This window comes from Sus scrofa, chromosome 2 (assembly GCF_054392235.1).
Source record: "Sus scrofa isolate SSC_HxYL_T2T_F1_AM1 chromosome 2, Sscrofa_HxYL_maternal_Yorkshire_Landrace_v2.0, whole genome shotgun sequence".
NCBI lineage: Eukaryota > Metazoa > Chordata > Mammalia > Artiodactyla > Suidae > Sus > Sus scrofa.
In genome coordinates, this window is record NC_139384.1 from 105,695,851 (window position 1) to 105,984,208 (window position 288,358).

The window sequence follows — 288,358 nt, forward strand, 5'->3', positions numbered from 1 at the left end:
ATCAACCATTTATATAACTAGTATGAAGGTTAAAAGCCAAAAGTAGTAAAATCATCTATATCTAAAAAGTTATACACAAAATAAAAAGATGCAAAGTATGATATAAAAAACATAAAACATGTGCAAGGGGTAGTAAAAATGTAGTGCTTTTAAAATTCATTCAAACTTGGGCCACCATTAGCTTAATATAGACTGGTATATGAATTGTTATATATACACCTCATGATAATCTTAAGTCAAAAATCTAATAGATATACACACGAAAGAGAAAAGAATCCAAATATAACACTGAAGAGAATCATCAAATCACAAGGGAGGTAAACAAGAGAAAAAGAAAAGACTAAAAAAAAAGAACTACAGGGAGTTCCCGTCATGACTCAGTGGTTAATGAATCTGACCAGGAACCATGAAGTTGCGGGTTCAATCCCGGGCCTTGCTCAGTGGGTTAAGGATCTGGTGTTGCCAAGAGCTGTGGTGTAGCTCACAGAAGTATCTTGGATCCCACATTGCTGTGGGTGTGGTATAGGCTGGCAGCTACAGCTCCAATTGGACCCCTAGCCTGGGAACCTCCATATGTGGTGGGTACAGCCCTTAAAAGACAAAAAAACCAAAAAAATGGCAATAAATATGTATGTATCAATTACTTTAAATGTATAATACTCTTTTTTTTGGCCATGCCCATGGCATGTGGAAATTCCTTGGCCAAGAATCAAACCTGCACCACAGCAGCGACCTGAGCCAAAGAAGGAGCAACACTGGATCCTAATTCACTGTGCCACAGGGGATCTCCAATTATTTAAATGTAAATAGGCAACTGTCTCAATCAAAAGACATAGGGTGGTTGAATGGATATATATATATTTTGCCTACAAGGGATTAACTTTACATTATTATTTTTTTGGCCATGCTGCACACATAGCATGTGGAAGTTCCTGGGCCAGGGACTAAACCCATGATATAGCAGTGACCTAAGCCACTGTAGTGACAAAGCTGAATCCTTAACCCACTATGCCATAAGAGAACTCCTGAGATTAACTTTAGATCTAAATACAAACATAGGTTGAAAGTAAAAAGACAGAAAAATATACTCCAAGTAAATGAGAACAAAAAGAAAGCTGAGGTAGCAATACTTATCAGACAAAACAGACTTCAGAGATAAAGGAGACATTACATAAGGATAAAGGAATCAATTTAAAAAAGACATGCATCCAACATAGTAGCATCTAAACACATAAAACAAATATTAACAAATAGAAAGAGAGAAACTGATAGTAATTCAATAATAGTAGAGGACTGTAATGTCCCACTTATATTAATGAATAGAATAGATTATAGTCAGAAAATCAATAAGAAAACATTGGCCTGGAATGACACATTAGATCAGATATCAGTGTATCTATTAGATATTAAATTTACACACACACACACACACACACACATACACACACACACACTCTCTACTCCAAAACTGCTGAATAAAAATTTTCAAGTGTACACGGAACATTCTCAAGAATAGATCAAATATTAGGCCACAAAACATGTCTTAATAAATTCAAGAAATTTGAAATCATATCAAGCATTTATTTGACTACAGTGGTATGAAATAAAAAATTATTTATAATAAGAATGGAGAAAAACACACACATGTGAAGGCTAAACAACATGTTACTAAACAACAAATTGATTGATGAAAAAACTCAAAGAGGAAATAAAAAATACCTTGAGACAAATGAAAATGCAAACACAAAGTTCCAAAATATATGAGACACCTCTAAAACAGTTTTAAGAGGAAATTTGATAGTAGTAAATACAGGTCTACTTCAGTAAATGAAAATAAATTTATAAGAAAAATTTCAAATAAACAATTTAAACTTACACTTAAAGGAACAAACAAAGCTCACAGAGAAGGAAGTAAATATAAACACATAGCAGAAATAAAACAGCAACTAAAAAATAAATAAATAAAACTAAGAGCGATTTCTTTGAAGAGATAAACAAAGTTGATAAACCTTTAGTCAGACTCATTAAGAAAAGATAGCCCCAAAAATTAAGCCATAGCAAATTAAAGAAAACTGAAATCATATCAAGCATTTTTTTCTGACCACAATGCTATTGGACTAGAAATCAACCACAAAAAAAAACCTGCAAAAAAAAAAAAAAAACCCAGAAACACATAGAGGCTAAACAATGTTCTACTAAACAACCAATGGATCACTGAAGAAGTCAAGGAGAAAATTAAAAAATACCTAGAGGAAAATGACAATGCAAACATAACAATCCAAAACCTATGTTTTGTGCAGCAAAAGCAGTTCAGACAGGTAATTTTATAGCAATACAATTTCACCTCAGGAAACAAGAAAATATCCAAATTAATAACCAAACCTTATACCTAAAGTTACTAGAGAAAGAACAAACAGAACCCAAATTTAGAAGCAAAGAAATCAAAAAGATCAAAGCAGAGATAAATGAGATAGACTTAAAGAAATGATAGAAAATATCCACAAAACTATAAGCTGATTCTTTGTAAAGATAAAATAAATAAATCTTTAGCCATACTCATCAAGGAAAAAAAAAAGGGAGAAGGATCAAATCAATACAATTTGAAACGAAAACGGAGAAATTACAACTGACGAAATAGAAATACAGAGGATCATAGGAGACTACTACAAGCAACTCTATGCCAATAAAATGGATAACTTAGAAGAAATGAGAAAATTTTTAGAAAGGTACAATCTCCCAAGACTGAACTAGGAAGAAATGGAAAATATGAACAGACCAATCACAAGTGCTGAAATTGAGACTGTGATTTTTAAAATTTCCAAAAAAAAAAAAAACCCCAAAAAAAACAAAAAAACTCCCCCAAAACAAGTCCAGGACCAGATGGCTTCACAGGAAATTCTATCAAGCATTTAGAAAAGAGTTAAAACTGATCCTTCTGAAACTCTTCCAAAAATTTCAGAGGAAGGAAAACCTCAAGCTCATTCTATGAAGCCACCATTATAGTGATAAGAAAACCAGACAAGACAACATAAAAAAGAAAATTACAGACCAATATTATAGGTGAATATAGATGCAAAAATCTTAAACAAAATATTAACAAACCAAATCCAAAATAGATTAAAATGATCATATGGCATGATTCAGTGCGATTTATCCTAGGGTTGCAAAGATTCTTCGATACCTGCAAATGAATCAATGTAACACAACACATTAATAGAATGAAGAATAAAAATCATATGATCATCTCAGTGGATGCAGAAAAAGCTTTTGACAAAATTCAATAGCCATTTTTGATAACAACTCTCCAGAAAGTGGGCATAGAGGGACCTACCTCAACATAATTAAGGCCATATATGAAAAACTCACAGCTAACATCGTTCTCAACAGTGAATTGCTCAAAATTTTCCCACTAAGATCAGGAACAAGACAATGATGTCCACTTTTATTCAGCATAGTTTTGGAAGTCCTAGCCATGAAAATCAGAGAAAAAAAGAAATAAAAGGAATCCAAATTGGAAAAGAAGAAGTAAAACTTTTTACTCTTTATAGACAAGAGGATACTATACATAGAAAATCCTAAAGATACTACCAGAAAATGACCAGAGCTCAACAATGAATTTCATAAAGTTGCAGGATAAAAACTAAGACACAGTTATCTCCTGCATTCCTGTACACCAACAATGAAAGATCAGAAAGAGAAATTAAGGGGAAAAAAATCCCATTTATCACTGCAACAAAGAGAATAAAATACCTACGAATAAACTTCCTTAGAGGCAAAAGATCTGTATTCTGAAAAACATGACAATGGATAATGGAAATTGAAGATGTGACACAGATGGAAACATAAACCATGTTCTTAGAATGGAAGAATCAACATTGTCTAAATGACTATGCTACCCAAGGCAATTTACAGGTTCAACATATTCCCTCTCAAGTTACCAATAGCATTTTTCACAGAACTGGAACAAAATATTTTAAAATTTATATGGAAACACAAAGATTTCAAATAGCCAAAGCAATCTTGAGAAGTAAAAACAGAGCTGGGGGAATCAGGCTCTTCAACTTCAGACTTTACTACAAAGCTACAGTCATCAAAACAGTATGATACTGCACTAAAATAGAAATTTAGACCAGTGGAACAGCATAGAAAGCCCACAAATAAACACATACCCTTATGGTAAATTAATCTACAACAAAGGAGGAAAGAACATACAATGGAGAAAAGAAAGTCTCTTCAATAATGATGCTGGGAAGCCTGTGCATCTACCTGAAAAAGAATGAAATTAGAACACTCTCTACACTATACAACAAAAATAAACTCAAAATGGATTAAAAACCTAAACATACGGCTGGATATTATAAAACTCTTGGAGGAAAACATATGCACAACACTCTCTGAAAGAAATCGAAGCAGTATCTTTTTTTTTTTACCCACTTTCTATGAAAATAAAAACAAAAATTTTTAAAAATGGGACCTAATTAAATTTAAGAGTTTTGCACAGCAAAGGAAACCATAAACAAAATGAATAGACAACCCAGAGAATAGGAGGAAAATCTTTGCAATCAAAACAACTGACAAGGGATAAATTTCCAAAATATACAAACATCTCATACAGCTTTATACAAGAAAAAAATCCCAACTAGAAAATAATCAAATTTAAACAGGCATTTTTCCAAAGAAGACAGAAAGATGGCCAAAGAGTACATGGAAAGATTCTCAGCATTGCTAATTATTTGAGAAATGCTAATCAGAACTACAATGAGGTATCACATCACACTAGTTAGAATGGCCATCCTCAAAAAGTCTACAAACAATAAATGCTAGACAGAGCATGGAGAAAAGGGAACCCTCCTACATTGTTGGTGGGAATGTAAGCTGGTACAACTGCTATGGAGAATAGTTAGGATGCTCCTTAAAAAATTAAATATAGAACTACCATATGATCCAGCAATCCCACTCCTGTTTATCTATCTGGAGAAAACCATAATTCAAAAAAATACATGCACCCCATTGTTCATAGCAGCACTACTTAAAAGAGCCAAGACATGGAAACAGCCTACATGTTCATCAGCAGAGGATTGGACAAAGAAGATGTGGAACATATATACAATATTACTCAGTCATAAAAAAAGAATGAATTAATGCCTTTTGCAGCAACATGGACAAACATAAAAATTATATTAAATAAAGTAAGTCAGATGGAGAAAGACATATCGTATGGGATCACTAATATGTGGAATCTAATAAAAATGACAGACAAGAACTTACAAATCAGAAACACATTCAAAGAATTTAAAACCAAATCTTTGATACCAAAGAATCTGATACCAAAGGGGAGCTGAGGGGTAAGAAATTAGGGGGTTGGGATTGACATATACACACTACTATATATAAAACATATAGGTAACAAGGATCTTCTTATAGCATAGGGTATTATACTCAATACTGTGTAATAACCTATATAGGAAAAGAATCTGAAAAGGAATGGATGTATGTATATCTGTAACTAGATTTATTTTGAGGTACACCTGAAACTAACACAATTTTCTTTGTCAACCATACTGAAATAAAACTTATTTTAAAAAAAGAGGGTTGAAATAAAATCAGAAATGAAAGAAATTTCAGCTGATACCACGGAAATACAAGGAATTCTAAGAGATAACCATGAACAATTATATGCCAGGACACTGGACAAACTAAAAGAAATGAATAAATTCCTAGAAACATACAATATTCCCAGATGGAATCAGGAAGAAATAGAAAAGCTGAACAGAGTGGTCACTAGTAATGAAAATGAATTAACAGTTAAAAAAAAAACTCCCAATAAACAAAAATCCAGGACCACATGGCTTTGAAAACCTACAAATAGGGAGGGCCAACTCTACTCTGAAAACTGAAAGACATTAATGAAATAAATTGAAGACAACACAAATAAATGTAAAGATATACTGTGTTCATTGTGTTAGGTGAATTAATGCTATTAAAATATCCATACTACCCAAAGCAACCTAGAGATTCAATGCAATCCCTATCAAAGTACCAATGCCACTTGTCACAGAACTGGAACAAATAATCCCCAAATTTGTATGGAATCAAATAAGACTCCAAATAGCCAAAGAAATCATAAGAAAGAATAACAGGGTTGGAGGCATCACACTCCCTGATTACAAAGATACAGTAATCATAACTATGGTACTGGCATAAAAACAGTTATATAGTTCAGAAATAAACCCACACTTATATGGTTAATTAAATTATGACAAAGAAACAAAGACTAAAAGTGGGGAAAACATAGCCTCTTCCAGAAATGATGTGTGGAAAACTGGACAGCCAAATGCAAAAGAAGCAAACTGGGCCACTTCCTTACACATATAAAAGTAAACTCAAAATGGACTAAAGACTTAAATTCAAGACCTGAAACTCATAGGAGAAAACACAGGTAGTATGCTCTTTGACATTGGTCTAGACAAATTTTTTTTGCATCCATCTTCTCAGGCAGTGGCAACAAAAGCAAAAATAAACAAATTAGTACATCAAACTAAAAGATTCTGCACAGCAAAGGAAACCACAAAAAAAATGAAAAAGCAGCTACTGAATGGGGAAAGGTATCTGCAAATGATATTTCCAGTAAAGGATTAATATCCAAAACATATAAGGAACTCATACAGATTAACATAAAAAAACACACAAGATCTAATTTTAAAATGGGCAGAGGATCTAAATAGACATTTTCTTCAGGAAGATGTACACATGGCCAACAGACCCATGAAAAGATGCCCATCACTAATTATCAAGGAAATGCAACCCTGAACCATAAGAACATATTCGCTCATACCTGTTACAATGGCTATTATCAAAAAACCAATAATAAGTGTTGGGGAATATGTCAAGACAAAGATGCCCTCAAGCACTATTGACAGGAATGTATACTGGTAAAGTCACTATAAAAAACAGTATGAAGTTTCCCAAAAAATTAAAAATGGAACTACCATATGATCCTGCAATTCCACTTTGTGATATTCTCTGAAGAAAATGAAAACACTAGTTTGAAAAAGATATAAGCACCCTTATGTTCATTGCAACATTATTTACAATGGCCGAGATGTGTAAGAAACCTTAATGTCTATTAATAGGAGTATTACTTAGCCCTAAAAAAGGAAATATTGTCATTTGGGAAAACATGGATAGATCTAGAGGGTGCTATGCTAAGCAAAATAAGTTGGAGGAAGACAAATACTGTATGCTTTCACTCATATGTGTAATCTAAAATATAAAACAATCCAACAAACATAACAAAGCAGCAACAAGACTCACAGATACAGAGGACAAACTGGTGGTCACCAGAGGGAGGAGATTGGGGGTTGGGCAAAATAAAGGGATTAAGAGGTAAAAATTTTCAATTATAAAACAAACAAGTCACAGGGATATAATGTATAGCATAGGGAATAGTGTCAGCAGTAATGCAATAATTTTGTATGGTTTCAGAAGGTTACTAGACTTTTCATGGTGATCAACTCAATGTATATAAGTATCAAATAACTATATCATACACATGAAACCAATAGAATATGCCAACTATACATCAATAAATAAAACATATGTGGGAATCATAAATGCCAGGAATATCAGAGATAATCTGAAGGAAAAAATGATTTGATGATTTACTCTGCAACTACAAAAACTTATTATAAGGTTGCAGTAATTAATACAGTGTGTTACTTGCTCAAGGATATACAAATAATCCAAATGAAAAAAATCGAGAGTTAAGAAACATTCATAATATTCTATGACATGTTTTTTTTGAGAAGGTGGCTCTGCAAACAGTAGCTAAAAGAGTGGATTTTTTGACAAACAATACTGTAACTAATTGGAAATCCATATGGGGAAAAATGAAACTTGACCTCACTTGATCCTATAGACACAATTTAATTTCAGGCTGATTATATATCTAAATATGAAAAACAACATCATAAAGTTTCTAGATGAAACCATTGAAGCATATGACATTGGAATAAGTATTTCATTCTAAATGAGATATGAAAAATGCTAACCGTAAAGTAAAATGTCTGGTAGTTTTCGCTGTATTAAAATTAAGAATATCTGTTAATCAAAACATTTTTAAGAAAATGAAAATGTAGTCCCTGAAGTGGGAGAATACATTCACTACATGTAACAGTCAATGCAGGAGTAGAGGATATAACTGAACATGTAATAGTCAAACGCTTGTGTCTTGCAAATGCAAAAATTTTTCCAAAAATATAAATATATGAAAAAATAATGTGGTTAATCAGAAAAATTCAAGCTAAAATTATAGTTTTACACTTTCCATATATACCAAAGTGACTAGGCTTAAAGGAAAAAGTCTCATGTCACTAAATACTGGTGAGTTACTAATAAAGCAATAGGAACTCTCACTCTCCGTTGGTGGAATGCAAATTGCTTTTAATACATTAGACAATCCTTTAGAATTATCTTCTCAAGTTGAAACTACTTTGTGATTTAGCAATTTCATTCTTAGGTAAATAAAAGTGTATGGACATATACTCCAAAAGAGGTGTATATCAAGGCTCATGGAAATATTATTCATAATACTCAAGAACTAGAAACAACCCAAATGCCCAGCACCAGGATACTGGATAAATCAATTGTGTGCATTTGTTCAATGGACTACAATAAAGCAACAAAATTGAAGGAATTACATCTACACTCACACATGAAAAAACTCACAAATGTAATTTGGGGCAAAAGAAAAAGTGAAACAATATACAGTCTAATATTTTATCTTGTAAAAAGTTCAATAAACATGCAATACTAAAAAACAGTGTTTAGAGACACACTTAAGATAGGAGGTTAGAAGAGGCAACGGGATATTTCTGGGTTGCTGGCAATGCTCTGTTTTTTGATCTGTTTGGCTGTATCACTGAATATTTGTTTTCTGTTAATTTGTTGAGATGTGCATTTTTGTTTTCTATATGTTGTGTATGTGTTATATATTACTAAAGAATACATTTTCAAAGTAGAGGTTATGTTTTTTTTGAAATTAGGAAATTTCGGTTGTTTCTGACACTAAAAATAATCTTTGCGATTTTTTGTGTTCCAGTCAGAATGATACACTAGACAAGCTGCTGGTCGACTTTGGCAATGAATGTTTCTTAGAAGGAGCAACACATTTTCTCCCTTAGTCTAACTTTTGCTGAGTACAGTAGAGAGTTTTCAGCCTTACCCTTTTCCTCATAAAAACAGGCTATAATGTTGAGACATGCAATATATTTCGAATCTATGCAAAATCTTCCTTCCTGCTGTGCTTAATTTCTGAATCCAATGTTGTCACAAAAACAGATGCAATGTGATGCCCAGTGGAAAGAGCATGTACTGATTTTCATCAGCACTACATGATCCCTACTGTAAATTGGTCTTGCATATACCACTCAGGCAGATAAACCACAATTTTTGAAAGATTTTAAGATGGAGTAATAGAAAAAAAGTTACTCTTTAAGTTAAAAGTGGTTTTTTTCTTTCACATGAGACTGAAGTGAAATACGTTTTTTAATTTTTATTATTTAATTCTATTTTACGATAGAAAAATTATTTATTGAAATTATTGAAAACAATAATATTTATTAACTGGGTCATGCTAAAAGTTCTTATGTCTATTATCCATTTTGAATCTGATTTCCAACTAGACAATTGGATCCAAAATTTAATGGAAAATCCAAAATCTTAAAAATTTTGAATAATTATAAATGAGTAAAAATGAGGGCTCCCCATAGGCCCAAAGTGCTAATTTGTTTAAGTGACAAGATAAATATGTTTTCTCCTTTCATTGATTATGGAATCATCTCAACTGTGAATCCAGACCCATCTCTACAACAAGTAAGCAGCTGGTAGATGGAATAATTAAGTAGAAAGATTTAACCGAGGAGTCATTTTTTAACATGGAAATTGGTTCTGCCTTACAAAACCTGCCGTTAAAGTATTGGGTAACTTGTTTAGGTGGTGGAAGGCGTTACCAGACAAAAGTTTCGTATTCTTGTCTATAGATATGTTTTTAGCCTACTTCATATTTGATGTTTCTGAAGGAGAAAGAATTGTTTTCATTTATTTTGTGACTTGAATATACTTGTGCTATATATAAATAAGCCTTCTCTACTTCACTAGTTCTAGGGAGAGAAAAAAAATCATACCTGTGGATTATTCAAATGAAATATTTCAAAGTCTATTTTCTAAGCTTATCTTTCTTTACTGTCATAGTTCCCTCACTCAGCCTCCTTTTTGATTAATTCCCAAAGCTCAAAAACTAACATCATCCCAGTCTCATTCCTGTTAAAATGACTTTACAAAAAGAAAACTGGGAACTCAGATTTCTTCACTAGCAACTGCTGATCCCTGGAAAATGTTGACTCTTCTCATGAACAGTTAGTGTTAGAACACTGTAGGTCTCTTTGCTTTACAGCAAAAATTAACATTGTAAATCAATTATACTTCAATTTAAAAACTAAAACAGTATGATTCTGCCAATTCATGCCTACTGTGTGATTCACAGGGAGTAAGGAAGCAAGAGGCCGGAGGAGAGTCCCACTCTTCCAGTACCATTCTCTTCAATTCTTACTAAGAAGTCCCAAGTCACTTTGTATTTACCTAGCAACAAACCCTAAAGGGGTTTTTCAGTTCAGGCATACATTCTTTGAAACATGTCCCTTCTTCCGCCCATCCTCTATACTTTTGTTTCCTTGGAGTACTACCACCCTTTTTGCTTCCTTTCTAAAATCCTACCTTAATTTTCAGTTTCCAGGATAGGTAAAACTCTCTGGGGAAAATCTACTTTTTCACATATAAAGCCAAGATCTCATTTTGCAAAACTTTGATATCCTGACTATTACTGAAGTACTAGAAAACTTGAAGAAATAAGTATAATACAAGTTACTTTTTGGCCCTAATGGTGGCTTTCATTTCATTTTTTGCTTCTTTCTCTCAATTACTTTCATCAAGTTACACTGATTTTACTTTTTTTTTCCTATTCACATTTATTACCTTATTAGACCTCCATCAGCCATTCAAAAGTCCCCTTCTTCCTGAAATTTATCCCTTCTAATCCCTCCTCCATGTAGAGTGATCTCTTGATTCCATCCCTTTTAAAACCCCTCATTAATATTAGCATACATTCAAATTACCCAGCATGGCTTGCAGTCCCTGAATGATCAAAGATAGATTCTGTTTAAGTTTCCAGCCTCACTTTTTGCTTGTTTTTTTCTCAAAATCTATAACCAGCCATAATTAACTTTAACCAAAATACTATGGCCAAGGCCTTCTGATGAGCCACTTCCTAAATAGAACTCTATTTCCCTTCTTAAATCTTCCTTGCTAGGCTAACTCATACTCAAATTTCAAATTTAACTAAACCTATCACACCCTCTGTGAAGACATGACATCTTTCTCCTTGAAGAGATAATAGCTGAAAACTTCCCTAAATTGAGAAAGGAAAGAGTCACCCAAGACCAGGATAGACAGAATCCCATAGAGGATTAACACAAAGAGGAACACAAGACACTATAATCAAGATGACATAAATTAAAAAGGAAATTTTAAAAGCAGCAAGGGAAAAGCAACAAATAACATATAAGGGAACTCCCATAAGGTTATCAGTCAATTTTTTAGCAGAAATTCTGCAGGCCAGAAGGGAGTGATACAATAGATTTAAAAAGATAAAATGTAAAAATATACAACCAAAAATACTCTACCCAATAAGGCTGTCATTCAGGTTTCATGGAGAAATAAAAAGCTTTACAGACAAGCAAAATGTAGAAGAATTCAGCACCACAAACCAGCTTTAAAAAATTACTGAAGGAACTTCTTTAGGTGGAAAAGAAAAGGGCACATCTAGAAACAAGACAATTATGAAATGGAAAATCTCACCAGTAAATGCAAACATACAGTAAAGGTAGGATATCATCCACACAAAAATTAGTATGGAATTAATAGACACAAGTAAAAAAAATAGAAAAAAACAAACAAAACCCCTGTATCTATAATTAACAATTAAGAGATACAAAATGCAATTAGATATAAAATATGATATTGAAACCAGAAATCCTGAGGAGGGGAGAGTACAAATGCACATTATTTAAAATGTATTTGAAATTAATAGATGGGCAGTTAAAATAATCAGATAGATAGACAGAGAGAGAGACAAACTGCTATACCAAAACCTCATGGTAATCATCAAATCAAAAATTTTTAGTAGAGATATACACACAAAAAGGGCAATCCAAACAACACTAGAGATATTACTCAAATCACAAGAGAACAAAAGAGGAAAGGGGAAAAAAAGAGCTACAAAAACATATCCAAAACAATTAAAAAATTGGCAATAAGAACATACATATTGATATTTACCTTAAATTCAAATGGATTAAATGCTTCAACCAAAAGAAATGAATGGCTGAATGGATACACAAATAAAACCCATATACATGCTGTCTATAAGAGACCTACTTTAGGTAGTTCCCATTATGGCTCAGTGGTAACAAACCAAGCTAGTATCCATGAGGATGTGGCTTTGATCCCTGGCCTTGCTCAGTGGATTAAGGATGTGGAATTGCCATGAGCTGTGGTGTAGGTCACAAATGCAGCTCAGATCCTGTGTTCCTGTGTCTGTAGTATAAGCTGGCAGCTACAGCTCAGATTCAACCCCTAGCCTGAGAATTGCCATCTAACCATGGGTGTGACCCTAAAAAGGCAAAAAGGGAGAGAGAGAGTGAGACCTATTTTATATCTAGCAACATACACAGACTGAAAGGGAGGGGTGGAGAAAACTATTCCATGCAACTGGAATTCAAAAGAAAGCTCAAGTAGCAATACTCACATCAGATAAAATAGACTTTCAAATAAAGACTATTACAAGAGACAAAGAGGGACACTACATAATGACCAATACAAAAAGATATAACAATTATAAATATATATGCACCCAAAAAAGGAATGCCACAATATATAAGGAAAATATTAACATACATAAAAGGAGAAGTTGACAGTAACACAATAATAGCTGTATATTTTAACACACTTATATCAATGGACAGATAATCAAGACAGAAAATCAATAACAAACACAGACTTTAAATGACATGTTAGACCAGGTCAACCTAATTGATTTTTTTTTATAGCCACACCTGAAGTTCCCAGGCTAGAGATTGAATTGGAGCTGCAGCTGCAGGCCTATGCCACAGCCACATTAACACTAGAACTGAGCTGCATCTGCAGTCTATGCTGCAGCTTGTAGTAATGCTGGATCCTCAACTCACTGAGCAAGGCAAGAAATTGAATCCACATCCTCATGGACACTATGTGTGTTCTTAACCTGATGAGCCATAGTGGGAACTCTGGACTTAATTGATAATAATAGAGTGTTCAATCCAAAAGCTGCAGAATGACAATTCTTTTCAAGTGTACATGGAACTTTCTTTAGGATAGATCACATGCTGGGCCACAAAGCAAGCCTCAGTAAATATAAGAAGACTGAAATCATATCAAGCATTTTTTCCAACAACAATCCTATGAGATTAAAATTCAATTTTAAGAAAACTGCAAAAAATCAAATACATGTAGAGACAAAACAATATGATTCAAAACAGCCAAAGGATCACTGAAGAAATAAAAGGGGAAATAAAACAATAGTAAGAGACAAATGAAAACAAAAGCATGATGATGGAAAACCTACAGGATGCAGCAAAAGCCACTGAGATGGAGTTTTATAGTGATATAAGCTTACCTCAGGAAACAAACAAAAACTCAAATAAATGATCTAACTTTATACCTAAAGCAACTAGAGGAAGAACAACAAACAAAACTCAACATTAGTTGCAATAAAGAAATCATAAAGATCAGAAGCAAAAAAAAAATGAAATAGACTAGAAAAACAATAGAGAATATCAGTGAAATTAAAAGTTAGTTTTATAAACTAAATTGAAACATTAAACAAAATTGATAAACCCGAAGAAAAAAGAAAGAGGGCTCAAATCAATTAAATAAAACATGAAAATGTGGATGTTACAACACACACCACAGAAATACAAGGGGTCATAAGACAATATGATGCACAACTCTATGCCAAAAAGACAACCCAGAAGAAATAGACAAATTCTTAGAAAGACACAATCTCCCAAGACTGAACCAGAAAGAAATAGAAAATATGAACAGACCAGTTACCAATACTGAAACTGAATCAATAATTTAAAAATTCCTATAAATAAAAGTTCAGGACCAGATGATTAGGTGAAATCTACCAAATATTTAGAGAAGAGTTAAAACCTGTATTTCTTAAACCATTCCAAAAAACTGCAGAGAAAGTAACACTTCCAAACTCATTCAATGAGGCCAGCTTCATTTTGATACCAAAACCAGACAAAAATATCACAAATAAAAATACTACAGGCCAATAGCACTGATGAACATAGATGCAAAATCCTTAACAAAATACTAGCAAACTGATTCCAACAGTACGTTAAAAGGATTGTGCACCATGATCAACTGGGATTTATCCAGGGATGCAAGGATTCTTCAATATCCACAAACCAATGTCATACAACATATTAACAAACTGAAGAATAAAAATCATATGATCATCTCAATAGATGAAGAAAGCTTTTGACAAAAATTCAACATCCATTTATGATAAAAACCCTCCAGAAAGTGAACATGGAGGGAACCTTCCTCAACATAAATGTCAAACCCAGAGCTAACATCATACTCAATAGTGAAAAGTTGATACAATTTTCTCTAAGATCAGGAAAAAGACAAGAATACCCACTATCACCACTTCCATAGTTTTGGAAGTCCACCCACAATAATCAGAGAAGAAAAAGAAATAAGAGGAATCCAAATTGGAAAAGTAGTAAAGCTCTCACTGTTTGCAAATGACATGATACTATACACAGAAAATCTTAAAGACACCACCAGAAAATGATGTAACCTTATCAATGAAGTGAAGTTGTAGCATACAAAATTAATATACAGGAGTTCCTGTCATGGCGCAGTGGTTAATGAATCCGACTAAGAACCGTGAGGTTGTGGGTTCGATCCCTGGCCTTGCTCAGTGGGTGAAGGATCCGGCGTTGCCATGAGCTGTGGTGTAGGTCACAGACCCAGTTCAGATCTGGCATTTCTGTGGCTGTGGTGTAGGCTCGCAGCTACAGCTCCGATTGGACCCTTAGCCTGGGAATCTCCATATGCCACGGGAATGGCCCTAGAAAAGGCAAAAAGATAAAAAAAAATTAATATACAAAAATCTGTTGCATTTCTATACACTAACAACAAAATAGAAGAAAGAGAAATTAAAGAAAAAACCCCATTTACTATGGCATCAAAAATAAAATACCTGAAAATAAACCTACCCAAGAAGGCAAAAGACCTGTACTCCAAAAATTGTAAGATGCTGATAAAAGAAAACAACATGAACATGGAAAGATATTCCATGTTCTTGGATGGGAAGAATCTATATTGTTAAAATGACCAAGGCAACCTACAGATTCAATGCAATCCCTATCAAATTACTGATGGTATTTTTCATAGAACTAGGACAAAAAATTTTGGAACTTGTTGATAAACACAAAAGGTCTCCAATAGCTAAAGCAATCTTGAGAAAGATGAATGGAGCTGGAAGAATCAGGCTGCCTGTCTTCAGACTATACTACAAAGTTACAGTCATCAAACCAGTATGTTACCAGCACTAAACAGTCATATAGATGAACAGAACAGGATAGAAAGCCCAGAAGTAAAACCATGTATCTATGGTGAACTAACCTACAACGAAGGAGGAAAAACTATACAATGGGGTAAAGATAGCCTATTCAATAAGTGGTGCTGGGAAAACTGGACAGCTAAATATAAAAGAATGATATTAAAGCATTCTCTAACACTGTATACAAAAACAAATTCAAAATGGATTCAAGATCTAAATGTAAGACAGGATAATAATAAAACTCCCAGAGGAAAACACAGGCAGGGTATCTTGATGTATATAGCAGTAGTATCTTTTTGGATAGGTCTCCTAGAGTAATATAAATAAAAACAAAAATAAACACACAGGACCTAATTGAACTTAAAAGTTTTGAACAGCAAAGGAAACCATCAACAAAATGAAAATACAACCTGTAGGAGTTCCCACTGTGGCTCACTGGCAATGAACCAGACAGGATCCATAAGGATGTGGGTTTGACCCCTGACCTTGCTCAGTGAGTCAAGGATCTAGCATTGCCATGAGCTGTGGTGTAGATCACAAATGTGGCTCGGATCCTGTGTTGCTATGGCTGTGGCATAGGCTGGCAGCTGTGGCTCTGATTCAACCCCTGGCCTGAGAACTTCCATATGCTTTGGGCTAGGCCCTAAAAAGAAAAGAAAAGAAGAGAAGAGAAAAGAAATAAAATACAACCTGTAGAATGAGAAAATACTTGCAAAGGAAAGGATACAATTGAAAAGGGAATAATTTTCAAAACATACAAACAGATCAATGTAAAACCAAAACAAACCAATCAGAAAATGGTCAGAAAATTTAAAGAGACATTTTTCAAAGTAGACATACAGATGGCCAAAATACATGTGAAAAAATGCTCAACATCACTAATTACTAGAGAAATGCAAACCAAAACTACAATGATGTATGACCTCACTTGGGTGAAAAAAGGCCATCATCAAAAACTTTACAAACAACAAATGCTAGAGAGGGTGTGGAGAAGTGTCCTACACTGTTGGTGGGAATGTAAACCTATGCAGCCACTATGGAGATTCCTTAAAAAACTGAATGTAGAGTTACCATATGATTCAATGATCCTACTCTGGGCATATAGCTGGAGAAAACTCTGATTCAAGAAGATGCATACACCCCAATATTCATTTTAGCATTATTTACAATAGTATTTACAATAGTCATGACATGCAAGCCAACTATGTATTCATTGACAGATGAATGGGTAAAGAAGCAGCAGTATATATACTGATTATTGTATATAATGGAATATTACTCAGACATAAAAAAGAAAAAATGTCATTTGCAGCATGTGGATTATCATACTAAGTGAAGTAAGACAGATAAATACAAATACTTTATGTTAGCACTTACATGTGGAATATTAAAAAATGATAGAAATGAATTTATTTGCAAAACAGAAATAGGCTTACAGACACAGAAAACAAACTTAGGGTTACCAAAGTGGAAAGGTCAATAGAGGAATTAAAGTAGGAGTCTGGGATTAAAATATATACATTCCTATATATAAAATAGATAACTAGGCCCATTATATAGAACATGAACTATACTCAATATCCTGTAATAACCTAAAATGAAAAATAATCTGAAATACATAATCAGTTATACATAAGTGAATTGATTTGCCATAACCTGAAACTAACGCGTTATAATTCAACTATATTTCAATAAAAAACTGGAAAGAAAATCCTATAGAGAATGTTGGGTTTTGATTATTTGTTTGCTTTATCAGGCAACTGATCTAGTTAGGTACAGTCTACAAGCTCCTTCCCACTTTTATACTGTGGCTTCAATATCAGTTTAGTTTTCAAAGCCTTTGCAGTACCATTCCTGTAGTGGCTAATCTAGAAGCTGGGCCACGTCAAAACTGCAGTTCAGTTTTCAAAGCTTTTACTATGTTATTAAGGGTAATATCCATGTATTTGCAGCTTAGGAGTGAGCCCAGGAGTTCACACACAACATTATGGTTATTTCATTGTGCTTCCTCCTTTCCACAATGTCTCCAACACTCAGCAGTTCACAGAAGCTTTTCTTCCTGGCCTTCTAGCTAAAAACCCACGGTTTTGATTCTCTGGTGCCACAGTGCATTTCCCATTACTTTGTATGCCTCCAGGGTAATGGGGTAAAAAGCATAGAAGAAAAAAAGCAATGGGGATTCTCCTTATGCTCTTGCAACCCCTGGACCTCTAATCTTAGATGTTTTCCCTCCCTGGAAGTTTTAGGCATTTGCCCAGCTGCCACTGCTGTTTCCACTTCTGCCATTGTGGGATTGCCTGGAGGCTAGACCAGGAGAGAACAGAAAAAAATAAGCATAGAAATAAATTCACATGGAATTTTCCTCGTTTTCTTTGACACATCAGGGTCCACCTTCCAGTCCTCATAACAGAAAAAGAGAGTTCCTCTTGGACCTAATATTTGGGTTTATTATTGGACCTAATAATTGGGTTTCAGGCTGCATTTATATTCAGGCCAGGAGTTACAAAAGGAAAACAAAATCTTATCACTGAACTAGCAGTGAGTTACACTTTTAATGGTTCCATCATTTATTTTTCAGTCCTTAGCCACCTAATGAATTCTGTCTAGGGATTTTAGTTGCATTCATTTGGAGAGAAGGGTAGAGCATGCATAGTCTATCTAAATGAGAACAGAACTTCCGTTTAAAAAAATAATAAAAATTCTTCAGTAGTGTTAAGTATTTTCACATCTTTGTACTATAGATCTCTGGAACAATTTTTTCTTGCAAAATTACTTTAAGTCTATACCCACTGAATAACAATTCCCCATTTTCCCTTTCCTCTGGTTCCTAGAAATCACTATTCTATATTGTATTTCTATGTTCGACTACTTTATAAACCTCATGTAAGTGGAATCATCCAGTATTTGTTTTTTGTGACTTGTTTATTTCATTTGACATACTGTCTTCAAAGTTCATCCATGTTATAGCATATGACAGGCTTTTCCTATTTTCAGGGCTAAATAATATTCCACTGTACATAGATACACATTTTCTTTATACATTCATCTACTGATAGAAAATGTATTGTTTTCTTCTGTTGGCTTTTGTGACTAATGCTGTTAGGAACATGGGTGTACAAATAACTTTTTGAGACTGCTTTCAGTTGTTTTGGATAGATATACTTACAGGTGGGATTATTGGATCATATGCTAATTCTATTTTTAACTTTTTGAGGAACTTCAATACTGTTATTCCTAGCAGCTCTACCATTTTAAATTTCTACTAACAGTGCATTAGAGTTTCAATTTTTCTACATCATCACCAACACCTACTAATTTCTGTGTGTTTTTTAACAGTGACTATCTTAATGCCTATATAGTAGTAGCTCATTGTGGCTTTGACTTGGATTTCTCTAATGATTTGTGAGAGAGAGAAAATTTTCATATGCTTGTTGGCCATTTGTTTATCATCTTTGGAAAAATGTTGATTTAAGTCCTTTTAGTTACTCTTTGTTGTTGTTGAGTTGTAGAAGTTCTTTATATGTTCTGGATACTAAGTCCGTATCAGATACATGATTTATAACTATTTTCTTCCATTCTGTGGACAGAACTTTCATTTCATTTTAGCCTCCAGTGTTACTATTGAGAGGTCTACCTTCCTGATCCTTTGTATGACATTTTCCCAAATTTTTTGGGACAAATTTTTTTATTTTCTCTTTTCCCCATAATGGCCCCAAATTTCATAACAATACTCTTTAGTATTTGTGTATTTTAATCCATTTTTTGTACCTTTTTCATTTGGAAACTTCCTTTATTCAATTCTGGGAAATGACTTGGTTCTATTATGATTTCTTCGTTTCCATTTTTGGTCTCCATATCTTCTTTTATTCTAATATTTTTTCGATTTTTTTTGAGAATCTGTCTATTAAGTTTACATTTATTGTGCTTAAAATTATTTGAATTTATTTCCTTGATATTATTTTGTTTTGCATTTACTATGTTGTATTACTGCATTTGCTTCTTTTTCTCTGCTCTTAATAGACTACTATTGGGTTCTTAGAATTTTATTTTCTTTTATCCTTTTTATTGGTCTAAAATTTGCACATATTCTTTACCTTCCATAGTGATTTGGTCATAAGGCCCTATCTACTCTGTCCCTGTGGTTGTTAGAATCCCAGGCCTATTACCTTTAACTTATATTTCATATCCAACACTCTGTGGCCTGCCTAATGCTTGCTGTTATTCCTTGATTTGAGTTAATTTATGTCAAAAGAAGATTTGTATTGGGTTTCTGTGTTTGCAACAGGAAGGGTTACATTGCATGGTTCAGTGTCTCATATTGCTTTAGAGTAGTCTACCCTTAACAACTGTTATCAATTATAAATATTTTTATATATATATGTACATATATATGCATGTGAATGTAACAATTGAGCAATGAAGTAAAACGACTACATGATTTCCTATATTTCACCCAATATAGCTTTTGTCAGCATTAGCTTGATAAAGAGAGCTATATTATTTTGAAAGAACAAAAAAAATCCTTTATTTATTTTTTGCTTTTTAGGACCACACCTGTGGCACATGGAGGTTCCCAGGCTAGGGGTCGAATAAGAGGTGTAGCTGCCAGCCTAAGCCACAACCACAGCCACAGCCACGTGGGATCCAAGCCGTGTCTGCAATGTATACCACAGCTGGATTCCTAATTCACTGAGTGAGGCCAGGGATTGAACCCATAACCTCATGGTTCCTAGTCAGATTTGTTTCTACTGCGCCAAAATGGGAACTCCCCAAAACAATCCTTTATAACTGATAACTTTCAAAGCCTCTGTAGTTTTAGAAAGGATGCCCTATAACTATCTCAGCTGAGTTTGAAAGATAATGAATACTGCAAACAGCAGTGTACTATAATCCCCTGAACCAAAAACTTGCACTTGTTTCAGGGAATGAAATTTGGAAGTACTTAGCAGACCTTCTGAACTTTGAACAAAGTTAAAAGCCTGGCAGCACTTTTTTTCCTCTAAACAGTGTGCTGGTTGACTCAGAAAACAACTTCTCTATTTGAACCATGGCTTGTATTCCTCTATGTTAGCCGTAGCAAATGTTCATCATTATTTTAAAAGCTAGAGAGTAGGAGGGAGAGTAAAGTATCTGCCTCAAGCATTTTTTCTCCAAAAATAAAAATAGAGAAGGGGAGGGAAGACCCATAAAACAATATTATGCTGCATTCCCCACTTTGTCGTTCAATGCCATACAATTGCCTAATTGTTCATCAGCTTTGCAAAAGAAATGCCTTTTATTTTCTCCAGGCACTTAGAGATGACTAAGTGTCACTTAGTCAATTGGCAGAACAAAGAAGTCAATTATGGATCACATTTTCTCTGTTTCGTTATTCTTGAAAATAATTCACTTTATTGGTGTAGTGTTCTGGAAAGGTGAGGGATTGACAAGCTTGGAGTACAGAAATATCAACCCTTAGATTCGGGCTGCACACAAGCATTTCTGATTAAAGCTAGAGGTGAAAAGGTAATAGTTTCTCAGACTCCTCATGTTGAAACTCTTCTAAAAATTAAATACTAAGAACTCCTGACTTTCTTCAAGTATATTTCACCTTAATTAAAGTCGCATGCCTGAATTTTCTTTCCACACCAATCTTATTGATTAACTAAGCAAGTCCTCAATCATCTCTTTTAATATATGGATAAAGTAGTAGTTTATTAGTACAACATAAAATGCTTAAAGTCTAATTTTTCTAGTTTTCCCCTAGCTAAAAATTAATATTACTATTGTGGAGATTTGAAAAACATGCATGTGTAAAGAAGAAAGTAAAAATTACCAATAATTTCAGAACACTGAAAACCACTATTAACATTTTTGTTGATCTTGCCAAAATTTTCTGTATTTATATAATAAATTATAATTATGTTACTTTATAACTTCATATTTATATTGTGGGCATTTATAACAGATGATATAGTCCCCTAAAATGATCTTTAATTGCTAAATTATTATCTATATATAGACATAACCTAATTTAATAAAGCATTCCCTTATTAGACAGTCAAATTATTTAGCACTATGTGCTTTTATAAATAACACTGAAATGAATACCATCAAATGCGTGTCTTTGTCTAAGTATATGATTCTTTTTTTTTTTTTTTCTTCTTCTTACTTTTTAGGGCCTCACTCGTGGCATATGAAAGTTCCCAGGCTAGGGGTTGAATCAGAGCTACAGCCGGCGGCCTATGCCATAGCCACAGCAATGCCAGATCCAAGCCGCATCTGTGACCTATACTACAGCTCACGGCAACACCGGATCCTTAACCTACTGAGTGAGGCCAGGGATCAAACCTTTGCCCTTATGGTTACTAGTCAGATTCGTTTCCACTGTGCCACAATGGGAATTCCTGATTATTTTCTTAGAATAACTTACTTATCACCATAAAAGATACTGACATTAAAGCTTACACAGTATGTGGCCAAATCCCCTTCCCTGGATTTACCAATTTGCTGTCCTAAATATAGAGTCATTTTTTCTTTATATTCATAATAGTATTTGAATAATGAAAATAACATAATCAATTGACCATGGATGGCCTTAAGTCTTAGAGTCAAATGATTGGATTTTTCCATTAGTTTGCATAGAAAATTAAATTTACCATTGAAGAATGTATATTTTTATTATTATATTTTTACTTTTTCAGTTTCATGTTAGAAAAAAATTAATATTATACTTTTAACCATCCTTTAATCTTGTATACTAGTAAGTCTCTGAAATAACTCATTGTTATTCTGATCATTTTAATGTAAATTTGTTACTCAGAAGTATAAGAATTTCACCTAGCAGCATGTTTTCTTATCTTAAAAAAGCTATCTCATTATAGCATATCTCATTATGTTTTTTTAAACTGACATGCACTTTTCCTTTTTAAATTCAACTGAAAACTTTTGAAAGCCTGGTAAAAGTTGGAGAAAAAACTGGAGGAAGTATGCGCAGATGTTTGCTATTTCCTTTAAGTCACTTTTTTCCCCAGAAACTCTTCTTTTTACCAGAATTCACTAAATGTGGGAATAAAACTGCTGCAGAGTACAATCTATATCCACAAATGGAATTATCGAGTTATATTCAATCTATTCTGTATTTTTTAACAGCAAGTGCATTTTCTATACTCAGAACGAGCACTGAAGTGCACCACAGCCACAAATTGCAATTAGAAAAGCTGCTTGTTTAGCAGTTTCAAAGAGAACCAACATGACAATCAAACATGGAAAGAGCAGATGGAAATTTTATTTTAGGACAAGCAACAATAATAGAGAAATTAGGGAGCAATTAAAACATGAAAAAAAAAATCAGCTTAGCTGAGAAAGTGAATCCAAAGTTAGTTCAGTTCAATTCCCAACTATCCTTAAAAAAAAAAAACAACAAGGTTCAAATTAGGAAGAATGAAATCTGAATGTTCTTTTAACAAATAAAGTACAACTTAGAGTGCCTGGTGATGACTATTTAAATCAGTCTTAAAATCAGAGCAATTACTCAATATTATAATTTATTTTTAGACGGTAAATTCTTGGTACCTATATTTGATTGTTGGCAATACCATAAACGTATTTAGCCTTGTACTTTTTAAAATTAACTACTTTTAAAAATTACAATCCCTGTTTTAAGTTGGTTGCATGACAGTAAAGACCACACGTATGAGTTTCTCAGACATCTTGCATCTAATACACCAGGAGAACTTAATGCGACCTTTGAAAATAAAGCTTTCTTTAAATTGCTGCTACTGGATTTAGATGGAAAACGCCAACGCACAAGAACACCTTAAATGGGAATATTTGCTCTAAATGTAAACGAATTGTAATATTGGGTAGAGGTAATTCCACACACTTACCAGAAATCTTGTACTGCGAAGTCTGGAGCTTATGCAGAAAGCAGCAGCTATGCCTTGATAAGGGATGGGCGGAAGTGCACGGCTTTGCCCGCGCTCATAAAACCTTGCTGTAGGTGGGATTCCCCAGAAGCAGATCCTAATCCAAGGATTCACGTGCTTGAGTTAATAAGCAAGTGCTCCTAGGTGAAACCAATAAAGGAGTGGTGCAAGCAAGACAGGAAAGAGGTTGAAGCTAACCAGGTGCTATTTTAGGCAAAGGCCCTTGGAGGGTGGCATCTGCCTTGTGCAGAGGGAATTTTGACATGTCATTAGGGCTTAGTTTACCCAACGCATAAATCCACCTCCAGGGAAGACAAGGCTTGATGAAATTAAGTTGTCCCCAAATGGCTATTGGTCTCATCAAGGGCTGAAAACACATGGAACTATTAGTATCAGGTTCCATACCTGACAAGTCAGACATTAGGCCTCAGTGAGAAGCCCATACTATTGGCTCATGCATGGTCTCTAATCTAACACCTGGGCTACTCAATTTATCTGGACACTTCTCAGGCTGTAGAATTGAGGATCACACAGAAGATGCTTTGTGTGGTGGTGGTGGTGGAGGGTGTGGTAATGAAATACAACTGGAGGATGCTAAATAGTGGGCCATAAGAATATAATCATCAGAACATAAAATGATTGGGGAGAACTGGTATATTCTTGAAAATTTTTCATGTTGTGTTCTTTTTTTAATTGAAATATGGTTGATATACAATATTATGTTAGTTTCAGATATACTACATAGTAACTTGACACTGGGATATTTTACAAAGTGATCACTACAATAAGTCTAGTACCCATCTTTTCCCATACAAGATTATTATATCATTGATCCTATTTTATCATACATTATATACACATGGCTTATTTACTTTATAACCAGAGGTTTGTGCCTCTTTAATCCACTTCATCTATTTTTCCCATCACCTCCCCTCCTCTCAGGCACTCACCATTTGTTCTCCACATCCTTGAGTCTATTTTATTTTATTTGTTTTCTATTTTATTTTATTTTATTTTTTGTCTTTTGTCCTTTTAGGGCTACACTTGTGGCACATGGAGGTTCCCAGGCTAGGGGTCTAATTGGAGCTGTAGCCACCAGCCTATGCCAGAGCCACAGCAATCCTAGATCGGAGCCACGTCTGCGACCTATACCACAGCTCATAGCAACGCCAGATTCTGAACCTACCAAGAGAGACCAGAGATCAAACCTCAACCTCGGTTCCTAGTCGGATTTGTTTCCACTGTGCCATGACGGGAGCTCCTGTTTTGTATTTTAGATTCGACATGGAAGTGACATCATATGGTATTTGTTTCTCTGACATTTCAGTTAGCATAAAACTATGTTGCTGCAAATGGCAAGATTTCTCTTTTTAATGGCCGTGTAATACTCCATTGTACATATACACCACTTCTTCATTCATCTATTGATACTTAGGTTGCTTCCATATCTTGTCTATTGCAAATAATGCTGAAATGAATATTGTGGTGCATATCTTTTGAACTAGTGTTTTTTTTCTTCAGTTATATACTGAGGAGTGAAATTGCCAGTGCATTGCTGTTTTCAGTTAAGAATATGATATGCACACATTTTCAAATTAATGTATTTAAAATGTATCATAATCTTTTAAATTCTTATAACCATTTTATATGACACATCATAATTTACTTGGCAATTCAGTTTTATGGATGTTACATTATTTTTAGGTTTTTGGTTCAGAAATAATACTGAAATAAATATTTTCTATTGCTATTATACCATTGCTTTTGTGGGCTGGATTCCCAGAAAAAGAATTTCTGTGTCATGGTGCACACATCTTTTTATTTATTATATTTCACCTTTAGAGCTGTTTTTAAAAGTAATGAAAATCTCCAAAACACATTTTTAAAAAACAATTATACTATAACAGATATGTAACATTGATATGGAATGTTATATATTGTAGAAAGCAATCTATAGCAATATATCTTACAGATGAATGAGATCTTTGGATTGTTTCAGTGATTTTTTTTTTCACAAAATCCTCAAGTTATACATTTATATAATATGCAAAAGTCATGACATGACATGCATGACCTAGTCTTAGATAAAAGAATTCCATAACCAAAAAGAAAATTGAAAATAATCTATTTGTTCTATCTTTATACACCATTAAGGGATACATATCCCTCAGTGGCACTAATTTAAATTCTTTCTTTCCTTTTCCTACACGTCCAAGATGCTTCTACTTTCAGCTTTAATAGCTATCAAAAATTCCTACCCTAGTCCTAGTTTATATGTCTTCTGTCTCTCTTTTCCTTTGCTTCTTGAGTTTTCATTTCAAACATGACACACATGGTCAGAATTTTTCACAAGTAATACAAAAAACAACAAAAATTAGAAAGTAAAAAAAAATTATATCACTTAGAATAAATATTTGGCAAATATCATTAGAGAAACCTCTCTAGTCACATCTGTAGATAGAAGGGTAGAGGAACACAGAGATACATAGAAATAAGTTTCCATGAATGTTATTTTCAAGTAACATTTTAAATTAGTTTTATTTGAATTCAAAAAGAGAAAAAGAAAAGGAAGTAAACTGAATAATTGCTAACTTAGCATAAATATTTCTTCACCACAAAAGATGATTGTTCCTAAAATATGCTATAATGTTGAGGATGAGAAAGACTATAAATTCATTAGTAATTAAAATATTAACTACATTAAACCATTCTAGATGTCAATTAACTCCCTAATATTAAATACAAATAAATTAATACCTTGCCCCTTGTTTTCACCAGAAATTTGAAAATATGTCCAGAAATTCTGTGATATTCTTTCAGATAAGAGGTGGAGTTAAAGCACCCTGTTCTCCCTTTGAGAGTGAAAGAAGTAACATCTAAGATTAGAACGTGAAAGACATTGTGGCTTCTGTCTTTCTCTGTCTCTTTTGGACCACTCATTCTGGGAGAAGCCAGATGCTACGATGCTACATCATGAGGATACTCAGGCAGCCCCAGGGAGACAATGAGGCACTGGGGCCCCCTGGGGATAGTAACAAGGAACTGAGTCTTATCAACGGCCTGTGAGTAATTCTCTATCAGACCCTCCAGTACCTGTCAAGTGCTGGCCAACCTCTTGACTCATAAGAAATGCTGACTCAGAATCACCCAGCTAAGCAACCCCCAAATTCCTGGCCCCCCCAAAACTGTGACATAATAAATGTTTGATCTTCTAATCTGCAAGGTTAGAGTGATTTTTTATACAGCGCTAGATAGTTAATCCAGTCTCTTTTTCCTCTGAATTATAAAATTTTGATTCATGTTTTAATGCTGGACTTTGATCATTTTTCTTTTCCAAAGAATTAAGTGTTTGTCTCTGCCTGTAAATTGGATGATAATTTAGTTCAATGAAAAGCCCTTGGATAAGACTTCATTTTTTTTTTTATAAATTTGTAGAGGCTGATGTTTTCTAGCACTGAATAAACACACTAGTTCCATTACCACAGTTTTTCCATTTATGCAGTGACTGTTAATTTGGTTGTAGGATTTTTTTTTTTTTTTAACAGCCCCACCTGCGGCATTTGGAAGATCCCGGGCTGCGGATTGAATCCTCAGCTCTGCAGTAAACTGAGTCGCTGCTGTCAGATTCTTAACCTACCATGCTACAGCGGGAATTCCCTGGTTGTAGAATTTGTAAATATAAAATTATCTTAAAAACTTTTTAGATTTCCAGAAAAATTGTGAAGTTCTACAGAGACTTCCCATACACCATGCACTCTTTCCTCTGTAATTAAAATCTCACATTAATATTGAGTTGGAGGACTTGCATATTTTCAAAGTGAGAAGAGCAATTCTGACTAGAAGCTAAATGTGGTATTATTGTATATAGGTAGTTTTTGAAGCTCTCATCATAGAAGGGATTACCTAGGAAGTGAAGTGTACAGAGAAAGAGTCTAGGGCAAAACATTGAGAAAACCCAATACTTAATGGTTAGATAGAAAGGAATGAGACTACAAAGTAATTATAGAGAAAATTATGGTAAGAAATATAGAGGAAAACCAGGGAAGTGCAGTGTTACAGAAGCTAATGGATGAGTATTCCCTGAAAGGAGTAATCAAGGTTATCAAATTCTATAGAAAAATCAAGAAAAAATGAGTGTTCCTTAGATATATATCACGGAAGTCCCTCTTTAAATAGGAAAACAGAAAACTCACCAACAATGAACATTTTAATATTTCAAAAGAAGGGTAATATTCTGGGGTACTTGATAAAGTTAAATATTTTTCAAATGTCTAATTATAATACACAATGAAATCGAAGGCAAAATTGCATTCATGAAAAGGAGTCTATTCTTAGAACACCAACTTCAGGTTCTGCACTTGCAATTACGACATACATGCCCTAACATATGTGTTTTGGGGACATTACAAAAATGCAGAATTCTCTTAGTCATAGTTGATTAGACCAAAGGTGGATCTTTGAATATTACATGGCTCAGAGTCCTTTCCCAAACCTAAATTAGGATGGGGAGTGAAAAAGTGAGAGTCTACAACATGAGACTGTAGTAATAACAAATGGACTTGAAGACGTCTTTGCCCCTAATGAAGTTTGTATCTGGCAGAGCCCATCTGCACAGAAAAGAGTGGCTTATTCTGATCTCTCTCTCATTTCAAAGAGAGATCCCTGTGTAAGTATTATTTTTCAATGTACTATGCATAGAGTTCTTATTTTTCTGTGTGCCCTTTAGTCCTAGAATTTCCAGGGTCTTTTTTAATAGGCTATATAACTATTCATAGTTTCCAGTTCTTTGATGACGTTTGGAGATTATGCTTTTAATTTCCAGAGTATAATTATCACAGTTATTTTACAATCTGCTTCTGGTAATTTCATTGACTAATGTGCCTGTGGATCTATTTCACTGTCTATAGTGTTAACAGTTGTGTATGTTGTCTTTTTCCCTCATCTTGCATTGTGTGCTAGATGTTCTATTTGAAAAATAATTTGCAGAAATAATTTGAAGCCTAAAATGAAGTCGCTTCCTTGAGGGAGAATTTCCTTTTGCTTTGGTCAGATATTTGAGGGCATAAGCAAAACAAATGACCTTCAGTTAGTTTCAGTTTCAAAGTCTGAGTTTTTCTGTGCAACCCAGATGACCAAGGCTCACTGAACTGCTTGCAAAGATTGTAGTCCTTCCCATTTGACCATGCTCTTGAGGTATGGCCCTAGGGGTTTTTCACCAGAGCCACCAGCCATGCTAAGCCTTGGACTTAGTTTTTTGTTGCTCCAGATCAAAGAAGCTGTCAAAGGTAGTGCTTAGCTTCTCAACATTCTTTCTAGATCCATAAATATCTCTTGCACAAAAGGAGCTCAATAGACCCAGTGCTCGTATATTTCTATATTCTCCTGGACATTGGTATGGTTAATCCTCACTATCATTTTGAATTTGAATATTTTTTTGTGGTTGGCTGTCCTGGTTTGTGGAATCTGAACATATACAAATTGTAAGTCCCTTGGTTTTTTTCTATCTTTTTTTTTAGGGCTGCACCCATGGCATATAGAAGTTCAGGCTAGGGATAGAATCAGAGCTGCTGCAGTCAGCCTATGCCACAGCCACAGCAATGCCAGATCCAAGCTATTTTTGTGACCTACATTGCAGCTCACAGCAAAGCCAGGTCATTAACCCACTGAGTGAGGCCAGGTATCAAACCTGCACTCTCATGGATACTAATTGGAGTCTTAACTTGCTGAACACAATGGGAAGTCCCATGAGTCCCTCTTTAAGAAAAAGGATAAAAATTATATGAAGGTCCTTGAGAGAAAGCGTCACCTAAACTCCATTAGCTTCATGATAAATCCTCCTCCAGTGGCTTCACTTGGTAGTGACTTGATCCAAATGACCCCTTCTGTCATTACCAAAAGCAAAAGGCACATTAATGTATCTTTAAAGATACATCCTCTATTCAATCTGGTATTAATAGGAACATCGTGAAGAGAGGCAGAGTTAACACAGCAGAACGTCTCTCCCTTTTCACATGCATCTGCTCTTTGAGTAGAATGGCAGGCAGAATCAACCATATTATTTATACGGTTATTTATATCTCATTCTCACTCTTCTTCTCTCTTGTAAGTAGGCATATCTGAATCTGCAGAAGTTAAATCTGCATGTGATGCAACTCCATTATTATCTGTAATTTTTCTTGAAGGCTTCTATAACACAAGAGTTACTTCAGAGTGCATATTCTCATTCTGGATAAGTATAAATTTTCAGATACTTTTTACTGTTAATTACAAACTTGATTACATTGTTGCCAGTATCATAATCTCTATGGTTTATAGTTTTTGGAATTGTTGAGATTGTGTTGAAGCCAAACAGTTAATGTTTTAATGTTTTGTGTATGTATTAAAAGAATGCATACTTTTCCATTGTTAGTAGGAAGTTCTCTATAAATCAATTAGAATAAAAGTATTAACTATGTTTTTAATTTTTTAAGTTTTATTGAAGTATAGTGTATTTGCAATGTTGTAATAATTTCTGCTATACCACAAAGAGATGCAATTATACATATACACATATCCATTCTTTTTCAGATTCTTTTCCCATATAGGCTACCACAGACTACTGAGTTGAGTTCCCTGTGCTACAGAGCAGATCCTCATTGACCATCCATTCCATATACAATAGTGTGTATATACAAATCCCAAACACCCAATGTGTTTTTAAAATTCTCTATAGCCTTACCTATTTTTGGGTCTATTTTATTTGTGGATATCTGAAAAAAATGCCTAATGGATATGTACTCATCAGTGCTCAGTGTGGTTGTGCTTTGTCAATTCTATTAGCACGCAAAAAAATGGAATCTGGTGGATCAGAAAATGTGAGTAATTTTTTTAAAAAGAAGGAGAATATGCTCTAAGTAGAAAATTTTTAAAGTCTAAGACACAGACAGAGATGTACACTTCTCACCATGATGGAGCAATGGAGATTAGATTTATATCTCTACCGAAAACAATTATAAAGCCAGATTAAATGTCTAAAAGAACTGTTTAAGACATTGGAAAAGAGGCAGTTAAGAATCATTAAAGAAAATATAGGGCTCAACTTTATAATTGCTTGGCTTTCTGCAGGGAGGCACATTCCATTCCGTGAAACATGGAGGGCAGAATGGTGCTTTTGCTGAAATTACAACACAGGTTGAAGTTCAGAAAGACTGAGGCACCTGAGAGTTACAAGCCAGAGTATGGAGAAGAGGAGATATGCTGAAAAAGAGCTTCAAGATTCTGCATAGGCGTTCTCTTGAGTCTTTGCTGAAAACTATAATCAGCATGTATTGGGCAAAAGGGACCAGAGTTTTAAGCTGAGCACTTTCCAGAGTTCACTAAGAGGAGAGTTTTATATATTCACTCAGGAAATTCAACAGAAAATCCAGAAGAACCATGTAGAATTAAACTACCTCTAGAGCCAAGGCTACTCTAAGGCCACCCAAACAAATGCTGAAAATGATAAGGAAGCCATAAATAAAATCTAAAGCATAGCAAGGTAGCAGAATATAAGGTCAATGTACAAAAAGCATTTTTATTTACATACAGTAGCAAACAGCTATATAAATAAAAAATTAAAATTCATTTAAACCAGCATTAAAAGCATGAGTTATTTAGAGATAAATTTAACATAATGTATACAGGTACCAGACCTGCCTACAGGAAACTACAAAGATTGTTATGAGAAATTAAAAAAGATTTAAATAAATGGAAAAATACAGCATTCTTCATTCAAAATAATACTCAATATTAAGTTGTCAATTTTTCCTAAATTCATCATAGAGTGTGTAACCCTAATCAAAATCCAAGGGGGGGCTTTTGATAGAAATTGATAATATTTTCCTAAATTGTATTAGAATGGTTAAAATAGACAAGACTAACAATATCAAATCAAGGATGCAGAGCCACTGGAAGGCATATTACTGATGGGAATACAATGTAACATAGCTACTCTACTAGTCTTCTATTGCTGTGTAACAAATTACTACATTAAACTGTGTCGCTTAAAACAACACACAGTTATTACCTCTGTAGGATATAAATCGGGAACTGTTTAGGGAGGGGAATCTTCCTGAGGTCTCACAAGACTATCCTCAAGCTGTGTCCAGGGCTAGGTTCTCATTTGAGCCTTGTAGTCCTTTTCCAACTCCTTCAGATTTTCGGCAAAATTAATTTGTGGCTATAGAATTCATGGCAGCTTGCTTCATCAAATACAGGAGGGAGAGAGAATGCAGAGTGAGTCTACTTGCAGCACAGTCTGATATAAGGGAATGTATTGACTGGAACAACATTCCCTCCCATTTACTATATTTCTATTGGTCGGAAGCAACTCATAGGTCTGGCCTACACTTGAGGGGTAGGAGTTGCAAAGGCCACGGACACCAGGAGGCAGGAATCATGAGAGCCACCTTAGAATCTGTCTTCTGCAGTTATGTGAAAACAGGTAGTTTCTTTAAAAGTTAAATCCACATCACTCTCTACTTCAAATCCTAAGTATTTTCATGAAAAAAATTAATGCATATGTCCACACCAAGACTTGTCTGCAAATGTTCATAGATAACTTATTTAGAATAGCCTCAAATTGGAAATAATCCAAATGCCTAGTTACTGGTGAATGGATAAACAAATTTTGATATACACAATGAATGTTATTCCGCACTAGACTGTAATAAACCACTAATATGTCTAACTAAGAATAAATCTCACAAATTTGTACTACATAGATGAATCCAGACACAAAAGACTGAATTCCATTTACATGAAATTGTATAGCATTCATGTATAAAAGAAAAATATAGTATTTCACAGTAATAGAAAGAAGATTAGTAGTTACCCGGTGCCACACATGGTGAGGGGTGGTGGAAATTGACCAGAAAGGAACACAAAGGAACATTCTGAGGGTAATGGTGATATCCTATATCTTTATTGAAGTGATAGATTTATGCATATACATAATGTCAGGTTATGACTGGTAATTGGCATATCCTTTTCAATAACATATCCATTCCTCCTGGGGGAAAGGTAGAATGTATGAAGAAAGATATCTGAGGTGTGCTTTGTCTCATTGCTGAAGGTGATAATATGAATTCATACTGCACTCAAAAAAAGATACCTCAAAGTTCATATGCATGACTATATGGGAATGGGAGTAAAGAAAATAAATGTGGAGTTTATTCCTAGATAGTAAAGTTCTTGAGGCAGATAGTAGAGGGGATTTGAACCCGTTTACTGTGGCTAATCATTCAATTCAGATTGGTACTGAGAAAATAAAAACAGACATATACTAGATGCAATGCAAATGAAAAGAATTTTAGATGGAATGGAGGAAACAGGAGGTACACAAGAAAGAAAGGTACAGAAATATTCCAGGTGATTCCAAGTTTCAATGTTTGTAGAAATGGAATTGAGATATTTAAAGTAAGGATGTTGAATTTAGAAATTTGGAAGATACATGAAGTTGAAGATACCAAAACTGATTATAAAAGACATATTGGGGAGTTCCCATCATGGCTCAGTGGTTAACGAACCCGACTATCAACTATGAGGATGAGGGTTCGATCCCTGGCCTTGCTAAGTGGGTTAAGGATCCAGTGTTGCCATGAGCTGTGGTATAGGTTGCAGACACAGCTCGGATCCTATGAAGCTATGGCTGTGGTACAGGCTAGCAGCTTTAGCTCTGATTAGACCCCTAGCCTGGGAACCTCCATATGCCACAGGGTGCAGCCCTAAAAAGACAAAAAGACAACAACAAAAAAAGACATATTGGAAATGAAACTTTTAAATCAAATAATTAAATATTTGACAATGGTTTAAGAATAGATGCAAAGCCTGTAAGTTATGGCAATGAATTACGGCAATGAAGATGGGGATATCACAATGCAAATGGATATAGTGGACTGCAACAGATATGTTTTAGCAGTAAATGGGGACAATAACCTCAAGATAGTAGCTGTTTGATAGTCTTCAAATATTCTTATCAAAACAGTAGTCAGTGCTCTGAAACGTGTAAGTTCAGAAGTTGCCTTAGTAATTGAGACTTTGGGCTGCAACAATAGTACATGAACCATAGGTTAATCAAATCATCGATGAGAGAGATTCCCCATTCCCTCACTAAAATGAGATCTGTACCATGTTTGTAAATGATTTGTCTAATGAATTTAATATTACCTTACTGCGTTGTTTTAAAGTTTAAATTACGTGCCACTAGAACCGATATTGTTTTGGCAGATACTTGATTCTATAGAGTGACCTGAAAGATTCATTTGAACCAAATTGTCTTTGTCACTGGCCTTTTTATTATGTATTAAACTGACTCAAATGAATTTATCAAGTTAATTTCAATGAACCAGACATCAGTCAGAGACCTTAAAAAGAAGCAGTAAAAAGAATTTAGAGATATACAAAATAAAACAAAATCAAGAGGAAGGAATATTGCCTAGGACAGCTGAATGTAAGGAGGTTGTCTGTAATTCTGATGCAGGGTCCATGCAACCCAAGCAGAGGGCACCAGAAGAGAGAGAAAGAAATATTTGCCTACTTTTCAGTTTGGGGTAGAAAGGACCTAGCTCTCTTTACACAAGCTTCCTAAATTTACGTGTAACAAAACCATAATACTCCATAAGCAGTGGACTTGATTTAAAATATTTTTTCCTTGTGGGAATAGAGCATTTTTTAGCAAAAAAAAAAAAAAAAAAAAGGCAATCTATGAAATGGTCTTATTAAAGAATGGTATGTATCTAACTATAGGTGTAATTGCTTAAGCTTGAAGCAGTGCTTGCTAAGAACTATGTAAACTGCAACCAGAACTTAAAGGTTGTTGATTATTGTCAGTGAAATTTTAGAGAGGATAGGTTGTTTCTCCATTACAGACAGAAAGAAAAAACACTGTCTTATGATTGGACTAGTACCTCACAACTTTTCTTGCCAAAGGGTTCATATAGACCCATGTAATCATAATCTTGGTTTTGTGCTGGGACCCTGGAGAAGAAAATGAAGGCGTTTTCCAGAATGTCTGAGAACTTTGTGTTTTCGTTTTCTTCCATCAAATTAGAGATACAGAGTATCAAGTACAAACTATGAAATCATAGGTTCTAGAAAACTGAAGTATTTGAAAATTGAAGCAAGGAGAAAAAGAACCCAGGGATTCTGTCTTTGAAGTTATTACTAAAAAAGAACATAGTTAACAGTTAGTAATGTACTTACTACAGGTGTGTGTATGTGTTTAAGTTTGTTATAGGAAAATTATCTGTAAAATATTAGTATTAATGTTTATTTCATGTACCCATTCAAGATGTTTTTATAGACGTTATTAAAAAAAAAAAAAGACCTGTGTGATAATATCTGACAGAAGCAGAAGTGTCAAAATGTACCTACGGAAACAGCCTGACTACCTAGTGGCAACTACCTTTTGTGCATGCAGATTACTTTTTATTCTTCTTGAAGAACTACTTCTTGAACAATAGATTTATAAGCACCACCCTATAAAATAAAAATATAAAAATCAGATAGTACAGTAGATTGAAAACACTCTCAAAATTCAACGCTACCCCAGATTTCACAACTCCAGCCTCAAGTCACAAATTCAGATGGTTCTAGGGAGACCATAAAAGAGCAAGCATCCCGCTGAGAACTGAGGACAGATGGAGAACTCGAGACTTGCTTGAAGCGGGCAGGACTACCTGGCTCCATGTGGTTGTTGTTTTGTGGGAATGACAGTCCAGAGTAAAGCTCCTTCTGATTTCTCAAGAAAACCGTAAATTCTATTTTTTTTAAGTCAAATCGTGTACTTTTAAATCTTAGAAAGTAATTTTAATTTAAAAATATTTACTGACCAAAAAGTTTTAAATATTTATTTTGGGGGGATGAGGGAAGGCCAGCCTATGGCCAATTTTATATCTGAGCCAGTGGACTATCATTTGATTAATTGGCTGAGTTTTAGTAGCTTCTGTATATTCATTCACGTTCTTTGGATTGATTACGTAAAGTCCAATGAGCTGACTTCTAAAGAGAGATTTGGCTTCTAATGTAAACTGGAAATGAGCTGGACTTTTTCTTATGAAACCTTTATAAGAATTTATAAATAGTCCTTTAGGATTTCATTGTGATCACAGAGGAAACAACTGAAAGAATTATGAACCTGGAAATTATGAATCCATCATTTAAGTCTGTTAACTCAGTCTCGAAACCATTGGGTTATTTCATATGGAATAGACTATTTTGGTTTTCTACAGAACCTAGTTCACTGAATAAGCTACTCCTGCCCTGCATAGATACAGGATAAGAGGTCTGAGGTGACTATGGCCTAGGGCAGTTTGGATTTGGTTTATAAATTTTTTATAGTTGTCAGAAATGCCCTAGAGTTGTACAAGAGCCAGAGATCAAGAGATTCAATCCAAGAAAAGCAAAGAAAAATCCCACTAATGATACGAGGAGTCAGACAAAGGACGACATTAAGGATATCCACTTACATTTTGCCCTGGCAGTTCATTTGTGTGTGTGTGTGTGTGTCCATGTAATGTGTTTGTTCTGAAAATAGAAATATCTTTCTGAAGGAAGCCTTAACTTTCTTGTAACCAAAGCATCACCAGTGCAGCTTAAAGAAGCAATATCTGGTCATAGTAAAAATCTGTTTGAAATTTAAAGTTGAAAAGTTGTCATGTTTAAAAAGATCTGAATTTACTAACATGAAAATGCATTGTTATTTGGTTGACTGATTTTGTAATTCTAGCATTTCTTCCAGGGATTTCCATGAGGGTACTTATATTGAAAATAAAATCAGACAATAATAATAACTACTATTATTATCATTGTTATTATTAGCTATTGGGGTGTATATGATCAGAAAAAAAATATTTCCACTGGTAATTAAGACACATGAAGAAATGTTCTTTAGAAAAATAGTAGGGGGCCAGATCATTGACTACACCCACTGATTTTTTTCAAAAAAGTAATTTTTATGGAGAAAGAGAAGCTTCAAAAAAGGCAACTGTTGCTGATTAACCTTAATATTATTTCTTAGAAGTTTTTAATTTAAGATTCTTTAATTAGAAACTTCAAGAAATTACTAATCCACCTTCTAAATAATATGTTCTTAAAGTCAATAGAAGAGAAATAATTGCATAATTAATAGGCAGGTGGATTACTAGTTATCCATTAATTTTTATTCTGTATTTTGGAACAGATATGTATGAATATGATAATAAATCAAATGAAAGAATTAACAATAAACAATAATGGAAATTTACAGCTTCTAAAATTTTTCCAGCTTTAAATATATGTCAATTACATTGTGTCTTTCAAGGCAAATATGAAACATAAGTAAAGGGAATTTTAAGGAGACATTAATTAGAATCAAAACATACATGTCATTTCAGTTATAGAAAATATATGTGGATTTATAAGTGTACATTTATGAGGGTTACTCATATGGAAATCCAACGAGTAACTTTCAAAGAAAGAAAATTATTTGAAACCATGAAAGCTATAATTAGGCAACCATAGGTACCACAAAGAAACTTCTTTCTTTCTAAATGCATTCCAGGATAAAAGTGTCCAGGTATGAGGTCTGATCTCTCCCCATGCACCCAGGGTTTCTTGAGGTCTAATTAGTATACAAAAAAAAACTGCTTATATTTAATGTATACAGTTTGATGAGTTCAGATCTATGCATACAGCTATGATCAATGTAATAAACATTGGATCTAGTTGTTACAGCATTTACAGTAAGTGTAGCCATCTTTGTATAGATGCATACGTTGCTTTAAATATTTTTATTTTTAAAAAGTACTTGAAAAGCCATTATGTTATATGGTGGAGACCAGAGTGATTATAGACTGAGGATATGGGAATTTCTAGGAAAATATTGGAAATGGTACCCTTCGGTCAGTGCTAACTGCCTTGAAAAACACTGCTCTCTCAGCTTTGAAGTTTGGAAAGTATGACCCAGAAAACAAAAAGAGAAACCAAAGCAAACAAAAAAGCCTATCAGATGCATTCCAGCATTCTTAACCATCTCCACTTCCTCCTTATTAAAAAAGTAAAAAATGGAAAGTATCTTAGCAATATAAACATTTTATGCCAAACATGTACTGTATCACTTAAATTTTAAGAATACTGTCAATACCTGTAATTGGGAAGATTTACATTTTTTCATGATTAGGATCCACCATATTAGCATGCATTTCAGAGAACCTTATTGCATTTGGGTTCCAAAAGCAAAAATCCTTGGAATTTAAAACTGCATGTGCCAGAATCTTCTTGGCCAAAATATTCACAGTATCTATTCTAGTATAAAATAATCTCCATTTCAAATAAAGCAGATATATATCATTATTAAGAAAGCAGAGCTCAACCTAAGGCTAGAGGTCTTCCATTGATACTTCACTCCCTCAAGAGATTTTTCTACGAAAGGATCACTACATGAAAGACTTAATAAAGGGCCACACATGGCCCTGAGTTTAGTTATTAGTGTAGCGAGTTATATTTTTATTATAATCATTTCTTTTTACTCTTCTATACTTAAGGGATCTGCTCTTATAAATGATTGCAGGATAAATAAAGCTGACAAACACAAGTGACAGTATCTTTTGGCATTAAGATAATTATAGATCATTACATGGTACGAATAGTCAATAGTCCTAAAGTAATATGATTAAATAAAGCACTTTAAAACTGTAATTCACCTAGGCTTTTTAATATTTTACTCTTTATCCTTTGTTGCTCCTAAGCTATGAATTTCAAGATTTATTTGTCACTACTCTCTATATTTTGTGCTGTACACAGTATTTGTGGGCTATGGCAACCAATCCCCTTGGGCTTTCTTTTGCTTTAATTTGCATAAACACAGGCATCATATGAATATTCAGTGAGTGGCTTTGCATTAAGTAAGTGCCCTTAATCAGCTTTTCAGTTCAGTTTTATTGGTTGCACGCACAGTCAGTTATTTCATCCAGAAAATCTGAAGGCCCTACAAACTAACCAGGTAAGGTTGTAATTCCTTGATGCATTTAATGAAAGAATATTATCATTTGATTACATAGGTTCTGGAGAATGCTAAAAGCATGGTGGGTTTTTTTCCCTGTGTTTTTTTCCTCCCGTGGTGGTCAGGTGGGTGCATGATTCTCTAATTTGCATAAACATCAGCTCTATGAATAATTCATCAGGGTTATTTTAAACACTAGGCTTCTACTTTGGATGGCACTAGGGTACTGCCATTTGATTGGCCGAATGCTGTTTTCATCACCAGCAGAATTCCTATAACATGAAAGCACCTAAAGGAGCTGAATTGAAATATTCAGTATTTGTTTTTTGAAAAATGTCTGTTATCTTTTCAAAGCAAAATGTGCTGCTTTTCCCCCTCCCTAACATTAGGGCTTTTAGCTTTTCATGATAAATACATTACAAGCTCAAATGTAGCTACCGTTTGTAGACTTGACCGGTGTCTGTGATTTCTGGAGAATGGGGTAGCAGCTGTATTCTTCTGAACATGCATAAACATGAGCAACATGTAAATAAGAAACTGTCACATGCATATGGAGCCCTGGACAGCTCCATTGCTAGGATCCACCTATTTTTCTTTAACAGTATCCTCTTTTTTAGATAACTTTGAGACTGTTTCATCTATCTTAAAATGCCATGGACAATTATGGTACTATATATGGATATAATAAGCATATATGATCTGACAAATTATTTCTTGTTGAATACCTAATTTATAGTTCCTCTCAGCCCACCTACAGATTTTTAAATTTGGTAGTTCTTTACAATACAATAGTGACAAGAGAAGTGTTAATCAAGAATGACCAGGTAATTCATTTAGGTATTAGGGTGTAATTCACTACCATAATTTACTAAAAATAAATTGTCCCTTTCTTTATGCTTGTGAGTATGAGGCATATGGAGGTTCACACTACCCTTTGTTAGTCACTTGAACATTAACCATTTGCATTTCTGATCTGTGTCCTCACTGACAAGATTCTCCTTGTAAACATTTGTGATCCTGAAACATTGCAGACATACAGGACTGGAGAATGGTATAAATTTAATTTAGTCTTTGGCACATTCCATTTTTATTTTCCTCTTCCACAGAGGAATGTATCACAAATAAGATGCTGAACAGTTACTCTTATGAAAGGTATATTGAATGATATGTGTAATCAGTTAGTCTGTGTAATCAGCTATAAAATATTCTCATTCACTGTATTTCCTATACATTGTATGGGTGAAAAATAACAAAGGCATCTTTAATAATGAATAAAAGAGGCTGAAAAATTCTCAGTATTTAATAGGTTTTCCATAGAAATTTTTTAAAGTTCATCTAAATCATTATACCATGATGTTATTCACTGACTATGAATATATTGAGTATGTGTAGTTTATACTCAAATATAAGTTTCATACAATACTGAAACTGAAAAAAAAAATTCTTTTCATTTTCCTTTCTAGCTATCTACACATCTAATGATAGTGTTGGGTTAGTTCTCATTTTTTCTTTTTTTCTTTATTTGTACTTAGGTGAGGGGCTATTTCTATTTCCTTTTCTTTCTTTTTCTTTTCTTTTTATTTTTTGCTATATCTTTGGAATCAATATAATAAAGAAATATTTCTGAGGCAATATTCCTTCACTCAGAACCAACTCTCATAAGCACATTTGACATACTTATTTTATCTTTTGAAAAAAAAAATACTTCATAATAAAAAATAGAATAAGGAATTTAAAACAAAAACTGTTTAAAATGAGATGAAATTGCAAATTTCTACTGGAATTCCAGGTACTCATATTAGCTAGTGTGTTTTACATGTAATTATCAATGGTGATTTAAATCTCACATCTGCAGTGTGCTATGTTTAATTAAATCTTGCAGGATTCAGGACGGATGCTGTTTATTTAATTATCAGCCATTAAATGTTTACAGCTGTAATAAACGTCAAGCATTCCTTACCATACTATATAGATTCTATAGATGTGGAACTGTTTAACCAAAGATTCTCATTCAAGTGAATCTCAATCCATTAAATACTTTTTATATGAAATCAGCTAAACTTAAATTTCTTCAATATTTATTCATTTGATTTGTTTCAAAATAATCTCAATTATTTTCCAAATAAGAATGGTTATAATTTCAGAAGAGATTCCTATGCTTCTTTAGATTCATGGCAGAATGTTTATAATTCTATTTTAGATGTGTATAATTTTGAAAATGAAAAAATCTCCTCTAACTCTTTTTAATAGAGATATTGTGATATGTCAAATTTTCTGTGATAAGCTGAGTTCCTTATGCTTTTGCCTGTGTATTATTTGTGGCCATCACTGAAGCTCTTTTAAAGAAAATGTATTTTCAATGAATTGAAAACAGCAAACCTAGTGAATGACCACAGAATTTAACTTCCATTTCAGTGAGAGATTCTTCCTAGAAGGGTAGGAGTCATCTTGTATAAATGTTGTTCAAGAAAACAAAGCATTTGTTTAAATTTTAGAAAAAAATCATCACATAAGTAGAATTAAAATTATAATGCATCATATTCCTAAGGAGGAAAAATAATTTGTATCTTGCAAGTATAGTCTTATTTCATGTAGTGCTTTTATATGTTTAGACATTTAAAAAGAAAAGAATGAGGCATAATATATGTTTATACTGTCATTTAAAAGATATTTTTCTTCAACATGTGATCACCCTGTATTTGGTGGATAAAAAATAGATATGCAGATACCATTATCCGTAATATTTGCATTCTCATTTTAATCTGATTACATCATCAAAAAAATTGTTGGTGAGGAATTTAAGCAATTAAAATATGTATATATCCTTACTAAATCCACTGGTAGTTAAGGAAAATTGTTACCAACAAATGCTTTGGTCTATGTAGAAAAAAAAAAAACAATTTATCTATAAAAATTCAGGCCTTATACTTGAGGAACATTTGTCTGTAAAAAAGTTTTGAAACTAAATATCACCTTAAGGCAAGAAATATCAATTACCCCATATGGATTCCCCTAGCAAATTCATGCATCTTTATAAAAGATTGAATCTTCTCAATGAAGCTAGGACATCATTTAAGAATTCTTAATCTAATTGATGGTGTAAGTGTATGACATGATTACCCATATATAAATCCCTCCATCCAGTGTCACTCATTTTCCAGGAACCCAATCATTCAAATTTGCAAATATACCTTAAACTTTCTTTGCATTTTCCTGAATGGATACAGTTTAAATCTAGACAGGAAGATTAAGTCTTGCTTTAATAACACTGTGTGTGAGTGAGCCATAAATTTCTTAGTATAGAGGAGTATGAAGAGAAGAAGGAGAGGTGGCAGAGTGGCTAACTTTCGAGCTCTCTTGTTCTGATTGGAGTTCCTCTCTGCTACTCTGACTGCTCAACTCCATTAGTTAAACATGTACATGCAACATTTTAAGGTTTTATGATGTTATTGGATAACTTGAATTTGTTAGTCATTCTTAATATATGATTCTTATCATATTCGGGTTGCCAGCCAATATCAGTAAAGATGCTATAGGCTTAGGTAGTATATTTTATATTAATTTTTTCATTCAGACCTTGTTTAAAATTTCCCAAGTACCATAAACCCAGCAGCATCCTGAACTAAGTGATGACTAGAGCAAAAGAATATTTGTAATTAAAACTTAATTTTAAAGGTTAATTATTTTGGAGGAAAATAAAACATTTTTTGTCTTCTATTATGTTCTTTATGGAAGAGATATATGATATATTAAGAATCTACCTGGGATAAGTATTTAAAATGGAAATATCCTTTAGGAGAAATTTTTAATATAGGAGGCTTTTTTAGAATTACCATATGATTTTTATGTATTTGTTAGCATTGTGCCTTAAATGTATAGACTTTTTAATGGTGAACCTTGAATAAATTACTTGAGATTCAAAGACGTAATGTAACTATTATACAATGGTATATAATGTTTTCACATTTATAATTATAAATGAACCTGGTTAAGGGTTGAACATTATATTTTTTTGTCAAGATTTGGTATTAAAATTATATTAGTCATAAAATGTATTGGCCAGCCTTCTTGATTTTTTTCTCTGCCACAGGTTGTATATCTCTTTGAATTTTATATAAATTGCCTGTAAATCTATCTGGGCTAGGCATCTTTCGGAAGGAAATGTTTTTTCTTCATGATTACATTTCTTAAGTGGTGGTTGATCAATTGGGTTATTTTTTACTGCATGCATTTTGATCATTTATATTTTTCCAAGAAATTGTTCTTTTCATACGTTTTCCACTTGACTGACATAAATTTATTCAGTATATTTTCTTATGATTTATAAAATATCTACTCTACGTGTAATATGTCACCCTTTTCATTTTGTATTTTACTTGTTTGTGATTTTCTATTTTTCCTTTTGTCATTCTTGGAAGAGTTTTGTATATTATCAATATTTTCAAATAATTTCAGTTTGGGGTTTTTCATGTTATCTACATTATTTCTTTGTTCATTGCTTTACTAATTTCTATTCTTTAAAGTTTTAGGACCTTGAGTTCCTTAGAGATTATCTCTAAACTTTGTTCTAGTTCCACAATTCTATGGTTCTATAAAAAGTTATTCTATGTTTAGAAACCAGTGGAACTCTTATATAAGCATAAAATGAAATGGAATGTTATCTATTATTTTGTAAACTTACTTTTTAATGCAGAAATCCTTTGTCATGAGTAATCATAACTGGACCATTTTACAGGGCTATAAGCAGACTTTAGCCTTTGAGAAAATCTTCTTGGAAAGAATCTTAGCTTGCAGCTCCTGATAATCATGTGTTTTTTTTTTTTTTTTAGTGATTTTTAAAGGAAGTCTATCACTTAATTTAAACAGAGAGGACTCAATCTGCAGAGTAGTATCTGAACTATGTTGTGCTTAGAATTAAATATGATTGCATTAATTGCATAGAAAATGTGAAAAGTTCACAGTACAACACGTGATCATTTTAGACTCATACAGAAAGTCACTAAATCTAGTTGGGAATTTTTACATGCTTCATTTTGTGGGCTGACTATTCATAAAAAAATTATCTCAAAACCAGGCAGAGCTAGTCAAAAAGTGTATCAATATTCTAGTCTGCTTGCTTTGAAAGTATTTTCTTAGTAAAATCAAATTTGTACCTTTAGAATTTTAACATTAAATCAAGTAAAACTCTCAGTTAATAAATAGACACACAGAAAATCACAGAATGAACTCTTGTTTTCTTGCCTGATTGTTTAGTCCCCTGACTGTACATTGTCCTAGGATAAACTGTTAATACATGTCAGCATATGTTCTTCTTCTCTTAGCCTGATAACATGAGAAATCATATGAACTATATAAATGTTGCAATCAAAACTATATATTGGAAATGTTTAAGGTTTTGTACAAAGACACAAATAAAATCCATAGAGAAAATAAGAACTTTTTGAAGAAAATATTTTACCAAAATGTCAGGTGTAGAATACAGTAACTTTGACAGATAGCTATAACATTAGAATTTTGTCATCAATTATTAGCCTCCTTATGGTTTTTTTTGATTCAGAGAATACTGATTTGACCTACTTTAGTTAATAAAGGCTCTGGTTCATTTATCTGCTTAAAAAGATAATATAAATTTGAGAAGAAAATAACTCTTTAAATGTTAGTACTATACATAAGTGATCCAAGAGGTAGAAAATAATTTTTTTCTTGCAAAATACTCTTTCTTTAAATTGAAGTATAGTTGATTTACAAAAGTACATTAATTTCAGGTGTACAACATAGTAATTCATTATTTTTATAGATTATACTCCATTTAAAGTTATTAGGCATGCTATATAGCACGGGGAACTCAACCCAATATTTTGTGATAATCTATGTGGAAAAAGAATCTGAAGGAGAATTGATATGGGTATGTGTATACCTGAATCACTTTGTTGTAAAGCAGAAATTTTCCCAGCCTTGTAAATCAACTATACTTCAATAAAACTTAAAAAAGTTTTGTTTTAAATAAAAATCTTACATTACTGAATTACATTTTAGTCATGATTATTTTTACTCTAATGGGATCAGTTTTACATTTACTTTTTAACATGACTTCAAGAATAATTTTCTACTTATTTCAAGGTCTGTAAATTGTTTAGTTCAATATCTAGTTCCCAGATACTTGTGTCAAAATATGTCTGAGCTTGCACCTATATTTTCACATGAAATTAGACCTAACTTCAAATACACAGCTTAGTGATTCTTTTTGAGAATACCCAAATTCCTTTGCCACCAATTTTAAAGTCTTCTGGTCACAGTGAGAAGAATTTTTCCTACTAACAGACTATCCTAATAAGTCATATAAAATACCCTGGAGAGAATTTAATTTCACATAGAATAGAGAATAAAGTGTCAATAGTGGTGGTTTCTTGATATGTTTGAAAGAATAAAGGGTACTTTAAAAGTAGCAATATTGAGATTTTGAGGGATTTTACTTCTAATTAACTTACAGTACTTTTGTGCAACCATATAGGATTTTTACCTGATGGCAGATTTGTATGATATAATGGAACAAACTGGGAATAGAATCAAATCTTATAACAAATCTTGCAATTATATAAAGACTCACCTGAAAATATTATTTTTCTACATGTACAATTCAATATTATATTATATATATATATAAAACAAGTATTTATATTTTATAAATCAAACATTGAATGTCTTCTACCCTCCTATTCTTTCTGTGAGAAATAAATGACAACTTTCTCTATGTACTGAGGTTCACATGTGTCAATCTGTTAAGGGGCAGCATCAATAAAAAATATATATATGTATTGCTTGGAAATACTTCCCTTTTATGTCAAAATTTGTAGCTTTTTTCTCTTTATATTATCAGAAAAGGAGAAGAATCTTGTCTCAAGCATTCATCTATTTCTATTAATTTTCCACCTGATATGCTAATCTTTGATTGTATCATGATAATTTTCATTGAGGCTTATTGTAGTATTCCAAACAATAGATGCAAGCATGAAAAGGAAAATATGGAGCAACAGCAAGTGATGATTTTTTTAAAAATCAAAAATTGATTTTCATGTAAATGCCTCTGGGAGGGTATGTGTGGGAGGAAAAAAGTGGGTGGGGAGAGAGAATGAGAAAAAAACATTGCAATACCCACATGCAAAAGAATAAAGTGGGCCCTTATAAAAATTAACTAAAAAAGTATTAAAAACCCAAATGTAAAAACTCAAATGTAAGACCCAAAACTATGAAATTCCTAGGAGAAAATATGGAGGAAAAATTTATGACATTCAAAGTGGGAATAACTTCTTCCCTAATGCACCAAAAGCAAAGGCAACAGAGCAAAAATAGACAAATAGCACTACATCAAAATGTAAAACTTCAACATATCAAAGGACACAATACATATTCAAAAAGCAACCTATGGAATGGGAGAAAAGATTTGTGAATCATATATCTGATATGAAGTTAATGTGCAGAATATAGAAAAGTCCTACAACTAACAATAAAAAATAACTTGATTAAAATTGGAATAGACATTCCAATAGACATTGATTAAAATTTGAATAGACATTCCTCTAAAGATAATATATACAAGTGACCAATAAACATATGAAGATATTCTTAACACCACCTAAACATTGAAGAAATGCAAATCAAAACCACAATGAGATACCACCTTACACCTACTAGGATGCCTAATGTCAAAAAAAAACAGAAAATAACGACCGTGGGTGAGGATGTGGCGAAATTGGAACACATTTTTTGTTGGTGAATTGTAAAATGGTTCAACCACTGTGGAAAACAGTATGATGGTTCCTCAAGAATTTAAAATTAGAAGTATCACATGATACAGCAACCCTTATAAATCTAAAAGAACTGAAAGAAGGGTCTTGAAGAATGATTTGGACATCTATATTTACAACAGCATTATTCATAGTTACAAAGAGGTGGAAGCAATTCAAATATCCATCAACGGATTAATATAAACACACACAATGGAATGTATCCATTAAAAAGGAAGGATATCCTATCACATGTAGCAACATGGATGAACATTGAAGACATTATACTAAGTGAAATAAGTTGGTCATATAAAAGGCAAGTACTGTGTTATTCCAATTACATAGGGCAACAACCAATGTAGTTAAAGTCATAAAAACAGAGAGTTAAATGGTGGTTATCAGTGGCTGATGGAGGGAGAAACGTGAGTTTTTGTTCAAGAGGGAAATAATTTCAGTTTCAAAATGATACAGCTCTAGAGGTCTGTTGTACAAAAATATGAATATACTTTATTGAAATATACACTGATAATGGTTAGGATGGCCAATGCTATGTGATTTTTAACCACAATTTATATTATGTGGTTTTTTTCATATTGTGTGTTTTTTAAAATCACAAATAGATATTTAAAAAATAATTAACATGCATTATACAATGTAGAAGGCTTTATCAAACTTTTCACTATTTAAAAAGAACTGATTTGAAAGGAGTTAAAACTTGAAACTAGAATAATAAAATTTCAAAGTATTTTTATATAGAAGTCAGAAACATATACAAAGAATTTGAAAAATCTGGGTAATTATTTTATTCTGAACAAATAGGCAATTGGGCAAACCAGAAAATGTAACTTTATTCTAAGTTGTTATCTACTTATATTTGACTCTGAGAGATTCAGAGCATATTAATCTTTTTTTATAGCCTGATTAGAATTTTTATCATTTTTTGCTTTTGATATTCTAAATTATCTAGCTGTCTGTCTTTATCCATTCATTCACCCATCAATTCACCTCTCCATGCATTCATCTACACATCCATAATTTTCCTCCTTTTTTCCTTTAACTCTGCAATACCTGTAGGTGCTTATCATGACCATATGTTCCCAAATATTTTAATTCTCTAAGAATACAATGAATGTTGAGAGGAGATTTATCGAGATTTTGTAGGAATTACCATAATTCTCAGTGAGACTGTGGGCATTTTTATGCTTTTTTACCTAGCTATAAAATCCCCCAAAATTATAAGCAACAGCAAATGTGATTCTTATCTTTTCCTAGTCTAAATGACAAAAGGTAACTGCATTGTGATTCACAATAGATGAACTTCTTCCTTACTAATAATGACTATTGCATTTGCTGTTCTTCACACAAGTTGCTGTGTCAGGACAACTACATATTTTGCACAGCGCTCTCTAGCAAATGTTTTGAAATTTACCCTCCGGAGACCATCTGCTATAAATGGGCTTCAGTGAAGTTAATGAATATTTTATTACCTTTTTTTTTTTTTTTTTGGTCTAGAATGAAAAACATGGGTTAAGTGTGAAGTGTCAAATTAACAGAAATGTTTTCTTGAACCATTCATTCTGTGAAACATTTTTGTTAAATATATGTGTGTATTTCATTTAATCAAATTACTAATGCAAATATATACCAGGGAAAATATGAGTGACTCAATATGAAATGTTTAATATTTTCTAAGCATAATTTCTGGCACTATAAACACATCACTTTTGATTGACTTGAAATAAGACAGTCATTGACTGGTTGAGTGAATCTGATAGGTCATATATTCCATAGAAAGTCAAATGCCTTGAGAAAATTTTCTGCAGTGAAATTATTCACCACATACCATTTCTCTGTTGTCACTATTTGATAATCTTTTGCCTTGTGGCCACATAAAATAGTACTTAATTCCTCAGATGGTTCATTATTTGCCTATCAGAGAACTTCTCTTTGGTATAGGTCAAATTTGGAGCTTCAGTCTTCCAAATTCCTCCTTTTTGGAATAACTCAGAAAAGGACTCTGTTACTGCTAGTTAAACAATGTTATGTAACATAACATCTTTGCATTCCAGGAGATGCATGTTTATTTCCTATGCCTTTAAAAATAGATGAGCCAAAATATCATGTGAGATTTGATAAGTTCATATTGCTCTGGCAACAGGGTATCAGTAAAAAATTCAGTGAAGACCTACTATGCTTTCGTCACAGTGTTAAATATTTCAACATGTTATCTCATTTTATCCTCACTGTCACACTGTAATATAAGAGCTAATGTCATCTATGTTTTATAGTTGAGGAAGTTTGGGTTCAGAAAGGTAAAGCAACTTATCCTAGGCCACCCTACTTTTAAGCTGAGGTTTGAGTTAGTTTCCTGAAAAGCCTGTATGTTTTCTGTATTATCATGTAGATCCTGGTTGATATTGATAGCCCTTCATAATATGAATGCAATAATTTTTTAAATACACTTTTTAAAAATTCACTTTTTAAGAAAAGTAGAAATGGGAAAGAAACTTGTTTTCTTATTATGTGATAAACATAAGGCAAAATACTTTCAAATGCTTTGTACTATATCCTTAAAATAAAAATTATTTCTATAGCAAATATGATAGGTATTGTTGCAACTCAATTCTAGACTTCATCTCTAGTTAATATGGTCCATATTTCCATATTTTTCTCAACTAAGGTAGGTAATTGATTTTTAACCTTATGTAAACATTATAGTTAATGCATGTTTTGTTTTTAGATCAAGGGTTGAGTAGATTTTTTCTTGCTAGATTTATCCATGCATCTACCAAATAGTCTGTGAGTACATATAATATGCCAACTACCTTCGAGGTGCTTGAGTTGGATGGTGAAACAAAAATACCTGCCCCTGTAGAAATTACCTTCTACTGAATTCAATCTCTGGAACTAACTCATATACTACATCGCAATATATTAGTTATAGACAATATGCCTATATGATAACTTCCATCTGCCGTTTGTTGGATTCAAGATATCAGGATTATCAAAACATCAAACTTAAGATGTATCATAATCTGCCAATTGGTAAAACTATTACTTCCTTTTTTTTCTGAGAAAATTAAATTGAAAGAAATGCTTAGATTTTTAGTCAAAATAGATTTTCCTTCAGTCAACAAGTAATGTCAAGAGAAAATTCTGAGATGGTGTAGGTGGTTATATGACTGAAGCTCTTTTAATTTTTTTTTTGCCATCATATCTCCTATATTCCTTTGCTTTCTTATTCTTATCTCTAAGACACCTGCTTCACATGGTTCTCACTACTGCTCACTTTCTTTGTATTTGTTCTTCCTCCTTTCTCTTTTCACTCCTAGTGATTTTTTTCTTTCTGTCTCTCCATTATCTTCTTGCATCTGAATTCATGGCATGAAAAGATCCAGTCATTATGTGCAAAGGAGTCTAGTTTCTGTGCTTACAAAGCTATCCTATAACACTGTGATGTTTCAGCATATATGTTAAGCCATTACAAATTTCATTCAGGTCTTAAAATTTATCATTATATGTATAAACCAGTTGTCTCATTCTCTGAGTACTTAAAGAGTTAAAATGACAGACAAGGATAGAAAATAAGGGGAAATTCCCTACCAAGTGCAAATATTACACCCATGCCAGTCAAAAGCAGACATCTCAGAAACAAGAAAAGAGGAAAAGATAATTTTCAAGAAAGCTATTTAGGTACTTTTTTCCTTAACCTAAACACAGATAAGCATGAAAATAAGGAAACTACTATTAGCTAGAAACTAGACTGTTTTAATCTTTGTTGTATGTGGATAACTGACACACATGGGAAATTTTGATCCCAAAACTTTTGGGTACAAGAGGTGGGGTTGTTCTTTTGTTGGCAAGGGCACTGCATTACAGAGAGGGCCTCTAAAAAATTTCCCTAGTAGTAGACTTACAGAATTGGAAATCTTAGGGTGAAATTGCAGGATTTACTTATATCTATTCAAATAGATAGAAAATAGAAACAGTTTGTTATATAGAATTATAATTGGTGACTAGTCTGAACTTTTAAAATTAAAACTTTAAACAACATGCTTCTATCCCATCAAATTTCACATGGGTAAGCAAACAGTTGACACGGTTTAGATTGGACCAGCCAGTTAAAGGACACAAATGATGATTGCAAAATGACACGGTGCCAGATGATTAAAGAGAAAATAGCCCACACTAGAACAATGGCAGAGACTTTCTCTCTAGCTACGTCTAATTATACACCAATATTACACCAGACATTCATTTTTATATTAATCTATTAATATTGCATTATATAGTAACAGCTGGGCACTATGATGGGATAGAACAGTGAACAAAAACAATGTCTTTTCCACAGGACTCCCACGTTAGTTATGTACGTATACTCGTGGAAGTTTGGCAATATTTATATAGTGGCAGAGATTCTTTCCTCCCCACTCCATATCCATTCCCCCTTCTTTCCTCACTATAGGACTCTCCTCATTATTGAGTTTGCACCGGACTCAGATAAAACAACATTTCTCATACACACACCCGCTTTTCTAATTCAGACATGAAATAAAAGGTAAGCAAAAGCTTGATGAGACTTCCAGGAAAGTTTTGTAACTGAGAGATGGATCCCATTGTACTTGCTCCTTCCTCCTTTCTGTTGTCCAGAACATGGATACAATAGCTGGAGCTGAAAAAGCCATTTTGAGACAATAAAACTTGAAGATAGAAATAATATTCTAAAATGTAGAGCAGGAGTTCCCATCGTGGCTAAGTGGAAATGAATCTGACTAGGAACCATGAGGTTGCGGGTTCGATCCCTGGCCTTGCTCAGTGGGTTAAGGATCTGGCATTACAGTGAGCTGTAGTGTAGGTCTCAGACCTGGCTTGGATCCTATGTTGCTGTGGCTCTGGTGTGGGCTGGTGGCTGGGAACTTCCACCGGCCATGGGTGCAGCCCTAGAAAAGGCAAAAGGACCAAAAAATAATAATTAAATAAAAAATAAAATAAATAAAATATAGAGCAGAAAAATCATAGGAGCCTAGTTCTCTGGTGAAATCTCGGAGTGATTTAGAACTTCAGGAAAACCTACCTCTGACTTTCTTCTACATAAAAAATTGTTACACATTCATCTTATTAAAATTATTGGTTTTTTTTAAATGCAGTTTTTTTCTAATCTTAATAGATACAGATATAGAGAAAAGGCATAAATTTGAATACAAACATGGATACATATACATATTGAAATATTATTTCTGATGTGAGCTTGGTTATTTTCAACCTAATTATCCACATTCTTCGGGTTTATAAACTCTCTGTTGAAAAACTAGTTTGAGGTATTTTAAGCAAAGATGCCTGACCAGAGAAACTGCTTGACCATTCTAAGCAGTTTCTGATATTCAGGAGGGATGACCCAGGCAAGAAGAGCTCCTTATCCCATGAAGTTTTTTCCACATTTGCTTTGACTTCAGTTTCACCATTTTTTAAATTCTTATAATATTTTCTATCACAAAATTCACTGTTTACATACCTTTAATGAACTAATATGCTATAAATAAGTATGCAAATGCATAATATAATTCTAGATAATGAGAATGGAAAGTTCTAGGAAAGAATTAAAGATGAGGGTGATTTTGATATGGAAGTAATTAAGGCAAGCAGCACAAAGATCTGGAAAAATAGATTCCATTGTCTGAGTTAGAAATGAACTAGGTTTGTTGCAGAAATAGCTAGCAGGCCAGTGTGGCTGGAAGGCTCTGCCATGAGGCAAAGTGGCAGGGGAGGGAGGAAGGCACTAAGAGAACAGGGCACTAAGGACAGAGGAGGCAAAAGTAAGAGTTTATATTTTATCCCATGAGTGATTGAAAATGACTGGAAAGTTTTAATCAGGTCAATGCTTATCAGATTTACACATTAAATTGCTCTTCTGGTTAGAGGGGAAAGAATAGAACATTTGAGAGCCTGAGCAGAAACTGGAAGACAAGGGAACAGATGACAAAGATAATCTAGATAAGAAATAATATAGACTGGACTAGAGGAGTAAGAGTGAGATGTCAAAAGGGGCTAAATTCAGAAAATAATCAGCAGGTAGAACTGACAGGACTTGCTGATGTGGAAGGGTATGGAGGGTAGTGTTTTGTTTAGAGTCAACATGCAGTGTAGATGAAATCCAGAGTGACAACTTTAACACACTGAGGTATTAAATAAAATGTTCTCATTCCATTTCAAGAAAAGACAGCTTTCCTTAAAAGAGTTGACCTGTCAGAGGATAAAAGGAGTCACAGAATCCTTCATAAAGAATTCTCATTTGTGGCTAATAATTCTTATAAGTCACTTATCAAGAGGTGGAGGGAGAAAAGAAGAATAATTTTGATGATGATCATAATTTTGAGAACAGCATAAATAAACTGGATTCTAAATCACAAATTTTGAATGTTTTTATTTTACCTTAGACTTTCACTTTGTACCCTGGTGATTGGCAATTTTAATTACGGTAAGAAAAACAAAAAAATTGAAACTTAAAAATTTATAAAAAACAGGTTGGTTAAGTTGAAAGAACTCTGTTAGAGTAGGATGCTAGTTATACTTAGTTTTTAGCTAGTGGGTACCATCTGAAATGTAGACATTCAGAGAAAGCAGAGCATATCAGAAAACTGACAGCTTTGTGGATGGCTTGAAAGGTAGGAGTAAGATATATTAAAAAAAAATACCATAGAAAAGGAGTGAAGCTTCCGAAATGTAGAGAATTCAGTGATTAAGTATGTTGTCAATAGATTCTGACAGCAGGCATGCAGTGAGAGTTTGGATATTTTACACACAGGCAGTATTGCGCCAGACAGATAAATACACATCACTCATTGAGTTTGATGAGTTTATCCCAGTTCTTCTATAGTCAATGAGATTGGTATCCAATGGTATTTATTGTTGATTCCACTGGGAAAATCTATTTACGATAAAGCTGGTTTGTGATCACATTGAGAAGTGAATCAGCCATAGACAGATAGATAGATGATGGAGAGAGAGATAGATAGATGTATAGATAGACAGATAGATAGACAGACAGACACTGAAACAATTGTGGTTAGACTTTTGTAGCCAAGAGGAAGGTAAAAATATTTAATGACCCATTATGTAATATTCCTGTTTTTTTTATGATAACTCTTACTTAGGAATTCTTTGCAATTTTAGAAATAAAAGACTAAGAAGGAACTAATGAATAAAATAATTTAACAGATTATTTGGAAGCACTCAAATTTTAACACTCATTTCTCAGTAAAAATCTCAATGTAGGAAACTTCTAAAAAAAAAGCAATCATGACCAGATAGCAATAATTATTTTTCCCAAGATAAGGTCTAATCTTTCTAATTTAAGCTACGCTATCAGGTTCACTGGGGAGAATAAGGTAACTAACAGTTGGAACTAGTGGTTAGCTATTAGGCACTGGGCATTATAATAATTTCAGTAACATTCAAATGACTGTAGTATGTGGTTGTTATTACCTCCATTCCATAAGATGAAGAAACAGAGATTCAAGATAAATGTTATCCAGGACTTGATATGTAAAGTAAGTGGTGGAAGTATGTTTCAAGCTCATATCCTTTTCATGATATTTCTACACACTTTCCTCAGTCTTTTCTTTAGCAATGGGAAATCTTCCATTAGTACGAAAGGAATAGTTGTGAGGTAAACTTTAGCATGGTAAAAATAAGTACCTTTTATCTATTAAACACTTTTCAAGAAAAATGGACTTTCTCAGAAGGCATTTTGATGTCTTCCAACTATAAGATCATAGGAGTCCGTGATTATATTCTAGATCAAATAATTTAGGAACTAAACTTCATCATTCAACTGAACTTATAAAAAAGGAGTTAGGTATATTTATATCATTGCTAACAGTGCTTGGAATAGATGAAGAAATATGGCTGTAACCTCTTCATCACTGCATAGAGACACCTGAATAATCACTGTTCATCTTCAATTGTTTTCTAAGAGAGTAAGAGAGGCTGAAACCCTTGGACAGTGTATAATGGTCACAGGGTGCTACTCTTGAGTTGATCCATGTGTTTCCCAGATCAACCAGAAAGAGTAAAATACAACAGATATTTTCTCACTCTTATCTCCTGCAAGTTTTGAAATGAGATCTAATATCTACCTTATGTCTTAACAAAAGCACACTCTGTCCTCTGATAGAAGCTAAACCAAAATCATTGGGCTTTCTGGGCTGGCTAGTGACCAGATTATTTTGAGTCCACTATAAATATATTTAAGAGGCAAAAATGCTACTCTAACTTAACTACAATGTCCTTATTGCATAGATACTTCTCACTCAACTGTATTTCTATTTTCTGAGCAGTTGTACTTTAATTTGTTTCCTTTTGGGCTTTCATCTATAGTTCTGATGGACTTATTTGTTACTTCTACATACATAAATAAAGAATAGCTATCACTGTAGAAATATCTATTTAAATTTGGGGGTGATCATTTTTACTCTGGTAACTGATAATGACAAGGAAAACTAACAGAAAGCTGACAGATTTCTCAGGATGACTTTGAAATACAGATATTTACTTCTGCCCTCTAACTTCTTCAAATGAATCATGCTTTATATTTTTCTTATCAATAAATACTATCTGATATGAATACTAAGTAACTAGCATTTGCACAAGAGATACAGACTGCATTTATTGTAAGTGTTGACAAGCACATGGAGCAACTGGAACTCTTACACTACTGGTTGGAATATAAAATGGTTTACTCAGTTTGGTAAATAGTTTGATAGTTTCTTAAAATTTTAAATACACATCTCTCAAATGATTCATTCATTCCACCCAAAGCATTTGCTCAAGAAATACAAATATAGCTGCCTGTCAAAAATTTATATGCAAATGTTCTAAGGAGATCATTTGTAATCGCTCCCAAACTGGAAACGACACAAATGTCCATCCACAGGTGAACAGATAAACAAATGTGATTTGTCTACAGAATAGTAATCAGCAATAAATTTGTCTGTAGAATAGTAATCAGAAATAAAGATGAATGAATTATTGATGTGTACTATGATGTGACTCTCAAAATTATTATGCTTAATAAAGGAAGTACATACTGTATGATTCTATTTATATAAACAAATCTCTAGTAACAGAAAGCAGATTGGTGATTGTCTGGAGAATAAGGTAGAGGTGGATTGGGCATGGGGAAATGAGAGATTACCAAGAAGCAGAGGAAATTTTTGAGAGTTGACAAATACGTTTACTATCTTGGTTTTTGGTGTTATTTTCATGGGTAAATACATATTTTAAAACTAAAATTCCCTTCTTCCAATATGTGTGGCTTATTATGTCAATTATATCTTAATAAAGTTATTTAAAATTTAAAGTATATGAGAGTTTCATGTGTTTGAAAAAAAATTGTATTTAAACCTAGGATCATAATGATACTTAAGAAATTTGCTTAACACTGTGTTAGCACATTCACATTGGAAGACAAGTCACTTTTTTAAAAAATGACATGAAATGCCAAACAACAATCAGTGACTACATGTCACCCTGATATCCTCTTATCTAACCCAATGACAAAATTTAATTATAGAATTCATATGAGTGTTTCAAGGAGCTGATCTTAGAGACATATGATTAAAAAAAAAAAACATCCTATGTATAACCTTTACCTCTATTCACATTGGATATCATCTTTTGTTTTTAGCTTCATTTTGTTTCCATCTCTATCAAAAAGCAAAATGGACTTTTGCAGTGAAAACTAACGCTTTTATAATAAAATCTGAATCAACTACCCTGTGTTATTGTTGCTTACAATGAAATGTTACCCAAGCTCCAGTAATGCATCATGTAGTAGATACTAGTAGTCCCTTTGGATAGTATTCACCTCCAGGAATAATGGAATTGCACCCTAGAAAACATCTGCCTTTAATGCTTTTTAACCATGTAGGATGAACAAGTTTTTTATTCAGTACTAATATCCCCTTCTCCCAGCAGTGGTCTGACTATTATCATGGATCTCTGCATACTTTAATGACGAAAAAACATTTTTTTGTTGTTTGTAGTGCTAAGATTCTTTGTCATCCAAATATTGCACAATGTCATCCAAGTTTCATTCTAAGAAAAGAAGGAATACTTGCTGTTAGAGTATATTGTGAAGGGAATTATAGGAAATAGGCTAGTATTTAATTGTAGTTCCCCTTTGTACTACAGGAAGCGTCTTTGTTCCCAGCATTTACTATTTTCAGACAGAATGTCAGCAGAGAGTTTCAAGTCTTCTAATACTTTTGATACCCCACTGAGAAGCTGTCTGACATAGGTGGGATTAAATATCCAAATCCTGACCATGAGGAAGTTTCTTTCCTCCAGGCATCAAAAAATTCAACTGATAACTACTTAAGAACTCTGACTACCCCCAGGGACCTCAACATTGAGTAACTTACTCAGGAGAGATAGAACATAGCCCAAAGGTTGAAAGTACTAATTTAAGGCAGGGCTAGTTTCATGGGCAGAAGACCTATGCAGTTACAGTGCACCTTGCCCTTGGAAGGGCCCTTCATTTGGTTTAATGCTCTGTTGTCACCTTCTGATAGTCAAAAGGTGTTTTCTTAACAAGGGCTACCACAATTTCATTTTGGTTTTTTTTGTTTGTTTGTTTGTTTTTTATAATTTTTTTTTTTTTTTTTGTCTTTTGTCTTTTTGTTGTTGTTGTTGTTGCTATTTCTTGGGCTGCTCCCGCGGCATATGGAGGTTCCCAGGCTAGGGGTTGAATCGGAGCTGTAGCCACCGGCCTACGCCAGAGCCACAGCAACGCGGGATCCGAGCCGCATCTGCAACCTACACCACAGCTCACGGCAACGCCGGATCGTTAACCCACTGAGCAAGGGCAGGGATCGAACCGGCAACCTCATGGTTCCTACTCGGATTCGTTAACCACTGCGCCACGATGGGAACTCCCACAATTTCATTTTGCACTGGGTCTCACAAATTAGCTAGTCAGTCCTACTTAGGGCTCAAAGAGACCATTTATAAATTGTGTGACCTTTTAAGAACTTGGTTCCTCATACATAAGGTAGAGACAATTATTGTATCTAGCTCCCAGGATTGTTCTTAGGAATATATGAGAAAGAATTTAGCTTAATATTTGGTATATAATAAATACTAAAAAATATTGGCTGTTATCTTAGTTGTTATTAAATCGTCTGGTTCAGAACCTTTCTAAAATTCAGCTTCTATCTGTTTTTTTCATTCCTCTTAACCTCTCAATGCTTTCCCTTACTTTGAGGATAAAGTTCAAGTTCCACAGTGTCACATTCAAAGGGCACTCAGATTTAGCCATGCTCATTTCTCCAGCCTTATTTCTTATGACCTTCCCATACACATCTCTCTCACTGCACCCCATCCTTCATCATTCAGGACATCTGCAGAGTGCTGGCAGCATTGCTGTCTATTCCATGGTTTACATTACTCTTTTTGCTGCAAAACCTTTCCCTTTCTCTTCTCCCACATATGGAGGCTAACTTAAGTATCAACTCTCCTATGAAACCTCTATGTTTGTTCCTTTGTGTACTGTCTTCACTTATAGTTAAATTTCAAAATAACCTGAGTTCATTGTATAACATTCACTAAATTCAAAAAGAGTGTGTGGAGATCATTTACTTCCCATTTTTCCCCCTTTTCAAACTCTCTCTGAAAGCTAACCATTTTTAAGGATTTGGTTTCTTCTTCTTTTCATTGCATTTATAAACATTCATACACAAAACACACTTACATACACAAAAGTGTAATCATTCTGTACATACAATTATAAAATGTGTTTTTTCAACAGTATCTTGTGAGTGATAAGATTTACTTCCACAAGGACCCTATGAAATAGAAGGCAATATTATCTCATTTCTCAGCTGAGAAAAAAGATTCAGAGGAGTTAACTCTATTACTTAAGTTCCTATGATAGTAAGATGCAGAGATGGGTACAAAATAAAACAGAGATAGATATCTAACTTCAAAGCATTTTATCTCAATAAGGATGTTACATTAGTTGGTATGTGGATAGGCTCGATAAACAAAATCCAAACTGGTGATGGAGAATTAGGAGTGGGTTGAGGGACCAAAGGTGTTGGTAAGAATTATCAGGAGCCTCAGCAGGAAGAAGGTAGCAAGAGAGCTCGGAGAATGGAAGATGGTTATCAGAGAAAGGCCAAAATTTGACGTCCCAGTGGAGGATGTTGGATCTCAAGTAGGTTGAAGGGAAGTACTGCTAGAGGTAACTGAGAAGCGCAAAGAACTTTGAAATCCTAAACCTCCCATCTCAGAGAAAGTGGTTAGGGCAGGAAGCTGAGTTCGGTTTCCGAAAGCTGACACTTCTCTGGGGTTATGGGATTATTTGTTTCTTTGTTTAGGAAATCAGGAGGAGTCATAGAAAAGGTAAAGCTTTGTTCTCCATGTGCCTAGTTGCCCTGATTTGCCCTTTTCCTATGACATGGGACTTTCACTGCTCAAGTAGGGAAACACCAAGCGAACCATGATGAACTGGTAACCTTGCTTGAAAATATACTTTTGGAACAAATCCTCCTGTATTTCTACCTCTGTCTCTTAGTTCTATTTTAATCCCACTCAGCCTTGAAGGCCCAACTCAAATGTCACAATTTCCTTGAATTCTAACATCATCCCCAATCCAGAATAATAGTTGCTTTCCTTAACTTTGTTTTTCTTTAATATTAGAATTTGTGTCATTTTTTCTAGAATCACATATCTTTATGACATGAGTCTATCCTACATTAGAATTTGTTTTGATTGATGAGAGATGCAGATACAATTTTTTTACATATAAAATATCCCAACAATTTTTATTAAGTAATAAGCCCAATTATTATTTAATAATAATTATGAAACAGTGATTCCAACACTACATATTGAATACCCTATCTTTTCCCGCTGACCTAATCTGCTACCTCTCTCTTATGGTGTGTTTCCTGATGTGTGTGGTTCTATTCCTAGACTCTCTCTTAGAATTTAAACTCCTTGGATAGAAGCCATTATCCTGGTCATTTTGGGTCACCATCATTTACTACTACCAATGTCAAACTCTATATCATCTCTTTCGTAGGTGCTTAATACATATTTACTGAACTTAATTAAAACAAGTCTATTATTATTATAAGCCCCTTTTGAATCTTACTGCCTTAGGTCCACTGAGAGGATTTACGGCAATTTTATATTTGCTAGACCTGAAAGGACATATCATTTAGATATGTTTGCATTACAAAGCCACAAAAACCTGTTCAATATTTCATAACTATTTACTTAAATTGGATTTTAAATATGACACTAGATTAGGTTCTAGAAGAGAAAAAATCTTTAACCATTTCATTTTGAAGCAATCAAAATCATAATTTGAAAATTCATATAAAGATGAGAAAATTCCTTGCCACAGCAATTAGACAAACAAAAGAAATAAAAGGCATCCATATAGAAAGAGAAGAGATCAAACTGTCACTGTATGCAGATGACATGATACTATACATAGAAAACCCTAAGGACTCAACCCCAAAACTACCTGAACTGATTAATAAATTCAGCAAAGTAGCAGGATATAAGATTAACATTCAGAAGTCAGTTGCATTTATGTATACCAGCAATGAAACATTAGAAAAGGAATACAAAAATACAATACCTTTTAAAATTGCACCTCACAAAATCAAATACCTGGGAATACACCTGACCAAGGAGGTAAAGGACCTATATGCCGAGAACTATAAAACTTTAATCAAAGAAATCAAAGAAGATGTAAAGAAATGGAAAAATATTCCATGTTCCTGGATTGGGAAAATCAATATTGTAAAAATGGCCATACTACCCAAAGCAATCTACAGATTCAATGCAATCCCTATCAAATGACCCAGGACATTTTTCACAGAACTGGAACAAACAATCCAAACACTTATATGGAACCACAAAAGACCCAGAATCGCAAAAGCAATCCTGAGAAACAAAAACCAAGCAGGAGGCATAACTCTCCCAGACTTCAAGAAATACTACAAAGCCACAGTCATCAAAACTGTGTGGTACTGGTATCAAAACAGACAGACAGACCAAAGGAACAGAAGAGAGAACCCGGAAATAAACCTTGAAACCTATGGTCAATTAATCTTTGACAAGGGAGGCAAGAACATAAAATGGGCAAAAGAAAGTCTATTCAGCAAGCATTGCTGGGAAACCTGGACAGCTGCATGCAAAGCAATGAAACGAGAACACACCCTCACACCATGCACAAAAATAAACTCAAAATGGCTGAAAGACTTAAATATATGACAGGACATCATCAAACTCCTAGAAGAAAACATAGGCAAAACACTCTCTGACATCAACATCATGAATATTTTCTCAGGTCAGTCTCCCAAAGCAATAGAAATTAGAGCAAAAATAAACCCATGGGACCTCATCAAACTGAAAAGCTTTTGCACAGCAAAGGAAACCCAAAAGAAAACAAAAAGACAACTTACAGAATGGGAGAAAACAATTTCAAATGATGCAACTGACAAGGGCTTAATCTCTAGAATATATAAACAACTTATACAACCCAACAGCAAAAAAGCCAATCAATCAATGGAAAAATGGGCAAAAGACCTGAATAGACATTTCTCCAAAGAAGATACACAGATGGCCAGCAAACACATGAAAAAATGCTCAACATCGCTGATTATAAGAGAAATGCAAATCAAAACTACCATGAGATACCACCTCACACCAGTCAGAATGGCCATCATTCATAAATCCACAAATAACAAGTGCTGGAGGGGCTGTGGAGAAAAGGGAACCCTCCTGCACTGTTGGTGGGAATGTAAACTGGTACAGCCACTATGGAGAACAGTTTGGAGATACCTTAGAAATCTATACATAGAACTTCCATATGACCCCGCAATCCCACTCTTGGGCATCTATCCGGACAAAACTCTACTTAAAAGAGACACGTGCACCCGCATGTTCATTGCAGCACTATTCACAATAGCCAGGACATGGAAACAACCCAAATGTCCATCGACAGATGATTGGATTCAGAAGAAGTGGTATATATACACAATGGAATACTACTCAGCCATAAAAAAAGAATGACATAATGCCATTTGCAGCAACATGGAACTAGAGAATCTCATACTGAGTGAAATGAGCCAGAAAGACAAAGACAAATACCATATGATATCACTTATAACTGGAATCTGATATCCAGCACAAATGAACATCTCAGAAAAGAAAATCATGGACTTGGAGAAAAGACTTGTGGCTGCCTGATGGGAGGGGGAGAGAGTGGGAGGGATCGGGAGCTTGGGCTTATCAGACACAACTTAGAATAGATTTACAAGGAGATCCTACTGAGTAGCATTGAGAACTTTGTCTAGATACCCATGTTGCAACAGAACAAAGGGTGGGGAAAAAAATGTAATTGTAATGTACACATGTAAGGATAACTTGATCCCCTTGCTGTACAGTGGGAAAATAAAATTAAAAAAAAGAAAAAAAAAGATTAGAAAATGGTTTTCAAAATTTTTGGAAAGTATGGAGAAGTGCTTATAAAACAAAATATTAAAAAATATTCATAGCCTCATGAAATTGAAACCATCTGGTAGCAAAGGAATGGTTTGTTGGACAAAATCATAAACAAGATATGGTCAAGTTTCTAGTTTTTATTTTGAGTGGTAGGCTCATAAGCATTTATTATACTATTTAAAATAACTAAATAATTAAAATATAGATCATGCATATACATAATGAGAGTACATTATGAACTATAGGTAATGATCAATCCAATCCTGTTTAACTGAAGTACAATTTAAAAAAATAAATAATGTAGATAAATGAAAATATGTATTATCTATATTGGCCATGTTAAATATCAACTTGCTTTAAATATGTACGTATTTAAAATTTATTGTATACTTAGGACTTTGATTTTTTTGGAAAAAGTAATTATATTGAGGTCATTGAAAGTTTTTTATTTTTTAGAAAGGAATTACTACCTTAAAAATAGAAGCCGTGATATAAATTACTTAATTTAAAAAAACTGCTCACTGTATTTCGACACTGCACCTCATTAATTACAAAATATCAAAAATATAAGCTCAATGTAGAAATATTTATTTATATTCATATATATCTTTCATTGTCATTGACTATTTTAAGGAAAAAAATGTACATTTAGGGAAAGATTAGCTGTTAATAATGACAGAGGTACATCTTTATTTCAGTATTCATCTCTTGTGTGTCTATCTTTAACCCCTTCTTGCTCTGATTGTCATTTTTTAATTGCCTTATAATGTGGCTGACAAAGAACTCTTACTAGAGGTAGTAGAAATTTTAGCTCTGCCATTTTTCTTGTGTACAATATATTAGTATTTTTTTTTGTTCAATCGGTAATTTCCCCACAATTTTGCAAGGGACATTTTAATTAACATAAAATAATATACGCTGGGAAACCACTGAACCAGTTGCTTGAAAGTAGTCAGCTAAGGATGCATAAAGATGTGAGGCACCCCAAGGCCTCTACAGGATGGAACACACTCATTCCCACCTGGTGCAAGTATTTTTGCAAGTATTTCTGAAGAACTTATTTGAAAGTGCATGACCAAAGCAATAACATAGATTCTCAGAAGTCAGACTTCTGAGAACTTATGTCAAGGAAACTCTCAGTAAAGAGACTAAGATTTACAAACCTAAGTGTTATCAGACCATTATTTCTAATATTTAAAATTGTAAACTAATTAAAATTTTCAACTGAAAAATGTATAAACAATCTGTATTCATCCACATGCTAGAATAATAGGTAGCCATTAATATGGTACTTCTAAATTATTTAATAACAATGAGAAATTCTTATAATAGTAAATAAAAATAGCAGTTTACAAAATAGCATATAAAATTTTAAAACATAAATGTAGAGAAAATTTTAAGATATTACATTTCATTTTCCCTTTGTTCTGTCCTTTTAACTGCAAATTATCCATAATAAGCATTTATTACATTTATAATAATAAAATCTTTTTATAAATTTAGTTTAAAACTTATAATTTTAACCCTTATAATCCTGCTACCCAGAAATAAATATTATCAAAATTTTGGTATCTTCTCTTCCAGTATTTTGTCATGCATATTAATACAGTTTATATCATAGTACATATACAATTTTAGTATCCTGCCTTTCAAAGTTAATGTGAAAGAATAAGGACAAAATTAGTATATAATTACACTTAAGTCTCTGAGTCAAATAGATCTGGGCTTATGTCTTGATTTTTGCCACTGACTAGCTGCATCAGATAGAATTGTGTTTGGCTGTACTTAATAAAATTCTAACTCCTGTGACCCAAACAAACAGGGTTAAGGGTCTTAGACAAACATGGGCTGGTACAGTCCTCAAGAATTTCATCACAGTCCAGGCTTTTCCTTGATCTGGTCCTGCCATTCTTAGCCTGTGATTTTCAGCCATGATTGCAAGACAACTGCTACACATGTGGGCTACCTATGCTTATTGGAAAGAAGAAGAGGGGATGATCAAGACCAAAGACTGAAAAGACTTATTCCAGTTGAGTCTTCCTTTAGAATAGCCAACTCTGCTTAAATTGCATTGGCCATAAATAGGCACAAGGTTGCCTCATTTGTGTTAGTATGATGATTGAGTATTTTTAACCAAGCACATTGCAACTCCAAACAAAATTGGACTTCTGTTACTTAGGAAGAAAAGAGAATGGATTTTAGATGAGCAGCCAGCATAGACCAAACTGATGCTTACAATCCTTGCTGAGATTCAGTTTTTCCCAAACACTTAAAAGGGGATCAAGAAAGTATCTCAGGATGTAGTTCCCAGGATTTAAGACATGTAAAATGATAGGTACAATGCCAAGCATATACATGGGTTCAAGAAATTTCGGTTTTACTTCTTAAAACTCATAAACACAGTAGTCTATCATATGGATGTACCTCAATTTCACTGACTGCTAATTTATTTGGATTATTGTATATATCTTTTATAATTAACAGTAACTACACTGCTATTTAAATTAATGCTGTTATGATTTAATTGTGCATAATTTTTCCTTCAGTTTATATTACATTCTTAGGAACATTCACAGAAATTAAATTCAAAGATGAAGGAACTGAAACAATTTTAAAACCCCTGTTTTATCTTGATGGTTTGATCTTGAAAATGTTTTTTAACCTAGTTCATTTCTATAACAGTTCTCATTTCTTGCTCTAACTTTACCTCAGTGAGGATAGTCATTATTTGCAAACTTGATATATGATTGGGCAAAGGCTGCTGCCTTCTCATCAACGCCCATACTCTCCTCTTCTCCCTAGCCATACAGCTTATGTACATTTCCCAATCTCACTGGCCAGATAGGTGTGTTCATGGGACAAAGTTCTATGGCAAAATATGAACAGATGTGATATGCACCACATCCAGGTTTGGCCCATCAAAGTCTCTGATATGTATCTCTCTTCCTCTGGCTGGCTGAGGTGGGAACAAGGATGGAAACTTTGGAAGCCACACACTAAAGGTGGCAAGCTTCCTGCAGTTGGCCCCTGGATCACCCCCTGAGACTACCTTCAGCTGGTGTCTGCACTCACTCCTCTACCTTATGCTAGGACATGACACCAGCAGGAAAGGAACACCCTAACAGGAGGCCTGTGGATCCCTAAGGGGGCCAGATACAAAGTTTGAGGATTTGTGAACTTGGAATGAGAGAAAAATATTATTTCCACCAATGTATTAACTGCAGTTTAGCATTTTCTTGTATTACAAATATAGGCAACAAAATAGTAGCATCAGTATTACCTGTGTAGGTATTTTTGTATTCCATTACGATTGCATCAGGTATCTGAAATTTAGTTCATACTCATCAAAACCTTGAAATTAGGGTAGTGATTAAACTTGCTGCTATATTTTGTTATTTAATGTTTTAATAAAGAAGAACTTTCATTATTATTTCACAAGTTATTTTAAGATTTTCAAAATGCATTTCAATATAATTGATTTCTTTTGAAATCTTTTACTTTTTTTTTTTTTTCTTTTTGTCTTTTTTCTATTTCTTTGGGCCGCTCCTGCGGCATATGGACGTTCCCAGGCTAGGGGTCGAATCGGAGCTGCAGCCACCGGCCTACGCCAGAGCCACAGCAACGCGGGATCTGAGCCGCGTCTGCAACCTACACCACAGCTCAGGGCAACGCCGGATCGTTAACCCACTTAGCAAGGGCAGGGACCAAACCCGCAACCTCATGGTTCCTAGTCGGATTCGTTAACCACTGCGCCACGATGGGAACTCCTACATTTTATTTTATGTATTTTAAAACAGTATTCTGATGAAAGATCCTAAGCTTCACCACACTGCTAATGTGGCCCTGGTACAAAAAAGTTAGGAATGCTTGTTTATATTATGTTTGAACCATTTTACATTTGGGGGTCTTTTTGTTATACCTTTGAGCATTACCCTAACTTACATAAGTAATGAATAGTATTATTGGGGTTTGGGTGTTATAAAGTTAAATTTGATGTCATTACATTTTTGTATGTATTTAATACATAAATCCTATAAGATTATCATATTTGTTGCAATTTTTTACCAGCTCTTATTTATCTTTTAATTTTATGATGTTTTATGCATTAAAATATGTTTGTGTGGTTATTTTTATCAGCCTATTTTTAATGTGGTTTTTATATTGCTTTCTCATTTAAAAAGATCATTCCCCAACCAAAAATTAACTGCAAAGTGCTAATATTTCTCACCCAAGAGGGTGTGTAATTCATGTTGCTGGTCACGTGAGTATAACCCCATGGTTGCTGCAGCATACACCTTGGGCAACGGTTCACAGCAACCTCAATTTGTTAAATACTGTATATTTTCTTTGCATTTAGTTCTTTAATCCATTCGGAATATATTTCATTCTCTGCTGCAAGATAGATTAAGAAGGCAGAGGATGTTTCTAACACTAATTTTTTAATAATTTAACTCTTCCACCCCATTTCCTTTGGAACATCATAAGTTCTTTAATAGCCTTGGGTCTGTTTTTGAACTGCTCCATGCTAATCTTGTACCAGTACCATATTTTAAAAATTATTGTTAATTTTAGTATACTGTTTAATAGCTGGTTGGGAAAGTTTCCCTTCATTATTCATAATGTTAAAATTTTTTTACACCCTGAAAATTTTTCTTGTTTGACACTTGCAGAAAAAAATTCATGCAAAGAATTACTCTAAGATTTCTTTGTATATTTAGCCCCAAAGAAAGTATTGTACTTATAATTTACCAACAAATTTGTAAGTGATTTCACTTCAGTTTTTTTGCTTAGACTTAATGCTGTGGTGAGAAGAGTTCCTAGAATAAGAGAGTCAGAATTCCTCAACTTGAAACTGTATGTAATTCTTTTCAGGTGTCTAACCTGAGACAGGCTGCTTATTGTCTTAGAGTCTTACTTTCCTTATGAGTAAAACAGAGTATAATTTCTATTCTATCTATTACACTGGGCTGTTGTGAAGAGTGAGTAAATATATTTGAAATCTCCTTAAAAACTGCAAATTATTATGGGCAACAAATTAATATTTAATTAAAGTTACTGTTTTACTGGAGCTGGTGATGTATTTACTGTTGTCGACATTTGTATCACCACACTCTCTGGAGCAGGATTTGATACAAGATGACTATGCCTTGGATGTTAGCCAAGAAGATTTAGTTTATCTGGGGAAGCCAAAAGGATCTCATTAAAAGTTAGTCCCATGGCATGGACTCTAAGGATGGCATTAGAAATAGGTTACAATTAACATAACTTCCAATCTTTGAATAGGGTAATGGGAGCAGGGCAGTAGGAGGTTTACTACCTAACCTGACATGATCCAAAGTTAAAATTGGGGGATGGAAGCTGAGAGCAAATTGTACTAAGAAAATGAGAGCCTTATTTTAGTTTTATAAAAGAGAAAACTTTTGGAATAGGGGTCGAGGTTCCAAATGGTTCAGTGCTGTCAAATTTATACAGGTCAAAGACCAGTTTTGCAAAGAGTTTGCGTGCAAGGTAGAACAGAGTGGTGACATATCCAGTAGCATTTATGGTAGAGCTGTGCTTTATTTCCTTGTGGAACACATTCCTTGGAGACACTGGATAACACACTGTGTCTTCCAAAATTATATGTACAAATTGTGATTGACCTGTTTCTGCTCTAAAATTACCATTATGTGTGTAAAGTCCTCACCATTGTTGTGGAGAGAATTTCTGTAAGCATCAACAGGTGGAGTGCATTTCCTTATGAAACGACACCCAAGACTGTAAATACGTTTACAAAAATGAAGTGCATTCTCTTAACAAACTCCATGTGCAGTCTTCTAAATTATTTTACCACTTCTAAGGGAAAATGGTGAGGGAAATCACATTTGATGGGCTACCCACACATAAGGATTGCATTATAATCAGAGCATTAAATGCTTTGACACCTAATAGCTTTGCAATTTTTTTCTAAGTTAACTTTATAAAGCAGAGATAGTTTTCCATAGTGTATGGACTCTACAGTCAGGCAAACTGGGTTTATAAAACAGTTCTGGCTCCTCTGCACTATAAAAATGACTTGACCTCTCTGATTTTCAGCTTGATTTTTCACTCCTTTGAAACAGGGATACTTCTATTACTACTACTATTACTACTAGGAGTGGTGATACTAATGCATAGTGGAAATAACATTATTATTAGGTAATAATAATTTTGTGCTTAAGATAATATGGTTAAAGAGTTTATTCAGCATCTAAACTTAATAAGCAATAAATAACTGTTCAAAAGTATTATAAAGACTCCAAAATTTTTTACTGGTGAAAATGAAAATTTCATGTTAAACCGTTTTCACAAATATCTGTTATATCTTATTGAAATTTATGTAGTTCCTGCTAAAAATTAGCAAGTTTTAATTGAGTCCAATGACTAATTCTTTCTAATGTATATAGCGTCTCAAGTAGATAGCACTCCAGCCCTGCTTCATGTTCAGTTTCTCAATTGCTAGCAAAGTGCCGTGGGCTCAGTGAAATTGGCTAATTCAACTTCCAACTTTCAGAAACAAAAATAATATTTTTGTAGCTTGACAGATTTGACGTAAAGGGATCTATTTTAAAATTCATACGTGGATATATACTACAAAAAATGAGCAGCTAGAAAGTCTTAAAATACTTATAAAAATAAATTATATAGTTTCTTTCATTTCTCAGAGCATTGTAATTGTTCAAGGGAAGATTAAAATTCCATTATATTCCAGTACTTTTCAGCTCACTCAGGAACAGACTTACATCCTTGGAATGACCTACAGACTTACATCCCTTAGATTATATTCCAGTACCTTTCAGCTCACTCGGGAAAAGACTTACATCCTTGGAATGACCTACATTTCTCAGAGCATTGTAATTGTTCAAGGGAAGATTAAAATTCCCTTAGATTATATTCCAGTACCTTTCAGCTCACTCGGGAAAAGACTTACATCCTTGGAATGACCTACATTTCTCAGAGCATTGTAATTGTTCAAGGGAAGATTAAAATTCCCTTAGATTATATTCCAGCACCTTCCAGCTCACTCGGAAACAGACTTATATCCTTGGAATGACCTACAATCAACCGCCCCCAACTTCCTGCCCCCAACACTCACACTCTTCCTCCTAAGACCTTGATTCTTCCTCCCACCCCTCAGTTCTAGTCACACTGACTCTTTCACCCAGACAGGTAGGCTCTCATCTACTTCTTTCTGTGCTTGGAAGGCTCTCTGCAGGATATCCTGATCGTTCCTTTGCTCATCTCTTTTGGAAATTGAGTCAAATGTGACCTTTGAAGTAAAACCTACTCGGGCCTTCCTTGTAACCAGCTCCTCCTTCTCCAATCTCTATGTCTCAATTACCTAATTAATTCTCTCTGTAACACTTATCAACCACCTTACATACTTTTAATTTAATTTTATTTTATTTATTATATCTTTATTATTCATCATTACAACAAAATATAAGTAATTTGGCAGCAGAGGTTTCAGTTTGGATTACAGATCTCTCTCCAGTACCTAGAATAGTTCCTGGTGCTTAGTAGACACTTATTAAATCTTAATTGAAAAAACACATTCCTTCTTTAAAAGTTTTAATTGGTGACTTCCATTATGGGAAAAAATAGACATGTACTAAATATTAAATATTTAGATATCTTCTTTCAGTCTAAGAACAAGAAAAAAGTCCAGGAGCTCAATTTATTTAAAAGAGCATTCATTCCTCATGCTATACAACTGGAAGGAATGAAAAAAATATGGGGAATTTGATGCTGGGTAGAGGAGCCAAGGCTTGAGCACTGAGCAATTCTCCAAATACAATGAGGACAGCTCACTAATTCATCAAATGAGAAACCATTGGGAAAAGCACATAACAAAGAACTTCTGCATCAAAATGAAATAGTGTTAAACTGGGAAGTAAGACAGTTTAAACTATAAATAAAACGTACTGATGCTACGTTCCTCTTGGTTTTTACATTGAATTATTTGGGATGAGTTTCAATATGAAGTTTTGTACCCCTTGACTATTGTTTCAATGGACTATTTCTAGTTGTAGATCCAACAAATTTGCCACTATTACAATTTTGCAAATAAACAAGCAAAATTTTTATTCTGCCTTAAGTCTCTCCAACATTGCCAAACTCTACTCCAATGGCACACCACACCCTCTAACTGTGACCAGATTGACAAGGTTAAGCTCTTTTTTAACTTTGAGAATGCCACAAAGACATTATGTTTCAACCCCATAATTGATACCAACAGTACCGTGGATAGAGGAAAAGTGAAATGGAATTCGCTCGCTTGTTGTGAAGGATGAAATACATCTTATTAATGCAATAAATTTAGGAGTTCCCGTCGTGGCACAGTGGTTAAGGAATCCGACTAGGAACCATGAGGTTTCTGGTTCGATCCCTGCCCTTGCTCAGTGGGTTAACAATCTGACGTTGCCGTGAGCTGTGGTGTAGGTTGCAGACGCGGCTCAGATCCCGCGTTGCTGTGGCTCTGGCGTAGGCTGGCAGCTACAGCTCTGATTAGACCCCTAGCCTGGGAACCTCCACATGCCATGGGAGTGACCCAAGAAATGGCAAAAAGACAAAAAAAAAAAAAGCTAAAAGATGAGGCAGTGTCTGTACTCTTCAGCTGGGCTGTAATGAGAACGTGAAAATTTCTTCCACGAACCTGAGGGAGATGGGTTATTTTCATTAAACAATGAAAAACATTGTGAAAAGGATGATGTTGAAATAATCTACAAGCTTTGCATGTTTTTTATGAACTTGGGGGTTTATAGAGCCATTTTCACCTAGTGTGAAGAGCAAGTGAGTAGCTATCTGGAGGTTGTGCAGGGCAGGGCTTGTGATAGCATCTCTAAGAGAAGCAAAGCTGTTTCTAATTCAGAACAGTGAAGACAGAGACATTTTGTTGCTTTTGTTATTTGTTTAATGTCGATTTTCTTTTTATGGAAATGATTACTAAAAATATCTAGGTACTCAAATTCTAAGTTTCATCACTTAGATTCTTATGAATTGCTAAGAATGTTTTTCAATTTTTTAAATCATTAATTACAATAAACATGGGCTTTGGCTTTATAACCATATCTAAGACCTACAACTCCAGTATTTCCAAATGTTATTATTAATAACACAGACTGTCTAAAGGGAGACTCAACTAGACCTGAACTGCTGTCTCACATTCATACCTCTCATCTAACTTACTCCATGAGAGCAGACAAGGAATTCCTTTCTTTTATTTAAAAGTCCTCCCTCTTCCAAATCATTGCTTCTATGAAATTATCCTCATAATGTAAGACGAACAGTTTTTGGTTAAATGAAGTTCAAAAAAACACGAATTTAATTTTTTGAACATTAATATAGATGACAAATTTTGCCGCATTTAAAGAAAACATACCCACAAAACCTCTGGAAAGTATGAGCAAACCCTTCAGCTCTTTTATCTGCCCTTCTTTTTTATGAACATGATTGAAATCAAGTAGCTGAAACACAGAAGAATGAGGGCCAAGGGGCTCCTACTTGGTGTGTCTGCTCTATGAGCAGGTGGATCGGGATTTATTCATGGGAAACTGCTATCTCATTTGTCTCATTTATCCTAAGATATCCTTGTTTATAAGGATATTCTAGAAATATATAGATAATCTTACTTGAAGCTTTCTTCCTTCCAATCAGACACCAGGAATCAGCATCCCAAATTTATTGTCATTTATCTACCGGTTTTTAGTGTTCAGAACTTACAGTATGAGAAAGCACATTGCTGCCTTGTTTGGCACTTTCTTAGGTTTATACATTACTTTCAAAGTGCTTTCATCAAGAAAGTGAAAACTAACCATTTCTCTGTAAGAGTTACATTGCCATATGTATCCAGCTTAGGTATTAAGGAAGTTAAATTTAAAAATATGGCAATATTAGTTTTAAGTGTTCAAAATCTGTTAAACAGTATCAAGTAAATGTGGCATAATTACTTGATCATTTTCCAACCCTCAATATATGCAGTGTATTGACACAATACTTCATAATTTAATATCTAATTCTACTTGAAACCTTTCCAAAATCTTTGTTATCTGGCTCAGCGAGGATCTGAAATAGAATGATTGAACTCCCTTTCTAAATCAGGACCAATGACAACACTTTGGCAAAAGTCCTAACTTTTCTCTGAAGAGGATTCACTTACATGAGCACAAGTAGCAGTAGCATGCATGTCTTATTTTAAGCCTCTCTCCTTTTTCTCTAATCTAAACAAGATTACTTAAATCAATGAAATACCTCAAAGGATAACCAAAATAATAATGATAATAATTTATTAAACATTGCATATTTTTCCATCCCTTTTCAAAGGCACATACTTTATGTCATTTTACTCTATAACAACCCTCTGGGAGGGTTCTACTATTATGTAGAACTATTTTATAGATGAGGAAACTGATGTTCAGTGTCTTCTTTATCCATAAGTAGGACCAACTTGCCCAAGGTCAAATGGCAAAACATGACACCTGTTTTGATGAAAAAGCCTGTTTAATAGCTGGAAACTTCATCTTTTCAAAGGACTAACTTCTTCAAATATTTCAAGTAGTAAGATGTCTAAAAGAACACATGACAATTTAGGGTTGTTCAGTGTGTACTATAAATTTGGAGCCCTGTTTCATGCAATTAGAAGAATTAAGCGTATCATCTTAAACAAGTTTTCTAAACTTGTTAGAACTTAGATTTTCTTATCTACCATATTTTCAATACTGATATGGACTTGTGAAAATTAAAATAAATGTGTTAGGCCCTAATAGTACCAGGCTTATTTTGGGTTCTTAATAAATATTAGTTTAATTTTCCCCTTCCTGTAGATCCAGTACCCAAATTATATGATCTGTGCTTTGTGATTCTCACACTACACTAAAAGGTCGGGTCCAACATAACTTTTTAAGAATCCTTGCTCTTAAATTTGTCATGTTTAACTCATAATTGAACTCCATTTTACTACTTAGTTTCATATTTCCATCTTCTACTTAAAATCTTTCTTTAATGTTAAATCTCTTGTCAAATTCAATAGGAGTTGAAATTTCTAACAACTAACTTAGCAGAAAAATGACTTTTGTACCCACTGAATGTCTTTCTATTTGTATATGGTAGAGGCCAACGTCACATTGAAAATCTATTGTTGTATTCAGATGTTAGTGAAACTTTGATCTGTTATTAAAACTAGGTCCTAAAAAAACGGGGGGGGGGGAGTTCCCATTGTGGCTCAGTGAGTTAAGGATCCAGCATTGCCGTGAGCTGTGGTGTAGGTTGTAGACGCAGCTCAGATCTGGCGCTGCTGTGGCTGTGGCGTAGGCAGGCGACTACAGTTCCCATTCAACCTCTAGCCTGGGAACTTCCATATGCCACAAGTCGGCCCTAAAAAGACCAAAAAGCAAAACAAAACCAAAACCAAAACTAATCTTCGTCATTTTCCTTTAAATATGAAGCTCAGCCACCTAGAACATACGTATCACTGTCCGTGAGTGTGCCATAAAGTGTCTCAGCTACATAAAGGGAAACAGAAAATTTCTCATTGAATATTTAGATTCTAAAAGAAAATGTATTTCTAGATTTGTCATTTTCCATTTGATTGATTTCTCCTGATTCTTTGTCATATCATTTTTACTAATTTTTAGCAATGAGTTATGTTTTTATTTAAATCTCTAAAATCTTGATTTTAATTGGTACACACTCATCTCCCTACCGAAGATCATTACTGGTAGAACAATGCAGTAAATTCCCATTAGCAACTGTCTTGCTTATCTTACAGAGGTCCAAAATATTTTCTAAAGTCCTATCTTCAAAGTCAGCATGAACTGAGGGGAAACATTGGAATAATGCATGGCTCAATATGCCAATATATTTGTATATTTCAAGACCATGGATAAGAAAAGCAAATTAATAGTAGTAATTACTATTATAGTGATTTCTATTCCTTTGGATATATATATATATAGTACGCATTTTCATTTAACAGTTAAATAAACTTAATGCTAACTCTATCTGATTAGACCATGTTTGGCTTAAAACAATTAGATATTCAATTTTTTTTTCTTGTTACAGCTCTACCTGCAGCATATGGAAGTTCCCGGGCTATGGATCGAATCAAAGCTCCAGCTGCAGGCCTACAGCACAGCCATGGCAACACCAGATCCAAGTCACGTCTGTGACCTATGGTACAGCTTGCGGCAATGCCAGATTCCTAACCCACTGAGAAAGGTCAGTGATAGAACCCGCATCCTCATGGACACTATGTTGGGTTCTAACCCACTGAGCCACAATGGGAATTCCCAATCTGTTTTTTTAGTTTCTGCCTGGTCTCAGTCACTGTATACCTTTTCTTCTTCTCCCAGTGTGACCAAAAGTCTCAACCTTATCCTCTTCCCATCACATCCAAGGACCATGACTTATTTTCATCAGAAGTAATGACTTGCCATGGCAGTAAATTTCAGTGGGGTGGGAGGAAAGAGGAAAATAAGAACTAGAAGTGTGTTGATCCAATGCAAAAGAGAAGGGTATGATTTGTTTGGAAATTTCTACCAGTGTACAACACGCTGTGATGACTAATGATGCCTGCTTTCTACCATGTTCTCCAGGCTAAATTTTGGCCAGAGGTAAGAAAGTGTTGAAAGCAACCTGGCCCAATACTCTGACATTCACAAAGCTACCCTGGAAGCAATTTAAAAAGCATGACCCTTGAACACGTGTGGTCTCTACCTCTGTTCTGAGTTCCACTTTCTACTTAGGGCTCTATTTCATTTCTCTGGGCTCTGGTCCAGTTCACTGATCGCTTTCCTCTCAGACCCTCATTTCACAACCCAAGTCTCTGCCAGGTTCTTTCTTTTCTCCTTCCTAGGGCTGTATTGTTTGCATTTGTGCCTGCACCACAAGATAGACTTTTAAAGCTGAAAAGGCATCAATAAATCACTGCACTCAATACTGTCCTTTCAGATATGTGGAAACCAGGGATCGAAGCAGATTTTCCCAATTAAATCCTAAAGGCCTGGCTTGATTATGGTTCATTATTCACTACTTTATCCTTCTCAATATGACTATGAGTGGCATGTTTTCTGCAAATTAAGACATTTGTTACCCAGACTTAAATGACCATATATTTTCTCCCTTCTCAATTATGCTTCCTTTCTATGTGATACACTGGGTCTTGTCTCACCAGCAGAGACTTCTCTCTTGCATAAAACACAGGTCTGTACATGGAATGAGTGATGGTCTTCATTCAGATCTCTACTTGCTGGAGGGTAACTTCTTACTCTTTCTCAGTTCAGAGAAACAGTGGGTGGGGAGGGTCTATGGCAGTAGGGGTTTGTCTGACATCCATTAAGCAGATAGAAAAATGTCGCTTATTCTAGAGAAATGCAGAGTCAACATATTGGTTTTGAAACCTGCTCCCATCTCTAGTTTTTCTATCACTTGGTCTGTTCCTTATGCATCTGCTTCTACCACTACAGTCATATGTGCTTTTGCAGTGGTCCTGCTGTGAAAGTATGGAGCTTGAAATTTTTTTCGATGGAAGCAATGTGAGATATAGTTGATGTAGTAGTATCACTACAATTGTTTAAATCTATCATGCACTAAACAGGCTCTTTTTTCATTCTTTCCAAAGAACATAATCAGCACATACACAAAATTTCAATGGGAAAATGTTTTAAGATCCCAACAACTATTTTCAAAATTAACAATTTAACTCACATAATCCATGAAAAAGTTCACAGCTACCGTGACTTAACAGTTTGAAGCAGTCTCTAGTTCTTGTGATATTTGTGGATGGTGTTTCAACATAACCAAATTTGTTTCCTTGATATTCTCTTGCTTAGCCCTGACAGTCAAAGGTTTATATCTCAAATGAAGAAGTAACAATTTATTCTCAAATGCCTGTTAAAGCTTTTTTTTTCTAGGTACATAAAAAAAATCAGATTCTACATAATGTTAGAGCAAAAGACAGAATTAAAAGGTCAAGGTTCTGAGCAAAATTGGCCAGGGACTGCCTGTTTGACCTCAGGTTGGTTATTTCAGCTTTCTGTGAGTCACATTTCATATCTATCAAATACCCTCAGCCCTTGTTTGTAACATACAGAGAAGTCCTTGAGAAGAGGCACTGTGTGTTATAAAGCAGAGGACACTTACCATTGACAACAGTGTGTTAAAGGGCTCATCATCCACTTTTTGTGAACATGAAATCATCCCATGTTCCTGGAAATGCAGAGACTGTCAGTGTTGCAAAGAAAGAATGTGTTTAATATAGCAAAGGGTTTTACTAATTGAATGTTGGGTGCCATAGTCAGATATTCAGGAAGAGGGGCTGAGAATAATCAGTGCAATTCATATAGCCAAAGAAACTGCTCTATCTGAAGGAGAAAAAAAAAGACTAGGTCACCTATGGGCATATTCCTATTTCTTAAAACCTAGGGAAGTTAATTCTTCCTGGTTGAGGTCATGAGGAATAAGACAAAAGGGAAAATGTGAATTTGTTTTGCAAACTTGCCCAATATTTGGATATATGATGAGAGAACCCATCTAGGAATCTAATTTTGCACAGGCCACAAAGATTGGCAATTGTAAGAGTGGGCAAAATGAACCCAGCCAAATAATCATCAGGCAATCAGAGGCAGATTGCAGGTATGGAGGAAAAGGATGGGGATCTGCAGTTATGACGGGTGAAAATGCTGACTTTAGTCATCAAGACCAAGTGTTAAATAAGTGTTTTCTTTGTTAAGGATGAATCAGGTTGAACAATGATTGTCTATGGTTGTGGTAAATGAGCAGAGAATGACTATGTGTTGTGAATGCTTGACAAGTATTCTCACCTTGCGTGAGCCTGGAAAAAAAATATGTCACCATTATTGTTTCCATTGACCAAGAATGGGATCATATCTAGGTTATGAAAACACTTATATAAACTACACAAGCACAGCAATAGACATTATGCCACAATGTGATGCAAACATTACATTATCAGCGGTTAGTAAACCTAAATATTGTTGAACATAGGATATAGGAAAAAGGGTGTGTTGAAAGTGAGATATCAAAACTATGTTAATTAATAACACTTTGACTCAGAGGCCTGGTAAAGAAGTGTCTCCAGTGTAGAAAGACCATCACTTCTGACAGGTCAGCTCTGCATGTCTGTGTTAACAAACTATTTTAGGCTTAGCACCGTGCCCCATATTGCGAGGGGTTAATTTCAAGGAAGAAGAATCAACAAGACTATTTCTCATTAAAAAAAACAACAAGAATAATAGATGCATTCAAGTACTATATTGTAAGTCTAGGATCATAAATCCTATGGGAATTGAGGGAAGAAATCATTCAAAATAAAAATGAAATGACAATTTATGATGGTTTAGCCTATATTTGACCAGTTAGGAAACATTATAGTGTGACAGAAAATTAACTATATAATTTTAGAAAAGTTATTCATTTTCTTTGAGCTTCAACTGCATTATTTGCAAGTTGAAAACCACTATAGTAGAATAAGTAAGACTTGATAATATATTCCACTCAGAATTTCAAACTATAATTTCAGACTAGGTTATGAGCCATTCTTTCACTCTTAATGCCTTGCTTTTGTGTCCTTTTAGTTAAAAATTATTAGTTCAGAAGACCATGTTCCAGATTTGGAGTTCTATAATATGTCAGCATTGACAGATTAAAGTCAAGTGAGGCCTAACAGCAAAACATAACTATTTCTTAAATTAACAACAGAAAAAGGGATAAGGTAGTGCATATGGGGATGTAGCAATTATACAATTGTTATTGGAGTTATCCTTTAGAATGCAAATTGGAAATATCTGCTACGTTCATATTCTTTGACCTAATAATTCTATTTTTAGTTATCTAAGGTATAGTTGTAATATGGAAAATCTATTAGTACCAAAATGTGATCACTGCAACCTTGAGCAATACACCACAATATTAGATGCAACTAAACAAAATATAGAGAACTGATTAAGGAAATTGATGGGATATCATGAGATTACTGAAACTACTACTACTAATTGTTATAAAGACTGCAATGAAGGCAACTCAAATGCCCATCAAGCGAGACTAGATGAAAAAGTATGATATATTCAGTGTCTTACTATTCAAAGTCACAATGAATGACATAGAGTGATGGACAATATTATGAAGAAGTCTTAGTTATAAGATTATTAAATTTAAAAAGAAGATGCCAAAAGATTACATGTCATATGCTAAGCTTTTTATTATGTCAGGATCACATGTTTGCAATTTATAGTTTATACACACACATATAAATACACATACACGAGATATGTGTTTATAATGTATGTAATATACTATATGTATATATTGATATATATACAGTAAGGGAATGACTAAAGTAGAATTTTGAATGAGAGCTACCTTCACATGGAGGAAGGCAGAGGGCGGAATGGGGGACATAGTGTTCGATGGAGGTTATTGTCAAGCTCATGGCTTTTGGGGGGATGGTGGTGAATTTGCAAAGGACTTTACAGTATTACAAACAAGTACATGCTTGAATCACAAATGAATGTTGTCATAAACCAAGGATTATGCAATTATGTATACCTTAGGGCCAAAGGAGGAAAATTAGATTGAGACACCTTTTAAAATAAAAAAATACTTCATAAAGATTCATTAATTAAAAAAACTAAAAGACAATAAACGTAAATAATGGCTAGGTTACTATGGTGACTACACAAATTTTTTTTCTTTTTCAAATTTTTTAAAAACACTATTTTAATGAGAACTAATGTTTACAACTCATTAAAAAATGTATGCAGAAAACCATGAGTCTGTATGTCGAAGAATTCATGTAACATAAAGAAGGCAAATGAAATAACTAAACTGATTAGCATTTCAGTAGGTTTTTGACCAATCCCCACTGCTGGAGTACCTGAGAGGAGTAACTATTGACCTTGCATTGACAACTAATTTGAGAATCAATCAAGAAAAAGAAAGGCAACTATTTGCAAGAGTACATGCCAGATCCAATTAGTAATGAAAAGTTACATTACCCCTAGAAAAATCTTCATTTGGCACTGACCCAGAGAGTGAAACTGTGGGGTTTCAAACATGACTGATATGCTCTCCTGTTCAGTTATTTCTGCAGAGGTTGTATATAGAGGAGTTTTAAATTAACATACATAACATGGACTTTGAGTCCATTAGTTGAATGTTGATGTGCAGGAAACCAATAGGAATAGGGTGTGATTCATAATACAAGCAAATTGATTGGACATTTTGACAATGACGTTCATAGAGCATGACACTGCTGCATGGCTGGATATTAATGCACTAGGAGGCTCATTCAGAATTAGAAAAATATTACATGAAATTATGCTTTTATAACAGATTTAGCTGTAAACCTTTTTTTACAGATATTTTAGACCATTTTCCACCTCTTTTAGCTTTTAAGATAAAGCCATGTTGCTTAAAAAATATAATGATAATTTTTATTACATTTGAAGAATTCTAAATGCATTAGATGAATGGCACACTTTGCAGCACTATATCATATATATTTTCCTCTAATTTAGTGTTTTCTTTCTAGCACACCATTTGTAATACATATAAATCAGTCGATTTCACAGTGTATTTATTCCAGTTTTATATGACCAGTAATTGAAAAAAAATCTTCTTGGGCAAGAAGTAGCTTTCAGAAAATAATCTGTTTGGGGAATTTAAATAGTCTTTTTCTTTTCTCTTTTGTGCTGTTCCTCACTGCAAAAATAAAAATCAAAGTTGGAAAATTTTTTGAAGTAATTATTTATAATTTCATGTCAATCACGTTTTATGATCAAAAGTGTTTTGGTTTTCTCTTCTTACTAGTTATTTAAAGGCTGTGGCCTTCAGTGCTAGGTGTGGAAATCTATATAATAGCAAAAAATAGAGCCTAAGGTTTGAAAGAAAAATAGCTGAGTCTGAATCCTCATGATGCTGCCTTGGAAAAAAATCATGTAATTTCTCAGAACCTTATTTCCTAACATGTGGGCAGGAAAAAGATGAAAGCACCAACATGGCTTACAAGGCAATTTGGAAAATAAATAAATAAATAATTATTCAAATGAGCAAAACTCTTATTGTTTTTAATAGTGAAGAACCTTAAATCAAACTCCCCTCCCAGAGTAAGGTGGATCAGGCTGTAACTGGAGCATACAGGTTTTGTTTTGTTTTGTTTTTGTAAAGAAATGAGGAAAAGCATCTCTCCTTGGAGTTCAGGGACCCAGTGTGAGATTATGCCCACGCCATCATGTTTTCCTGAGAGCTTGCTCTCTGCAGAGTTAAACTAGAAGACTCTGGGCTCCTACATAAGCACCTATACATAGATGTGTTTCTGTGGGTATTGTGGACAAGAGGCTTCACTATTGGAGCTGTAGCTGCCAGCCTGTGTGTCAGAAAGTAGAAAGAAACATGGTACAAGTGCACTCATAATCACAATGCCTGGTCTAAGGCTTCTAGTATTGCCAAAAATCATAATATGTCAAGATACATATTCGGAGTTCCCGTCGTGGCGCAATGGTTAACGAATCTGACTAGGAACCATGAGGTCGCGGGCTTGATCCCTGGCCTTGCTTAGTGGGTTAAGGGTCCGGCATTGCCATGAGCTGTGGTGTAGGTCGCAGACGCAGCTTGGATCCAGCATTGCTGTGGCTCTGGCTTAGGCCAGTGGCTACAGCTCCGATTAGACCCCTAGCCTGGGAATCTCCATATGCTGCAGGAGCGGCCCTAGAAAAGGCAGAAAGACAAAAAAAAAAAAAAAAAAAAAAAAAAAAAAAGATGCGTATTCAATTTTTTTGCATTTCAAAATTATTAAAATCATTCATGCTAATTTATAAAAATAGAAGCAAATAAAATCAAGAAGAAAAAATTACTCATAGTCTAGGTCATTAGCACTACTAGCCATATTTCCACTATTAGCATTACTACTAATAGCAGATAACCACTAGCAGCATTTTGGAGAATATTTTTTCTAGAATTTCCAGTGTGTATAGATGAAATATATGTATTTTAAAAGTGGAATTATAATAGATATATATTTTTAAAAACTACCTTTAGCATAGTGACACAACATCAACATGTTACACATTAATCAATATAGATTAACAACGTCATCTGTAACGATTGGGTAGATTTCCATTTTATGGATGTGTGAATTATTCAAGTAATAGCCTAAGGCTGTGCATTTATTTTCAGTTTTTCCCTACTATAATTAATAATGTGATATTTTATATTTTGTGATTTTTAAATTGTGATATTTTTATCTTTTTGAATTCATCTGATTACTGAAAAGTTTCTTAAAAGTAGAATTTCTGTATTAAATAGATTACTTCCTATTACACTGTAGAAAGTTTCTACTAATTTTACTTCTCCCAGCGTCTGTGAGCACATTTCTTTTCAGTCTCAACCATACTGACTATGCTCCTTCTTTTACTCTTTGAAAGTCTGATAGTTGATGAGAGGAAATGAGCTAGCTAGGCTTTTGTTCATAGTCATGATTATTAGTAAGATCAAATATTTTTATCACAGTTATGATTACTAGTAAGATGAAATATTTTCATCATGCATTATCAATCGTTTACATTTCTCATTTTTGTAACTTGCCTGTTCATATCTTTTGCTTACTTTCCTACCTGGTTGTTCTATTTTTGTTACCAATTTGTAAGATTTCTATATATTAAAAATATTAACCCCTTTCTGTCACCCATGGTTATATTTTTCCTTGAATGTAATTTGCTATTTCACTTGGATTATTATATTTTTCCTTAAACAAACTTCTTAAAATACTTAATTATATCTTTCATTTTTTTTGCCCAAAATTTTGAATAAAAGGGCTTTCTTCACCTATACATATGCAACATATTTTCCACAAGTAGTTTCAAATTTCATTATTTGTACTTATATTTACCCATTTGAAGACTTAATTATACTTTAAGGTGTGGATTAGGGCTCTAAACTTATTCTGCCAACTGGTTAACTGGTTGTCAAGATACTTTTTATCAAATTGTAAATCTTTTTGTCACTGATTTTAAATGCCATTTTTGTTATACACTAACTTCATATTTGTACTCTGTATCTGAACTTTTTGTTCTGTTTCACTGATCTCTCAATTTTGACACAAATTCCATACAATTTTAATTTTTTTAAAAATCTTTTGTCTTTTTAGGACCACACCCATGCATATGGAGGTTCCCAGACGAGGGGTCAAATCAGAGCTGTAGCTGCCAACCTACGTCACAGCCGCACAGCAATGTAGGATCCCAGACACATCTGTGACCTACACCACAGCTCACAGCAACAAGGAATCCTTAACCCACTGACCGAGGCCAGAGATCCCAACCCGCATCCTCATGGATACTAGTCAGGTTCATTAACCAATGAGCCACAATGGGAACTCCCAATTTTAATTTTTGAAGCTTTATAATTTAAAAAAAAAATTAATGAGTTATGTTCCTCTATAATTGTTCTTTTGTTTTAAATATATCTTAATTCATTATCCTAAGTATAGTTTTCTAGTTAAATTTTAAGATCATTTTGTTGTGTTCTATAGAAAAATAGTAAGGATTTTGACAGTAGTTTTCTTAAATATAGGTGTCACTTTGGGAACAACTGACTTTTTAGAAAACTGAGTTCTCCCATTCAAAACATGGTGGTGGTCTCTACATAAGCTTGTTGTTCTTAATATCTGTCTTCCAAGTTCTCAAAAGCCATACATGGCTAGTGGCAACCATACTGAACAAGGCAGGACTAGATTATTTGATGTCATCAGAATTTAGATCATAATTGAAACCTTCAAACTGTTGGAGTGGGTCCAAATAGAGTGATTGGTGGCTATAAAAAGATAGCTTGCTACAAAATACAAAGAAACAACTGAGAGTTAAGAAACACAGAAGAGAATCCTGTGGAAAGGACTAAGAGAATGGCTTAAGAAGTAGGACAAAAGGAGAGATTTGTCACTTAAGAGGTAAAAAAAGAGAGTATTTCAGGAAAGATTATTGCTCCTAAATTAGAAAATTTTCCTATCCTATCAAGTTGCAACTTCAATGTATAGTTGGATAAATAAAAAACTCATTGGCATGAAGAAGTAATGACCAAAAATTGTTTTGAGTATCTAACAGATTTAGATAATCTGTGAAGAATTTTAGCTGTTTAACAATTTAACTAATTTCTAATACATAGCTTTTACCAACAGGTAATTTCTAATCTAGGCATAAAACTTTCTATTTCATTTTGTAATAGAATAGGGTCACTTTTCCTCTTCTATTTTTCTCACATTCCACATCTAAAATATTATAACTATTGTAATTTACGACTTTAAAAATCTCTTCTCAGAAGGCCTATTCTTAGCAGGAGATGAACTTGTATAAGCCACCATCACCTGTTGCTTGGGATGATACAAAAGACTTGAACGAGGACTCCCTGATTTTACCAAAACTTCTGTTCTTTATTTCAGAGTCAGAAGATGCCTTTTACAAAATAAGTCAGTTCCTACTATTCCTCTCCTGAAAACTCTTGGATAGCCTTCTAGATCTCTTAGGGTAAAAGAGAAAGTACATAAAAAATTCATGCAAGTCCCTCCATGCTCGGACCACCTGTGCCTGACTGATGGCATCTCCTGCAGGACTTCCCCCTTCTCCTATCCAGCCATCCTAACAATCTTTGAACCTTCCAAACCAGTTCCCACTTCTAAGTTTCCTCCTTCACTTTATTCAAATCTTTGCCCAAATTTCACTTTACCATAAAGACCATTTTTGGTCTAATAAAAAGAATAGCTACCTTTCCTTTGTTCTATGTATATTTTTCTCTTTAATTTCTCTTTGCAATACTTCTTACCATTTCACTTCTATTGTATTCACTTGTATTATATTGTATACTTTCTTCTCCTACTAGAATGTGAGTCTCATGAGGGCATGGGCTTTATTTTGTTCACTGCTAGGTCCTCAGAGCCAAGAGTAGTGCTGGTACTTAGTAAATGTGCAATATTTGTAATTGAATGAATGACTAAACATATTTCTGGATATTTTTTAAAAAATCACCCCAGGTCTTCTAAATCATTGCTGGCATTAAAAATAATGTTTCCAATTTTGAAGTCATTCAGTGAAGGCTTTCTCTCCCCAGAGAAGATTCAATTTCATGCTTTGAAAGATTAAATGAGAGGAAATTTGGGTTATGAAGACAAAATTTTTGGAATATTACAATTTTAAGAGATTTTTACTGATACAACTTTATTGTGATAATTGAGAATAAAAGTTCTTCTCAAAAGGTCATATAGCCTGGAAATGAAAACATTAACACCTGTAGAGACTTCAGCAAGATTTTCTGATCTGGAAGAATCCACTACTTCCCAGCTGTATAATCTAGGGTACCTCTCTATATCTCAGTTTTTTATCTATAAAATAAGATAAATTATTGTACCTAATTAATAAAACTTGTGAGAATTAAGTTATTTAAACCATGCAGAGGGCTTAAAACAGAGCTTTGAATTTAGTGTCTCACAAGAAGTTACTATTAATTTTTTGATAATATTATTACTTTACAGGAGGAGATGCTCTTAGTTGATGGATTTTTTTCCCCCTTGTTTCTGTTTGTTTGCTGTTTATTTTTCTCTGCATTGAATCTAAGGGAAAATCTCTCATAGAAGAAATCTAGACAATGTAAACTGTATGGGCACAAAAAAGAGGATAAAAGAATTGAGGCATTTTTCTAGTTGTTTGCATCAACTCCCTGTTTTTTCACTTGTGGCATTCAAACAAGCTTTGGGGCGGCCTCACATTTTGCAAATGCGTGTATTATTTCCCCATTTCACTTTACATGCAGAGGCAAAGTTAAAGGAAAAATAAGGTGAATTGGCAAGGGAAGGCTGAATAGAACGAAATTCTGAGAGTTTCTTATGGCCAGAGAAAGACCATTTAGAGGAAGAAGGAGCTCCATCAATGAGCCTGTGTCAGGACAGCCAAAATGCACAAATCCCAAGTTTTATAAAACTGACTTCATGAAAAAGTCGGGTCCTTCAATATTTGTCCCCCTCAGGTAAAAATTGTTTTGAACTATTCATCCATATTTTTCCTCCTAGTTCATAACTCTGATGATCATTTTTTTAGTCTTCCAAAATACTTGGAAACCTTATATACTACATTTGGTAAAATCATTGAAATGATGATATTAACATTCATAATTGATATTGAGACAGATTTTGTTTGTGTTATCTGTGTTTATATGTATTTATCATCCTATTTGACTGTTGTCTTTATAAAATTAGCTCTAACACATCCTTAATAATTCCCACTAACATTGCTCAGGAAGCCTGCTTATTGGCAGAGATATAACAATCAAACAGAATTATTAAGGACATTATGTTCTCTCTTTCAAATATTATTGCTTTTGAAAAATAAAATACATTATTTAAAAGTAAATTTTAACAAGGGAAAGATGACTGTTCCATATGTAGAACATTTAACATGATTTCTTGAACAAAGTGAACACAACTAAAAGTTGATTTCTCTTCTACTCCCATGACCGGGGGCATAGTTATTAGCTGTTCCCTGCCTGAATGTCTCAACCCAAAGCCCCGGAACAATCAAGACTTGATACTGAATTTACCTGAGGAAAATATTCACTTTAAGGATAAAAAATACAAAAGAATTACATGAAATTATTTTCCCTCCACTCTGTCCTAGGGTTACAACTTTGTCACAGAGCAAGTAGTACCAACAGGAAATGGCATCTAAGCATTTGCTGAATCAACAGCACTGAGAGGAGAGAGATCAGAGAAAAGCCATCACTTTCTCAGCTTCTTAGTCCAGGCAGGGAGCAGGGCTTCAGCATGGTATGCAGAGTTTGGGGGGGGCGGGGGCAGAGAGGGAAACAAGTGAACAATTTGGCTTTTTTTCAGTTTTGTCCAGGGCACATTTACAGATGAACCACATTTTGATTTGCCCATTTTTCCTTTTTTGTGTGTGTGAAAAAAATTAACATGAAAAAAGCGCTTAAATTCACCAAATCGATTTAAGTAATAATTTAAAATGAACTAAATAAAGAGGAGTTGATTTTTTTTATTATTTGCAAAATGTGTGATTTTTTCTGAAAAAGAAACCAACCAGTACCACCACCACTGCCACAGAATTATTTACAGGACATAATCTAGTTGGAAGCAATACATTAAAGGAGATGAGGGAGAGGAGAAGGTAATTCTTTTAGATTCCCTGCTTTATTTTATTTTAATACGTGTCATCCAGAAAAATCCTGCATCTTAATTTTAAAAGAAAGGTATTGATCCAGGATTTGGAGGCAGTGGGGAAAAAAGAATGAGGGAGGTACAGGGATTGGGAGAAATTTAGAGCTAGAGCTGATTCTGAGTGAAAATTTAGAGTACATACCTAGCACGTTTTGTGCTTCCTTTCTTCCAAAGAGGAAATGACACTTTAGATTTCCTGGGATGCTGGAACCACATGCAAAAAAGGATGGGCAAATTTGTCATTCAGAATTTATGAAGGATATTTTTTCTTCTCACTGACTAAAAAGAACAAATCAAACACTAGGTTTCCAATTCTGAAAATTAGTAGACTCTGGAGAGCCAATTAAACATTATTCCCCTATCTCGACTCTGTTTTAACATGCTTCTTTATTGCACACTGTTTCTTTCGCTCACAAGGCAGGTAGATGGTGTTATCAGGCTAATTTGGGGACAGTTATCATTATAATGTAATTTTTTGCAATTATGTGGTAGACCAGGTGGCAAGACAGCATGGCTTTGCATTGCCAAGGTGCAAAACAAATTCAGTGTTCAATCAACCTGAGAGAGAAAGGACAATTCTCATTTGCATAAACATGTAGCCACGGAAACGAGATGCACAGAGGTATAAGGGGAAAGAGACCTATTTTACATGATGTGCATAGAATATTTGACAGTTTAGATTGGAGGCGTCATTGATGTGGGTTGGAATGGTACGGTTGGTTGCCATGGATATGGTTTTCCCTACTGGCAGTGCAGAGATTGGCAGGGATGGATGCTGGAAGAAAAAAAAAAAAAAAGCCCAAACCACTGCAACACTCTGGCAGCCTCATTCTTTTCTTTTGTTGAAAAGCTATGTATCCTTTCTGCACTAATGACAGCTCATCAAGTATGCAGTGTAATCTAGAAACACTGATATTTCTGTAATAAATCATTCATGTATAATATATATGTATTTATACATTCTATGCACATATATATGTGGCGATCTACATGTATTTATTTGGAATAACATGTATGCAGATTAATAAAAGATTAGATTCAGGGGGAAAATATTTACCTTTTTGCTATTCTTTTTCTATTTAGTATGAATTTGGGAAATCCTTAGAAATATAAAGTAAACAAAGTATAAATATACTGAATTATCATCTAACTTAGGAAAAGAGAATTGCAGTTTGTTTCTGTGGATAAGAAAAACAATGAAAGCCAGGAGGAGTGGCTCGTACATACGGAGGGCCTAGTCTCTGATTATTTGACCCCTGAAGTCACCACACCGCCGTAATACAACTGCACAACTGGTATTTGTTCATGAGAAACAAGGTAGTTTCTGTTTTCTTTACAATTTTGGCACAACACTTAGCACAGTATAAACCCAAATAGGCTAGTTATGCTGTTTTTTTTAAAACAGCCAAAGGCACTTACTTTTTATTTCTAAAGTCGCACCCATTCGTTATCTTGTTTCCACACAGTTCAGATTTTATGAAAAGGATTCCAAGATGTCTTTTGTCTTTAGGAATTCATTCACTAACCTATCTTGTGAGTGGGGTCTAAATAAGCAAAGCCCCCAGTCACCCGACCCTGAAGGGTGAGAACTGAGGATCTTTGTCCACTAACACAGCTTTGCCTTTGGCCACACTCCAGAGATTCCAAGGCAGGTAAATGTGTTTTTGTGACCTTGTGAGTTTCCTCCTGCTCCTACCAGACTGTGAAGGCCCATTGAGTGGCAAAGCATTTTCTCAACTGCCTGTCCACCCAAGATCCTGGAAACTGAGGCAGGAGCTGGAAACAGGTTTTACTGTGCAATCAAAATATCAGAATCACTTTTGAGACATGACCATGTCATTTGCCCTTAATAACTGACTTTGCTATCCATAGAGGGAAAAGTTAATGGCTTATTATTTGTCAACTGATCTGTATTTGGACTAAGTAAGAGAATATGGAACTGAAAGATCATTTCACATATTCTCTTGCCTTATAGGAAAGCTCTCTTAAACAGACAAAATAAAGAAAGTCTTCATTAACATAATAAAATTTTTCCCTTTATTTACCATTTCAGGTGAAAAATCTACTATTTGTTGATGAAGCATGTGAAAGGCACTGGTAATTTTTGCTAGGAAGAATATGAGTGAGTGAGTTCCTATAAGAACCCTCACTCTACACCCTGCATCATTGTTCTCTGCTTTCCCTAGAAATCACCCAACAATTGCCAAAATCCTTTCTATAATAAACAGTCAGAAACTCCTTTTTCAAGGTGAATATCAGCTATAATCACATTGTATTTTTTCCCTTATCCTTCCTTCTTCACTGACTTCTTTCTGTGCTTTTTAGAGTAGTGAGCTCTTATGTATTTCCTTGGTTCATATGTTTCCAGTTGTGCATGAGGACATCAATATATATTTGGTGCAAATTAAAAAAAAAAAGTTAGCAATTACTTTAGTCTCTAAACTTCATTGTTTTCTAAGTTTTTAAAAATTTAATGGGGTCTCTACATTCTATCTGGATGATAAGTTTACTGTGTAAGAATGAGGTTCAGAATGATTACAAAGTGAATGAGTACAAATTTCAATACAGTAAATTTACATAATGCATGAGATCAACTTGGCTATGTGAACATTTCATCACCTATAAATGTTCCTGTCCAGGCCCTCCTCTTGCCTTTACTTATTGTCTTATATATTTTTCTTTATTTCCTACAACATTCTCTGTTCTCTACTTTTCTTTCCCCCTCCTTACTTCCTGTTTGTGTACTACTCCTCCATTTATAATTGATATAAAAAATGCTATATTGAAGAAAAGTCAAGTGATACTAGGGCATGTTCAGCACTGCCCAAATCTCTTGGAGACACTTGTACAATTTTAGCATGTTCCTTTATCTCATATAAAATCTTTAGGTGCTACAGCACTGAGCCCCACACATGTAATTGTAGAGGTGAGCATATATAGCTGGTATCATGCACTGAAATAAAAATTTTTTATATCCTGTTTCTATTTCAAAGACAGCAAATTGCTTGCTCATCATTAAAAAAATCACTTCTTAGTCCTACAGGAATAAAGAAATATGAATGTGGTTATTTTATGAGCAAAGATCTGATTATTTCATGCTGGGAGTGTGATTCTTCAATGGTCAGAAGGGGCGTTCTGGGGAGGTCTACTTTTCTTGGGCAAGTGTACACTTGCCTCAATCTCACTCATAAACCAGAATACAGTCACATGCACTAGACCTTAAATGTGTTCATTTCAAATCAGGCAGGAGGCCTGACTCACATACGAAATTTTCAGAATTAGCATTACCAAATCTTTATCATTGTATAAGTGGAATGACTCGTTTTCAGACTAACTGGTTCAATATTATATCATTTCAAGAATTTTGTTAAATATTTTATTTTCTCACTTTTATGTTTTTAAGACGTACAATTTTACTAGCTTTATTCCCTTCCATAAAAGAAAAATGTAAATTTTACATTTTACATAATGGGTTCATTTTTCCCCCTGAAAATATACCTTCTCCTTGTTTCTCAGACTAGTTCAAAATATAGGCAGTATTTCTTCCTTTAAAGCAGAATAAGGCAGAAAACTGATTATTTGTTGTGATCAGACTTATTAAAACAGGAAACTGGAATTTACTTCCTAGATCTGTCATTAGATGATTAAAAAGGGAAAGCATCTTTTTCTTAGGTGAGTTTCCTACTTTGTAGAATTACACCCTCTAATATTTATGGATACATTTGACACAGTAAAACAATGAGTCTGGATTTCCAAATTCTTTGTGATGATGAGCAGTGATTGACTTTCCTTGTGTGCTTTGACTGCAGCTTTAGTTGGGATGTGGATTCAGCTAGCCATGACAGAGGTAGTTTTTGATGCAGGTAATGACAAGACAGGTCTATGGCCAGGAGATCTGAGGCAAAAGCTGACTTGGATTGGAGGTTAATCAACATAAAGTTTTGAGAGCTGGTGATGCATTATGATTCCTCTGTTGGGAACACCTCATGGTTGATATTTTAGAAGCGCTTATAGAAATCATTGCCCATGTTGATATGACCTTTATACCTAATCTTCATCATTACGTGAAATTAAAGATCCTTTTGCCCTCTATTTAAATCCATTCCCTTTCTTGCGATGGCATGAGCATTGGCATGATAAAGCATAGGAAGCACATTCATTATGTGGAAGGTTCTCAAATTCCTGATGTAGCATGCATTTCATTATGACGGTGTTCCTTTCATTCTGATAAAATTATGCAGATACTAAATTTTTCACACACAAACTTGTCTTTCTGTCACCAACACTTAAAATGAACCTACAACCCTGCCATCAATTTTGTTTGCCTTTTAGGCCACTTCTAAAGAGTTAAGAGGAAAAACAAAAAAACAAAATACTCAGATCTCAGACTTCCTGGGTTATGTTTCTTTACCTGGCAAAGATAAATCACTTTCACTCAAAGCTAACCTCAAATCTTTATTTTTCTGGTCTTCAAAATGCCACATGTCATTTTCTCACTGTACCACTGTTTCATGTCACCCATGATGACATCAAACCATGTGCCAATATGAACTTCCCCTTATCCAGTCAGCTCAATGGGATGATGCCCTTCACCATTCAAATTAAATCTGAACCCTCTGTCACTGCTCCTAAGCTGCTATTCATCAATTTTTTCATGTTGTCATGTAGCCATGCTGTGGCTTTTTCCAATGTCCTTATCTCTATCATTAATTTTACCTTCTGATGTAGTAGTACTGAATGATATGATTTACAACTTAATAAAATGAGTTTTTAAAACATTAGATAAACTAGTAAATCAATTTTTATAAGAGTCAGCAGTCTAGAGGTCTGAAGGTAGACTTAATTTACCTTCTTTGCCTGATTTCATCTCAGGTGAACTGAATGGCATAAAACAATACAGTAAACAATGCAGTCATGCATAATACATAGCAGTTGAATTCAATTTTAGTGGTTCTCCTAATGGTGTCCAGATGAGGACAGGGTGGGAGTAGATGTGCTGATAGGTGTTTTGGGGCATCTCCTTGACTTTGAAATCTCACTTCCTTACTTTTTTTAGCCTTTATGCTTGGGAATGAAATTTATCTTTGTGAGAACAAATCCATTGGGATGGGTGATTGTTTTTCACTGCTTGGAATGCCGACATTTTAAAAAATGCACTCAGTTGAAGGATAGATAGATTAGCATAATAAAGAATATTAGTAAATAATTGTGTCCAGTTTTCTATCTTTAGGCAGGGAATTAGCCAGACTCTCTAATACAGATATTTAAAACAAACATGTTTATCTTCTGAATGCACAAAAAAGCATTTTGCTCTCCCTACTCACTGAGATGCCAATTTAAGGGTCTAAGATAGCTCCAAATATTACCCAAATGTGTGTCTGCTATCGCAGTCTGAATTTTGTAACTGGGTGGTACTAAATTCCAGATTCCTAAATAGAATTTAATCTATTATAAAACATCATACTTTTGAATAGGTATCGGCATGATTGGTTGTTGCTCATCAATTCATGAAACTCAAATACAAGCTCTCCCATATTATCCCGAAGAACTTGTGTGGATATTTGTAGAATCTACTGCCAAGGAATCAAAAGGAAATGACTATTAAGAGAATTTTTCAGTGGCCTGAAATGGTGGGAGTAGAAATATCTTATCTCTGCTTCCCCTTCTCACCACCGCGTGTCCCAAAAGATGGAGCCCTAAATAAAATTTCTAAGTTTTCAAGAGTACTTTTCCTTTCTTAATTGTGAAAGGTCTATGCAAAGAGACTAAATCCAAGTAGGAGCTCACACTGTGGGTGAAAATGGAGAACAGCAACTAATGAACTTCACAGTAAACAAAGGTAATTTACTGTTATTCTTTTAGTGACAAATAATGGCAGCTGTACTTGTAAAAAGGACATGCCAGCAAGACCAAACATAGAAGCTTTGTAAACATTCCTGAAGGATATTGACCTTAATTCCCTATGCCTCAGCCCCCATGAATAAAAGTTAGGGTAGCTTCTAGACTTACAATTCCAATATTATTCTTCAGCATCAAACTCAAAGAATTGTTGGGCCTCATTAAGGAACACATTGGTGATGAAAAAAACAACAAAACATTCAAATTAAGGGTATATCTGCAGTGGAATTTTCCTGGCATATCTTTCTGCAGTTGAAGAAAAAATATCTGGCCTATATCATGTAGGGGAAGTTTGTAGTAAAGATTTAAGTCTGGGAAAGATCCAGATCCCAGTAGCACTTTGATTATCATTTATAAGACATATTTATATTTATCAGCTCAGAAAGACCAAGGCTTACTGATTGGAGGAAAAAAGTTTATAAAATCATGAGAAAGTTCTGCTTAAATAATTAGCTCATCAAATCTTGAAATACTAGAACTGAATACCCATGGAAACTTAAAAAACTTAATTTTAGCATAGGTCAGTATACCAGAAAGTATTTTATTACCTAGCATAGCCTACTCAGTGCTCTATTCTGTGGTAGATATGAAAGTATAATTCATGTTTCATACTGCCCAAGCTAGTTGGGAGGCAAAACCCTGACGAAAGAATACGAGTTATAACTATGTGTTAAATTGTGTAGAACAGATCACAAATGTGCCGATTTTCTGTTTTTACTGGGAGTGGTGAAAAACAGTCTTCAAAAGAATGAAAATCCAAATAGGATTAGAAATTAGATTAGGGTGTCCTAAAGTATATAACTCAAGACACTAATCACAGAGAATACTCTTTAACATGCAGCTTTCTAGGTCAAAAACATTGTATATTACATCTCTGCTATTGGGTATTAACAATGTATCTTATACTGAAGACTTTAAGAAGATATGCAGAAAAGTAATCCTTATAAATTTGTTTAATCTAGTATTTTCCAAATTTAATTAACTATAGACCATTAATGTCTTTAGCATTTTTATTCCTCCAAACACACTTTACAAAATACAGAATTAGGTAAAACATAGACCACAGAACTATGATGCAGTAGTAACTGAAAATAAAAAAGCCAGATATATGGTTTTTTTCTTTAAGACAATGTCAGCATGGCAGTCAGGATCTTGGTTGACATAAAATCTGGCTGATGGATCATGGTCCATCTAACATGATTCTTGGGTATTCATCATGCTCTTAGGCATTCAGACTTAAATATGCAGCCTATTTTTTTGTTTGTTTTTACAAAATCACAAACAAAGGCATCTATAAAATAAAAAAAAATGTTATAAAAATAAAACCATTGATTTAACTAAGGAAATCTCAGCATCATGTCCTTACCTCATCCATGTATGTGTTAACATAGGTGTAGCTGCTGCTGCTTTGGTCCTTGACAATATGACTTTAGTTTTGATTGTAAAAAGCTTTGATTAAAAGTTACTAGGGAAACTGAGGCACTGATTTGACAAAGAACTTCGGTCAAAGCTCCTCTATGACCTTTTCAGGGTAAATTACATTATTCAAAGATTTATTCTTGGAAAACCAACAAACACAAACACCTTAAGCTTTTTATATCACTTTCTCCGTATAAAATATTTCATGAAAATTAGTAATAATGCCATCAATATTTTAACTGAAATAACTGGCCCATATTATTTTATATCAAACTCAACCAATGGCTGATCCCAAACTATTTGCATTCTGTAGTTACCATAATACTGAATCTTCTTGTGTCATTAAAGTACTGACAGAAAGGGGATTTAAAGGTAAGTTGTTTATGTAGAATGACATTTATAAGGATTTTCATTATTACTATTCCATGATATCTTCCACTATGGACCCTTGACTCAAAGCAGTGTTCCCCAAACTTTTACCTGCAAAAGTACAACCTTGTTAACATGCACATTCTGATTCAGGTCTTTGGGATCTACCCCAAATTCTGCATTTCTAATAAGCTCTCAGGTGATGCTGGCCCATGAACCACTTTTTAAGTAGTATAATTATTGAGAATGCATAGGAGAAAGTCTTACTCCTTCTCTGTCCTGGGAGCTTACCGGTTTTTAATTCCCCGTGGCATCTGGTTCAAGGATATTAGGTACTAAAGCATTTGTTTCAAAGAATGTACATGTCTCTTTGTGTTGTCTCTAATCTCTAAAAATTCTAGTCATTGTTCCATCCAGAGAGATGTTTGTTTTAATGTGTAGTTTAGTTCTTCAAATAAGTTGTCGATAACACTTTTGTTTTTAATTTTTTGAAAAAGAGCAGTAAGTTTTCTGGAGAAAATATCCAAACTGACCCCTTTTAAAAGTGAGCCTGGACAGATGCCCTGCCCTTGCCTGGTGTTAGTGCCTAAAGCCAGAAAAGCCTTACACAGACAGAGCCAGAGTAGAGAGAGGATTTGTGGCTGGTTAGGCTTTAAATCACTGAGTGTGGGCAGGACACTCCTGGGATTGGTAAGAGTATGGCAGGGGCAGTCTTCAGGGAATGACCACTTCATTTTACTCCTAATGAGGCGGAAATGCCAAGCTGCTGTGGATTTTACCCAAGGTGTTGTGTAGGCATTTTTTAATGAAGTCTCAAACATATTTTGCATGCTTTTACCCAGCAGCCTAACCATGCTTCAAAGTTTCAGTTTTTTGATTGATCTCACTCATCTTGTTTGGGGTTGAGGGGATGGGGAAAAGCGGCTATAAGCCAGTTGGAGGCATCCCACAAGAAAGCAATAAAATTTGGAATTGAATAAAAATCTAATTTGTGCACGCTAACTCTTTTTGGTACTGTTAAATTTTTTTATTGTATGTGTACACTTCCCTGGCCATCACTTCCCCTTCACGGACCACTCATTAACTATAGCCCAGAGCAGTTAATTTCCCGCCTTCCCCTCCTACTACTTCACTTTATTTGTTTAGCTGACAGGCTTTTGAAGCAAGCTGGCTAAAGCCTGAAAGAATTCCTGTCTTTTTTCCTCCTTCATTTTTGTTCTTATTAGGAATATGGACAAGGTGTGTGTATTCCATCTGAAAATCGTGCCGCAGATTCTATCTCCTAGGAAAGGATCAAATTGCTTCATGATCGCCATGGACCCAATTTTGTAACTGTTCGTAGACAAAATTCTTGTTAGTGCCAAGGGGAGTTTTGCCCTCATTTAGGTTTACAAGATCAAGTGGTAAAAGTATTTATAGCCACCTCACTCTCTCCAAGAATATAAGTTAAACTAGATGTGGGGGAAAAAATTTCTAAATGTACTTTAGATGCTTTTCTTTTTCCCTAAGATAAATCAATGAAAGAGTCTTATAAAGAAAAAAGAAAATTAAAATTGCTGACTAGTGTTTCAATGAACAATTATATTTGTTCTCACTTTTCATAATAAGATGTACCTTTTACTTGGAGGACATAATAGAAAATAAAAGCTACAGGCTCTCCTTTCTTAAACAAACATGGAGAATACAGTCTGGTTATTTGTCCTCATAACTCTCACAGAAAAGCTAAAAAAGTTACCAGGCCCTTTGAAGGTCAGTTACGTTCAAACAATACTGCCTTCCGAAAAAACGTACTGGCCTTGACCTTCTCAGAGCCCTGCTCACTTACTGGTTGTACTTCTGTGTTTTCCCAGCCATCTTCTTGGTCTTTCCTCCCCATACTTGAAGTGCAAGAAGGGAGTGTGGACTAGAGGGTGAGTCAGAGAACTCCAAGCCAGAACTTTTACTCAATTCTCACTTTACAACTATCCTCCTGGTGGAAAATGCTTGACCTTTCCAGTCTTAATTACCTCATTTATAAATGAGTGGGTGGATTAGCTATGCTCGGGTTTCTTCTGGATCACATATCCCACAATGAGGACAGGTTATAAATTTTACATCAATATTTAACTTTATCTACATAATGGGGAAGCTGAAAAGCAAAAAGCCAATCAGTCTATTGTACTTTCCATTTCCTATACAACTCTACAGACCTGTTTGTGACTTTCTTTAAAAAATTAAATAGATTTGCAGCAAGAGGAGATTTTGAATTAGAGACAGAATTTCATTAGATTGCTGGCTCTATAAGGTGACTTCAGGCAAGTAACTTAACCTCAAAATAGAAGTTTATAATTGAATCATCGGTAAAATTAGGATATTAAAATCTTACAGGATTGTTAAGAGAATAATGTAAAACTTTCTGTGCCAGACACGTAACAGCCCAACAAATGGTAGCTATTCTGATTATCCATTCAGCACTACATAGGTATGGATGGTAGTGAAAAATTCATTGGTTTAGGCATTAGAAAGTGGATTCAACTTGCAGTTATTCCACAACTAGCCAAATCATAATTTTCTTATTGGTTAAAAGAAATATTTGCCAAAAGAATGTTTAGCTCTCCTTCTAGCCTTAATTCTTCACAATTTTAAAATATGTGAAGGTTGAGGCTCTTGTCATTCAAAGTAGAGATATCCTTTTTAGTAGTTTATTAGAATATCTTTTGTACATCTCTGACTTTGCTAGTAAATATTCAACTTTATTTCTCTGGTGCTACATTAGTGTTACTTAGAATTAACATCGACTTTTCAAGGACAAACAATTGGATCCACATCTGCAAACTAGGCCTTTGACTTTTATAACAAAAGACATTTAAAATATTAAAACATGAGAATTTTATTTTTCATTATTCAAATTAACTTCTTGGTAATTTGATTTATGAAAAACAAAAAGGAAAGAATAGAAAAGGACCTCAACAGAGTAATAATTATTTAAACATACAAAAACTTCTCTTGGGTTGGTAATATAGTATATTTCTTTCCTCCTCAAAATGAATCTATAATAAATATTCTAAAAACATAGCTGACACTTTTTTTTAGGTTGAAAATGAGTGGCAATTTATATTTTCAGGTTCACACTATTTTACACTCTTAGGTATCCACTGAGGTCAGATCTTCATTTGATAGTTAGTGTCCATAAAATGACCCTGACTGATAATGTATTAGCCATTGATCAATACGTTCCCTGGTTTGAAAAAAATAAATCTCTTTAACAAGTTAGCACTTATGCCATATGTATATATATATATATATATATATATATATATATATATACACACACACACACACATATACACATATATATAGCACATATAAATAGCATGTATATATAGCACATATAAATAGCATATATATATAGTGTATATAAATAGCATATATATATGTGTGTGTGTATATATATATATATACACACACCCTAAGTATTGACAGTCACTCAGAAATATCTTTTCTTCTATAGCTGGATTTTACAAGCACAAAGATATCTTGGCTTAAAAAAATATTTGGAAGGTGCAGTTAATTTTATATTTGAAACCACCAAACTATCAGTGACAGATAGAGGTCCAAATATATTTGCTAGGACAAATTTCTCTCCCCAAAATGACCCTGTGAAATTTACAGACATTTTAGAGAGAAAAAAATGCTGCCAAAATGTCAATGAATTTTTCAAATGGATACGAATAAGAATGTTGTTGGTTTCATCCTCTGATCATAAAGATATAAAATGTAAAATGAAATATATTGTGTGATGAACCTATATACATATTCTTAAAGACATCTTGAACCATCATTAAATCATATTACTCTTGATTTTCATTTAAATAAGGGTTGCAAACTGAAATGCCTTCAGGGCCTAAGCAAGAATCATAAATGTAGGAAGGAGTCAGAAACTAAACAATTGAGAGGGGTTGAGACTGCAATTTATAGGACAATATATGCCTCACCTAAAATCATTCAAATTACATTAAAAACAATATGAAAACTTTGATAACTATGTTAAACAGAACTGGGGGTGGGATTCTTCCAAAACCAATGAGAAAGTTAAATTCATGCAAAAGTCTTGGAGCTGCATTCCTGCTTTAAACAATAAATATTGAGAACTGAAGATGGACTAGGATTCAATGGAAAACTGATTACATTCAGGTATCCAGAAGTCTTGAAAAAGTGTATTTTATAATCCAAAGAGTAGAGCCAGGACACTTCTTCAGTTTTCCAGACAGGAAAAAGGAGTTGGAACACTAATAGAAATGTTCTTCTGATCCTTGGCTCTAATAATAAGAATCCTATAATCACAGCTGAAAACCTGGAAACCAGTTACTTCTAGGACAGAGTTATCAGTTCAAAGGTCTTTCAATGTCTCTGTAGTAGGGATATTAATGTAAAAAAGAAAAGAAGACAGTGAAGGAGACAGAAAAGAAAGAGAAAGAAGGAAGGAAGAGGAGAAGGAAGATCAGAATTTTTTCTCTGGCACATGAGTTTATGAGGTTTGACTGAGACAAATATACCAGATCAAATTTAGTCAGCATTCTGTGCATTGAGACAGTGGAAGCATGTGGTCCAAATTTTCTCCTGTCCGAATGGCCACATCCAATTTATCAGCTTATTTTAACTTCAGACAAATCAAATTATTTAACTACACATCTGGTTGATTGCTAATCATTCCTAAAATGACTGACAGAGTTGTCTCCACAGCCTCTCAGCCTGACCCCTATGGAGATGGCTTGGTTGGCTTTGGGCTTATATTTACTGGCACTTTACAAGCATGGTTCTCAAATGTGAGGTAATCTTATCTATTATTTCCATATATTGTTAGGTTTTGTGTGGCTCCATTTTAGGGGTGTGCAGTACTCAAGAACATTAGCCAACACATGTTGAAGCAGCCTAGAGCTGTGGTATCAGATCTTGACTCTGCCTATTCCTAGCTTGTGTGGCCTTAGGAAATTTACCTGATTTTCCTGAGGTCTCAGTATCTTTATCCATAAAATGGCCTTGAGCATAGCTTTCCCTCAGGGTGACAGCAAGGCTGGCTGCACAAACTAAGGTGTGTGAAGTACCTCAAATAGCTATGACACCCTGGAAGTGAGCACTCAATAAACATGTCCCTTTCCACACTCAACCAGAACCAATAATTACAGCAAATCAACTTCAAGACTTTCAAAACAACCTCACTGATTACAAGGATCAACTCAACTGCTCTCTCTGGTTAGAAATAAAACCCTTAAACAAAGAAGGTTTAGATCAATGCCTGATAATTGAGTATAATTTGAGAATTCAATAGCCAGTCAAGATTAAGGGTAACAGCTCTGAAAAAGATGTAGAACATAGTTCTATTTACTTCTACCTAACAATATGCCTTGGTAGTTAGGTGCAGTAGTTTCTTAAAGAGGAGTAATGCTTTCTGCAAGGAAGACGAAAGTAAAGTTCTGAACACTGTTCAGAGAAACAAAGAACTTCCAGCGAAAGAATTTCTATTCAGCTGGCATTGCCAACTAGTTATATGACTGCTTCTGGTCGCCAATGATAAAGCTGTGCCTAAAATATGCTTACTGCATTCAAAAGCAATCAGCAACGGCCTTATTATTTCAATTTCATGATCAGAAGTACCAAAGGACCCTTGCTCCCCCAGTCAAGAGAGTAAGTGCTGGCAAATTACCAAAATATAAATTTAATAAAATTGTATTAGTCACCTTCCAAGGTGTCATCTCAGAGGAATGCTGAGATCAAAACCCTGATTTGAACATGTCAAACAAATTGCAGGATGCCAGGTGGCTTGTGAGTTGAAGAGAAGCTGCTGACATGAGGGTCTATGAAGCTCTGCTGGTAAAGGAAATGAATTTTGACTCTTAGGAGTCCAGACCCAGGCAGATTCCTCTTGTCCAAATACATTGTCTGCCAGACCCTGGGCTATATTTTGTGTTCGTGCATAATTTGCCAGCACAGAGTAGTCAGTGCCCAATAAATATTTTAGGCTATTGTTCCATGCTGTGGTTATGCAAACTCTTTAAAAACAATGCCCCTTGGAGTTCCCGTAGTGGCTCATTAGTTAACGAATCTAAGAACAATGAGGTTGCAGGTTCAATCCCTGGCTTTGCTCAGTGGGTTAAGGATCCAGCGTTGCCGTGAGCTGTGGTGTACATCACAGACATGGCTTAGATCCCAAGTTGCTGTGGCTCTGGCGTAGGACAGCAGCTACAGCTCCGATTGGACCCCTAGTCTGGGAACCTCCACTTAAGGATCAGAAAACAAATTGTCTCTGGGAGTTCCCCTGTGACTGAGGGGGTTAAGGATCTGGCATTGTCACTGCAGTGGCTTGGGTCAGTGCCGGGGTGCAGATTCAATCCCTGGCCTGGGAACTTCCACATGCCATATGTGCAGCCAAAAAAAAAAGAAAAGAAAAGAAAAGAAAAACCTGTCTTTGGGCTCAGCTTCTTAATCTGAATAATGGAAACAATAGTAACTGCTCAGTCAATAGCAATAGCAAAGGGTAGTTTTAGGGATATGATTTTGTAATATGTGACAGCATGCCATATGCTATAAATCACTATGCAATTCTAACATTAGTCAACAATATTTATTATGCACATACTATGTGGCAGGCACATTTCCATGTTCCTGGGACAAATCAGAGAACTAAAAAGAACAAAATCTGTGTTCTTAGGGAACTCATAATCTAGCAGGGGAGATAGAAAAGAAGAAATAGATGTTTAAAAAATAACAGAAGCGTCACCATAGTTTAAAAAGAATGGGTATAATGGAAAGAAAAGAAGAAAAAAATGAGTCAGATAAAGGGGCTTGGGAGTATGAGGCTAGGGAGAGGGTTGCAAAATAAACTAGGGATGTTAATTTGGAGTTAGTCTCTTTGTGAAGGTGGTGAGGGGGTTGAATTTCAGATATGTGTGGACAAGCTCTGTAGATCAGACAAGGAATCCTAAGGTAGGAGCATATATCTGTGTAAGGGGGGGGGGGGAAGAGTGGTCCTAGGTAGAGAATTATCATGGTCCAGATCCTATAAGGTGCTATAGGCCTTTGTAAGGACTTTGGCTTTTATTCTGAGTGGGAAAGGAAGTCATTGCAGGGTTTGAACAGAGGGGCAGCATGTTATGACAGTTACTGTGGAAAATCTTTTTTTCACCTGCTGTATTAAACACAGACTGTGGGGTAGGGGGCAAGAGCTCAGGATCCCCACTATACCTCCAACTGGAAGAGTTGAGCAGAGAGTTAACTGTGTGGATCTAGAGATCAGAAGAGATGTCCAGGGGTATAAATTTGGAAGTTATCAACAAGGAGTGTAATTAAGTCCATGAGACTGAACAAAATCACTGAAGAAATGAAATAGGGAAACGAAGACACTTGTGGACTGAGGCATGGCAAACTCAGATGTGTACGTGTTGGAGATAGAACGAAGACCCAGGAGAGGGACAGAAAAGGAATAGTTACTAACACAAAAGGAAAATCAGGAGAAGGTAGTGTACTGGAAGCCAAATGCAAAAAAGCTTCATGGAGGAAGAACTAACTCTGTCCATACTAATGATAAGTAAGATGAGAACCCCAACTAACCATTGGATTAGGAACATGGTTGTCACAAGTAAGTAAGAAAGAATGGTTTGTTTAAAGGACATATCCCCAGCTTTCAGCTCCAGATGTGTAGGGATTATGGAAGAAAAACAAACACATAACAAAAAAACCATCTACTACCTGAGAGGCACTGTAAGGAAAGCAGGCATCTCAAGGAAAAGCCAAGTTTCTATCAGAGTAAAAAAGGTAAAGGGAGTGTTCAAAGAAGTTGAAGATCAGAGGATTTTGCTGACCAGGAACCATGAATTCCAGAAGGAACAGTGGAAGGATTTCATGAATTGGGAGGTTGTGGGAGAGGGGAATAGGTCAGAGGATGTGCAGAGCCCTGTGAGGATAAAGTGACAGAGGAGAGGGATGAGTGGGATCTTGGGCTTCTTTTGATAAGAGACCTAGACAAGAGATAATGGAAATAATGTGATTAGTAGATTCAAGCAGAGCATGGTGGGCAAAGCGGTAACTATGAGGTGACCAGGAAGTCTGGATGTTTTGACCTCCCTCTAGACCCCTATTAGTAGAGGCAAAGAGGACTTGCAAAGATGAACATAGTCAAACTTCAAAGCTATGAACTCAGCCTTGACACTGGCAGATGGAGGTGAGACTTTCAGGGAAACTGGATTTTGCTGTAACTCATGACCCCTTTCCCCTCAGGAGAGTCAGAAGGTTGAGATAAAGCACAGGATTTGTCTTCATTTGAGGGTTCCCTTTAGACCTCTCTTAAGAGGTGAAAGGAATTACCACAAATACTCTGAGTCTAATATGTCTCTTCTTCATGGAACTGAGGGCTTCCAGGGAAGCCAGCTATGATTCCAGCATTATGATGGTGACTTAAGACTTTAGAGGAAGTGTGGTTTTAGGTAGATATAATTAGTTAAACCATCTCACTAGATAGGATAAAAAGGTGTGGGATGGAAAAAGAGAATGGACATTCATTGAATGCCTATTACGTGCCAACTTAGTCATATATTCATGTTACATTTCATCTAATCTACAATGCTAAGATTAACTACTCATTTATAAACAAATGATATGTTTGAGCTACTAACTCTGGGATTCATGTGATTTCACTAAGGAGATTTTGTTGGGATCATCTTCTATATGTATTTCCATTTTTTCAATGATATAAACTATGGATAGTATGTCTAATTCCAAATATCTTACGGAGCTGCTATGTATTTTTAGTAATTATTCTAGAGTAGATAGTATACAGGTTGATTTTCAGTCTATTTGCTGATTAAATGAATAGTCCATTAATTCAATCTCTTTTTTCATTCAACAAACATAGGTGTGTGGCAAATTTACCAAAAAGTACAGTGCAAAAATTAAAAATTCTTTTTTTTTTAAATTTTTTTTGTTTTTTTGTTGTTTTTTTTTTTTTTTTTTTGTCTTTTTGCTATTTCTTGGGCCACTTCTGCGGCATATGGAGGTTCCCGGGCATATGGAGGTTCCCGGGCTAGGGGTCGAATTGGAGCTGTAGCCACCAGCCTATGCCAGAGCCACAGCAACGCAGGATCCGAGCCGCGTCTGCAACCTATACCACAGCTCACGGCAACGCCAGATTATCAACCCACTGAGCAAGGGCAGGGACCGAACCCGCAACCTCGTGGTTCCTAGTCGGATTCGTTAACCACTGCGCCAAGACGGAAACTCCTTTTTTTTTTTTTTTTTTTTTAACTTTGTTTTTGTTTTTGTTTTTGTTTTTTGAAAAATTAAAAATTCTTGTTAGGCAGACCCGATTTAGAATCTTGGCTTCACAAATACTAGCTGTGTAAATTTATGCAAACTTAAGAACCTCTTGTAGGGATTAGAAGAGATAATGAGTGAAAAATTTGGAGCACAGTACCTGGAACATATTAGAGAATCACTAAATGCTATCTAATAATATTGCTATTATTATTCTTTCAAAACACTGTGGACAATATAAAAGTGAATGAGATTTGATCCCTCACTAAAGAGCTGAAAACTAGATATATACAAATAATCACAGCAGGTAATGTATATGCCATAAAAAAGGTCTAAATCAAGTATGGAGGAGGAATAAATCACTTTTTACTTGATAATCAAGTAAGATTTTGGTTGAGGTTGACCATGAGTTCATAGTTCTTAAAACAAACATTGGCTATAGATTGAGAGGAAGGAAAAGTGGAGCCATCAAAGCAGCCCAGGGGAGAATTGTGGCTTTGGAGGGCAAAACCAGAATCCAATACTCACCTATGAAGATGCACAGTTGTAAAAACAGAATGGAATGAATCTTGGAATCAAAGTTGTGACCAAGACCAGGTCAAGAATGTGCAGAAGCAAATAAAGCATCAAGATATGTTGTGGATTTAAAGAGAAGACTTGGGTGCCAGAACTTCTTTTTAGCACTATAACTCACACAGTTGGATAGAAAAAGCTTGCACAGTTTTCTTTTCAAAACAGCAAGCACATACCTTCACAGCCAACACTGTCCCTCATCTTAAAGGAAATCATCTGCCATTGGCCAGGCCAAGTTTGAGGAAGAAAAGTCTGCAGTAAGAGAGGCTTCCAAGTGAGAGCAATGACACAAGCAGCAGTGCAGAGGTGGGAAAGCCTAATCGGAGAGTGGTCATTCTATTTCAGAAGTTTGGCATGCACTCAAGAAAGAAAATCTTCTATGTTAAAGCAATGACTATTTGGGGCAGAGTAAAATTTTAAAAATCAATTTGCAGTTTGCATTTGCCATACTTTGTAATTCAGAGTTGCACTCTGTAAAGACTGTTTTGTGCCATTCTCTCAGCCTCCCTGCCCATTAGATGCTGTTATTTTTGTCTTGGGCTCCTTAAACACAGGACTGGCAGGGTATGGGCTCCAACTTCCCTTGAAAGTGACTTCATCTATTGTAAGCATGTTGCTGATAATGTAACAGTAAGCTCTCTGTCAGAGCTCTGAGTCCTAAAATAGAGCTGCAGGACCTCATATACTTAGTCTGAGCACATCACCATTGTATTGTGGTTCTGACACTGGCTGGCAAGGAAACCCAGAGGTGGGGCTCAATCCGTTTGTTCTCACCTCAAAGAACTTATAATATAGTAATAGTAGCTAGAAGCACTCCCAAAGGAAGCAGATATTCATATAGAACCTAGACTTTATTTCAAAGACATGGGGCAAAAAGACTAGCTGATTAGAAAGGCAAGAGAAACCTCACTTAAGATTGGAGGATGGATTACTTCCTGGTTTATTAGAGCCCAGACTAACAAGGAACAGAATTTTAACTCTCTCACCAGGGACCTCAGGTAAACTAGCTATCCCCTCGAAAATCTCAGATCCTCATCTCTAAAATGGGGGATTATATTACCTAGCTCAAAGGGTTAGTGCTGAAAGGATATGTGATGTGACGATAAGAAGCACTTAGCTCTTGCTTGGCACACAGTAGATACTAAAGATTGCTACTGTGATTCATCCATAGACCCAAGAAGCCTATACTGCAAAATAAATCAATAATATATCGGTTTCATGAGGCTAAAGTTTTGTACCTTTAGTTCCTTGCATACCCAGGTTGATAAAAACATGAGTTAATAGAAAGATTAACAGTGTCCCTGAAAGAGGTTTCCCAAAGGTTGGAGGGTCCACCAAAGCTTTCTGTGTTCACTCTGTGATGGTCCCTACCCTCTCCTTGAATTTTCATGTCTCCATATGCAGTAGTACTTTTCCACTGGCAAAAAGGGCCAACCATCCTAGCACTTTGAGTTAAAGGTTACTCAGGTGTTGGGTCCTAACCTTCTCAAATCATAAGGAGAACAATCCTGGCCATTTACAACAAAGTTCATGACACCATATTCTCTAGGGGACACTCACTGTCCAGTGAAATCAAGCATTGCAGTCAAAAGAGCAGGTAAATGTAAGGGGGAAAAAAAGCCATTGAACTCCAAGGAGGGGCATATAGGGTAGTTTAAATGACCAACTCCTGCTGAAGGCTACTGCACCAGAGCCTCTGGGATACAGATTCCCAGAACTCACATTTTTAAAAAAACATCTCCAAGTGGTTCTGGTTTAGGTGGCCCTTGTACTCCACTTAGAGGATTACTGGTTCAAATAAATCTTAAATGTACTGGGGAAATCTGAGAAAATCCTACATGCAAAGAAGCCCAAATGGCTGAAGTCATTAAAGAGAAAAATACACACCAAAAAGTCTTCAGCCTGTTTCAAGTGAAGTAATATAGGTTAGGGAAATGATGGGTTCTTTAGTAAGCCACAATTGAATTTTATTTTTATTTAGAATGGTGAAAGACAATTAACTGATTTGTCTGCAATATCTTTTTGGAATCTACTACAACACCTTTTTAGATATGTCAGTGTTATTCATAAGGAGCAATAATATAAGGCAATTTATTTTTCTAGGACACTCATGCTTTAAGATATCCAATATTTATCAGCTCTTTAGAGTATAAGTAATAAAAAGCAAATTAAAACAAATAAGAAATACAAGCTGAGTGGTTATTTAATCTTTTTTTTTAAAGAATTAAAATTCTAGCAGCTTGTAAGATTTCTGTAAGCTATAGCCAAGGGAATTTGTAATCTTCTGGTTCTTCAGCCCTGTTTGATTCACCTCTGTTGCCAGACAGCATTATTTATTTAATTTTTTTCTGGACTGCCATGTGTTTATTATAAGGATTTCCTTTTAGGTGCTTGAATGCAATCCTCTGCTTTAGCCAGAGCACAAAACGGTAGATAAGACTGTTCATTATCATCACTTGTGGGTGAAATTTGGACCCTGATTTGGACAGGGAAATGGGAGAAATGTTATTTTTCCTTAAAAACAATGACATTTCGGTGATTTTTTTTTTTTTTTTTTTTTTTTTTTTTTTTTTTTTTTTTGCTTTACTGGGGTAGAGGATTTTTTTTTTTTTTACGTGTAATGATAAAATATTGTGATAGATGGCAGTTCTTCTCTCTTAATTGCACTAAAAGCAAAACACTTATTCCTAAGGAATAGTTGTGGCTTATACAAATACAAATCTTTTTCTTTTCAATATAGAGTAAGCCACTCTCCATTTAAAGGATCAACCCGTGTACAATCACAGTCCCTGGTAGTCTGCCAAACACAATAGGGCATTAATTAACATGTGCTGGGGAATTCATCAACATGCACAGTGGTAGCGAGCAATTGGAACCTTTTTTTTTTTTTTTCCTTCCCCTTTCCTCTCTACGTTGGCAGAATTCATGAAAGATCTACTCTAGTATGTAAATCAGTTCTTGTTAAACGCTTCATAATGGAGTTCCTTTATTTTTCAAAGCTGTTGTCAGAGCTACTCACATATCCTAGAAAGACACTTACTCTGTCTCTTTCTCGTGTTTAAAATCCAGCTACACTGGGCAAAAAAAAAACATATTTGTTTACTTGTCATGCAGACTGCACTGTAAATAAATCATCTGATAAATTACTCCCCCCAAAAAGAACACAATGAGATTCATTTCCCTTAATGTTATACCGGTGGGAATGGCAGAATTACTCTCCCCCATTAGCCCAGGGTGACAGTGCGCTGGTCTGTTAACTTATGTGAATATTGAGAGATGCAGGTAAGTTATACTGTATCTCACTTCTACCACCTACCACAAGCTGGTGAAAAAAAAGATGAGTAAATGTGATTTTAATTCGTTCAAGTTTGTGTCGTTGGTCTCAGTCTTACCTTGTTAAACCCTTGCTAACTAACTTCAGTACCTTTTACATGTTCTTGGGAACCAGGGTGTGGATTAATCACTCAGACCTCTATGAACTGGACTATGGTTAATAGAAACTGTGTCCTCTTAAAGTGAAAGAAGAATCAGGGAAAAAGAAACTGTGTCCATATTTTACACTTTTGAAATTTTCCACTCTTTTAGAGAGAGAGAGAGAGATAGTTCAACATAATTTGAGATTTAGACTGTAAACTTTGTGGATAGTTCTTTTTTTTTAATGAAATAATATATGTAAAGTGCTTTCCAAAGTACCTAAAGTAAATGCCTGGTAAATGACAGTAGAAATTATCCTTGGAGGAGGTGGCAGAGGTGTTATTATTATCATTTATTGTTTTTTATAGTCCAGAAATCACTAGTGTTATAAAAAGCACAATACAGTTTTTATGTTTTAATCATTTGCAATATATATCAACAAAATGCCTAGTTTGGGCATGTAGAGGATACGTGGAATTTGAGGATTCGGTTTGAGCCTCTCAGCCACTCCATAAATGTGAGCCCTTTGTGGGACCTGAATCAGAGAGCATCAGTTCAGTGATTCTGATGTCTTTGGAGTTGTGCAGACCTGGTTCTTAGCCCAGTTCTACCATTGTGTGACCTTGAGCAAATTCCTTAATTGCACAGAAGTTCGGTCTTATCTTTTATAAAATGGGATTATGGTTATAAGGATTCGATGAGACCATGTGTATCAAACACTTGGCAGCATCCTGGCACACAGAAATGCTCAATGACTAGTAAGCATACACTGTTAATATACCAAAAATCTTGCTCCTCCCATGCTGAAAGACATGGGAAGCATGCCTTGATCCTTCACAGGGTGAGTTTGCCTCCTTTCCCCTGGCCAAGGGTAGGGACTCTGTCCACTGGTTCTCAGAGCAGCTGAGAAAGCAGGCTGGATGGTAAACCTCTATGTTGTTGCTTCTTGATATTTCCCCCCAGATTTACACTATATCACTAGCAATCAGTGACAGTCAGATAATTAAAACTTCTTTAAAAAAAACAAAACAAAACAATCACCTTTAATGAATAGGAGGTTCTCAAATATTAAAATCCAAAAAGATGAAAAATTATGTTTGTAAATACACATTTTTCTTTTTTTTTTTTTTTTTTTGTCTTTTTGTCTTTTATTGTTGCTATTTCTTGGGCTGCTCCTGCGGCATATGGAGGTTCCCAGGCTAGGGGTCGAATCGGAGCTGTAGCCACCGGCCTATGCCAGAGCCACAGCAACTCGGGATCCGAGCCACGTCTGCAATCTACACCACAGCTCACGGCAACGCCGGATCATTAACCCACTGAGCAAGGGCAGGGATTGAACCCGCAACCTCATGGTTCCTAGTCGGATTCGTTAACCACTGCGCCACGACAGGAACTCCCACATTTTTCTTTTACTGGAGATTTCTGGGAAAATATTTCGGTTTTATGAGCCTTTATTTTATCATGGATTCCAGCACAATTTTTTAAAAAATTTTCTCTTTGAAATAAAGAATACTGGGAGCAGTGTTCATACTATAGTTCTTGAAGTGTGAAGAAAAGTTGTAAGTTGTTTTTCATTGAGCACATCTGGGGGGCAATTAGTACAAATATGTTGATTTGTTTCCTTGGATCCACTTTGCCCTATATCATATTTGATTTGTGAGATATTAAATAATTTATATCTCAGATTTATACATAACATGAAATTACAGGGTAATTTTACTATATTGAATTTTACATGCTAAAAAATGTGATTGGACTTGTATTTTACATGGAAAAGAGGTCATAGTCAGGGGAGTGTCTGTACTCTGTATGCTGCTGCTAGGAGGAAGTCAAGTTAATTCCAGAGGAAAAAACTTTCAGAGGAAGACCATTATGCTTTCATGAAAAAACAGAGTATCTATTGTGCTCCACAGTTGTTGCTTCATTTTAAAGAAATAGATAACTGCTCAATTCCTTGTCAGGACATACTTAATGTTACAGGATATGGAAATTTGGGCACATGTGTTGGTTTTTTTTTTTATTTGAGACCATATATAAGTCTGTCTACATGGATCTTCTAAAATTGCAATTTCAGTGTTAATTGAAGAGACATTTGTAAGAATAACCACAGAAGCTGTTCTTCTTACTTCCTTAATTAAGGAACTAAGGAAAGCCATCAAAAACACCCTTCCTGTGCATAACTGAATATCAAGGGATTGGGGCTAAAGTGAGATAGGAATGGAGTAGAAGAGTGCCAGGGCAGCACAACTTGGATTTTTCCTCCAAATGTTTCTGTCCCTTTATGAAGAGATGGTTATGGTCCTTTCAAGTAACCGTAATTCCCTGGTCTCATCATGTTTGCTGAGAACATTTATTTATTAGTGCCAACATGGAGTTTTCTATGAGCCACACACCCCTCTGATCGTCTTGTAAATAATAACTCATATAATCTTCATAACAATCCTACAAATCATATTATTATCACCATTCCTAGTTTGCAGGTGAGTGAACTGGGATGCTGAACAAGTAATTCACCTAAGGTCTCCCAGTAAGGCAGTGGTTGAGCTGTGATTGCAACCCCAGACAGTTGGGTTCAGTGTCCATGCTTTTAATCACCATGCCATCCTGCTTTTCCAGCAAGCTGCTTTAGGCTTTCTCCTCAATGAAAAATGAAATTGAATAGAAGAAGATGGGTGGCAAAGAAAAGGAATCTACAGCAGCCTGTCATCCATTCAAGGCCACCAGAGCGAATATCTGGTGTCCTTTCCGGCCCAAAGGTGGGACTAGGACTGATTGCAGCAAACTCTTATTAATTCAACAAGCAACAAACCAGAATTCAACACCCTTAATTAACGACTTGCAGTTACATTCTTCCAGATTATTCAGTATCTTATAAAGAATGCATAACATCTAATCAGTTAAGGACTACCAGTGACTTTGAATTACATATTATTTTGAATAAATCAGCATTGGTTTAACAAACCTTTATTAGTTATTAATGGCTATATCTTTGTTGGTATAAAAAAACATTATTGATAGCATGTATTTTAAAATGGCTGTAATTTGAAGCAATTGCCAAGATCTCCCGTGTTTTTTTAAAAGGTCTGGAAGAACAAATGATTAAGCAGCCAAGTCTTTGTGCTGCCATCTTTATCTCCCACTGGATTATCCAGAGTTAGTTTTAAGGATTATAAGAAAGAAATGAGGGAGGATGGGAGGGAGAGGATAATTTTAGGAGAATTTTCTGCATGTTTTTTGAGAACTCTTGCTCTGAAAGCATTTTCTGCTGCTAACAGGCAATACAAAGGCATAGGCCCAATAATTCCCCCTGCATGTATAGCTCTGTGTGTATGTGTGTGTGGTATGAGTGTATAAAAGATAATCTTGCCAACTACCAATGATACAACACACAGAAATGCCATATTCAAAACTAAGACCTTATGATCTAAAACCAGTTACCTTTCTTAGATATCTAACTTTTGCATTCTAAGCAAAGATCATTCAAGTAAGGTTAGGACTATGAACCTCAGGAAAATTGTTGCCCCATCTGTCGTTATCACAGGCTTGCTGCATGGTAAGGCCCTCTTTCTGCCCTCTTCCCCCTCTCCCACCTCACCCACATAAGCATACGTGTGCACGCACAGCCCCACACACCCACATCCTGATGCTGCTTTTATAAACTACAGCAGTCTATTGAAGAATGAGGAACTGGAGTCAGTTAACTGAGTATTTTTCTCTACTCTGACATCTAACAATTTGTCTCATTATTCTCCCTGTCACCAGAGAGGCCAAAACCATCAGCGATTAAATTGACTAATTTTTTTTTAATCAAATTGCCCATTTCCTGCTAAAGTCACCTGCTTTGGCAATGGCTTAACACTGCTTGTGACCAACCAAGAGGCTTCTCTTCCTTTGCATCCTCCCTTCCCAGAGTTCCCTTATGGCATCCCCTGTATTCCCTCCTGCTACCATTCCTTTTGGAGTGTGGCTCTAAGCCTCCTCTCTACGGGATTTAAGTTCACATTTCTTATTAACCCATTGCCTCTCTGACACATTTTGGTGGAAGATTTCTTTATAATTCCTATTAAGTATAAATTACTGTATAGTTCACAAGGGACACAAACTCATTTGCAAAATTCTGCAATCCTCAGTGGCCCTTCCAATCAATATGGTCAATGAGCTCTTGTGCTTGATGAGGGAGTGTGGGAAAGAGGGGTAATACAGGAGACGAGCAAGAGGTGCTGTCCTTCCTCCTCATGGATTTAATATTTACCTTACTGACACTGAAATGGGAATAGTTTTGAGACTTCTAAGAGGCCCAGCACAGCACTTCCCAGGCAAGGGAGCTCAATAAATACAGAGCACGTGGTTACTTTCAGATACACGTGATGGTGTGCTAGAAAACCAAGTTTTAGGGCTCCATTCGGATCAGAGGCAAGTGACAAATGTTAGCACAGATCATTTATTTTGCTAAAGGAATTTTAATACATGTGAGTTGGGAGAAGGAATGGGAGAAGCAGTTTCAGTTTTTTTGTTTTGATTTTTGTTTTTGACCAATAAATATATTTGGAGGTGTCTGCAGCCCATTTTTGATATATTTTTTCATCTTCGATATATATATATATATTTTTTTTTTTTTCTTTTTCAGCTGCACCCATGGCCTATGGAAGTTCTTGGGCCAGCAGCTGAATCCAAGCTGGGGCTGTGGCCTATGCCACAGCTGCAGCAACACCGGATCCTTAACCCACTGCACAGGGCCAGAGATCAGCCTGGTGCCTCCACAGACACAAGCTGGATCATTAACGCACAGGGCCAAGGATCAAACTGGCGCCTCCACAGAGACAAGCTGGATCATTAACCCACTGTGCCACAGTGGGAACTCCATCTTTGATACTTTTTAAGCAAATCATTTGTTAGTCCCATTCTAAGTTTTTAAAAACTTCTGTATAAATCTCTGATGATAAATGTTTTTGTCATCCTTTGATTAAATGAACAATATTAAAGAAAGTAGAAGAAATTCTTTGGAGTCTAGTCTCCCTTTGACAGTCAAGGGCTTTTTAGGTCTAAGGTCCATCAAGGTTAATGAAAGTTACCCCTGCAATTCCTTAGGCATGAGTAGGAGAGTAGATCATTTAATTTCTATTCAGATGGCATCTCCATGTGGAGTATCTGATCTCTTGGAGAAGTGAAGGACACAAGTTGGGTGAACTGGAAGCTGATATACACAGAAGGTCATGTCAAATTGAAATTAACTTTTCTATTTGTCATCTTCCTAATTAACATTATGTGACCAAACTATCAGAATGGAATATTATTTAAATCTTCTCACCCCATTGGAACATTTACTCTGCCCTCACAAAGTGTAGTGAGTTCAGGTGGTGGCAACATTTAAAGCTAATCACTTGGCACAAAATAAGTAACAAAATAACATCTCTTTAAGTAAATCACAAGATTTTAAAATCTCAAGTGGAAAGGCCAAGCCATGTGTTCCTGCTTTTGTTTTATTTAAAGTCACATGTCACCATGTCTAGTATTCATCCCCGAGCATTTCTGCTTGGTTATCAGGTGTGAAAACTGTCCTCCCTACCAAATACGCCCCTCTCAGAGCCTAAGACTGACTTGGAGGGCTCATGCATTTGATCTCATAAGGTAACGAAAATAATTATTGTTGGTGATCCTCCTCAACTCTTTAACAGAAAATATGACTCACAGCCCACAAAGCATGTAAAAAAGTTCATCAGGACCTTTGACAACCAAGTTCATCAGAACCCAGAATTGGTTGCCAGCATTAGAAACAACTTTTGCCAAGATCTGAAGCCTATCAGTTAAAACAGAGGAGATGGTTTCTGAGTTTATTTGAGATCTCACTTTGTCCTGTGAGGCCCCATCTGATGTGGTGTGACCTCTACCCCACCTGGTTATCTTCTCCTCTATCCTCTCTGCCTCCCCCAAAGTCACCTTGGACCCTTCCTGTTCCTCTGCACAACACTTGTGATATCAGGGCCTCCATACTTGCTGTTTCCTCTGCCCAGAAAGCTTCCCCTCCTCCTCTCCCTCCTAACATCTTATGGTTCATTCCATCAATGACATCACATCTTGCTTAAAATCATCAAAGATGTTTCCCCCATTATCATTTATAAAACATCACCCTATCACCCTTTGTCCCCCTTCCACAGCTCTATTTTTCTTCCCATCACTTATCACCATCTGACAATATAAGTATGTATATGTATTTTTTAATGTCTCCTCCCATACTGCCCATCACCCAAATATGAGATCCACAAAGGCCCATTTTGTTTGCTGCTGTTTCCTTAGCCCCCAGAACAATTCTTGGCACTTAGGAGACTCTCAATTAGTATTAGTTGAACGAATGAAAAAAATAAGGGTTTTTCCTTTGACCTGTTGCTAACATTAGCCATAATATTCCCCCAAAACTATAATTTAGAGAAGTATCATAGTTAATGACAGGAACTTAACTATGTAACTTAAGACCTGAGCTTAAATCACGATTTTATAATACATGAATTATGAAAACTAGAGCAAGATAAATGATAAGGTTGAGTTTAATTTTCCTCATCTGTAACCCTATTATGGTAATATCTATCATACTGCGGCATTTATAAATATAGATCAGTGTCTACTACACAGTTACTATTAATATATAGGTACTTCAAAATATTGAAACCCTTCCTAATCTAGTAAGAAGATTGAATCCAGTCAGGATTTTGAAAAGTGGGGACCATACATTAGAATCTCTTTCACCCCAATCATGTTAAACATCCCATAAAGTTAGTTCTGCCTCAGCTTAGAGTTCTTGTATGTTTAAGTATCAGGTGCTTCGCAAGTATTGTCAGCCAAAGTGTTGAATCAAAGAACAGGAAACCAAACACCAATAGTAAAACAAGATTTACAGTTGTGATGCTTCACTGGAATAATTGCAAGAACTCTTCCCTAAATCCCTTCTCTCACATGTTTGACTTCTAATTACTTCTCTTTCTTTCAGTTCTGCTTTTTTCTTTTTATATATATGTATGTATGTATGTATATGTATATATATGTGTGTGTATATGTATATATGTATATATGTATGTGTATATATATTTATGTGTGTGTGTGTGTATATATATATATATATGTATGTGTCTATACATATATAATAATTTTTTTTTCCATTATAGCTGGTTTATAGTGCTTTTGTTTTTCTAGTCAGCTTATGTTTTCAAGTTCCAGGCACAGAGGTATGTTTTCCAATATTATCTTATGTGAGACTATAAAGTGAAGCTATAGAAATGAAACTAGATGGAGTTCCCGTTGTGGCTCAGTGGTTAATGAATCCGACTAGGAACCATGAGGTTGCGGGTTCGATCCCTGCCCTTGCTCAGTGGGTTAAGGATCCAGTGTTGCCAAGAGCCGTGGTGTAGGTTGCAGACGAGGCTCCAATCCCGCGTTGCTGTGGCTCTGGCAAAGGCCGGTGGCTACAGCTCCGATTCGACCCCTAGCCTGGGAACCTCCATATGCCGCGGGAGCGGCCCAAGAAATGGCAAAAAGACCAAAAAAAAAAAAAAAAAAGAAAGAAAAAGAAAAAAGAAATGAAACTAGATAAATGGAATTGCTACTTCTGAAGAATTCTGTGTAAGCAGCCAACTATTCATGATGCTATGATTGTCTAAGGGACAGAGGGAAAAACATATCATAATCCAAGAAGGGGTAGAAAGTGGGACTCTTACAAAAATAATTTGGAGAAGACATCTACCACTCCTCAGAAGACTGTGGCAGAATTTAAAAAGTGTTGATAATAGATCTAGGTAGCGAATATGATGTGGATGAAATACTCTTCTGGGATAAGAGCATGAGAGATTCCAGAGGCATGGAGTTACCAAGGAACAGAAAAAAATCATGGAATGACTACGGACTAGGTATTACCATCCTCATCAGATGTTTATCTAAGTTCTAAGTAGATGTAGAAATTCCTAGTTGAACTATATTTCTTTGAAGGCAAAATAAGTTAAGAAATAAACTGGGATGTCCATATTGAAGAATGTTACATTGAGGCCAGTATAATAATCATGCAACTGAAAATTATGAGTCATCCAGCCTTTTCGCTAGTTGCAATGTCTGTCAATATATTACCTTCACAGTGATCACAATTTTCCCTTTCTAGATTGTAACTTTTAGTTGTAGCAATTTTCAGTATAAGGGGAAAAAAAGATTTTGTATTTTAATGCCATGTTTAAAGCTTATATATGAAAATATTTCTATTCTTAATTATCAATGAAAGAGCAGCATTTCTTTTTTTTTTTATCTAATTGCTTTATGAGCATTGCCTTCCCATTTTTCCATTGTGTCTGCTCACTCCGAATACCAAATATGATGAGGGGACACTAATTTAATTATTTTAGTATCAAATCATTTGCTTCATCTGTCATAAAGCCTCAATATTTAGCAATTGGTTGGATAAAAAGCCACATAACACTAATATGAATAGAACACGTCTTATCTGTCATTCACCTATGTACCCTACAAACAATTGATCTGTTATGCCATCAGAATAACTCTAGCCTACCTTCCAGTTCTATTAATCTCATGCACAATAACCTGTTTTGCCTGAAAACCATATTGAGCTGAAATTTGTCCTTGCTGCCATTTCATCTCTCCCATGTCAATGGTGTCATTTTTTAAAAAACAGAATTTGTTTTATTTTTCATAGCTAAGAGTAATATAAAACTTAGAAAGGGATCATTTATATCTGTCTTTGCTAATCAGAGATTTAATTTATAAAGTGTAGGTAGCTGTACAAGTCTTAGGATGGCAGTGGGAGGAACTTACTGAGCATTGCATTTGAATTATATGGTGATGTTGGGTGTGATCTAATCAAAGTGTTTTACTCCTTATACTTTTCCAAAAGTTAACATTTAGTAACAAAAATGTCCACAACCTAGGAAGTCTTACAAGTTTATTTCTTAAAAGCCTGAGAAATAGTTTTTCATCTAGTTTTGTTATAGAATATGAACAAGATGCCCTTGTTCCACTTTCAAAGAAATGTAAAATTGTTTCTGATTCCATATAACTCAGAAGTAATTCTGAGTATTTTTATAAGATAACAACATCCAATTACTGCTAGGTTTAGAGTCACAAAATCACTATTGTTACTATGGAGTTTCTTAATGATTTAGTCCCAAATGGACATGAATACATACTTGTGTGTGATACAGATTGTCAGTGACTATATTCCTCTTAGTTAGTTCCAACAGGAGAGGGGGAAAAAAGGGAATTGACGTTTAATAAAAATCTTTAGCAGCATAGGCAAAAACAGATAAATTATACATGAGAAGAAATAATATTTTATAAGCTATACAAACCACAGTGCAATTGACACACTTTTGCTCAAAAACTCTTTGCCTCTAGTACCATAATCAAACTCCTTAGCAAGGTCAGATGTCAACAGAGTTGTTCACTCTTGACTTCCATCACTCCTCCTCAAGCGGCTTATTTTATACCCAGTCCATATACTCTTTATCATACAAAAAAAGTCCTGCATTTGCCCACTTTGAGGCTTTTTCTCTTGCCATAGTCCTATACTATGGGATGTATCAATTGTCTCAGGCCATTCCTGTCTCTCTTCTACTGCCACCCCAAGTGAATGCATCTTTCAAAGCTATGTTTAAGTGGTATCTCTTCTAGGAAGTCTTTAATAATTCAGCCAGAAGAAATCTCCTTGATCTGTTCTGGTGGAGTTTTGTGACTTCTGTTTTTATCATAGTCTACGTTTTATGGTTATGCATTCCACTGTCTTCATTAGAACTATAGAATACTTAAGAGTAGAGAAGGTGCCTTATTCATTTTTATTATATCTCTCCATGATCTTAGTGCAGTATCTTAATGATATTAGGCAATCAAGAAATATTTGTTACATTCGACTGAACTGAATTAACACTAACTCCACAGAGAATCTGGTAACTAAGATTAAATGTTTTAGTGCATTTATTAAGTAGATTTCTGTCTTTTTGTTCTTTTTTTCCTTTTAAGTAGATTTGGGATAATTAAAACTACTATGGAAAAGTTAGAGTTTTTAAAAATTAGTCATGAGCATATTTCTCAAAATATTCTGATCAAATGTTGAAGTAGATAGAAAGAGGAAGTAAACTGGAATAATCATTGCATGGTCCTTAAAATGTCTATCAGGTGAGACTATGAAAAATTACCAGGGCAATGGCTGTGAGGCTAATGAGTCCACAAGTTATTTAAATTGTCTGTCATTTAGAACTGGCATACCTTGGTGTTCCACCTTGACTGAACTTGAGACTCTTGTCAAAAGGAGCTCACCAATCTGAATAGGCAAAGTTGTATAACCTCCTTAATAACTACCTCGTACTTTTCCATGAACTGTGTTCTTCCACTGGGACAAATGCCTTCTAATATTTTATATATTCCTGGTCAGTGACTTAAAAAAAAAAAAAAAAACCTACCCAATTGCAGTCTGCCATTCAAAAGGAATATTTCTGCAAAGAAAAAGATGTGAAAATGTAGGCATTCAAGTGAAAATTCAATCCTTCACAGTACAGAGCCTCTGCGAAGTCTTTTAAATGACCCTTTTTATCATGGTGCCATGTCTGTACCTTTCTGAATAGTGAGACCTGGTAAGAAAAATAGATGTATGTATACAAGTGGTTGAGTAATGTATTACTCATATGCACTTTGTTCTTTTTGGCAAACTGACCTTATCAAAGGGAAGAAAGCTATACATTGTGACAAGCTGAGCCTTACCAGAAAGTCTGAATTAGAAGTGCAAGTCCTCTGTTATCTGGATAAAAATGTGATCAGAACAAAAAAAAAAAAAATTGTCATTTAACCTCTTGAAAAGTGGAGATGCTGGGGAATTGAGTTCCTTTTAAATCAAGACCTAAGCTTTCCTTTTACATTTAGATTTCACCATCAGAGATGATTTACATTAAAAACAATACTACTAATAAATACCTTTTCCCTGTAAACACTTGTCAGTTTTTTTGGTAATGTTCAAATAAAGTGTTAGATTGTTTTATTGCCTATATTTTCATAGAGAACTATTTTAAGACATGGTGGCCGGATATCCTTCTTCATTTCATTCAGGGTAGATGCTATACCTTATTTTCCACTTCCATCGATAACTTTTAAGCTTTTGCATTAATATTGTACAGTAATTAGAAGGCCTTTGCAGTTATCTGAGAAGCTCCTAGAATGGAAAAATACTCTTTCCTTGCACTGATTTAACTATTTTAGTGCAAACAGCAAATTATTTTTAAAATCAATTAGTGAAGGATAGTGAACCAAATTCATTCCTTTAAAAACAGGCAAAGACAAGTCTAACTTGCTCATCTGCATATTTTTTTCCTTTGTAACAACCTCTTTTTGAGCATGTACATAAAGATGGACAAAATAGTCTGGGATGGATAAGGTCAAGAGGAAAAAATGGCATCTGACATAGCACATAGACCCATAGAACTATTGCTATTCTATTCACATTAAAAGAGTATGTATGTTGCTGCTGCCCAGTTATTGTGCACGTGAATTCATCAGATCCAGACCTATTTGCCCAATTAATTACTCTGCTGTTCAACAATGATGGGTAATGGTCCAAGCAGCCTGCTCCTCCTCAGATCACCGGTGGAATTCATGCACGCATAATGTCTTCTCTTCAGAAAATGATCCCAACAAGCTCTATAATTATTTTTTTTCTTTTGAAATAAAAGCACTGATTCAATAATATGTTAAAACAGTTTGTGGGATAAGAAATGGAAATGAAGCAGACTCTCTCTCTCTTTACCTTTCTGGGAAGAAAGCTGGAAGACGAGCTTTCCCCACTCTACTCTTTCCAGGAGCAAACTTCAATATTAAAAAATAATTGCTGATCAAAATTATACATCATTACCCTTAATTAGTGCGTTGGTTTTCAATAGTTTTCTTCGTTAATACAGATAAAGGTGTGTTCTTCCACATTCAATTATACATGCTATCCCTCGTGCTGGTAAGCAGATGACTAAGCTTATGATGTAGCAGATCAAACAAAGAACCCTCAAGTACAAATGCAAGGCAGTCCCATAAACTGGGCTAATTAGCATTGTAATTAACTCACGTGATGACTAAAACAAAATCAGAATAGCCCAAGATCACTTAAAAAAGAAACCAAGTGGCATGGCCCCCACTCCCTTCTTTGTTTCTAGTGATGGGGTTGGAGGCGGGGGTGCTTTGCCCGGAGTCACTCCCTCCTCCCAGCCTTCCCACCTCCTGATGGCGCAAGCCGAGTTCTCTGTCCAGGCCCCAGACAGAAAAGGATGTGCACGGGTCGCCTGTGTCTGCTGTAACGATGTTGTTTGGATTTGAGTGTAGTGCAGGATGTTGCCAGTTAAACGTAGTTTAGGAAAAAAAGAGCTTCCTCCTTTGCCTTGGCTGAAATGGACAAACAGTTCCCTTTGTTAGCAGAAGTGGAAGCAAGAATGAACATGTGGGCTTCTTTTCACACGGATTTATCTGCTTAGTTGGGGGTGGATATTAAGTTTGGAGTTCTACTCCCACGCTTCCACACTGACATCCCCCTTATAAAATACAAATCCCTGAAAGGGGCCTATGGGCTTCAATGGTTTTCTTTGGAATTTTACCTGTAATACTTAAGGCATCTTGCTGCTTGATAGAGGATTCTTATGAATTTTATCCAATTATGAAAAATAGTTGCAAAGTTGTATCCAGAGCAAGAGAGGACAGAGACTATCAGTAAAAATCAAAGGGAAAAATGACTATTGCAGGAGAAGTCAATATTTGAAATAACTTAATTCACACTTTAAATAACTTTGTGTCACCAAAGATAACTAATTCCTTATTCACGTGTTTTCACCCTTTATTTCATTTGATCCTTACAATTACTCTGCAGAAGAGCTACAGAAGGTATGTAAATTCCCATTTTACAGAATAGGAAATGGCCTTAGAGGTGCCAAGTGACAGTGAATGTTCCAGTTCATGGAGGCTTCCACTGCTTGGCAAGCTGACCATGCTTAAAGCTTTCATTTCTCTTAGGTCAGTGAGACTGGGAAAGGTTTTGTTTTGTTTTGTTTTTTTAATTAGTCATAGTCTGACTTAAACTCAGTTAATATCTCAAATTTAAAATTTCTGACAAACTAAATTGCTTTCAGTTTGTTGTTATCTTTAAACCTCTCTGAACATATAAAATATCATATCATTATTGAAAAAAATTGTAGACTAATTCTAACACATTTAGCATCATATAAAATTGATAACTCCTATCACGGCACATCTACATTTTTCTAGTGATTAGAGTAGGACTTACTGAAGATAGATATCATATACCCTTTTTGATAGATATCATACACCCTTTTTCAAAGAGCCAGTGTTTATGTTTTGGGGGAGAATTGTATTTGTAATAATATTTGGTACAACTTTAAAAGTATATTCATGAGATTAACATCCATGAAAATATGAAATTTTGACCTAATGAATCCATTGGTCATTGATTTATATTTTCATAGATGTTAATCACATATAGCCTAAATGGCAGTACCCCCAGGTTGTTGATTCTCAGGTTTGATGATGAAAGCTTGGTATATATTCATAAAACCTTATTTGAGATGTCCTAAAGGGTCAATCTGACAGACATAAAATGGACATATTATTAGTAAAAACTTATGTTCACATCCTGTGTGATATATGAGCACTTCTAATTAAGATGCAATTTGTTCTTGGTATATACCACAAAGTTAAGAATGGATAAGTTTGCTCTGAACATAAAAGAAATAATAAAGGACCTAAAGATGGGTATTTAGAGTGACTATTGAGAATCATACAGCTGATCCAAAGAAAGTGCATATCCTCTGCTTGTACTTTCTTTTCTTCTTTTATGGTAACAGTGTGGAGAAATGACATTAGGAGTACATTGGCTACTATTTAGCCAGCTTAATTACTACTTGGGGCATAGGAGTAATTAGGCAGAAGAATAATCAGACTTATGTGAAGGTGAGATGGATATAATAGTCTCCTCATACCCCTCTCCCCAGTCTTTAGATTTAAAAAGTGTTAGAAATTAAGAAGGGGGAGTTTCCATTGTGGTGCAGTGGGTTAAGAATCCAACTGCAGTGACTTAGGTCTCTGCAGAGGGACAGGTTTAATCCCCAGCCTGGTGCAGTGGGTTAAAGGATTCAGCTTGGATTCAATCCCTGGCCAGCCACGCAACTTCCATATGCGGCAAGTATGGCCATTAAAAAAGGAAGGAAGGAAGGAAGGGGGAAGATTCCAATGCAGATTTCTTTTAAATTTTCAAACAAAAAATAACTTCGTACAATATTTACTCCCTGATTTTGAGATTTAAATAGAACAGACACAAGATACCAATTTTCAGATCAGAGAAAAGAGAATATCCTGAAGTGTGGGGTGAAATAGAATATCTTGAACTAATCATCTGAGCATGAAAGTAGCATTTGACAGACCATTTAAATGAAGTAAAATTTTTTTAGGAGAAAAAAAGGATCAAAGGAAGTATATCACAAGTCAGGATATAAAAAATATGTCAGTGCTCTATGGGGCAAACTAAAATGGCAAAATAGTTTACAAACTAATAAGTCAGTATAGCAGTATAAAATATGCAATACAAACTATTACATTAACTTTATCATTATGCTATTGTTACTACTGCATTTCTTCATGATAGTACCTTCACCTTCTGCCATTTCTTTCATCCTCTACATCAGGAGTCCAAGGGAGGGCTTTCTGACATCCACAACACCCTGAAATTGCATGTAGGTTTTTTTATGCAAGTGTATTTGTATACTTGTGGGAGGATGATCATAACTTTTATCAGATAAACTAAGAGGCACATGTCCACAAGTGGTTATGATTCAGCATCCTATAGCTAATTAATAACAACTTCTCAATGAATTTTTTCCTTTAAAATTTCTTCATCTAGAACTTCAATGCTTCACACCCTATGTTTCCCAGATACCTTCCCTCCCTCCTGTCTCCCTCCTCTAACTCTTCTTCTGTACCAAAAACTACCAAATCAACTTAAAACATCATCTGTAGCATGTCTCAAATTTATTAAATACACACATACACACACACTAGAGGCTTTAACTTTACTTACAGGGTCAAGTGTAGATGTCTCATTTTGGATTCAAACCCATGTAATACTTCTCATTTCAGCATTCAAACCCATCTAATACTGGATTGTCTACCACCTCTTCCAAGAAAAGCTAACACTTATAGAGTGGAATTAATGTGCAAGCAATTGTGCTAAGTGCTTTGCGTAAATGGACTTATAATGTCTCAGATAGGTCTAAAATATTAGTTGTATTCTAATCATAACTCTTGCAGATGCTTCATTGAGGCTTAGGAGATGAATGAAGTCAGCTACCAAAATTTACACAACTAGTAAGCACCATATCCAGAATTCAAACCCAGAAAGTTTGGACTTGCATGAGTTTTTAACCATGATGTTCCCTCCTTCCTATCTAATTTACATCTTGCCAACTGACCCTTCCTCTCTAGAAGGCAGAGCCTCATCACTGTCAACTGAACAAAGCACATTTCTGAAGTGAAGCCTCCTTCATACTCCATCTAACCCATTCTCCAAGGTGGAGCTGGAGTCTCAACTCTTTTATAATACACTCATTAAGTTCTCTGTCTTAGAACTGTAAGTTTCATTGCCCACTTCCTTGCGCTGGTCTCACAAAATTGTGCATTATGACTTTTCTGTGATTGAACAGTAAACCACTAGTGGGAGGGGCTTTGGTCTTCTGTTTTGTTCTACCATCTTCAGCACATCGACCAGTGCCGTTCATCAAGTTTGTATTCAAAAAATACTTATTGAGAGACTAAATTAACCTGAACTTCTAGAGAGTGTCATGTTTGAAAGATGATACTATAATTAGTTCGCTAACATCCTATTATGTCTTGATAAAAGCTCCTGTATATGGTGGCAGGTGGGTTTATCAGCTATTGCTACTGTGCTGAAACTGGCTTTCTATATTTGTTCAGTTTGCCTGATTAAATCTGATTGGCAATAAAAAGAAACTACCCAAGGTGAGTGTCCACATGTATGTGTGTGTGGGGGGGGGTGTATTCATTTTCATTTAGAAATATTATGAATAATTTTTAAAAGAAACTATGCTGAGAGTTTCTTCCATTTAAATGAATTCAGTGCTACTGGGTTAGCTCAAGAAAAGGTTCTATTTAGAATATGTCTCGTTGATCCAGAGTCAGAATTTCTACTCAAAGAAGCCAAGAAAATTTGAAGGATTCAGATTACTAGGAAGTTCTGGGACTAGTTATATTCTTACATTCTTTTAATCCTTCTTGGGCATTCCTTGAGCAGTACAAGTCTCTAGTGCTTGGGCCAATGTCAGATTTCCCCATCAACACATCTTTGGGACCTGGATTCCTTCTCACCATCAGACACTCCAGCACCAACTGACAGAAAGACAAGGAAGAAGGACTTCTACCCACATACTTGCAAAATCAACTCTGAGGTAGAGAGACCTATGTACGTTAAAACTCCTTGTTTTCTTCTCATATACACACAGAACACCTTATATCTTTCACATCTAGTGAAAACCCATATAACCCATTTTGTTGTCCAACCTTTAGAAAAATGTTATATGGAAGATATTTTGTATAATAAATCATGTTACAGTCCGAGAAATTACATTATGTACATATGTATATGTAATTTATAATGGAATGCTTTTACTATTTTAGAAATCCTTTGGAAATTTCTAGAAGTAACTCTCTAGAAGCATCTAAGCACTCAGTGGATAACACCCAGGACTTAGATAAATCACTATAAATGACTCAGCTTTCCTTTCAATAGTTTAAAACGTAGGGCTCAGTCTAAATCAGGAATCACTTAAATGCTTACAGAAGGAAGGCAGATAATGAATGCTTGAAGTGGGCTTGGTTGAAATATCTCTAAGAAGAACCAAGGAGTGGGGCACATGGAGAAAGTATGCCCTGTGGAAAGAGAATCATTAATGTTCAGTCCAAGATGATTTACCCTGCAAAAAAGAGGACCCAGTATTACAAGACCTGCTAGTTCTTCATAAGAAACAAGGGTTTTTTGTTTTGTTTTTTTATGAAATGCATAAAAATCACTGAATTATTTAATTGAATTAAAACAATTTAAAAAAAACTGTGCAGGCCAAACAAAGCATCTATGAGGATGGGATCTGGCCCAGAAGCTACTAATTTGTAGTCTATACACTATATGATCCTTCCCTGCTTGTTTTTTGACCCATTCAGCATGTACATATATATGCGGCTAGTTCCAACATACACTGTTTAAAAAACACTTTAAAAGTTAAGATATTCGGTCACAATGGTGTAGCTTAATTAAGAACAATTCCTCTTAGATAACTCTGTTACAAATATTTGGTAGGTGAAGGAATGGTAATAACTGTATTTTAATGTATTATAACTTCCACAAAACTTCATTCTGGTCTTCACGATGAAGTCATACATAACCTGGTTAAGATGAAATAAAAACTTCAAGGTGGGTATATGACTGTATCCAGAGAACATTATTTGGATTCTGGATATTTTCTAATTCCAGAAAATATTTAACAAATAATATTTTATAAAGATGATTCTCAGCCTCATTTTATTTAATAATGTCTTCCTAATGTATATGATAGAAGTGAATATTGTTTCTCCTTCTAAGACTGAGAAACTGATGATCTGCCATTCATTTGGCTCAGTCTTAACCTTTGGACAAGGTAACTCTTCTTTGGAGCATTCCACTGAATACATTGGATAGATATTGAAAGAAATGAAAATTGCTTCCATTTTAAAGGCTTTGGATATGACAAGATTTCAAACACATATATGAAATGAAATAACAATTTTATTGTGCAAACTGATATGGCAGAAATTAATGCTGAGCAGTGCCAAGCACAGAGGAATACAGTCAGGTGAGATCAACCACCACAAACTCTTTGGATATGAGTCTTGTATTACACTTTGAAGGAAGTATGAGGCCAGGCAAGGCAGAGATTTATAAACCATGCTAGGTCTGTTGTGTTTTATGTTTAGTAACAAGAACAAGAATCTTTAGGAAAATGAGATAAATGGCTGCAGATACAAGCAAGGGAAAAATATAGTCCTTAAAATGGAACAACGATACAGAATATGGGAAAAAGAAAAATTACTAAATTCATTTTTTAAAATTAGTTCTAATATTGTATTAAATCATGTTTGTTAGCATTATGACCCTTGATTTTGACCAAAGAATAATGCTTTGATTATTAACATACCTGATTAGAGTTTTGTGTCTGCTTTTTCTAAAAAGTTAATATTGTAAATACGTTGCTATTTGCGAATCCATATTCAGTTTGGTTTAAGAAGCATTTAGGAAAGTCACAAGTGCTGCAATCAAATGATATATTGTAATAATGTGGAACAGTTTCTGATGCATATTAGTAATAAGCATGGCCAGGGAGGAAAGAAGATGTGTGGGGAAATGAAATAGACATAGGTTGCAATCTGTTTTACATTTGATAGCTTGATCACAAGCAAGTCCACCAAATTCTATCAGACCAAGTTTTTTTTTTTTTTTTGGTGCATAAAATATGAATAGTTCCTTTGTGAAATTGTCTTTAAAGATGAGCAAAAATAAAATGTAAATCATTGCAGATGGCATTAAATAGCAGCTATTATTAAAATTATTATTGGTCTTATAATAACTGTAACTTCTTTTATAAATTCATAAACACTCAGGTAATGAATCAATTTCTAAATTGCTATTGTAATGAAGACAGGACATCCTTCTTAAGTTAGGATCTTCAGGTCTTGTAAACAGAAATATATTACTTAAATTTCTTTAATTCTTAATTTAGATGTTAACCAGTTCAAAATCTTAGCTACATTTTTCTACAAAATATAACGAGATCTTTGCAATAGGCTCAATTATTGTGTTTTTGATACAAAGGAAAAAAAGGTGATTTCCCCTTAGGGTTCCTGTGGTAAATTAATCTGCTAATTTCCAAACCTCACTGTGATTCAAAATGCCTTGTTGAGTCTTGAACACATGTATTGTTTTAAGTACAGCCGATGCTTCTACATGGGGCATGGCTTTCCACTCTCTGCTTCACTTATGGGCACTTAGAATGGGTAGTGCTGCAGCCTAGCTGTGCAGTCCAAAAGAGGAATATAGCCCAGAAAAAGTAAAAGGAGGATCCACTCTCCAGAATGGCTGCTTCTAAGTACAGCGTGAGGTGGAGAACACCAGGGCAAAGACATTCATTAGGAGATTTCTATACACCAAATGCACTCCTACACATGAAAGGGAGGAAAGGGCCCTCTTGATTTGTGTTTATGAGGTTGGAAATCATTCCTCCAGAAAATACAGAAAGACTCTCCCTCGGGTATATAACATAAATGCCAAAGTCAATTAATTCCATCAATTCTATTAAAAGCATCTGAATAAAAACTAGAAAATTCAGACATATGTATCGATGTAAATACTTCTTTTGAGACATTGTATCTCCAGTTAAAATCATCCTAAGATAAAAGTAGAAAAAAGAAAGAGACACAAACTGTAATGCTTACAGAACTGCTCTCAACAGGATTCAATGCTAACATCTAAAGAATGAGCCAAAATTATTTTGTCCTTAAAGAGACCGAAGTTAAATTAGGAAGATCTTAATATTTTCTGTCAAAAATGTTTTTAATCATAACCTGAATTCTCGTCTTTCTTGTTTTATTGGTGGAGGCTCTTTGTTTATTTTACTTCTTGCAGAAAGGAAACAACAAAGAGAAAGAAAATTACCTGTGTAAGCTTAGTAAGATTAAAACGTACACATTTTAGCTAATCATAAAGAGTTGATTTTTGTTTGTTTAAATACTTGTGGATTTCTTGCTTTTCAGGAATTTTGAATATCAAATTTATCTTTTAAGATGTGCCAAGTTTAGCAGCCTGTGGCCTAAAAAATTATCGAATGTACATATTTTAAAGCACCATTTTTCCTATCACAAAGCTAGAAACATCTGCACTGATTACAATTAAAAACAGTGTAAAAGATTATCACTCCAATTATAGCTTCTTGTTCTCATCAAAATTCAGGACTATCCTCAGACAGCAATGTGTGTGATGCCCATATGCCTTTTTCTCTGAAATGAAACCTTTCTTAGATTTTTTTTTCTTCCACTTTAAAACAATGAATATATGTATTTGTAATGAATTTATTTTGATCAGAAAAGTAACATTTTATAGAAACATAGTTTCAAAACTCTTTGAAAGTGTGTTTTCCTTTTTGTATCAATCTACTTGGAAGAAATGCAGAAAAACATTAGTCCACTACCCAACAAAAAAGTTTCTAGCTTTCCGAAATTTTTGTGAATCCTGTTTTAGGGAACACTACACTCTGTGGTTCTCAATATTGTTCACAGCAAAAATATGTAGGAAAGCTGCTGAATTTGAAATACACATGCATTAAATTAGTACAAATATTACATTTAAAAATTGGGAATCATGTTTCTCAGAATGTTATAAGTACCTTCTTTAACATATGGCAATAGAACTGAAGTACATACATAATAATTAGAATAGAATGTAAAATCTGAATACAATTTTAAAATTCTGAGCTCAGTAAAAAATTATACAAGAAAATTAAAAATCACTGAACAGTTGAGTTATATTTCTCATTTAGGATCTTATATTGCCGCTTAAGGAGAAAAAAATGGGGGAAAGTATTCAATATTTTGTGTAATATGAATTTTCCCTCATAGTTGTTTAAAATTCATAAGGGAGGAGAAAGGTGAAAAATCAGACTTGACCTCCCTTTAAGCAATTTATATTTTAAAATTTAGTACAAAATGGGGAAATTAAAGAACATTCTCTTTGATTCAGCATTTAAAAAAGCATCCTTACTTTAAGATATCTGCTTATTGTCTAAATTAAATGATAAAAACATACGTTCAAAAAGAATACAACTGAGATAAATACATCATGTTCATAAGACAAAGATGTAATTAATATTTTGTGAATTTCTATTTTTGCTCATAATTGAATCTTTGGAAGTGTATGTTTATACATATAAATCAGCATAGATCAGGAAAATAACCAGTAACATTATTTTATCTTTGCACTATTGCTTAAAATGTATGAAAAATTAAAGTTCCATACCTCTTCAACAAGTACTAAATTCATTTACTAAAGCCTTTCGAGTAGAGATATTTTATGGAAAATAGTTACTAGCCATTGAATACTATGTATATAATAAAGTTAAAACTTTATTATTGATTTCCAACCATAATAAATATGTAATTCTTATGCCATGAGGTCCTTCTAAGTCCTGATTTACAAATGTTGTAGCACAGTCTCTCCCCTCCACCACTTTTTTGGTGATTTTTAAAATTTTAATCCTTGATCTATGACTAAAACTATGCAGATGCTTGATCTAGCAAATTTAGAGATCAGTTTCTTTGCATCATTAAAAGCCATCTATACCTCACAGTAAAAATATTACAAATCTAATCTTTTCACATTATCCAAGAGGGCTCCTGGAGGAGTAGAACGGTTTATATCTGTAGGTACAACAAATATAATATTAAAATGTGTGAATCAATGGGATCAGAAGGGTGGGAACCCTCCATCTATGGACTATATGTCTAACAGGAAAGATAGAAATATGTGATTTTGGACAAGTACACGCCATACCAGATGAAGTCTAACTTATCGAAGTTCAAGCACACCTTCTCCACATATGCATGGTGTGACTAAGGCCATCTTAGTGATATTTTGCAAGGATAACAATGGAATGCTTTATTTCTGAGAGTAACAAAAATACCTTAGCTTGTAAACAATACCTTTACAATTTGATGTCCCTAGTGCTGCTTGCAGGGCAGCTCCCCAGGGAGGGGAGGACGGGGGTTGGTAATAGAAGAGTGTCAGAGAACAGAACTATCTGAGATGTTTCCAAAAAGGTAGGGTTTTTTTGGTTTATTTGTTTTTTTTTTGGTTTTTTTGTTTTTTGTTTTTTGTTTTTTGTTATTTTGCTTTTTAGGGCCATACCTGTGACATATGGAGGTTCCTAGGCTAGGGGTCCAGTCAGAGCTATAGCTGCCAGCCTATCCCACAGCCACAGCAACATCAGATCCAAGCCAGCTGCAACCTATACCACAGCTCATGGCAATGCCGGATTCTTAACTCACTGAGTGGGGCCAGGTATTGAACTCAAAACCTCATGGTTCCTAGTTGGATTGTTTCTGCTTTGACACCAAGGGAACTCCCCAAGAAAGTAGTTCTTTATCACCTCTCCTTATCTCAGTATTAGTGTGCTGAAGGGGATATGTTATGGAAAAAGAAAGCCTGTTAGATAAAAGTGAGGGGAAAAAAAAGCCTTCAAGTCTATGATAAACTGTAAGTCCAAAACAGAAATTTTAAAGAGAAGTAAGGAAGAAATAACAAAATGGAAAGGAAAGGAATAAGAACCCTAATTCTTGGACTCTAGCCACTCCAACTAAAAAAATAGCACCAACATTTTAAGGCCAGCTTATTCCAACTTGTGGAATTATTTTAAACTAACGTCTTTATATTTTCAAGCAAAATAACTCCTTTTGACCTGAATTCTCTGAATAACTATGACCACTCCTCTCTTTCCTTCGCCTTATAGACACTATCTAAATACAACCAGGGCTACTTTCTTTACATCAGAGGGTCTTGGGGACATTCTCAGAAAGCCACTAGATGGCACGAATGCACTACCTAGGGCCTATCTGTAGCTTGCAATGTGCAGGAGTTTCTTCTCACGCTGAGAGCTCAGCGTTGAGTATAGGAAGATGCATTTTCTTTCAGAGACATCGTTCTGTGTCGCATAACACTTCTCAGGACACAAAGGGAGTATTCTGCTCTCCCCCCATATACTCAGAAAATGTCGAATTAAATTTGGAATAGTAAAAATCATCTCAGTGTTTACTGGGGCTTCTTGAGAACTTTACCTTTCAGCTCTTTAGGGAATAGGCTGCTATTTGTTATGTAGCCTTCCTTAATAGGTAGTTAGAGGGAAAGAAAAGTCCCTTCAGCATTAAGGCCGGTGCTCAAACAACTACAGGCAAAGTTTGCCTATTCTCAAGGCATCTAGCTCTCTTCCCTGATTTTTTTTTTTTTTCATCAAAAATTCTCTTTGTCTTTCTTCATCTGACATTGTGGAGTCCCTCATTAAGGACTGTAATATGAAAAGCTGTATTTAAAACTATCAGAATGGAGGGTTTTTTTGTTTTTTTTTGTTACCAGCAAAAGGAAATGTCTTTGTTCTTGCTTTTCAAATGCAATGTTTTTGCTTCATATAATGTTTCTGCCTGACCATCTGATCTTCCAGTCTACCCTCAAACTTTGAGATCTGCTTTTATATTGGGTGTGTTTCCAGTTATAGAGAGAAGGCACATACCTCCTATGTCTGCACAACACGAACAATTACCATATTCCTCCAGATTACTGTCACTATCTCGCTTCACAAGATGTCCGTTGTAGAAGCTGTTTTGATCCCTTGGATAAGTACTTTAATTTAAAATAATAGCAAAAAGGTAAAATTAGGCCTCTATGCTCAGCAGTGCATGAATGACAAATCTGTTGTGGTTTGGGGTCTATCTTACCTTTTAGAACCTCTATAGCACATTTACATATGATCAAAAATCATATTACGCATTGGCAAACTGAAGTAATTTCATGTATCATGTGCTACTGATATAGCTATGTTTATACATGTGAGTCTTACACTTTTGATATAATACTGTATCAGTTCAGAATCTGAAAGATTTCTAAAAGCAATCCTTTTTTAGCTTTGAGCCACCTTTGAAAATTTCTTTTTTTCTTTGTATAATGTCTCAGAGTGAGATTATTATTTTTTGAGTATCATCTTAGTGCTGATTTCAATGAATTTATGAAAACCAGAAGACTTTATAATGCCATCCAATTAAAACATTTTGAAAAATAAAGATTCAATGCAATGTAATCACACCTCTTTAAAAGAAAAATATTTGGAGACCAAATGGACAACTTAGCAAAACTCATTTCATAGGCAATGTTATATCTTTTTACCTGTGTATTTATGGGAACGTAAGTTAATTTGTCATATTATTAGACCCATCAATTGAGTTCTGTGAGTCATATTTTAATTGGCACTAATCTTTGGTATCATTTAAAACCTTCACCTTAGGTAGAATCACCAAAACTTCATTATTTTTATACAAGTTGCAATAAACTAGATGATACATAGATAGATGGATAGATAGATAAAGATATCTCGAAATAGGAGTCTTATGTGAGCAACTGATTTGCTTTCCTTAGACATTCTGTGTAATTCACAACTGGTCACAAGGGCTATGATACAGACTAATGGTGTAATACTGTCAGATTTTGTATACATATCTAAAACAATTTCTAGAAGTATGATTTCAACTGATGGTGCATGGCAGCTAAGTTTTTTGTGGTATTTAACTACTTAACACCACTGGAGCAGAAAGTCACTTTACACCTGAAAATCCACCTGGGTGTATATATATATATGTGCCCTAGAAACTGCCTGCTCAGTTCTCTTTGGTCACTTGCCAAAAAATAATAGCTTTCCATTGGTTTTGAGAGCAATATTACCTCCATAAGATTGCCAGTAATTATTTCAATGAAAACCTTTTTAAAATTCATTTTTAAATTTGGACTCCCAGGTGAATAATGACTAAACTATTTCCATAAAATGGAAAATGGAGACACTGACAAGTTTTCATGAGAGAGGGGTGGCAACATGGCCTAATATTTTGTTTTGTTCCTTTTCTACTCATATATTCAAGGAGTTTGATAAAACTTGCAATATCATTTTATGCAAAAACCACATGGTTAAAAAAAAAAGAATTTTGTAAATGCTTTCGTAGATGGACTGGGTCAAGCAAAAAAGCCCACATGTATATTATATGTGGAGTCAAAGTAGACTTAACTAATACTTGAAAATATTGGTAATACATTACAGTCTCATTTGTCAATTGATTTATTGTAATATTAGTATTTATATTATATCAACGAAAATCTATTGATTTATTGGTTTCTATTGAAGTTTCTATTGATACTTTTCTTGGTTTTCTTTCTTTTTTTTTAGAGAAAGGCTTTTTTCCCTTTAATATTGGTTGGCTTATTTGACCAACTAATTAACTAAATAGCAAATAACTGAATAACTGAATATTCAAAGAATTAAATATCCCATTCATTCTGTGACAGTAAAGTACATATTAATAGCTGGGTAGTAATTCCTAAACTTTTCTCACCTAGTGATTTTTTATATCAGGCTTGTGGTCAAGAGTCTACAAAATCATTGCATATCTTTCAGAAAAACTAAACAGACTCCTGAATAATTTGGAAACTGTTAATAAAATAAATATGCTTCTTTGGGGAAATCACACATATAAAGTTAACATTCTGTGGTTTTGAGTATTATATATTTGAATTGCATTTTTTAAATAAAACCTCAAGTTGGAAAAAAAATAGAAAAAATAATGTAAACAAGACCACAGTAAGCATACAGACCATAGAAAACACTGCAGCATCTTGAAATGACTAAAACTCATATGTCTTTACTAGATAAAATATAGAAGAAATGAACAAAAATTCACCATTGATTTAGGGAAAGAGTGCTGTTTATTTGCTGGCAATTTCATTTACTTCCTTCTGAGAAACTTAAAAGTGGTTAAGTCAGCTAACCTAAAAATCAGGGCAAGTACTTATCAATATATGAATTCTAGTTTCTCAAGTGTTTTCTCCACATGTTTTCCCACAATGTATGACCCCAAACATTTAATCTGTGATGGAGGTTGAGCTGCCTACAAAGCCCAGAGTCAGAGCCGCAGTCTCCAACTCCCTGGACAGTCTCTTCAGCCTCAGAACTTTTAGTTTTTTGTCAGTCTTCAACTACTCAGGATATATGTACACTTCTACTAAGTATAAGAGCCAACAAATAGAACAAAACAAAGAGAAATAAAATAAAATTGAACAAAACCACCAACATTTGAATTAATGTTGGGCCCCTGTTACTTGATTACGCCAAGAATAATATGTCACTTTGCTCCTTCTCTGACTTTCTGCTTGAACAAATTGTTTACAAAATATGTAACGTTCTTCTGAAATGAACCAGGAAGAGGGGAATGAGAGAGACAGAGAAAAAAAGGATTCGGATGAAACAGAATCTAGAAATTTGAGCAGAAAATGCAAAATGAGGGCCTATGTCACCCTTTCTAAGGTTTGCTTGAGTTAACGAAAATGTACAACTTTATAAAACCTTTCTCTCTGTTTCTATTTCTCTCTTTCTGTCTCACACATACACTAGCACAGGCCCCTACCCAAGCTAAAATAAAGAGGGATGCACATTGCTAATCCTTATGAACAACCAACCATTTGCACCTGGCATTGGCAGTGGCAACAAAAAGCCAACTGTTTTTCCAAAGCCAGTTTCTCCGTAACAGTTGATTAAGATGCCATCAGCAAGGAGCTCATGTGAAGTAAAAATGTGGTATCCTCTTCGTGAAAGAGAATGCAGGTACCAGAACCAAAATACGCCCTTGCTCCAATTTGACTGAAACAAAATAAATAAGTAGGAAGCTGCTGCTAATTGGGTTCAGGCACAACGGACAAAGAGCCTGATGCACAGAAAAATTACGTGAAAAAGAATATGAGCACTTAATCTGAGAGAAGCTTGCAAGGAACATACACATTGACTTCACCAAGATATTTTCTCAATCTTCTTCAACAGCCTTCCAGATTCTCACAGTTTACTGAATGATCACATGAGAGGCCAAGCATATAACCCTGGAATATATTGCAAGTCACTTTCATCATTTTCCAGAAAGAGAGAGTGAGAAATGAAAATACTTGCTGACAACTTGGTCAGAAACCCAATGGCTTAGGTAGAATTAGAATTCAAGACATCAAAACCCTCAATACCCAACTTAATCCTTTAACCACTAGGCCACACTCTCTTTCAAAATTGTTAATAGAAACAACATTGCCCTTTTTGTACAGCTGTAGATGCCCTATTGATCTGTATCACATACCATTTAACACTGGATGATTTGGCTAGGAAAAGCAATGTTCACTCTTCCGTGGCAAATCAGACAACAATGCTAAGATTGGCTATAGAACCAGGAAAATAGCAAAGGAGATGGGGAAACAAACAACCACAAAGAACAAACCTCATCTGCGTGTTTTTTTCACAGCTTTTTTTTTTTTTTTTTTTTTTTACTTTGCAAGAAAGCAAAGTAGTAGAAGGCAACTGTATTAAAAGTAAAACTATTTCTGCCTAACGCAGATGTGGATCATGGGAATGGAAACCTAATAAACCAACAGCTGAAGGCCACATTATTGCCCTGTCCTCTTCCCCTGGCTCATTTAGAAAATGACATGTTTTTCTTTGCAATGTTTTCCCCCTCCTCTCTCTTTAGTGGCAGTAATGCTGAATGCTCTTGACATAATTCTTCGTTCACCCCTGACAGTCATTTTTTTGAATACTCTCCCAGTAATAAAACACCTGACCTCAAGTCTTTCAATTGGCCATTGGCTTGGGTTACCCCAATTAGCGAGGCTCGTTTGGAAGTATCCAGAGGAGTCAGGTGTCTTACTCTTCGCTAAACTCAGCATTATGAGAGAATAAATCGTTTTATTCAGGTCAATTTTTTTTTCCAGTGGATTACTTTATTCTTGTATGATATAAACGTAGCTGGGTAACAGGTTTAAAAAATAATCTAAAAGTATGTAGAATTCTGGTACCAAATATTTCTGCCTTTGAAATCAAGATACCATTTCTAGTCTCCCTGAGAGTTGCTTTTCAGTATTTAAAGAAAATTGAAAGAATTATGTGTATAAGCATCAATGAAGAGCTATTTTGTTTACATATATAAGGTAGCTACACATCTGCATAACAATGAATATGCACTTGTGTGCAGAGCACACATCTGTGAATAGCTGTGTGTTAGGGTCAACATATTTTGAGGGCACAGATCTCCCAAATCACTCTTTATTAAAAACTCCTTAGGTGGGAAAAAAATGTATACCTCCAGAGGAAAGACTGTGTCTATCACTTGTTTGTGTGTTAATTAAATGTAATATTTTGCCTCAAGAATAAATTTGGGAATTACTATAAATAATACCTTACTGAGGTTTCTCAGCAAACTTTGGCAAAGGAATGTGGGCATTTTCAACATAAGTGAGATGTAAGAGAAAAAGAGGATATTTAAATTATCTTAAAGGGAGGGTCCTTTAATGGTAAACTTATTTAAAAGGCATTGATGTGTATCTGATATAGCAATCGCTTTCCTCCTTTTGTTATTTACTGTTTATGAATAGGCGCAGGACTTCTCAACAAGAAGTGTAATTTTTCTTCACAAATCTTTTAGAATTTGTGTGTGCTGTGCAGTTTTATCACTGGTCACATTTTTATTCTTTCTTGGAAAGGGTAAACCCAAAGATTTCTTGATAGACAATACTTGAAATAGAATATCAAGTCCACACAACTGAAGGAAGACAAATAATGCGGACTGAAATGAGCATGTGAGTCTTCCAAAGACTACAAGCCTCCTTTTAACATTCAAGCGACTCAGTAAAGAGGGAAAGAAATTGAACTTATCTGATGCAAATGAAATTAAAACTAAATTGGTTGTCGCATCAAACCAGTGTTAACTATGTAAATGTTTTCTGTTTTTGAAACTACAGTTTAGAGTGTATGAGGCTGCAAAAACATGAATATTTTCATGTTCTTTTACAATAAAAATTCGAAGACAGAATGTAAAATTGTTCAAAATTGTTACCACTTAGTCAAGCAACATTTAAGGGACCAGGACCCATGCAAACTGTGGACACAGAGTATCAAGATAAACACACATACATACACACGTCAAGACACAGGCTGCTTTTATGGTCAGGCAGTATCCCATTACATCATTGCTTCAAATGCATTCATTCTCTTCAATATTGTTGGCTGTTTCAGGTTAACTACCAAAATCATTTGCCTGAGAAGCGAGATTTAATTGTCTTACAACTACCTCTGTGAGGTACAATAGGGATTACAAGTACCCATTGATTATACTATTGGGCAGAATAAGGGACTCTTATTCTAGCATTTCTCATTCATTTTGTCATTGCATTCTCTTTGAAAGAGACCAAATGGGTCCCAGCAGGTGAAAGCAAAGAAACCTGAAAGGCCCCCTTTGATGAATGACAATACCACAACCACTCTCCCCCCCCATTTTTGGAGATTATAAAACCTTATTAAATCATGCCCTGTTAGATATTGATTGAGAGGGAGCTAAACTAAAACCAACAATAGCAGCATGGATCAGAGAACACTGCTTTCATCGTGGGCACTAAACACAGCTAAGCTTTCCAATTTTTTTTGGGGGGAGGGGGCTTTTTTTTTAACTATTTACTTTTGTTTAAACCATTATCCCAGAAAGTCATACAATTATAGCAGCTTTGTCATTCAAGAATAGATCGTAGTTGTCTAGCACTTTATCTTTCTGAATGTAGCAGTGTATTGCACAAACAATATTATACTTGGTTAAGATTCAGGATTATTATTATGATTATTTGGGGGTGCAATTCTGGGTAATTATCATAATTATTCTTGACTCTGGGACCCTTTTGATGACAAGGCTGCTTTAAAGTAAACCACTTGGACATAACAACTCAAGATATTTGAAAAGAGGCTGCTGCCAGAATCAGAGTCGAAAACTCACCCATATTTTAAGGCTATCTTGATTATCAGGCTGTTTGCGTTCCTGGGCTGTCTTTTCTGCCATCTGTGAGCGCCACAGCAAACAACCCCTTTATGACAATCACCTCAATATAACTTGAATATGTCTGCTTTAGAGGAGATTTCTGTAATAAGACTGTGCTAATTAACTGTCAGCTTTTTTTAAAAAAATCAACAGAGTACATTTCAAAAAGTAAAGACATTCCACCAAAAAATCTTGAGTAAAAATTAAGCCTATATGTTAGACTACAACAACTTCTTGTTTTCAGGCCTTACTCATCCTGAGTAAATCTGTTTACTTTAAATACTTCTCATTGACAAAGTTTTTCATTTTTCTTGCCAATTAACTACAAGTAGTTAATATTTGCTCCTCCTTATAGACAGTTACTTGATTCAGTAACTTTACCAAAGAAAGAGGAAGGAAGGAAGGAAAGAAAGAAGAAAAAAGGAAAGAGAAGGGAAGGGAAGAAGGAAGGAAGGGGAGAAAATACACAGATGTAAAGGAAAATTTTTGGCTTAGAAATTGTAGCTACATATAGCTTAAAAAATTTAAAAAAAAAAGGGCATCTAGTGTTGCTACTGAAAACAATCACAGTTAAGAAGAGCCAGATACTAAAACTATTAGTTTGAGAATCACCTGTTGTACAGCAAAAATTATCATCACATTGTAAATCAACTATATTTTCAATAAGACTTAAGAAAACAAATGAAATAAAATTATTAGTTTGATATCAAAGATGAGTAATTTCACTTCAAAAGAAATAATTATTTGTAGAAACAGTTATATGCCATGAAAATGACATTTGAAAAGAAATCTCTAGCAACCATCATTGTCTTAAGAAGACTATAGAAATCAAGCTTGAAAAAAAAGAGAAACAGTAGTTTAAATATTTATAAGTTTACTCAATGATTTGTTTTCTTCTTAATGATTGCAAACAGTAGTAACCACTTGAAAATAAAGTGTTAATAGTAATATTTCCTTTTAAAACATAAAACATAGGAATGAATGCAGGGGTTTTCATTTTGTTGTTAAAATACCCCTCTGAATCATGGATCTCCAAAATATGCACAGGAAATAAAAATTTTAATTTGAATACAATAAACGTAGAAAATAAGAACATTATAAAGTTCTTTTTTTGCAAAATTTTATTTTCTTATATTGTATAACTTATTTTTTCACAAGTGTCAAAAATTACAATTGCATTTATAAATTAGATTTTACTAATGAATAATAAAAAAAATCCTTTAAAACTATCTTACTGCTAATCAATATTTTCCATTTGTGGGCTATCCTAGGTTTGAACTTAAACTTTGAAATTAGGCATTACTTTCTTTTAATATTTTTAAGTGTTTGGCATCAAACATTATAATCTATAAATTTTATTTTTTTATTTTTATTCCCCTATCTTCTTAATGCTATATTCTAGTACAGCATTAAGTATGCCTAATACTTTTAACATACCTAATTATTATTTTAAAGCATTTTGAACAGAATGTTTAACAATGACAACAAAAAAGTTGCCAAGCAAGGTGTCAGTTAATAGTCTCTTTTTGGAGCATGAAGATGTGCATATACTTTTAAAAATACTGCAGCAAAGTTAAAAGCTTCAAATTTTTATATGCTACCTACTATCGATCATTAAATGACAAAAATCTGTTGCTAATTTTATTTTCATTAGATTTGTTTTTTTTTTTCAAGTGAGTTTTGCCTGTTAATTTTATACTGATTAGTTTAGTTCCTTTGCTAATTTGTGTTTCCTGAAAAAAACCTGAGAATTATTCTCTTAGTGTTTGATAAATTTTTAATTCAATCATCAATGGACAATTTTAGATTGCCTTCTATTTTAGGCAAGTAACTGGAATATAAAATAACTGACCATTTAAGTTGCAATGGTGTTTTGTTTTGTTTTTTTTATTGTCCTTAAGGTACATTTTCTGTTTTCCATTTTTAAAAACACTGTAACTTTAACTCTTCTTAACACGGGAAAATTATATTGAAACAATTGTTCTTAATAATAAATCATTGTAGTAAGAAAATTATCAAAAATTTTCCCACTACCTTCTCATATGTGAAAAATTAATAAGTATTCGAGATTTGCCAACTGTTCATACTGTTACTATTAGAGATTCTTTTCCTGAATTCTTTCTCTTCCACCATATTTAAAGATTGCAAACAAGTAAGAAATTATTTTGGTTTCAACATGAATATAATTTCAATTCCTACCACTTTCCTTAAAACTGAAATTTAATTCTGTTTTATCATCTTATTATGTGGGCCTTTTGTTGTCAAATTACTTATATGAGCTCTTATAAACCCTATGATCTCCGTCTAGAATTTTGTTGGCTTACATATTCACACACACTGTGCCCAAATCATTACCTATTTAGCAGTTTTAACAATACTACAAAATGATTTCAATTTGTATGAGAACTATAGTAAAAAAGAAATGAGGCACATATTTTGTCTAATTTTTCAAACTGTTTAGAACACAGAAAGCAAATTGTTTCATTGAATTTTTCTTTTTATGCATGATCACACGCTTTGTTTCTTAAATGACTCATTTATCAGTGTTAAAGAAAAATAAAGATACTTTCTCATATATCCTATAAAGACTCTCCGGAAACCAATCTTCAGAATTTTATTGATGTACACACAAAGCATTACTCCCTTATACCTTAGAAAAACATTACCTCAGTCACATGCGTCTGACATAAAAATAAAAATTGAATAAATTTTTCAAATTAAATAATCATGCTGAAAATACTTTAAATGCTATTAGCATCTATTTCACAGAACTGTTCATTACATTAAATATAATATTTTTCATAGTTATGGACGTAACACTTTATTATTGAGTATTATTATACTTTATTATTATTATTGAGAGGTAATTTTCATTTAAGATGAAGTTACTAAGAGAAATATTAATTCAGTGGAATAGATACTGAATTTTTTTAAATTGAGTTGGTGGTAACATTTTAACCATCTCTTTTCAGACATGTCTAACTCATGATAATGTTTATTTGTGGTAGATTCAAAATTTGTGCAATGAATTTTGCTCCAATATTTCAATTGTCATTTCTGAATCTGATAAGTACCTAATATAGGGATTTTTACACATAAGGAATCTTCTCTAGAATTTTACGTTCTCGCTAAATTCTATCTTTGAAAGATTTAAGAAAATGTAATTTCCCAGGACAAGAGATTTTACAGTATTTTTCACATGGAATTTCATAAAATTGTAAGATTGCTTGACTTGTTCCTGGGGTTTTCACTTAAAGATATTTGGATGCACTCAGTATAGTTTCCCTAAAAGTCATTGGGCTGAAAATAAACTATCAACAGGATTCTCTTTGGTTTCATGGAAATATCCAAGTACTATATATAAGTCAAAGATATCTATGTTGAAGCTAAAGGTGTTCTTTTGACCTGGCAAGGCCTTTCAGTTCACTCTCAGCACATATTCAAGAAATGCATGCATTGATTTCTTATTCAGCATAGGGAAATTGCAAACATCTGTTAAGACAGTTCTGCAAAGCCAAACTCCTTAAAGGGAAAATTTGAGAAGTCAAACCTCCTTAGTTTAAGTTTAAATGTTAAAGTCCCAAGTCCCATTGGGATATTTCACAGGAAAGTCAGTCAGCAACATGCTACTTTGTCTCTTCTTACAGAGTATGACCACCATAAAGCAAGGAGACGTTTGGATGGTCTCCTCTACAGCAGCAGCACAGATGGTCTACACACAGGCTTCACTGCAGAGGGCTTCTCGCCCTCCCTACTGCTCAAACCAGGTATCAAACTCTTCTTTTGAAATTGCCCTCAAAGTAAGATAATTAGCTGCTAGAAAAATGTTTTTACTTTAGAGTCAAACTTCATTTTTAAACCCAAAGAAGAGATATTTGTGTTCAGCACACTTAACTCCATGAAAGTTTCCCAAAGTCAATTTTCTTTTGTTGGACAAACATATCCAATCATTAATAAAAAAAAAAAAAAAAATGTTTGAAAGAGTAGGCAGCAGCCTCTGAAGGCAATTATCAAAAGAAGACAACCAATACTGAAGTGAATAATGGGAGCATTACTGAAATGAGTATTTAATCTTAGCAAGATGATCACTGTGAAACTTTTATTTTGATCAATATTTGGCTTCATTAATTAAAATAATCACAATGCCCTGAAGTCAATTCTTGAATACCTGCCTGTCTTTCCTTTACAAGATCAGAGTTTCTTGCATCTCTGCATGAAACATGACTTGAAAACTACAATTCATAGTCAAAGTCCCTTTGGACATTGGCTCACAGACTGACAAGGCTTCTTTGTTTATATGCACAATAAATAAAATTTAAGACAAATCTTAACATATAGGCTAAAACTTAATGTAGTCTTACAGAAAACACTGAATCACCACATGTGTGAATGCAATTGTTCATTTAGGTCAGTTATAATTAAAGAAAAATATTGGGTCCCAAGAGATACAAATTTGGAATACTGTTATATGAATATTGAGCTAATTTATCAATATAGGTGATCCCAAATTTAAGATTTTGTTTTTAAAGTATGTGCACTAGGGCTTAAATGTTTTCAAAGGTTTTGTTTTTAATTACCAGTTAATTGTAGTAACAGTTATTTTACACATTTTCATTACAAAATTGAACATCTTCCATTATGTAGAATTATGTGTGTGCCAAATTTTGAGTTTCTGATTTTCTTTTATAGTTAATTTCTCTATTGTCAATAAAGACCATATATTTATGACAAGCCTTTCCCATCTGAACATTTTGTTACTGTTTGTGAGTGCTGGTTACCACAGTGAAGGAGCTACATGATTCACTTGATATGTGCAAATTTCTAGTTACAAACTTGCAATGTAGGTGGACTCTAGACTCTTCGGCTGTGTATAACTTGGTGTGTCTTGCCATTATGAACTAAATATCCCAGTAGAAGTGATGAAAATTAATCCAGTAGAACAATTATTCCCAATCTTAATTCAGCAATGGAATTCTCAGAGTGGTAAACTTGATGCAACTTCTTAAGTTTCAGAAGCCTCTACCATCTCCAAAGGGATATCCAAAAGGAAGTCAGTTTAAAAAAGAAAGCAACATCATTTGGGAAAATGTTCAACATCAAAATAAGATAGATCTGAATAACTGCTTTCCTGAAACAAAGAAATAACAGGTATACTTGCTCGGTGATTAAGATAAAATTTGAGAAGAAAAAATGGGAATGTGGGGACCTATTTTCCTTTGAATATTGGAATTACCCCGAGGGCAGTTCTTTTGAAGCTGAATCACCTTATCTCATTCTCCCTGGTTCCTTCTGCTGGTTGTAGAGAGAATTTCCTATGCTTCTGAATAGATCTGGTCTTAGTTTTTTGGCCTCCCAACTTTTGGCTTCTTTTACTTTTTCCTTCTTACTTCTATGTGGACTATTTTTATAATTGTTTACCAACTGCTAAAGCATCACCGTATTAAAGTACAGCTTATTGTTTTGTATGCTGGTATTGAGCTGGTTGCTAGAGCCATGAGTGGACCATCATTCTGATACTGTGGCACCAGAGCTATGATTTCTAGTACAGTAAGAGATTTTCAGCTCTAATATCTGTGATTAGCTCTCAGCTCCTACCACATTGAGCAGAACATAATACTGCTTTCTTCATAGGTATTCGATTTTAAGTTTCTGGAAGGCGGAGATATTTTCATTTGCTTTTCCACTTAATTATCCCTTCTGTGTGACTAGTGAATTTTAGTTTTGCACAAAGAATTTCACCGAATGCCTTGTCTGCCATTAATACCTCCACTGAAGTGAGATGTGTGTTGTTTATGGGGGAATTCAGTAAACGATACCAACTGGACATAAGAGAGTTGCTTGCAGAGTTAGCTGGTGAAAATCTTCCCATTTTCACCATCAGGGTGCTTCCGAGCATATTTCTCAGACCTCAGACTCTGAATCCTTCCAAAGTCTCTCCAGACAAAGTCATTTGACTGTGCCTGTTACTTTCTTGTCTAGTTGAGAGGGTCCATCTGGACCAACAGGCAGAGAAAGACCTGCATTTAAGGAGTTTTAACCTGCTCCTCTGGGAAATCACACTCATTTTACCAACTCTGATCTTCTACTTCAGTTTGGTCAAGTGATTTCTGGCCTCTTTTTTTCTGTCTAGGCAATTATTCCTATCATTTCCCATGGCATGTTTTTGTTTTTCCCAGATCCAGACCCTTCCTTGCCCTTATTAATGCCTCTTGAGACTAAAGTCAGTCTTTGAACAATTGTCAGAATTTACCTCGTGGACGGTATCCCTTTCCAGGATAAATGCCAAGATACAGACTCCCTAGCGGAATTCTCCTTTCTGCCCTTTGACTTCATGCTCATCTTTTGCTGGATTCTCCAGCCCAGGTCCTCTTCTTGGTAGAGGTCCATTAGTACTTCATGCTGATGCCCTGGGTCTGTGCCACATCCTCCAGAGGAGACAGCTTCAGGTTGGTGTTGAATTTGTGCCCACCGATGGCTAGCTTAGTTCCAGTAAATATCTAGTACTAAGCCCAGAACCTGCACGTCTGCTCTTTTCTATCATTGTTACTGTCAGCCTGGCCATGTCTACCTGGTCATTTAGTAGCTTGTGATTCTGTTAGAGCTAAACTTCAGAGGTTAGTGCACAGAGTATAAGAACTTAGAAAATCTTGATCCCAGCTGAGCCCCAATCTAGTAACAGCCAGAATGATAGAAAAAACCCCAATAAGTAAAAGCCAACTAGTTTTCTTAAAATAATGACTCCAGTACCATTATCGTACAGGTAGACCTGAAAAATATTTCATTTCTTGACTTTATGCCTAAGCATGTGGATGCAGTTCAGAGCAACACAAATACTGGCTTTCTGTCTTTATGCTTCCAGAACCAAATATACAAAACAGTTATATAAAAAGTAGATGTTATTTTTTTTTAAAATGAGGCACAAACCACATCTTTATATGCCAACCATTGATTATGTTACCAATAATAACTTTAAACACCTGGACATTTGAGAACAATTTATATCAAACTAGTATTGTTCTGGAGAAACATTTGCCATGTGCATAATGTAGGATGATATTTCCAGTTAATACCTACTTCATATCTGAAGTACGTAGTAAGCATGAAAAAAAAGATGTTGCTTATAAAAAGCCTGTTGACAGAGTATGAATAGTGTAACCGTTACTTTGTGTTCTATTGAAATGATCAATAGAGATTCAGATTTTTTTTAACTTATTATTGCCAACAATGGGAATGATAGACATTACGATTTCTGTTGGAAAACACCTATTGCTAAGGTTCTGTGATTCTGATTTCTTCGTGCTATGTAATGAATGTTTTCAACTACAACACGTAAAACAGACTGCTTTATATTCTGTGTTTTTCAAATAAAGTTTGCATTTGATCCAGTATGGACCTTAGCAGGAAAATACAGATGTCAAGTATAGATTTCAAGGGACAAGGCTTGAACATAGGTTTCAAAGCAACCTTATATGATATAGGAAATTATTAAACAAAATGGGAAGACGTGAAACTATTAATGGCTCAAACAATAATTTTTATTGACTAAACGTAGTAACACCTGATTCTCTATAACCATGACTGCTATGTGAGTTGAAGTTTCCATCCACGATTCTTTATCCTGGACAAATTCACAGCATGCTATGTCAGTCTGTCTCACATCAGCTTAGTGAATATTTTCCAGGATGGTCAACTAGCAATAGTGATTGTTTTGTGGCCAGCAGCATCATGTTACTCACTTCATCATTACATTTCTCTGAATAGTTTTTAACGGAAAACCTCTGGTGAAGGAAAGGGGCAAGCTGCCAGTATCCATCAGTTTTGGTTCCCAGCTAAAATTTTTTTTATTGATTTTGCATTTTGTTCAATTAATGTGGTGGTAGATAATGTTCTCTTTTCTATTCAAGAGAGGGCCTGCACCCATTGTCATTTCTCTGGCACCCGCACTTAAGTGACAGCAGCTAGTGGGGGAATCACCATTGCAACTCACTCATTCCAACAACTGTCATGATGTTTCATCTTGTAGTTTCAAGCCAGCTCACCCTTTCCACAGAGGGAAAAACAAAAGAGAGAGGAACAAAACCCCAGAATTCCTTTTCCTTGAATTGCTGATATGCCAAAATGGGAAGTTAAGAACAAGTGAGGATTCTAGGCTCATGCTGTGACTTAAGAAAAGAAAATAATTCCCGCAGGAAAATCACATATTACTGTGTTTTCACAGTGCATGTTAGGAAACAAAGAGGCAAGATTTTTTTTTTTCTCCAAAGAGGAAAATGCAACGTAAAGAGATACAGCTATAGTTCCTATTCTCTAGTCCCTTTATAGAGAAAAGAGCTGTGTGTGGTTTTGCAAATGAAAACATATATTTAAAGCTTATTTTCAGTGGCAATGATACCCACACTTCTTATTTTTATAATTAATTTCTGTATTTCTGTCCTAAAAAGTTTTTTTGAATCAGTTAGTTATTAAATAAACCTTAGAATAATGTATGAGTTTGTTGTTAATGCTGCAAAGTGTTGTTTTCAAGTTTGGGCATTTAAATTCATTTTAGAAAAATTCTGGAAAATCGTTATCAAATGAAACATTTAATCTAGTTGCTGTAAAGGGTTAATTGAGTACAGAAAAAAACTGTCTTCGACTTTATATTTTTTCATCAGTCATTAACATAGCTGCCATGCTGTGATTTTCTCCTTTATGACTTTCTTTAAATAGATGTACCAAAAGAAATGCTATGTGAATCAGTCAGTCTAAAGCCTTCTTGCTTGTTCCATAATTAAATAACACCATTCTTAAAAAGAGAAAAATATCTATTTTAGGAATTTGCTTTTAAGAAAAAAAAAAAAGGCTTTCATCTGAACAAAATGCAATCAATGCAAAAAATGGCAGTTTGAGATTTTATTATAAGGATGATTGTCTCAATTTTCCTTTTAATTTTCTTAGTGCAAACCTGGCTTTTTTCATTGATTTACTTTGAAATCCTGAATAAAACATAACCTGTTTTATTTTTCTCATCTCTAAATAAAGATAATACTTATCATATAAACTATTTTGAGGTACAAAAATGTTAATGACATTAAATTATTTTAATTAAAGTAAGGCATCTCTCTGAAGTAAGGATATTCAAGTAGCAATTGTTCTGTGCTCCAAATCATACTTTTGTCTTGCCTTTCCATTATTAAGTCTGCTTTTGATAAAAGTTAAAAGTTCATAGGAATTCCTTGGTGGCCTAGTGGTTACGGATCCAGCATTGTCGCTGCTGTGGCCTGGGTCACTGCTGTGGCAGGATTTGGTCCCCGACCCTGGAATTTCTGTATGCCGTGGGTGCAGTCAAATTAAAAAAAAATTAGAGTTCATAAAGATTTACTGGATGCAAAGATCAAATTATTATTTTGCTATTTAATGTAATAGAAATGTCTGAATAGTAATGAACTTTTAGGTGAGTGATTTGAAAGTTTTTCACTGCATTTAAGTTTGTTTAAAAATAAATATTTACAACAGTTTCTATGCAAGGACAAAACACAAAGATCAAACAGAGTGCAATACTTTAATAGGAAAAGTTGAGCAAGACTTATTCATGTGGCAGTTAGAGATTTGTCCTGATCCTTCCTGTCCTATACTTGAGCCTGCATTTTCAAACTCACTCTTATCTATCCTGGTGTGCCTTTCTGAGATTGTACATACATGAACAGTTATTCAAGTGTGGTTCTATGTTGATATCTTTACCACTTAGTGAAGGATTGAGATGAGATATATATTTTTTAAGTTGTAATAATCTCCATAATGAAAAAAATCAGACTCCATCTCCTTCTTAGCAACCCTGTGTCATCTGAGTAACACAAGCACCTCCCACTCCCATTCTCCAAGCTGGTCTCCCTTTCTTGACTCTTCTTGGCAAGGAAGAATACAAGAGAGGGTATCCTAAGTGAGAAAATTGTGGTTATGGAGATCATCAAGGCTTGGATTCAGATTCCATGTTTTCTAATCCTAGATTTACTACTCTAGCTCTGTGGCTTCAAGCAAATTATTTAGCCTCACTGTACAAAAGGGACAGTAATAGCCCTACCTCAAGAGGGCTGTTGAGGATTAAATGAGATAATGTGTATAAAGCTCTCATCAGAGCACACTCAGTATATGCTACTATTATTATTGGACCTTCATTCATCAAAACTGCACTGATCACAAAACTATAGACCTAAGATTATTGATCATTTCCCCCAAGAGCCTGTTACTGGAGAGAGATTTTACTCCAAATGAAAAAGCCAGTTTTTGTCATGTTTCAATGGTGACCATCTCAAAAGGCCACAATAAACCAACCCTGCCAAATTGCCAGGGACAAAGTAAGACTTTTAATCTAAACTACCACTGGGAGTGCTCTGTCAACAAGGATTTTTATCCTGAACTTCAGGGACAGCCCCATATTCAGACCTTCAGAAATTTAATGACTCTCTTAGAGAGAGGAGTTTAAGCTTTTAACAAATTTCCAATTACATCCAGAATGTTAATAAATCTGCCTGCCATCTTCTCTTCAAATTAATTCTTAAAGAGGAAATTAACTATGTTACCTTATCCAATATGCAGGCATCAGTACCAATTGGTCCATGCAAAGGGGCTTCTCTTCTATATTATTTCTGAAAATCCTAGATCCCTGCTAGGCAGATGAATACAGATAATCTGCTTTGGTCTAAATAGGACTGATCTTAGAAAATGTATTTCCCCCCAATAACCCTTTTTGTCCTAAGGTTTGATATGGCTCTCCCTGGCCTTACATATTCAAATCTGTGCTTAGGTTTCCATTGATGGATCAGCATCTTCAAGCCTATAAGGGCTTTTTACAGGTTCCCTTGATAGAGGAGTTTTGGCCACAGTGTTATAGGTAACACACTTATGATAGTTCTGTGAGTCCCAGGCAAAGTCCAGATGCTCCAGCTCTGAAATCTCATGGCCAATGGGATTTACCTGTCCCACCCCAGATATAAGAAGTATAAGACAGACTGCTTGATTTGACTGTTTTAAGAAACTACTATTTATGATTTAATCTCTAATTATTACTTGGGATTCAGACATGGATTTCTCCACTTGTACCTCCTTCTTTATCCTGCAACAGTTGTCATAGTTTTCCAAGGACTTAATCCTAAAGTTAAAGCCAGTCATGTCTAAATTTAAATATTTTGGAATTATTCACAAATTTCACCTCAAAAATCCAATTGCGTAAGCTATTTGATATGAAAGAATCCCTACAATCTTTGGTATAATCTGTTCAAAGCCATTTTTCCCTCTTAAAACAAGGATGTTCTCCTTTTCTTTTTCTTTAAAAAAAAAAAAATGAAAAGAAATTAAGCTCCCACATGGCTCAAATCGAATCAAGTACTATGACCCAAGAGGTTTACATAAATTCTGAACCTGACAAACCTCATTTTTACCATTATCAGTGATCACCATGTAAAATGAAACAGTAAAATCAGTGCTCAGACTATTCAAAACATTTTCTTAAATAAGTTTTTGTTATAACTTGTATATTTTTTCTGGTAGCAAATTATAAAGGTATTGATTTTAAAAGTATTTCCATGCTTTAACATAATATATAAAATGTTAATATTATATATTTGTGTGGCTATTTCCTATCATAAACATATATGCTCATAAATGCATTATCTTAAATATGTATATTTTTAAAATATAAGAGAATTTCACTAAAAGATAAGAGAAATACACAATATCTGGGCTACAACAGAGGATGTGACATGTGGAAATGGTTTTTGAGCTCTCACATATATATTGAAAATATAAAATGAGAGTTAGAGTTAGACTACATCTATCTCAGTTTCATTCACTACCTCCAGGACCACACCCTCATCCCTATTTTTCAATTTGGCTTCACTGACCTGAACTCAGATATACTGTCTGAAACTGGGGCATTTTTTTTCCCCTGAAAGAGGTGGTTTGTGGGATCTAAAATTTATTAACCAAGAGAATAATGAAATTTGGTTTCTTTAACAAATGATAAAGTTAGGTTAATTCTCTTCTTCACTCTTGGTTATGAACAGTACTTGACACAATAAGAACTATTCTACACTTTCACATTATTTTCTCTTGCAAGTTTTCAGTCCCTACTGTTCCATCTATTCTGTCAGCTAATTAAACACATAAACCTGTGAGGAAGCTACTGTTAAATCCACCCAGCTTACAAAGATGATTTCTCAATAGGCCTGATGTCGCATGTGTTTGAGGTGCCCAGTGTAACGTCTTCAGGAAAAAAAATACATCTGCTCATGAGCTGCCAACTGATATTCATGATTATTTCAAATTGAACACTGGTATTTCATCACTTACCACAGACATCTATAGGAAAAAAGTTAGGACTTCACAGAGTAGATTAAATATGCCACTAAAATACTCTGGCTCCAAAAGATGGGTACATAATTTTCTAAAAGAGGGCATTGACTTCATAGGTAAAATCCAAGCAGAAAATAAATACATATTCCAATCATTTCTTTACATAAAAACACTTGCTTTTCGTATCATTCCAAAAATCAGATATGGTTAGTTCCATGCCCGAACTTTATTAACAATGTCCTTTGTGTCTACGCTACTTAAATCAGTCTATCTGTTTTCAGGTGTAATTGTTAAAGTATAATTAGTATGTACAGAAATATTTACTGTCTCCTATAAATATAATTAATTAGATCTAGTGCACAGATTTTTTTGCTTTATATAAATCACTTTCGATTTCCACAAATGGTACTACACAAACCTTGGTAAACTAAATGCTATTTGACTTATCATTGCTAAATAATTGAATAAAGAGAAGAGCTAGGTAAATGGTGTGGAAAAAATATCTAACATCACTCTTATCAAAATGAAAGTTGTTTTGAAAATGAAACACAATTTCAGCTTTTGTAGCAAGTGCAATCATTTTCTCACCTTTATTTCAGTAAAACACTTTCCCCCATCATCTATATACATGCACAATCTACAATGTAAATGTCCTAGTGATGTCTCCATTCCAACATAAAAATTTTTTTCTTTTAATTATCTAGCTTTATTTTTGACATAGAACAATTGATTCTACATGTCATTAACCAAGTTCAAAGTACATGTACATATATTATTATACATTATCATGAACTTGGGAGGTGCCTGAAGAGTTAATTACTGGTAAGTAAAATTATTCTTGTTGATACTAGTAACAAATCTATTACTGAAAATTATAAGCATACATTATTGTGTTTTGGCTCTTTGGGCATCAGATCTACAGTTTTTCATAATAATTTCTACTAAATAATACTGATTATGTTTGAATGTAGACTGAAAAACTTCCAGATCTGGAGTCAAGACTTAAAATTTATTTTTTTGTGTTGTATATAGTTAAGATGCTATTGTGAAATTTTAAGTTTTGAGCCTTCTTTTTCAATATCTTGGACATTTGGGAGATGTATTATTTTTCTATTGAAATTCACATCATGCCTCATGCAAAGTAGTGAACTACACCCTCTAAGATCTCAATCCATTCTAGAGGAATGGTTATTAATAAAAGAAATCATTCCCCAGGCATACATATTATGGGACAATCATAAAGAAATAAGGGGGAATCTCCTTGTTTGTAATACATTTCACAGTGGATACTTTTACAGTTAAACAGTTTTACCTTCTGACTTGATCTAATTTTTAGGTGATCATAGGATTTTCCCACTTCTATTATTGACCTATATTACCTGGTACATTATGAGAATAAAGTGTGACTTGAGTAGAGTCTGTTAATAGAAACCTAATACTCCCAGATGAGCTTTTAGAGTCTTGTACCTCTGTTCACCTGAGGCAGTTTTGCAGAATTATAACTTAATACAGCTGGAAAAGCCTGGATTCCTAGGAAAGTATTAGGAAAACTAGTGCTTTTTTGATACAAATCTTCCCACACCTCTCCATCTATTTTCCAAGTCCTGATTCCATCCAAGGAAATAAAACAGGGTAAAATTGCCTGGGTGCCTACAGAAGAGATTCACTTGGATTCTCACAATATTATGAAGAAATCTTCTAAGCTGAATACCCTAGGAGACTCACTTTCTTGAAGAAAATACTCTGTATGACTCCTGTAGTTAAACTCAGCCTACTTCCCAGTTATTCTCATTTGCTGATTTTCCACTGCAGTTCTAATCCCCAATTACTTACATTTACATCTGATAATAGAAAACTTCTAATTTCATAAATTCTCAGTAATTTAACAGTCATTAGAGGCTACTCTAGGTTAAGGTAACAAGAAATCCCAGAGATTAGGTATAAGTTATCACTGTCTAAAGGCAAACAACAAATTATCTCTTGTATACATGTATATCTTTCCTTGGGAAAATCTATTTTAATAATATTTATAATGCCTAAGCATTCACTATATGCAAAAACTGAATTTCATGCTTTGAATGCATTATTTCATTGAATTTCATAACAACCCAGTGAGGTAGAGATAATTATTTTTCCTCATTTTTCAGAAGAGGTAACTGATCCCCTAAATTTTTTCCTGAGGATTAACCCCAGAATAATCATGTGGAGGACCTCTTTTAGGTATAAGACAACTCCTCAAGTGATTTCGATATGTATTAAGTTAAGAACAACCAATATAATGGATTTTAAATGTCCTAAGCATAAGCCTATACATATCTTCATATTAATTTAAATACATATTTATAATGACCTGTATTATCACCATTGAAAGCTGAGTAAATAGTGCTTATTTTGTGATTTTTTAAAGCTAATGCATCATTACAGATGATTTGATGTTTTCCTTGTGAAAAATCAATGATATCAAGGTCATTCTTTCATCTATAAGGCATTCTATGAGGCTAAGAGGGACAGTTCCATGAATGCACCACTGAAGTGGAAAGCCTCTAATTTGTGGCAAAGGCTGAAATGTTTTGACCAAAACAAAATTTTTTACTTGATCTAATTTTCATACAAGTTCCCGTGTTTTAGATACTATACTAGATCCCAGGAATAAATGTTAATAAGAAAAATCCATAAGAGAAGCAGGTTGAACCCAGGGGACTTCGTGGACTGAGGACATGTTGCTGACAATCTGGAAAGACCACAGAGGCTGGATTAAGAAGGATAGAATACCAGAGAGAAAAAAGCTTCACAGAGAAAGTACTCAAAAGTCTACAGAGATACCCTCACCACCACATGTATATAAGGAAACCACCCAAGGCCAAGAAAAGAACTACCTGAAACAATTAGAGAAAGAAATATTCAGTTCTCTGACAGGCCCAGAAATAGTGCCTATTCTATTGAAAAACTTCACAATTCATGAAGCACTGCGAGGAGGCCCTTGCCTCAGTAGGGAATAAAGAACTCTAAACTAATTGAGGCTCTAGTCCTGCCTAACAAATTTTAAGCAAGACCCGAAAGGACAAAACTGGTCTGAAGTAACTTAACTGCATGCAATAGGAACACTCAAGAAAATTTACAGAAATATAAAAATATCTAGCAACCAAAAAGGTCAACTTCACAATGTCTGGATCTGATTTAAAATTTCCAAGTATGCAAAGAATTAGGCAACAATGATCTATATAAGAGAAAAATGAATTAATCCAAACTGACCAATAACTGATACAGATGTTAGAATTATCAGAGAAAGATATTAAAGTTACTGTAACTATATTCCATGTATTCAATATCTAGAGAAAAACTGAGTAAATGCAGATATGGAAGATAACAAAAGACTCAAGTCACACTCATTAAAATGAAAACTGCAATGTGAACAATGAAAAAACACACTATATGGAATAACAGCAGATTACACACTGCAGAAGGAAAAATACATATTCTTGAAGACATAGCAATAGAAACTATCTAAAATGAAATGGAGAGAGAAAAAAGACAAAAAATTTAACAGAGCATTGGTCATCTGTGGGGAAAAACTAAAGCAATCTAATAAACATATAATTGTAGTTCTCAAAGGAAGCAAGTGGAATGATGAATAACATTCAAATAAAAAATAGCTGAAAATATTCCAAATTTGATGAAAATTATAAGCCAGTGGTTAAGAAGCTCAATGAAATACAAGCACAAGAAATTTAAAGAAAACTACACTAAATAAAGTGCTCAATATCAGTGATATAGAGGGAGAAAAGATACACTGTATATACAGGAACAAATGTAAAGACGACAGATTTCTTATCAGAAACATTGCAAGAAGAGAGTGGAACTGCTAAGAGAATTTTTTTTTAATGTCAATCAATAATTCTACACCCAGAGAAACATTCTTTCAAAAAAGAAAGTAGGATAGAGATTTTCAAACATATGAAAGGAAAAATTTCACCATCAGCAGATATGCAATATGAAAAATGTTCAAGGAAGACTTTCAGAGAGAAGGAAAAGAGCTTCAAGATATAGAAAGCAGAAAACTAATAGAACTACAAGGAAAAATAAACTATAATTAGAGTCAGAAAATTTTAAAAACCCTCAGTTAATAATTGTAAGATAATAACAGAAAATTGATAAGGATTTAGAAGTTTTGAAAAGTATTATCAGCCTACTCTAATAGATATTTATAAAACACACCACTCCACAACAGAAGGGTGTACATTCTTTGCAAATGAACACAGGTCACTTACCAAGACAGATCATTTTCTAGACCATAAAAAATTAACAATAATTCTAATCAAATTAATTCTCATACCACAGAGGAAATAATTTAGATATCAAGAACTGAAACATATCTATAAAATCTCCAAATATTTCAAAAATAAATAACATACTTTTTTAAAAACCATATGCCAAAGAATAAATCAAAAGGAAAACTAGACAGGGAATAGAAGGACTGGAGGTCAATTTCTCTCATAAAAACAACAAAATTACAACCAAATGCTGAACAACCTTCAACCAAATGGACCGGAAACTTTCAAAGAGATATCCTCCTCCAGAAGACAAAGAGGAGGCCACATCAAGAGGTAGGAGGGGCAATTATGTGGTATAAGCAACCCCATACCTTCCAGGTGGGAAGCCCACAGACTAGAAAGTAACTGTATCACAGACTCACCTACAGGAGTGAGAGTTCTGAGCCCCACATCAAGTCCCCATGCCTGGGGATCTGGCATTGGGAGAAAGAGCCCCCGGAGCATCTGACATTGAAGGCCAGTGGGGCTTGTGTACAGGATCCCCACGGAACTTGGGGAAGTGGACACCCCATTCTTGAAACGTGCACACAGACTTTCATGTGTACTGGGTTCAAGGGCAAAACCGAGTCTCCACAGGAATCTGAGTTGGACCTGATTGCAGTTCTTGGAGGATCTCCTGGGAAAATGGGAGGTGACTGTGGCTTGTTGTTGGGGAAGAACACTGGAGACAGAGCTCTCAGGAATATTCATTAGTGTGTGTTTCTCTGGAGGTGGCCATTTTGGGAAAACCTGGCCTCACCCATCAGCACTGAGAAGCCCCAGGCCAAACAGTAATCCAGGTGGGATCACAGCCCCACCCATCAGTAAACAGGCTGCCTAAAGACCCCCCAGACACACAACACCTCTAATCTCACCCAGAAACAAAGCTTCACCCACCATAGGGATAGGAATCAGCCCCACCTACCCAGTGGGCAGGCACAGTACCGCCTATCAGGAAGCCTACAGGAAGTTCCCATACCAACTTCAGCCACAAGGGGGGGCAGACATCAGAAGTAAGAGAGACTACAACTCTATTGTCTGCAAAAAGGAGACCACACCAAAAACTTATAAAAGTGAAGAGGCAGAGAATCATGACTCAGATAAGGGAAAAAGAAAAACCCCAGAAAAACAGCTAAGTGATCAGGAGATTCTCAGCCTCCAGGAAAAAGACTTTAGACTGTTGATGCTGAAGATGATGCAAGACATTGGAAATAAACTGGAGGCCAAGATGGATAATTTACAGGAAACACTGAGCAAAGAGATACAAGATATAAAACTTAAGAAAGAAGAGATGCAAAATACAATAACTGAAATAAAAAATATAATTAGAAGCAGCCAACAGCAGAATACAGGAGGCAGAAGAACAAATAAGTGAGGTGGAGGACAGATTAGTGGAAATCACAGATACAGAATGGAAAAGATAAAAAAGATTGAAAACAAATGAAGAGAGTCTCAGAGAACTCTGGGACAACATGAAACGCACCAACATCCATATTATAGGGGTGCCAGAAGGAGAAGAGAGAGAGAAAAGGGACAGAAAAAATATTCCAAGAGATAATAGCTGAAAAATTCACTAACATGGGAAAGGAACCACTCACCTAAATCCAGGAAACACGAGTACCATACAAAATAAACCCAGGAGGAACACCCCAAGACACATATTAATCCAACTGACCAAAATTAAAGACAAAGAGAAAATCTTGAAAGCAGCTAGGGAAAAGAAACAAATAACATACAAGGGAACCCTGATAAGGTTATCAGCAGATTTTTCAGCAGAAACTCTGAATGCCAGAAGGGAGTGGCATGATATATTTAACATGATGAAAGGAAAAAACCTCCAACCAAGATTACCCAGCAAGGCTCTCATTTAGATTTGAAGGAGAAGTCAAAAGCTTTACAGATAAGCAAAAGCTAAGAGAATTCAGCAACACCAAACCAGATTTACAACAAAAGAAAAACTAGAGGTTTCTAACTAAATAAAAATGGAACCACACCATTATCCAAATTTGTGGAATTCTGTTAAAGCAGTTTGCAAACTACAGCTTTTGGGCCAAAGTCTGCCCAAAAGGTATTTTTGTAAGTCGAATTTTATTGGAACCTAGCCACACCAACTTTTTACACCAACTTAAGTCTTTTGCTACTTAAGCTAAAAAGGCAGAGCTGATTAATCAAGGCTGAGACAATAGGACTTGCAATACCACAAGTATTTATAATATTTTTACAGAAAAGTTTTGCTGAATCATGACTTAGAGGAATTTATAGCATTAAATGGCTGTACTGGTACCGTCTTATAGCCCAGAAATAATCTTTGTTAACATGTTTGTCTATGCCATATTGATCACTTTTTTTGGATACACTGTTATTTTTAGAAAATTGGAATCACAGTACATATTACATATGTGTGTATATATATAAATATATATATAAGCATACATTTTTGAAATCTATAGAGTTCCACCATAGACATACAAAATTTATCTTTTGTGTCCTATTCTTGATTATATTGTTTAAAACTATTTATTAAAAGTAATTCTAAGTTTAATGTCTCTATAGATAATTTTAGTGTGTATCTCTAATTGTTTTCTCAAGGTAAATCCCTAGAAAGGAAATTTCTAGATTATAGGTTGTCAATTAAGAACTGTTGAGTGGATTTTCTGCTGTTTCATTAATATATATGTCTATCCTTGTATGAATACCATTTTTGCTAATTACTATGATTTTATAGTAAGTATTGAAATTAGTATGAATTTTTTTCCCACATTTTTCCAGATTTATTGAGTACAATTGACATATAATTTTGTGGAAGTTTAGGGTGTACAACATAATGATCTCATAGGTGTATACATTGTGAAATGGTTACCTCAATGACACTAGTTAAACCATCCATCACCTCAAGTAGTTACAATTTTGTGTGTGTGGGGGGGTGTGTGTGTGTGTATGTGTGGTGAGAGCTTTCAAGATCTACTCTCTTAGAACCTTTCAAATACACAATGAATTGTTTTTCAAACTTGTTTGGCTAATCTAGGTTCTTGATTTTCATATACATTTAAAATCACCTTGATATTTTCTATTGAATGAGCTACTAGAATTTTGTTGGGATTGCATTGCCTCTATAGATCACTTTGGGGAGTGTGACATGTTAACAATATTGATTCTTCCAGCTCATGAACATAGTATATCTCCCCATTTATTTAGGTCTTTAGTTTTCCTAATTAATGCCTTTGTAGTTTCCTTGTATTCTTGTAGATCTTACATTCTTTTGGTTAAATTTATCCCTAAATTTTTGACATATTTTGATGTGCTTGTAAATGGAGTGACATGGGTTATAAATCTGTGTATGTGAATACACATATGTATTGAGCCCATGACTATGTTTCATGTGCAGCATAATTCAAGCACTTGAACTGACAGAACAACAAATGGAGTCATACACTAGATAGCACCCTAAATTGCTATAATTATTGGCCACTGTATATGTGCCAGATCAAATGAACAACAGAATCCTCTAGAAGATAAATATAAAAATGGAAACATTGTCTTTCTGCTTTGGGTATGGTTTTAGGTTTCTCACCTTTAAGAATTAGTGTAAATTACTAGGTATACAACTGTTGGGTCAAAGATTATACAAATTTTAAACTTTAATAACTATAGGCACTAGTATAGGTGTATGTAGGAAATGTCCATACACATTGTTTAACACTGAAAAAAAGTGAAAAAACCCAAAAGTGTGACTTGAAAGTGTTGTTTAAATAATCTTAGGCAGAATTCAGTGCTTTAAATATCTTTTTTCTCTTAGGTATTTTACAGAGGCTAGATACTAACTCCAACGATATACTATTGTTTGAAATATTTTGACGTCACAGAATTATAGGACATACTCTTAAACAGCTTCCATTGAGGATGACATTGCTTCTTTAATGATGGATTGGAATTGTGATAAAGTGTCATTCAGAGTCAAAATTGACAAAAGAGAATGAAAGAGCAATCCAAGTAAGCTACTGTGTCAAAATTATGTGATTTTTTTTTCAAACAACTTATAAACTGGCTTTGAAAAGAATTCTACTATAAATATAATAGATTTGAACTAACATTGCCACAGGTTGCCTAGAACTAAGAAATATCTCACAAATAATTTATGTGAAACAGTCTGGTGTATCAAAGAGCACTACACTAAAAAAAGGAAATCCAGATTTTATTTCCAACTCTGACAGCATCTACTTGCATGAACCTGGTATCTGAGAGTGATTTTCTTTCTTTTTTTTTTTTTAATTTAATTTAATTTTATTATCATTATTATTATTTTTGTCTTTTTTTTTGGCATTTCTTGGGCAGCTCCCACGGCATATGGAGGTTCCCAGAGCTAGGGGTCGAATCGGAGCTGTAGCCACCAGCCTATGCCAGAGGCACAGCAACACAGGATCCGAGCCGCGTCTGCAACCTACACCACAGCTCACGACAACACCGGATCGTTAACCCACTGAGCAAGGGCAGGGATCGAACCCGCAACCTCATGGTTGCTAGTCGGATTCGTTAACCACTGCACCACGACGGGAACTCCTGAGAGTGATTTTCTAACAGAAAAGTAGTCAATTCAATTCAAGTTCCCAGTCCAGCTCCTCTGAAGAATCCCTTTGGTTGCAGATAACTAGACCACTTGCTACAGATTCTGATTCTGTTGTTCTAAGGCAGATGAGTCTCAGGAATCTGCATTTTTAATGTCCTATGTGTTTTTGATGTTTTGTGGCAACAAGTCTGTGGACAGACATTGGGGGATTTGGGAATAAATAATCTTTATGATTCTAATTCTGAAGTCTTAAGATTCCGTGAAGACAGTGTAGAAAAATGGATATTCTACATCACTTCTAATCAGTTTGTAATGATCATAGTTGCTGCTGATTATAGTAAAAGGAGGATTCCTTTCAACTTAAATAATTATTGAAATAATGAAAATAAGAGTCCTTAATATCAAGTTGTTAGTACAAGCAGCAATGAATAAAAGCATTCCATTGTTCCTTACTTGCAAATTCTCAAGAATATTGACAGTTTTCCATTCCCTCCTTTAGGGATGAAGAAGAAGAAAAAAAGATGAACTTATTTGGAATTCTACATACTTTGCCCTTTAGAATTGGATGGTGTTACTGAAAGTAATATGGATCCCAGCACATTACAATATATAAATATCAGACCTGAATATAAATGTGCAGTTCATCTTTGGCCTTTGGGATATTAAAATGCTTGATGAACCACGGACACACATTAAGTTAAAAAAGAAAGAAAGGTGCCACTCTAAGTTATGTTATGAACCCACCAGGAAAGAATGGTGTCTTATTTGGCATCCTCTATAGCACTTAGTGTGTGTTGAAGTTCAATAGCCATCCAATTTTAAAAAATTCTTAGTATTTATGATCACAAATTAAGTTATGCTGAAAATTAGTACTTCAGAGATAGGTAATGGCTATTTGATAGGGAAGTAGACAAATTTGATACTACAGAGTATTTTACTCATAAACATATTCGTAACTCTTTATATCTGTTATTTGTAGTTTATGTAATTAACTCATTTAATCTGTAAAATAAGTTCTTAATCTATATTTTATTTAATTAAAGCTTGTAATTCAGTTCATGTATAAACTTACCTACATATTTAAGAAAAACATCTACCCTTTTCTTAGAGTGCCCCCACTTCTTTTTTCTCTTTTCTTTAATCATCCCAATGTTCTTACCAAGTAGGTCTCTACCTCTTATCACAAGATTCATGCTCTTATTTGGCTAAGAAACCCCCAGTTCCCACTGTGTCACTTTCAATAACTTGACAATGACTATCACATTTCCATCTCTCTTTCTCAAATCAGTTTTATTATCTCCTACTACAAATGTGTCTGCTTCGATCTCCAAGTCAGCCGCTATGGATATGTATCCTTTCCCTGGGGCTAGGCTTCTCATAAACTAGCATTTTATCATGACAGCCTTATTTTCCAAATTTCTTTTCTCCTTTCATTCAAGGTTCACCTCCCTTCAAGAAAACTTCCACATTAAGAAAAGCAAATGCAGTCACCTCCATGCCAGTTCTTTCTCCACTCTTACAGAAAGGGGGTATTTTATCTACCTTTCAGCTAGTTTAATAATGACATGGGAAAGGACCAGGATTATTATTACACCAAGAGCCTACTCAGTATATGACATTGTCAGAATCTGAGCATATCAAGAGGTAAAACACAATCCTTGACAAAAAGTAGTTTAAAATCTGTTAGGTGTCAGGGTGGAGAAGAAAGGGATAGATAACAATACTGCAGAGCATGAGCTAAGTTCGCATTAGAATAGACAGAAACGTAGAGTCATAATTTACTCATTGCAACTCAGATATACAGCACTGTGCTTATACACACACACACAAACATGACTTTTCTTTAGTTGGTTTCATTAGGTTCTGATGCTTTTGTTTTCACTCAGCAACTGAAGTTTTTCAAAAAAATTAACTTACCCATCTTAATGTAACTCAGTCTTTTCTGATTTCACTCTAAGTAAGCTAAAGGCTGTTTGGGAGAGTTACTACATGAATATATGTGTTCTTCCTTCTTCTGGTTTCTTTCCCCAGTGATATCTGGTCAAAGCTTTTGTGAGCCATGGCAGTAAAGGGGCTCAAGTTTTCAAGTGAATGTCACTACCGGCTTGCTCTGAGTCACAGCTGAGCTCATCACTCCTGCTTTGAAGGACTTGGTTTCTCTCTTGCTACAGCTACCAAGAGTGACATTGCCCTGGGGTGAGCAATGCCTCACGATTGGTTTTGGAGAGCTGGGTCAGCTTCTCCACTGCAGGTCACCCACTTTGAGCCTTGATGACACAGCTGACACTCTGAAACTCAAAGTTCCCCCCTTTAAGTTGTTCTCTTGCAATTTCTTAGGTTCTTTCACCCCCAAGGGGATTGCTACAGAGGCTCACTAACTCACTATCAGATACCTTTTGCTCGTCCTATGATGCCACAAAGGAAATTCTGAGTAGCACTTACATCTTAGACTCTGGACGGTCAAGAGAAAGATGTAGGAGGAAAGAAGATGGGAGAAAAGAGAAAGAGGCTTATCAGGAAAGAGCTAAGAGGAGTTGAGCTTGATGACTGCAGGGTTAGAAGAAGGAAGTTACAGGAATTAATATGGGGCCACATCAACAAGCCTGTATGCCTTGCTAAGTATTTTGGAATTTATCCCATATATCATGATTTTCAACAAGAAACTATATCCACCCACAAAGGCACAGGGGGAAATTAAAGCTCATGGGTAGAAATTATAGATTAGTATTGAGGTCAGAGACCAAAGGCCGAAGTGATAGCTACAGGGAGATCCCCTGCTTCAGGATAGGACCAAGTCAGCATTTCTCAGTTTTGCATCATAACTACCTGGAACATAGTAAATATTTAAAACAAAATTTTTTTTCTTGAGTAAATGGAATGGTTTATTGATGGAAATAACAAAATTCCATTGAAAGTCTTAAAAGAGATGGTGCTTTCAAGCTTTCCACAGAAAATTGGGCTCTAGATTCAGAGAAATAATGGATTTGGGGGGGAATGTGAGTACACTCAGACTCCTGTTAAAAACTTATGTGATTTCTATGTAAAAAAGTCACATCTTGTAATTCTTCAGGGCCTTTGAATAAGGACCAGAATGGTTGCGGCTCTGAGGACAGGAGGCTTTATACTGCTTGTAGTTTAAGTCTATTGGGAGACTCTTCAATTTATTTGCTATCAGTTGGCACATATAACATGTAACCAGTTGAAGCCAGTTCAGCATAGAGCTGCCTTGCTCATGGAAGCCAGCAGCGGCACAAGAGCATTCCAAGTCCCTCTGCCGCCCATTAAGTCATGTTCCCCTCAGCCTCATCCATTTCTATACCCAGGGAGTCCAGGTTGAAACAATCTTAGGAAACATTTATTTATTTTGTATTTTTAGGGCCACACCGGTGGCATATGGAGGTTCCCAGGCTAGGGGTCTAATCGGAGTTGTAGCTGCCAGCCTATGCCAGAGCCACAGCAACGCAGGATCTGAGCTGTGTCTGTGACCTACACCACAGCTTATGGCAACAGTGGATCATTAACCCACTGAGCAAGGCCAGGGATCAAACCCATAACCTCATTTGTTTCCACTGTGCCACGACGGGAACTCCAGAACTCTTTCTTTCTGCAACCAGGTACCTGATATTTTATACATATCATTTCATTTCATTGACCTGACAGCCTATGTTATAGGTATTAGCTATCTTTAACTCCATATTTCAAGAAAGGAAACAGCCTCAGAAAGCTTAAATAACCTATCCAAAATCATTCTTTTAAAAATTTGAGAAGGCCTATCTCATTCCAAAGTCCTTGGCCCACTGGTAGCATCCTTGAAGAAAAACCCCAAGGTCACATTTTTGGAGAAGTCTTCAAATGGCCCTTTCATACTTATTGTTATGATTACTGTTTTCCTTCTCTGAGCACCTATACCCACTGTTCTATTCTCTTACACAGACGTGAAGATAGAAGTGCTTCAGAAATAAGAGGAGATGCACAGAGACATAAAATTGGAATGTAGTTTCTTTTTCTTGTGGCAAGAGAGCAAGAATTTGAGGTACAATATTGCATCAGAGTACTTTTTTAATGATCAGCAGACTTCTGGTATTCTCTTCTCAAAACTGGAAGTCTGGTATCAAGTATCAAATGTCGAGGTTTTTGTTTTTCCTGTCTTAGATCAAAGTGATTCACAAATACAGGTCAATCTTCTACAAACTCTTTCAAGTTGTTTTTTTAAAAAAGCACTGACTTGCAGAGGATAAAAATAAAATAGGATTAAGATTTAGAGAGAGAAAAACTGGCTAATAAACAGAAAATAGTCACCCCTTTCAGAGTTGAGTTATAAGCTTAACTAAATGTTCTCTCTACAAAATCTTTAAATATGTTGAGGCCAAAGTCATACTAAATAAAATACACCAAGGGTCCTTTGGTGACTGAATCAGGTTTGTTGCACCCTACATGCAACAAGCCAAAACGCAGAGACGCCAAGGTTTGCAGTGGAGAGGAGAAAGAAAGGAATTTTTCCCAAAGCAGCAAAGTAAGGATCTTAGATCTGCCTCCCCAAAGGCAAGGGGTAGGGGTATTTATAGGATAAAAAATAAAGTGAGGGGCAGTCTGAGGGGTGGGGATCATGGAAGGCATGGGGAAACGCGGAGAAATGTGATTGGAAAAAGGTGCTATAATTGGTAATCATTGCCCTGTGCAGGTGTAACTAAGCTACCGGCTTCTGCAGGTTCAAACACGGAGGCACTTAGCACAATCTGAGAGTGGCGTTTTCAGCCCTCTGACATCAAAAGCTCCCTGAGCAGACACTGGCGCATGCTTAGTTGGAGGATCAGTGTTCTTATCCAGTCTTAACCAGCCTCACTCGAACTAGACAGAGCTGACTCCCATTTCTGGGAAACAGCTGGGGCTACAGTGCATGCAGTTTGGAGGATGTGCAAGTCCTAACAACAATTAAAACGACCTTGATTAGTAAAGACAGATGAAATAGATCTGACTGATGATTACCCAAGGTTTCACTTTACCCTCATAACAGTCTTCTGAATGCAATTATCTTGGGACAATCCTATCTTAGAGAATCTGTGTATGTTCAAAGGCGGGGGGAGACAAGCTGGATGGATAACTTATTGGAAAGAATCAGGGAGAGACCATAGAGACGGATATAGCTCTGACTAGGGAAGAAACAGACACCCATCAAGACCCCAAATGCTCTCTCTCCCTGCTCCTCTCCCTCTCCCCTTTCTCTGTTTCTTTTTCACATGGGCAAAATAGAGTCATCACAGGCCTGACTTAAGTTCAGAAATCCCTTAGACTCACTAGATTTCCCCAAATGCATTTTCAAATGCCAGAAAGAAGCAATACCCAGCCTCTGTCCAATCATCTGCAGTAGGTGGATGGGGCAGGAACTAGCCACTCTGGAAGCAGCCTGACTCTCTCATCCCTTTGGGGCATCAGAACACTTGCCCAGAGAGCTTGAGGGCTAAGTTAATTACCTTAGGAATTTGTTTATTATCTATATATTTGTTTATAATATGCTATAATTAATTCCCAATGGTCAGAGAGACTAGTTTTCCTTTCATGTCAGCAGTAACCACTAAACAGTGAAAGGATTCAGTTTGGCATAGTTCTTCAAAAGATACACAGAATTCTTCAATCCACTCCCACCACTACCACACATCCACCGTCTCCACATCCTCCCTCCCCTGTCTGTCACCTCCCGACAGACTACATCTGAGATAACTGTAAACACAAAGAAGTTATCATTGGCCTGATAGCAAAGAAGGTAATAATACCTCCCTCTAGCTTTCTTCAAAAGGATGTTGTTGACAGTGAATTCACTACTGTTTATTGAGTACTTTGAGTTTCTCAGGAGATAGTCACTGTATAAATACAAGGTATTATTACTATTATTACTATGTTTAACATGTGGTTAATAGTGGGAAATTTTTTTTTACAGTCCCAGCTGTAAACTATAGCTGTAAATTCTTTCCTTCTTCTTTAAAGCTGTTCCAGAGGATTTGAACAATGATACTACAGTAACAATTCAAGTACATCACTGTGCCTAATGAATAACAGCACTCTTGATTAATGGCACTTGTTCAACATCACACTGACAGAAGTATGAAGTGTTAAAAAAAAAAAAACAAAAAACGGAGTTTCTGCCTACTGTGATTTTTTTCGCTATAAAAAAAAAATAGGCATCAGAGCTGAATTTTTTTCGAGCTGGATTTTTTTTATTATTACCTTTTCATCTATTCAACTGCTGTTGTATTTTTTTCATTCAACAAGTATTCTGCTTTTGTCTCACGCTGGTACTTGCTATCAGAGGGTTATCACTCAAGAGATCTGCCCTAGGACCTGCCAAGCATCTCAGCAATCAGCAAGTCGGCTGCTACCCTAGCCAGAGACCTCTACCCAGGGTGAAAAAGGAGGAGGGTGGGAAAGGGAAGGAGGGCAAGCGTTGCTGACAGGCACACACTGGTCACAGCTGACAAGGAATAGCCAGGTGCTGGCAATATCTATCACGGAGCCATTGGTGAATTGTAGGTGACTGGAGGCATACTTCACGGTGCTGTATCAGAGTTTATGTATTTTACTAACCTTATTTCATTGGGTTGAAGCTATACAGTTTTATGGGTCCCCCAACCCTCTACTAGTTGGAAATAAATTCCTCCTCAGCCATATATCAGAGGATGACACTGACTGTTGGCCCATCTCTCTGGGCAAACGCTCTGCCTGTATTTCTTCTTTTCTTTCAGCCTGGAGGTAGGGTGCAGGGGTGTGGAGATGGGAGTGTTTCTGTATGACATGCAGGAGGGAAAAATCTCCGTAGTTCAAGGTGAGGGGGGAAGTGCAACCCGAATGCCAGCTTTAGCCTCTTGTCGCATCCTGTCTTGCAAATTGTTCATTCCGCTGGCGATTTGAATGGTTAGCACGATTGTCAGCTATCTCTGCACTCCAGCTTTTCTCTCTCCTGGCAGGAACATCTGGGACACAGACTTTACAAACAGTAATAATAACCCTACTTTAGCTTTCACATTTTTGCAGTTGTTATTATGTCATCATGGTAAATGACCATAATTGACCCCCACAATGAAATGTTGCCAACATTCATATGAATAGAACTGCAGTCGTGCAGGCTAGCAGGCATGTGCTTTGCAAATAAAAATTTTGCTGAATAGCTGAAATCTCAGGTTCGTTTGGGGACCTGCGTATTTCAGAGTTATAAGAGAAAATGATTTGTTTCTGAAACAGAAGAGTGCTGCACACAGGAACCTAAATAGGAGGTCAGGGGTAAGTATTAAAAGGAGATTTCCAGAATTTGCAGGAGCCCTCGTGTCTCTGGGGGCTGATGTTGATACACAGTGATGAGTCATGAGACTCCACCTGAGCATGGAGATCTTCTAATTCTATTTCTCATTAAAAGGGCACACACAAAATACACATACACACACAACCCCACACACACAATTCAACCATCTCTACCATCCCAGAATTATCTCATCTCTTCTGACCTTCTCCAGAACTGGCCTGAAATGAGGACATAACAAAACAGTGAAGAGGCGACAATGCCCAAACACATATCAATTCTCTGACTATAACTGTGCATTTTAATATTGTGCTCAGGATGCAATTCCAGCTAAATTAGTTGTGACAATTTTCACCTGATGTGGTTGAGAAATCAAGATCATTTCAAGATGGTTTTCTCAATAAATGAATGAATGGGTGAATAAATGAATGAAATCTATCTGCTCCTATTTCTAAGAAACCTATTTTAATCACAGAATGCCTATTTTTTTATTAGGCTCTCTTTTCTCAAACCGGGCACATTGCCCTAAAATAAAACAACCCAGCACAGAAAGCAGGGACCTTGAAATTAGCTCTATATAGATTTATGTAATCTAAAGAAACCTTGCTGGTTCAGTCACTGTCATCCAGAGCCAGTTAAAATTACTCACACAGGATTTTGAAACCTGCCCCCAAAGTCTTCTCTCAATTCTTCCTCATGTTCCAGAAACAAACTTCTCTCCAGTTCTGCTCTTCTACTTAATGAAAACTCCTTTAGGGAGAAAAACCAGCAGCCTCACATCATTCTTGCTATATTAAGAAAGATCATGACATTTTCATTACAAACATAATAATAGAAATTATTCAACTATCCCTATGATTTACAAATGATAGGGAAATTGAGAAAGAACTTTGCTTGGCCAGTTTCTTGCATTTTTTTTTTCCTTATTACAGCCACACCTGTGGCATATGGAAGTTCCCAGGCTAAGGGGTCGAATGAGAGTTGCAGCTGAGGCCTACGTGACAGTCATAGCAATACGGGATCCGAGCCACAGCTTGCAGCAATGCCAGATCCCTTAAGCAAGGCCGGGGATCAAACTTGCATCCTCACAAAGACAATGTCAGGTTCTTAACCCCCTAAGCCACAATGAGAAATCCAGTCTCTTGCATTTTAAGAATAAGTTTCCAGGAGTCTCCTGTGGCAAAAAGAGTAATCTCCCTAGGATGACCTAGAGCAGCCACAGGATAGACTACATTTGCCTTTGGACCATTTCCACCTTCCTAAAAAGTCTATCTTCTTGCTGCCCTATTGACTGTGGCTTCATTTGGTCAGTGGCCCCTTAGAAGGGCTCAAAGCCCCACAGTATCCTCTACTCCTTCCTATTCCCCTTGACAAGCAGAATTTCTCCCTTTTTTCTCAACTCAATCCAAATGTCTCCATTGCAATGGTGTGGCAAGGTTGATATTACCAGAAAACTTATTACCAGAAGGCTCTTTTTCACTGGGCTGTGAAAAGCTGTAATTCTCCTAATAAATATTTTCAATTTTTAAAAGGAGTTTATTAACCCAACTCAGTATTTTATTTTTTAAATGGAGAGATGAACACATTTTGTTCAGGGAAGATTTGTCTACAAGGCTCCCCTGAGTCTGTGGTGGCATGCTAAAAATAGCACCTTGGTACTCTATTCCTGAAAAGCTCCCTGACTTGGATTTGAATTTCAAAGTTCACATTCAAGCATCTTAACCTTTTTTGTTTTACTCTAAAGTGAGTTAAAAACAATTAGAACAATGACAGAGGCCTATAACTTTTCTAAGTTGCATTGATTGGTTCTCTCTTTCTCTTCCTATTTTTATCAGAACAGTAGGGAGCTAGGAAGGGAGGTCCTGAAAGGACAGGAACTAGCCTGACAAGTAGTCACTCTGGGCAGTAGAGGGGCTCCTCATGTTATCTGCAAGTGGAGAGAAGTATGTGAATTGCTTATGTTGAAGTTTTGAAGTTTTTGCTTTCTTTTTTTAACTCAATGGTATAGTTTTGACTAGGGAAGTAGTATTAGCCACACCCTAAGTCTGGGTGATCACCTCTCTTTCTAGGGGGGAGGAGTCTTTTTCTCCTCAGCTGGCCATAGGTGGTCCTTCTTTGTGTTCTTAGTAGCTAGATCACTACATTAGTAAAATATGCAAAGAAAATTAAGCTTTCCTTTTATATATTTAAAAGATGCTCATTAACCCAAATGAATATTGTATTTTTTAAAATGTGTTGTCGTTTTCTATTATTGAGTTAATCTTACTTATTGAACATCCAACTATGAGTTATATGTGTGAAAAATAGTATCTCTTACTATCTTCCAGTTTAATAATACCTTTCATTTCAAGGTGGTCCTTTTGGGGGCACTTGTTTAGTCTTTCACAGTTCTTCCTTTGTCCCTGAATCACCCTAGGATAGCCCTAGAATATATGGAAGATGGGTTATGTTCCTTTGTTAGAGGTGGGGAAGGGGGAGAAAGTAGTGAATTTGCAGCCACAGCTCCTTGTGTTGTACTCTTCTTCTAGTCCCAAATACCTATACTTTGTAACCCCTTCCTTCATGTCCCGCACCTCATGCTTCCGTGATTATCTCAGCCCCTCTCTCTCCTCAATAAGGCTTATGGATACTTCTGGATCATTTGTCTGCTATGTGCAGCCATGAGAAACCTGGAGTATCATCTCATGTTTATTTAAATAAACATGTTCTTGGTATCGAGCCAGCCCTCTCAGTTAACCTTGGCAATGTGAGGGTCTGGGTACTCGTGTGGCAGCACCTCACAGGGCATCTGATGTGGTCAGACTGGCACAAGCCCAGCGAGGTGATCACTTTTTATCAGCAGGTCCATGCCCAGGAATGCAATTCAGGACTGTTCAAGCCTCACCATCCTCTAGGAAACCAGGCCATCCGGGTCCCTATTTAAGGGATAAACTAACACCTTACCACTAGTCTCTGCTTCATTTGAAATTGTTCAGAATCTGTGCTTTGTTACTCATCACATAAGGTTTCCCTACTGGGTAAGTCATTTAAATTTTTGACCAGCAGATCAAAGAATTACTTAAGCAAAAAAGAATCAAAGACAGACACAGACTTAAATGATGCCACTGGAGAGTTCCTACTGCTACGTTAACGAACAGTCTTGAGTGTAGTTTTCAGTAGCTATGATGCATCCTTCACTTCTTTGTACTACATGTTCATTAGTTACCTTCCAAATTCTTTGTTCAAATAAATACATTGGCAGCAATAAACTAACAAACCAACAAATATGTCTTCTACTCTGTTTATGGTATGCACACTGAGGAATATGGAATGACTGGCCAGCAGGCGTCTGCCGTACAGCACAGAGAACTATACTCAATTTTCTGTAATAATCTATGTGGTTAAATCTGAAAGAGAATGGATGTGTGTACATGTATAACTGAATCACTTTGTTGTGTAGCAGAAATTATCACAACATTGTAAATCAACTATATGTCAATACAACTTTCAAAAGTGAGGGGGAAAAAAGGATCTGGAATAAATACCTGAGTTCACCTAAAGGCTTGTATCCTCCCCTTGGGCAGTTCTAAGACAGGCCACTAGCACAGATATAATAACTAAGATTCCTTCAGTTTTTTCTGGCTGTTTCTACCTCCCCATCTTCATTCAAAGCTACTCCTCAATTCTGACCCAGAATGGGAACTCCAGATGTGTGTGTCCTGCTGCTGGCTGGAACTTCTCTCTCTTATTGTCTTTCCAATTCCCCTTGAGTTAGAAGGGCTCAATTTTCACCACTTAATGGAATATTCCTTTCCATTGCATTCATGGCACATGATAAAACTGGGAGTTCAGTGAACATAGGAAATCATTTTCTTTCAACACTTCTCTGGCTTTTAAGATTGTTTTCAAACTAGGTGCTCCAAAGTTCTAAATTTGGTAGAGAAAAGCTGATTATTGGCTTTTTATTTCTCTTCACATTCTGCCTACTTCATGCCTAAGGTTTCCAGATAAAAATGAATGTTTCTGGATGACTAGAAGGGAAGTCCTGTATATAAAAACACACAAGAGGAAAAACACAGTGATATTTTAAAACAATATCATTTCTGCTGCGTACAGTTATCATGTCTAACTAATGCTTTCTCTGCCATCTTCTTAGGTGGCTTTCAGAAGGGATTTCCTCAGAAACTGTTATGATAAATGAGAATTTTCCCCAAAACCTCTCTCAGCCACAGTTCCCAACCCAAGTTTTAGATGATCGTTAGTGAGTCTGAGAACTTGATGCCCTTGTCTTGTCAGTAGATTATTAGTGTCTCAAAACACTGGGAATATCTTGTTCATGTCTGAACCCTCAAAAACATAACATAAACATCAGCCATTGGTTGAAATTAATCCAGCTTTATTAAGTATTTCTGAAAATTGAAGGGAATGTTCTCCTTAGTCTGATAATCTATTTTATTTATTATTTTTTTTCTCTTGTCTTTTTGCCATTTCTAGGGCTGTTCCCAGGGCATATGGAGGTTCCCAGGCTAGGGGTCTAATCAGAGCTGTAGCCGCCGGCCTACACCAGAGCCACAGCAATGCAGGATCCAAGCCGCAACTGTAACCTACACCACAGGTCACAGCAACGCCGGATCCTTAACCCACTGAGCAAGGCCAGGGATCGAACCTGCAACCTCATGGTTCCTAGTCGGATTCATTAACCACTGTGCCACGACAGGAACTCCTGATAATCTATTTTAGATAATTATTATTTCTCTAGTATTTCAAAATATATTTTTTATTTCTCTGTATGTACTGGATCATCTAAAGCCCATGAATTTCATACGCTTGACACACCAATAATACACAAATTGTTATCCAGCCTAGATCTCTTCCTTGAACTCCAGACTGCATGCCCAGTCAACTACTGACCTCTCCACAGGACAGTCTAAGACTGAACACCTGAACTTCCCCTTCACTCCTGATCCTGCCACAGTCGTCCCCATCTCTTAGATAATACTTTGGACCTTACAAAATCAGGACAAAATTTTTACTTTGATTCAACAGCCCAGATATATTTTCAATAAGCCTCCAGCAAATTAGAATTGATATAATACTGGTAATGATCATAACAGCCAAGAGATTATTGATTATGTCCCAGATATTGTTCTAGTCACTTATGCAAGTTCCTAGCTAGAAAATACTTTTTTTCTTTTTTTTTTTTTTGGTTATGGGTATGACTATTATTAGGTTGGAGCCAATGGAATGCGAATGAAAATTATACATATACATGTAAATTCTGAATTGCCTCCAACTTGAGACCAAGTTGCTTTTCCTGGACTTTCACTCTTATTTCCATGAGTAGGACTGTTATAAGCCAGCAAGCCAGACTTCAACTTTATAATCAATGGTTGAGTTACAAGATGAAAGGAATTCAGGTTCCAAAAAGTTTGGGTTTCACAACTACTCACCACTCTAATCTGATACATTACATTACAGATAAATAAACTTCTATTTAAGACTGCTGGATCTCCTTTTTATAGGAATATAGCATTTACCCTACTTAATATGCACAGTTTACTGAGCAACTCGGTTTCTGAGTTGAAATGATTGTAGCTTTAACCAGGCACTGTAGAATTTTATTTTTATATCATCTTTTACATTATAAAGGAGCAAATTTCTGTATTACATCTGGACAGCTGGTTGCCAATCAGATCCTTGCTCTTACTTCCTTTCCCAACTCCTACCCAAGTTGGAAGAAAAATGATATCCAAAGTGACACGATCACATTGATGATAACGATGTATCCAATACATTCTAATTATGATTACTACTGGGCAGTGTTCACTACTCAATTTCTAAAGCGAAGCTACATTTCCCAATTTTTCCATTAATTCTCAATCTCTCAACCTGACTGCGAAAAGTGGACTGCTGTTAGCTCTTGTAGCATTCACCAATAAAGGATATTTTTGCATCACTAGACACTTGCAGTCTTCTCTCTTTGTTCCTCTTGTGCTATGTGGCAAAGAACAACCTGTAATAAGTTGCTCCCACTGCACTACCAAAAATAAAATATTCTTTTCAAATTAAATACTTTCATTTCAACTGTGATAATGCCAAATATGGCACAAATAATTTAACAGTTTCAACCTTAAAGTCTCCCCAGAACATTGAATTCAAAAGAGTATTTAAAATTCAAAGCAATATTCCCCTGGGGGAAAGCAGTCATTCTTTAGAAAGACCCTAACAATTAGGGATAGATCCCACCCTTCCCATGTCTACTGCTACCACCACACCCCCTTGTTCAGCAATCATCCTTCAGTGTCTTTTCATAGTGTTTATGGTTAGCACTGCTTATTTGGAACTCAGCATGTGATTATCATCATTGTTTATCTTTCTGAATGCAGGTCCTGTCTCTACACTTAGCTTGTTAGATGGGCACCATGGGATATCATCTGATGGAGCCCCAGGACTGGTGATGCTCTCTGTAAGTAATGCTCTTCTCATGGAGCCAGTGTTTCCTAGAAGCAGGACTGGGAAGGCACACTTGAAAAAAAAGAGGACAACTTTCTCCACTAAACACACACACAAACACATACCTATATAAATTATTTGGCGACTACTAAAAGTTAAGGAGGCCCACAATAGCTTTGGGTTTGTTGTTGTTGTCATTTTGTTTTTCTGATGGACCAGTGTTTAAGCTTATTCTGTTCCCCGTAAGACATCTCTCGAATAGTAGTTTTCCATTTAGTAGGCAATACTTGAATTTAATGATCTCAAGAACATGAGATCAGAGGACTGTTACCTAATATCTAATAAGGTATGGGGAGTATTTTATAAGAGTATAAGTTTAGGTAAAGTTTTCATTTCTACCTATGTTCAAGTGGAAAATATTTTAAAAGATCCTTTCCCCAGGTACTCGCTGATTCAATTATCAAGTTTACTATCATTTATTGGTTTGTTTACTTTATCAAAAATTTATGGTATTCATCTCTGTAAATAATATAGAGAATGATATTACCATAATATATCTCAAAGTCTAAAAAGGACATGTACCCACATGACCTTTTTAACAGATGTCAGTTTTATATAAATATCATTGTAGAGGCAGAAGTCAAGCTAAGTCAGACAAAACAAAAGTAAGTCAACAATTAAAAACCTATCTGAAGGGCACTTTTCTCTCTCCCTCTCTCTTTTTTTTTTTTTTTTTTTTTTTTTTTTTGCTTTTTGCTTTTTAGGGCTGCACTTGTGGCATATGAAAATTCCCAGGCTGGGGGTCGAATCAGAGCTGCAGCTGCTGGCCTACAACATAGCCACAGCAGTGCCAGATCTGAGCCACCTCTGCCACCTATACCACAGCTCATGGCAATGCTGGATCCTTAATCCACTGAGCGAGGCCATGGATCGAATCTGCGTCCTCATGGATATTGGTCATTTTCATAACCCAATGATCCACAATGGGAACTCTGGTACTTTTCTATTGTAGTTGTTCAGAACAGTCTCTTTAAGGTTAATTTCATAATTCATCAGAGAGACAATATAGCAAAAAGGTTAAGGAGAAAGGCTGTGGAACAACACAGCCTGGATCTGAATCTCACTTACTAGCTGTTAAAACAAGAGCACATCATTTCTCTGTACTTCAATTTCTTTCACTGGGAAAAAGTGGAGGGGAAAAGTGTCACAGGATACTTCTGAGGATTGGGTAGATGAATGCGTGCAAAACATGGGGCACACAGCCAGACACATGGTTAACATGCAAAGGATATTAGCTATTATATAGAGATAGCAAGTATGCCAGATAAATCAAGTGGTGAAATCTCCATTTGACTTTTCATTTTCTGATGAGAGAATGTCAACCAACATTTTTGTTCTATTTGAAGATTTAATTCCCTCTTGTCATCTCCAAGTGAGTTCCACTTTAATAAGAAAATAGCCTCAATAAGTTAAAATGCACTGGAAGAGAGAAAGAAATCTGTTGTGATTCTTCTTTCTCCAAAAGTATTACCAAGGGTTTTAAAAAAAATTATTCACACTTAATATTGTATTCCACTACCTACAGCTTCACAGTCTGCTGGAGGCTAAATCAAGGGATAAGCCCAGGGTTAACCACAAAACAAGAGAATGACCCTATCTCCCATTGGGATGCTCTCTCCCCCTTACTAGAGGTCTATACCCTGTCCCATTTCTACACTCTCAGAGGTCATCCAAGCTTGAAGAATGCTCAATAAGAGGTTAATTTGGTGTTATTCCTTCAAGTATAGTTGCATTTTAATAGAAACTATCTAGCAGTAAAACTTCTTTGGCTGGTTTTGTGGGGACCTGCTGTTTCATCCTCCAACAACCTACCACACTTTATCCCCATGACGACGAACTTCACCCTTCTCCACCCACCATGTCCTCTATGATCCTGCCTTATGATCCAGGAGATGGCATTTGTCCCTGGATAGACCAGTATCCCATCCATGAGATTTTCAAACTTGGGATAGAGAGGAAGAGCAGTTTCTCTCCTGGGTTAAAAATCTAAGATATTAAACTTGGGAAGCTTTGGTGGCCAACTTTACATGACACAGAGAGAGCTAGCATATCAGGAGAAAGGAGCATGACACTGATACCCACAGACTAGAGACATAAAAGGGTGTGGGAAACATTAGAGATGCTGATTACACAAGATTTATTTGGAGGGGTGGTAAGGAAAGTGCACCAAGCAAGTTTTTCTGCACTTTCAGCTCCTCTGCAGAGTCTAGAAAACATCTCTTGTGCTGCCCTTCAGATTTCTCCTGACTTAATTTATTTTGCCAGCCACACTATGGCTACTGGTTCAATGCCATTCCATCATCTTCCTAAAGCTTCATTCTTAAGGCATCACACAGAAGGCCAAAACTCTACTTCTCGTTTCCTACTTGGGTACTTGGGTACTTCTGTGATACCACAGTGTGGGAATCTGTTCCCTATTCCTGAAATCACCATATGGAAGCCCAAGGGACTTAGTGCCCATAGAGTCACCATTGACCAATCAAAGCCAATATATCGGCTATATCCTTTTGTCCCCACGTGTATTTCAGGAAGGTTTCAGGGAAGTTGAGCACCAGTCACCCAGATCCCTAGTGTGAGTAGGTTGGCCAACTTAATAACTCTTCCTTGAATTGTCTTTTCACCCTCCACTCCCATTTCTCTCTCTCAGGCCCCATATCCCTGTTCCCTAGCATCATTTTCCCAGATAAACTCTAAGGAATCCTTTGTGCAAGGCCCTGATTTTGAGGGATCCAGGCAAAGACACTCAGGATTCTTTCAGAAAACTTCTTTTAGGTTAATTTTAGTCATAACTAATTGGAATGGGTTTAAAGACTTGATTTCTAGTCACAGGTAAATAGCTAGCACACTAACTGTGACTTTGGACATGTTGAATGGTAGGTACCTCAGTTTATTCATCAATAAAATGGTAGAATTGGGTTCATTCTAAGATTTCTCTCATTTCTAAGATTCTATGATTTAAAGAAAAGGCTTCATGGCTCAGAGAAATGAATCTCTAGTGCTGGGAGTGCAGAGACTGGAGCATGAAGTTTCTCCTGTGTTTCTAGTCCCTTAGTGTTCATGTTCCTATAACACCAGGTCAGAACTAGCCCTGATTTTCATGGGTCCTAATCCAGGACACCAGGGAGGAACTGGTGATGGTGGTTACACGTGGGAGTGGAATCTATAAATTATTTCCCCAGGATATCTGAATCTCTCAAGCTGTTCCAAAAGAATCTTTAGATTATTCTTGGTGTAAAATTAATTATATTCTCATGAAAGAAAGTCAAATCATGAAAAAAAATTCTATGAGAAGTTTTTGGAAGTCTCTTTTATCTGTGAAAAACTGTCTCAGAGGATTCTGGAACGTTCTGGCAACTTCTCTTGGTTTCAAGATTCTTAAACTTAAGATTTTGCCTTCAGTGCCTTTCTGTCTTCCTCTTACATCACACATAAGACTCTTTCCTTGGGGCCTTGAGTTATTAAAGTACACACATTCCCTGGTGGATTCTAGCTAGGTATTCAAAGCACCTCTGTCACCTTTAAAACTCTGTACAGTGAGGACCTTGTGTATAGCACATATACTCAAAATCTTATAATAACTAATAATGGAAAGAATCTAAAAAGTTATACATATATGTATATATAACCAAATCATTGTATTATACATGTGAAATAAACACAACATTGTAAAAATTTACTATACTTCAATAAAAAGCAAAAACAGAAATTCTGCACTGTGAATTCAAATCTTAATTCCTAGTCTTTGGTAACAATTGGTTGCTCTACCACTTCTTTCTTTTTTTTATTTTATTTATTTTTTATTTTTTATTCTTTCCCCCCGCTGTACAGCATGGGGGTCAAGTTACTCTTTCATGTATACATTTTTTTCCCCACCCTTTGTTCTGTTGCATATGAGTATCTAGACATAGCTCTCAATGCTACTCAGCAGGATCTCCTTGTAAATCTATTCTAAATTGTATCTGATAACCCCAAGCTCCCGATCCCTCCCACTCCCTCCCTCTCCTGTGGGCAGCCACAAGTCTATTCTCCAAGTCCATGCTTTTCTTCTCTGTCTACCACTTCTTTCTTACACTTAAATATCTCTCCAAAGATATAATCAGAGAAGTAGAGAATGCAAAAACTTACCTGGTTAAAACAAAACAAAACTCTTTTTAAAAATCATCATCTTAGGTGTTGGAAAAAAATACAGATTAATGACCTAAATAAATCAAAATAAGTGGAGACCTTACTAAAGGCAGATTCCTAATATCCCAAGCCATTTTGAAGAGTGAGAGTACTTGACAGGCAGTGAAAATTAACACGGCAAAATCACAGTAAGGAACTGAGGTCAGGCAGCAGAGGACTTACTTAGTTTCACCTAGTGCATTTGGGCAGAAGAAAGCTGATATGGAGGGATATTTAAAAATAGGACAGAGAGAATGACTCTATAATCAACAGTGTCTAGATGATCACTGTTTCTGGATAATAATGAATCCCAAATTTGTTGTTCGATCCACCTTAGACCAGAGAGATTTATAAAATCCTCTTCATTTAATGGCCTTGAGAAGGCAGTGACTTGTGGCAAAGCTTTTTGGTGGAGCCCCTATTTTATTAAATGTTTATTGTACTACCCAATTTTGCATGAATTTGAACAGTAGAAAATAAAACCAAAATGACCAGAACATCTTAAATGCTGTTGAGAAATATGTTTGCTTTAGAAACTAAACTGAGAAATCACAGAAAATAGACAAAGAAATTTTTGCAAAGCATCTATCAGCTCTGATTTTTAAAAAATAGCTTTGGAATTTAGAAGATCAAAGGAAAATGCAGTTGAAGCTGCTGCTATGTATGGCCCTTGCTGGCTTTCCCAAAAGACAGACCAGTCACAGGTCTCAACAGAGCAGGGAAGTGGGAAACAAAATCAAAAAGAGGCAGATTCCTCTTTGATGAATGTATCCAGAATTTTGCAAACTGAAAAACATCTAGAAGGAAACTATTCTCATTTCCACATCACTTTTAGCAGTGTCCTTTTGAAAACTCAACTACTATTTTGAATTACATATAAAGGTGGGGGGTGGGGTGGGCTCATTCTCTCCACTCACTGGTGGCTTCTGTGAGGCCCTTCCCATGCTTAGTGGACATGGCAAAACCTCTGAACCAGAGAAAAGATGGATTCAAAATGGCTCTAGCCCAATGCCATACCAATTCTGTCCAGGTTAGCACAGCCTTGAAAAACAAGTGAGGTGAGGGCTCCACTCTCTAGAGTATTAATTTGTGGTGTTGTTGTTCCTTCCTTTCTTCCTCCCTTCTTCCCCTATTCCTGGCACCCCCATGTCTCTCACTTTCTTTCCCTTTTTTTTTTTTCTTTTTAAACTGTGGTAAACACGTTTAACATGAGATTCACCCTCTGGAATGTTTAGTGTCCAATATAGTGTTGTAACTAAACTATGGGCACGAGGTTGGACAGCAGATCTCTGGAACTTATTATTATCTTGCATGATAAAATTTATGCCCACTGAAGAGCAACTCCCCATTACATTTTGATAGTTTATAGTAGGTGATGAAAATGGAGAGGCATTTCCTATTGAAATATTATGAGATATTATGGGACAAAAACGCAAAAAGATTCTATGTCTAAAAACAATGGATTGGGTCATTCCTTGCTCTAATATTCATAGCTATAAAACATAAAAATTAGCCAATTATGGAGTTCCCGTCATGGCTCAATGGTTAACAAATCCGATTAGGAACCATGAGGTTGCGGGTTCAATGCCTGGCCTTGCTCTGGGGGTTAAGGATCTGGCGTTGCTGTGAGCTGTGGTGTAGGTCGCAGATGCGGCTCGGATCCTGCATTGCTGTGGCTCTGGCGTAGGCCCATGGCTATAGCTCTGATTGGAGCCCTAGCCTGGGAACCTCCATGTGCCGTGGGTGTGACCCTAGAAAAGACAAAAAAAAAAAAAAAAAAAAAAAAAATTAACCAATTATGAGAACTTGATGACTGAGTATATATATATATTTTTTCCCATTTGTCTCTACTACCAGATTCCCATTCCAAAAGTTTTCAAGTAATCTTTTCCCTTTAAGGAAACAACTGGTAGAATATATTCTGAGATACATCCTGAGGCCTATTTTCCTATAGAACACTAGGCATTTCCCCTCGGGTGAAAGAATGGCAGGGCTGGTGCATCCAATCCAGTATGACTAATCCTGTGTTCTTTTACTACTGACTTTAGTTCCCAAGAAATCCTTTTATGTGTGAGCTTAGAGAAATTATCTCATTCCTCTTGGCAATTGCTCTCTTGACTTCCTGTTGAGTTACACATTTCATCATAAATTGTCCCTCACCAGAAAGGGGATCTTTTAAAACAGGAATTTTCCAAGTTATTGAAATAATTATAGGAAATGGTTACAAGGTGCTAATAACATTTCCGAGGTGTTTACATCCTATACTCTGCAAAACAAATGGTCATTCCAAAGGCCAAAAGATCGAGTGCTACAAGTCCAAAGGCATTTTGGTGCTGAACTAAATCCTCTGAGAAACAAGGGGACTGGCTTATTCTTCAGCCCACAAAATTTATCACACTCCAGGGTGTGTGGCAAGGCAAATAACTTTATTTTCTGTGTTATGTATTTCACTGAATATGTCTCTGTCCCTAAAAGGATATTAGTTTTAAAGACCCTAAAGATTTTGAGTCCCCTAAGACTTTGACATTTCAAGATATATGCAACATGCCCAGGTGACAGAACAAAATCTGTATTTTCCACAGAATTTTAAATCTATTGCTTCATCACCTTCCCAGATTTACAACAACAGCATTTGTAATAACATTTATAAAGTGGACCTAGAAGTTACAACACTAAGAGACTCGGGTCCCTTATTTCCTTTTCTTCTTGACTGGGCAGGGAGGGGGATTTAAAGAAGAAAGTTGATTAACACAATTAACAAATTTGTTGAAAGAAATTTGATTAACACAAGCCTTGGGATTCTTTTGATTTCATACGCTCCCCCACCCTTGCTTCAATGTCAATTCAGAAACTTGGCTGTGAGGAGAAGGTTGTTAAACATTAAAGAATCTGTCCCGGTTTTTTGAAAGCCCCTGCTGTTCCTGTTCAGGCACTCAATTTGAATCTTGTCCGACAGGATTCCTGAGAAGCCAGGCGAGAGCTGGCTGGAGAGAGGTGACCAAGACTTTCAGTCTTTCGCAGCTCTGCTGGAGAACGAAGCCAACAGCAGCGGGACTCCTTTCCTGCCACTCAGAATTGAGGTGGGACCACCTGGGGTTTCCAGTTTTAGAATATAACTCTTTGGGCAATTAGAAAATCTCTGAGCATCCGTCTCCCCTGGCATTTAGGTAAATTAATAATATTAAGCATTTCTAAAATAGGAAGTGGGTTATAAGATACGCCAAAGTACCACAAGCATAATTTGCTCAGTTACCTTTTCCTCAGAGGAGCCTCATCAAGGTACAGACCTACAGCATTAATGCTTATGTGCTCAAAGCCCTGAAATATCTATTTCCCATAGATTCAAGACAATGAAACTTCATTATCATGCCCTCTTATTTAACTCCCATGCCCAGGACAACGATTTGTTTTAATGTCCCAGTCTAAACCTCCTGCAGCAATATTTTTTCAGGTAATAACTTCCATTCATAGTGCTAACAGCTCTTGAATTCTCAAGTCAGTTTGTCCATTAGGATCCTCTTCTTTGACTTCCTAAACTTTACACCTTGCCACATGCAGTTCAAAATAAATTTTAAAAAAAAAGTACAAATGTTCCTCATGACATTTGGGATGATTAGATAAATCTAAAATCAACAGGATCTTTGTTCCCAAGGTATATATATTTCTTCTGAGTATTCCATAAACAAGAATAAAAAAACACTTTTAAAGTTTCCAAAAATTTAAAACTCTTCTTATCTCTGATTGATATGATTTTCTGTTCTTAGAAGAGAAAGTTACTTATTTATCATTTCTAAACTCTTAAGCTTCTCAGCCAGGTTCCTTTACAGCCTGAAATATTATGGACAACAAAGGCTAAAATCCTTTCCTGATATAAACCAGATAACCTTACATGTGCTTAATTGGAGCTACATAGCAGTACAGTAAAATAGAGTGACTGTGAGATAAACAAAGTTAAAATGGCCTGGATTTGACTGTCAAGTCATTACTTACAAGCTACTCATCCTTGGGAAATTTTTTTCATCTGAAAAATGGGATAATAAAATTACCTAACTCACAAAGTTGCTGTGAAGATTAAAGATTTTAGCAGGCATTTTTAATTGTATCTCTGGATATCAGTTATCATTTCCCCCTGGTCAAAGCAATAATTGCCATGTAGAGCCTGTGTGGTTCCAGGGAAGATGATCCTACCCTCTGGCATGTGACCCAAACTAAGGAACCAACATACCTATCCATATGTACCCTCTGGCCAGAGAGAAAATGTTATGGGTGGTTTGAACCAAAGCAATGCTCAGGACTTCTGTTGACTATGTCAGGACAAAGAAATGCTTTCACCAATTATACAAGAAAGAGAAATATGCTTTGGAGACTTTTGACAACCATCTTAGGACCACATGGAAACCAACAGAAGAGTTGAACTGTCAAGTGTACCATTATCGAAGTCCAACTCCACCTCTGATGGTCCAGTTATATAACCCAATAAATTCCCCTGGTTTAAGATAGTGTGAGGAAGCTTTATTATTATTTTTTTAAACCAACATGTTAAACACATACGGGCAGTGACTAAAGGTGATTTTGTTTTGTTTCCTCTAGTCTTTGTACATAGAATTTAGTGGGTGAAAATTTACCCCCATGGCACTGTGAAAACTCCAGTAGCCTCTTCAGCTCACACTCAGCTAACAGAAAATTCATTTTGAGTCATAAAATATAGTTTCACTTCAGAAATATAAATTTGCAAAAAGTTTAAGATATTAGGCAATCTTTCAGTCATCATTCAGAAGAAAGCCTTCTCCTCTTCTCTTGTCTCCAATTGCCAAGCCACCTGCCTCCTCCACTCACCACCTCACCTCGTGAGTTATAGATAATGGAAGGAGCAAGATGGAGAGAAGGTGTGGAATGACCCTTACTTGACTGGTGGATGGTAAAGTAGTATCTGGCTTTCTGCTGTCTGGGCCAGGCATATCAGGACTCTTTCTGACTCTTTCTTTTGGGACTCAGTCATGAGCTCTTCAGAAGCCCCCATGGGCCCCTCTAGATGTAGCTTCCATGACCACAAAAGGCACTTTAGGTTCACCTTCTCTTCTCCTCATCAGCTTCTTTTTCCCTGGCCATCCATGCCTCAGAGTTTTCTCTGTTGGGATTCCCAAATAATGTTTTTTGTTTTGTTTTTGTTTTTGTTTTCTTTTGCTTTTTAGGGCTGCAACTGCAGCTTATGGAAGTTCCCAGGCTAGGGGTCAAATTGGAGCTGCAGCTACTGGCCTGCACCATAGCCACCGCAACGTGGGATCTGACCTGCCTCTGCGGCTTACACCACCGCTCATGGCAATGCCAGATCCTTAACCCACTGGGCAAGGCCAGAGATCAAACCTGCCATCTCATGGATACTAGTCAGATTTGTTCCCACTGAGCCACAATGTGAACCCCCCGAAATAACTTTTTAATGTTGTAAAATCACTCACAAATATGCAAATTTGGAAAAATACAAACTCATATTTGAAAACATTCACCTGCCACCAATTTGTAATGAAAAAAAAAAAAAATCATGAAGTAGTTCCCTTGTGTACAGTAGGCTAAGGATTCAGCATTGTCATTGCAATGGCTCAGGTCACTGCTTTGGCATGGGTTCGGTCATTGGCCCAGGAACTTCCACATGCCATAGGTGTGGGGGGAGAAAGAAAAGAAAAAAAAAATGAAGACAGTTACACAAGTCCAAATGGCCTGAAATTAGGGGAAAAAAAAAAAAAAAAGACTGAGCAAACAGGTAACTAAAACTAAAACAAACCAAACTACTTAACTACTCATGAAACATGGCAAAGCTGCTCCCTTGGTTTACCCAAATTAGTGAAAAATGAAAAAAATTAATAGCTAGGAATATTCATTTTAAATCAGATTGAAGCTTTGACTTGCTTTTGATGAAATTCCCTGGCACCATCCATGAGGTGGCTATGTGATTCTAAGGCCTCTGCCTGTGCCCTTCTAGACTTCACCTGTCCTGCTGGACCAGGGCTTCCACTTCTTCAGTAGCATTACCCTCCCTAGAGACATCCCTTCCTCTGAGCCACTACTTGTACAAGTCATTTCAGAAGCTCTAGTATTCCCTGAAATGTACACTTCTGCTTACAAGCCAACTCTCAGCCAAAAACACATACCATTCTCTTGCAGGTCAACAGATAGAATTCTCATCTGCCAATATCAATATTTCTTTGGTTCTACTTGGGTATCAGGTTATCCCTAAAGTGTAGTTTTAATGTTTTCCTTGGGTACCATGCCCTTCTTTTGGACACCAAAAGTGAGGCGTTTTGACTCACATCTCTTCATCATGTAGCTTAGTGGATTTTTTAGCAGGGAACCCAGAATCTAAAATATCCATGGGGGCAGGCACACAAAAACTACCAGCTCCTTTATTTTGCTGGTACAGAAGCAGAAACAAGACAAGTATGGTCAATATTCTTAATTATTGTCATATGAATGAATAATCAATCCCATTAAAATATTCATTCCTCCAAATCCCAATTTTAGCTAACTTGAATTTAGGATAGAGTTCAAATGTGTACTTAGATTTTCCAATGATGATTCCCTTCTAATCACAAACTGGGATCATTTTCTTGACCAAAGCATGAGGGAGGAAGGGAAACTAAGTGCTAGTGTCCCCATGGATTTTATGTTCTTAGAAACACCCTTGCTGAAGTTTTACAATTGCCCTGCCCTTTGTTGACCACCTAGTACCTATATCCCATGGCTCCCATTCTTACCAGCAGAAAGGTTCTCAAAGAAATATCCATGAAATCTCAGGGCATTCTGAAGCCACCCTTCCTCTCTCCCCCATCATCCATGCCACAGCATCTACAAACCCTTGGCAGACTTCACAAAGGGCTGCACACCAGGAGAGGGAAGGTAATGATGTGTGTTTGTCTTACGGGTGTGCTCACATTTCAAACTTGTCTACAATTCCAGCAAATGAAAGGAGTTGTTAAACCATAACAAAAGCTAAATAGAAAGAAACGTTAAACTGTAAAATGAATAAAAACTGTCATTAGGTGTAACCTAAACAGTCTGTGTGTGGTTTCTGGGAATGACAAGTAAACAATAAACATTAAATGTTGTCAAGTAGCTTCAACAAAAAGTGTTTCCATACATGTGCAAATAGGGAGATCTGCCATCGCCAGCGCCAAGCACAGGAGCTTTGTGGGCAATCACTTGGGTATTGAGTAGAAAGCCCTCAATCTGCCAGATTTGCCATTTTCCTCCTTCTGTAAGGTTGACAGGAATTCTCTCCCTCTAATTGAATATCCACTGGCCCTTTACACTCTTTTTAGCTCTTATTTAGCAGAATTCTTGAAGGAATTGAGGAGAAACTAGTCCCTTTTTAGATTATCTTAGAGGCAGGCTTTTTTTTTTTTTTTTTTTTTTTGAAGTCAAAGAACACAGTACCAGCATTCATAACATGAATTCATAATAAAAATGGAACTCTTCTGCCACTCTAAAATGACAGGGTCATGCAAAAATCAACACCTGAGCAATTTGTTATTTTTCCCTTTCCATGAATCAGAAGCCCCAGACTTCAATGCCCACCCAGACCAGGCAATTTACATAAGTGATTGCAGGGCTGGGTGCAGGGAGGTGGGGGCTTAGTGTAGTAGAGAGTGTACACCAGTCCCAAAAGCACATTCATTCTCCAACCTGTAAAATCTGTGCTGCCCAAACAACACATTCTCCAGGATTAGGTTTGCCCAAAGACTAGATATAGTGGGCCATTTTGCATTTTGATGTAATTAAATTAGTCAGAAGAGCTTAAGAAGAGAATATTCTCTCAACAAGAGTTTTGCTTAAAAGTCCAAGTCAGGTGTACCCTGAAGGAAATAAATATCCCTACTTTCCACCCCTCCCCCCAAAAAAAGGCAAACACTAATGGATCATAACACTAATGGATCACCAAGCATTTAGTTGACAAAACTACATATATGAACAGTTGTTCTACTATTTAGTTGTGATGTTTATAGCAACACCAGTTATATGTTGCTTCCATGCATTAGTTATTTAAAAAAAATTTTTTTTAATTTGAAGAGGAAAAGGAAAATAATAATAATCTACATACATTATGCACTTTGAACACCTGGGATGGTAAGAAATTTTTCCAATGTCAATGTAATATTTATTTGCTCCATAAGGAATCAAATGTGAAATAATGTCTTTGTTAAAGCTTAGAGTCCTGCATTGACTTTAGCGCCAGATACTATCAAATATAACCCCAGTGGTTAGGTCTAAAGATATATGTTTTCCAAATGAAGAAAGTAGAGAATTATGATGACTTACTTTTCTGTAACAGGTCACACAGGCTATTACATATACTATCTATTTTCACTACAGTGATTGGCTATTATCATGATCTCTGAAGATGGTTATTATCCACATTGACAAAGATACTGACGCTCAAGAAAAGTCAAAAGACTTGTGACAGAGAAGGCTCGAAAACTCCATCTCAGCCACATAGGTTTTGACTTTCCCTAAATGATATTAATTTCCTAAGTTTGAAGGAAAAATACTGGGCTCATGACCCTTCTTCAATGTTTGGGTCCCTATTTTTGGTTAATGTTATTTGTAAATAAAGTTATGGTCACTGCAGCAAGTTTAGACTCATAAAGAAATGCTTATATATAGATATCATCAACTCCTTGTGGTCTTTCTTAAATTTAAACCTAACACAACCCGTGAGTCAAGAGACACTGCTCTATTTCCTTATGCCCCTTTGGCAGACTATGGTTAGCAGTTGTGCAGGAGAGGATAGTGACCACTGAAGAGAAAGGAAAATGGCAGCAGGTGTCCAGCTGCTGAGGTTGGCCCAGAAGAGTCTGCGTGGGTTGATGGAAAAGAGTGGGGCTGATTATCAAAGAAGCTATCAGCCCCACTTCCTTTCCAGGGGTTCAGATACATAGTAATAGAAGTAATAACAGTAATTGCCAACAGCTTTTGGTCTTAAAAAACCTGCCACCATGTTCATGGGGAACCCAAATCTCACCTTTAATTCAGTAGGAAAAAATCTCTTATCCCTTCATAGATATGAAAAATTTACAGAGACCTCTCTGATGATTTCTGAGTTTTCTCTCATTTTTCATCATATTTCTGCCTTTCCTTCCTTCTTCTCTTATTAGCTTCAAATATACTGTTTTTTTACATATTTTCTTACAATGTGAATTTTAGTTTCATCTATTTCATTATGCTTAATATTTAATCTTGCACAGATTAAAATTTTATTGATATTCTTAGAAGAAATTTTTTCATAGAGTCTTGCGTGAAAAACTAAATACCATAAATAGATGCTATACTGAGTGGCTAAAACATGTGTTTTAGAGTAACATTGTCTTTAATGCATAACCTATTTCTGATATTTCTCTTTTTTTTTTTTTTTTGTCTTTTGAGGGCCACACCCACTGCATAGGGATCTAATCGGAGATGTTGCCACCTGCCTACTCCACAGCCATGGCAACACTGGATCCTTAACCCACTGAGCAAGGCCAGGGGTCGAACCTGCAACCTCATGGTTCCTATTTGGATTCATTTCTGTTGCACCACAGTGGGAACTCCTGACACTTCTTCTAAGTCCAAGTTTTTGCCATTTAGTAACCATATGACTTTAGTTACTGAAACTGCCTATGCCTCCTCTCTAATATGGCAATAACAATACAATTTTCTGAGAACTAAGAGCCTAGAACATAAAGCACTTAGATCAATGCCTGATACATAGTAAATTGCTTTAAATGTTTGTTATTATTACCTTTAATATTGGTGTAAATTCATGTAAGATACTCGAACTTTCCAAGATTCAATTTATTCATCTGAAAATTGGAATAAAAGTAATTCCTTCTTGGGGTGTTGTATTTTCTAACTGATGTAATCTACGTAAAGCAGAGTTTCTGGAAAACATGTTCATCAAGACAGTGTGCTCAGTAAGTGATGCAGTTTCCATGCAAATGTCAGACTTTGATCTCCTCATCTCCAAAGGTCTTCACCTCCACCTCACCTCATTAACTTTCCTTCACACTCAATCCTGGACTTTGCCACCACCTGGAAGAAAAGGTCTCTGGAGTTCTAGAATTCAACATCCCCACTCTTTAGTCACAGTTTTCTTTGCCCTGTCATTGATCTGTTGATAAAATTCTGATTTAGCTCTAGTTTTCAGCTTCCTGCCCGCACACTGAGGCAGCTAAGTGCTCATGGAGACAGCTACACAGTGGCAGAGACTGGAGCCACCAAAAAACCCATCATTTCCTATTAACTGGGACCTTAACAGTGCCTCAAGTTCTTTTTATTCTCCAAGTCAGTGCTCTCCCTTATGCCTTTTGGTTTTATTCAAACCATCTCCACTTTCTGTAAACCTTCCTCTTGGCTCTTAGAACATAATCTACTTAGTAAAGACATTAGATGTTTCCAAGCAAGAACTACACCAGTATGAGGACAGGTGAGTAGACAAGTACTCAAGTCATTTTCTAGGGAAGGTGACCTAGCCATCTCCTCCTTGTGCATTTGCCTGTCTGGAGTCTGGGCTCATTCTATAGCTCTCAGATGTGAATTCTAACCTCGTTCGCAGATAGAAAATGCTGCCCCCCCCCCCCCGCCCCAGTCTCTGGTTCAAGAGAGCTACTGTTTCTTATCTGAATTCTTAATCTTTTCTTCCTTTTTTTCTCAAGAATTTTCTCCATTCATTGTCTCTTCTCTTTACGACAGGCTCTTTTCCAATACAATTGAAAATATAATCAGTTTTTTCTGATATTAACAGGGAAAAAAGCCCTTCCTCAGCAAAGTTAGGAGGGCCACAAACCCTGTCCCTCTTTATTCACTGAGTCCTGCTAACCCTACTTTACTAGCAGTGCTAGATTTCAAACCAATCTGTCCTTCTTCATTGTAATTATGTCTCATCATCATTTCCATTTCAATTACTGCCTATAATCTTGCCTCCACACTGGTCTTCCTGCTTCCAGGTTCACTCCTCTCTAGTACATTCTTTGCCTTCTAATGAAACTACTTTAACTAAAAATAAGTTCCTATCACTCCCCTTTTAGGATCCCACTAATGACATTCCACTGCCCACAGAATAAAGAGCAAAGGCCTCAGCATGCCAAGCCAGTTTTACTTCCTATAACCTCTGCTTATTTTTCTTACTTCATCTCTCACCATCTCACCCTCACCCTTTGGCTTCATTCGGACTCCACCTTTTGCAGCTTCCTGAATACCCTGTTCTCTACCTTAGAGCTTCTGTACTTGCTGTTCACTCTGCCTAAATGTTCCTTTCTCCTCCCAACCTATCTACCCCAAATTCTCTTTCTGTTCTCAGCTTCAAGCTCACCTCCTCCAGGAAGCCTTCTCTGATTTCCTAAAATTGAGTTACTCTATGTTCTCTAATAATGCCCTACTCCTACCTTTATATTCTCCAAAGAGGCAGTGCACAGTGTTGCAATTGCCTGTCAGCTCTCCCTGGTCATGGACTCCTTGAGGGTATGGAGAGTGACTTGAGTATTGCTATGTCCTTAGTATGCTGAACAGTGCTGAGCACCAAGCAAGTGCTCAAAACTACTTGATTTGAATTGAATATCTTGTTTGGAGATCTGGGCCTCATATAATCTGCACTGCATGTCTGTGTGGCCTCTGTATCTGAGCGCCTTTCCTTATAACCTGTTTAGGAAGATGGTCCCTGGGAGTCAGTCTATGCCTTAACCTTGCCAGTTTCTTCCTCTGAGGCTTGGACCTTATCCAACAGCACAGTTTTGGTAGCTAGTGCTATCCTTCTTATTGACAAACTCTTTTGGTATTAACTACTGCCTTCTGCATTTCCAAGGCAGTTTGGGATGGTGAAATTAGTCTTGGGCTCTGTACAAACTTAGATGTTAATCTCATGCTAAAATTTGCTAACTCTGTCAATTTGGATAAATGTCCTAGCTTCTCTGAACCTCCTTTTCCTCCAATGTAAAATAGGGTGAGGACATTTATAATTTGTTGTGAGAATAAAATGAGTGTATTATATTCACTGCCTAATTCAAAGATTCAATAAATACTAATTTCCTTTATCTTTAACCTTCCTTCTTCTGCATTTTCCTAGATAACACATCCTTCTTAAAGAGACATACCACACACTTCTTTATATTCTCAGATTTTGCATAACAAACTGGGTATGACAGGTTTACACCCTGACTCAGTAAATGGGTTTAGACTAAGTCCTGACCTTCAAAATTGTTGGTTCTACAAGTTTTAGTTAATATAGAATTGAATTTTAATTAAGGTATGTGTTTATTAAACCTTATTGTCAACATTCAAATCCAAGAGAGTGAAGAATATCTTTGCTTGTTGGCATTCTCTGGCATATCAGCCTGGAATGCATTCTCAAAAACAGAAAATCTGAGTCTTATGACATAAATAGAACTAAACACAGTCTTACCATATGATCCAGCAATTGTACTCCTTGATACTAGAAGAGTTGAAAACTTACATCTACACGAAAACTTACACACAGATGTTTATAGTGGCTTTGTTCATAATTGTCAAAACTTGGAAGCAACAAAGAAGTCTTTCAGTAGGTGAACGGATAAACACATTGTGATACTTCCAGACAATGGAATATTTTTTCAGTGCTAAATGGAAGTATGCTATCAAGCCATGAAAAGAGATGGAGGAAACTTAAATGCATAGTACTAAGTCAAAGAAGCCAATCAGAAAATGCTACATGCTGCATAATTCCAACGATCTGACCTTCTGGAAAAGGCAAAACTATTGAGGCAGCAAAAAGATCATTGGTTGTCAAGGGAGAGGAGAGGGATTGGAATCAAAAGGAGGAGCACAGAGGATTTTTAGGGCAGTGAAAGTATTTTGTATGATAATATAATGAGGGATACATGTCGTCCTACATTTGTCCAAACCGATAGAATGTACAATACCAATATTGAATTGCAGTATAAACTATGGACTTGGGGTGATTACAATGTATCAATATAATTTCATCATTTATAAAAAAGGTACCACTCTCGTGGGAAATGCTGTTTATAAGGGAAGCTATGCATATGCGGAGGCATCAGTATATTGGGAATCTCTGTACCTTCCCCTCTATGATGCCATGGACCTAATACTGCTTTAAAAGAATGATATCTGTGTGTTGCCCTAGTGGTTCAGTGGTAACGAACCTGAATAGGATCCATGAGAATGCAGGTTCTATCCCTGGCCTCGCTCAGTGGGTCAGGGATCCGAGTTGCCATGAGCTGTGGTGGAGATTCCTGATGTGGCTCAGATCTGGCATTGCTATGGCTGTGGTGTGGCTGTGGCTGATAGCTACAGCCCTGATTTGACCCCTAGCCTGGGAACTTCCATATGCCACAGATGCCAACCTGAAAAAAAAGGGATAAAATCTAATTTTAAAAAAAAGAAAGAAAGAAAAGACAACCCACAGAGTTCCCTTTGTGGTGCAGAGGAAATGAATCCATCTAGCATCCATGAGGAGGCAAGTTCAATCCCTGGCCTCACTCAGTGGGTCGGGGATCCAGCGTTGCCATGAATCGTGGTTGCAGACGTGGCTTGGATCCCATGTTGCTAGGGCTGTGGCAAGGCTGGAAGCTGTAGCTCTGATTCAACCCATAGCCTGGAAACTTCCATATGGGTGGAATCCTAAAATGCAAAAAAAAAAAAAAAAAAAAAAGACAACCCAACTGAAAAATGCACATAAGACTTGAATAGACATTGACCATTTCCAAAGATTTGAAAATGGCCAATAAGCACCTGAAAATATGCTCTACATAATTAATTATTTGGGAAACACAATTAAAACTACAATGAAATACCACTTCACACCCACTAGGATGGCTATGCTTAAGAAGAGAGACAATAACAGGTTTTTATGAGGGTGTGGAGAAGTTGGAAGCACATACGTAATAGAGATGCAAAATGGTGCAATCACTTTGAAAAATAATTTGCCAGTTCCTCAAAGCATTACACAGAGTTATTATATGATCCAACAGTTCCAGTCTTAGCTATATAACCAAGAGAAATGAAAACACATCTATATAAAACTTGTACACAACAGTTCATAAGAGCATTATTCTTGTAATAACTAAAAAGTGGAAACAACCCAAATTTTCATCAGCTGTTCAATGAACAAAATATGGTATAGTCATATAATGGAATATTACTCAGCAATAAAAAAGAATGAAGTACTGATACTTACTGCAACATGTATGAACCTTGACAACATGTCATATCTAAAAAACCAGATACAAAAGGTCACATATTATAGGATTCCATTTATATGAAATGTCCAGAATAGGTAAATTTATAGAGACTGAAAAGTACGTTAGTTATTGTTAGTACTGGCAGTGAGGGGTGGGGATTGACAGTTAGTGGGTATGGGGTTTCTTTTAGGAAATCAAAAATGTTCTAAAATTAGATTGTCATAATGATTCTATAGCTGTGCAAAACCACCAAAAAAAGAAAATTGTACATATCTGTGAATTATATTTCAATAAAGCTTTTTTGTAAAAAAAAATTATGATAGCCACCTAATAAATTGATAGACACTACAATTACATTACATAATATTTAGAAAGTTAAAAAAAAGAAAAATGATAGAGTCTAGGCTCCTTGCCAAATATTTTTTAGTAAATGCCTTAAGAGGAGTCTATATTTTTTGAGTCCTCCCCACTGGGAAAAAAAGGCCATGCAAACTCTTCTATTAATTTTCTATAGCTGTCATAACAAATTACGTAGTGGCTTAAACAAACATGAATTTATTATTCGTTCAGTTCTATAGATCAGAAGTCTGTCACAGTTTTCACTAGGCTCAAAGCAGTTTTGTGGGCAAAGCTGCATTTTCCTTTGTAGGCTCTGAAGTAAAGTCCATTTCCTTGTCTTTCATAGCTTCTTAAGTCTGCCCAGATTCCTTGGCTTGTGGTCCCCTTTCTCCATCTCCAAAGCTATCAATGTACTATCTTTCTGACCCTGCTACCATCTTCACATCTCTTTCTCTATTTCTCTAACCATAACCAAGAAAGATTCTCCACTTTTAAGAATGTATGTGATTAGATTTGCCCCATCTATGTAATCCAGGGTAAACCACTCATCTCCCTAGGTCCTTTTGCCTTTGATCACCTCTGCAAAGTCCTTTTTGTGATGTAACATAACAAATTCATAGGATATCCTTGTGGAGGACTCTTATTCTGCCTACCATATTATCCATCGCAGCTCTGTGTTTGGAAACTCTTGGACTAGGTCCCCAAACTTTACAATAATATCATAAATACAACTGACTGCCCAAATACTTTGGATACAATATGAAAAGGGAGAGCTTCACAGAGTCCTTTGTCATCAAATATTTGTTGCTAGGTACCCCACTCAATAGAGTTCATTAAACATTGTTTTAGGAGTTAATTGAAAATTCCATTCCAGGTTGCTATAAAACACCATAGCATCATTTTATCCTACTAACGGGCCTCTGAATTTGCAGAAATGTTTAGGACATAAATATAGCCTGAAACAAGTTTCTGGGACTGGGTGTGATGTAATCCAGTGATCTAAATTTCCTCTTGTTTAAACATGGGAATATGGCTCATGTGGCCATAGTTCAGCTCACTGTGATTAGTCTTCCCTACATCAGTGCCCTTTATGTGTCCTCTGAGTCCTCCTGTGAATGAGACATATATCAGATAAAATTTTATTGGTTCCTAAATCATGTCCTTTACTTTTTAGCATTTTTTGTGGTAGATACTAGATATGAGAAGTGGCCAAGGACACCAGAAATGTCACGAGGGCAAAGAGCTCCATGGAGTAGGAATAATGGAATTACTTTCCATTATTGGTGGAGATTGTTTTTTTTAACCCACTTTAGTCATTTTTTTATCAACATGGTCACTTATTTTGTAGAAGAAGAAAATATAACTTCATGAAAGAAAAGCTAGAGGTTTATAAAACATGTCATGTCTTTTGAAAAAGATCAGGGGTACAGTGTTTAATAGACAAATAAAGCCACTCTCTTTCCTTCAGCAACTTTCTTCCTCTATAGATAAGAGTGGAAAACCACAGTTCTGCTCTCCTTTACTCCACCATTATAATTTTTCATTGTTCACTGAAATTTTTTTTTTTTGTTTGCTTTTTTGCTTTTTAGGGCTGCACCTGTGGGCGTATGGAGGTTCCTAGGCTAGGAGTCAAATCGGAGCTACAGCTGCTGGCTTATGCCACAGCTACAGCAACATCAGATCCAGATGTGGTGCATCTGCAACGTACACCACAGCGCATGGCAACGCCGGATCCTTAACCCACTGAGAGAGGCCAGGGATCGAACGCGCAACCTCATGGTTCCTCGTCAGATAAATTTCTGTTGCGCCACTACAGGAACTCCTGTTCATTGTAATTTAATGCCATCATTGGTAAACAATCACTGATGTCCTAAGAAGTTCACAAACACTGTAAATTGCTATGTAATTGGTTGAGAGCATTAATGTTCTACATTATTTTTTTCTATTGCCCATTAAAATGAAGACAAAGTTTTAGTATTATAGTCAACCCATTCCATAAGTAAAAGCAAGGAAATGTCAATATGCAAGGTGTATTCACTGGATATGAGCATACAACTAAAGCAGATTTTTCACATAAAGGGTAGAGGCAATAACATCGTTCCAGGAAGAGCTGATTTTTTTTTTTTTTTTTTTTTGAAAGAGAGAGCTGATTTTGTAAATCAGTGGTTCATTAGAATGACTTATTTGAGATCATAAAAAAATATGGATACTGGCAGAGCTGATAATTAGCTGGTGATTAGGGCCAGTCTGTCTCTTTGTAGCCAGTGTCCATGCTGATTGGTCAGCAAAGCACTTTCGATTTGGTTGGTGTTCTGTCACGTCATTCTTCGAATTCTTTGATTATCACCCCTAAAATCCGGGGCCCTTCCTGCAGAGTCTGTTTTATTTGGTCTGGCTGAGGCTGGGTGAGGATGCTCTAAAAACTCTGCAGGTAGTCCTAATGTGAAGTCAGGACTGGGAATCACTGTTGTAAATGAGTGAAAGCCATGGAAGGTTTTCCCATCTGAGACTGACAAGACAAAAACAGGGTTGTAAAGAAACAATTAATCTGGAATATACTGATGGAGGGGGGGTCCAGATATTGGGACAGGGAAGTTTTTCATTCATTAATTTGGCAAGTAGTTATTTTGTATAGTTCTGGGCACTGAGATACAGTGCCAAGCCAGTTGAAGAAACTGGAGAGGTGGTGCCGAAAGAAAGGATGGACTTAGCAGATATGAAGATAATCCATGGCATGGTAAAATGAGGTGAACTTCTTAGAACACTAGAAAACACAAGTTCTGGCATAAATTCTCTTAGCTCACTGCAGGATTTTTTGTATTAAGTTGCCTTGCTCATAAATGTATTTTAAATAAGTGAATGAAATTAGAAAATGAGTCAGAGGAAGAAAATCTTCTTCATTTCAGCTCAAGAAAATCTACCTTGGCCTTGGTATTTATAGTTTTTCTTTCTTATCCCTGATATTTTTTAGTTTGCATTACTTTTTTTTTTCTTTTGAGTTACTGTAATTAGTTTTGTAGAGAAGGCTGAGAGAAAAGATATTAGCTGACTTTATTAATGTTGTTAAATAGATTTCACTGAGCACTTACTTTAGAATCCACTCCAAAGAAAACATAAAAGAAGTATCTGCCACTGTCCTGATAAGCTATCCATATACTTGGGGGAAATAAGATTAATGTGCAAGCAAATATTAATTTACCAAACAAATCAGTGTATGATTAAGGATCTCAAAGGGCAAATAAAATAAGAGATACAGTTCATTAAAAATAATAACAATAGGAGTTCCCATCATGGAGCAGCAGAAACAAATACCACTAGGAACCGTGAGGTTGTGGGTTCAATCTCTGGCCTTGCTCATTAGGTTAAAGGATCCTGCATTGTTGTGGCTGTGGTATAGGCTGGCAGCTGTAGCGCCAATTGGACCCCTAGCCTGGGAACCTCCATATGCCATAGGCGAGGCCCTAAAAAAGCAAAAAAAAAAAAAAAAAAAAAAAAAAACAACCAAACAAACAAACAAAAAAAAAATACTAACAACAGTCCAAAGCATTTTAGAAAGGTATCATTGAGAGTCTGACATTAAAGTATAGGTGAGTTTTGAGTAAACAGAAGAGGGAAAAACACACCAGTAAAGGAGACCCAGTAAGCAAATATGTAGAGGATGAAGGGCTGGGGGAATTCTGAGCAGACCATTCTGAAAGGACAATTAAATCCCCACTCCAGGTATTTCCATGCTAGATATCTTTCTGGTTCTTGATTACTTCCATTTCTGACCTAATGAAGAATTTTAAGTGGGCAGAAGACCATGCAGAGGGAGTCAGAGAGAGGAGAGTAACCCCACTGTAGAACAGTGGGACCCCCCCCCCTTTACTTACTTAAGCACTTATGCAGAGCTATTCATAGTAGGTACTAAACATAGTTTTAAGGACATTTTTAAAATAACTCATTTGATCTTCATAACAACCATATAATGTAGACACTATTTTAATCTCCATTTTAAAGAGGAGGAAACAGAGGCACAACAGAGGTTAAGGAACCTACGCAAGATGACACAGCTTAGGAAGTGATGGAGCTGGAATGTGAGTCCAGATAGTCTGGCTTCAGAACTCTGATACCCATGGAGAATTGAATGTGGAGGGTGGGGCATTATCAGAGGGGCATTGAAAAACAAATGCAGGTGTTGGTATTATTACTCCAAGAGCAAAGGGAAATCCTTAGAGGTTTTGACAGTTGTCTAATATGATCAAAGTAATCTGGTACTGGTATGTAGAACTGACCAGAGAGGAAACTGCTGCCATATTATTTGTCTCACTTTTTCCTAAAGTGCAGTTTTAAATGTGCTATGTAGCTAACGGACATGAATCTGACCCACAGTTCCGGTGTAGCTCATGTACCCTGGCTTTTGAGTGGCATTTGTCTCCTTGTTCCAATATTTTAAGTTAAACCATGGAAACATATCACAAGAGCAAGGTAGTAATTAGTCCAGTTTACTTTTTCTATGTAACTTAAAGTGCCCATATTAAAGTTCTGTGAAGGGGAACCTTGCCACTTGCCTGTCTGCCTGCCCTCATCTCAGCTTACACAGTGTTATTTTCGCCCAGCTGCCATTGCCTTTTCAAGCTGAGCATGCATGCCACACTTCCATGAGGCAATGTGGGCAAATGATCAGGAGAGGTCTTGGTGCATCCAATTAAAAACTGTGCAATAGACATAAAAATTTAAGCACTCTAAGACTAAAATCAAATCCCTGGTGGGTTGTTGATAGACTTGTTATTAAAGGTTTGCCAAGCTTTAATAAGACTGATAACAAGAAACTGCAAATCTCTTCAAACTATTCTGTAAACATTTGGATAGGGCTGAAATTAAGAATACAGAGTACATGCACTCCACTGATCTGTTCTTTTTAGCTGGCTTTCATGTTACAAAATCAGCAACATATGTCGGCAGATCCAATTGACCTTCAAGCCACAGTTTGAATATCTTAGGTGTACGTCACCCCATCTCTGACTTTAATCTTCTGTAAGAAAGAGAAATATAATTATTAGCGCATTGTTCTGTGCAGCTGACAGAGCATCTGGTATTAAGAGATGCTTTTGAGATGCCTAAATTGATTTGAAAGTCGGCTAAAAGGGAGCTTGGAAAAGACACAACGTCTTTACAGCATTAGTAATTAAGAGAAATCGGAAGCAAGTTTGATCAGCACAAAGTTATTAGCTGGGAATAAAATACCTAAGAATGATTAAGGAAAGAATTAATTTTAAAAATGAAAGCATACAATCCTCTTTATGAATGATTAGTCAACTCTCTTCCTGATATAGACAATTTAATTACATTTCCTTACTGCAACATCACCATCCACCTGACTGTGGTGGCTGAATTTCCATCATGGACTATTATGTCTGAGTTTCCATCATAAACAGCAATTTTTGAGGTTTAAAATCTCAGTCATTTCAAATTGCTTCAGATTTTAACTTGGCATATGGGATCTTAGTCCAGCTGCCATTATGTAGGGAAAAAAAAATATTTGAAGTCATTCAAGACAGTTCTGAATAAAAAATAAAACTATACAATTTTCATGCTTCTTTCCTCAATCTCTAGTCTAAAAGAAATGTGCAAAAGAGTTGGTCTAAAAGTGTTTCAATACTGGTTTTGATCCAAATGAATGAAAAATATCTCTATTCATTTGAATAAGGATTACTGTCATAACAAATATTTGAAAGGGGAAAAGGAGTGTCATGTTCCTTCAAGAAAGAAGACCAAAATACCTGTAAAATGTCTGGGTAGAAATGCTGGTTTGGTTCATTCCCCAGCATCAGAAGAGTTCCTAGAATATTTCTAATAAAACTAGTCATTTCCTTAGGTAATCTGGCATTCATTTTTAGAAATTTTAGAAATAAACTTCAAAATTTTTCACCAAATTTAAAATGCAGGAATTTCATGCATGTTCCATTCCTTATATAAATTTTTTCGTGATGATGCACTTATTGACAAATTGATGTACATTTCCTATTTAGTTATTCTTAAGGACCCCTTATTTTCTGCTATGAAAATAATGCCAAGTGCCCAATCACAGTACTTTGACCTTGCTTTGTAAGGCATGTCCATATTTGTGGCTGAGAAAGATCTATATATCTATATTGGTCAACTATTGGTTGCATATTTGTGTGTTATCCACATTATGACATATAGGAGGTAAACACTTAATTCTTTTATGGCTGTTGTCTGCTTTCCTTTCCTCAGTGTGATTGATGTGTTTTTAGGAACTGAGAAGTAATACTGAAACTGATTCTCTGATCTCAAGAAAAACGTATGTAAAACTGCAAGGTTTTTTTTTTTTTTTTTTTTTTGGATGGTACCAGGGATGTGAATTTTATTTATTTATTTATTTGTTTACTTTCGCTTTTTTTTTAGGGCTGTACCTGTGGCATACGGAGGTTCCCAGACTAGGGGTCAAATCGGAGCTGTAGCTGCCAGCCTGTGCCACAGCCACAGCAATGCCAGATCTGAGCAGCATCTGTGACCTACACCACAGCTCACGGCAATACCAGATCTTTAACCCACTGAGCAAGGCCAGGGATCGAACCTGCGTCCTCATGGATGCCAGTCGGATTTGTTAACCACTGAGCCACGATGGGAACTCCTGCAAGGATTTTTAAAACTGGAAAATCTCTGATGTTGACTTCGGTACTCTACTCTGCATTTTATACTGTGACTATACATATCAATTAATAATATACCACTTTAATCATGTGCATATCACCAGTGTCATGAAGGCAAACAACATCCAGTCCAAACACTTGAAAAATTAAGCACAACTAAGGACTTAGTGCTGTCTTTAGGAAATGTGAAGTGTACCTCTTGTGAGCTTGTAAAGAGGAAGAGGAAGCCGATCTCAAAGCTATTGTCGCATTCTGTAAATAGCAGATGAACTGATGCATACCTATCTACAAAATTCCCAAGCTCAGTCAATCTTTGGAGGGAAGGACTCCTCATCTAATTACCTACCTATCCACCCTCTCCTGATGCCTATACACTCATATGTACGCACGTAAGTGCAGTGATAGAGGATCAGAAGAAAATTTTATAAAGAGACCCATCTAGAAAAAGTGAAGCTTGGCAACCCAGTCTCTGTAGGATAGAAGTTTCGAGAAAGTGAGAATAAGGGTGAGTTAGGGCCTCGACTCTCTAAAAGTCACAGTTTAAAAACTCGGAGTATACAGTTCTGACTAATATACAAGGCTGGTATATATTACAGATGCTCTGATACCCTAGTTCCTATTTGACAATACAAATAAATAGTCATGCTTTTCATAGACCAATGACTATGTCCTGTGTCCAACCACATTTATTGAATACTTACTATTTTTAAAAGACCAGATACACACAGATGTATAAAATAGAATCTTACACTTCAGACACTAGCAATTCAAAAATTGGCCAAGGTGAAGCATGGGGGAGAAGTTTTCCAAGGGATAAAATTCCACTAATTCGTGGAGGTTAAGGATCTTTAACCTGATGCTATATCATTCATGGTTTCTCCTGTGGGGAGGAAAAAATAAACAGCAAATACAAAGATCGACTTTTTGAAATCTGGTGTCAATTTTATCATTATTAAACATATGATCATCCTGGAATAATTTGATACAGAGGTGGATATTAGGCTTTTTGAGATTTGCCTAAAAGAATTGTCTAGGTGCAGATGGAGAAGGCAAAGAGAAAAAGATAAATCCAATGGGAAAAAATTGACTCTATTTTCCAATCAAATATAAAGCATTTATCTGCCACACATTATTTTCAGTAAACCTCTCAATTAGCATGGATAATCAGAAAGAAGATTTGCATATTTTATTCCAAAGTACAAATTTTAACTTACAACTTTAATATCTCAACAAAGTATATCCAACCTAACTTTTTAAATATTATAAAGCCTTCTATAATAAAAGCACTTATTATGGTCAGATCCTTAAAGCTAAAGTTAAGCGACCGTCTAGTGAAGTTGGAGATATCTGGAGAAGTCTATCTGGCTGTCTACATAAACTCAATTCAAAATAAATTTAAGACTGGTAGACCTACAAAAGTCCTCCCTGCCAAAAATAAAACACTGAGATCATTCTTACCCGACAATTATTTGCCAGGTTTATACAGGTGACTTCTTCAAGTTCTTTTTATCACCAATTTTTTCATAAATACGGTGATTGTCTCTCAAACTCCAGTATTTGCATGAACTGTTCCCTTTGCTCACATCACAATTTCAATATGGAAACTCAAGGGCTTATCAAAAGAAAGAGCAACCAAATTTCTGAAAACCATTTTAGAATAAATGATTGACCCCACACTACATAATATTTAGTATATTTTGTATGACTTGAAGGAAAATAATATGGTATTTTTCATTTTCTTTCCAGTTCAATGGCAGTTTCTTTATGCTCATAACTTTACCAACTTCTTTTCCCACAGAAAGAATCTAAATGGTGAGTGTTGTACTGAGAATGGTGACATCCAGTTGCCAAAGTGATTGGTGAATGAAATGAAGGAAAAGAAAAGGAGTGTTTTATCCTCTATCTCCTTCCTTTGCCACACTAGCATGCACACTTATCAGCACACCACATTTACCCCACACCTTTTTTAAATTATTTTTTATTACTCAAATGAATTTATCACATCTGTAGCTGTAAAATGAGAAGTGTGATTCTCATCAGGAGTCTCAGATAAGGAAGCTGAGACTCAAAAGGTCAAAATCTACCCAAAGTTACACAGCTGAAAAACCAAGATCCAAATCCTGGATAAATCTTAGTTGGAACTCACCAAAGCACAACCTGAAGCAAGGTGATTCTGAATTTGAGAGCTTGGGAATTAAGTAAATGACCATTACAAAGACAGGCAATTTTGATTTAATAAGTATATTTGGCTGAAGACACCAGACAACAAAACAGCTGCCTTTTTGCAATTATTTTCTAGAGAACAAAACAGAGTCTTGAACAATTTTGCCCTTCACATTCTTCCTATCTCTTCCATCCATCAGCTACAAATTTAGGAATGCTTTTTTAAAATGCCTCAAAGTGGCCTTCACTTAAAAATAGATAGATCTGGCTGGTTCCTTGGAGCATTGATAGGGTTCTACTATTATTCAATGAAGTCAGATTTATTAGAGTTTTGTGGGAATTGTTTCCATGGGAACAATCCCTAAAAGTCTTCAGTTCCAAAAATGAACTTCTTTTAAAAATTGTGACTCCCTCATTCACCCTTTCTCTACCATGAATCCAAAGATTCCTTTGCCTGAGTCCTCATTTTGCAGCCTATATACACCTGAATACCAAACTTCCACCAATTCTTTAGTGGCTAGCGCCATGTAGCACCAAAGTGCCTAGAAAATTTGTGTCAATTAAGAACCAGAAAAAGAACTGACCAGTTCTTTACATCCAGTGTTGTAGCAAAATTGACAATAACAGAATGTAAGTGGCAGGCATATCAACAGGAAGGTTAGAGTTATGTGGGTGACTCTAAGGCTCTGAAACATCAATATTTCAAAAACAAGGAAAAATTTAAGTATAGTTCAGGTATGTATCACAAAATCTCCCTTTCTAAAATGTGTTTATGATATATACATATTTAAATTATCAGGCATTTAATCTAATAACAAATTACTAGCTTTATAAAATTGTGTGGTCCCTTTGTAGGTGAAGAAATTGCTAAGTTGCAAATAATATTATCACCTATCTTCTGGGTTTATGTGAGTCTCTCTTGAACTAGGAAAGATCCCAATTATTAACCTAAGATTAATTCCATTCTTTCTACCCAGTGCTTGTTGTACGGCCCGCTGATGAGTGTCATAGCTGCCATCCCAGATAAAATGCCTCGCCTGAACAACACCCAAATATGCCTAAAATTGCAGACGACAGTTGTGAGCTTTTTTGCCTGCTTATCTGTCTGCCTTCCATGTGACCCTAAATTAGGCCTCAGAAGGTATAGTGTTTAATACAGATTCCGGGCACAATATACCTTCTCACAATTAGTTGAAAGTGCTGTTTTGTAATTAAAGGGTGAAGTGGGGCATGATGAACATATGGAAAAGGAGACCCTTAATAAGTGATGGAGCCTTCAAAAGAAATTGCTAATTAGTATGCATTTGATGTGCACTATACCAATTTTAAGACTTTGCCTTGAATAAATTGCTATGTTGGGTGTTCGAAGGAGTGGTGAGATTAGCATTTACAAAGGGGGCAATTTTCTGTCTTCTTGACTCTGTTAAATGGAGGAAATAACTTCCAAGACTGGAGCAGTAGTTAGCCCATCAATCATTCTCACAGCTGGAAACTGGGGATCCCAAATGCGGAGATCAGTTAATCCGTCAGCTAATAAGTTCATAGTGGCACCATATGGCGCAGGGCCACTCCACACTGGGACAAGGACAGAACTGTTTACACAGGCATGCTGCTTTCTCAGGTAGCTCCCTGCTGACAGAACCCTTTGTTCTGAAGGATCAATTTACTTTGCACAGTAAATTGACTGAATTGATCAGTTCAGAGCATATAATTGTTGGCTAATCCTGTGGAATCATGTCCCATCCATGTGAGAGGGACAAAGGGGTACTGCCCATAGTCTGGTCTGGGGCACCATCCTGGGGTTATTCTCAAGGGACAGACTCGACACTGATTAAAGGACCGATGGATGGTAGATACGTAGTAAGCACTGACTTCAAACGCCAAAGGGAAGAGAAACCCTGCAATGTTCAGAAGGGCTTTTCTGAGTGTCTTTACTCAACTGGTACCACGACTTAGACTGGAATAAAAACAGTGTTTGGGTGCAGACTTTTAATCAAACACTCACCTGCAAGAATAAGAAGGACCACTCCATCTCCAAATCTAAGAAGTAACTGTACTCCTGCTCATTTATAATTATCTTCTATTTTTAAATTAAAAAGGAAGAGAACTAAGAAAAAGAAAAGAAGTTCAAGAGATAGGTCCAGAGAAGCATGGAAATAGCAAGTTAAGAAAGGACCACAGTTCTGAGGCATTGTGCAGAAGTGGCTGAGGCATCCACTGTTGTGCCTGGGTATGGGAAAATGCATCAGGGGCTTTTCAGAGCGAATGAGAGCAGAATCTTCCCATCCTTGTACATTGGTGTGAACTCTTTCGCTTTGTTCTATAGATGTGTTTGATCTGACTTTGTTTTTTCCTTCTCACATAAAAAATAAAAGAAGAATAAATAAAATGAAAAAATTCCACCAATAGAGATAAATGTTGGACATAGTTCCCTCCAACTAAAGGTTTTTTTCAATAGCTAGTGTCAATAGAATCATTTCACATCAATGGTCTGAAAAGAGAATTGTGTTCAATAGGAACTGAAGCCATTTGGAGTTTCTGAGAGGACATTTGCTTATTAAATGCCTGAACAGTAAGTAATGAACTTCATACAACCACACCAAGAGTTTCCACCAATTAGGGAGCTATTGATTTCTTCACTTATTTTATTGAGAATGTCTGAGATTCATGTAATAAGGAGAAATTGCGCAAATTTTTAGTTTGACAATAGGTAGAATCTAAGGAGTTGTTGATTTCTCTCTTCATTAAAACAATAGAGAGGTATATAGAATTTAGTGGCAATTTATGTATTTTACCATAAAATATATGTATCCCCAGTGTATTTTCCCAACTTCCTGCACTGAAGAATGTTTTCCCCTCATGGAGATTTTCATTTGCCTTTTAACGTATTTACAGTACCCAGGATTCCACAGCATTAAAAAAAAAAAAAAAAAAAAAAAAGCAAAACTAGGAAGCAGTTGTTTATTTTAGTAACTGCCATAATGAGAATAAGATAAAATATAAATAATACTGTAGAAGCACTTTTAAATGTGTGAAATGAAAAAGAAAAGCAGAATATATAAATTGTATAAAGAAAACATCATAAGCAGGAGTCTAATGTGAAAGCAGGCACTTTGCCAAAAGAACTCTTTTTTAGAGCGCAAAAGGCCCTCTGTGATTTTTTTGGTAAAATTTTCTCTTTCAGAGGTTGTTATCAAATTGGATTCCCCTCTTCCTGGACTGTATATGAGACAAGCTTGAACTCTCTTAGTCATTCATGTGCCAATTTTCTCTTTATTTAAATAAAAGTTGCCCAGATGCCTACTCTAATATTGGCTTGAATTCCCAGGCCCTGAATTACCAAGATCAAATCCATCCCCTTTGCCCCATCCTGAATCTCACCAAGGTTCCACCCCACCCCCATCTCAGCATATGCTGCACCGCAGAAGTAGTACCAAATTGCCTGCATTCTAAACTAAAAGATAAGACTCATAATCATTGAAATATATGTTTTATTTTGCCTACTCATGGCATACTCTATAAATGGAATTGAGTAAAACTTCATATAAATTGAATAGATTTTAATCTTTAATGACTTTTAAGTATAAAGCATAGGTTTAAAGAGGTTATAAAAACTACTTTGTACCAAAATATTACCCAGGAATTTCCACCCATTTCCTTATTTCATGTGTACTCACGCCCTTCCTCTGCTCTCCAGATGCTCTATAGCAGTTGTTACACTGAAAACTCCAAAATTGCTTTTAAATCAGAAAATGGATAATGCTCTTCACAGTTACTGGCAGTATGTCCTGACTTTTACGAGCGATTTTCAATTCATTACCTCAAAATCTTTACATAAAAATCTTCAACATGTTTGACCTATTTATTTTTTAAATTAGCAAAAAATAAGAACTAAGGGAAAATATATGCTTTCTTCTCTCTTTTGTTACTTCTGACCTTCTCCTCCCTGGGCCTTTTTCAGTGAAGACAAAGAAAACTTCTCTCCCATCTCATTATAGAATGTCCCCTTACAGGCTCTATCTCTTAAATGCGTCATTAGATGTGTTTTCTTTCTTCTGTAGTTTCAGACTAAAGAAATGCCTATTCAAGGGCTTTAGAAATTTGCTGTTTTTCAGAACTAGATTTGGGTGCATGGGTTGGTCAGTAGAGTTCTTCATAGACTGAGACAAGGCAAAGGTCAAGACCTTGGTGATTTCTCTTCATAGTTGCAGCTATTTCTCTGCCTATCCATCTAAATTTTAATTTCAAATCCATAATGTTTCCCTTCCTTATTTTATCTCCTTAGAAATGATCCCTATTTATTATGTCTTTTGCTTATTTATCCTACTATCCCCTCCCTCAAATGTAAACCACATGAAGGTAGAGACCTCTGTCTGTTTGTTCACTTTGGTGTCACAGTATCTTGAATAGCATGAAGATGAAAGTTTAAGATTTTAAATATCCAACTTCTAATAAGAATCATGTGGCAAATTTATTACAGTTACATATGATATGCAAAATCCCCTTCTTCTAAAAATTTGTGTTCTTTTCATTGGTGTTCTGGAGCCAGTTTTTACCATGCCGTAAGAGCTGATTTTATGTGTCTCTTCCAGACTCCCCACTCAGCTACATCAAACTGATATCTTGAAATTGGCCATGGGACATGTACTTCAAAAATCGGTAAATGCAACAAATGGAGGGTGCTTACATTTATCAGCACACCACTGGTCTGATCTGAGGTGGGTGAAACTAAAAGATGGCTACTACACTACTAAATAAAAGAAATAAAATGTTTGCTTTTAATTCATCCTAACCTGGAAAACAAAACTAGAAGGATTTCCTATCAATCCATGAAGATTACAATCAGGTATTACTCTTCAGATCCAGAGGTTTTCCACAGCAACTATTTTTCCAGCTGTCCAATGGGTACCTATTATATAATGAATGATGATGGTATACAGGTAACAAATCTTAACCCAAGGGAAGGGGAAAAGCTGTTTATCACTCTCTTTGAAAGGCAGGCTATCAGTCTTTATGGGGTAGTTTGTGCCACACCTGCTCTTCTTCGTACTTCTATATAGAATTATTTAGAAGTGAACAGAGAAAGAGGAAGTTATTTGTAATTCATCTGCAACAGTGGTCTGAGTAATACATTTATGTAAAATGTACTAGAGGAAACCATGAGAGTCTGATGAATTAAGTTGGTGGGCAGGGGGGACTTCTTTAGTAGGGCAAAGAAGGCTGGAATATTTAAAATTAATAAAAGAAGCCAAAAGTCCAAGTACTGCTGTTTCACTTGTGGAACTGAGAAAATAGCATAATTCCTAAAACAAAAACTGGATAATATACTTGAATTTCTTGGTTTTTGTTTATGGATGCTCATATCTTAACATTTTTTATTCGCTGAAATGTCTTTAGTGTTAGTAGATTGTATTTAGAAAAAAATCTAAGCAAAGTAACACTTGTAAAGATGAAGACACTATAAAATAAAATCACATAGAGTTTTCTCAACATCCTTTTTAACTAAAAAAAATTAAGAGTATTTCCCTGATTTTTTAAAATTATCAAATATTTAACAGATATATTTAATATTTAACTTTTTAACTTATTAACAAATACGTTAAATATTTAACTTACACACTAAGATATCATAGAATGTTGATGCTGTAAAAGACTTAGCAATTTATTTAGACTTTATGAGTAAATGCAATACATGTACAAGTACCATAGGGACTAAATCTGCAACTCTTCCCTACACATGAGTTTGCAATCCAAATTATGCTTCATGTGTTATTGCAAAATCCCATGAAAAAAATAGGATAAAGGCTAAAGATCAATAAAACCATTGAGGTGCCTAAGAGAAGCGATCAAAAAATACAGAATTTAGACACTTGCAAAATCAAGGGTGTAGAAACTCTCCCTTGAAAAACAATCACAGATAAGTGTATAATCAAAAACTACAAATCATATAGTATATGATTTACCATGACAGAAAGTGGAAGAGCCAAAATATGAAGAATAGCCCTCCAAGACCTTGAGATAATAAAATAAGACCATTAAAAATTGGCTTAAAATGTTAAATTTAAACATATAAATAATAATAATAAATACTATGAAAAAGGAACAGTTGAAACTGAAAAAGACTCAAATTGAACCTCTAGAAATGAAAAATAGTCTTAAGTTAAAAATTCAATAGTTTGATAGCCTATTAGATATTACTAAAGAAAGAATACATGTAGTAGAAGATAGACCTGAGGAAATTACTCAGAACACAGCACAGAGAGTCAAAGTGGTTGAAAATATGAAAAAGAGATTAAAAGACATGGAGCAGAGACTGAGAAGTCCATCATATACCTCACAGAAATCCTAGAAGGAAAGAATAGAGAACAAAAGAAAGGTAATATTCAAAGACTGTGAGTAAAACTTTTAAAAATATATGTAAATCATGAATATTTGTAAAAAGGAAGTACAATTAATCCTAGGTATAACAAATAATTTATATATATTATATATATAAGAAACTTAGAACATCAAAGAGAAATTTTGAAAAGCAGTTAGAAGAAAAAAGATTAGGTACAGATGAGTGACATTTAGACTGAGAATAGATTTCTCATTACTTATGATAAATGCTAGAAGACAATGGAATAATATCTTTAAAGAGCAAGAGAAAATAGTTGCTAATTTAAAAGTATAATTCAAGAGGGCAAAATAAAGGTATTTCGTATTTTTAAAATGCGGCAGTTACCATTCCTAGATTCTAATTAATATAGGCTATTTTAAAGTGGGAAATCAAAACCAGAAGGAAGCAATATGAGCAAAATATTGGGAAACATGGATATAAGGCTGAAAAATATTACCTAAAAATGAAATTAATATATTGTATATTTTTAGGTTTAGACACAATAACAGATGATAATAACATGGAAGACAGGACAATGGATAATCAGAAGCATACAAAAGTCCTGTCAGTAAAAATGGAAAAAAAAAAGTAATCATGGACTTTATTAAATCTACAATGTATTTAAATTATTTTAAATCTACCCAGAAAAAAAAAGTCCAAATGCAGACATCCAACCCAATAGAAGATAAAAGCAAATATAGAAAGAGAGAGCAAAAGAAAAGGGGGAAACATATTTTGAAAAAGTATTATAAATAGAAAATATGTTTATAGATATAATATAAATAAGTGTAAATTATATATTCTCATATTGGATGAAAAAAGAATCCAACCATAAGCAGTTACTAAAAGCCATTTTAAAGTTAATAATAATGGATAAAACTTCTTGCATACTAGGCAATTTTCTAAGCACTATACATTAATATTTCATTTATCATGGCAACAACCCCTATGGCAGGTATTATTAGTAAGAAGAAGTGGAAAGGGACTCAAATTCATGGGTCTGGCTACAGAATCTGTGTTTAACCACTGTGATATACTACCATTATAGTAAGAATAAAATAACTTGTTGAGTATTTACTATGTGACGGTAAAAATTCTAAGTGATTTTTCCCATACTAACATATTTAATACCCACAACATACCTATGAAGTAAGTATTATTATTCTTCCCACTTTGCAGATGAAGAAACTGAAGCATGGAGAGGTTAAGTAAATAGCCCAAGGTACACAGCTCTAAGTAAGAGTCAGTCTTTTTCTGGAGGCCATGTTCCTAACCACAATGCTATACCATCTTCCACAATGGCACAGAAAGTTTGAAAATAAAGGATAGAAAAAAAAAAGTGTTAGAAAAGAGTTTTCTCCAGCAAAATATTAATCTAAGAAAGCTGGTGTCACAATATACACATTAGACAAAATACATCTTAAGTAAAAAGCAGAATAAAGAATGCAGGGAGTTATCATATAGTGATAAACACATTCATCCATAAGATTTAACAATCTTGTATTTCCATGTGCTTAACAACACAGCATCAAAAAATATACAGCAAAACTCAATAGAACAATGAGGGAAAATTCAAAAATTTATAATAGCAAAAGGAGAAATAAAGAAATTTTATCAGGAACTGAGATGAAGAAAACAAAGAATTAGTAAAGTTAAAACAATGATAGTTCCAAGAGATGAAGTTAAGTGTTTAGGGTTGCACTGCTAGATAGTGGTACTTCAGATATTAACTCAGAAACAAAGTAATGATGGAGTTCCTGTTGTGGCTCAGTGGTTAACAAATCCGACTAGGAACCATGAGGTTGCAGGTTCAACCCCTGACCTTGCTCAGTGGGTTAAGGATCTGGCATTGCCATGAGCTGTGGTGTAGGCCGCAGATGCAGCTCCAATCCCCTGTTGCTGTGGCTCTGGTGTAGGCCGGTGGCTACAGCTCCTATTTGACCCCTAGCCTGGGAACCTCCATATGCTGCAGGAGTAGCCCAAGAAATGGTAAAAAGACCAAAAAAAAAAAAAAAAAAAAAAGTAACAAGTTTTTCTATCTGGGTAATTCCTTTCATTTAAAAAAGATCATTTCACACACGGATTTTTTTTAACCTCTCTGAGTTTCCTTAATACCATTGAGTAAACAGGCTCCAAGAAATTAACCTGTGTTGAAGAGATAGCAAAGAGTGATAGAAAAGATGTAATAGGTGATAGCAAAGAGTAACATCTGCTTTTACAACAGAGCCCACCCCCTGCCTTTACCTAGGCTCACAAACACTACTAAAGACAACATCCAGATACAAACAATTTTTACAGGAGTCATATACTGGAGAAAACTTTCATTGCTTGAGTAATTAGGAGAGAATTCTTTGATACATTCACCATAAGGATTTTATTAAATGGAATGGAATCTGGCTCTTTTAGGTGCAATTAAGCTATTCGAAATAATAAAAAGAATGGAACCAGCAAGGAAGCTGAACCGGAAAGTCATTCTAAATTTGTATCAGCTGCAGATATCATGGCAGCCAGTTCTGCTGAATTTAATCCTAATGCTTACTATTAACCTAACATAGTTCTCTATTAGTCTTTGGTTATTTTTCTGTGTCTCCACTTCTTACCATCTGGATTTATTCTGCATATTTCCCTCTGCATCTTTCTCCTTCATTATAACTCTAGTCTGTGCACTTTGACATCATGGTCTTTATGAGCTGCTGCCAACCTTCTGAAACTCTCCCTATCTCCCAAAAATCTCCAGAAGTGAGCATCAGATTGGTCTAGGTACTTTCTATTTCAGAGTTCTTTTTCACCTCAGGCCACCTCACAGGCAGCTGTCTGGACTATTGACTATTTGTTTTCAGGACAGGCATACATGTGCCCAAGAAAGACATGCTAGCATAGTCTAAAACATGTCCAGCTAGCATGAGCTGATTCTTTTTTAATAATCTCTAGGTTTAACATGAATGGGACTTTCAACTAAACATGTTAGTCATCAAGTTTACCTGAACTCTAATAAAACATAATTTTTAAAACCAGAAATACTTTTGATGTTACTATTACAATTATTTTCCTATCCCATAATTGTTTCTCAGGCAATCATCTGCATTATCTTATTACCTTTATAAAAAGACTTTTAGAAGCAAATTGCTGCCTACCATGAAAATGAGGATTCCAAAATTTCAAAGTAGATAGGGTGTTAACAAAATTCTACTATTTTTCTGTTTCTGTCAAATTCACAGAACCAAATAGAAAATAATCAGCAGAACTACAAAATTGTACTACTTTCTGTATACCTAGAGTTTGGAAGGATAATTCAAGTTGCTATTTTTAATTAATTCTACCCAGGTCACAGAAATGCTAAATACATATTTCTAAGAATAAAAATGGAGGTTAGATTTGAATAAGTGATGGGGAAAAAACAACGGATTAAGGAGTCCTGCCAAATGGCCACATTGGATGCTTCTTTTCATGCTGGAGTCCCTAGAGGGCAACAGATACACAGAAAATGGATTTGACTGAACTGGCACAATGTGTCACCATCTTGAGGCAGAGTCCAGAGTGGGGATGCTATAGATAAGCCATGAGTTCAAAAGAGTCCAAGCTGTCTTTGAACATTTTCAAAATTTTATTTCAGCATTTTGTGAGACTATAAAAACATGAATTGTTAATGTTAAAAAGAGAGAGAGCGAGCCTAAACTCTCATGAAATCAAACAATGGAAGTGAACTCTATTTCTTTCAGTTCTGCAAACTCCCTCACACCACCCTTGATGTCCTTGATGGAAGGGGAAAAGCTTCCGTTTTCTATATCCTCTGGTTTTTCTGTTTTCCTGTTTTACCAAGCTCAGTCTTCAAAGAATGACTCCTTCCTAAACAAAAGACAGCTCTTGGCTTGTACAGCATAGCTGGACTGCCAGACTCTGACAGATTGAAAAGCTACAAATCTGCAATGAACCAACAATAGGGCTCCATGACCTTTAGCACCTCCCTGAGTTGTCTGACCCCATTCCTTTGTCTCTCTCGCTTTTAGCTTGGATATGTTACCTACAGCTCTTTCAAAGATCTGGTGTCATCTTACCATGTTTCTGTAGAAGTTAATTTCTCAATTTCAGATCCTTTCAGTGGAAGTTAAATTAATTGCTTAACAGATTCTTTCACCCTTATGAGGACTTACACAAACATACACATTTAAAGCATGTTCTTTGATATCTGTGAATTTGTCTCCAGCTGGACAGTCTAAACTTCTTTTTGTTGAAATAAAAGAAATTATATACATAAACATATATTTGTATATAAGTATGTATATACATGTATGTATATATAATAGAATGGTAAGCTCACTAAAAATTTTTTACTTTGCATAGTACATAGCAACAAGTGACCTGTTAAATGATGACAAATCCTTTAGAATATGGCTTTAGACCTTTAACCTTTTGACTTTAGGTTGTATCCAGGGAGCAGTCTGAGAGGAAGAATGCAATAAACTGCTTGTAATCTAGTGGTCTCAAAAGAAATTACATCAAAACCAGCTGTTACACCACTAGTCATTAAAGACTGACAACATGTTAACTAAAATACGGCCATTACACTGAAAAAGACTTTTCTCCCCACCCCTCTGTTGAACAGTTAGAGGTCTGTAGCCTTACTTAACAACATCAGAAAATGTGGATGCAGCAAAGCACATTCAACACTTGAACTTAAAATAGCAAGAAATAAGTTGCATTTGATTGCAACGTGACCTCTTAATGTGAATGTGTCTGAGGGGTCTGGCCAATTTCGAACATTGTGGCCTCACAGACTGCTGGCAAATACTTGGGATCTGACATGTCTTGGCAGCTAGCAGAACTTTTCTTTGGATTTTTTTAAAAGTGTGTGTTTGTGTAAGATTTCACCTGTCTTTTTTCCCTTCTCTTTTGATATGAAGGAAGTTGGTACAGGGATGCTAATCATAAAGTACAATTCCCCAGGTACCATTTTCCAGCTTCCTTCTGCCTGAAACATTGAAAGACTTTGAGCTGAAAGTCACACCGGTCTGTGGCTGACAACCAATGGCATGTCAAAGCTGTGGCATAAAAGCTTGATATGTAATGCACATCTTTCTGGAGGCTGTCATCTAGCCATACCAGCATTTAAAATCCAGCAAACAGTATAGGTAGGCTTAAAAGATGAAAGTCAAAATCTGTGTGGGAAGCACACAGCAGTGGTTAAAAAACACAGGGTAGAAAACATGTTGCTAAGAGCCTGTTACAAACACAACCTGTACAAAAGAGCAGTGCCAAGGGCATCTATGGAAGAGAAGATGGCTTTCCCCAGGAAACAGAGCATTTGAGCAAGAGGGAAAAGTCAGTGACATAGCCAGGGTACAGATTCAGCTAGGGGCACTGTTCCTGGAGCACCATTATGTCCTTGCCCTTTCTCATGCAGGGTTCAGTACAAAATTCACTTTAGGAAAGGCTCCTTGTTGAAATTTACTCAGTAGTTTCAAGTTCTTCCTTCATTCTTGTTCTAAATTTACACCAAATTCAACTTTGGATTTTTTTTTTTTTCTAGGCCTTCATCCAGAGCATATGAAAGTTTCCAGGCTAGGGATCAAATCAGAGATACAGCTGCCATCCTACACTACAGCCATAGCAACTCAGGACCTAAGCCACATCTGTGACCTACCCCACAGCTCACGGCAATGCTATATCCTTGACCCACTAAGTGAGGCCAGGGACTGAACCCACATCCTCATAGATATTAGTCAAGTTCCTTTCTGCTGCACCACAATGGGAACTCTGATGATTTTTTTAGTTTAACATATTCTAAATTTTGAAGAAGATTTAGTAAAAAATGAAATATTCATTTTGTACTAATTAAAAAAAATGTGATCTTATAAGGCCAAACTATTTTTTTGATCTGCAGATGCAGAGCCAAGTTTTTAACCATTGAGAGAGTTCAGAAGCTTTCTTTTCACTTGGGCACCTGGAATAAAAATCCAGCTTGCTCTTGTTTGTTGTTTTACATGTTGCATAATTGTCAGCCAGCCTCCTACCTCAGCAATAGGCCTGTTCTAACCAAACACAAGGCCAAGATTTAAATTCTTGCTAGTTACTTTTAAGTATAGTGGAATCATGAGACCCACATTTGAATCATGGCTCAACAACATGATCTATGCTCTTGGCACAACTTCTCCAAGATTCAGTTTTCACACCTGTAAAATGGAGTTGATAAAGCCAGTGCTGTCAGATTTCATGGTTAGGTTTTTTGAATAAAAATCCAATAAAACAATGTGTATGAAAGAGTTTTCTATAATTTAAAGGGCTCTTCATATAAGAACAAATTCTTTTATTACCTTCTGCTACTACCTAATTCTCCCGTAGAGTGAGTGGTGACCATGCTTCTTTAGACCATCTACCTCCACTGTGTATAAGATCAATCCCATATTGCACTCTCCGACTGCTGGCATCACTGATCCCAATCCCTTTAAGGGATCCAAAGATTTCACTAGTAAGAAAAATGTCAGTGATGCCCACATGTCAGCCCACCCTAATAACAGTTATGACAATATATTTAGCACCGCAAAGTTTACAAAATGCATTGTCTTAACGACGGTAAGAGAGAAAAAAGCAAGGTGCAATTTACTGGCCCTCCCATTGTCCACCTTCCATCATTAATCCACATACATATTCTGGGGTTCTGAAAGCTTATTTACAGACTCCATGGCTCTTATATACTCCTTTAGCCTTGTTACGGAAAAACAGTTCTTCATATATTGAGAATACTTAGGTCTTCCCTTTCCAGGGAAAATCGTCATCCTGGCTTGCTTTCTTTAGTTTACATTTTTAGAAAGATCCCATACTGAATATGAGTGAGCATAGTATACCCCTTTTGTGTGGTACTCTGTCCAATTCACAAGGACTCCCGGTTTATCTTAAAATAGCTTTCTACAACTCACAAAAATAAGCCCAACACCAGCCATGCTATTCCACGACCATAGCTAATTGGGTTGGGTGGACACCTAACTTAGGTTCAACCAGTCAGATCCTCTTACCCTAATTATGGAATTAGGATAGAGATTACTAATTAGACTGTTTCTATATGTTGCAAAAACTATAACCTATACATTCAGGGATTGTGAGAGATATGTTTGTGGAAAGAGAGAAGGCAGGACATTAAAGAGAGAAGAATGAAGCACACGCTTAAAAAGAAGCCAAAGTGAGAGGGTTCTAACAGTGTCAGGATCACAGCCTTTCATGATACATGAGTGTAATGCTGCCCCCCTGTTAGGATGTTCCTATATCTTAATGACAAATTTCATTCTTTTATGTTACTGTAGCCTACATCAAATTGATTATGTTTTGTGCAAAGTCCCAAAAAATACATTGAGATTTTGTACTCACTAATCTGTTTAAGATGTCTTAATAGAGAGTGAGGGGAATAGAGAGAATGTGTCAGTGGAGAAGGTATTAACGGGAACATTTTTATGCATTTATCATAAGAAATAAAATACAAATGAAAATTTTCTGCAAGATTTGGTGATAGTGAATACATTATAGAGGTTTATTATATTTGTGGGTCAGATGGTTGCATCAGTTAAGAATCAAATCAGATGACCACCAAATTTGTCACACCACTGCAAAATTTTTATTTTAGAATTAGCCAAAAAATTATCTGTCTATCCTTCTACCTAATGTTATGATGTTTGGATACTAAGAAGATCCTTTCGGAGTTCCCGTCATGGCTCAGTGGTTAATGAACCTGACTAGTATCCATGAGGTCACAGGTTCAATCCCTGGCCTCACTCAGCGGGTTAAGGATTCGCCATTACTGTGAGCTGTGGTGTAGGTCACAGATGAGGCTCGGATCCCACATTGCTGTGGCTGTGGTATAGGCTGGCAGCTACAGCTCCAATTAGACCCCTAGCCTGGGAACCTCCATGTGCCGCAGGTGCGACCCTAAAAAGACAAAAGACAAAAAAAAAAAAAAAGATCCTTTCACAAAACCAACAAATAGTGATTCTCAAAAAGCCATGAGCACACTTAGTCTCTCTTTTACCAGAACTTCTTAGAGAAATAGCTTACTCCAGGGCTGGAACAGAGAACATATAGGATAAACCTAAAATAATTTATGTCAGAAAGTATCTGAAAATGATGAGTTATGTCACAAGGACAAAGAAGTCTATTTGAAGGAGCTTCTCCTGACCAGATCTGTGTCAATTTTGCTGACTAAAATCATTTAGAACAATAGTGAATTCAAAAACTATTGAAAAAAGGAATTTATTAGTCTATATTCATAATTAAATAATAGATAAATAGAAAGTAACACTCTTGATTAGGTTTGAATATCAACTGCCAACTCATAAATGTGGAAAGAATACTGAAACTGGACAATCAGCATTCTGTAACCTTATAGAAAAGATTGGGTTAGACAAAAATTATCAATAGATGCTAAATCCAGAGGAGACTTTTGACAAGGAGCAAAATATTTGCATGGCCTTAAATTGTGTTCATACAGACTGATTACTAATGATAAGGAAAAAAAATTAGCAACTATACAGAAAAATCAGTAACACTTTGAAAGCATGAACAAAAATACCACCACAGTGAAGAACTGATGGACATCACAAATCTGAAGGTGGGGTACTCTGAAAAGGATACATTACTTGAGGAGGATGAATAAAGTTAATCTGAAGTTTCATGAAGAAATAATCAGATAAACCGAAATTGAGAAATATTCTATTATAAAAAGAAGGGAAATCTCAATGTCATTAAAGGCAATGAAAATCTGTGAAAAAGTTACACATTAGAGGAAACTAAAGATACAGGAACATTAAATGCATTATCTGACTTGCATCCTGTGCTGCAGGGAAATATGCTATCAAAAACATTACATGATCAAGTTTTAAAAACTGGAAATTGGACAATGTATTTATTGTATCAATGTTCGGTTTACTAAAACTGATTACTGCACCATGGATATATGAAGGACTGTCCCTGTTAGGAAAAGTGCATTGAAGTATTTAGGGATAAAGAGACGTGGTATACAACATACCCTCAAATAGTTCCATAAACAATATTTATTATTCATGGTTAGATACATAGATAAAGGGCAAATGATAAAACAAATATCGCAAATGCCTACATAGGTGAGTTCTGGGCAAAAATTTTATGAGTATTCTTAAACTATTTACAGTCTTGCATTTTTTTATGAAAGTTTGAAATTATTTCCAGATAAAAATTTAATTTTCTAAAAGATCCATTCACAGACCAGAATGAGACTACAGAAAATGTCTAACCAAGTATATTCAAACTCTTCTAAGAGATGTAACCAGGTGTTCTGAAAAATGTGTTTCATGTTTAAACAAAGTTAGGTTAAAAAAAAATGTATGAAGTTCTTTACTGAAGGGTTTCTCTGAGCCTTTAGATGTTGAGGGAGACTGTGCACCTCCAGAAAAGGTTATCATCTTGAAGTGCTCACCAAATAGGTTTGGGCACTGAACTTTTTGTCAATGACCATTTATTACCTTTTATCTCCTTGTCTAATTGCTGTACTTCATAAAGAACTGGGGCTCACAGATGATAAATTATTTTTGTTTTGCCAAAGGGCATATAGTTTGTAAATAAGAATCAAAATATCAAGAATCTTTAGAGTATACTTACTACGTGTCAGTGCTCTGAATGTATTTCTCTTCATTGCAATCTCACAAATTAGAAATTACTAACATCCACTTAATAGATACAACTCAGAGAGGCCATATGACTTGCCCAAGGACATACACCTAATAAGTCAGGAGTAGACTTGAACCCAGGCTGCCTGACTCTGAAGCTATTGGTTTGAACTCTAAAACCACCCTGCCAGACCAAAGTAGGGCCAAAACCTGGAGCTTCACTCCAAATCCAGACCTCTCCCTCCGGAACTCACTAAATAAATGGACCTGATTTATTGTCTATTTAAATTTAAGAGTCAAAGAGTTGAACAGCCTGCTAATTATTGTATTCTTTGGTTTAAGTATATTTCATTCTTATACTTTAAAAGAAAATTCCTTAAGTGTCCTGGTATATACATATATGACACTCATTTCAATGAATATTAAAACACACAGTTTATCTTAAACACTTTCAATTGTGCATTGGTGTGTGGCTTCAAATTACTAAGGTATAGTATTGGCCTCCCACTTCTAGGGACTCCAGAATATTATTGTTGCTAAATAGCAATTACATAGTACTTTATATTGCCCAGTGCTTTGCAATAGTTCAATCAGTTGTTCTTCTTGGCACCCTCTTAATATGTGACAGCAGTTTGTGAAATCCTCTACATATATCATAGATGAAAGTAGTTTCAAAATGTCAGGTCTAAGTCTAGCGGAACTTTGAGTTGCAGGACTGCCCTTTCAGGTGGTATCATTTGCAATCCCTGTCAAGGGCACACTTGGGGAACCCTGGCCAGTGAAGCCACAGTCAGTTCACAGTTGTTGATAGACCTAGAGAAGAAAGCTGCTGAATCATGTCTCTGTGCAGAGAGAAACTGTATCTAAAAGCATTTTTACTACTGATTAGTTTCTAAAATTAGTTGCACATCAGCCTAATTTTCTTTCCTCTTGTAATTTTCAAGGATCTTCACTATAGGCTAGTCTTCTATTTCCCACTTAAATGGAAGTTTTAAGCAACTTGTTACTTTGGTAAGTACTGCCATAACATTGCATGAGAAGAATAAGGATCTGTTACTTAACAATGAAGAATTGTGGTATAGACGGCAGTGCTTGTCTTAGTGACCAGTGATGTACAAATTGACAGCTTTCATGCTGCAGTCTCCTCTGCCCAACTTGGCTGATGACTGCTCCAACTAAATGACAGTTTGCCAGCATGCAAAACCACTAGACATGCACAGCTGAGTGTCTACAAGAACCATGGTATAGGTCTCAGTTACTGTTTATGTTACCAGCTTAAGTTTAGCAATAAAAACCTACCAGGAACAGAGCCACTGGAAGAGCCAGTTGAATCAGTGACTTTGTATCAGCTGTCTGTTCAGAAAGAACAAAACAAAATGTGGACATGCCCTTAAAGTCTAAACTGTAGAACCTGACATGATTGATTAAAATTACGACTGTTTCCAGTAATTAGATTAGGTTCTAAAAGGGGATTAGAACCAACTAATCCTGGGAAGCACTCCGTGTGTCTCTCTCCAGCCTCATTTTCAACTCCACAGAGCCCATAGGTTCCACCTCTGACACTTTACCAAAGCAGGACGCCCTCCCACCTTCTGTTCTCTCTTCTCCTCTTTCTCCTTCTCACACCTGCTTTCTCTTTCTCTCTCACTCTTTCTCCTTCTCCTACCTGCTTCCCCAGCTTCCTGACAATTTTCCGCTCTTTCTTTCTAAACTTGCCCAGGTATTACCCTCTGTCCATACTCCCTAACCTTCTACTTCCGCCAGGAAGTTATTCATTCTTTAATATCCTTTCTGTTCATTTTTACATTACTATATGCATCTATATTGTATGGACTTATAAGGATCTATTTAGAAGTATATCTCATCCAGTAAACTGTGGACACCTGGAAAGTGAGGATGGACTATATCTTAGTCTTTCTTTTATCCCAAAGCCTAACAGTGTATCAGAGCATGCTTGGACAGTGATAAATGCAAAAACAATCTGTTGAACATTAACTAGGTCCATTTAGGAGGCTTACCAGCTAACTACTTTTTTCAAAGTGAAGATATTTATGAATGGCATACATTATTTTTTATAAAAAATTATATTTTTTATAAAATGAACAGTATAAAAAAGGCCAAAAAGTAGCAAATCATGCAGCTGACCAGTTATCCAGAGATAATTAGGCATATACACATTTATAGATATTTATAAGCATAGGTATATAACTTTACAATAATAGTATTTTTCTCATAGCTCTTATACAACCTTATTTTTTTGAACTCAATTATATGTCACAGACACTTTTTTGTGTCCAAGAATAACATCTAAGTCTCATTCCAGCAGCAGTAGAGTAGTTCATAATATGCGTATAAAGTACTTTAACATATTGGTGGACATTTAGACTGTACTCAGTATTCCATTATTGTAAATACTGGCACGATGACTTTTGCCAGCATTGTGTATGTTACAGTTATTAGTGAGGTAGGGCATCTTTTCATAGATTTATAGATCAGCTGTTTTTCTTTTATAATTTACTACTTTAGTCTGTTCCAGTGTTTTAACAAGCATTTCACAAGTAATTGTCATTGCCTTTAATGTCAAAGAATAATACTGGAACTTCAGGTATGGAAACAAGAAAAGGAGAAAGACTTTTTAGATGAATCTGCCTTTAAGTGTCCATCAGACCGTAGACCTTCATGGGCATTTCCCAGAAATAATCACTGTTAGATGTCCAAACTGTAGAGATGGGAGTTTTCCTCAGGTCGTATTTTGTTGTGAGAAATACAGTTTAGAAAATCAGAGTTTCTGTCTATTTAAATGTTTTGCTTTTTCTTCAAAGTAATCCCTCACAGTGTTCATTAAAAATACTTATGACTAATTCACTGACCTCAGACATTTTATTTATGGTTTACATGTCACTGTGCCATCTGTTTTACCCACAGAAATTTTAAATACACACATGAAAATAAAATTGACACTTGTGAAATTATAATTAAAAAACTAGTTTGTTTTCTGAAGATTTCTATGGCCTTTAACTGGAATATGTGACACAACTTATTTCCCAAACCATGCTCTATTTTTCTGAAGTCTTTAATCCTACAAGATAATATAAAAAGCTTCAAGCAGTGATCTAAACACACACCTGTATATCCCTTTTGTGTCACAATTCACAGTGGTTTTGTTGATCTCAAAGGTACTAAAATAAATTTCGTTTTCATTCTATAAACACCATTATTCTAAGCTATTGAAAGATTAGTAGGTAAAAGTCTGGGTAATGTTGTTTCTAAGCAAAAATGGAAAAGCAAAGTTTCAGGATCAATTTTTGTCAGATATGTGAACACCCGTTCTATAGAATTCAGCTCCTGTTTTGACAGCTTATTGAATACTCTCCCAACTTTTCCTGCCTGGTAATGTCTCCCATTAATTAATACCCATTCTCTGTTCACAGTTTTGATAGAACAGCAGTAGTTGTTAACACAACACTCATAATCACAATTGTTCAGGTATGTTTTTTTGTCTATTTTAAGTATAAGCCTCAAATATTAAATGTTGCCCAAAGAGAAAAGCAAGGCAGATTTTTTCAGAAATAAAATTATGTTTTGTAATGGTGATAAGAATTCTGTGTTGGCATTTCCCTTTTTGCTTTTTCTTTACTGTAGTATCAAGCTATGCTTTTTTTTTTTTTGTATGAATAAGACTACTAGAAGAGGATTTTTTAAAAAGTTAATATATTTAGAAAACAATATTTTTTATTTGGTGGAACTGGGGAGCAACTTCCTACTACAATGATGTAAATAATGATCAACAAGAGAGAGCAAATATAATTTTCCCCTTGGAATGCAAAGTAATTTAATGATGTTACCTTTCAACATTTTTACAGCTTGAAGAAAAAAATTAAAAATCAAGGGAGTTCTCGCTGTGACACAGCAGGTTAAAGATCCAGGGTTGTCTCTGTGGTGGCATGGGTTTTATCCCTGGAAGCTGTGGCTCAGACTTGATCCCTGGTTCAGCAATTTCTATGTGCCACAGGTGCAGCCAAAAAATAAAAAATAAAAATAAAGCTTACAAGACCTTGGTGCAATGTTTCTCCATATGTGTCTTCTTACAGAGAAAACATGTATGTATTCTTACAGTATATGTATTTGTATATGTATCTGTGTATACATATGCAATATTTAACATATTTATATATATACACACATATGGAGAGAAAAACAGAGAGGGAGAGAGAAAGGATCAATTTATATTCCTACTGGCAATGTATACAGTGAATCCTGAATTTCACAGAACTATCACAAGCATTGGGGGCGTAATTTTTTTTCCTCTTGCTTATACAATTTGGCAAAAAATAAGGGAAGGTAAGTAACTCAATTTATATTTATTTGGTTATCAGATAAATGGATGATTTTCCCCCTATATTGATAGACTACAGTTAATATTTAACTTAAATATAACTGGCTATACATTAGACCAACAAGAAAAGATCTGAGGAATGAAATAATACCAGTTATTTATAAAGTATGATTGAAATTGCAATTAAAATTACTGAATCCTACCCTACTCTCTTTGTCCATAAGGTAAATAAAAATTGTCATTATCCATGATTCCGTTTGAGGGATAACAAAGATCAAGTTTTCACACAAAGGAACAATGACCTAAGTGGGTATTAAAAAAAAAAAAAATATATATATATATATATATATATGTATGTATATATATGAAACTTTCTGCAAAGATTTAGAAGCTATTTAAATATAATCTATAGTTCAAATATAATCAGATAAGGAAAAGAAATGAAAGGGGGGGGGGGGAACAGGAGAAGGAACAGTGAAAAGAAAATGAAAGAAGAAAAGACTGACCGGCAAGAAAAAAATAGGAACAGCCAGAGAAAAAAATGGGATACATAAAGAAACAAAGAGCCATAAGGCAAGGAAAGACCTGCAGTTAAAGACCTTGAGGGAAGTGTTAGTTTCAACAAAAGAAAGCTACTTTGGTCACACTTCGGAGTGTGTGGGGACCTGGGCCTCAGATTCTCCACTTTTGTGATCACTGCTTCTAAATGCTGACTAAGGGGTGGAAGCCAATGAACTGACAAGCTACCTAAACATCAAATCCTAACTGGATCTTCATAACTGACCTTGAATGTTTGGGAGAAAGAAGAAAGGGGCCCCTGAAACCGTGTCAAATTCAACTTGGGTTTTACTATGGAAGATCCAAATTCAACAATTTCTTAAGGATTCTGACTGTGATCAGCCCACCCAACAAAATTACCTGCACAGGTAGCTCCTGGGCAAGTGTTGTCTAATTTCACTGATAGAAGGAAAAAATCCTTTTCCATCAACTAGAAACAATAGTAAAGCATAGCATCATTTACTCATTTTACTTGTGATTACTTTTTACATTAAGGATGTTTTCACATTATTTTTCCAACTGAAACCCCTGGAGAGGACTGATTTCCACTGCACTCCACCGGCGTGCCATTCTTGGCCAGGAACTGTAGGTGTTGCTGAAGCTACACAGCTGAGAAGGCTAAGCCGGGCCTCCAGTTCTTTGGCTTATTACAGTTCTATTTTAGCCCCATCCTCTTCCTCCCACTCAAATTCTGTACCCTAGCATGTGTTTGGAGATGCTACATCCTCCAGTTCTCCACACTAAATATACTCTTAGAAACCACGAACAAAACTTGCAGATGAGTCATTCTTGCTGGAAGCCTCAGCTCCGCAGTGGACAGCTCGTAAATTGGAATAGAATCAGTGGGACAGGGGGAGCAGAGACAACAGTAGCTGGTTCATGATGTTCTGCAAAGGGAGACAAGAGGGTGGAGGTGGGTGGTTTCAGAGTAAAGTGAAGCAAATTCTCATATTACATTTTCAAGAAAATTTTGTTAAAGAGCTAATACTCTAAAGATAATGCTCCAAAGCTTAGAATTTGTGTTCATCACTTGTTTGGGAGGGGAGGGTCAAGCACTTTTTTTCTTTTTGCTTCTTCCTTTTTTTTTTTTTTTTTTGTTATCCTTTGACCAGTTCTCAGAGCATAATTTGTTTCCAGTCTTTTTGTTCTACAAGTGAAAAGGTCAACGCCCTTTGACATGGCATGAGCTGTTCAGTGCACCAGGGGGAAACATCACCAGCAGTGCTGGGCTTAAAACAACTTCAGGGCAGCCAGAGTCAAACACAGGAAGTGTTGTTCAACTCCCTCCAGAGAATACTGGCTTTGTTTATTAGCCAACTTACATCTTGTTGAATTGCTAAGTGCCGCTATCTTGAACGAGCAGATATATCAGAGACTCCAAACCCAGATGAGGTATTTGTAAGCATGATATAACAACATCACTCTCCTAAAGTGTCCCCTACAGGGATCTAACTACAAAGGGGCTATTTTCTTAAATGGGAAAAGTTCCATCTCAGGTCCCCATAGTCCAATACACGCTAAACGATTCTGCAAATGAACAAACACTGCTTTGATGAGACAGTACATTTAGTGGGAGAAATAATCAACCAGAAATGCAGGGGGAAAAAAATGTGGATTTCTTTTATAAATAGTCTAATCATGAAATGAATTACACATTCAATCTTATACGCCTAAGAATTTTTTAAAATTAATTTAGTCCAGGGAATACTGACCTGTTCAACATTTTTGTTTACATAGTATGTATAAACCTCTATGTATACAATGATTTATTAACTGCACTTTACTGGTACAAGATAATATTTTAACTCCATTTCACAGATTAATTGAGAAAGAAAGGTTAAGTGTTTTGCCTAGGGTTACTCAGCAAATCCAAACCAGATATACATTTAGCTCCTGGAACTAATGATTTTCTGTCTTATGTTTTAATCAGTGAAATATTTTGCTTCTAAATATACTGAAAGAGATTTGAAGCTCCACAGAAAAATCACATTATACAGCAGTCCTCAATTTGGAGATAGAGAAAATCTGGTTAAAAAATACACCAAGCTTTTTGTACAATACTGAAGGCAGTACTGAAGAGAAAAAACTGTAGGTCAAAGAAGAAAAATACCCAAACACTAAGTGGCTTGGCCATGCATAGTGCCAACTCTTACCTTTCAGATCAAGTCTAGATACTTGGTCCCTGCTCCCAGCTCTGCTCTGCCATTTACTTAGCTTAGAGAGGTCCTTAATCTCTCTGAGTCTATTTTCCTCATCTGTAAAATGGATATAAAAGGTCCTGCCCTCCCCTGAGGAAAGTCATGGGTTTCAAATAAAGTACGGACATGAAAGAGTAACTTAAAGAATATAATAAGTTGTAAAGGGGTGAACAAATTCCATTAGCAATTGTGGTAGTAGGAAATACCATTGTTATATTAGAAAGGAAATGATAGGAAGCCAACGAATTAAATAGATGTCATAAATTATGTCAATAGTCTCACTGAAAATCCAGTGAAAATCATGGACTCTCTTCAGAAAAATTCACAGTCAGACATATACCCCAGCTTTCTTTTTTTTGTCTTTTTTAGGGCAGCACTCGTGTCATATGGAGGTTCCCAGTGTAGGGGTCTAATCGGAGGTGTAGCCACCAGCCTACGCCCTAGCCACAGCAACATCAGATCCGAGTCACGTCTGCCAACTCCACCACAGCTCACAGCAATGCCTGATCCTTAATCCACTGAGTGAGGCCAGGGATTGAACCCGAGTCCTCATGGATGCTGGTCAGGTTCGTCAACGGCTGAACCATGACGGGAACGCCCCAACTTTTAATTATAATTTTCAAGCGGTCCATAGACCGTCTGAATCGCATGTGTGCACAGACATCACATTAAGAACACTTGCTGTAGAGGAAGAGAGATGGTAGATTACATGGAAAGCAAGGAGGCATAGGAGTCGAATAGCAAAACAGACATGTTAGTGAGCCCAACATTCTCATGGTTTAGAGTCATTTGCAGGTGTGATGTGGACAGAAAGGTTGCTGGCTGAGGAACAATGTTAGCATTTCCTTGTTGAGGAGAGAAGGAGATACTTTATCCATTCCCATGAAAATTCTAGAAGCAGTCTCATAGAGCTGTAGGGAGAAACCCAGAAAAGTGTTGGGGGCAGGGATAGATGATGAAGGAGGACAGCAGTGGGAGATTCTGACTGGGACAAATGGAGAAAAGCAGAGGTAGGGGTGACACTGTGCCTCAGAAACTGCCAGGAACTAACAGTACCAGCCTCCTCCGCATTCGTCTGGTTCTCCTGCCTGTAGGCTCAGCCAGAGGCTGTATCAAGACTAATGCTGGCTAGACCTAGGGAGAAAAGAGACCCCGCCTGTCAAGATCACTCTGCATTAAAGCAACGCTGTGGGTGACCTGGTTCTGACTTTGGCTCCTAGACTGTGTGAGTGAGTTTTACTACCTGCTGCACTGACTATAGCCCCATTCCATACCTGGATGGACAACATGAATATCTGACTTCGGACTTGTTTAAAGGGACTCGGATGTGTTGCAAACATCCTTTTGCTTTGTGCTTGTCTCAGACTCAACTTCCACATATATCCTATGACATGTGATATATCCATATACCCTGGTTTTGACTGGGCAGCTGATCTCCATGGCCTCATGACTTTGAATGCAGGACAGGTTTTGATTCTAGTCCTTCCATGGTCTGATTCCTGATCTAAACAGTGGAGAGGCAAGGGGCTAGAGACTCACAGTGATATTGTTAATCAAGTGGAATTGCTAACTTGTGTAATTTCAGCAGACTGCCATAAATCTCTCTCCTGACTTTCTGAGTCACTGAGTCACCCCCAATCCAAAGTGATTCCTCCAATTCGCCATATGTGAAATGACTGCTAATTTTCCTACAGCTTCTGAAAATAAAATCATCAGTAAGAGATAGAAACTGGGTACTTAATTGTTGGGCCATCTTTTATAATGAAAAGCAGGTTGGTTCTTTTACCTCTAAGAGTGCATATGTGTCCACTCCTGTCCTTCTACTTTATAAGGAGTCACCTTGGAATATCCTGTTCATTCTAGTGTTAACTTTCTGTACGCTGAGATTTACAGACTTTTTTTTTTTTTTTTTTTTTTTTTTGTAGCCCACATGAAATTCCTAAGTGTGTGTTCTATTATATAATGCAAGACTTGGTTACATTCTTTCCAACACTCACTTCTGAAAAATTCTCAACCGGGAGAAAAAAAGTATGAAGCTCAAAGAAGGAGTTGGAGAGGTGGAATTAATAAGTAAGACCAGACACCTCTGACTCCACTATACCTCCTTGAGCGTTAGAAATGGCACTCTATTTTAGGAATCATAAATTTACTCTGTTAAATGCAATTCTAACTAGGGAAATTTCTTTTGAGTACAAGCTATAAGAACCTCAGAAAAATCTCTTAGGGATCTAAACATGTTTTATATGGTGCTTAGAATGGTAAAAAAAATAAAAAAAAAAAAAACACCATGTTATTCTATTAATCTGGAAAAATAACAGATCTTTTGTAATATACTGTAAAATATTTTATGGAAAGCAAATTCATTTTATAACTTATGACCTCTGTATGGATGATCATCTACATGACTCTTTCATTTGATACTTAATGTGTGCTCTCAAAATCCAGTTCATTATTGTTTTACTCTATCACATAAGGCTTTCAACATAAAATTTAAGATATAGTAATAATGAATAACAATTTTCTGTAACATATAGTATTTACATGGTTTTGACATGTAAATATTATAAAACATCTTTTGAATGAAACAAGTCTCACTTTTCTATTAACAAATATTGCAGAGGATATTAGCTACCAATTTCAAAGTATTTTTGGAAACACTAGCAAATGTTTTGCTAAACTTCAGTACTAAAGCAAGTTCATTTTAAACAGCATTATTTGAACACAATTATAAATATACATGTTTGCACTATTTATATGGGATAGGAATAATGTTTTTTTAAGGGTACTAATTTGCAATGATTGTTTCAGGATGGCAAGTTACTCCATCAATATCAGAGTTCTTGCTATTAATTTTTACTTATATTGTCAGACTGAAAAACAAGAAGATAGTTGTTTTGGCAAAATCTCGGGTATCACATACTCATTTGGAGCAATGTAGAGAAAAGATGTGTTGTTCTGAGAATCTCCAATCTATAATCTATGATGTGGGGCAAGTAATGAGGACAATTGTATTGCATCCATACAACTATGGGTATAAGATCTGACTCCATCCTATTTAGTCAATTATTTGTCCACCAACTAGCCATGTATTCATTCCCTTAATCCACAAAACATTGCACATGACTTTAGAAATGCAGAGATGGATCAGACATGGCTCCCTCAAAGAACTTGAGGTTATTATGAGAGTAAGGCACTACATTTTATGATAGGTTGACTAATAACCTTTAATAGTAAATGCTCTTGCTAGAAAGGATACATGTTTACTCTACCTAGGGGAAGGAAAAATGAGAAGAGTCTTGAAAAAAGTAGGGTATGAAGCATATATTGAAGGATATATAAGTGTTCTCTCTATATGAGACAATAAGTATTTTCATTTTAAGCCATTTTTAGATAGATATTTTGTTACTTGCAGCCCAAAATCTCCTGATGCAGGCTTTAAGCAGTTCTACTATAAAACTGCTCTCATTATAAGTCAAAACTAGTTCAAAACCTGTAATTACATATACTTCATAATTAGAGCTAATGTGAAGAGATTGGGATTTTAAGCAAGGGACTAACATGGTCATGATTTGCACCTTAGAATGATCATATTGCCAGCAGAAAATAGGATGTATTGATGGAGATCTGAAACATTAAGCAAGGAGGTCAGTTAAAAGACTATAGCTGAGTAGGGTACTAATGAGATACTAAATTAAGGTATGAGTCCTCAGGATGACATGATGTAGGAGTACAGGTGAGAGATATGTTAAAGAGAGAGAATTAACAAGTTCGCAAATTTATTGGAATTAAGATGAAAGAAAGAAAGGGCTACCCCTCTAGGAAGGTTTTCTGGCTCAAGTAGATAATTACACTGTTTGGTATAATTTATGCTAATCCTGTTATCATTTCTGTACCCTGACTCACGTTGCCCCTTGGTTCTGATGGGCCGGAGCCCTTTCACCTTAATGAAAACCCCTCCATCTGCTCTTAGTCCTTTGACTGCACTATTATCTTCCTACAGTGACTTGTTTGGGGGACCTATTGTTTAAACCGTATTTATTTATTTATTATTTAGTCCTCAACATATGGAGGTTCCCAGGCTAGGGGTCAAATTGAAGCTGTAGATGCCAGCCTATACCACAGCCACAGCAACACAGGATCCAAGGCGTGTCTGCAACCTATACCACAGTTCACAGCAATGCCAGATCCTTAACCCACTGATTGAGGCCAGGGATTGAACCTGTGTTCTCATAGATGTTAGTCAGATTTGTTTCCACTGAGCCATGATGGGGACTCCTAAACCACCTATTTAATGCTCAAAAGCACACAACTCTACTCTGTTGTCATTTGGGGACATGAGGCATGCACAATGCATGGCCTCCCCTTATGGAAGTAGCAGCTCTTTGCAAACAAGGACAGGACTTTGCCTTCTTTCTCTTGACCATCTTTATAACACCTGACATATATGCATGCACAAAGAAAATAAAATGCACTTCAATTACAGGCCATCAGATTCTTTCTTATGGCAAAGCATAGCGAATTTTAAAGAAATGTTGGTTAATAATAGGAAGAGGTGACAGCTGTAATATGCCAGCCTAAGATGCCCAGTGTCTTCTGATCCTAAGTTACAAAACCATGCTCTGTGCCTTATGGGGTATCAGACATCTGCTTCACCTTCACCATCCTTATGCCTCATCTATTTGGAAGGTAAATAAGGAAATTTAAAGGATCTGACATGCCCTATAATTACTATTTTTATTAATAAAATATTTTAATTTTAATTTAAATATTTAATAATTTAAATATTAAGAATTCTTGCAAGTAACAAATTATTTTGTTTTTAGACAACTCAAGAAAATAAAAACAGTATAAAATCCATCTGACTTTGAGTTTCAAAGTATATTATATAGCTATCTAGAATTAAGCATAATTTATCAGTATATGATTTCTTCTCAGGTTTATTATATAAGAAAAATTATTTCAAAAGATAAGAAAATGGCATCATTCTATAGAATCAAACAATTGAACCTACATTTTATTTTTTTGTTGTTGTTGCAGATGGTTTGCCACAATTATAGAAGACATAACAGTTAAATGTTAACTTCTAATGCTTTTATACAAATAATGTAGATTCTTCTTTGTGCTTATTTAGAAAAAAGACAAATCTGTGATCCTAAAGATCTTTCTATGGTTCTCTTTATGTCTATTCATATAATTTTGCCATTTTGATATAATCTATCTATACTGCATATGAAACTGCAAATTTTGAAAGACGAAAATGATCTATTCAAATTATCTGCTATTACACAAACAGGTTAATAACAGTAATTAAAAGAATAATTATGCAACTACATGCCACTCAAAGGAGTCATTTAAATTATGCAAATAAAGCATAAGGTCATGTAATGCTAAGAGAAAAAAAGCTAAAATATGCAAAATAGTGTACTCTCTGTTGGCAGTTCCAGTATTAGAAATATTCGTATCACAAACATAGTGTGCATTTCATTTTTGAACCTTTGTACCATAAAATCATATTATTCTTACCTTATTAGGTACTCTGAAATTGTAGGGTACAAAGTTTCATAGATGGGCTGATTTCATCCATGAGCAGAATGTTTGTTTCTTATTTGAGTACTTTATTTTTAAGACAGATTTTTTTCTAGTTATAGAAACATGTCATGTTATTAAAAAAAAAAAAAAAGATTTAACACACAGCCAATATAGTACTCAATGGAGAAAAGCTAACAGCCTTCCAACCAAAAGCTGGATCAAGACAAGGATGTTTACTCTCACCACTTTTATTCAACACAGTGTTGGAAGTCCTAGCCACAGCAACCAGACAAACAAAAGCAATAAAAGGTATCCAAATCGGAAGAGAAGAGGTGAAATTGTCACTCTATGCATATGATATGATACTATATATAGAAAACCCTACGGACTCCACACAAAAACTACTCAAACTGACCAATGAATTCAGCAAAGTAGCAGGATACAAGATGAACAATCAGAAATCAGTCACATTTCTGTACACTAACAATGAAATATTAGAAAAGGAATACAAAAATAAAATACCTTTTAAAATCTCACCCCCCAAAATTAAATACCTGGGAATAAACATAACTAAGGATGTGAAAGACTTATATGCTAAGAACTATAAAATATTAATCAAGGAAATTAAAGAGGATTCAAAGAAATGGAAAGATATTCCATGCTCGCACTGGAAGGATTTATATTTTTAAAATGGTGATACTACCCAAAACAATCTACAGATTCAATGCAATCCCTATCAAATTACCCATGACATGTTTTACAGAACTAGAAAAAATAATCCAAAAATTTATATGGAACCATAAAAGACCCAGAATTGCCAAAGCAATCCTGAAGGAAAAAAAAAGAAAAGAGGGAAAAAAAATAATAAAAAACAAGCAGAAGGCATTAACTCTCCTAGACTCCAGACAACATCCAAAGCTACAGTAATCAAGACAGTGTGGTACTGGTACCAAAAGAGACATACAGAACATTGGAATAGAATAGAGAACCCAGAAATAAATCAATACACCTATGGTCAATTAATCTTTGACAAAAGAGGTAAGAATGTAAAATGGGAAAAGGACAGTCTTCTCAGCAAGTACTGCTGGGAAAACTGGACAGCTACATGTAAATCAGTGAAACTAGAACACACTCTCACACCATACACAAAAATAAACTCAAAATGGCTTAAAGACTTAAACATAAAGATAAGACACCATCAAACTCCTAGAAGAGAACATAAGCAAAACATTCTCTGACATCAACTGTACAAAATGTTTTCTTAGGTCAGTCTCCCAAAGCAACAGAAATAAAAAATAAAAAATAAACCAATGGGATATAATCAAACTTAAAAGCTTTTGTACAGCAAAGGAAATCATTTAAAAAAAAAATACAACCAACAGAATGGGAGAAAATAGTTTCAAACAATGCAACCAACAAGGGCTTAATCTCTAAAATATACAATCAACTTATACAACTCAACAACAAAAAAACCAACAACCCAATTGAAAAATGGGTACAAGACCTGAATAAACATTTCTCCAAAGAAACACACAGATACTCAACATCACTAATTATTAGAGAAATGCAAATCAAAACTACAATGAGATACCACCTCACACTCATCAGAATAGCCATCATTAACAAGTCAATAAGTAGCAAATGCTGGCGAGGGTGTGTAGAAAAGGATACCCTCCTTCACTGTTGGGTGGGAATGTAAATTGGTACAACCACCATGTTAAACAGTTCAGATGTACCTCAGAAAACTAAACACAGAACTACCATATGACTCAGCAATCTCACTCCTGGGCATATATCTAGACAAAACTTTCACTGAAAAAGATAACTTGCACCGGTATGTTCACAGTAGCACTATCCACAATAGCCAAGAGATGGAAACAGCCTAAAAGTCCATCGACAGATGAATGGATTAATGTGGTATATATAAGCAAGATGAATGGTTGAGACTCTCACACTAAGTGAAGTAAGTCAGAAAGAGAAAGACAAAAGAAAAGAATGAATGTGCAATGGGGGTCCTACTGTACAGCACACAGAACTGTGTATGACTGGGCCACTTTGCTGTACAAGAGAAGTTGAAGAAATACTGTAAATCAACTATAATAAAAAATAAAATTTAAAAAAGATTTGATAAACAAATTATAAAATATAAAATTAAAATCACCTCTAATGTTACCATTTTGAAATAAGCATGATCTCATCTTTGGTGAATTTCCTTTCCTTCATTTGTTAAGTGCATTTTCTTTTTGTTCATCATGGATATCAAATGTGTTCTTGTCTGGGCAATACTTGCCTTTGTATTTCATTTAATATTATATCATAATGATTGTCCCAGATGATCCTTGAAATATGTCTTCTTAATGGTGATATGAAATTTTTTAAATGTATGTGAAATATTTAACTCTGTCAATAATCTAATACTATTTTCATTGTCTGCTTATCCATTATAACTAGAGCTATGATAACTATATTGAAATGGATGTGAATTACAATTTTTTTATTTGTTAGATTGCTAAAAGTAGATTAGGAAATTGTGGTATGGCTATAGATAGACTTAGATTTAAATTTAGGATTAGGGAAATAATAGACACAAACTTTTAGGTTTCTTAATATATCTTAACAAATTTCTTTACAGAATATTTGTATCAGTTTGTTCACCTACCAGCAATCCAGAACACTATAAAGTTTCTAGAAATAATAAAAAAAAAATCTCATTTTATTAGTATTTCTTTGAATTTTTATGTTTTACCCATATTTTAGCAAAAAACATGGATAGAATTACTTCAGGCTTAATTCTTCTTTCATCATATCACACATATTTGTCACTTACTTGAAAAATGAAATCCTTGAGTTTGTAGACTATCACTTTACTTAAAATGTATGTATCAATTTTGTTACTTTATGTAATTAGTGTACATATTTTTTATTTGCCTGATGATATATTTTGAAATGAAATATGACAGAAAGGAAGACATGAAGTTTCTATAGGCAATTATATAAACTACAGTTTATACTCAGACCACACTGGAACTCCAGGTAAGTCATGTGATTTGAATTTGCTTATGAGTAAATAATATCTATTTCTAGTCTTCTCAAAGTTAGTAACAATTAAAGACCTACATGTATTTTTTAACTACTTGAGTATGTGCACAGAACACACTGGAACAAAATTACTACATTGGTATTCAAGAATACAATGTATGCAAAACATTGCAATCTAACAGGAAGATTCCATTTGTTCAGTTCTTTCCAAGTCAAATCCTGTTTTAGAAATCTATTTCTAATTTAATCTTTCAGTAATCCTATTCTTACATCTTACACTTTCAGTTAAAATAAATCATTAGGTAGTGCTCATACATAAAGATTAATCAGGATTCTTTGGTTGCAAGTGACAGAAACTTCAGCTTAAGCAAGAAAGGAAATGGCTTGCTCATGCAACTTAGTATAGAGATATTTGGAGTCTGGCACAACTTGATTTAGATGTTTTAAAAAATATGTTATAAACCTCTTTTAAGTTGGTTTATAGAAGCATCAAATAATGAGGAAAGTCTGAGATTCTACCTTGCTTGTAAGCAAATGAGTTAACCTACCTCAGTAACATGACATGAACAAAAGAAATGACACTCCTGCACCAGAGCCAAAGGGCTTCATTACCATGGCACAGCCAGCAGCAGAAATATCAGCATTTAACTATGAACTCCCACTTATTCCTAGATCCCACAGGGTGACACAGACAAGCCCAGGTGTATGCTGCACAAGCAATATGTTGAGCTATAGGAGAGGGACCTGAAGCTTAGGGAAAGTGAATATAATGGGCAGTGAGTAGTCTTTTCCTTTACTTTGGGTCTCTGGATCTCTCTTTTCAAGGCTACTTACTAAGCAAACATATTTAAAAATATAGTGGAACAAAGTCAAATTATAATGAAACAAAATAATATGGAACAAAGAGTAATCAGTATTTTGTCCATAAGATGAGCAGAAATGTGAGAGAACCATGCAGAATTGTCTCCCAACCAAAGGCTTCCCCCATCAAATAGCAGAGAAGCCCACCAGTTGTATTCTACTGCCTGAGCAACCTCAGCAAAAAAAAAAAAAAAAAAAAGTATGCTTTTTTCAAAAGTCCTAGATAACATGCATATCCCTGGACCAGTGTAACTCTGACTCACCAGGCCTGCCTACTGTGATTTTGGAGCATAACAAGAAGATCAACCTCCCCCAAAACACATAAATTTAGAGTTGGCGAGAAGTAGCTGCTCCAAGAAATACTGGGGTAGTGTTAGCAGAGAAGGGGGCATTGATAGAAAGCAAATAAATGCGGGCAAATTCTCTATCATGTACCATTTTTCCTTCCCAATACCTCTGCTCTCAACTACCCTCTGCTTTATGTATTCTCTTCCTCTTTCACCTCCATGTGTCCCTCCCTGAGACATTCTAAAGAGCCACACTCATGTGCACACTTCAGTATGAAGACAAATGTTCCCTTCCCAGCTAGATGATTCTCTAAATTCACTCAGCATTTTGCCTTCCTCAGTTGTAGCACTTTTTGCTTTCTATGTTTCATTATAGTAATCTGTTTAGGTGTTTTAACCTTCCCAATTAGACAGGGGTCTCCTTCTGAGCAAGGTCATGTCTATGCCTCTCAGCACCTCCTATGGATCAAAGTAGATCACAGATTCCATATATATATATTCAGAACACATATATATCCAGAATACAAAATATATTTATAGTGAATAAAGAGAAGGATATTAGATGAATTTCAATCTCTTTGCTCTCTTAACAGTGATGGAACAGTTACCAGGCCAGGAGTCCAGAGACTTCACTTCTCTTCTATTTTTACCACGTACTGGTGGGCCAACTTGAGCAAATTTATTAACCTCTCTGAGGCTCAATTCTCTCATTTGTAAAAGGTGAAGCTGTGTACTGTTCTTCATATGGTTGTTGAGGTAATCACAAGAGAAAACGCACATGAAATTACTTTAGAAATGTAAACCACTGTAGTAATTAATGAATTTCATTTTCGCATAACAAAGTGAAGCATTTGCTACATGAATTCAATGTATTTAATATTAGCAGAATAGTTATTATACAAAAGTAGATATAATTTAAAGGATGCTTGCAGAAATTATGTCTGTACCAAAATACATATCCCCTGGTATTTCTAATCCCTCCATTACATTTTAATTTCTCTGATTTTAAAATAATTACCCCCCAAAATCTCCATAAAGTTTCAAAATTTTTGATAAAATCAATACACCAAACCATTAGATAAAACTTTATCCCTTTTCTGACTCAGAGGCAAAGGGATATATATATATACACATGCGTAAATTTTGAAAGGAAGAGGGAAAAGGGAACCTTCCTACACTGTTGGTGGGAATGTAAGCTGGTACAGCCACTATGGAGAACAGTTTAGAGATACCTTAGAAATCTATACATAGAACTACCATATGACCCTGCAATCCCACTCTTGGGCATGTATCCAGACAAAAGTTTCCTTAACAAAGACACATGCACCCACATGTTCATTGCAGCACTATTCACAATAGCCAAGACGTGGAAACAACCCAAATATCTATCGACAGATGATTGGATTAGGAAGATGTGGTATATATACACAATGGAATATTACTCAGCCATAAAAAAGAACGACATAATGCCATTTTCAGCAACATGGATGGAACTAGAGACTTTCACACTCAGTGAAGTCAGTCAGAAAGACAAAGACAAATACCATATGATATCACTTATAACTGGAATCTAATATCCAGCACAAATGAACATTTCCACAGAAAAGAAAATCATGGACTTGGAGAATAGACTTGTGGCTGCCCAGGGGGAGAGGGAGGGAGTGGGAGGGATTAGGAGCATGGGGTTATCATATGCAAACTATTGCTCTTGGAATGGATTTACAATGAGTTCCTGCTGTGTAGCATTGATAACTATGTCTAGATACATATATTGCAACAGAACAAAGGGAGGAAAAAAGAATGTATACATGTTAAGTGTAACTTGGTCCCCATGCTGTACAGTGGAAAAAAATAAATTAAAAAAAAATAATAAATTTTTTAAAAAGTGAAAGGAAGAGGGATAAAATTATAAAGTAAAACCCTGGGGTGGGTTTACCTAGAAGATAATTGGAGGAGGAACACTTTGCCACAAAGAATAAAAGCTCTTAGCAGAAAGATAGAGATGCTGTCAAATATTTTTAAAAATCCCTAATTCATAGCTTCTTCAAATAGGTCAATTTTCTATACATGTATTTACTTATTATATTTTTAGGGTTGTACCTGCAGCATATGGAAGCTCCCAGGCTAGGGGTAAAATCAGAGCTACAGCCATTGGCCTACACCACAGCCACAGCGATGTGGGATCTGAGCTACTTCCGCGAACTACACCACAGCTCATGGCAATGCCAGATCCTTAACCCACTGAGCAAGGCCAGGGCTTGAACCTGCGTCCTCATAAATACTAGTTGGGTTCTCTACCCACTGAACTACAATGGGAACTATGATACATTTATTTTTTTAATCTATTATCTTCTCTTTTAAATATTAATAAGAAAATAGATTAGAACCAAATAATAATTTGTTCAGAAATTTTTTTTTCCCTTTTGAGGAGTCATTCCATAAGTTTTTGAAGTTTCATTTCTGCTATGTTCACCAATAGTTAGTTGAAAAAGCATATTTTCCTAGATTTTTTTCCTAGAAGTTTTAGTTGTCTCCTTAATTTTGGATAGAAATTGGAAATAATCAAGTGTTGAAAATGACTCCTACCAAAGCTATATGGTTTTCCCATCTTCAGAGAAAACAACATATCTTCATAAAATGCCTTCCTACTTAAAATGAATAAATATCCTATGAGCAAATCATGACAATGTGATACAGAACTGTTTGCAGTTCATGAAAAAAAAATTCCAGAAGAACAAAGTTACAAAAATAAAGACACAGAAATTAATGCAGAAAGCCCAAAGCAACTACATTTTTTTCCCCATCGAGTTGGGAAATGCATGGAAACAGTTCAAATCTATTTCCTCAAAAATAAGCAGAAATAAAATTTTGAGGCATGACTGTACTTCTGAGGTCTATAAGGTATTCCAGGCATTCAGTTGATCCCCATAATCTCCAGCATCAAAAGCTTTAAAGGGGGAGTTCCCTTGTGGCACAGCAGGTTAAGGACCTGGCATTGTCACTGCAGCACCTTGGGTTGCTTCTGTGGTGAGGGTTCGATTCCTGGCCTGAGAACATCCAAATGCTGTGGGCATGGCAAAACAAAAAAAAAAAAAAACCCAAACAAACAAGGATCAAAAAGAATTAAAATTGATGGTTTGGTAAAATGACTTTACCTGTAACATAAGGTCATTAAATCCTGCTCCGTCAACACAGTGACCTCCTAAACTGGGGAATTAATGGCTGACTGGGGAGATGAATGAGACAGTGCTTACCCCATTATTGATTTGGGAGAGACTATAGTGACAGAAAAGCCTATAGGTTTGGGAGACTTTGCCTCCGTGCCTAGACTAGAGCTCTGATTACAGAGAACATTACAGGAACATAATCCAAGTCTCAAAATTAAAGAGTCAGTACCTTCCTTGCATTCAACAGATGGGGGCACACTTCTGTATTAACTGAACTGCTACTTTCAGCCCCCTTCCCTGCTTTCCAAGGTTATCAAGAAAAACTTTATTTTTTATTTTTTTGTCTTTTTGCCTTTCCTAGGGCCGCTCCCATAGCATATGGAGGCTCCCAGGCGAGGGGTCTAATCAGAGCTGTAGCCACTGGCTTACGCCAGAGCCACAGCAACGCAGGATCCTACCCGAGTCTGTGACCCACACCACAGCCCATGGCAATGCTGGATCATTAACCCACTGAGCAAGGCCAGGGATCGAAACCACAACCTCATGGTTGCTAGTCAGATTCGCTAACCACTGCACCACGATGGGAACTCCTATCAAGAAAAACTTGACAGATTCTTTGAAGGGTTTGTTTTTTGATTTTTGGTTTTGGTTTTTTTTTTAACTTTTCAATATCCTCATCTAAATGTTCCTTAATAAAAAGTTGCAGCATGAAAAGAGTCTCCTGAGTGCTTTTTAAAAATTCTTCTATATTATTTGTATCCCTGCCAAGTATTAGATATCCTTATAGTAATCCTTCAAGGAGAAATAACTACAGAATGCCACATACATGTGGATGAAATGTAGGGGTCTAGGCTATTCACTGAAAATAGTCATGGCTAGATTTTGGAGTGAAGCATCTTCTGTCTTTTGAAATTCTGAAAGAGTAGCAATTTGCAGTTGTTCTGTTAGCTCCTCCAGGTCCCTGCAAGGAGGTGAAGTCTAGAGTGTGCATCACTCACATTATCTTTATATGTGGCATGAGCTAGTTCCTGTTATACTTATTCAAATATGAAAAAGTATCACCATTAAAATTACTTTAAAACACTTACACACAACCTCTAGACAATGTTGTTTTAATGAATACATAGGAAATAATGAAAATTAAAAAAACAACAAATAATCAAGCCTAGATAGAATGCTTCCCAATCTGATCCTCTGCAAAGGAATCTTCTCCATCATCAGAATAAAGCTGTTATGATACATTCTCTATTGGGTATTTGTGCCAAAAGGACAACCTTATCAAGGACCTGAATCATAAAAACATCTTGTATTGAATTAAGAGGAAAATCCAACCGTTCACCTGAAGACAGTACATAGGCTTTTAATCAATGGTGAAAACGATTAAAATACTCAGTAGGGAAAAAAACTCAGGAAGATACAAACACACACACACACACGCACACACACACACACACACACTACTAAGACAGCACTATCTCCAAGGACAACAAAAGCACTGTTAAAGGTTTAAGAAGAATAGCACTTCTGAGTACCCATTTGAGCATCAAGAGACCTTCCAGATCAGAAACAATACAGGAGGAACCACTCAAGAGATTTTTTTAGCGCCCCCAATTAAATAGGAAAAATACACACATCTATTGACATTTCTCTGACAGATCACAGGATTGGCACCTTCTGTTTTAAATTTGCAATACAGGGTTAAACTTTATAAATTCCACATTCACTTACTACATCAATAATTTGCTATTTTCAATAAAATAGATAAGAATAATTTTTAAAGGTAATTACCACAGGGAAAAGGAAAATAAATTCTCCAGAGAAAAGTACAATTGCTATACCTTGTCATACCCACCAAAAGCTGTTAACACAGAGAGTAAAAGAATCTCATTCACTGTACTGCAGGAGATAACTAAAATCTCAGGGACTTGAAGGCTTTAAAGATGATGCGAAATATACAGGAAAAGAATCTCTGTGGTGGCCAAACATTGCATTATTTTAAAGAAAGCCACCAAAATCTAGGTTATAGTATGTACATTTATGCATATAACAGCATCACCCTCTAAAGGAATGAGAGAAATTTGTAGAAAAATGCCAACAGGGGATTTCAGGTTTAGAGAACCTTCTGATTCCCCAGAACCAGAGAACTAATGAATATTCAGAGAATGAAGCAAAACTAGATCTTCATAAGTCCACATGGGTCATATACCCAGAAGCTGCACGCACACATACACACACAAAAAATCATCACTCCTCTACAAGGAATTGTGAGGTGGTCCCAAAAGTGAAGCTCCATCAGCAAGAGGTCCAGCCAGAAGTTGAAGCTAACTTACAATGAGAAGATTCCCACTCTGCTCTGCTCAGTGTTGCTCTTATCTTCCTCAACACAACTGTGCCAAACAGAAAACATAGGAATTCCTCCAGAGGGGAGAAACATGTTATTTTCTATTCAAAGAGTGGCAAATTTATCTGAATTTATTTTCACCTTGATCCAATTTGTGGGTCAGCCACAAGGACAGTGGGTAGATTACTGCAAGTCATTGGAGTTCTCTAAACAGTTGTTTAGAGAGTTTGCATTTACTAAAATCACTTGGAAAAGGGAACCCTTGCTCACTGTTGGTGGGAATGTAAAGTAACGCAGACACAGTAGAAAACACCATGGAGGTTTCTGAAAAAAACTAAAAATAGAACTACCGTATAATACAGAAACTTCACCCTGGATATATACCCTTCAAACACAAAAACACTAATTCAGAAAGATACATCCACCACAATGTTCATAGCAGCACTATTCACAATAGCCAAGATATGGAAATAACCTAAATGTCCATTGACAGATTAATTGATAAAGAAGATGTGGTATTGGTATATAAATGCAATGGGATATTACTCAGCTATAAAAAGAACAAAATTATGCCATTTGAAGTAACTTGGATGGACTTGGAGGACATTATGCTAGGTGAAATAAATCAGACAAATTCTGCATGGTATCACTTATATGTGGAATCTTAAAAATAGAACTAGTGAATATAGCAAAAAAAAAAAAAAAAAAAAAAAAAAAGAAGAAGAAGAAGAGCAGAGTCACAGATACAGAGAACAAAACTAATGGTTACCAGAGGTGGCAGAGGTGGGGCGGGGCAAGATAGGGCTGGAGAAGTGGAAAGTACAAAGTATTGGGTGTAATAAAGGCTCAGAGATGTATTTTACAACAGGGGAAATACAGCCAATGTTCTGTAATAACTGGAAATGGAAAGCAACCTTTACAAGTTGTATAAAAAAAAAATTTGAATTAAATCACATAGAGGGGCTCTATTCAGAACTACCATAAGCAATTATAGTAGTAGTTAATGGGCACAGCCATGTGTATTTTTAACAAATGCTTTGGTGATTCTTTACACAGTATAAAAGCCTCTGCTCCAACCAGAAGAGATGGTCCAATCCCAAATCAATCCCAATAGGCAGCCAGCAATAATATCTTCGAATGGCCCCAGAGCCAGAACCCCAACTCTTCAAATATTTAAGCTTTGCTTAAAGGAATTAAACTTTATTCCAGGAGTTAACTGTCCTCTGAAAATAAGAATCAGCACAAACATGGCTTTCCAGTTCTTTTCAGATTAAAACTAATTCAAAATTTTCTAAACACAGAATTAAAACATGAAGTCATACAAATCTTTGTAAAATTATCATGCGAACCTATCACTGTAGTCCTACACTTAATGAACTACAAATATACAAACAAAATAAAACATAGCTAAACAAATAATCAAACTCCAAAACAAAGGGAAATTTCTTAGCATTTTTTTTTTTTTTGGCCTTTTTAGGGCCTCACCCATGGCATATGGAAGTTTCCAGGCTGGGGGTCAAAATAGAGCTAAAGCTGCTGGCCTATCCCACAGCCACAGCAATGGGATCTGAGACATGCCTGCAACCTACACCACAGATCATGGCAATGCCAGATACTTAACCCACTGATTGAAGCCAGGGATCAAACCTGCATCCTCATGGATACTAGTTGGGTTCATTACTGCTGAGCCATTATGGAAATTACCCAATTTCTTAGCATTCTAGAAAATAATTTCCAAAAAAAAGTATGAGTTCTTTGGGATTTTCTAAAGAAATAAAATCAGGAGCTTTGTGATGTATCACATATTTTACTGGGTGAGGAGAATAAAAAATGTAAATAAAAAGCACTATAGGATCTAATTTTTTGTAAGATCAGGATAGAAATATCATGATAGAAACTTAAAAACTCTGCTATGAGATGGCACTACTCAAGTTGTCCTTAACCTAAACCTCCTTATAAAAGATGGGCAGCTTCAAAAAAAGATCTTGACATGGCCCCCTGGGTCTGCCATGGACATTGCTTTCCTGCCAAGCACACACCTGTTAGAATTCTCTTAACTACTGGAACAGAGGTGGCTAATACAAACTATGGCAAAGGAAGTAGGGATCTGAGTAAGGTGACTGGACACAAATTGTGTTTCTTTTAACAGATCACTTAATTTGGCAAGTCCTTGGTAATAATAAGACAACATATGTGGAACTACTTAAAAAGTATAATTTATTTGATTTATTTAACATTATTATTATTATTATTATTATTACTACTACTACTGCTTTTTAGGGCCACACACGAGGCCTATGGGGGTTCCCAGGCTAGGGGTCAAATCAGAGCTACAGCTGCCAGCTTATGCCACAGCCACAGCAACACAGGATCTGAGCCATGTCTGTGACCTACACCACAGCTCACAGCAATACCAAATCCTTAACCCACTGAGTAAGGCCAGAGATTGAACAGCAACCTCATGGTTCCTAGTTGGATTTGTTTCCCCTGTACCACGATGGGAATTCCTGATTTCTTTAACCTTAAATGATCTGACTAGGAAGACTGTGTTAATCAGATTAACACCTGTGAGAAAAGATACACACGAAAATCAAAGGGAAAATATTTTTTATAAAATAAAAAGTCCTTTAACTATACATGTAAAGAGAAACACTGAATAATATTATGGGCACAGTGTTTAATGAATGAACATCCAAAACACATTGATAAAGATACAAAATGTGAGACACATTCCTATAATTTTCTTCAAATTATCAAATAGAACATTGTCCATAAAGATATAGACATCCACTATTTCATCTTGAATAATACTATCTATTCATTTACACCCTACTTTATTCCTGAAAAGATCTGACTTAGCTAAGCATTGGTGTACATTTTTTAAAAACTCAATTGTTTGAAAGACAATTTGAATAATTAAAACAATTGAAAATTAAGAAAACATGAAATGTGCATAATTTATGAAACATGTCTTAAAAGATAATTCAAAAACAGTTCTAAAATTTCCATTTCTTAAAATATCAAAATACCAAAATACATCCCCTGGGACTAATAAAGAAATTCTGTATTCAGGTATGCAATATCATATACAAAACTACCTTTTCCCCAACTGAGAGAAAAATAAGGAATGGTCTGAAGCAGGCTTCCAGCATCTTAATAAAGACAACAATTTATGGATCTAGGAACTGCTTAAGCCCTTTAGGTGCATTCTCATTTCATCTTCTCAATAATCTTAAAAGGCAAATATCATTATTTCCCTTATTTTGCAGATGAGGAATCTAAGAATTAGGGCAAGTACTTACCCAAAGTCATACAAATATGAGAGGAGAGAGCTAAAATATAAATACAGTTTAATTTGTATTTACTCTTCTAATGACCTCATTTTTCTGCCTCCCTTTCACTTGATACTTCAGAGAGCATTTCTACTTCTCCACACATAGTTACTACTCTCTGTATATGGTCTCTCTGATCAGATATTTTGTATTTCTTTTGTCTCCAGCAAAATGAAGAAATTCTGCCACAAGCCTTTCTGGCTTCTTCTGTCTCCACCCCCTCATCCCCACCCAATTCACCAAGATAATCTCAGGAGACACAGAGAATTTGTGCATAATGTGAAGTTTCCCAGAGCTTACACAGCCAGGATGCGTGCAGAAGGATGGTTCCAGGACTCCACACTGGGGACAAGATGGGGCACGGGGCAGGTTACTAGGGCTCTTCCCTGAATGTGAAAAGGGGAACATTAAGCCTGCTACTGTGATGCTTGTTCCCTGAGATGTATTGCCATAACTGAAAGAAAAGAAAATTATTTTCTCCAGGAAACCTGCATGTAAATCATTTGTATGCTGTTTAAAAGATTTGCATATTGATGAGCCCAAGACAGCTCATTTTCCTTCCATTTCTACAATGTCTCTGTGGTCATGGCTTAAATCCCATCACAAAAACAGGCCTTTTGACAATATTTCACTGCTAATTCTAAACATGCCTAAGTCATGGAATCTATGCAAGGTCATGTCCTGTGATGGAAATACATTTAGTGATGAGTTGCCTAAACTAAATTGGCTTAAAAAAAAAAAAAAAAAAGCAGCATCTTCTCAGTGATGTATTATCACCTTACAGAGCATCTTATCCCAATATATTCCTATGAAAACTTCTTGAAAATGAGAAATATGTCATATACTCAAACTGTTGGAGAGCCAGTCCTATAATTTCCTTTCTACCACACTCCAGCAATATTTGCCAGGAGTTTAATAAAGAAGCACCTTGGAGTATTTGAGCACAGTTAGAACTGTGTAGAAATACATGGTGTACTCTTTGCCATTAGTGATGTCCCAGGGAATTTCCCACCATAATCCCACCAATCCCAAACTTTCCCTGTAAAGGAGGCAGCCAGTTTGTTTTCCAGCCCAAATTTCTCCAACACCAGAATTGAAACACAGCCGGCCTGTAACCACTGGACCTCCACTGACAATGACTCCAAAAGTATCTGTCCCATATGGCTTGCATTGGTGGTGTGAAGTAACTTTAGCTTCTGCTTTTAAATCAAGTGTGCTTGAGTCTACTATCATGAAATTGGTTGAGTGGTTGACTCATTTACTAAACAAATATTTTTCATGTGACTGTGTGATGGCAGGTGCTGAACTAGCTGCCGAGAACCCAACAGTGAGCAAGTTAATTCTGGTCATATTACTTGCAGAACCTATATTATCAGGAGAGACAGAAAATTATACAATTACAGGGGAGAGAGTCATAAACACACCTTAATCTTTGTCATCTATATTTAGACCAGAAAAAAAAGAAAAGAAAAAGGAAGAATGGGGAGAGGGGAAAAGAGAGAGAGAGAAACATAAAAAGCACTGGGTTAGGGTTATTCTCACTGATATGCCTTGTGGTAAACGTGATTCAGGAAAGATGAAATCTTGGTTATCACCTGCTACACACAATGTGAACACCTCACCATGGAATGATCGGAGTATTTTAAAGGTTTGACCACTAAACATAAGGCACTGCCTTTATCTTATTTTCTACTGAATTAACTGCAGCCTAGAAGACAAATTGGTTGTGCTAAATTTATTAAAGACAGGATAAAAGAGGTACCAGTGTGGTACCTTCCCACAGAAGTTTTCAAAGGTTATTTTGATCTTGTGTGAATTCTGTTTACCAAAATGTGAAAGCTATGTTTCTACTCCATGATGTAGTAAAGTGGAGTGGGAAATGGGAGGGTCATGTTTTCTGGCCCAACACTCTAGAGTTTATCCTCTTTTCCATTAACTATGCGTGTAGTGCACTGCCGTTATCTTTAGTGTGCAAAGCAATTTTGAAAAGATCAAAACATTTTACCCCCAGGACAAGACCTCTCCTTCCTAAGAGGATACTATGTTTAATCCCAGAGCAACTCTTTTTGATACCAGTGAGATGGATCAAAAACAAAACAAAACAAAACACCCTTAAATGGCAGAATCTTAATTGGTAGAATCACTCATTCTATTGGTAGAATCTCAGGGATGAGAATTCAACTGTTTCCTTCATTTGTTCCCTCACTGGGCATTGTCAGCAATCCTGCTGAAATGAACTGGGTTTAAGGAAAGAGTCTTTGGATGAACTCACCCCATGTAATAAAAGAAAATCCGTGTATAAAATGAAGGCAAAAGCCTACTTAATTCAAGGCAAAAGCTCACCTTTACCTCCATTACCTGGATGCTTGAAGTGGGGGAAAAGGCAGTAAATTATCTATATAATTGCATTATTTCTTTAACTCATTGCATCTTCATACTCAGCTACAAAGTTCTCTCTTTTCTTTTGCAAATAGTTCACTTTCTAAACTTAATTGAAATAAATAAAAACTACATGAAAGCACTATCATTCAAAGGCTCAGAGAAGTATATTGGTCCTACAACAAAATGTTAGCAGTTAACTTTTGCATTACTGTCGTATTACAATATTGCTTAATTGATATTCAGAAACATGAAAGCCCATGCTACTTTCCCATAAAGTGAAGTAGAAAATGTTGAAATGGAGAAGAACAACAAGAATGCATAAATAAAATATGAAAAGTTTTGTCATGTTCTATTAGGATTTTTCACGTTAGCATCCTATTATATTAGTATTTGTTTTCACTAATATGATATGAAAATTGCTGAAATGATTGCATGGTCATATCTTGTTAGGCAACTCAAATTCTAAAATTATATGATTCTAATATAAGATGAAAGAAAATTGTTAATATTATAAAAAGTTTCTAATGTGATCTGAAGGCCCATCTGGAAAAAAAAAGTTTAAGTTACTTTGGTATGATTTCTTGGAAATATTTTCTTTATAGGAACCAGGTGGTGACAAGGAAGGAAAATTGGCACAAGGATATCAATGCTGGACTGGATTCTTGAATGGAAAATATTTCTCTTGGGTAGGCTCTTAATAAATATGAATTTTTTGCATGAATTTTTTTTATCTATTCTAAATAGCTATGGGTATTGATAGCAGAGTTGAGTATTGTTGTCACTATTTTTTTAATGCAGGAGGTAGCTGCAATGATTTAGTTTTTGCATTTTTTAATAAGAAAAGCCAATATTAGTAATATATCTTTTCATAATTTGCTTTCATCTGAGTTACTACTAACAGCTAAACAATAAACTAACTGCTGAACAATAATGGAGCTTTATGTATGATAACACATGGAGGGTGTTGCTTAAGTTAAGGGAAGAGTTTTTTAGAGCTCACTAGAAACTTTTAAAATTTATCATGCTTATTAATGAACTAATAAACCAGTCAGTAGGCTGCTTTATCAAATAATCAACGGTTAAATCTAAAGCTTACTTTCAACCTGGGCATAAAGATGTTATTTTGGGGTACCAGAAGTAATGTTTGCAATGTAACTTTGAAGTCAAAGTAGTAGACTTCTTTATCAAAATTGGTTTTTATGTTGTAGGAACAAGCCTTAAGAATCAAGTTGAGAACTGAAAGAAATGTTAGAAGCATAATTTATTGTAAAGGATGTTATTCACTCTTTTAAAAATACTGATTTCCAAATTCTATAAGATTCTTTAAAATAATATATTTAAATGAAGACTGCCACTTTTTAATAGTTATATTAATATAACATTTTATACACTGGATAAATCTTTTTCCTCAAAGATGACATTATCAATGATTTACAAAATGATTATGATTGCTTGAAGGGCTTGACTTATGATATCTAGTCCTGACATATATTACTTTTACGAAAAAATAAATTTATCTCAATTGGCTCTTAATGTCAGCTGAAAAGGGGAACCATTTAAAATTAGCTGCCAGACACAAAAATCATCTCAGTTGAAAGGAGAACACATTTAGAAGATATTTTGTAAGAAAGACAAAGTGACAAAACTGACTTTCAGATATGGCAACTTTTTTCCATGCAGTGTATAATATCTTAATTATGGGGTGGATTGTTTGTCAGGACCAGACTATCCCTTTCTCTTCTGCATTTCCTCCAACTCCAAGGGCTTGATGCCATGTTCCAATTCATCAAAAATGATTTGGGATAAGAACCATTTTGATGTAAACTACTCCAGAGCCATTTGGAGCTCTGTGGAGAATCAATAAAACAAATTAGCTTGAAATTACAGCTGAACTAATCATGCAAATGCTTAAAATGATAAGACTTCAATTAAAGTTTTTCTAAATGTCAATGAACCTGACTAGTCGCCGTATCTGTCCCAGTTTGGGATGAGTTCGAGTATCAGGTTTTGGTACCAAGTCTTCTCTTGTCCAAGGCAAAGGAAATCAGGTGGAAGGAGTTTCTGAGGCTAGTAATACAAATTGAAACATCCATAGTATTTTGTGAACCATTTCCAATATACTATATTGTCAAAAGATCAGATTCATCTTGAAACAAGAAACTATTTTTAAAAAGAAGCAATTACAAGAACTACAGCTCTCCTATCTATTTTTCAACAAGAATATATTTTCCTATTTCTATATTGCTAGGGTTTTTTCCATACTGGGAATTTCATATTTATCTATGCTCTAATTAATCAAGATAACATGATCCTTCCTAAAGTTAACATTATCCCAAGCAATTCTTCCAATGTTCTCACTAACTTTCTTTAAATTGCCAACATGGTGAAGATGTCATGTGTCACCCAGGCCCTTGTCTTTATTTCCATCTAGCAGTGGTGGAAGCCGAGGAACTTACACACTGTATTATCTATTGCAATGAGAATTCTGCCAGCCCCAAATCAAATGCCTTTCTTTCCTCAAAGCCCCAACAGTGCTGCCCTCCCCAGCCCACCCCCCATAAATTAGCAGTGTTTAGAAGGAGACTTGCCCACGTTCTATAGATTACTTTAAGGAAAAGCTCTGTCATCCATAATACATTTGGGCTTCTTTCTAGTTGAAGATTTATATATTTTTTTATTGATGGGTTATGAATATTGACACAGGAGATATTCATTGTTTATTGAAGGCTTGTTTACATAAAAGATCTTCACAGGCTACCCCCTAAGTCTAGAGGTCCTGAACCAGTGTCAGGGAGCTGTCTGGGTATTTTTTCCCACGTATTGCACTGCCATTCTGCCAACAATAGAGGCCCATTAACGTTTGGCCCTTCAAGTTACTGCAGCCCAAGCCTCAGTGGCAGGACGTCTGCCCAATATGTAAAATAACGGAATGAATGGATTCCTTGGAAACAATGATAACAAGACCTGGCTGAGCTAACTGTGACAGCATGTGGTAATTTTCCAGCCCGCTGGCCCTGTAAAGGAAACTGGAACACAAAGCGGAGACTGCGGGGCGGGCCGGCCTGAATAGCTGCAAACAAGTGCAGAATATCTGATGATGTCATACGCACAGTTTGACAGATGGGGCTGGACAATTTTTCCCCCTTCAAATGTGTTCTTAACTATTTGTATTCCATCAGCTTCTCACTTGGGAAGTTCAGTCCTGTAATCACCTGCTTGAAAGACTCAACAAACCTGAACTGTCATGTGCTTGATTCAAGTACCACTAGTTTTATGAAGAAAAATGATATCCATTATTAGTGACTGAATGCTGAGGGGAGCAGTGGGGGAGAGGGTGTTGCTGTGGATTAATGCATCATCTCTGCTTTCAGCTGTGGGCCAGGTTTTGAGTCTAGCTCTGACTGAATCCTGCTGTACACTTTGAATAGCATAATGAAGTATTGTTATTGCCTCCGTCTAGTCATTACATCAGGGAAACAGACATCTAAAGTTATCAAAACTGATTACTAGCTGAGCTTTTGTGTCTATAAAATAAATGTGTTAAAAGGCTTTTTTTTTTTTTCCAGTCTTATGGGTATTCTCTCAAGGTTGGATGTTTTAGTACTTATAGCACTAAGTGTCACTATGTACAAGTTGGTGCTAGGGTATATCTACAGACAGCGGCTTCCCAAAACGCCTTGGTATATAGATCTGCTGTGTGTGTGTGTGTGTGTGTGTGTGTGTGTGTGTGTTTAGGTTGGTGCATGGGAGACAGAGAAAATGAAGATTGACAACATTTATAAAAATCAGACACAACTCAATTAAAATTCACCGAAAATAGTAAATGAACCGGCATCCTCAGTTTAACTGTGATGACACAAGACTGTTGTTCTCTTCCCTTCAAATAAGTAGTTCCTTTAGATCTCACATGTCTTCACCATTTCGTTCATGTAGTTTTTTTTTTTTTAATTTACTTTTCAAGGAATTTATGTAAATATATGTAGACTACAGAAGGGGTCTCGGATACAGCTTTATTCTTTAATCTTTTCATCAAATAGCTACCAAAGCAGAGAGCCAAAGGATTCTAATTATGGAGAAGAGGTGTGTATCCCACAGAAAAGCATGGCGCACTGCCTAGCGTATGGAAACGAGAATAATCACAATAGCAAGATAACACAAATTAAAGATTAGGATTTACAAAATACTTTTTCAACCTAGAAAGTACCACACACTAAACTACTTTCTTCAGAGTCTCACAAGTTATATAAGCTGTACAGAAACTATGCTGAACTTAGCCTTTCCTATCTTATCTAGCATGATTGTTGGATAAGAGAAAAAAAATGAAAGCAAGGAGACTCCTCCTCATCATCCTTGAAGATTTAGTAATTCCCAACTCATCTCTGCCCTCAACCTCTACCCCACTTTTTAGATGTGAAGGAAAAAGCATGTCTATGATATTTTCTACCCTTACCAGCTCACCTGGACACAATCAAGCTATGCTTTGGTCATCTTTCATGCATCCATTCTATGAGTACCTGCTATCTGATTGGTACTGGGCTACAGCTTTATTCTGTGCAAATACTCCAACCAGGATTGTATTACTTCTTTAAAGTCAGTGTTTGAGGGTTATTTGCACCATGTACATTGCACCAGTGGCTACATTTCAACAGCAACACTGTGGTTCAAAAACAGCCATAATCTATCCCTAGACCATGCCTAAATTTGAGGGACTAAGTGGCTGTCAACTCCTATACTGAAAGAGAAGCTCATGACAGGGCACATGGTTTATGAGGAGGAGCTCGTCTCTGCTTCCCACATTTCTCACAAACACCAAGGGCATTCCTCTATATGTTTACACCAGATGGAGCTCCCCATCTGTTATAAAAAGCTGAATTGTTTTCTTAGTAGCTGTGGTGCTTGTATGCCTAAAGGATACTGAAAAGGTGAGAGCAAAGGGAGAAAAAAAGTGGGGATGGGTAATAAGATCTTTCCACTATCACAGGTCATAATCTAAAGCTATCTGTAAGCGGTTCTTTGAGACATGATTCTGATCCAGCTACAGCAGTGGCCTGGGGGGGATAGTCTCTCCAAGAAGGCTTGGAGATCATAGCCAAAAAGATGAGTTGGGAAACAATTTGATACTGGGTAGGCAAGAGACACAGAATCCTTCATTCCCACTGATTATACTGAGTTAAAGTGTGTTGACATAGTGGCTTTCTCAGAGTTTTTATCTGACCAAAAAGCCAAATGACGGGGGTTAAAATATTATCAGCTAGAATGACAATCATGATATTGTTTCATAATGACATATCCTGGGAGTATGTTTGAAAGAAATTGATAGATGAAGTTTCCACACACATTTAATGCAACCTATAAAAGTATCAGTAAAGATAATGTCATATAAAGTCAGACGAAGGATCTTCCAGTCCAGCATGGCAATTCGTTATTTGGAAGGACATATTGTCATTCAAGTTTACACCTCCAATAGTAATTTATTTCTGCAAATATGATTAAGCCTGTAACAATGAGACTATAAGTATACCGGTACTTGATCCACCCAAAGATTTCTTGAATCTGCTGGAACATAAGCTTGTCATCATTGCTTGGAGTAAAAAGATTCCTAAATATCTCAGCCACTTCATAAAACCATGCTTCATGTTTATCTGAAATATACAGTTCAACTAAATAGACATTTATTGAGGATTTACATAGTGAATGGCACTATACAAGAACAACCAAAAATACAAAGATGGGCAAGCAGGCTTCGGAAAACATACAGTTAGAGGGAGGTATACGTAGACTTAAGTGTCAAAAATGATCATGGATTAAGGGATATTCTGTGGAAAGTACATGTAAGTTTTATACACAAGAAATATTCCCTAAGGAAATGCTAGGGTTTGGGAAACAGATTCATATTTGTCCTACAAATATTATACAACAATCTTTTAACTTTGATCAAGATGCTGACCATATTCAGAGCCTTAATCTTTCTAGACTGAAGAACAGTCTTGTCTTTTAATTTATCTGCCTTCAGAAAACATATTTTAACATTTTATCATTTCAGTGGCTGGCTCTTCTCTGAATATTTTCTAGTTACATCACTTTGCATTAAGTATATTCAAGCATAAATGGACTTCTGAACCTGGTATGTAAAAATAAGAAGGAGAACTCTGTCAGAACAAAGTACAAAGTAAGGTAAGGCAAACCTTTGAGTTTAAAAAAAGTACGTAATTAAAACTAATTTTTTATGTCTATTGCTCCTACAGAGCAGTTCAAGAAAAGATTCAGCTACAGAAAGGAATTTGAAGATAGGACAAGGAACTTCATGAGTTATGGATTATTTAGCAAAAGCTTTGGATGAAGTGCTATAATTCATTAAAATTCTTAATTCTGCAGTTAACTGTGTAATTATAGTCAATGCATGTCATAGCATAAGTTTGAATTGCTGTACTCAGTTTTGGGTATAACCAACCTATTTTTGTCATTTTCTAGGTATGATGTTTATAAAATGATTGATCCTTTCTGAATACTGTTTCTTTATTGCTAGGATAGAAAGAATATCTGTGTAACAGAGCTATTAACTCAACAACTAGAATATGAAAAGTTTAAAAAATTCCATTACCTGCTGCCCTTAACAACAACAATAATAAGACAAAGGCTCTCTTTCCTTAACTGTAAAAAGTTTTGTGTCAAAAGTTTTGCAGTTGCTCTTAACACTGAAAAATCTGTTTCTGTAAAGCAGAAATCTGTAGCTAAATAAGATGATAAACACTATCTTCTGCTTATTTATTTTAAAAAAGAAATCTAACTTAGAAAACTGAAATGAGGGAGCAGGGGTAACTGAGGAGAGGTGGCCCTCACTGTGCGAGCCTACGGTCAGCTCTAGCTCTGGTCCTCACTCACTGAGTGACCTCAGGCAATCAGAGGATCTGTCTGAAGTCACCTATAGAAGGGGATTATTTATGTTGACTTCAATGTGAAAGCCCTCGGTCAATGTCAAAGTGCCATGACATCATCAGTTATTACTGTTTCAGACTACTTTAGAAGCTAGCTTCTCCAGAGATGTTTCAGCATCTTTTTTACCAGGACAATTAAAGCCCAAAGTCAGTAAGAATAAAAATATTTAATATTTTATTCAAAATATTTACTCATATTTTTAAAATGTCAAAGTCTCCTGAAATTTCTTCTTCAAAGGGTTTATTTACGATTGTTACTCACTCACAGTATTTATCTTGATGTCTAAAACAAGATCTGCTTTCTGAGTGTACGCATCAATGCCACTGTGTATTCAGATCTGTTTCTCAAACTAATTAGAATACGTTGGGAGAGATTCTGTTTCCATTCAGGACGTTTTGTTAAAAAATATTCTTGAAATCAATTCACCAATATTCATTAAGTCTTTTCTGAAAGAAGGCATTGAGATAGGGGCTGCAAATAATATGAAATGAAGATTAAGTCACTGGACCCCAAGAAATGGCCAAAACTGGTAAAGTATAAAACAGGTACACGAATGATTGTTACTGAGGCTAAGAAAAATGCTCTGAGAGAAATAAAAACCAAGTTTTATGAGAGAATCAAAAAAGGAAAAAATACACTTCACCTGGAGAATAATTTCATTTGAAATTAGAAAAGTCCTTTTCAGGAAGGATCTGCCAATAACTTGCAAATTAAATATCTGAAAAGATTATAATTATAATGCAGGGTGGCCCATTTAAAGAAGTCCCACTTAACATAATGTGATTTCAGCAGTAGTAAGATAAAGAATACAAAGTTTAAGCTCATATAGATCCTTTTTTTGGAAGGGCACAAAGAATTTTTACTGTCAAGATTTTTGGGTTTTTGCTGTTTTTTGTTGTTGCTTTCTTTTTGAAATGGGTCACCTGTCTACAAGGATCATGATTTTTTTTTAATAAGATGAATTTGCAGAGATGGTACAAACATATTGGATGAAAGTGATCCATTTCATTGGAGTTAGTGAACACTGCATGAAGTCCCATGCCTATAGTGTCCTCAGGCACTTCGGCAGGTGCATTAACCTCTCAGCCATCGGGGACCACTGGGTCATGCAGACCTCCAGGGATGAAGGTGGCTCCCCAAAAGGCCCCTCTCCAGGACATCTTTCCTCCAAGACTAGTGGCCTCTTCTCAAGGATAGGGTACCTCACTCCTACACTGCCACTCTCCCCCAGTCTGGGTGTGGGTCCCATTAGTGCACTGGAGCAGCAATTTCACTAATCGTACCTTCATGCCCCCTATTAAGAAAGGAAGTGTGAATACTACCAAGCCCTTTCCTAACTGGCAATGGAATCACAGGTCAGAAAACATCTTTAGCAAGCATAAATTATTAGCTCACTATAAAAGAGAGCTGACAGACGAAACAGGCATTTCCATGAGTGAACAATACAGCTTCAATTCAAAGACTGCTGATTGGGTGTTCAGCCTTCCAGCATAAACAGCTATTCAGATTTTAAACTGTAACCAAGTGAATAAAAGAGAAGGAATGCCATGGCCACCTCAGGTTCTTCAGAATGCTTCAGCATGGATGTGATATAAATAAAATGTTGAGTATTTTGTCTTCTTCCCAATGGTTCTTCACAGCCCATGAAACAGAAGGCCAGTGTTGTAGGCAGGAGGCCACTCTGGAAACCTGGCCAGCCTAGTTCCCCTGCTGGTTGTCCCAAAGTCCCTCCAGGAGCCGGGTACTGCACACGCCAGCCTCCCTTGCCACTTTCCTGTCTGTCTGAGTCCTTCCCAGCCTCTGCTTTTGTAAAGTGTTATCTGTATTCATGGGGCAAAACTCTTGGGGATGAGTTCACAAATATCTAATTAAAAACCTCTTAGCAATGCAAAGCATTCTACTCCTAAGAAAAGTAGACACCATTGGTTTCTTGCCATGAAGCCACAAAGGAAGAGCACCTCCCAAAATAAGACTATATGCAGTTAACAAAATGATAAGCATTTCTCTTTATGTCTTGCCAAAGGGTATTATCCCAGATGTTCATAACCTTCTTCCATTTCTAAGGAGAATGTGATAAGAACCTAAGACTATCTGCAAACTTTGGTTGCATGTAAATCTCTGGTTAGAATAGCCACCTGTAGCTCAGTATACCTAGAACCAGGAGACAAGAGTGCTTAATGCTTGCTAAGAGATGCTTCACTATCTTACCAGCCAGGTACATTTTGTAATGATTCCCAAATGTTGGACACTTCCATGTTGAGGTTAAATCGTGTCCCCTTGAGTCTCAGAAGGTCAGCAGAAGTAATTTTAGGCATGAGTGACAAAGGAAATGATCTGGAGTTTCTTCCCTGAGGGACCTGGGGTCTCTGCCTTCTCAAAGGCCTACATGTTAAGCTCTCTGCCCTAGCTTATGGCCATGTAGAGTCAGTTTAGGTCTCTTCCTACAGATGCAAAAGGGCATCTGTTACCAAGAACCCTTGCTTGTCAGTGGTTGCATCTGGGTTAATTTTTCAGTGGTTTCCACATAAACTGGAAGTCTTCCAGTATTGATGATACCCACCCAGAGAGGGCCCAGGTCAGTGGCAATCCTGACTGTTTTTAATGAATCTGAGCACAAAAATAGCTCCCTTTAAATTAAAGATCCACTCAGAGAAAGATAAATTGTTAGACAGATAGATAGGTAGGTAGGTAGGTAGATAGATAGATAGACAGACAGACAGATAAATAGAGATAGAGATATAAATATTTCCATTTGATATGTTTGCATCAGATCATGATTACGAAACATGTACTGGAGTCCCAGTAGTCAGTATTAAAAAACCTGTTTGGGGTTGATGTTCCTAAACATTGATTGAATTACAAAACAAACAGGCCTTTCTGTTCCAGAGTACCCCTTTCTAATGTCTTTGCCTCCTGGGATATACTGGTAACATTTCTTTTAACTGCTAAGTGTAGATTCAATTATTTACAAATAAACAGGCAATTCTACTGCTGAGAAGAACCACTCAATATGTGCCATAAAAAGAGACTAGTGACTTGAAGGAGAAAATTGCATGAGTGCCATTAGAGATGCCTTTGATAACTGGTGACCTCAGGTTGAGTTTAGTTCATTCATTTAGTTTCCTGCCCATAACTATACTTCAAATAAGAGTCAATATGACCCATGTGATTTTAGGGAAGAGTATTCTGTGACCATCATCTGGCACTACTGCAAAGAAACCAAAAACGTGTGCCAGTGTTTTGTTATTTAAAAAAATACCTCGGGAGTTCCCATCGTAGCACAGCAGAAATGAATCTGACTACGAACCATGAGGTTGTGGGTTCGATCCCTGGCCTTGCTCAGCAGGTTAAGTATCTGGCATTGCTGTGAGCTGCAGTGTAGGTTGCAGATGTGGATCGGATCTGGCATTGCTGAGGCTGTGGCGTAGACCAGCAGCTATACTTCCTATTACAACCCTAGCCTGGGAACCTCCACATGGCCCAGGTACAGCCCTAAAAAGACAAAAAAAACAAAAACCCTCTATCAAGGTGGTGCTTAGGGCTGGCTGTGAGATAATGCTGTCTAGAAAGTGGAGGTCTCAAGAAACCTGCCACAGACTGGAAGAGATGAGGTCTCCACTTAGCTATTGAGTTGTTGGCCTGGGATTATTTTGATGATCACTGATTATCAATTTCTACAGCAACATTCTAGGTACAGGAACATTTAGTTGTGTGTGAACGAAACTTGTATTAGCAAGAGAAGTGTTGACCTTTTCACTCCTTTATATCGAAAGGTAGTGAGACATAACATTGTGAATTTCCTACTTAGGATACAAAGACATGGATATCTACAGTTAGTGATATTCCTGGTCCGTTCAGGTTATGGATCTGGGTTTGATAGAAGCACTGAGGGAGATGCTGATGAAGGGCAGTATCTGCCCATCTTAATAACAAAATTAAAATTGCATATCTGAAGTGACTGCTACAAAACCCAGGGTATACATTACTTCTAGGGGAAGGAGGAAGATTAGAATAAGGCACATACAGGGAGGGTGGCTGAAAAACAGTCTCCTTCTTGACCTGGATGCAATTATAAGATTTTCACATGAAGCTAGTCATTAAGGTATGCATTTGTTTGGTGTGGTTTTCTGGATCTTTGTTTAATTTGATGATAAAAAAATTATACTGCATTAATAGTCACCCAATAGTTTATGCCAATTTTAAAATAAACAAATGGAACCTAGTTAAACTTAAAACTTTTGCACAGTGAAGGAGGTCATACCTGAAATAAAAAGTCATCTCACTGTAAAAAATGAAAGTGTATGAAGCACTAAAGTTCTACATCTGAATTCAACTTATTTTTAAATCTGTGTACATATTAATCATTACTACCTGTTGGATTATATGCTCACTAAAGGTGTTCTTCCCTCTCTTCTAGGCCTCAAGGAGATGCCCTCCAGTTAGTACTGTGGACTCAGAGGCAAAGTTTGTACTTTCTGAATAGATGCCATCTATGACATTAGTGCCTTGTATTGCAAGCCTGCCCGCCTCTCCCTTTCTAGACGGAAAGTCCTGGCTTTCTAGTCTTTCACCCTGGACAGCACCCCAGCCCCTTGGAGCACTTTAGTTACCTTCTCTAGACGTAATTGGGAGTATAGAATCAGGGGCAATTTAAATGGTTTCTCTCAGCTTTCTACTTCTTCCACCCATCTTTTTTCCTCCTGAGGAAAACTTTAGTTCTAATGATGGATTAATTTGGGCAGCTCTTTTTTATTTCTCCCTAGCCCCTTGATTTCTCCTTGAATCTTCTTTGTGTCTGTCAGCCAGTTGACATTCCCTCAACATCCAAGGCTGTACTTTGTGAGTTTTGCCAATTTCTCAGAGTGATGCTGACTTCTCAGGGCTTTCTTCTTATTTTATCCCTTTACAGTTCCTTTCTCTTCTCTCTTGGTAAATATGTCTTCCAACCCCTCCTTTTCCTCCCACTGTTTCCTGAAGGAATTAATGAATATCTATATACTCCCTTTGTTAGTCTTCCATCCTCATATCTACTTCTCACCCCTGCCACAGTTACATATTTCCTGAAGTAAATTGGATTACTCACTGCATCCAATTGTCATTGACAGACATTCAAGTTCATATCCCCTCAAGCCTGTTTTAATTTATTAGCTTGAATTCCAACTTTCAGGATCCTTTTTGACAAAGGATATATTTAAATCCTTATTGATGATAATAATCCTAACAGTAATTCCTACTCAAAACATATTTCATTGATGAACTATGTGTATTTTCTAAATAAAAAAATAATCTTCTTAATCCTCCAGTGAGCCAAGGAAACAGTATAATTATTCCCATTTTGCATATGAAATCACTGAGGTAAAACAACACATATTTCCCCAGTGTCTAAATAGAGCAGGAAGAAAATGAATGTCTAACTCCCCATTATTTGGGTCACAAAGACAAAAGTTCTTGAAAGAAAAAAAATTCAGATAAACTCTTTGTGCCAATAACTTACCATTGTCTCCCTTGAAATGAGTGTAGTGAATATTTATTCAAGAAATTCTGAGTTGGCTCATGTATGTCACGCTACCCTGAGGATGAAATGTCAAATGACTGGGAATAAGAGAAATGCCAGGAAGAACATGACCCACAGAGGTGATTAATATGGAGTTTATCCATTGAGATATAAAATTTAAATGAAAATCTTTGACAATGCAACCTGAGGATGAAGAAACCCTGGGGGTATTTCTAAGACCTGAAACAGTGCTTTTCCGGCATTCAGAGACCTGCCTGAACTTTCTCTCACCCTCTTTCTCCTCATATGATGATACCCCTGCCTTAGGAGGCTATATCTCATGAGGAGAAATGAAAAAAATCAGTCTTAATTTGATTCATACAGGAGAAGTGAGGGGAAATAGAAATGATTCCCCAATCAGGTCTGTGACATTAGAGGCGCAGTAAGTGTAGAACTGATGGGAGTGAAGAAAAACAAAACAAAAAACTACAAATTGAAATGTTAGCCCTAAACTCAAACAGTTTTAGATATAGGCTCTGGCTCTTGCAACACAACATATAGGCAAGGAGCCTATAGAAAAATCTCTTCAGGAAGGCCAAATTAAAGTGAGATTTCTATTTCCTGCTTGCTAGATCAATTCAGTGTCCTTGAGATCTGTTTTTTACATGGACCAGTCAATTCCCTCCAAGTTAAAGCATCTGACCTATTCAACCAGAATTTCCTCAAACCCGGACACCAGTTCAAAGCACTTGATTTGTCCACAGTTCCTGGTGATTAAGGCCATCGATAGCAGTAGGCAGTTACAACTCTTATTTCACACAATTATATTTGCTTTTTGTGGCCATATCTGGGGCATATGGAAGTTCCCAGGCTAGAAGTCAAATCAGAGGTGCAGCTTCAGGCCTGTGCCACAGCCACAGTAACACAAGATCTGAGCCATGTCTTCAACCTACACCACAGCTCACGGCAACACCAGATCCTTAACCCACTGAGCGAGGCCAGGGATTGAGCCCGCATCTTCATTGATACTAGTGAGGTTTACAACCCACTGAGCGACAACAGGAACACCCCCATATTTCTTATTAGTGTTTTATTCCTACTATTATTATACTCTCTTGTGTACCAGTAGAGTCACTGAAGTCTTATTTCTTTTTCACTTTCAGGAGGAATTTATGCCACCTCTAACCTTCCATCTTTTACATCCTAGAAGCAACAATCATGGCCAATCTTTGTCAAGGAATAAAGGGAATTTTGAGAGGACTTCATCTCGTGTTGCGCATACTTCTTGTGCACAAGGTATCATTCTTCTGCATTCCTGTATGTCAGCTTATGAGATCCATTAATAAAATTCTAGATAGTCAGGAAAACATTGCTTTGCTAGACCTTTCCAGAAAACAGTGATCTCTTTGATAAAGAAAACTGGGTGAGGAGGCAGAATTTTTAAGCAAAAGAAATCAATGTCTAGAAGGAGTATTATAGCCAGAGGAGACTACTCTGAAGAAAGCTTCAAGGCAATAGTTGCGAGTGTACAATAAGAGTATGGAATAGATCAAATTGATTCATGGTCCCTATTATGTTCCATTTCCTGACCCCTTTCCTCAGAACTCTCAAAAAATCCTTTAGTTCTAGGAGTTCCCGTCGTGGTGCAGTGGTTAACGAATCTGACTAGGAACCATGAGGTTGTGGGTTCGGTCCCTGCCCTTGCTCAGTGGGTTAACGATCTGGCGTTGCCGTGAGCTGTGGTGTAGGTTGCAGATGCGGCTCGGATCCCGCATTGCTGTGGCTCTGGCATAGGCCGGTGGCTACAGTTCCAATTCAACCCCTAGCCTGGGAACCTCCATATGCCGCGGGAGCGGCCCAAGAAATAGCAACAACAACAACAACAACAAAAAAAAAAAAGACAAAAGACAAAAAATCCTTTAGTTCTAATAAGCACTTCTAGGTGCCATAATACCATTTAGAGATATTGATTCCTCTTTGGGATCAGATTGGTTGGGACTGTGCATATGCATATTATGCAAATGTGTAATCCATGTTGCAAAATGAGAAAACAAAGGAAAATGAGAGTTGCACATTTTTTTATGTCTGACAGGAACCATTTCATTGTTTTTATATTGAGATATCATCTAACCTCCATCCCAAGTATAGGTGCTCATAGCTTTTTGCTTCAGACATGGAAAACCATTAGTGCTGACAGGCTAAGCATATTCTCAAAAGGTCAGGATCTGCTGTAATAGTGCTTTCTTATCATCATTTGTCATCTTTGTGGGGTCCTTTTAACTTTAGTGTCAACATACGTGTTCTTCACATCTGGTTTGGCATCCTCACTTCAAAAGCATGTTTTATCCCTGTTGCTTCAAATGCATAAAATAAGAAAATCTGTTTTTAATATTTAAAAATAATTTTATGAAGAGAAATATCCATAATATTGAAAATGTACTGATATCAACATACTGATCACTATTTTCCTTTGATGTCTATCTGGAATTTCTCTCCAAATTTGGAGAGGTTGAAAATGGACAGATGGCATTAACCCTTGGTTAGGTGAAAATGGACAAGTATCATTAATCTCCTTTAATGGGGGGGCCACACAGAAGACTTTCCTAGAAGAGTCATCTGAGGATTAAAGCTAAATCTTCTCATCTTCAGTTAATGCTATCTTAATTTGAATTAAAGCCACAGAAGTGTAATGTTGGACCACAGGTTAGAACAACTTCAAGTTGTAATACAACCTCTCTGTCCAGCTTCTACTTGGGAAGTAGATGGAAAGAGACAGAATGAAAAGGAATTGATGTATGATTGAACTGGGGACCAGAGAAGGAAGAGAAAGAATCAATTACCTCCCCTCCCCCTGATCTTCTTGGCTTCAATAACCTTCTATCCCAACCTTTTGTTCTTCCCATTTCTCAACGGTTCCTTTCATATTCCATCCCTAATCCTTAATTTTCTAACCCTAGGGCCTACAAATATTCATAATACAACTTAAAATCTACCTTCTGTGGAAAGATTTCCATGCCAGCTATTCCTTCTACAAAAATAAAAGCACTCTACCATTTTCCAGATACTTTCATGTACAACTGAGAGCTAAAACCTGGAAGGGATCTTTGAGATCGTCTAGTACAGGTCTGGGTTTTTAAAAGGAGGAGCCAGAGATTCAGAGAGATGAAATGTCTCCCCAAACTCATACAAATGTAACACAACTCCTTTGCCTCTGTCTTCAGTACTTTTTTCCTTTTTTTATGGAAATGGTTTGTCCTACTGGGGTTTTACTGCTCTTTGTTGTTACAGAAATTAAAATTGCCACCCTTTCTATGCAGAAGGGTTGTTAGCAATGCTAAGTCACTCAGGAAGAGAGAGCAGAAGCCAAAATATCCTGAAGCCCCTAGCCTGGTCCAAGTTCCATACAAGCCTGAAGAGTGACCAGAGTTTTCTTTGGAGTAAGGATGTAGGGCATTGATGACTGTATCTGTCTGAGAGAAAACTATATGGTTTTATGCTTTAAAAATATAGACAGAAAATCAGTAAGGCAATAGAGATCCCAAAGGACACAATAGAAAAGTTAGACTTAATTAACATTTTCAGGACATTACATCCAAAAAAAAAAACAGAAGATACATTCTTCTCAAGTGCACATGGAACATTCTCAAGAATTTATCACATACTGGGGCACAAAGCTAACCTCAACAAATCTAAGAGTATAGAAATTATTTCAAATATCTACTCTGACCACAATGGCATGAAACTAGATATCAACCACAGGGAAAGAAATAAGAAAAAACTTACTACATGGAGACTAAACAACATGCTACTAAAAAACCCATGGGTCAATGAGGAAATCAAGAAGGAAATTAAAAAATACCTCGAGACAAGTGATAATGAAGGCAAAACTGCTCAAAATATATGGGATGCCACAAAAGCAGTGCTCAGAGGGAATTCATAGCAATACAGGCCTTCCTCAAAAAGGAACAAAAATCTCAAATTGACAACTTAACCCACCACATGAATGAATTAAAAAAAGAAAAACAAACAAAACCTAAAGTCAGCCAAAGGAGTGAACCCTTAAATACCAAAGAGTAAATCAAAAATAAATAAAACCAAGAGCTAGTTCTTTAAAAAGGTAAACAAAATTGACAAACATCTGGCTAGACTCACCAAAAAGAGGAGAGAAAAAACCCAAATAAACAAAATAGGAATTAAAAAAGGAGAAGTCACAACTGATACTACAGAAATACAAAAAACCACGAGAGAATACTATGAACAACTATATGCCAACAAATTTGACAACCTAGAAGAAATGGACAACTTTCTAGAGACTTACAGCCTGCCAAAACTGAACAGACTGATCACTAGAAATGAAATTGAATATGTCATAAAAACATTCTCTACAAATAAAATTCCAGGACCAGATGGCTTTACAGGTGAATTCTAACAAACATAAAAGAGGAACGTATATCCATCCTCCTTAAACTTTTCAAAGGTTGAAGAAGAACGAACACTCCCAAAGACATTCTATGAGGCCACCGTCACTCTAATTCCAAAAACAGACAATGATATCACCAAAAAAGAAAACTATAGGCCAATATCTTTGATGAATATACATGCAAAAATTCTCAAAAAAGTTTTAGCCAACTGAATCCAACAACATATAAAAAAGATCATACACCACAACAAGGTGGGATTCATGCCAAGTTCACAAAGATGGTTCAACATGCTCAAATCAATCAGCATCATACACTACATTAACAAAATACAAGTCAAAATCACATGATCATCTCAATAGATGCAAAAAAGCTTTTGGCAAAGACCAACATCCATTCATGATCAAAACTCTCACCAAAGTGGGTAGAGAGGGAACACACCTTAACATAATCAAAGCCATTTATGACAAACCCACAGCATATATAATACTCAAGGGAGAAAAGCTGAAAGCCTTCCCGTGAAAATCTGGACCAAGACAAGGATGCCCACTCTCACCACTGTTATTCAACATAGTACTGGAAGTCCTAGCCACAGCAATCAGACAAATGAACGAAATAAAGGGCATCCAAATAGGGAGAGAAGAGGTAAAACTGTCACTGTATGCAGGTGACATGATACTCTATATAGAAAACCCTAAGGACTCAACCCAAAAACTACTTGAACTGATTAATAAATTCAGCAAAGTAGCAGGATATAAGATTAACATTCAGAAGTCAGTTGCATTTCTGTATACTAACAATGAAATATTAGAAAAGGTATATAAAAATACAATACTTTTTAAAATTGCACTCTAAAAAATCAAATACCTGGAAATACACCTGACCAAGGAGGTAAAGGACTTATATGATGAGAACTATAAAACTTTTATCAAGGAAATGAAAGAAGATGTAAAGAAATGGAGAAATATTCTATGCTCCTGGGTTGGAAAAATTAATATTGTAAAAATAGCCATACTACCCAATGCAATCTACAGATTCAATGCAATCCCTATCAAATTACCCAGGACATTTTTCACAGAACTAGAACAAACAATCCAAAAATTTATATGGAACCACAAAAGCAATCCTGAGGAACAAAAACCAAGCAGGAGGCATAACTCTCCCAGACTTCAGGCAGTATTACAGAGCCACAGTCATCAAGACAGTGTGGTACTGGTACCAAAACAGACGTACAGACCAAGGGGACAGAATAGAGAACCCTGCAATAAATCCAGACACCTACAGTCAATCAATCTTTGACAAAGGAGGCAAGAACATAAAATGGAAAGAGACAGTCTTTTCAGCAAGCATTGAGGGGAAACCTGGACAGCTGCATGCAAATCAGTGAAATTAGAACACACCCTCACACCAAACATGAAAATAAACTCAAAATGGCTGAAAGACTTAAATATAAGATGGGACACCATCAAACTGCTGGAAGAGAACATAGGCAAAACATTCTTTGACATCAACCTTACAAATATTTCCTCAGGTCAGTCTCCCAAAGCAACAGAAATGAAAGCAAAAAAACCCCAGTAGGACCTAATCAAACTGACAACTGCACAGCAAAGGATACCAAAAAGAAAACAAAAAGACAACTTAGATAATTTCAAATGATGCAACTGACAAGGGCTTAACCTCTAAAATAAACAGGCAACTTATACAGCTCAACAGCAAAAAGCCAACAACCCAATGGAAAAATGGGCAAAAGACCTGAATAGACATTTCTCCAAAAAAGATACACAGATGGCCAACAAGCACATGAAAAAATGCTCAACATCCCTGATTATTAGAGAAATGCAAATCAAAACTACCATGAAATACCACCTCACACCAGTCAGAATGGCCATCAATAAGTCCACAAATAACAAATGCTCGAGGGGGTGTGGAGAAAAGGGAACTCTCTTGCACTGCTGGTGGGAATGTAATCTGGTATAATCACTATGGAGAACAGTACGGAAGTACCTTAGAAATCTATGCATATGACCCAGCAACCTTACTCTTGGGCATATATCCAGACAAAACTTTCCTTACAAAAGACACATGCACCCACGTGTTCATTGCGGCACTATTCACAATAGCCAAGACATGGCAACACCCTAAATGTCCATTGACAGATGTTTGGATTAAGAAGATGTGGTATATATACACAATGGAACACTGTACTCAGACATAAAAAACAACAAAAGAATGCCATTTGCAGCAATATGGATTCAACTAGAGACTCTCATACTGAGTGAAGTAAGTCAGAAAGAGAAAGACAAATACCCATATGATATCACATATCTGGAATCTACTATATGACACAAATGAAATTTTCCACAGAAAAGAAAATCATGAACTTGGAGAATAGACTTGTGGTTGCCAAGGGGGAGAGAGAGGGAGTGGGGTGGATTGGGAGCTTGTGGTTAATAGATGCAAACCATTGCCTTTGGAATGGATAAGCAATGAGATCCTGCTGTGTAGCACTGGGAACTATATGTAGTCATTTATGATGGAGCATGATAATGTGAGAAAAAATAATGTATACATGTATGTGTAACTGTGTCACCATGCTGTACAGTAGGAAAAAAATGTATTGGGGAAATAGCAATTAAAAAATCAAAAATATATATTCCTTTCTTAAGAAAGTCAAGGATAGAAAAGACTATTCAAATACTCTCTCTCTCTGAGCCCATTTCGTGCCCTGAAATGTGCTGACTCTCCCTGGATCATTTATTGACCATATTCTTCCAGGAAAGACTGAGTATCTTTTATCACCTTAAAACTGCACTTTTGGTGATGAAGAGAAAATCTGCCTCCATGTTCCCACGTCCCCTCACCAACGGGGGAGAAAAAGGAACATAGGATTCCTGTGCACAGCTCCCAGGCTTAACCACAGATGGCTATCACACACTTGGAGTGACTGTCTCCACCCACCACACATGTACACACACAGCCTGCAAATTCCCTCTTTTCATTCTGGGGAGGAGCGAAGGCCACGTAAAACCAGGGATATAAATCCTCTTTGTCCCGCTGCTCACTGCTTGTGCCTATTTTCTTCATGTATGTCTCTAGAGAGCACTACGTACACTGGACTACACTGGAGCATCTTTCTTCTACAGGCGTTTGACAAGCTTTAACCTTAAGGTTTCAAGTGATATTGATCCCATCATCTCTTCCAGAAATTGGTTTCATTCCCAGCTGATCTTCCTTCCAAATTTTTCTTCACTCTTTCAAGTTTCTTCTTGTTCAAATTTAAATTCAATATTTCTATTCTTATCTTGCTAACTAATGAGAATAGTTTCTCCTTTGGGAAACTACCAAGGTGTGTGTAAATGTATTCACATTTTCTTTCTCTCATACTTTTAGAGGTTATCACAAATTCTGAAGGAGAAAAATGTGCTTTAATTCAAGCATAAACACAATCTGATTCTTTCTTAGAACCTCCTTCCATGTTTATTTCCATAATATTTTTCTCCTTAGAGAGATGCAGGTAATAGAAAAGATGTTTCTCATATACTGTTTAAAACTTACAGTCTATTATCAAAACTACAATTGAAAGTCTACTATTGGATGACTTGATTGTGGAAACTGAATTAACTTAGTCTACATAGAGATTACTCAACTACCTTACAATATCCCAGAATGAAATTTTCCCCAAAATCTTATTTCTTTAATTACTATAATTTGATAAGTGATGAATAAAGTCACTTTCCATACTTCTGAGTTGTCAGTGATCTTAACAGCAAATTTAATTATGTTGCTTATGAAATAATATAGCCAATTAACAATTTATCAATTAAAAATAACAATTGAAAAATTTTAACAATTAATTAAATCACTTAAAGTATTTACAGTGTACATAATATTGTTAGACACAAATAAGGATATAACAAAAGAAGGTTTTCCTTCCCCTTAATCCCAGTACAATCACCATCCTATTCCTGATCCTCAAACTTCTTACCCTATTTCCCTCCAAATCAATAATTATATTAAATGACCACAACTTGATCCATATGAGGCTCCTTCTGGCAAAGGCTAAACACCTCGCTTCTTTCCCCACACTCATTTAACCTACTGCCTTCTACCATCAAAGGGTCAATTTCAAGTACTCAATACTTGAAGGTAGAAGAGCCTTCCTAACCCCACCCACTGCTGACCCAGACCAGGCTCGGCCTAATTGTCTAAACACATTCGCATTTGCAACCACCAACTCCACAGACTAATTCAGCCACCTTCCTTGTTGCACCTGGGGCTCTACTGACATCCTAATCTGTAATTCTACTCCAGCAATCCTTCCCCACAAACAAAAAAACAAAACAAAACAAACAAACAAACAAAAAAAAACAAGAACCCTTGAGGGTACACAACAATTGCCCAAGTATACAGCTCCAAGTATGGTTTTTAAGAAGTCACTTTCCAGACCCTCACCTTCCATGTATCTTCTTTCACAAAACTGATCTGAGAATGGTTTTCGATGGAAGGCCATCATGGCAGTTCTCCTACCCCACCTCATGTTTCTCAACTTCTCATTTGTCCTCTCCCCCCAAAAATGCATACACACACATATATACACTCCAAATTTTACTGTAGTTCAAGACCTTGAGATATTAACTCCCAGGGCCTCAAAGATAAAATTCAAAAATATAATTTCTAAAGACTTCTTTCATCAAGGCTTCATATATCTTTGCTAGGCTTCATGTTTATCATAAACATATTCCTGTTAAGAGCTGAGTATGGTATAGAAATAGGAGGTTTTAGCCTTTGTAGGGATGTAATGGATTTAGACTTTTTACACAGTAAAGCAGAGAGTGATAATACATTTAAGGAATTCATCTCTTCCATCACTCAACTATTTAGGAAAAAATGCACCCACTATTAATGAAGAACCTAATGGAATAAAGCATAGAGTGAAGGGTAAGAAATACTGAAAGCAATGAAAACTTTGTTCGTTTAGACAACAAACTCTTAATAAGGCTCCTAATAAGCCCTTGTCTATCCTAAAAGGAGCATGAAGAAGTGAGATGTCAGGGAGTGTGTATTACTTTATTTATTTGAATTGATAAATGAGGTCAGATTTGTCTGAAAGAAAGTTAAGTCTGGTAATTGACTCAGTTCAATAATGAAATCTGGCCTTGCCTACTTGGTTGTATAACAAATGTGTTCTTTAATTTGAATGAGTTAAACCTGTAGTTCCAAAGTTTTGATGAAAACATATTTAAAGCATGTGATACAATAAATGAAATTTACCCAAAAAATTACTGGATTGGCAAAGGTATATTGAAATTAACAATGTTTCAATGTTTCCAAGAGTTTCTGAATATATCTGTTGTTTTTCAAAAGTGCCTTTAAATGAAAAAAAAAACAGGTACAATTCAGTTACTTGATGAGTCTCAGTGAAGGTGTTTTGTTATGCTTAACAGAAATTTAGAAGCTGAATAAATATAAAAACTATTTGATAAATTCTTTCCCAATTCTTTGCACTCAACAAAATTGAAGATCTTATCATGACTAAAGATTATTAAAAATAATTTTTGGTGACGTATTACTATGGCTTTTGGTATCCAACTCAGAATGAATTCATGTAATTGTGTGAGATTGTTATGAAAAATAAACTCCCTTCATTTCTTCCTTTTCAGGCTCTCTGAACCATTCCCATGCTCACATCCATAGGTGGAATAGAAATGATATTGAACCGTCTTTTATTCCAAGTACTCATCTCCAAGAAAATACCACCCACCTAATTTTTTTTTTTTTGCTTTTTTAGGGCCGCATGCTCAGCCTATGGAAGTTCCCCAGCTAGGGTCAAATTGGAGCTATAGCTGCCAGCCTATACCACAGCCACAGCAATGTGGGATCTGAGCCACATCTGTGACCTACACCATAGCTCACAGCAATGCCAGATCCATAACCCACTGAGCGAGGCCAGGGATCAAACCTGTATCCTCATAAATCCTATCGGGTTTGTTAATCACTGAGCCACGGAGGGAACTCCACACACCTGATTTTAAAATGCAGTTCTAATAACACTAACTTTTAATGTTCAATAATTTTATATCAAAATTTAAGATATATTTATATATTATCAATCATTTAGTAATAAAAAAAATGTTAAGGATAACTTAATCCTGAAGAAAAAAACAACAAGACTTAGAGCATTGTGGTTACAAAGGAATCAAAATTTTTATTTCAATTAGGGATAAAAATTCTAAAGGAAAATGGAATAGAAATAGAAGTTCAAAGAGTAAAAGAAATGATAGGAAATGGAAGAGAAGATTATTTACCAGTTTTTTATTTACTTGCTTTTAGTCTAAATATAGCATCTATTCAGCATATATTCAGAAAGGTATAAAAATCTTAAGGGTAGCTCAATAAATTTTCACGAAATGCTTATGTAAAACAGCACCCAGATCAAGAATATGAAAATTTCATTACCAGCACCCCAGAAACTCTGGGGGGTTTTACCCCCAAAGTTAACCAATATTCTTGCTCCCAAGATCCTAGCTAAAATGTGCTTGTTTTTGAACTTTATATAAATGAAATCATACATTATGGGCTTTTTTTTTTCTGTTGCCTTTTACTCAACAGTATATTTGCGAAGTTCATCCATATTCACATATTGTTTAAATGCATATAATAGGTATCAATATTTATTTTAAACTTTTTACCATACACAAGGAATTACATATCTGAATCTATTAAACATTTGAATAAAAATTTGAATGCCTACTCAAAAGTATGCAAGTTTAGTTATTTGATGTCCACGGGCTTCAATTTTACCACATGCAAAATGGTTTTCGTCATTGAGTTGCTGTGAATTTATGTGTGGAAAGTGCTCTGTACAGTTGCTGATATGTATTATAAATAGCAATTATGTTTGTGGTTGTGGTTGCTCCCTTCCAACACACCATCTCAACTTTAATAACACCACCTCCAAATCCCTTCTCCTTACTGACCCCCAAGTGATACAACTAAAACCTATAAACAGGTCCTTCCCGTGCTTAAACTAATCTTGTTCTAGTTTATCACTTAAAATATGTGGCCCAAGCACTCCTGCATGACTTGCAATGACAACATAAACCAGACCCCTGCCTATTTTCTCTATAAATTAAGGTCACCCATACATCTTTACCAAACTGTTGGGAAAAAATAAATAAATAACTGGAGGGGAAAAGACATTTAAAAAGGAAAATCTTAGTCTATATATGCAAAGCTCTTGGCATGAAGCAGGTGCCAAGAGCTGCTTAGGTAGGAAGGGAGAAAGGAAAGACTGATGTGTGTCTGATAATTATGGTGACAGGTCTCTCTTAAATCTGTTGGTCTCAATACCCACATTCTAGCCCCGTTGGAAAAAATGGCGTAAGTAAAATAAGTAAGATACATGATTTTATCCCATTTTGTAGATGAGAAAATTGTGATCCTAGGAGGTTTAAGTGCTTTTCCCAAGAATTTACAGGGAATTAGTGGCAGAACTAGGATTCTTCTATGACTGTCAGATTCTAGAGCTATGATTTTTTTTCTCCATCCCATTGCCTCTCTGAAATGGTCTAATTTTAACGTGGCATCTCAAATACACTCCACTTCTATGGGGAGATAATTTTCAATTTTAGCCTCTCTGAGCCTCAGGGTCTAGCTTGTAAAATTGAGCTAGTAATAGTAATTGCCTTTTAAATGAGTTAATACTTGTGAAGTGCCTAGAATAGCACTCAGCAAGTGTTACCTCTGTTGTTGTTTTAATTTTAAACTATCAGTTCATTGGATTTCTGATTTAAATAGAAAATCAGTGTGTGAGGCTTTGGGCCAATATAGGCCAGATCTCTCACGGGAGCATTATCCCTTAAACATAAGGTAAACATCAACATTCTGATATACCCATGACTCTTTTCCTAATCATTACTATAGGTCTTTAATATTCCTGGGAACTCAAGACCCCAATGATAGGTGCTAAATAAATGCTAGTTCAAAATTTGTTGTTAAAATTCCTGCTTTTGGAGTTCCCATCATGGAGCAGTGGAAACAAATCTGACTAGGAACAATGAGGATGCAGGTTCAATCCCTGGCCTCACTCAGTGGGTTAAGGATCTGGTGCTGCTGTGAGCTGTGGTATAGTTCGCAGATTTGGCTTGGATCTGGTGTTGCTGTGGCTGTGGTGTAGGCCAACAGCTGTAGCTTGGATAAGATGCCTATCCTGGGAACCTCCATATGCTGTAGGTGTGGCCCTAAAAAGCCAAAAAAAACAAAACAAAAAAAAACTGCTTTTAAATGCTTGCAACAAACCTATAAAATTAGGACATATAGAAAGAAAGAAAGAGAGAGAGGGAGGAAGGAACCATATATCCCATGGTAAAATTTTATTCTCATCTAATAAAACTTGCCATAGTAACCTATTTTTAAAAACTCAATTTTGGGAGTTCCCATTGTGGCTCAGTGGTTAACCAATCCGACTAGTAACCATGAGGTTGCAGGTTCAATCCTTGGCCTTGCTCAGTGGGTTAAGGATCCCACGCTGCCGTAAACTGTGGTGTAGGTCGAAGATGCAGCTCAGATCCCACGTTGCTGTGGCTGTGGTGTAAGCTGGGGCAACAGCTCCGATTTGACCCCTAGCCTGGGAACTTCCATATGCCACAGCTGCAGCCCTAAAAAAAAACAAAAAATAAAAATAAAAAAATAAAAAGCAAGACATGTAATAATATTTGGTGCAGTTCAAATTGTATTAAAGAAAAAAAATTTCTCTCCATACTGTGTAGCTCAATTAAAAATATATTTTCTATTTTAATAGCGATGATGATAATATCCAAAATTCCATAACATTCCATAATTTATGATGTGTTTTTCTATTTATTATTGCCTTTAATCTGTATCATGAATATGTGTTTGACCAGGCATACTGTAAACATAAATGTTGTCATTTATATTCATGGTAAGGTGAAAATGAATGGTGCATTTCAAAGCATAATTTAAATCATCCTTTATGTGTATGATATGGAAGAAAAGGACTTGACCAGGTGCAGACACTACTGCAGAAATTGAGTATTTAACATGGCCACAGTGGATTAGGCCGAGGCTACAGAGTGACTTAAACATGATCCCTGCCCTTTGGGAGGACCTAGTCCATCTGGAAACACACACTTACACACAGCTGTAAACAAAATCCACATAGTACACATTCATGAGGTGACTCAACAATATCCATTCTTCTATTGGATTGTGTCTTCTTCTTACTGATTTATAGAAAATCTTTATTTGGGGACTGAGACTTTTGTCAACTGAATGTGGCAAATATCTTTTCATACTGTGCAGTTTATCTGTTCACTTTCTTCAGTAGTGTCTTCTGATGGTTACAGTTTCTTAGTTTTAATGTAGTCCAATTCATTAACATTTTCGTTTAAGGTTACTGCTTTTTTTTTCTCTTACTGAGAAATCTTTCCCTATAGAATGATCATGAAGATCTTTTTATGTTACCATCTAGAAATTTTATTATTTTAGTATTTATATTTATCTATACAATCCAACTAGGCTTAATTATGGCATAAGACAGGGATCAAGTTTCATTTTTTTCCCACACGAATGTTCAGTTTACCTGGCACCATCTATTGAAAAAACCATCTTGGAGTTCCCGTCGTGGCGCAGTAGTTAACGAATCCGACTAGGAACCATGAGGTTGCGGGTTCAATCCCTGACCGTGCTCAGTGGGTTAACGATCCGGTGTTGCTGTGAGCTGTGGTGTAGGTCGCGGCTCAAATCCCGAGTTGTTGTGGCTGTGGTGTAGGGTGGCAGCTACAGCTCTGATTAGACCCCTAGCCTGGGAACCTCCATATGCCGCAGGAGCAGCCCAAGAAATGGCAAACACACACACACACACACACACACACACACACAAAAAAAAAAAAAAAAAAAAAAAACGGAAAAAAAAAAAACCATCTTTTCGCTTTTCTTCTATACTGTAACTTTTATCACAAATCAGAACTTCCTGTTTGTGTGTGTCTAATTCTAAATTCTCTGTTCTTTTCCATTGTTCTAACACAAGTTATTTTGGCTTTTAACTCAGATACTCAGTAAAACAAGTGGCCCATTTTTTTTTTCTACTTCAAGACTATTTTTGAGTATTTCCATGTAAGTTTTAGAGTCAGCTTGTAAAATTTAACAACAATAACAAAAAACTCATTCAGATCGTGGTTGTGATTTAAATCTATAAACAAATTAGGGGAGAACTGAAATCTGTACAATATTATGTCCTCCAATTAATGAACCTGGTACACACACACATTGACTTATGTCTTTAATTTCTATCTATACTGTTTTACAGATTTGTTTAGATGCTTTACATAGCTTTCATTAAGTATACGTTCAAGGATTTTATTTTTTAAATGCTACCAAAAATAAATTACTTTATCCTGTTATATAGAAATATATACAAATTTGTATGTAGACTATTTTGGATTTTCAATATATGCAATCACATTGTATAAGAATAACAACATTTCTATTTCTTTCTTCTGAATTCTTTCAGCTTTTAATTTTTCTCTCCTACAAAGCCGTGTTGAATAGAAGTAAGGTTTTCCTGTCTCATTTGAAGCTCAGAGGAAAGCTTTCAACAGTTCTGCTTTAAGTATGATGCTTGCAAGAGGCTTTTTGCATATGTCCACAGCCAGATTGAAAAAGTTTTCCTCTATTCCTAGTTTGCTAAAGTTTTTTTTTTTACTATGAATAGATGTTTAATTTTATCAAATTAGTTTTCTGTACATATTTTCTCTTTTATTTTCTTAATGTGGTAAATCACAGTAATTGACTTGGAAATGTTAAACCAAACTTGCATTTCTGGGTTAAAATCTATTAGATCATGACATAGTATCTTTTCATATATTACCGAATTTAGTTCACTAACATTGTTTTAGGGTTTGAGTATCTATGTTCATGGATGAGAGTAGCAAAATATTTGACTAATACTGACCACCTCAGATTGTGGTGTTAAGGTTATACTGGCTTCATAAACATATCGAAATGCAGCTAGTCTTTTTATTGTCTAGAAGACTCTGTGTAAGATTAGCGTTATTTCTTATTTTTTATTTGGTAGGATTTGCCAATTTCATTTGAATATGAAGTTCCCCTTTTGAGTAAAGATTTAAAATAATGGTTAAATCTAAAAATTATAGAATGGGATAAAAAATTAAAGAATGAGAAGAAGGAGCATCAGGCCTGAAAGAAATTCTTTCCTTTTATTGAAAGACACCTGGGTGGAAAGAAGGATGACCCAGTCAAGATAACTTCTCAAGACAAAACTCAGTCCTGCTGCATGCTGTGGGTGTGCAGTATACCCTTCCTAAGAGCCATCCCCATGGCAAGGAGAAATTTACCATCTTCATAATTATTTTTCCTTGATTATATTAACAATTACATTTTGCTACTATGATTGCCCCTACTCTCCTCGGCTTAATTGTAAACATCTCCAAGTCATGTTTTCTTTTCTAATGTTCCCTTATAATCACCCCTCAGTGTCAACATAACAAGCTGACTGAATGGTCAAGGAATTAGAGAAAAATTTAATATCCAGAATGCTGTTTCCACAATATTCATGTATTCATTAGAGAAAAAAAAGAATGATAGGAGCAAAAACTGGAACGCTATGCTAAGTGAAATAAGTGAGTCAGGGAAAAACAAATACTGTATGATCTCACTTATACGTGGAATCTAAAAAACCAAATTCATAGAAATAGAGTAGATTGGTGGTTACCAGAAGAGGGTCGAGGGTTGAGAATGGGTGAAGATATCAACGTACACACTTCTAATTGTAAGACGATACATCCTGAGGATGTAATATACAGCATGGTGACTATAGATAGTGAACAATACTGAATTGTATATTTGAAAGGTTCTAAGAGAGTAGATGAAAGCTTTCATCACACACACATAAAACAAATTGCAACCACTTAAAGCAATGGATGGGTTAACTAATGCCGTTGTGGTAACCATTTCACAACGTATACACATATGAAATCATTATGTTGTACACCATAAACTTACACAAAATTATATGTCAATTATAGTTATCTCAATAAATCTGGAAAAAAATGTGCAAAAATTATTTTAATGTGTCTAATAATTAGCAGAAGAAGTGAAACTGCTCAGTTTTGAACAATAAGAATAGTCCAAGTCTTTTCCAATGTCACCCTCACATTCACCCACATTTGGCCTCTCAAAGGAAGAACCAAGAGATAAATAAGATGCTTGAGTTGACAGTTTGATATGGGAAACACTTAATCTTTTGATGGTTTACCTCGGTCAGAATTCAGTGGTTATTTCCCATCGTAGTCTAATAACACGAAAGGTAAGCAATCATGTCACTGGTGTCACGCCCTTAGAAATGGGATTCGAGACAGTCACAGTGCTCTTCACCCTGCTTTCCTCTTTCCTTGATCATTTTTAAAATGGAGAACTTACATTTGAAGTGACATTGAAAATGCTTTTTTTTTTTTCTTCTTCCTTCATACAAAAAAAAAAAGAAGTAGGGAGGGAGAACTCTCCCAAGCTTCAGCTATAAAATCCTCTTGGAACAAACCTAATTTCTCCATTAAATGTTAATATTGCTGCCAGACAAATTATCTTTCCAGTGAACACATAAAGGGTATCTTTGTGCTTCCTAAAATTAAAAAAAAGACCCATATTAACCCTCTTGGGTTATGAGATGGGCAAAATTATCAATAAAATCATAGCCCTTACACAAAAGCCTCCAAGACCTCCTGAACCGCAAAATTCTGACCCATGCTGGACACGTCTCCACAATTGGGTTGGGTTAATCTACAGCATTTTATATAAAATATTTTTATTTAAATAGATTTTTACACAAATAGAATTTTCTTTACTTCAAGGTAGAACAGTATGTAACTATACAATTTTGGTCATTGGGCTTTACAACTGACTTTCAAGCCATAATATTAAATGGTAGAGAGATATAATTGTTCTAACACTAGTTGTAATACTCTTAGAAAGAGCTTTAAAAATTGCTAGGGCAATTATACTGATGTAGTTTGTATACTGTACCAACCTACTGCTGTCATATAGCCAAAGCCCCATTTTGATTTTCTAAAAAGTCTTAAGATATGAGAAGATAATGTGATTTCTAAAAGATAACAGAGTAAGGTATATCAAGCACTGAGAAACACTGTGTTTGTATCATTAGCACATGTTGGATCTTTCTATCATTAGCAAATTGAAGGCTTTATACGTATTTGAGGATGGAAAGATGGAAGAAACCATGGAAAGAGTTTACCACAAGTAAAATATCATCATGCTAAAATGGGATTTACTTGGATGAACAGAACACATTGCGAATTACGAACACAAGTTGGTGGCAACCACCCTAAAATACTACAAGGGGCATTATTTCAAATTATTAAAATCACCAATTTCCTAACTCAGAATGCATTTGTTCATATAACACTAGGTTATATTTGTACAGAATCTGCACAGATGATGGTTTGAAAAAGCATGCACAAAGAAAAATATAGGAACAACAGCACAATACTAATTTAAAAATATGTGAAGATATAATAAGTAACCAGATTACTATAATTTTTTGCTCACTATAGATAGTGAACAATACTGAATTGTGTATTTTTTGCTCACTATAGATAGTGAACAATACTGAATTGTATATTTGAAAGGTTCTAAGAGAGTAGATGAAAGCTTCTGAGGTTCATTGTGTCTAATAATTAGCAGAAGTGAAACTGCTTTGTTTTGTGAAAAACAGGATTATTATTGTAAGAAAGTAGGTAGAAATTTTTCAGAAGATTCTGAAGAATGTTTTTAAATGTTTTAGATGTTGAGATAGTCATCTCTAGGGTTAACTCCCTTTGAAAATATTTCCAAGAAAATCTAGAAAAAGAATTATGTCTCTTAAGGAAAAAAAAATTGTTTTAGGATGTTGAGAAAAACAGAAAAAGGTTTACATGATCACTAAGAGATGAATAAGAACAAACAGCTGGGTCAGCTACTCCCCTATGTCAGTGATCAGGTACTACAGTTGTCAGGGGTCCCTAACTACCAGTCTGACTTAAGCAGAACCCACAGGGGGGCCATGGGTACCCCATCAATGGTGTACCCAATCTTAAAGTTGAATCTTATTTCTTTGTACTGTCTGTATATTTTTTTTTTTTGTCTTTTTTTTTTTTTGTCTTTTTGTTGTTGTTGCTGTTGTTGCTATTTCTTGGGCCGCTCCCGCGGCATATGGAGGTTCCCAGGCTAGGGGTCGAATCGGAGCTGGAGCCACCGGCCTACGCCAGAGCCACAGCAACGCGGGATCCGAGCCGCGTCTGCAACCTACACCACAGCTCACGGCAACGCCGGATCGTTAACCCACTGAGCAAGGGCAGGGACCGAACCCGCAACCTCATGGTTCCTAGTCGGATTCGTTAACCACTGCGCCACGACGGGAACTCCTGTCTGTATATTTTTAAAGGGGAAAAAAAAAGAGATAGTATAGAATATAAAAGAAATTGCCAAAACCTAATCCCTGTTAAAAGGCATTCATTATGTAAATCACCTATTTTATATCATTACATATATTTTTAAGGATGATGATAGAATAATCATAATTTTAGTCAAACTGAAAAATTGGGGGAGAGCAAAGAGATGATATTAAAAATTATCCTAGGAAAAGTGATACATACCAGACTGATCCAAGCACAATGGGACTTATAAAACATTATAAACTATATATTTGAAATTGATGCATTGTAGAAGGGTATGAAGTATATCAAAGTCATTAATGCCAAGGTGTTTTCTGAAGTGATTATGTGCTATATTACATCTTCACCAAATCTTGATATTACAGTAACTTCAAATTTTACCAGTATAATAAGTGTAAAATGTACTTCATTGTGGTTTAAGGTGGCACATCCTGATTATGAATAAAGTTGCACATGTTTTCATAAGTTTAATGGCCGTTTATTTTTTCTCTTCTGTGAAATGTCTGTTAATGTCTTTTACCTTCTCCAGTAGATTGTCTTTTCATAACGGTTTGAGGTTGTCATGTTCTAGACACTTATCCTTCACTGGTTATATGTGTTGAAAATATCTTCTCCCTGTTTGTAACATGACGTTTCCTCTGTTTGGGGGGTGGGGCGTCTTGTGATAAACATGATTATATGTATTACTTTTTCTTCATGTTTTATGATTTTGATATATTGAGTAGGAATCCATTCCTATTGAGAGATTCCATATTTATTTCTAAAAGTATTGAAGTCTTTCTTTTCACACTGAAATCCTCCAACTGTCTGGAATTGATTTTTGCATATGGTGAAGGGAGAGCTTTGGGGGAAGGGTGGAAGGCGGCTGCCCCTTACCTGGTGACCATTCAGAGGTCCTGATACATGTCCTCTGAGGGGAGAAGGCACAGTGTCAGAGTCATATCTGAGCAAGTGGCGAAGAGCTGCCATTGTAGTTCCTGCCAGCAGAGCAGCTGGTGCAGTCTCTACTGTGGTCTTGCTTCCTATACAGGTCTCAAAGTTTGTTGCCTTTTTCACAGTGCGCAGCCTGAACAAACCCAATTAGGCCAGTTGGCAAGGTAGATACCTGATCCATTCCCACCCAGCAAATGCTTCATACTCTGCTTGCTTACATCTCTAGATTCATGTTTTCTCACTTTGGTCTTCAAAGATTTTCCTTTATGATTGAGCCATGCATTTGAAAGAATGCGTTTTACGTTTCATTCAGTACTTTAAATATCCTTCCCTAGGAATTGTTCTATGAACACCTATCCACTCAGCCATGTTGCCTGCAACAGAAGTCCCTAATGTGGCTTCAAAATATTTTGAAGTGGACCCTAAATGAACATTAAACCAAAATTTGTGCTAATGGTGTCAGCATGCTATAAAGAGGCTAAGTGATGCTCAGAGACATTAAATTACTTTGTCAATGTGTTTGTTTCTGAGAACACTATTTTTTATTTTGTTTTTTATCTCTATCTTGCTCTTTAAGGGTTGGCAATAGTATAGTTCTTTCAAAAATCTTTGCAATGCCTTTTCCCTACCTCTGACAAAGTTCATTTGAGTGAATAATCATTCCCTGAATTGTTATCTGGAATCATATGTGAAGAGAAAAAAGAAAAATTAAATTTCCTGATTATCAGTAACGAACTTCTAATTACAAGTGGGTAATAGGCACTAAAGATTTAGCCAGGATAATCAACAATGAAATATTTCCTAGTAACCATATCACCGTGAAAATATGTAACTCCTATCTTATAAAATTAAATTTTAGAACACAATACAGAGTTCCCATTGTGGCTCAGTGGAAACGAATTCTACTAGGAACCATGAGGTTACAGGTTCGATCCCTGGCTTCACTCAGTGGGTTAAAGATCTGGCATTGCCATGAGCTGTGGTGTAGGTCACAGATGCGGCTCAGATCTGGCATTGCTGTGGCTGCAGCTGTGGCATAGGCCAGCAGCTGTAGCTCCGATTAGACCCCTAGCCTGGGAACCTCTGTATGCCACAGGTGCGATCTTAAAAAAAAAAAATCTAGAACACAATACATTATGTATCTACTCTGTTTTATCATTATTATTTGGAGATTGATTTCCCCTTCTCTCATAGTCAAGTTACAAAAGGGATTTCTTTTAGGTTGGGTTTTCTAGAAAGTGATTTGAGATGGATATTTGCCTGCCAAAAATTTATTAGGGAATGCTTCCAGACACAAGTAAGGGAAAAGAGAAAGAAGAATTGGAAAGAAGAAAGTGTTAAAGTACAAGGTAATTGATCAGAAGCCTTAGCTTTTCTATGGTGAACTCTATCTGCAATGGTCTTTCAAAGTTGTCCTGAGCTAAGCAAAGGAGACTAAATCTTCTGAACCCCACACGGCCCAACCATGGAATGAGGGATGCCATGGAATTAGGGATAGGACACAACCATAGGAAAAGTGGCTTCTTTTGGCCAAGGACCTGTAGCAGGAATTCATCCATGAGCTATAGCATCCTTGATTCTTGGCAGTAGGGACAACATATGCCTTGGTTCTGGTTTGTGGTGGGAGGAATCTCCCTTGGGAAATTCTGCGTCGCCTACCATGTCATTTTCAATTTCAAACAAGAAGTATGGTAGGCTCTAGGCAATTAATGTTTTCTGGAAATGACCAATAGACTCATTTTAAAGTATTCCAAAATAAAGAAAAATTCTCTAATCATGTCAAATCTTGAGAAAATTTAATTTAAAAATTAGCGAAACAGACAATTCTCCAAAGACATACAGATGGCTGAGAAACACATGAAAAGATGTTCAGCGTCACTCATTATTAGAGAAATGCAAATCAAAACCACTCTGAGGTACCACCTTACACCAGCCAGAATGGCCATCATCCAAAAGTCTACAAACAGTAAGTGCTGGAGAGGGTGTGGAGAAAAAGGAACACTAGTACACTGTTGGTGGGATTGTCAATTGGTGCAACCACTGTGGAAAGCAGTATGGAGATTCCTCAGAAAACTAAACATAGAACTACCACTTGATCCAGCAATCCCACTCCTGGGCATCTACCCAGAGAAAACCACAACTTGCAAAGACACATGTACTCCAATGTTCATTGCAGCACTATTTACAATAGCCAAGACATGGAAACAACCTAAATGTCCATCGACAGAGGAGTGGATCAAGAAGATGTGGTACATATACACAGTGGAATATTACTCAGCCATCAAAAAGAACGATATACCAGCATTTTTAGCAACATGGATGGACCTAGAAATTATCATGCTAAGTGAAGTCAGCCATACAATGAGACACCAACATCAAATGCCTTCACTGACATGTGGAATCTGAAAAAAGGACACAATGAACTTCTTTGCAGCACAGATACTGACTCACAGACATTGAAAAATTTATGGTCTCTGGAGGAGACAGTTTGGGGGGTGGGGGGATGTGCTTGGGCTGTGGGATGGAAATCCTATGAAATCAGATTGTTATGATCATTATACAACTACAGATGTGATAAATTCATTTGAGTAATAAAAAAATGAAAAAAAATAATTCAATATTGGAAAGCTTATATGCTTTGGCTTTTTTTTTTGGATGAAGCTTCAGTTTATTATTATAACACATTTCTAAGAATAGTATTAAAACAAAATGTCACAAATCAAAGAAAAAATTGAAGAATGCTAAAGCACCACTTCTGATCACATCTGTAGAGCATGCTGTGGTGTGCTGCCAAGATCCCCCTCCAGAACTGTGACATTTATGCTCCTATCAGCCAGGATATTGGCTATTGACTGCTTTTAATTAAGTTTTCTTCTGGAAATTGCCTTTGATATAAAAAAGTCACCAGCCCAAAATTTCACTTCATCTTTAAAGACAACCTTAATTTTGCATCTGGTTAAAATCTTGGCCTCTCTCCCACAAATCAGGACAGTGTGAATAGCCATCCCAGCTCCAGAGCTCCCCACTTAATCAGCTGAGGCCTTCTTTGCAACTGTATTACAAATCAATCTCTCCTTTTGCCCAGTCCTGCTCCTCTTTACACTCCTTTATGTGTCATGTATCTAATAACACTGCCTAGTCATATTCCTGAACACATCTGTTGAGTCTTTTTTCCAGAGAATTTGATTTAAGAGAGTTAGTTCCAAGAGTAATCCTAGGAAGTAGACTCTGTGATAGAATATTTAAGTCGGGTCATCCTTTGGCCAGCTGGCAAGAAGGACCCTGTCACTGGGGCTAGGTAGATACTGATATCTCTTAGCATGCTATAACAGTTCCAGTGTTATAACTTTCACCAATGGTAAACTGGAAGAAGTGAATGCATTGGTATGGGCAATGTCTCAGCTATTTTAGAATTCTAGAGGATTTAGTAATGGAAGTTATAATGAAAAGGTAACTAAACATTAACTTAAGGAAAAGTGTGAAGGCCAGAGGGCCTTCTTAGAAGCATATAAAGGGGCCCTAAACTTTGCTTGGGGAGGGGGGAGTGCAGAAAATGCTAACTATCATACACAGTACTTAATCATGATGTGGCATATTTCCATAAAACATTGAATTTTCAGCTCAAACAAGTCTTCTATCCCAAGGTCCAGGCCCTGATGAGAAAGGAATAGGACCATGAAACATGGGATGGGAACATTTAGCTTGATATATTCAAAGTTTTAAATCTTTAGGTTTTGCTGTACCCTCTGGACCTGCATAGTGCTCCATTCATTCATGTTAAAGGCTAGTATTCCGTCCTTCTTTGCAGATGGTGTAGAACCTCTGTTTTGAAAGACAACATTTGCCCTTCTCAAGATCTACCCACCACTTTCTTCTCTGGCTACCAAACCAGTTGTCAAGGTCAAGTCATAACATAATCTGGCCAAGAAAGTTCTAGGCCTATTGAGAGAGAAAAGGAATTACATGCTAAAGGAGTTGTGGGGTCTAGAAAACATACGCCAGTGGAAGCCAGGAGAGTGGGACTACATCCTGATGGTGTGAAATAAAGAGAATATACAGCATAAATTTGCATAAAGGAGAGTATGTTGATATGGAAGCATTCACATTCTCATATAATACAGGATTTAATACCCTGGCAAGGACCCAAGTAACAGTGCAAACACACTCCTAGATGGCTCTTGAATCCCGAAGAAGGCTTTAATTCACACTAAGTGTAGTAGAAATGCCAAGACTTCCATGGCAGATGTGAAATAAATGATCAATAGGTTCAGGGTGGTAAATATTCTGGAGTGAGTAGACTACCTAAGGCTATAGAACCCATCATATTCCAGTGAACAGCTTAGAGAACATAACAGGAAATGAGCTGGTTAGAGGAGCACTAGAGTCATTGAGAAGATCAGTGGTGGCTGTTGTCTGCAGGCCAGGGCTAAGATAGGAGATGCTATTATAGCACTTATTTCCCTAAAGGTGGTAGAGATGATAGAGTCCAGTAGGGATGATAGGGATGGTAATAGAAGTCAAGTGGTGATGATGCTGAATCACGAGAAGCAAGTTGGGAGACATTATCATTATGAGTGAGTAATTATCCACCAGGAGCTGTGGAGATGGTTCAAAGAACCTGGCATTCCTAAGAGAAAGTCATGAGTAGCCAACAAGTATATTTCCTAATATACACAACAAAAAGAAATCAAGAATGGATAATCAAGAAGCTTAGGGTAGCTGTCCTAGTTTAAAAAAAACAAAAACAACAAAACAGTTTGTAGACCTAAGCCAAGTCCGGAACCTAAAATCCAATGATTAAAAGAGATTCTGGGTCCTTAGGAGAGAGCACTTTGCAGCATTACAACAAGTGTATATGGTAGTCCTTGACTGAAAGGACCTATAGCCATTAATTCAGATTATCATAAACATGGAAAAGAGAACACTCATATTTTTGAGGACTGTAGACACAGATTAGAATTAACATTAAATACCTAGAGGCCAAAGAGTCATCATGGCCCCTACTGGAGTGGGGAGGTATGGCAGTCAGATATTAAGTAGAGTCCTGGCCCAAGTTTGGCTTACTAGGTCCATAATAGCCATTCCCTTCATCTCCAGAGGTATAATTGGAATGGAAATACTTGGTGATCTGCAGATCTCCACATTTGGTCCTTGGCATATAGGATAAAAAGTAGAAAAAGCCCAGTGAAAATCTCTGAAACTTCCCTTTAACAACAAAAATATTTCATCTTGGTGGTAGTGGCAGAGACTAGCACCATGCTTTTAGACCTAAAGAATGAAGAGGTAGTGGTGACCTTCACAATCCATTTAAATTCTCCATATCCATAATGAACCCCAAAAAGCCAGGGGATCTCATACATGACATCTGACTGCCACAAACCTAGCCAATTGCAGCTACTGTGCCAGATGTGGTATGTTTATTACAGCAGATCAATATAGCCTCAGGTTCAAACTATGTAGTCATTGATCTGGAAATTGTGGACTTTCTACTCCTATCTGGAAAGAGGATCAGAAGTAGTTCATATTTATGTGAGATGGAAAATCATATGCATTTAACCTTGCCCAAAGCTACACTGTACTGTATGTAGGTCAAAATATAATCCAAATGAATCATCTGGGTATTTCACAAACCATTGCATTGGCCTATTGTATTGATGACATCATGTTAATGAGACTAGGTGAACAAGAATTCCCAAGTATGGGGGATGCCTTAGTAAGACACATGTGCTTCAGAGAGTGGAGGATAAATTTTACAAAGATTTGGGGACTTCACACAGCAGTGAAATTTTAAGGGGTTGAGTGGTCTGGGATATGCCAAAACACTCCCTCAAAAGTAAAACACAGAATTATTTCTTTGCAGTCTTTTTTCTTTGTGGTGGGAAAGAAAGAATGACCAGAAAGAAAGAATGACATCTGGTATGCATCTTCAGGGCTCTGGAGGTAGCATATTGCATACTCCAACCAATTTACTCAATGACATGAAAGGCAGCCAGTTTTGACTGTGACTGAGGACAGGAAACCAGTCTGTGGCGCTCCCAGCTGCAGACAAGCAGCTCTGCTTCTTTGGCCATGTGACCTGGTAGCCCCATGGTATTAAATTCTCTCAAGTTTTGAAGCACTCCTAAAAATTAATACAGTTTTGCAATAATTCAATATAGGTAAGTCAGACAGCACTGGTTGCTTAAAGCCTGCCATTCTTCATGCTTAAAATTTGGCTACTGGAAAGAAAGACATTTTCCATGTTAGGACTGATGTGATTACTAACCCCCATCTATATGAGGACAATGTCTAGATAATGGATACAAATAGTCATAAATGGAAGGGATTTCTCATAAGCTTTCAGAAGCCAAAATAATCACTTGAAAAATGAAGGATGTGATTAACTACATAGTTATTTCCTCTACATAAAACTGTAGTCTTCAACTATTAGACCTCATAAGGACCTTTGAGGTCATCTAGTCCAAGGCTTTAATTTTACAAATGAAGAAACTGAGGCAAAAAAAAAGATTAAGGAATTTGCCTAATATATTTTCAATTTAAATTTTACTAAAGCATAATTTACATCCAATTATATTCCCATAAAACTAAGTCTAATCAATTCCATATTTAACAATTAAAAACCATAATCAATCAAATCTAAAATGCAATCATGTAAAAGAGATTCATATATTAAATCATAAAAAATAGAACAGGTGATTAAACAAGGAGTCATTTGGCCATCTACTTCCTTATCTGGAAACAGTTCACATGTCATGTGGTCTTAAGTCTATTTCTTCTAACAAAATCCTTTATACAAACTCATAATGACACAAAGTTGCCAAAATTTATGTCCCCATTTCCCTTGATTAATTTATAGACTGAACATTATCACTTTTAATCACTTTATGAGACTGGTATTTTTATGGCCAGAAAAGGCCTCAAGGTTATCTTTTGTGTTACAGAATTTCATTTCTAAGCTCTACATATCCAAACTTGATGGTCTGATGAGCCAGAGGAAAAAAATAACTTACTCCTCCCAAACCTATATAAAGCTAATCACTGCCATAAAAGTCAGAAATCACTCAAGCAAAGGTTTCTGTTGATCAAATCCTATAGACTCTTTTTTAGTATTAATTTCTCTTGGCTTCTTCCCTTAAACCTGGGTGCTGTGACTCCTTGGCTTAATCAATCACCGACTTGTTTCCATTTCTATCTCTTACCAGTTCTTAGCCTCCTTTACATCACCTCTGCTCAACCCTTAAACATTAGTATGCCTCCGAATTCTATTCTTGCCATCTTCTCTTCTTTATATCTTATAATAGGGATTGTTAACAAAGCAGGTATAAACTGAATGTTTTCACTAATCCCTAACTCAAATTACGCATTCTCTCCATTTATGAAAACATACAATAAAATATGGTAATATTACAGGCACTGTCACTCTATAAACATTTTTTTAACCATAGATTTTTTTCTATATCGCTTTGAACTTGTTTCAGAGATTTCAGTGTAGTATTCATACTCATCACCTACTTCACACATACTGTAGGAGAAACCATCACATAAAAACGTAATATGAGAGTAGTTTCCTCGTGGCTCAGTGGCTTAAGGATCTGGCATTGTCATTGCTGTGGCTCTGGTTACAGCTGGGGCCCAAGTTCAATCCCTAGCCCAAGAACGTCCAAATGCCAAAGGTGTCGCCAAAAAAAAAAAAAAACCCTGTATGATAAAGTACAAAAATAAAGGAAGGAATTAAGTTTCATGGGAGCAGATGGAAGACAGTGTATAATGCTCATTAGAAGAACTAAGGAATGTTTTAGAGAAGTGACATATGACATTGACCTTGAAACATAAATAGGAATTGGCCAGATGAGAAAAAGGGGAGATGCCTTTACCATCAGAACAAATACCATCTCAATGATCCTGAACTATGAAAGGAAGGGGTGAAGGGCTCTGTTCCATAGGAAAGGAAGGGCAGGGTAGAGGCAGATGATCAAGCTGAGAAGACAGAGGAGGGAACAGTTGTGAAAGCCTGTGTGGGCAATTCTAAGATCTTCAGATCTTCTCCTATAGGTGAGGATAAACTGCCAAGTATTTTAGGCAGAAGAATTTCAATATCTTATTTCTATTTTAAAGTGCTAAAGCTCTTGCCTCCCTTGTCAAAGATTAATTGACCATAGGTGTCAGGGTTTATTTCCGGGTTCTCTCTTCTGTTCCATTGGTCTGTCTGTCTGTTTTGATACCAGTACCACACTGTTTTGATGACTGTGGCTTTGTAGTATTTCTTGAAGTCTGGGAGAGTTATGCCTCCTGCTTGGTTTTTGTTTCTCAGGATTGCTTTGGCGATTCTGGGTCTTTTGTTGTTCTATATAAATGTTTGGATTGTTTGTTCTAGTTCTGTGAAAAATGTCATGGGTAATTTGATAGGGATTGCATTGAATCTGTAGATTGCTTTGGACACCTATGGTCAATTAATCTTTGACAAGGGAGGCAAGAACATCAAATGGGAAAAAGAAAGTCTATTCAGCAAGCATTGCTGGGAAACCTGGACAGCTGCATGCAAAGCAATGAAACTAGAACACACCCTCACACCATGCACAAAAATCAACTCAAAATGGCTGAAAGAATTCAATATACGACAGGACACCAAAACTCCTAGAAGAAAACATAGGCAAAACACTCTCTGACATCAACATCATGAATATTTTCTCAGGTCAGTCTCCCAAAGCAATAGAAATTAGAGCAAAAATAAACCCATGGGACCTCATCAAATTGAAAAGCTTTTGCACAGCAAAGGAAACCCAAAAGAAAACAAAAAGACAATTTACAGAATGGGAGAAAATAGTTTCAAATGATGCAACCGACAAGGGCCTAATCTCTAGAATATATGAACAACTTATACAACCCAACAGCAAAAAAGCCAATCAATCAATGGAAAAATGGGCAAAAGACCTGAATAGACATTTCTCCAAAGAAGATATACAGATGGCCAGCAAACACATGAAAAAATGCTCAACATCGCTGAGTATAAGAGAAATGCAAATCAAAACTACCATGAGATACCACCTCACACCAGTCAGAATGGTCATCATTAATAAATCCACAAATAACAAGTGCTGGAGGGGCTATGGAGAAACCCTCCTGCACTGCTGGTGGGAGTGTAAACTGGTACAGCCACTATGGAGAACAGTTTGGAGATACCTTAGAAATCTATACATAGAACTTCCATATGACACTGCAATCCCACTCTTGGGCATCTATCCGGACAAAACTCTACTTAAAAGAGACACATGCACCCGCATGTTCATTGCAGCACTATTCACAATAGCTGGGACATGGAAACAACCCAAATGTCCATCGACAGAGGATTGGATTCGGAAGAAGTGGTATATATACACAATGGAATACTACTCAGCCATAAAAAAAAATGACATAATGCCATTTGCAGCAACATGGAAGGAACTAGAGAATCTCATACTGAGTGAAATGAGCCAGAAAGACAAAGACAAATACCATATGATATCACTTATAACTGGAATCTAATATCCAGCACAAATGAACATCTTCTCAGAAAAGAAAATCATGGACTTGGAGAAGAGACTTGTGGTTGCCTGATGGGAGGGGGAGGGAGTGGGAGGGAGGGGGAGGCAGTGGGAGGGAGGGGGAGGGATTGGGAGTTTGGGCCTATCAGACACAACTTAGAAGAGATCCTGCTGAATAGCATTGAGAACTTTGTCTAGATACTCATGTTGCAACAGAACAAAGGGTGGGAAAAAAAACTGTAATTGTAATGTATACATGTAAGGATAACTTGATCCCCTTGCTGTACAGTGGGAAAATAAAAAAATAAATTAATTTAAAAAAATAAAAAAAACAGAAAAAAAATAAAGTGCTAAAGTTAATATCAATATGAAGAGAAAACTGGTGGCACAGAGACTAATCAAAAGGCTACTACAATACTTGATTCAAGAGACATGAATGGTTGCCTTGAGAGATAAGAAAGCAGTCAAAATAAAAACTGGATTTTCTGGCTTAGATGGTGGGGTAATGGTGATGCCATTAACAGAAAGACAGAATATAGGAATGTGAACACAATATCTTAATTTAAAAAGAAGATAGTATCCTTTGGGAATTATTATTCAGCTTTATGCCAGTGGCTTCATACAAATAAGGTTTTATTTTCCTCATTAAACAAGAATTCTTGAGGTGAACTGATACTGGCACTGGTTCAGCAATTTGATAAGATTTTTGCTTCACTAAAGAAGAAATACAAATGGCAAATAAAATAATGAAAAGTGTTCAACATCATAGCCACTAGGTAACTTCAAATTAAAACCATGATGAGATACTACTATGCATATATTAGAATTGCTAAAACTCAAACGCTGATAATTCCAAGAGTGGGCAAAAATGATGATCAATTCAAACTCTCAAACATTGTTGGTAGAAATGTTAAATGGTACAGCCACTTCGGGAAACAGATTACTATTTAATACTCATAAACATACATTCACTACATGACTATTTATAGGAATACCACTTATAAAAATGAAAGCTAATATTCACCTGTATATACATGTTTATAGCAGCATTATTCATAATCACCAAGAAGTGCAAACAATCCAAATATCCATGAGCCAGTGAAGAGATAAACTGTTGTACATCCATACAATTGAATATTATTGACAAATAAAAAAAGAACAAATTACTGGATATAATGTATCTATTATGCTGAGTGAAAGGAGAGAAAAAAATCATATGAGTGATTCCATTTATATGATATTCTGGAAAGGCAAAACTAAAAGAACTGTTGTCATATCAATGGTAACCATGAGAAGGGGAAGAGGGATTCCCTCAGAGGCATAAGGGAATTTTATGTAATGATAGAAATTTCAATATCCTGATTGTGGTGGCAGTTATACATTTATGTATATTTATCAAAATCCATGGATTTGTACACCTGAAAGTGAATTTTGCCTTATGTAAGTTATTCTTCAGTGTACCTGGTGTTTAAAAATCTGGACAATTTTTCCAAAGAAAACAAATCACTAATTTGAAAAGATATATGCATTCCTATGTTGACTGAGCATTATTCACAATAGTCAAGATATGAAAGCAACTTAAGTGTCCACGGATAGACAGAGAAAGATGCAGTATGTGTATGTACACACACACACACACACAATGAAATATTATTCAGCCATTAAAAAAGAATGAAAACTGCCATTTGCAAGAACATGGATGGACCTAGAGAGTATTAAGTTAGAAAAAAGACGAATACCATATGATTTCATTTATACATGGAACCTAAAAAACAAAACAAATGAACAAACATAAAATGAAGTAATGAGTCATAAAGATGAAATATACAGCATGAGGAATACAGTCAATAACACTGTAACATTTTTGTACAGTGACAGATGGTAACTATACTTATTGTAATAATCATTTGGTAAAGTACAGAAATATCAAATCACTATGTTATACACTTGGAAACAGCACAGTGATATAGGTCAATTATATTTTTTAAAAAATCACAAGACAATTGTTTCATTTGCTTTGGTAACACATGACACTAAAATTGGAATGATACAGAGAAGATACTATGGCCCCTGCCCAAGGATGACTACAAATTTATAAAGCATTCTATATTTTTAATAAGGTCCTACTGTATAGCACAGGGAACTATACCCAGTCTCTTGGGATAAACCATGATGGAAGTTAATATGAGAAAGGGAAAGTATATATTTGTATGACTAAGTCACTTTGCTGTACAGCAAAAAATGGCACAACATTAAAAATCAACTATACTTTAAAAAAAAACAGATGATTACTTATTTTCAGGTAAAAAAAAAATTAAATGAGGACTTAAGAATTAAGGTGCTAACATTAAAAATGTGTGTGAAACTCATGGACCTAGAGAACAGACTTGTGGTTGCCAAGGGGGGAGGGGAAGGGAGTAGGATGGACTGGGAGTCTGGGGCTAATAGATGCAAGCTATTACATTTGGAGTGGATAGGCAATGAGATTCTGCTGTATAACACAGGGAACTGTATCTAGTCACTTATTATGGAACACGATGGAAGATAATGTGAGAAAAATATATATGTATGACTGGGTCACCTTGCTGTACAGTAGAAATTGACGGAACCCTGTAAACTAACTATAATGGAAAAAATAAAAATCATTTAAAAATGAGTGTGATGTGGGAGAACTAGTGTTAAAATCAAATAGTAATTTAACACTCAGAATTTTTAATAGTCAAAGATGTGGGTTTTTTACATCTGTGGTAATGTATTCAATGGACTTAGGGATGATTCGATGTGATTTTTTTCTCACGATGCTGTGTAACCACAGATTTCCTTGACTAATACATTTTAGTTTTTAAAAATCTTTTTTTTTCCAGAAAGGTCCTGTGACTTTGAACAATTCCCCTTTCAACTACCTGTATTTGTTTGTATTTCATAATTTAAATTTTATTCTTTAATGACATACATGAAAAACTATTTTACTTGATAAATCCAAAATTTGCCATTATAGACTTATATTGTACTAAGTTCAAAAAATAAAGAGATTAAAAGACTTTATACACTTGATCATATCTTCACATATAACAGATGTCATGTAACAATTTTCAGCTAATGAAATTTATCATAGTAGA

The 288,358-nt window shown here is 35.7% G+C and overlaps 1 long non-coding RNA gene and 1 other non-coding gene across 2 annotated transcripts; both read left to right on the top strand.

The window, feature by feature from the left end:
- The first annotated feature begins 38,567 nt into the window (after nt 1–38,567).
- On the top strand, nt 38,568–180,552 carry LOC146405630 (uncharacterized). The gene is made up of 4 exons (XR_014838255.1): nt 38,568–38,641; nt 140,557–140,676; nt 171,767–171,846; nt 179,014–180,552. It is a non-coding gene; the product is annotated as an uncharacterized LOC146405630 (long non-coding RNA).
- Nucleotides 180,553–287,243: 106,691 nt separating this feature from the next.
- Nucleotides 287,244–287,353, top strand: LOC146405631 (U6 spliceosomal RNA). Its single transcript, XR_014839295.1, has one exon. It is a non-coding gene; the product is annotated as a U6 spliceosomal RNA (small nuclear RNA).
- Nucleotides 287,354–288,358: the final 1,005 nt, after the last annotated feature.